The 288358-nt window shown below is 45.0% G+C and overlaps 1 protein-coding gene across 2 annotated transcripts; it reads left to right on the top strand.

The window, feature by feature from the left end:
* The first annotated feature begins 40638 nt into the window (after positions 1-40638).
* On the top strand, positions 40639-222298 carry KAT2B (lysine acetyltransferase 2B). 2 transcript variants are annotated; one of them, XM_063922198.1, is made up of 18 exons: positions 40639-41083; positions 125665-125791; positions 144618-144763; positions 146396-146485; positions 158409-158590; positions 160324-160515; positions 161504-161610; positions 163074-163193; positions 170440-170576; positions 180002-180210; positions 182384-182510; positions 183869-183979; positions 203886-204029; positions 206159-206273; positions 212885-212921; positions 214265-214328; positions 215585-215669; positions 217962-222298. In XM_063922198.1, exons 1-18 carry the CDS (start codon positions 40853-40855, stop codon positions 218153-218155), a joined length of 2418 nt encoding a protein of 805 aa, XP_063778268.1. In that variant the 5' UTR covers positions 40639-40852; the 3' UTR covers positions 218156-222298. The 2 variants fall into 2 exon arrangements, with proteins under 2 accessions (XP_063778268.1, XP_063778270.1); XM_063922200.1 differs by having other exon boundaries at positions 214270-214328; positions 217962-218050.
* The last annotated feature ends 66060 nt before the right edge of the window (positions 222299-288358 follow it).

Consider the following 288358-nt stretch of genomic DNA (forward strand, 5'->3'; position numbering starts at 1 on the left):
TTCTGACTCTGTCACTCCACCAACCACTATTCACCCCCCGCAGATCAACACCTCAACCCTGGCACACCAAATGCACCAGATATCTTCAAGAATGCTCACGTACTGCCGAGCGACAGTGGAGGAAATCATGCTCTAAGGCAGACTTCCTCCATTTCAAATTCATGCTCTCATCCTTCAGTGCTGCCCTTTCTCTCGCTAAACAATCATACTTAAAAATTCTCATCTCTACCCAGTCTTCCAACCCCTGGCACCTCTTTGCCACTGTCAACTCCCTTTTCTGCCCACTACCACCTCCTTTCCCTTCCTCCTTGTCTGCTCTTGACTTTGACACTTATTTTACATCCAAGATTGACTCCATACGTCAGGAAATCATATCCTACCAGACCAGCAACCAGCCACCACCCATCCCTTGCCACCCCTAACCTTCCCTCTCACCAACTCTGACATCTTTCTCCCATGTATCTGGTAAGGATGTCATGGCCCTCATCCATTCCTCCCCCCCAACACCATCTCCCCACTTGACCCTATCCCTTCCCACCTCCTCCAATTCCTCTCTCCTTCTGCCTTTTCCCATCTTGCACACCTTCTCAATCTGTCCTCATCAGGCACTGTCCCCTCTGCCTTCAAGCATGCCCTCATCTCCCCTATTCTTAAAAAACCTACCCTTGATCCAAACACCCTCTCCAACTATCGACTCATGTCTCTCCTCCCTTTTGCCTCCAAACTCCTTGAGCGTATTGTCTATAACTGCCTCACTGCCTTTCTTTCCTCTCACTTACTGCTTGACCCATTCCAGTCTGGTTTCCATTCTCTCCACTCCACTGAAACTGCCCTCACAAAAGTTTACAATGACCTCCATGCAGCCAAATCTAAGGGCCACTACTGTTTGCTTATTCTTCTTGACCTCTCTGCTGCTCTCATAACACTACCTTCCCCCCCACTTCCAATAACTGTTGGTGTCCCCCAAGATTCTGTTCTTGGTCCTCTCCTTTTGTCTCTCTATACATCCTCTTTAGGTGAACTCATTAGTTCTTTAAACTTCCAATATCACCTCTATGCTGGTGACACTCAAATTTACCTTTCCTCCCCTGATCTCTCCCCAGCTTTCCTCACTCGTAGCTACAACTGTCTCTCTGCTATCTCTTGCTTGATGTCACAGCGCTTTCTTAAACTCAACATGTCCAAGACTGAGTTGATCATATTCCTCCCTACCGCACAACCTCACCTCCCACATTCTCATTATCCATTGATGGCACGACTATCTCCTCTAAACCCCAAGTACGCTGTCTTGGCGTAATCCTTGACTCCTCCCTCTCCTTCAAATCACACATTCAGCACCTCATTTTCATCTCAAAAACATTTCCAGGATCAGACCCTTTCTCACCCAGGATGCCCCCAAGACAATTATCCACTCGCTGATTATTTCCAGACTGGATTACTGTAATCTCCTCCTAACTGGCCTCCCTGACAATTAACTCTCTCCACTCCAATCTATCCTCAATGCTGCGGCCCGGCTCATCTTCCTCACCAAACGTACTACGTTCACCTCCCCTCTCCTACAAGCCCTTCACTAGCTTCCCTTCCCTTTCAGAATCCAATTCAAACTTCTCACACTCACTTACAAAGCACTCACCCACTCCTCTCGCATTTACATCTCTGACCTTATCTCCCTTTACTCTCCCACCCATCCTCTTCACTCTGCTAATGCACACTGACTCTCTTGTCTTCTGATTACTTCCTCCCACTCATACCTCCAAGATTTTTCACGTGCTGCTACCTTACTCTGGAATTCTCTATCTCTCCCCATCAGGCTATCCACCTCTCTACAGAACTTCAAACGGGCTCTCAAGACACACTTCTTTACCAAACCCAGCTAAATCTCATCCTAACCCTCTGTCACATGCTCGGTCTACCCCATCTGTGTCACCCCTGTTTGTCTGCCACTCCCCTTTAGAATGTAAGCTCTCATGAGTAGGGCCCTCTTCCCTCATGTGATTATCCTTTTCTTACTTTAATAATCCTCAACTGCCCAAATCATGCAGTTCTTGGCCACCTTGATACTAATCTCAGTGTCGTCTACTGATGTGGTTATGCTTAGTAACATAGTAACATAGTATCTGAGGTTGAAAAAAGACAATTGTCCATCGAGTTCAACCTATTTGTGGTCTCCTATGCATGATGATTTGACTAAAATTTCTGACTGATGCTACTGTCAGCCGTTGCATTTTATCCCTATTTATAGTAACTATAATGCATGACTATGCACCATACCCCTGGATATCCTTATCCATTAGGAATTTATCTAACCCATTCTTAAAGGTGTTGACAGATTCCACCATTACAACTCCCTCAGGCAGGGAATTCCAAACACGTATTGTCCTTACCGTGAAAAAGCCTTTACGCCGTATTGTGCGGAATCTCCTCTCCTCTAACCTGAGCGAGTGTCCACGAGTCCTCTGTGTTGATCTAACCAAAAACAGGTCCCGTGCAAGCTCTGTGTATTGTCCCCTTATATATTTGTAGATGTTGATCATATCCCCTCTTAGTCTCCTCTTTTCCAATGTAAACATGTCTAGTCTTTCAAGCCTTTCCTTGTATTCCATCGTCTCCATGCCCTTAATTAGTTTGGTCGCCCTCCTCTGAACCTTTTCTAGCTCCAGGTTATCCTTTTTGTAGTACGGTGCCCAGAATTGTACACAGTATTCAAGGTGTGGCCTCACTAGTGATTTATATAACGGGAGTAAAATACTCTCGTCCCTAGCATCAATACCCCGTTTTATGCATGCTAATATCTTATTAGCCTTCTTTGCTGCAGTCCTACTTTGGGTACTACTGCTTAGTTTGCTATCTATGAGGACACCTAAGTCCTTTTCCAGTACAGAATCCCCTAATTTTACCCCATTTAGTAGGTAGGTGTAATTTTTGTTCTTGTTACCACAGTGCATTACCTTACACTTGTCTGTGTTGAAGCGCATTCTCCATTTGGCTGCCCATTCTTCTAATTTAACTAAGTCATTCTGAAGAGACTCGGCATCCTCCTCTGTATTTATAGCCTTACACAATTTGGTATCATCTGCAAAAATTGACACCATGCTCTCTAGACCTTCTGTTAGGTCGTTAATGAAGATATTAAACAATAGCGGTCCTAATACTGAGCCTTGCGGCACACCACTTAGCACTTCAGTCCAAGTTGAAAAAGATCCATTAACCACAACGCGCTGCTCCCTATTATCTAACCAGTTTTTGACCCAAGTGCATATTGTGCTTCCTAGCCCTATTTCTTGTAGCTTGTGGATAAGTCTCATGTGTGGTACAGTATCGAACGCTTTGGCAAAGTCTAAAAAGATTACATCCACCTCTTTACCCTGATCTAGGTTTGCGCTTACTGTTTCATAAAAGCCAAGTAAGTTGGTTTGACAGGATCTGTCCTTCATAAACCCATGTTGATTCCTTTTAATGACCTTATTGACTTCAAGGAACTTCTGAATACTATCTCTTAGAATACCTTCCAATACTTTCCCCACTATAGATGTAAGACTAACTGGTCTATAATTACCTGGTTCAGCTTTACTTCCCTTTTTGAATATAGGCACTACTTCCTATATTCAAAAAGGTTAGTTACCCTGTACTTGTCCAATATTGTCTTCAACTGTAAGTCACTGTTTTCCTGTTTTGATTACGTGCATATGTAATCTGTAATTGGGCACTACGGAACCCTTGTGGCGCCATATAAATAATGGATAATAATAATAATAATAATAATAACAATAATAATACACAGGTTACATTATAATCTTAACACAATCAATATGTACATGCAACAATGCACAGGGTGTTATTAACAACAAGACTATATACACACAACAATGCACAGGATGGTATGAATAATGAATAAATGCAAAGGCAAGAATCTGTGTGGAATTCCACACAAAACCTGAACACAAGGGTGTCATGATCCGGGTATCTGGACGCCATTACTTACCCTTCAGATGCCTCCTAAGGCTGGCTCAGCGTTCCAGGACCGGATCCCATCTGTTATACTGATGTCCACATTCCTGCCTCCTCTCCTGTCACTCTGAGACGCGGTCACCGCAATGCCTGTTACATCCGGAATGGCGTCTCCCGCGGCCTCCGCCGCTGTTCCTGAGTTTCTACATGTAGAATGTCAGAGTGGTGATTACGTCAGCCGCGGCCTCCGCTGTGCCCGCGTGGTTAAATGTGCACTTATCAGTCTGGCGTCTCCTGTCTCCTGTGGCCGGCGCCGGCATTACTGTTTTAATTCCCACATGGATTACAAACCAAACTTCCCTCCAAGTGTCTGCATGGGCGCAGCCATCTTGGATTCTGTCATCTGTTCATTTCCACCAATCTGCTGTCTGCATTGTTAATCTGCATAATTGTCTAGCCAATCCCTTCCTTGCTGCAGGTTTAAGTATTCTGTGCCTGAGCAAGGAAGGCGTCAGTGCTTTGGTTGTCAAACCTAGTTCCAGTTTGTCTCTCTCCTGTGGTTGTTTTCCAGGTTCCAGTTCCTATCTCCACACTTCCACTAAAGAGACCCGCACCAGCATTCCACCTGCGGTGTAGCCTGACTCTCCTATCCATTTGGATTCATCTGCTTCCAGCTACAGATCCACCTGCTTTCAGCATCCAGCTTCCAGCAGAGGTCAGCTCTTCTTAAAGTGCCGGTACCCTTTTCTGCAGATTATCATTTATCACCGGCATTATTATTTCACCGCTCTCAAGCTCCAAACATCACTTCATATTTCATCGCTCTCAAGCTACATTTATCATTTAACTGGTTCCAGCCAGTATCCACTCCGTGCCAACATCAGTCTGGTTCCAGCCAGTACCCACAGCAGCCGTTTTATCCACAGCAGCCCAGCTTTTCCTGGAACACCAGCTGGTACGATCCTGGGCTATCTCCATTGCTACAGTCGGGCCTGGTAAGTACTTTCCAACTAGAAGATTATAAGAACTATCTCACACTACCAGAGCCCTGTGGCCCTTGCCACCCTGTAGAACCCAGGAACTGTATTTATCCTCTGCTGATTTTTATGTTTTCTTTTACTGCTGCTGTGTTACGGAGTTTGTCATAAATAAACATCATTGACTTTTACCCTGGTTGTCGTGTTCACGCCTTCGGGCATTTCTTCTACATGTTACTTACATGTCTAGGGGTCTGATACAACCTCCCAGGTTCCGTTACATCTCAGCCCCTACAACTGAGGCTGCCTCCCGTCAGCTCAGGCCCTCAGTTGTGACAGTAAGCACTGACCATATGAATCCAGCCGGAGACCAGGATCAAGCGGCCAGGCCGATGCAAGAACTGGCAGCCCGACTTGAACATCAGGAGGCTGCACAGGGCCACATCATCCGCTGTCTCCAGGATCTCTCTACTCGGCTGGATGGGATTCAGACAACCCTCCGTGGATCAGACGCGTCCGGTGCATCAACCACAGTGACTCCAGCTATAACCCCACCCACCTTACCCATTTCTGCTCCACGTCTTCATCTTCCAGCGCCAGCAAAATTTGACGGATCTCCAAGATTCTGCAGGGGATTTCTCAACCAGTGTGAGATTCAGTTTGAGCTACAACCTGGCAATTTTCCCAGTGACCGTACAAAAATTGCCTACATTATCTCTCTTCTCAGTGGCTCAGCCCTTGATTGGGCATCACCGTTATGGGAGAGGTCCGACACCCTGCTATCCTCCTACACTGCATTCGTGTCAACATTCAGGCGTATCTTCGACAAGCCAGGCCGGGTAACTTCAGCTTCATCTGAGATTCTCCGTTTACGCCAGGGATCACGTACTGTAGGACAATATCTTATACAGTTTCAGATCCTGGCATCCGAACTGGCATGGAACGACGAGGCCCTGTATGCTGCATTCTGGCATGGCTTATCTGAGCGTATTAAAGATGAGTTAGCTACCAGAGACTTACCTTCCAAGTTAGATGAGCTAATCTCACTCTGCACGAAAGTTGATTTACGTTTCAGAGAGAGAGCAACTGAGCGTGGAAGATCATCTGCTCCAAAATCTTCTGCTCCTCCTCCTCGCCAACTGTCACCATCTAAAGACGAGCCCATGCAAATTGTCCGTTCCCGTTTAACTCCTGCTGAGCGCCGAAGACGTCTCTCTGAGTCTCTTTGTCTTTACTGTGCAGCTCCGTCTCACACCATCAATGCCTGTCCCGAACGTCCGGGAAAACTCCAAACCCTAGCTCGCCCAGGAGAGGGCCGGCTAGGAGTAATGATCTCCTCTCCATCTCCTCATGATTGTAATCTCCCAGTGTCGCTCCAAATTGCTCAACGTTACCGGAACGTCATTGCCCTCCTTGATTCCAGAGCAGCTGGGAACTTTATTACCGAAGCCTATGTTAAACGGTGGTCCCTACCCACCGAGAGACTTCCTTCGTCCATTTCCTTAACTGCCGTGGATGGCAGCAAGATTTTTGATGCAGTTATTTCTCTAAGGACTCTACCAGTTCGTCTGAGAGTGGGAGTTCTTCATTCTGAATTTATTTCTTTTTTAGTGATTCCAAGAGCCACACATCCTGTGGTCCTGGGTCTTCCATGGCTCCGTCTTCACAATCCATCTATTGATTGGACGACTACGCAGATTCTGGCATGGGGTCCCTCCTGTGCTGAGACATGTTTGTTTAAAGTATTGCCTGTCTGTTCTTCCTCCCCCAGGTCGTCTGATGTTCCACCTCCTCCATATCAAGATTTCACGGATGTGTTCAGTAAAGCCTCTGCTGATATCCTTCCTCCTCATAGAGAATGGGACTGCCCGATTGATCTCGTTCCAGGGAAGGTTCCACCTCGAGGCCGAACTTACCCGTTGTCTCTGCCTGAGACGCATTCCATGGAGGAATACATTAAAGAGAACCTAGCAAAGGGGTTCATTCGACCTTCCTCTTCTCCAGCCGGCGCAGGCTTCTTTTTCGTAAAGAAAAAAGATGGTGGTCTGCGGCCGTGCATTGACTATAGAGGTCTGAACGACATTACCATCAAGAACCGCTATCCACTACCCCTGATTACTGAGCTCTTTGATAGAGTCAGCGGAGCTACCATCTTTACAAAGCTGGACTTGAGAGGTGCATACAATCTCATCCGGATCCGTGAGGGTGACGAGTGGAAGACCGCCTTTAACACCCGTGACGGACATTATGAGTACCTCGTCATGCCCTTCGGATTGAGCATTGCTCCAGCTGTCTTCCAGCATTTTGTCAATGAGATCTTCAGAGACATTTTATACCGTCATGTCGTGGTCTATCTAGATGATATCCTCATTTTTGCCAACAATTTAGAGGAACATCGTTTTTGGGTAAAAGAGGTTCTGTCCCATCTCCGTGTCAATCATCTCTATTGCAAATTAGAGAAATGCGTCTTTGAAGTCAAGTCCATTCCGTTTCTAGGTTACATTGTGTCCGGTTCCGGACTAGAGATGGATCCTGAGAAACTACAAGCAATCCAGAATTGGCCGATACCCTTAACACTCAAAGGGGTCCAGAGGTTCTTAGGGTTCGCCAATTATTACAGAAAGTTTATACGAGACTTTTCCACCATTGTGGCGCCTATTACTGCTTTAACTAAGAAGGGTGCTAACCCGTCCAAGTGGTCTGAAGAAGCTACGCAAGCTTTTCATCTCTTAAAACAACGGTTCATCTCTGCACCAGTTCTGAAACAGCCCGACATCGACTCTCCTTTCATCTTAGAGGTGGATGCCTCCTCCGTTGGAGTAGGAGCGGTGTTATCTCAGAGGGCTAAAGATGGCCATTTACATCCTTGCAGTTTCTTCTCTCGGAAGTTCTCCCCAGCGGAGCGCAACTATGCCATTGGCGTCCAGGAGTTGCTAGCCATCAAGCTCGCTCTAGAGGAGTGGAGATATCTGTTGGAGGGAGCTTCTCATTCAATCACCATACTTACAGACCACAAGAACCTTTTATATCTGAAAGGCGCACAATGTCTCAACCCTCGTCAGGCCAGATGGGCACTTTTCTTTTCCAGGTTCGACTTTAAACTCCAGTTCTGTCCGGGCTCTCAGAATCGCAAGGCCGATGCCCTTTCCCGCTCATGGGAGCAAGAAAATGAGTCAGAGTCTTCAGACAAGCATCCTATTATCAATCCGTTGGCATTCTCCACGGTAGGGATGGACTCTACGCCCCCACTAGGGAAAAGTTTTGTGAAGCCGGTACTGAGGAAGAAGCTCATGCATTGGGCCCATGCTTCCCGTTTTGCCGGACATACAGGTATCCAAAAACCCTGGAGTTTATCTCTAGGTCCTATTGGTGGCCAACTCTGAGAAAGGACGTCATGGAGTTTATTGCATCTTGCCCAAAGTGTGCCCAACATAAAGTCTCCCGCCAGTCGCCTGCGGGGCAACTGGTTCCACTATCCGTTCCCCGTCGACCATGGACCCATTTGTCGATGGATTTCATTACAGACTTACCCATGTGCAACAAGTTCAATACCATCTGGGTGGTAGTTGACCGGTTCACCAAGATGGCACACTTCATTCCTCTCACCGGTCTTCCGTCAGCTTCCAAGTTGGCTCAAGTGTTCATACAAGAGATCTTCCGACTCCACGGTCTGCCTGAAGAAATTATCTCAGATCGAGGAGTTCAATTCACAGACAAATTCTGGCGAAGTTTATGTCAAGTCCTCCAAGTCAAACTAAAGTTTTCCACGGCTTACCATCCTCAGACCAATGGTCAAACTGAGAGGGTGAATCAGGACTTGGAGGCCTTCCTCCGCATCTATGTGTCTTCCTCTCAAGATGACTGGGTTCAGTTACTTCCCTGGGCCGAGTTCTGTCATAACAATCAGTATCATTCCTCATCTTCTTCAACACCATTCTTCACCAACTTTGGATTCCACCCTAAAGTCCCTGAATTCCAACCGCTCCCAGCAACTTCTGTTCCAGCAGTGGATATCACCTTGCATCAGTTTGCAAACAACTGGAAGAGTGTACGAGCAGCTCTGCTCAAGGCATCGTTCAGGTATAAGAAGTTTGCGGACAAGAAGCGTAGAGCGGTTCCTGCTCTCAAGGTGGGTGATCGGGTATGGTTATCCACGAAGAATTTGAGGTTAAGAGTCCCCAGTATGAAGTTTGCACCTCGCTACATTGGTCCTTTCAAAATTGAGCAAGTCATCAATTCTGTTGCTTACAGACTTCAGTTACCTCCCTTCTTAAAAATACCCAGGACATTCCATGTTTCCCTGTTGAAACCGCTGATCCTGAATCGGTTTCATTCCTCACTTCCTCCAACTCCGAAAGTCCAAACTCAACGAGGCGTTGAGTATGAAGTGGCCAAGATCCTGGACTCACGTCACCGTTACGGTCAACTACAGTATCTTATTGACTGGAAGGGTTACGGCCCTGAGGAACGCTCATGGACCAATGCTTCTGATGTCCATGCTCCTGCCTTGGTCCGGAGATTCCATTCCAAGTTTCCTCAAAAGCCAAAGAAGTGTCCTGGGGCCACTCCTAAAGGGGGGGTGCTGTCACGATCCGGGTATCTGGACGCCATTACTTACCCTTCAGATGCCTCCTAAGGCTGGCTCAGCGTTCCAGGACCGGATCCCATCTGTTATACTGATGTCCACATTCCTGCCTCCTCTCCTGTCTCTCTGAGACGCGGTCACCGCAACGCCTGTTACATCCGGAATGGCGTCTCCCGCGGCCTCCGCCGCTGTTCCTGAGTTTCTACATGTAGAATGTCAGAGTGGTGATTACGTCAGCCGCGGCCTCCGCTGTGCCCGCGTGGTTAAATGTGCACTTATCAGTCTGGCGTCTCCTGTCTCCTGTGGCCGGCGCCACCATTACTGTTTTAATTCCCACATGGATTACAAACCAAACTTCCCTCCAAGTGTCTGCATGGGCGCAGCCATCTTGGATTCTGTCATCTGTTCATTTCCACCAATCTGCTGTCTGCATTGTTAATCTGCATAATTGTCTAGCCAATCCCTTCCTTGCTGCAGGTATAAGTATTCTGTGCCTGAGCAAGGAAGGCGTCAGTGCTTTGGTTGTCAAACCTAGTTCCAGTTTGTCTCTCTCCTGTGGTTGTTTTCCAGGTTCCAGTTCCTATCTCCACACTTCCACTAAAGAGACCCGCACCAGCATTCCACCTGCGGTGTAGCCTGACTCTCCTATCCATTTGGATTCATCTGCTTCCAGCTACAGATCCACCTGCTTTCAGCATCCAGCTTCCAGCAGAGGTCAGCTCTTCTTAAAGTGCCGGTACCCTTTTCTGCAGATTATCATTTATCACCGGCATTATTATTTCACCGCTCTCAAGCTCCAAACATCACTTCATATTTCATCGCTCTCAAGCTACATTTATCATTTAACTGGTTCCAGCCAGTATCCACTCCGTGCCAACATCAGTCTGGTTCCAGCCAGTACCCACAGCAGCCGTTTTATCCACAGCAGCCCAGCTTTTCCTGGAACACCAGCTGGTACGATCCTGGGCTATCTCCATTGCTACAGTCGGGCCTGGTAAGGACTTTCCAACTAGAAGATTATAAGAACTATCTCACACTACCAGAGCCCTGTGGCCCTTGCCACCCTGTAGAACCCAGGAACTGTATTTATCCTCTGCTGATTTTTATGTTTTCTTTTACTGCTGCTGTGTTACGGAGTTTGTCATAAATAAACATCATTGACTTTTACCCTGGTTGTCGTGTTCACGCCTTCGGGCATTTCTTCTACATGTTACTTACATGTCTAGGGGTCTGATACAACCTCCCAGGTTCCGTTACATCTCAGCCCCTACAACTGAGGCTGCCTCCCGTCAGCTCAGGCCCTCAGTTGTGACAAAGGGTAACTGGATCAGATCAGGAAATCAGTCAGGAAGGGTCTCAGAATTCCAGGTGATTCACAGCCTGACAGGTTCTCACAAGAACAGGAACTATCACCAGCATTTGAGTCATGCACAGGAAGAGTATTTAACAAAAGCCCTCACCAATCCCTGCTGAGACTCTTAATTAACAATATCGTGCAGCTGCCCTATTGCATGTCCCTGAGTGCTGTGTACTTAATTACTGATTCTCGCCAGCTTCAGGAGACATCTGACGGGTAGAAAACGATGTCTCAGTACCCGGATCGTGACATGGGGCTACAATTGAAGAAAATGAATCGATAAATCTTCTGTAATAATTCACAAAACCAAGGAAACATTGAGTAGCTTTTAGAGTAGAGGGACGAACGCATTGCACAATTGCCTGAAGTTTCTTGTGATCCATAGAGAAACCTTTGGAGTTGATAATGTATCCTAGGAAGGCCACTTTCTCTACCTCATATTCACATTTCTCAAGTTTTGCATAAAGATAATTTTCCCTGAGCTTGGTGAGGACTGCTTTAACATGAGCTCGGGGTTCTTTGAGTGAGGCAGAGAAGATCAATATATCATCTAAATAGATGACCACAAATCTTCCTAGGAATTCCCGGAGAATGTAATATATGAGATCCTGGAAGACGGCAGGGGTGTTGGAGAGTCCAAAAGGCATCACTAAGTACTCATAGTGTCCTGGGTGGGTATTGAATGAGGTTTTCCACTCATCCCCATGCCAGATCCGGATTAGATTGTATTCTCCTTGTAAATCAATCTTGGAGAAGACTGTAGCATTTCTGAGTCGATCAAGCAAGACGGAGATCAGAGGCAATGGGTATGATTTCTTTATTGTTATATTATTCAATCCCCTGTAATCTATGCATGGCCGTAATGAGCCGTAATTTTTTCCAACAAAGAAAAAAACGTCTACCCCTGGTGACTTAGAAGGCCTGATAAAGCCTTTTTCTAAACTCTCCCAGATGTATTCCTCCACAGCTTTCATCTTGGGTAAAGACAGAGCATAGAGGCGGCCTTTAGGGAGTTTAGCTCCAGGAATTAGATTGATTGCACAATCATAAGGACGGTGAGGAGGCAGATATTAAGGTTGTTGTTTGGAAAAAACATCCATGAAAGACATTTACTGGGTTGGCAACCCTTCAGAGACTGGAAGTGCAGAGCGGACCGGCATGGTCAGACATTTGGCTGCACATTCCATGCCCCAGGAAACAAGATCTCCTGTACTCCAGTTGAATACTGGGTTATGAGCTTTTAGCCAGGCAGGCCAGTACAAATGGAGTGAGTGGACAATGTACTAGGTAAAAAGACAACTCTTCACAATGTAACATGCCAACAAAAAACTGAATGGCTGGAGTCCGAGCGCTCACCCGCCCATTTTGAAGAGGATTTCCAAATTGGTGGACAAAGAGTCTCCATAGGAATTCCTCGGGCAAGAACAAATTCCAAGTCCATAAAATTTCCGACAGCAGCAGAATCTACAAAAGCATTTACTTCAATTGGACCAGTAGGGATAGTTACCCTAATGGTTAACAATAAAGAATTATTCGGGGAAATGGAACAGAGACCCGAGAAAACTCTCCCTGATTTTCTTGAGTGTACTTGTTTTCCGCCTTCTGTTGACAAGTGTTCTATGTAAAATTAGGTGGTAACAGTATTGGGCGCCAACCCAAATGACAATGAACAAATGTGTAGGATCACAATCACTCAACACCCATATATCAAATAGTGGGGTACATTCCTTAATGGTACTTGAGTTCAAGCATGTAGAGAGACCTCTGCTTTCCTCTTGGATCAGCGGACACTTGTTATCAGGATTTTCAGTCGTCCAATATCATAAAAGACAAGAGGAGGAGAGTATCTCGTGTAACACCGTTTTATTCTTTTTTAAAACAATTTTTTCATAAAAAACATCTAAAACATGTCTCCTTATCCAATAAAACCAGAGCACATGCAGCCGGTGCACAGCTATACTGAATGTAAGAATGGATAATTACCAGATGGTCAGAGGAAACAAAGTCCTCAATACAGCAAAGGTCTTAAATACCAGTCGGCCTCCCGGGAAATGGCGTTCTGGGTTTTGCGGCAATCACCTCTCCCACAGACAGCAAGATGTCACCGCTAACTGCTCCAACGCGTTTCAGGCCTTTCTAGGCCCTTTTTCAAGGCAGATGTGCTCAATCCTAACAGTTTCCCCCTTTTATTTCCTGACTGACCAATCACATCTTTAATCAACAATAAAATTCTTGCATGTGTGCTAAAACATGGCTCCCTCCATTTGTTATCCACTGTTGTCATGACAACCTATCGCCGTCAAAACACTGTATATAGATAAAAATAACTCCTATCTGATGCAGATCTTCACATATTGTAAATAAACTTTTTCCCCAAAATCCTATATATCCATACTGTCATTATTGTGTCCGTATCGTTACTCTGTTCACACTTGCGATACGTCACTTCCGGTATGTTATATCCATTTCGCTGCTCAGGTCTCGTCCACAATCCGTCACTTCCGGTAACCTCCGTTACTAGGCGACGGTTGTGAGTTTCCTGTGCGTAGCGTCACTTACACTTCTCACGGATACCTGAAGGCTCAGCGGGACGTCACTTCCGCTGTTGACCTCTGTTGCTAGGTGGCGGATGTAAACAGTTTTCCACGTATCTATGTCACTTCCGCCCTTCATTGTGATGGATTACTCTTGGATAGCATATCGTTTCCATCTCGGATTTGTCCATAGTGTCAATGCATAATGTTATAATTGAGTAGTAAATTTGCATATTCATATACTTTCAATTTTCCTATTATGGATATTCATTCTTTCCATAGATGCTGGGTCAAAATTCATATGTGCCCTGATCGTAAAAGGGACATAGGTAAATTTCTAGTTACAAATTAAAAATAGGTCAAATGACCTTAATAAAAGACAGACAATTATAAATAGGTCAAATGACCTTAATAAAAGACAGGCAATTATAATAAACACCACCCTTATTCCTAAGGATCAAATGTTTGTCTCGAGATATGATTAAAAATATTAAAAAAGTTACAGAGTTGCAGACAAAGTAGTAAAATTCACAGTTTACTATAAAAACCACTTGACCTCAAAATCAGAATTAAGACCCCTAGGTAAAAGTGTATTGTACTTATATATAAGCTGCATTTCAGTTTTGGCCAGTAGTTTGGAGGTATTATTCTGGCGATGGTTTGCTGTTATCTTTTTTTATTCCCACAAACCTCAAGATATGACCTGGGTCACAATTACTTCAATTGGACCAGAAGGGATAGTTACCCTAATGGTTAACAATAAAGAATTATTCGGGGAAATGGAACAGAGACCCGAGGAAATTCTCCCTGATTTTCTTGAGTGTACTTGTTTTCCGCCTTCTGTTGACAAGTGTTCGCCAGATGTCCCTTGGTTCCACAATAAAGGCATAATACCAGACTGCGACGTCTCTCTTGAGGTGTCAAGCGGAATGCCTTGATTTCCATGGGTTCCTCAGCATCCTCCGCAACCTCTGACACAGACCAATGAGATAAAGGTGTGGGAACCTCTTTCTCCATCCTCCGTTCCCGGATCCGCCTATTTACTTTGATGGCTAATTCCATAAGTGCATCCAAAGTGGCCGGGGTAGGATATTGGACAAGAAAATCCTTCATTTGCTCTGTTAGTCCCAAACGGAACTGACTCCGAAGTGCTGGAACATTCCACCCACAGTCATTGGCCGATCTGCGAAATTCGTTAAAATATACCTTGGCAAAATTTCTCCCTTGCTTAAGGGAACGAAATGAGCCTCCGCGGATGATGTCCGATCTGGGTCATCATAAAGTATTCCCAGGGTTTTGAAGAAGGAATCCACAGAACGCAGACTGTGGTGATCTGCTGAAAGGCCAAAAGCCTAAGACTGTGGGTCGCCTAGTAACAGGAAAATTATGATTCCTACTCGCTGGGTCTCTGAACTTAAAGAGTAAGGCCTGTACTGGAAAACGAGTTTTATGGTAAGAACTTACCCTTGTTAAAACTCTTTCTGCGAGGTACACTGGGCTCCACAAGTCTGGACAATGGGGTGTAGAGTAGGATCTTGATCCGAGGCACCAACAGGCTCAAAGCTTTGACCTACTTCCCAAGATGCATAGCGCCGCCCCCTATATCACCCCGCCTCCCAGCACAGGAGCTCAGTTTAGTTAACAAGCCCAATGCAGTAGCAGGAAAAGAGATGACAACGGTTAGTAGCCACATACACCACACTCTCACGACAAGAGAAGTGTCAGCGGCTAATGCCATATCAACCCAAAGAAGCTAAGTGCGTCAGGGTGGGCGCCTTGTGGAGCCCAGTGTACCTCGCAGAAAGAGTTTTAACAAGGGTAAGTTCTTACCATAAAACTCGTTTTCTGCTGCGGGGTACACTGGGCTCCACAAGTCTGGACAATGGGGATGTCCTAAAGCAGTTCCTTATGGGAGGAGACGCACTGTAGCGGGCACAAGAATCCGGCGTCCAAAGGAAGCATCCTGGGAAGCGGCAGTATCGAAGGCATAGAACCTTATGAACGTGTTCCCGGAGGACCACGTAGCCACCTTGCACAATTGATCAAGGGTCGCACCATGTTGGGCCACCCAAGAAGGTCCAACAGACCGAGTAGAATGGGCCGTAATGTGAACAGGAGCTGACAGACAGCCTTCACATAAGCATGCGCAATCACCATTCTGATCTATCTGGCCAGGGTCTGGTTGTGGGCAGGCCAGCCACGTTTGTGAAATCCAAACAATACAAAGAGAGAATCAGACTTTTGAATAGAAGCAGTTCTCTTCACATAGATACGGAGAGCCCGTACCACATCCAAAGACCGCTCTTTGGGAGACAAATCAGGAGAGACAAAAGCTGGAACCACAATCTCCTGATTAAGGTGGAACGAAGAAACCACCTTAGGCAAATATCCTGTACGAGTCCTAAGAACCGCCCGGTCACGGTGAAAAATCAGATATGGGGAACTACAAGACAAGGCACCCAAATCCGACACTCTTCTAGCAGAGGCAATAACCAACAGAAACACCACCTTAAGGGAAAGCCACTTAAGGTCAGCTGAACCAAGAGGTTCAAATGGAGACTCTTGTAACGCCTCCAAAACCACTGACAAGTCCCAAGGAGCCACAGGCAGGACATAGGGAGGTTGGATACGCAACACACCCTGAGTGAAAGTATGAACATCAGGTAAAGTCGCAATTTTTCTCTGAAACCACACCGACAAGGCAGAAATATGAACCTTGAGGGAGGCCAGACGCAGGCCTAAATCTATGCCCTGCTGTAGAAAAGCCAAAAGTTTGGCTGTACTAAACTTGGAAGCGTCATAATGGTTAGATGCGCACCAAACAAAGTAGGAATGCCAGACCCGATGGTAAATCCGAGCAGAGGCCGGTTTCCGGGCCCGCAACATAGTTTTAATGACCTCTTCAGAAAAACCCTTAGCTCTTAAGACAGAAGCTTCAAGAGCCACGCCGTCAAAGACAGCCGGGCTAGGTCCTGGTAGACACAGGGGCCCTGAACGAGGAGGTCTGGGCGATGTGGAAGTAGAAGTGGACGCTCTGACGATAGGCCTTGCAGGTCTGAGAACCAGTGCTGTCTGGGCCACGCCGGAGCTATGAGAAGCAGATTTCCTTTTTCTTGCTTGAACTTCCGAATTACCCTGGGCAGGAGTGACACCGGAGGGAACACATACGGCAGCCGAAACCTCCACAGCACTGCCAGCGCATCCACGAATGCTGCTTGAGGATCCCTTGTCCTTGCTCTGAAGACCGGAACCTTGTGATTGTGTCGAGACGCCATCCAGATGACTGAGAAAGTCCGCTTCCCAATTCAGGACTCCAGGAATGAATATTGCCGATATTGCCGGTAGATGGCGTTCTGCCCAACGTAGAATCCGTGAGGCTTCCTTCATTGCCAAACGGCTTAGAGTGCCGTCTTGATGATTTATGTAAGCCACTGTTGTGGCGTTGTCCGACTGTACTTGAACAGGACAGTTCTGAATCAAATACTGGGCTAGGTTCAACACATTGAAGACCGCCCGCAATTCCAGAATGTTGATCGAGAGGAGAGATTCCTCCTTGGTCCACCGACCCTGCAAGGAGTGCTGCTACAGCACCATGCCCCAACCTCTTAGACTGGCATCTGTCGTCAACAGGACCCAGTTGGATATCCAGAAGGGACGGCCTCTGCACAATTGTCGGTCCTGGAACCACCAGAGCAGCGACAGACGTACCTCCGGAGTCAAAGAGATCATTTGAGACCTGATCCGGTGAGGCAGGCCATCCCACTTGGCTAGAATCAGCCTCTGGAGGGGGTGAGAATGGAATTGAGCATACTCCACCATGTCGAATGCTGATACCATGAGGCCCAGCACCTGCATCGCCGAATGTATCGACACTTGCGGACGAGAAAGGAAGCAACGAATCCTGTCCTGAAGCTTCAGGACTTTCTCCTGAGACAAGAACAACCTCTGGTTGTGAGTGTCCAACAGCGCTCCCAGATGCACCATGCTCTGAGCAGGGACCAGGGAGGATTTCTTCCAGTTGATGAGCCACCCGTGGGCTTGTAGAAACAGGACCGTCATATCCAGATGACGCAGGAGAAGATCTGGGGAATTTGCCAGGATTAACAAGTCATCCAGATACGGCAGTATACTGACCCCTTGACTGCGGAGTACCACCGTCATCACCGCCATAACTTTAGTGAAGACTTGCGGAGCCGTTGTTAAACCAAAAGGTAACGCCCGAAACTGGTAATGGAGGTTGCCAATAGCGAATCTCAGGTATTGTTGATGTGACACTGCTATAGGAATATGCAGGCAAGCATCCTGTATGTCCCCAGGTTCCAAGGCCAGAACTATAGAGCGAAGGGTTTCCATACGGAACTTCGAAATCTTCACAAACTTGTTCAGTGCCTTGAGGTTGAGAATGGTCCGGGAGGACCCATTCGGTTTCGGGACTAGAAACAGCGGAGAATAGTACCCCCGGCCCCTCTGCGCAAGAGGCACCTGTACTACGACTCCTGTATCCAGGAGGGTCTGTACCACCGAATGCAGAGCGTTTGCCTTTGTCTGGTCCGACGGGACGTCTGTCTGGCAAAATCGATGAGGGGGTCGGTTTTTGAAGGCTATGGCGTAACCTCTAGTGACGACTTCCCATACCCAGGCATCTGAAGTGGTGTTCAACCATTCCTGGGTATACCCTAGAAGCCGGCCCCCCACCCTGGGATCCCCCAGGGGAGGCCCGCCCCGTCATGCGGCAGGCTTATCAGTCTTGGCTGCTGGCTGACGGGCAGCCCAGGCTCTTTTGGGCTTCAGCTTACCAGGTTTGGAAGTGCGGGCCTACTTATGGTACGCCTGACCTTTTGCTTTACCTGAAGGACGAAAGGGGCGAAAGGATGTGCCTTTGGCCTTCAACACAGAAGGAGCTGTATTAGGCAGACAGGCAGTTTTGCCACTATCTTATTTAAGTCCTCCCCAAACAGAATATCTCCCTTGAAAGGGAGTACCTCCAGGGTTTTTCTAGAGTCCAGATCCACAGACCAGGATCTCAGCCACAATATCCTGCGAGCCAGGACTGACATAGTAGAGGCCTTGGCTGCTAAGATACCGGCATCAAAAGCCGCCTCTTTAATATAGCGAGAAGCTGTGACAATATATGACAAGCATTGTCTAGCATGGTCAGAGGAGATTTCAGCTTCTAACTCCAAGGCCCATGCTTCAATAGCCTCTGCCGCCCATGTAGCTGCAATAGTGGGCCTTTGTGCAGCACCCGTGAGGTTGTAAATCACTTTTAGACAACCCTCGACACGTTTATCCGTAGGCTCTTTTAGAGACGTGATGGTAGTGACAGGTAGAGCTGAGGAAACCACCATCCTAGCCACATGTGAGTCTACTGGAGGAGGCTTTTCCCAATTCTTAGACAGTTCTGGCGCGAGGGGATAGCGAGCCAGCATCTTCTTTTGAGGCTTTGCCAGGGTTCCTGACGTATATCCACTAGGTGTTCAGAGTGAGGTAAAACTTGTTTAATCACCTTCTGACGCTTGAACCTATCTGGTTTCTTAGGAGGAACGGATGGCTCGGGATCATCCGTAATCTGCAGAATTAACTTAATAGCCTCCAAAAGATCAGGAACATCCACGTGTGAACTACCCTCCCCATCAGCCGTATCTGAGTCAGAACCTGTGGGGTCAGTGTATGTGCTGTCTTCATCAGACAAGATGTCAGTGACAGCAGTGGATTGTGAGGAGACGAGCGCTCGCTTAGAGGACCTCTTGGACTTAGGCGAGCGTTGGTTAGACTTTTTAGTAGTCAGGGACTGGTTCAACTTCTTTAATTGAGCAGATAAATCGTCTGCCCACGGCGGGTTAGCTGCAGGGACCACATACGGTTGTACCGGCATTGGGGGTCCCATAGGGGGTGTTCGTTTATGAACTAGCGTATGCAGAAGCGTGGAAAAAGCGGCCCACGGAGGATCAGTATGTGCCTCCGTTGCCACAGTCCCACTGGGGGGCAAGGAGCCCCCAGAACCAGAGCCCACAGCTGCTATATTCTCCCCATATGTGCCTGTGGCTTCAGCAACACCAGCAGTGTGTTCCGCCCCAGAACCGTTACCCTCAGAAGCAGAGATGATATAACTTGCAGTATGAGGTAACACAGTACAATTATTAGCAGCACTATATGCCTAAACCCAAACCCCTGCGCAGTGTAGTCAGCACCAGCAGAGATAAAGAAGAGATATGGTGACTAAATCACAGAGAAAAATACGTAATACAGTATATCTTTGTGAAAATCCTATATTAATTAACACCTGACGCACCAAGCCCCCTCAGGTTATAGAATATATGGATAGCAAGTTGAGTGAAAGACACGAGATGGACACCACTCAGCTATCAATGCACACACAAATAGTCACAGTTTGTACAATGCAGGGGTTATTACAGACAATAAATGTAGATAAAAATATACTAATAAATTAGTATATTCTTTCCGGGCGCTTTAACAGGGCTGTTTTCCTAGAGCAGCTGTTTGATTAAGGTGATAGTCAGTCACCACATGAGGCAAAACAAAACAATATATAAACAGCGCTACCAGGTGCTAATTCATATAAATATGTACATTTTATTAAAAGATATTCAATATCCTAAACACATGTAATTAAAATCTAAGAAATCAGATGAATAAGACAAGCCTCATATGCCAGTAGTATGACCAAATAGACTTTCCATGGACTCTTTATACAGGCCAAGTGATGGTTGAAAATGTTCCAATGCTTTATGATAATTACCAGATCCCAGGTGGAAGAAGGCAGGGTATTCCACCTAGCGCGGTGATGATGATTCTGTCCTGCGCAAATGTGAATGGTGGTTCTCCCCTTTTGTTAAATGTCCACATTGATGGATCGGTCTCCGGATAGATGAATATTGGATGGGTCAGAGCTCTGAAGACCACTATGGGTCATCCCAAACATCTATATCCAAATTTAGGAAAAGCAGTGGGTAGTCAGTTCCATAAACTCACTGGCCTTAGCGACGTCCTGGTTATAGGCTGGCAACCTAACGCATTTCACTGTCTGTTTGGCAGCTTTATCAAAGGTAGTGTACTAGAGGCTCAATACCCCTTATATAGGGGATTTGATGACAAAATAATTAGCACCTGGACAAACATTAATAACATAAATTTATCTAAAATAATCTTAGATTCTCTAGAAAGCAGCAGGAGAACAAACTATATAATACTCATATCTTCCAGTTAAAAAACGAGATTCATAAACCGCTTAAAAAAGACTTTATCTATCTAACATATTATAAAGAACGATCATGTGATCTTAGGCACATGACCGCTCTGTCCCTTATCATTGGCTCTTATCCACAACAAAACACGTTGCTGCAGCAACCATATAATCCCCATTCAAACTCCCGGATGTCTATGTCCTTATTTGGATTTCCAACAGCGTCATGCTTCCGGTCACGTGTTTATGATCACGTGATCGGACTGTGTTCCATGACGCTGCGCCTTCCATAAGGCTAGTAATAAAAGCCCTTATTTAGGCCACGTGACCACAGCCCACCAACGTCATACCTCCGATCACGTGGGCATAATCACATGATCGGACGGGGACCCGTGACGTAGATGCAGTCACGTGATGGGACCGCAACAGATAGCAGAAAAGGTATTCTTAAGAGTATAGCCCTTTTATCCCTAATAGGGCTTACAGTGGCATCATCTACCTGATCGTGAGACTTTCCAAATTCTAGATGTAATCACATACAAAACATAAATAATATACAGATAATAGCACTGAGCATAATATGCATATGAATTTTCTAATCACATAGATGTATTCTAAGGTGAATAATAAACAGATAGGGTCACAAGGTCAAACCATATCTCATAATGGAACAGTTTCTATCATGGCATAAATCTTCCAAAGAACTTAAAAACCTATCTATATATATACCCGTTCCAGATCGCATTCATATCCTCTGAGTATATCTATAAGGAGACTCTAATTCCTAAATAATAATCATGCCCCTTCCTCTTTCTTACCAGACATCTAGAACCTATCTATATATGTGACTGGACCACATTAACAAAAATAACCCACAGATAATGGATCATAGGACCGAATTAAGTTCCATTGCTTCGTTGAGACCATGGGGATGTAAGGAATTAAGCTTAAATATCCAGTAAATCTCTTGTTTGCAAAGGATTTTAAACCTATCACCCCCTCGTTTTGTTTTTATGATCTGCTCTAAACCAGTAACTTTTAATGCACTAGGGTCCCCTTGGTGATATTCAGAAAAGTGTCGAGATACACTATGGTCCAATTTTTTATTGATGACATTGCGTCGATGTTCCATAAATCTAATTTTTAAGGGACGCGTAGTCCTACCAATATACCTCATATTGCAACTACAGTGTAACATATAAATCACCCAATCAGTATCACAATTAATGAAACTTTTTATACTATATATATCCTTATCTGTATCTATAGTAATAATTTTTGTTCAATTCATAGTATGGGTACAAGTGGTGCATCTCGTTTTCCCACACTTAAAAAATCCCATAGTCCTGGTAGTCAACCACCCTCCTTGCCTAGATTTTCTACTCAAGTCAGAATCATTTTTTAGCATACTCGGGGCCAGCATTGTTTTGAGCGATCTATTCTTCTTAAATATAACTTTCGGAATGGAAGGTAAGTCATCTTTTAGAAGAGGGTCCTGTTTTAAAATATTATAATTTCGATTAAAACTTCATTTAATTTCTCCAGATCTACTATTATATTTAGTGATAAAGGCTAAATCTCAACACTAGAAATCCGTTTTTTCCTCTCCCCAAGAATAAGTGTCTCTCTATCTAACTCAGAGACTTCCTCAAATGCTTTTCTTACTAATTTCCTGGGATAACCCCGACAGCTGAAGGAATCAATCATTGATCCTGCTTGTTCTGAGAAAACATCTCTTTCGGAACAATTACGTTTTATTCGCAGCAATTGCCCTTTTGGAATGTTATCTTTCCAGGGAGTATAATGTGCACTGGTGTAATGGAGATATGCATTACTGCCTATCTCTTTAACATAATTTTTTGTCTGAATTTTATCATCAACGATCTCCAGGGTTAAATCCAAATAATTAATTTTTTGTCTATCATAAGTGTGCGTAAACGTTAAATTAAAAGTGTTGGTGTTGAGTGATTTAACAAAATTGGAAGCCGTGTTTGAATCCCCATCCCAAATAAAAAATAAATCATCTATGTAACGGCCATAGAGGACCAGGTGCGCGCCAAGATCGCCACCCCAAATGTACAGGTCCTCCACCTGACCCATATAGAGGTTGGCATAACTCGGCGTGAACCTGCTCCCCATGGCCGTCCCCATCACCTGTAAATAAAATGTGTCCAAAAATAAAAAATAATTGTGTTGAAGAATGAAAGCAATGGACTTTAATAAAAATATCCTGTGTTCCTCTGTGAGGTCCCCATCATTATTAAGTGTCCTCTCTATTGCCTCTAATGCCAAATCATGCGGGATATTTGTGTAGAGGCTCTGAACATCCAGAGTCAGGAACGCATAGGAGGGTTTCCACACTACTGTTTGTATTAACTGCAAAAAATGAGTAGTATCCCGGATGTGGGACCTCAACAGAGGAACACGAGGTTGAAGGTGACTGTCAACATAAAAAGATATAAAGATAAATTGGATGTGAAAGAATCTATGCCTGAAATAATAGGTCGCCCAGGGGGTGCAGTGAGGGATTTGTGAATTTTAGGGAGGTGATAATATATGGGAGTGATGGGATGATGAGAAAACAGAAACATGAATTCCTCCCTGGAGATTATCCCTTTATGTTGTGCCTCTTCTAATAAGTTTTAGAGTTCCATTTTATAATCCATAGTAGGGTCTTTCAACAGTTTTATATAGAATCTGACATCCTCTAGCTGACGGAGAGCTTCTTTTACATAATCGGACCTGTCCTGTATCACTAGGCTACCGCCTTTATCGGCCTGTTTGATTATAAGTGAGGTGTCCTTTAATAATTTCTTGAGGGCCTTTTTCTCCCATTTATTTAAATTTTGGGAGCTGATGGTCTTTTTCTCATTTTTATGACATATTGTTTTAAAGTCCTCCAGTGTCGTTTTATAAAAGCTCTCAATGTGGCTGCTTTTATATCTCATGGGAAAAAACTCTGACTTTCTAGTAAAAGATGACTTACTTATATCAAAAATCTTCTTATTTGTTTGTGTAACTGACCCTTCCTCCTGTAACTCAGCCAACATCTGTATGATGGGTTCATCTGTACAATCCAGCAAAATGGGTGTCGCCGGATCATTATTTTTATTTAAATTATTACTGACAATAATACTGCACTGGACTAGCTTACACAGCTATATAGTAAATAGATATAACACTACACAGCAAAAAACTGGATGTATATCACAGGGTAATTGTACTATAAACCCCTGACTAAATGCACTCTTTCTTACTAACACTGACTAAAAAGGCAGGTAGAATACTTAAGTGTCATGTAAAGGCACAGCACTGACAACCAGGCGGCTTTACATAGGAGGATTTGCCCAAGCAGTCCCAGGAACAGTGAGCTGAGGAGTAATGGCGCCGCAGACACTGACAGGGAGTGAGGAAAAGACAGAGAAGCAGCTCCAGGGCGGGAACACTTGCTGGAAATGGCGCCCTGGGGCTGGGGGAGGGGCCTCAGGTATAAGCCTTATCCCCCTGCTGGCAAAACCACCGGGTACTGTGGGCGATATTACAATCGGTTTTAAGAGAAAACCTGACCTGCGACCATGCCCTGGTGATCTAGTGGGATCGCCTGTATCCACAGTGTCCACCGCCAGCGCGCGCTGCCCGCCTCCCACTGACCGCGCCGGATTGCCATAAAGACCGGGTCCCGCGAGCGGGACCCACTTACCACCTCCAGAAGAGCGGCCACGCGATCCTGGAGAGCCCCAGCCGTGTGTGTCTAACATGAAGAAAACCGGAGCCTCCGCTGTAGGTACCCGGCAACCAGGGCTCGGGAGTGTACAGCGCCGCTGGGGAGAGCTGGAGCTGCAGCAGTGAATGTCACAAGACATTTACCACCGCTGCTGCCCTTGAACTCTTCACTTTTTACCTCATAAAAAGCTTTTCTCAGGGCTGCTTGAAGCAGCCCCTCTGTTAAGTGTCTGCTTACTGCAGCACCAACTGACAAACTGAGCTCCTGTGCTGGGAGGCGGGGTGATATAGGAGGCGGCGCTATGCATCTTGGGAAGAAGGTCAAAGCTTTGAGCCTGTTGGTGCCTCGGATCAAGATCCTACTCTACACCCCATTGTCCAGACTTGTGGAGCTTAGTGTACCCCGCAGCAGAAATACAGTTTACAACTTTCCTGGAAGTTCACAAACTGTTTACGGTCCCCAGAAAACCTATCTGGGAGGTTTAGTTTAGGCTCCCTTGGAGCAGATGACGAGGCGGTCTGGGTCCTATGAGTTTCCTCATGCGTGTCTACGTGAAGAGTAAGGTCCCATAGCTGCTGGGAAAAAATCCAGAATCTAGCCTGTCAGAATCTGGGCCAGATTTTGCGCTTGATCCATCCGGAAACAAACGACCCAAAGAGCTACGGTTTGTGGTTGGTGATACTGTCACATGGACTACGGTGAGCTATGGGATACCTGGTGGTTCCTGGTGACACTCATGCAATTACCTTTGCCCAGTAGTCTTCTAGCCTCCTGCAATGCTAGGCTTCTTCTATAGCAGCCGCCTTTCCAGGGTGAATTAGGTCCACCCCGTACTCAGATGCCCCCAGGTTTTATATATGGACAAGGCGACTATTGGAGGCTGGGCAAGAGTAAATTGCAGTATAGTGAGACGTTCACTGGACACCACCTAGATACTGCTGCACTATTTAAAGGCAGAGAGAAATAACCGAATGCATGTGAGTGCAACAATGCACAGGTTGAATTATAATCTTAACACAATCAGTATGTACATGCAACAATGTACAGTGTGTAACAAGACGATATACATGCAACAATGCACAGGATGGTATGAATAATGAATAAACGCAAAGGCAAGAATCTGTGTGGAAATCCACACAAAACCTGAACACAAGGCTAGCTGGATCAAATTGGGAAATTAGTCAGGTAGGGTCTCAGAATTATGGGTGATTCACAGGCTGACAGGTTCTCACAAGATCAGGAACTATCACCAGCATTTGAGTCATGCACAGGAAGAGTATTTAACAAAAGCCCTCACCAATCCCTGCTGAGACTCTTAATTAACAATATCGTGCAGCTGCCCTACTGTATGACCCTGAGTGCTGAGTACTTAATTACCCAGCAACGGGGAATGCCATCTGCCTCTGGCGTCCCCGTTGCTAGGAGTCCGGTGGCTCCCAGTGCCCAGCGTCAGCCTGTTGCTAGGCGCCGGGACCAGAAGGCTTTACGCTTGGCGTCCGCTCATTGCTGGACGCCAGGCGGGGGTCAGCTGGAGGCACGGCGTCCCAGCTCCTAAGCAACGGCCGGGATGCACGCCTCCCGGTGCTAACGCACTGGCTATCTCAGATGGTGAAATAACTGGAAAGTATAGGTAAATTTGGGTATCATCTGCTTAGAGATGATTAGTTTTCCAAGTGGTATAGATGGAGGAAAATAGAGGACCTAGGACTGACCATTATGGAACTTCAACTAAAAGAGAAAATAAAAAGATGATGGGTCCAGAGAAGCAAATACTGAAAGAGCAATTTGATAAGTAGAATGAGAACCAGGATATGACAGTGCCCTGAAGTGCTAAGGATTGTAGCATTTGTATGAATGAGAGTGGTCAACAGTGATAAATGCAGTACAGAGATCCAAGAGTATTGGAAGTGAGTAATGGCTTTTAGATTTATCAGTGATCATATCATTCACCACCTCAGTCAGTGCTGTCCCTATAAAGTGCTGAGAACAAAAGTCTTACTGAAGTGAGTCCAATAGGTTGTATGAGACGAGAAAGTGTGAGTTTTAAAAACTAGACAACCTATAGCATTAAGGCAGGAGATGTACTAAGCATAGGAAAGTGATAAAGTGGAGAGAGATAAAGTACCCATCAATCAGCTCCTAACTGCCATGTTGCATGTGTTGTTTGAAAAAGGACAGGAGTTGATTGGTTGTTAGTTTATTTATCTCTACTTTATAACTCTCCAAGGCTTAGGGGGGGTGCGGCGCAGCATTTCATGGGCGTAGTCCGGACAACGCAGACGTGAAAAAAGATGGTGCTGGACCGCCTTCCAGCGCAGCCAGGTAGGGGTCGTCCTCTGATTCATAATTAAATTGCAAACCCATCGCGGGGCAGCGCAACACATATGCTGGGTGGCCTTGCACTGTGCTGGGCAGCTCCCAGCATGTGAGTAGATGGACGCAGATCTTGCCGCAGAAGCAAGATCTGCATCCATCTCTGAATCCCTAGTACATCTGCCCCATATCAGGGATCACTGTTTTTTAAATCGGAAATAAGATGGAGGAGATATGGGTCGGGATGCATCAAAGGTAATTTGCGGTCAGACCTCCAAAAATGCAGTTTTCCTGAGTTTTGGTTGCATTTTAAATATGCACCAAGCACCGGGATGCAATAGATTCTGGAGCTTGTACTCAGTAGGCAATGCCTATGGCAGGGCCGGATCCGGGGGGGGACGAACGGGGTGAACCCCCCCTAACAGCCATAGCCACGCCCACTTACATGATGGTGACGGCGGCCACATTGCCAGCCGCAGCCACCAGGTCTAGCAGCGGCATGAGGAAGATTCCAAGGTAGCGGGGCAAGCTGTCTTAGGCACACAGTGGGGAGAACGAGCTGGATGAGCAGTTCCCACCACTGCTGGTGCTGTTCAGACAGGGGCTGTGTGCTGGCTGCTCATCCATTATGGGCCCGGTCACAGCAGGAGATGGGGGTAAGCCGCTCTGGCAGCGATCCACTGCAGCAGCGATCTCTCTCTGCTGGTATTGCTCATCTTCCTCCCCTGACTACCCCGGCATCAGCACCTGCAGTAGCCAGCAAATCCCAGCATCTCTCACCTGAAGGTGGATCCTTCATAGCGGCAGCATCCACCTCCCCAGCATTTGGCTACCTGTGCCAATACATGGCACGCTGCAGCAACGCGAGCCCCACAGGCATGGATGGGGGTCGTGCTGGCTCCCTGCGCTGCTGGGGCCACCAGAGGTGGGGGCTGCTGCCAGGTGATGGTGTGTGGCTGCACTGACATCCCTCCCCATCCTCCATGTCCCGGGGCCCCTAGACCCATCTGCCATCATCACATGCCGTCACCCCCACCTTGGGCAGTGTGTGCCACCCATCGGTGTGTTAGTAGTTACATGTGCCCGGTGTGTGTGTGCTACATAAGATGTTCATGTGCAGCCCGGCATTGTCATAAATTGATCACTCACCACTGTGGGTTCTGGGTTCCGTCCGTTGCCGGTGCGGTTGCTCTCGGTGCAGTGTGGCCTTGTGGGGATGCAGCGTGGTCAGCGGCAGAGGTGATGCAGGTTCTAGGAGCCAGGAGTGTGGGGACTGAATGGCCAAAGACACCGCTGTGTGTCTGCAGTATAGGAGGCTGCCATGTTGGAGAACAAATGAGCACCTGAGAGCACTTGTGAAACACCTGTGGGTAAGTGTTAGCCAATCTCATGCTTGTGCTGCCTTTAAGTAGGCTGGGATTATGTTACTCTGAGCCAGTGCTTTGTTGTATCTACTCTATACCCTAGCTCTGTGCTCTCTCCGTGATATCCTGTGTAGTTCCAGTGGTCATAGGCGTGCGCACGGGGGGTGCCTGGTGCGCACAGGCACCCCCTAATGTCCGGCACCCCCCGCACGTCTGGCGCCTATGATCCATTGTGCTGCCGATGTGAAGATGTGGCGCCGCCAGCGGCTCTGCAGTCGCACATCTGAGCAGAGCCGCCTGCGGTAGCGCCGGAGCGGGTGCACTGCGGGCTGCGGCGCGGGCACTGTGACTGTTGGTGGGGCACTGTAGTCAGCGTATGTATGATAGCCCCTAAGAAATATGGCGGCCGCTCCGGGAGGAGGGCTGCTGCGCATGCCCGGCTGCAGCAGCTCCTCCTCCCATGGTCCTTTGCGGAGTCAGTGAGACTCCGGGCACTGCGCCACCACTGAGCCCGGACCCTGCTACCCTCGACCACAAAATGCAGGGGCGGACCAGCGCATGATGACGGCTATTTTTGATAAAAGTAAGGCAGCTTACATGTATTCAAAAGTGTCTGTGTGTGTGTGTGTATATATATATATATATATATATATATATGTTTAAGTATATATCAATGTATACATATGTTTAAGTATATATATATATATATATATATATATATATGTTTATGTATAGATGCTACGTGGATGGTGGCACTTACAGGACTTTAAAGCATGCTGCGTTCCTCTGCTGAGTTGTCAACATTTCAATTTATTCAATACATTTTCGTCAGGGCAATAATTTTCATTATGTCCTGACGAAAATATATTGAATAAATTGAAACGTTGACAACTCATACTTTAAAGTCCTGCAAGTGCCGCCATCCACTTAGCATCTATTGTTTCTACCAGAGGGCAGCAAGGCCAGTTGTGAATAGGAAGGCCAATCCCGAGATTGGGAGTGGGATCTGCGGGATCCCGGCACAAAAACACCAGGGTTTGAATCCTGGGATTGGCGCTTCCAATCACGGGATTATACTGCGTATGCGCAGTTCCCTGCTCCACTTCCCCCGGCAGCTTCTCTTCCGAGTGTGTGTAACCCTTTTTTTTAATATATATGTGTATACTAGCCCATTAGGCGGTGCTAGACACGCCCAGTAGGTGGTGCTAGGCACGCCCAGTAGGCGGTGCTAGGCACACCCAGTAGGCGGTGCTAGGCACGCCACTCCAGTCATGCACCCCCTAATAAAATGTGCTGCGCACGCCTATGCCAGTGGTCCTGATATCAAATCCGCTCCCAAGGGTCTGCCTGCAGCCTTCACCACAAGAGATCCACCAGCTTCCTGCTGTGCTGTCAGTTAATTGCTCTCCAAGTGGCAACAAGTGGAATCCCTGGAGTCCTGTGTGAGGTTTCTCTGTTCAGTGACTGCCTGCTATAATAACAGTCTGTGGAAGTTTCCACTTCATCCTGGTTCTCGTTCTCATCATCCAGTTTAACTCATTCTTCACTATTGTCATCTGCTGCAGTTTCACAGTGCTTCAAGTGTTATCTTCACAACTTGCAAGTATTCCATTCAGTATTGTATTTTCATTGCTGCTGCAATCAAGGACAATTCTTCACTGCCTTCCAGTTTAACCTTTAAGCTTCAGTACAAGTCTCTACAGTTATTAATTTATGTCTACAATATCCAGTTAACACTCCTTACAGTTTGGCACCAATCATTGCTTCATTTGGACAATTCTTCTTTCATTCACAAGCCTGTTTAAACTCAGTTGTATGAACATTTCTTCAATGCATCTCATAGTTGCCTACCCTCCCTCATTCTGCAGGAGACTCCCTGAAATAGTAGCAATCTCCCTCACTCCCTGAATAGACCAGCAATCTCCCTGATTGCACCTTATCCCTATTATGTAGCTGTTACATTCTTAGGGAAGAAAAAGAAATCAGAGATACATACAGTACATTCAAATGGGATCATCGGTGCCATTTCCCTGCATTGGTTATAAGGCACAATGATTCCTATGGCTACATTAATTTTAAATAAGGTTTCTTATGTCTACTTACAGTATATGGAACCTCTTGTAAAACACAATACACAAACAAATCCTGCAATATATCAGTGTCTTTTCTTCAACAAGTAGATTTTACTAACTTTAAGGCTCATTTACATTTGGATGTAAGTCATTTTCATGACACGCCTCTCTGGTGTAGCAGTACGCGACTGTACTTATAGGTGTTACTTTCACATCTCCCTGAAATGCTTTTTCAAAAGTAGGCAAGTATGATGCATCTTTAAGACTGTTCCTGCTTATCATTATACCATTCATTGCAATATGTCAGTATACAGATGGTGACTAATAACTTTAACTCCTTACTGGAATTGTTGCCTTTAATAAATATATGAAATGGAACTTTCTACGTCTTCCCTGTTTTCATCATACCCCAGCAGCTACACCTTTGGTTGGTCCAGGGTTAACGGATTCCCAAAAACACTCAGCCCTGACAGGCATTGCTTTATATGCTCTTTAGAGCATTAATGGACAGTTGGGATGGGAAGTGGGAGGAGTAATGAGTGTTGGGGAGGAGTCAGGAATAAATAAACCATCCCCCATAAAAGAAAAGTCTAGATACGTCCCTGGCCTATGGGCTTCTTTTTGTAATGTGCACTGAGAGTAATACAGTTGGATCCCACCCTGTATCCCCTGAGGATTTTTAAAGGGGCAATCATTTACAAGGCATGGTTATGCCTTGTAATTGACTGCCCCTTTAAAAAAATGTCCGCGTTCAGCTGTCATCCCACACCTCGGGTGAACTCGGACTCCATTACATCTCGCCCTTGCTAATTTTTTCTATGCACTCTACAATACACTACAAAATTGGTTGAGATTCCTTGTTATGTTTACATGAATTATGGATGGGTTGTTTTTTTCCTATGCCTTATGATTCATAACTATTGTTATTGTACTATTGGTCTTTAACGGACCTCTGCATAGGTCATCTGCCTATTGTCTCTCTTCCTTTCAATAAAATTTCCTTCTAAAAAGAAGAAAAGAAAATAGTGAGTGGTTTCTTGTGGGCTTATTCCTATTAATGTGCATTAAAATATGAATGCATTAACATTTTAGAACCCGACACCACTTTTTTCTCTTTTGTTAAAGAATGCTATCAATACAATAGTTTGTTTTGATAAAAGCACAAAACATCAAAAGCACTAAGATACCATATTAAAAATACATTACTCAATCACATATAATACAGGCATTCATTTCTTTTTACCTATTTTCTCACCGTATATGTGTGAACAAGCTGCTAAGCTGTCTAACACGTTTTTCTGATGCTTTGGAATTGTTCATCCCTGCCTATGAGTCCCCTGGGATTTATAAGAGTGCTTGCAGCTTGTCTGTGTGTTGTCTTTTTATGACTTATTTTATCCCTTCTCTAAAACAGTGCTTCTAAAACTTGGAAATATATTTAATAATGAGTGATGTTCCTGTTATCACTAATTACTAATCTTAAATGGTGCTCAAACCAATCACTTCCTAAAGCTTGGTACACACTGGAGCAATATTGGCTGGATATGTAATTTCCAGCTGAACCAGAACAACGTATAGGGCATATTACTCAGTCTGTATGTACAATATGCAGGTGTCTGCGGTTGCTACGGATGTTGCCCGGTCGGCCATGCTGTACGGCCAACCGGGCAAAAACACTAGCGACCTATTTCTATGTAAACGAAGTACAATGCGATATGCCGCTCCATCTTTTATTAATTGTTCTAATGTGTACCCACGATCCAATATGTCATCACGTTGGCTGGGGTACAGATCGCGCATTGCGTACCCGGGTTTACTGTCATGTGTTTGAAAAATGACAGTTAGGAACTGATTGGTTGGACCACCATTTAAGATTAGTAATGAGTGATAACAAGAATATCACTTATTATTAAGTATGCCCCTTGGTTCTCAAGGGGCATATGGATTTAACCATCTGTTTTCATGCAGGGAAGCTTCCCTCAACTATATAAATACTTTTTCTACATAGTCCCTTATATATCCAGTGGGGGCTGCAGGATCAATAATAGAGAAATGAAAAGTCAGAGCTGTTTTTTCCTTGTAAATGTTTGCCACTTTAAAAATATGGGCATTCTAGCACAAATTCCCGCACCCTATTTCATTTACCCCTATATGTTATAAAAAATATGGTCCATTTATTGTAATAAAATAATATATACAATAAAACAATTGTATACATATATAATAAAAAAAAATGTAAAACATAAAAGCAAGATAGAAAAGGAATGAGTAGATAATACCAGTATGCAACAGTTTACAGGACTTGAGCAGATAGGAAGCATACATTCTTGAAGGCTTAAGGGGGGTGCTCACGGAGCGATCGCTGCTTAAAATCTAAGCAATCTGACTAGATTGCTTAGATTTTAAGCATGATCGCTCCGTGTGTACCCCCCCACAGTGATAGCGATGCGCAGCCCCGCGCATCGCTATCGCTGGTGCTAGATTGGCCTGCATGCAGGCCAATCTAGCAGGTCGCTCATTTCACCCACTGGGTGAAACGAGCCGCCCCCCCATCTCTCCCCGCATGCTCAGCACACATCGCGCTGTGCTGAGCGGCGGGAGAGATGTGTGGTGAGCAGTTCGCTCAGCACACATCTCTCCCGCATTGGCCAGTGAGTACTGGCCTTTACTTGAAAAAGTCCCCTGGGAGGGTCGGAACGCGTGGGTGCCGGGCAGGTGAATCAGGAGGTGACTGAGAGTGAGCGGACGTACACAGGAAGCCTGGAGCTGCAGCCTGGTACATTCCATACACGTATGCTTCTAAGAACTGTCCGCCCGTACATTTTATGTGTGTTGTGATTTTAATAAACGGTATTACACTATGAACATTTTCTCCTTCTGGTTTCATGCATTCCATCGATATGAAACATTGTTAGCAGAGAAAGAAACAAAGATGCAACACTGCTGATGTGTCTATTTGAAAAGAAGTATCTTTTTTAAATTTTATGCACTGATGTAACTAGTCTTCTTGTTTTTAGTGTATTAGATGTATGTGGACACATCTTTAACCCTGGCTGAAATCAAAATACTGTATGTCCCAAAATATATGTAGAATTGTGCATTCCTGATGGCATAGGTGCCAACAAAATGTAGTGCATGTAGACCAAAATCTATGGAGTTTGGTAGGGGTTAAATATAGTCTATGTAATAATTTTACATGCATTTCAGTATGGTTAGTATAAGGGGACATTGAGAAAGAGGCAAAGTGGATAATTTCCCATTGTTTAGGTGTGAATATGCATTAAAGATCCTTTTCTGAATGTAGATAATTTAGCGATTTGTCTAAGGGGCCGGGGAGGATCAGAACCATTGCAAGGTTTCTCAACACCCTAGGCAAAGTTTAAGCCTGTCCGCCCACCCAAACCCACACACCAGACTCAGGGCACCCACCCCACAACCCAGATCCTGTCGCCCTAGGCAGCTGCTTAAAGCTGACTAACAGTAGCGCCGGCCCTGGGGATGATACAACCATACCAAAAAGATTTAGTCCCATGGGAAGAGGGAGTGGTAAGTCTGGCTAAAAATTGGGTCGGGGGATACGAAAGGTAAACTGGGTGGATGCTGTGGTATGTACCCAGTACTGTAGTTGGAGATAAAAGAGCCTTACAGAGGGCTCTAACCCACATTTAGTGTAAAGTCAGAAAAGGGAAGAATGGAGGATGGGGAAAGCAGATCAGCTATGGTGGTGGCGCCCATGGAGGACCAGTAGGTAGCATGAAGGTGAGGTACTGTAGCAAGAAGTCAAGTGCCTTTAGGGATATATTTTTAGTAGAAAGGGAAAATTCAAAATTGAAGGGAGATTGGCATTCCACACTTTCAGAACATCTATGATGTACAAAGAATTAAGGTTCAAAAAGGGTTGAGATTACCTAAAGGATAAAAAAATGGGCAGACTAGATGGGCCAAGTGGTTCTTATCTGCCGTCAATTTCTATGACATAGGGAGTAAATAGAATTTAGGTCAGAGCTGGCTGGAAGACCAGAGGAAAGCTAAGGTCAGATTGCAGATCTACCCAGGGCTCTGAGCAGGGAGGTAGAAACCTGTCACTGAGCTGAGAAAGTAAGGCTACTTAATGGTAGCATTGGAGATAAGGTAGAGCTAGGATCCCCCATGTATTTGGAGTTAGTCATATGACCAAAGGCCAGGCAGGTAGACCTAAGCTTCCAGCATAGGAGAGCATCTACCTTTTAATGGAGTCCAGTTTGCATGAGATTGTATACAGAATAGCCCAGAACAGGTACATCAGTTTGCCAAACAATGTCATTAAAAATGTTGCAAAGTGTCCAAAACCATGTGACCTCTTTCATCCAGACAGCAGCCAAAGTAGTCAACTGGTCCAATAAAGGTACATAATTAACATCAAAAACCTTTAAAATACAGGGAGGGATACAGATTCCCAGATAGGACAAAGAAAACTCCTTTCACATCAAAGGAAAGCCCTCTTCAGAGAGTTAAGGGACAGGGAAGGAATATTGATAGGCAGGGCCTCCGTTTTAGTGTTAATGAATTTGTAATATGAATCTGCACTATAGCGCTCCAATAAGGACTGTAGAGCAGTTAGCAAAGTCTCGGGGTTGGAGATGAATAATGGGACATCATCTGCAAAGAGACTTATCCTGTGGTGGCTGTATTGTATTAAAAGGCCCAGGAAGTCTGGTGATAAGCATAGTGTTTGTGCTAAGGGTTTGATAGCCAATACAAAAATCAAGGGGGCAGCTGTGTCTGGTACCATTAGTAGTTGGAAATGGGGAGGTAAAGAAAGCTGTTACTAAAGACGTGCACCAAAGGACTTGTATATAGGGCAGAGATTGAATTTAAAATGCCACTCTGGAATCCAAATTTAGAAATGACCTGTTGCATATACTGTACCACCAATGTGACCAATCAAATGCCTTCTCTGTAGAGTATTAGTTCCGACTTTGTATGTGCGGCACATTCAACCAAATCGAGAACTCTGCAATATTATGTGGGGCATCACGACCAAGAACAAAACCCATCTGGTCCGGATGGATCAGCTGGGTGAGCAATGGATTAAGATGGTTAGCAGTCAACTTGGCGTACTGTACACTGTAGTTTCACGTCTGTATTTAGAAGTGTGATGGGTCTATCATTACTGCAGTCAATGAGGTACTTACTCATTTTAGGTATAGTAATAATTTGGGCCTTGACCATTTCCACTGGGAATGCACCAAATATGCAAAAATCTTATGTAGAAGGTAATGTAGGTGAGTCTGTCTCATGGGAGAAATTAGGAAATAAGGCCCTAAAACTAGGAGAAAAAGGGAAAACCCCAACTAGCCTAGTAAATTGGGCCAAATTAGTTGCGGCATGAACAAAAAACAGCAAACTAGTTAATGTGTGAAGGTGGAATGCGACAACTCACACTCATAAAACAAACGTTGCAAACAGTAATAAGTACTATAGTAATAAAAACAGTAAATGCCTATCTATTATAAGAGTACATAGACATATTAGAGAACCCACTAGATCAGTGTTTCCCAACCTCGGTCCTCAAGGCACACTAACAGTCCTGGTTTTCGTGATATCCAGGCTTGAACACAGGTGACTTAATTAGTCGCTCAGTTATTGTGATTTAACCATCTGTGCTGAAGCCTGGATATCACTAAAACCTGCACTGTTGGTGTGCCTTGAGGACCGCGGTTGGGAATGCCTGCACTAGATAATGGGAGAAAATGGAGACTGTAGGTCAGGCATTCCCAACCACGGTCCTCAAGGCACACCAACAGTGCAGGTTCTAGTGAGATCCAGGCTGCAGCACAGATGGTTAAATCAAAATAGCTCAGCTACTAATTAAGTCACCTGTGCTGAAGCCTGGATATCACTAAAACCTGCACTGTTAGTGTGCCTTGAGGACCGTGGTTGGGAATGCCTGCTGTAGGTTATTATGAATCTAAATGCAAAAACAACCTATGGATATCGACATAATGTCCCGAGTCAGTGCAATACAAATCAACAAAGACATATAAAAAATAGCAGTTATACACAGAAAGAAGATACTTGTGGCTAGTCGACAAGGACCTCATAGACCAGGAGCAAATGGTAGTGCTCTAGGCAGAAAAGATTCCAGCACCAAAGGTCAGACTACAGGTAATGCCCATGGAGCCATAGTACAGTCAGCAATAACTGGAGAAGGGAAGCTTCCTGAAGGGGAGTAGCATACATTGGAAGACAAAAAGAAGAAATCCAACAGTAGGAAAGTTATTGGATCAGCCCACAGACGTCTAATCCGATTGAAGAGGGTGGGCAAGTGGGATAGTAGCAGTATCAACGGAAATCCATCATTTGACCCCCACCTTCAGAGAAGAAACAATATAGGAGGATCCAACTTTATGAATGAGGAGCCTGACTGGGAACCTAAAAGATAGAAGACATTATTGTCCTGAAGTGCAGCAGTGTAGGTTTGAAAGGACTGTCATTTATTAATGTTGTGAATTGATAAGTACAGGAAATGTGGGAATTCACACAAACTTCTGTACCTTCCACCAGTCTAGCCAGGGAAGTGACAGGCAGCACAGTAGTCCCAGCTAGAAGACTGTAAATATTGGAATGCGAGCTAACAGCAGTCCAGATGAACCCAGGACAGACACTGGTGCTGCATATTAGGCTCTCTTAGGGGATGTAGGGGAGGACAGATGACACCGACCTGCTGAAAGAGGGCCCAAGCAGTCAAGAGCCTATAGGGCCAGTAAACTGTGGAGTACAATGCCTCACAAACGTAACCACAGCAGCTGAAAGTGCAGCAGGGCAGGCACTGTATAGGTGAGGCTGAAGGAACAGGATCCAAAATGGCGGCTCCCCCGGAAAACTCAGTAACACGATTGGATACATCAGATCACATGACCATGCATTATTTCCCAATGACAGGACAACATCCAGCGTAACTGCACACTTGAAGTGCTTCCAACTGTCACATTACCGTCTGTACCCACATTCAACTGTAAACACCAGCATCAACTGACAGAGGCTACTGACAGAAAAGCACTACATGAGAGAAACACACATTTCTGACACAAAATATTAACTATTTTATTCACTCAGTGCGGGATGTAGTAATGGGAAAATGCGGTAAAAGGCCCTGTTTTGTGGTTTTACTGCATTACTGTATATCAGGGGTTCTCAAACTCGGTCCTCAAGGGCACACACAGTGCATGTTTTGCAGGTGTCCTCACAGAATCAAAAGTGAAATAATTAGCTCCACCTGAGGACCTTTTACAATGTGTCAGTGAGTAATTAATACACCTGTGCATCTGCTGGGTTACCTGCAAAACATGCAGTGTGTGCCCTTGAGGACCGAGTTAGAGAACCCCTGCTGTATATACTAAGCCCCGGATGCCGGGGCATCAGTACGGAGGTTAGCGTCAGAAAACGCTGGCATTACCCTATAGAAGCCTATTTGCTTCTTATCACATCAGTGCTGTCAGAGGGATCCAATCGAATCCCTCCCAGCATACCTTGCAGACTTCTGCACATGCGCAGATGGACTCCCAGGTCATAAACCCGGAAGTCCACGGACCAGCGGTCATCGCAAAGGGCAGCTCTTAGCGGGAGAACTGCCCTTTGCGATACTAATTGCATATGTTAATACATATGCGATTAGTATCAGCGCGGTCAGGGTTGGACTGGCCCACAGGGGTACCAGGGAAACCACCAGTAGGCCCCACTGCCTGAGTGCCCACTCCTTCCTCTAGGGATCAGGTTCCAGACTGTGCACTTGTATTATACATGGTAGATATGTTGCATTACACTACACTAGACTATTGTGTATTTCGAGCCTCTGTAGAGGCTGGCCACACCCCTTTTATAGGCTGGCCACACCCTTAAGTATGGGCCCCTATCACTGCATTCCCCCGGTGGGCCCTTCATGCCCCAATCCGACACTGAGCGCGGTAAGTGTCGGACTGGGGTTGGTACTTCCAGCCCTCACACTGTTATCCAGTTACATGTTTATTCATTAAAAATAATTCAAATTAAACAGCCTATTCTGAACTATTTTTCCTCCTATTCTCTATCTGTTTCCCCCTATTTTGTCACAATAGGGGCCATCTTATAAAATAGATACCATTTGGGTGTGCGTTCGTGCTCTGATATACGCATTCCTTGGGTGGTTGAACATAGCAGAGTGCCACAGCACACCCAAGAGTGGTCTATCTATCAGATAGATAGATAGATAGATAGATAGATAGATAGATAGATAGATAGATAGATAGATAGATAGATAGATAGATAGATAGATGCGTATAAATAAAACACAGCAGTCCTTTCCAAAACACCTTGGGGAGTGATGGTTACCCTCAAAAATGCCATTACCAGAAGAAATAGGCAATGACATGCTGAGCTGGTGACACTATGGGGGTCATTCAGATCTGATCTGAATGACCAGAAACTGTGTGTTTTTGCCGTGCAAGTGTGCAATCCCATGTGTACGCCGAGCTGCAAAAATCCACTGTGAGCAGTCTGTGCGCAGCCCAGGACTAACTCCTACAGTGCGATGAGAGGTGGCTGATCAGGGCCGGAGCTGACGTCAGACACCCTCTCTGAAAACGCTTGGGAACGCCTGTGTTTTTCCGGACACTCCCAATAAACGCTCAGTTACCACCCACAAATGGCCTCTTCCTGTCAATCACCTTGAGTGTGCCCGTGCGATCGGATTTTTCGCAATACCTCATCGCTGACCAGCGATGTCCTTTGTTGTTGTCTGACACACATGTGCATTGCGGTGCATATGCATGTGCAGTTATAACCTGATCACCCGCTGTGCGAAAATGGTCTGAATCACCCCCTTTATCGCTAGTGATGTACCCTCCCGTGGGTCGCTAGCGAGGTCCTCTATCGTCTGTTCATGCAGCTCATCTTCGAAAATGTTGCTATGACTATGTGCATATTGTCCAGTGTATACACTACCGAAGACGAACGAAAAGTTAAATTAGGCTTAAACCCAACAATTTGGTAGTGTAGGCTGACTCATGTATATCGTTTTGTCATTTGTAAAATTGCTCAGTGTGTACGCACAATGGGGGTAATTCCAAGTTGATCGCAGCAGGAAATTTTTTAGCAGTTGGGCAAAACCATGTGCACTGCAGGGGAGGCAGATATAACATGTGCAGAGAGAGTTAGATTTGGGTGTGGTGTATTCAAACTGAAATTTAAATTGCAGTGAAAAAATAAAGCAGCCAGTATTTACCCTGCACAGAAACAAAATAACCCACCCAAATCTAACTCTCTCTGCAAATGTTATATCTGCCCCCCCCCCCCCCCCCCTCCAGTGCACATGGTTTTGCCCAATTGCTAAAAAACTTGCTGCTGTGATCAACTCAGAATTACCCCCAATACCGTTTATCCGGAAGTTCCAGGAAGTTCAAGGGAAATTGTGAGTAACATTGTATTGTTTGCATGTCATCGAGTGTGTACCCAGCTTTATTTAACATATCGCTCGCCGTTGGTAGCACTGGACTGAAATTGAGCTGCATGTACAAACGGTAGGGGACCTCGCTAGCGACCCGCAGCAGCGAGCATTGCTAGTGACATAGGGGGTCATTCCGAGTTGTTCGCTCGCAAGCTGCTTTTAGCAGCTTTGCACACGCTAAGCCGCCGCCTACTGGGAGTGAATCTTAGCTTATCAAAATTGCGAACGAAAGATTAGCAGAATTGCGAATAGACACTTCTTAGCAGTTTCTGAGTAGCTCCAAACTTACTCGGCATCTGCGATCAGTTCAGTGCTTGTCGTTCCTGGTTTGACGTCACAAACACACCCAGCGTTCGCCCAGACACTCCTCCGTTTCTCCAGCCACTCCCGCGTTTTTCCCAGAAACTGTAGCGTTTTTTCACACACTCCCATAAAACGGCCAGTTTCCGCCCAGAAACACCCACTTCCTGTCAATCACATTACGATCACCAGAACGAAAAAAAAACCTCGTAATGCCGTGCGTAAAATTCCTAACTGCAAAGCAAATTTACTTGGCGCAGTAGCAGTGCGGACATTGCGCATGCGCAGTAGCGACTAATCGCTCCGTTGCGAGAAAAAAATAACGAGCGAACAACTCGAAATGACCCCCATAGTGCATACATGCTAGACGATAAAACAAATTTGTTGGAACGATGTGTCATTATTGGCAAATTCGTATAAAATGTTGTCTAGTGTGTACCCAGCTTTACAGTGCGAATGGAATTACACATTAGTTACATTTCTGCTGTTTGTTTTGCAGATACATGGAGCCACTCCAGTGAGGATTAATGTCACCAGTAACCTTACTCCTACTCTTAGTGACCTTGTAAATAAATATAAAAAAATGGTAACTTTATTATGTAATAAAAAGAAAGAAACCGATGAACCTGTATAAATGGTATTTAGTCTCACAAATGAATTGATGCAGTTTCCTTTTACATGGAGGGAAATATGAGAGAGCCCGGGGGAGGGGGACACAGAGAGTGGGAGAACACGGAGAGAGGGGGGACAGAGAGGGGGAGAATGATGAGGAGGAGGGGGTGATGATGAGCCGGAATGGGAGAAGAAGTGGACAGTAGAGAGGACAAGCAGTGAGGAGGAGGTAGTAGGCCCGGGAAGGAGGAGGAGAGAGGCGGTGATGTGCTGCTGCTGCTGTAGCTGCCTCCCTGCTGGGGGAGCGGCAGGAGATCTCGTCACCTAGCCCAGGGATCTGTGCACCGGAGGAGGGAAAGGGGGGATTCTCCTCCCCGGGCAGGGTCCAGGGCTTCTGCCATGTCGGAGGCGGCTGCAGAGGCAGGCTCCGGCGGCAGCTCGGCCAGTGCGGGGTCTCCGGCCGTGGTAGCCCCAGCGGCAGCTGCTGGAGCACCCCGGGGAGCTGAGAGTCCGGCTGGGGGAGGCGCAGTGGTAGCAGCGCCGCTCAGAATCGCCGCGAAGAAGGGGCAGCTCCGCTCCGCTCCCCGGGCTAAGAAGCTGGAGAAGCTGGGAGTGTACTCAGCGTGTAAGGTAACGGGGGCTGTGTGTGAGTGTGACACAGTAGTGTGTGTGTGTCACAGCAGTGTGCGAGTGTGATGACAGCAGGGCACAATCACACCCACAACGACACAGCATCACTATTTCCTCACACTGCACTCATCACCACTGACCCTGTGTTTAGTAACAGATGTGCTGACACTATTGCGGGGTAGTAAAGTAATAACAACAATAACACATCCCAACTGTGTACATAAACAAGTGTGCTGACACTACATATTATATAGCAGGGTAGTAATAACAATAACACTCACATTACAACTGTGTATATAAACAAATGTGCTGACACTACATATTATATAGCAGGGTAGTAATAACAATAACACTCACATTACAACTGTGTATATAAACAAATGTGCTGACACTACATATTATACAGCAGGGTAATGATAACATCCGTAACACTCACACCACTACTGTGTATATAAACAAATGTGCTGACACTACATATTATATAGCAGGGTAGTAATAACAATAACACTCACATTACAACTGTGTATATAAACAAATGTGCTGACACTACATATTATATAGCAGGATAGTAACAACAACAACAACACATCACAACTGTGTATATAAACAAGTGTGCTGACACTACATATTATATAGCAGGGTAGTAATAACAATAACACATCACAACTGTGTATATAAACAAATGTGCTGACACTACATATTATACAGAAGGGTAATGATAACATCCGTAACACTCACACCACTACTGTGTATATAAACAAATGTGCTGACACTACATATTATATAGCAGGGTAGTAATAACAACAACAATAACAACACTCACATCACAACTGTGTATATAAACAAATGTACTGACACTACATAATATTATATAGCAGGATAATAACACTCATAACAATAACATCATAACTGTATATAAACAAATGTGCTGACACTATAGCAGGGTAATAATAACACTAAGACATACTGTGTATAGTAACACATTTGCTGACTCTACTTATCATATAGCAGGATAATAAAAACAGCACTCAGATAACATAACTGTGTATAGTAACACGTGGTGACACTACATATCAGCAGAATAAATAATAACACGGATACATCATGCACTACTGTAAGAACAATATTGCTGACACAGCAAACACCCTCCCACTACTATCACTGTGCTATTGTCATGGTTCACAGAGTTATATAATACACAGTACAGCCACACACAGCACTGGCTGTACTATTGATGGTCACCACTGTATATTGCTGTGATGAAATGTAGTTAGCCTACTGTAAAATGGTTCTATTTACATAGCAGCAACTCCATGTGGTAGAGTAATAGAATACTTCTGTCATACCTGCATGAGGTTTTATAACAATAATATTGACAAATTGCATATGCATTCTGTGACGTTAAAGAAACACTCTGCAGGACACTTTTGTACAGGTATACTATATAGTAATTATACAAGACATGTAACAAAGCTGTTAGTGTGAAGACATTTTAGAGAGGGCACTTTCATGTTTAAGTTCATAACTATCTGACATGTCTAAACACATTGCCAACATTTTTGAATTGATCTTTATAAATGAACAAATCCACAGGCTCAGGAACGTGTCTGGCTGTAAATATCATATAATCCTCCCCATATATTATTGTGTTAGCATCTATTTTAGTTAGTCATAAAAGTTTTGTGATGCTTGTGCCTGATGTCTGCCTCAGGGCCGGTTCTAGACCTTGTGGCGCCCAGGGAAAAAGTTTCCTGTGGGGCCCCTCACCAGGTAAAATACAGTTGGTGCGCGCGCCCCAAAACAGGGGCATGGCTTCTTCATAGGGAAGGGGCATGCCCACAGTTATCCCCCTGTAGTTGTGCCCCCAGTAGCTGTTCCCCCAGTAGCAGTGCCACCTTTAGTAGAGCCCCCTGTAGTTGTGCCCCCAGTAGCTGTTCCCCCTGTAGCTGTTCCCCCTGTAGCAGTGCCACCTTTAGTTGTGCCCCCAGTAGCTGTTCCCCCTGTAGCAGTGCCACCTTTAGTAGAGCCCCCTGTAGCTGTGCCCCCTGTAGCTGTGTCCCCTTGTAGCAGTGCCCCCTGTAGCAGTGTCCCCGGTAGCTGTGCCCCCAGTATTTGACCCTAAAGCGCCGCTTTAAAACCATAAAAAAAAACTAAAAAAAACAAACCAATACTTACCAGCCTCGGTCCTGCTTCCGGACCGCTGCTGTCTCTTGGCGCCGGCTCCTCTTTATGGGAGAGCCGCAGCGCCGCACTGACACTAGGGGTCAATTTTGACCTCTAGCGTCAGTCAGCGACGCTGGCTGCAGCGGGCGCATACTGCGCTCGCTGCAGCCGGGGAGCGGAGAGGGAGGGTGGATTAGAAGCGGCTCTTGCCACGGCGGCGCCCTTGGGATAGCGGCTCCCCGGGCAAAAAGCCTGCTTGCCCGTGTCAAGAGCCGCTACTGGGCTGCCTTGCCTGTCTGTACCTGAATGCAGGAAACATTATTATTATTATTATTATTATTATTATATATTTTTCTCTAACGTCCTAGTGGATGCTGGGGACTCCGTAAGGACCATGGGGATAGACGGGCTCCGCAGGAGACATGGGCACTTTAAGAAAGAATTTAGGTTCTGGTGTGCACTGGCTCCTCCCTCTATGCCCCTCCTCCAGACCTCAGTTTGATACTGTGCCCAGACGAGCTGGGTGCTTTTCAGTGAGCTCTCCTGAGTTCGCTGAGAGAAACTATTTTGTTAGGTTTTTTATTTTCAGGGAGCTCTGCTGGCAACAGACTCCCTGCATCGTGGGACAGAGGGGAGAGAAGCAGCCCTACTCTGAAGCTAGGTCCTGCTTCTTAGGCTACTGGACACCATTAGCTCCAGAGGGATCGTACGCAGGATCTCACCCTCGCCGTCCGATCCCAGAGCCGCGCCGCCGTCCCCCTCGCAGAGCCGGAAGACAGAAGCCGGGAGTGTATGAGAAGCAAGAAGACTTCAAATCGGCGGCAGAAGACTCCGTTCTTCACTGAGGTAACGCACAGCACTGCAGCTGTGCCCCATTGCTCCCACACACCTCACATACTCCGGTCACTGTAAGGGTGCAGGGTGCAGGGCGCAGGGGGGGGCGCCCTGGGCAGCATTTGGATCCTCTTTTTGGCAAAAGTAAACATATATATATATATACAGTTGGGCACTGTATATATGTATGAGCCCCCGCTAAGAAAATGCATATTTAAGCGGGACAGAACCCCGCCGTCGAGGGGGCGGGGCTTCTTCCTCAGCACTCACCAGCGCCATTTTTTCTCCACAGCTCCGCTGAGAGGAAGCTCCCCAGGCTTTTCCCTGCAGATTCACGGTAGAAGAGGGTAAAAAGAGAGGGGGGGGGGGGGGCACATAAATTAGGCGCAAAAACACAATGTAAACAGCAGCTACTGGGTTAACATTAAGTTACTGTGTTATTCCTGGGTTATAGCGCTGGGGTGTGTGCTGGCATACTCTCTCTCTGTCTCTCCAAAGGGCCTTGTGGGGGAACTATCTTCAAAAAGGGCATTCCCTGTGTGTGTGGTGTGTCGGTACGCTTGTGTCGACATGTCTGATGAGGAAGGCTATGTGGAAGCAGAGCCGGGAGCAAGTGAATGTGGTGTCTCCGCCGACGGCGCCGACACCTGATTGGATGGATATGTGGAAGGTTTTAAATGATAATGTTAATTCCTTGCATAAGAGGTTAGATAAAGCTGAAGCCTCAGGACAGTCAGGGTCCCAACCCGTGCCTGATCCTATGTCGCAGAGGCAGCCAGGGTCTCAGAAGCGCCCACTATCCCAAATTGTTAACACAGATACCGACATGGATTCTGATTCCAGTGTCGATGACGATGATGCAAAGTTACAGCCAAAGTTGGCTAAATCACTCCGATATATGATTATGCAATTAAGGATGTTTTGCACATCACAGAGGAAACCCCTGTCCCTGACACAAGGGTTTATATGTATAAGGGAAAGGAACCTGAGGTAACTTTTCCCCCCTCACACGAACTGAATGAGTTATGTGAAAAAGCTTGGGAATCTCCAGATTAAAAAATGCAGATTTCCAAACGGATACTTATGGCGTATCCTTTCCCGCCAACGGACAGGTTACGATGGGAATCCTTCCCTAGGGTGGACAAAGCTTTAACACGCTTATCCAAAAAGGTAGCCCTGCCGTCCCAGGATACGGCTACCCTCAAGGATGCTGCTGATCGCAAACAGGAGGGTACCCTGAAGTCCATTTATACACATTCAGGTACCTTGCTCAGACCGGCAATCGCGTCGGCCTGGGTCTGTAGTGCAGTAGCGGCATGGACTGATACCTTATCAGAGGAGTTGGATACCCTAGATAGGGATACTGTATTATTGACCCTGGGGCATATTAAAGACGCTGTTCTTTATATGAGAGATGCTCAAAGAGACATTAGTCTACTGGGTTCTAGAATAAATGCTATGTCAATTTCTGCCAGAAGGGTCCTGTGGACTCGGCAATGGACAGGTGATGCCAACTCAAAAAGGCATATGGAGGTTTTACCTTATAAGGGTGAGGAATTGTTTGGGGAGGGTCTCTCGGACCTGGTCTCCACAGCTACTGCTGGAAAGTCAAATTTTTTGCCATATGTTTCCTCACAGCCTAAGAGAGCACCGTATTATCAAATGCAGTCCTTTCGATCACAGAAAAACAAGAAAGTCCGAGGTGCGTCCTTTCTTGCCACAGGCAGGGGCAGAGGAAAGAAGCTGCACAACGCAGCTAGCTCCCAGGAACAGAAGTCCTCCCCGGCCTCTACAAAATCCGCCGCATGACGCTGGGGCTCCAGAAGCGGGGCTAGGCCCGGTGGGGGCGCGTCTTCGAAATTTCAGCCACAAGTGGGTTCACTCCCAGTTGGATCCCTGGGCAATAGAGATTGTGTCTCAGGGATACAAGCTGGAATTTGAGGAAATGCCACCTCACCGATACCTCAAATCGGCCATGCCAGCTTCCCCCCACGAGAGGGAAATAGTGTTAACTGCAATTCACAAATTGTATCTTCAACAGGTGGTGGTCAAGGTTCCCCTCCTCCAACAAGGAAGGGGTTATTATTCGACCATGTTTGTAGTCCCGAAACCGGACGGTTCGGTCAGACCCATATTGAATTTAAAATCCCTGAACATATACCTGAAAAGGTTCAAGTTCAAGATGGAATCGCTGAGAGCGGTCATCGCAAGCCTGGAAGGGGGGGATTTTATGGTGTCTCTGGACATAAAGGATGCATACCTTCATGTCCCCATTTATCCACCTCATCAGGCGTACCTCAGATTTGTGGTACAGGATTGTCATTACCAATTTCAGACGTTGCCGTTTGGTCTCTCCACGGCACCGAGAATATTTACCAAGGTAATGGCGGAAATGATGGTACTCCTGCGGAAGCAAGTAGTCACAATTATCCCATAGTTGGACGATCTCCTCATAAAAGCGAGATCAAGAGAGCAGTTGCTGATCAGCGTAGCACTTTCTCTGGAAGTGTTACGGCAACACGGCTGGATTCTAAATATTCCAAAGTCGCAGTTGGTTCCTACGACTCGTCTGCCTTTCCGGGGCATGATTCTAGACAGACCAGAAAAAGGTTTATCTCCCGATGGAGAAAGCTCAGGAACTCATGACACTGGTCAGGAACCTATTAAAACCAAAACAGGTGTCAGTGCATCACTGCACTCGGGTCCTGGGAAAGATGGTGGCATCATACAAAGCCATTCCCTTCGGCAGGTTCCATGCGAGGACCTTTCAATGGGACTTACTGGACAAGTGGTCCGGATCACATCTTCAGATGCAACGGTTAATCACCCTTTCCCCCAGGGCCAGGGTGTCACTCCTGTGGTGGCTACAGAGCGCTCACCTTCTCGAGGGCCGCAGATTCGGCATTCAGGACTGGGTCCTGGTGACCACGGATGCAAGCCTCCGAGGTTGGGGTGCAGTCACACAGGAAAGAAATTTCCAAGGTCTGTGGTCAAGTCAAGAGACTTGCCTTCACATCAACATCCTGGAATTAAGGGCCATATACATCGCCCTATGTTAAGCGGAGACCCTGCTTCACGACCAACCGGTTCTGATTCAGTCAGACAACATTACCGCAGTAGCTCATGTAAACCGTCAAGGCGGCACAAGGAGCAGGGTGGCGATGGCGGAAGCCACCAAGATTCTTCGCTGGGCGGAGAATCACGTAAGTGCACTGTCAGCAGTGTTCATCCCGGGAGTGGACAACTGGGAAGCAGACTTCCTCAGCAGACACGACCTCCACCCGGGAGAGTGGGGACTTCATCAGGAAGTCTTCGCACAGATTACAAGTCGGTGGGAACTGCCACAGGTGGACATGATGGCATCCCGCCTCGACAAAAAGCTACAGAGGTATTGCGCCAGGTCAAGAGACCCTCAGGCGATAGCTGTAGACGCCCTGGTGACACCGTGGGTGTTCCAGTCGGTCTATGTATTTCCTCCTCTTCCTCTCATACCCAAGGTGCTGAGGATAATAAGAAAAGGAGGAGTGAGAACAATACTCATTGTTCCAGATTGGCCACGAAGGACTTGGTATCCAGATCTGCAAGAAATGCTCACGGAGGACCCGTGGCCTCTTCCTCTAAGACAGGACCTGTTGCAACAGGGGCCCTGTCTGTTCCAAGACATACCGCGGCTGCGTTTGACGGCATGGCGGTTGAACGCCGGATCCTAGCAGAGAAAGGCATTCCGGATGAGGTCATTCCTATGCTGATAAAGGCTAGGAAGGATGTGACAGCTCAACATTATCACCGTATATGGCGAAAATATGTTGCTTGGTGTGAGGCCAGGAATGCTCCTACGGAGGAATTCCAGCTGGGCCGTTTCCTTCACTTCCTACAGTCCGGAGTGAATTTGGGCCTAAAATTGGGTTCCATTAAGGTCCAGATTTCGGTCCTATCCATTTTCTTTCAAAAGGAGTTGGCTTCTCTACCTGAAGTTCAGACGTTTGTAAAGGGAGTGCTGCATATTCAGCCCCCTTTTGTGCCTCCAGTGGCACCTTGGGATCTTAACGTGGTGTTGAGTTTCCTGAAATCCCACTGGTTTGAACCACTCAAAACGGTGGAGTTCAAATATCTCACGTGGAAGGTGGTTATGCTATTAGCCTTGGCTTCGGCTAGGCGTGTGTCAGAATTGGCGGCTTTGTCATATAAAAGCCCCTATCTGGTTTTCCATGCGGATAGATCAGAATTGCGGACCCGTCCACAATTTCTGCCGAAAGTGGTTTCATCCTTTCATATAAACCAACCTATTGTGGTGCCTGTGGCTACTACTGACTTGGAGGATTCCGAGTTACTTGATGTGGTCAGGGCTTTGAAGGTTTATGTAGCCAGAACGGCTAGGGTCAGGAAAACAGAGTCTTTGTTTATCCTGTATGCTTCCAACAAGCTTGGTGCTCCTGCTTCAAAGCAAACTATTGCTCGCTGGATCTGTAACACGATTCAGCAGGCTCATTCTGCGTCTGGATTGCCGCTGCCAAAATCAGTTAAGGCCCATTCCACTAGGAAGGTGGGCTCTTCTTGGGCGGCTGCCCGAGGGGTCTCGGCATTACAGCTTTGCCGAGCGGCTACTTGGTCAGGTTCAAACACTTTTGCAAAGTTCTACAAGTTTGATACCCTGGCTGAGGAGGACCTTGTGTTTGCTCAATCGGTGCTGCAGAGTCATCCGCACTCTCCCGCCCGTTTGGGAGCTTTGGTATAATCCCCATGGTCCTTACGGAGTCCCCAGCATCCACTAGGACGTTAGAGAAAATAAGATTTTACTTACCGGTAAATCTATTTCTCGTAGTCCGTAGTGGATGCTGGGCGCCCGTCCCAAGTGCGGACTTCTTCTGCAATACTTGTATATAGTTATTGCTTCAATAAGGGTTAAGTTATGGTTGCATCAGGGTTTGACCTGATGCTCTGTTATTTGTCATACTGTTAACTGGTTGTTATCACATGTTATATGGTGTGATTGGTGTGGCTGGTATGAATCTTGCCCTGGATTAACAAAATCCTTTCCTTGTACTGTCAGCTCTTCTGGACACAGTTTCTCTAACTGAGGTCTGGAGGAGGGGCATAGAGGGAGGAGCCAGTGCACACCAGAACCTAAATTCTTTCTTAAAGTGCCCATGTCTCCTGCGGAGCCCGTCTATCCCCATGGTCCTTACGGAGTCCCCAGCATCCACTACGGACTACGAGAAATAGATTTACCGGTAAGTAAAATCTTATTTTTTCTTTTTATTTATATATATATATATATATATATATATATATATATATATATATATATGTGTGTATGTATGTATGTATATATATATATATATATATATATATGTGTGTGTGTGTGAAAAACTCATGTTGACCTAATGACTGTCGACCTAAGGACCGGATACCATATAAAGCGTTACTGTGTCAAACAACTGCTACCATGGAATAAGAAGCATCATAATACCCCTTTATTAAGCTGGGTACATACCTTCCTAATGTACGTTCCATTGACTCGGCGATGTGATGTAATAACACATTGTACTGCCATACACACTAAAGGATTTGCTTTATGACTGTGTGATGTATTATTAAATTTTGCATGTGACAGCTGCGGCACTTTAAAAGAGAACTGATCTCTAACTTTATTCAGTGAACAGAATATTCTGTAATTCTGGCGCAGTCACTATTTCATGTTTTATCTCAAAGTGGTATTTGACCAACTAGCAATCTGTCTCATTGACTTGCAACAAGTGTGGAATAATTCTGATTGATTGACTATTTATTAGCGCCGAGAGTTGGGGTACTTTTAGTATCCTTATATATTTTTTTCCGATAGTGTGTACCCAGCTTTACACAGAATACGATTATAAATGAATTCAACCTGCGTTGCACTTTTTCACACCACACTTTGATTGCAGGAAAATCCCTGGTCTTTGCCAAACACACTAGACCATTGCCTATCTTGTGTGGCAGTGTTATCATGATACTACATCATTAAAGGTGGACATTTCAACATCTTTTTACAGTGCATTCAACATGACCGATGATATAAGTAACTAGCACCTTGAACTGTACCTATAATTTGTCTTTTTTCTCTTCCACTTCAGTGGACACTATCTTTCACTCAAGAATCTTGACAATTCTCCATTGCTTTTGTTGAGCAGCTTGTATTTTGTATCATACTGCTACGCCTCTACGTAATAAGTGATGTTTCTTGGTCATGACCTTGGTACTACTTTTAATACCGCAGCAAACCTGGGTTAGAGTAGGGATGTTTACCTGGGTCGGATAACTTACATTGGTGCAGATGTATTAACGTGGAGAAGGGATCTGGAAGTGATAAACCAGTGATAACTGCAAGGTGATAAATGCACCAACCAATCGGCTCCTAACTGTTCATTTACATATTGGAACTGATTGGCTGGTGCGTGTATCACCTTGCACTTATCACTGGTTTATCACTTCCTTATCCCTTCTCCAGGTTAATACATCTGTTACCTGGTACAGGCTTTATCCATGTCCTTGCTTCTGTGAGAAAGGGATATTATTGTGCAGAACAAAGATTAAACTATTAAATATCTTTTTAGGAATTGTGTAGAGCGTTATATTGCTATTGACCAACCATGCATCCAGTGATAATAATTCATGTTTGCTTAGTGCGGCAACAATCGTTTTTTAAAGCAGTGTTTAGCAGTGTGTTCTACCTATACACAGCCACAGATTGTTTATTTACAGTTATTTGTATAGAGCACCCATATTTAGGCATTTTACAGAGCATACTCATTCCCTGCCCCAATGGAGCTCACAATGTATATTACCTACTTTATTATTATTATTACTATTATTATTATTATTATTATTATTATCCTTCATTTATATGGTGCCAAAAGGGGTAAGCAGCGCCTAACAAAGTACATACCATACAGGACAAGTACATGGTATATAAACAACGTCATTCACAGACATATCGGGGGGGGGGGGGGGGGTGGGCTGCACACCCACCGATGGGCTCACAATATGTTTGATTGAACGGCTGGTATATATCGCTCGGCGTGTACCCAGTTTAAGAGAAGGAAAAGCACATGAGGGGAGAGGGCCCTGCTTGTGAGAGCTTACACTCTAAAGGGATGGACATGGACACACACACACACACACACACACACACACACACACACACACACACAAGGCTTAATTTTTTTTATTTTAGGCTATATTTTTTCTGAAGGAAATTGTCCTGCCAGTATATTTTTGGAGAGTGGGAGGAGATCTCCTTGAGAGTGGCATAACAAATATAAATAAAAAAAAATAAGTGGGATTATTTATTCTATCCAAAATATGCGCCCATGTTTTTAGTATTACCCCAGTTTAATTTTTTTAAATCCGTACATAACCCATTACAGTAGGACTTATTTAATAGAATACAACTATGTGCTTGAATCCCACGCGCCAAATCAAACATCTGCTTCCATTTTCAAAACAGCACTTAAAGTGACAGATTTTGGTGGCTGCAGAACATTGGGGTAGATTACACCAGTCTATTAAATAAACCCTGATGTCGGAGTACAATTTACTGTAGTCCTTGGTAATTTCATATTACCTGTATATTATATAAGGAGTTCCCAAACCAAACTTGGCAAAATTGATTTTCACAAAAAATAAATAAATCATGGGCTGCTTATTTAAACGGAACTGAAAATAACTGTAAAATGCAGGATTATTTATAGGGATCAAAGGGAATGCTTCTTATATATTTAATCACCTGGTAAACTTTTACGTAGCAAACCCTTAGTCATATCTGAACCTACTTGGTAAACGTCTATAGTCAAACAAAACAATCATATAAATGCTCTAAAAATAACTCGGTCAGACTATTTATTACATTGTGCTTATAAAACTTTCTGATTACAAACTTATTTTTCAAACTATAAGTACACTATGGGCCTAATTCTGAGTTGATCGCAGCAGCAAATTTGTTAGCAGTTAGGCAAAACCATGGCCCTCATTCCGAGTTGTTAGCTCGCTGTTAATTTTAGCAGAATTGCTAATAGGCTAAAATCCGGCAGTTCTGCGCATGCGTATGCACAGCAGGGCGCACGCGCTAAGCAAATTTACACAAAACTATGCTATTTTACTCACAGGCGAACAAAGCTTTTCAATCGCTATGCTGATTGACAGGAAGTGGGTGTTTCTGGGCGGAAACTGGACGTTTTCAGGGAGTGTGCTAAAAAACGCAGGCGTGCCAGGTAAAAACACAGGAGTGGCTGGAGAAACGGAGGAGTGGCTGGTTGGACACTGGGCGTGTGTGTGACATCAAACCAGGAACTAAACGGACTGAGGTGATCGCAATCTAGGAGTAGGTCTGGAGCTACTCAGAAACTGCAAGGAAATTGCTTTCATTAGCAATTCTGCTAATATTAGCAGAATTGCTAATCTTTCATTAGCAATTGTTAATCTGTCGTTAGCAATTCTGTTATGCTAAAATACACTCCCAGAGGGTGGCGGCTTTGTGTTTGCATTTCTGCTAAAAGTAGCTAGCGAGCGAACAACTCGGAATGAGGGCCCATGTGCACTGCAGGAGGGGCAGATATAACATGTGCAGAGAGAGTTAGATTTGGGTGGGGTGTCTTCAAACTGAAATCTAAATTGCAGTGTAAAAATAAAGCAGCCACTATTTATCCTGCACAGAAACAAAATAACCCACCCATATGTAACTCTCTCTGCAAATGTTACATCTGCCCCCCTGCAGTGCACATGGTTTTGTCCAATTGCTAACAAACTTGCTGCTGCGATCAACTCAAAATTACCCCCTATATGTACACTTTCACCACATATGCTTTTGTTATTTATTTTGCTTTGACTGATAATTGTGCCATCCACCATAAAATACCTTCACAAGGACCAATATATTTGCCATACTTGCATAGATCAAGATTGCATCAAGAAATGCAGGTGCAAACCTTACGTGTAGCTGTATGTAAACTATATGAATTTGTGCATGCAATTGAAATCTGGGTCACATGGGTATACCTGCAGTCCATATCTGCTTAATACTTTTACAGATACATTGGGCACAGAGCTTTTCCCTCTCATTTCAATCTTTTTAGCTTTGTAGAAATGAATGACATAGACCAGCTGGGAAGCACGGTTTCCCCCTTAAGATGCAATATGCAGCAGGAGAAGGTCCCAACTAAAACAGGCAAACAAGTAAGGAGATGCCCCTACAAACATAGCAACCAGCACCAGGCTACATGCTGTATGCTGGTCTGGTCACACATAAACAGTGTTTACTTGTCATATTGGGAACATGACCCAGCCTGGTCAGCATGGTATGAGGCTGGAGGCTCTGTGGGACCATTGAGGAATGTCGGGACTCCATCTTTGCCAGCCCAGAAGTCCCAATTTACACCCATCAGCCATAACATTAAAACCACTGAGGAAGTGAACAACATTGATACTCATTACAGATGCACATGTTGAGAGGTGGGATAAATTAGGCAGTTCTTGAAGTTGATATGTTGGAAGCAGCAAAAATAGGCACGCATAGGGAACTGAGTGAGTTTGACAAGGGCCAAATTGTAATGGCTAGATGACTGGTTCAGAACATCTTCAAAACGGTCAGTTTTGTGGGTGTTCCCTGTATGTAGTGGTTAGTATCTACTAAATGTGGTCCAAGAAATGTCAGTAGGTGAACTGGCCAAGGACACAAGTCTCATTGATGTATGTGGAGAGTGAAGGCTAGCCCTTCTGGTCCTATCTCACAGAAGAACTATTATGGTACAGCTTGCTGAAAAGGTTAATGCTGGCTATGGTAGAAAGGTGTCGGAACACAGTGTGCATCTCATCTTGCTGCATAGCCGCAGACCTGTCAGAGAGTCAGAACTGGACCATTGCTTTTACATCATGTGGAATGCCAAGTGCATGTGCAGCATTTACCTGGAGGAAGAAATGGCACAAGGATGTACTATGGGAAGAAGGCATGCTAGCAGAGGCAGTTTGATGCCCTGGGCAAATTTCTACTGGGAACTATGACTCCTACCATTCATGTGGATTTTACTTTGACATGTACCACCTACCTAAACATTATTGCAAACCAAGGCCCTCATTCCGAGTTGATCGCATGTATCAACTTTTTGCTAGTGGCCTCTTTCTGCAGGATAGTGCACACTACCACACTGCAAAAATTGTCCAGGAATGGTTTGCGGAACATGACTAAGAGTTCAAGGTGTTAACTTAGCCTCCAAATTGCTCAGACATCAGTCCAAAAGGGGATCTGTGGGAAGTCCGAGCCATGCAGACCCCACCTCGCAACTTACAGTATTACAGGATCTGCTGATAACATCTTTGTGCCAGATACTACAGAACACCTTCAGAGGTCTTGTGGAGTTCATGCCTCAATGGATTAGAGCTGTGGCAGCATGAAGGGGACCTACACAACATTAAGCATGTGGTTTTAATGTTATGTCTGATGGGTGCAATGTTAAGTAATCCCTTAGACCAGTGGTTCCCAAACGACCCTCAAAGCACCCCAACAGTCCAGGTTCTAGGGATATCCCTGCTTGTGCACAAATGGTATAATCAAACTGACTGGGGTTCTCATTAAGTCACCTGTGCTTAAGCATGGAAATCCTTAAAACCTGGGCTGCTCTGGTGCCTTGAGAACTGCATTTGGGACCATTGCCTTAGACCTCTTTCCTTTATGCATGTATAGTATAAACAAAAGTTGATTGAAAACACACACTTTGCTAAATTGTGTTTTAATTAAACTATCCACGATTTCCTAATTTACCACTTTCTTACCCCACCATAATTCAATAGGCATTCTATACTTCTTTAATCCAATAGTATTTTTACATCTTTCTATCAACAGGAGCATGACTTACATTTGTAATCTAGACCGTATTTTGGGGGTCATTCCGAGTTTAGCACAGCTACGATCATCTTCCAAGACATGCGGGTGGATGCCCAGCACAGTGCTAGTCCGCCCCCCCCTCCCGCAATAGTACAAAAGCATCGCACAGCGGCGTTGCTTTTGTACCTAAAGAGTAACTCCCGGCCAGCACAGCTCCTGCGGCTGGCCGGGAGTTACTTGTCGCTGCCCCAGGTCGCAGCGGCCTGAGTTGGCTGGACCGCACCCATGAAAAACGGCAGGTAAACGCCGTCATGCCGCCCTTTCCCACCCAGCGACTGCCTCTACATGTCAATCAGGCAGAGGCCATCGCTAGGTAACGACGGCCTTCAGCCGTCTGGCATGCGCTAGCGCACTGCAGCGCCGGCGCATGCGCAGTTCCGATCCGATCGCTGCACTGCGAACAACTACAGCGTGCAATTTTGTCGGAATGACCCCCTTTATTTAAATTATTGAGATGTCTAGTGTCCATTCTAGCACCCTGCACCTGTCGCAACCTGTTCCTTTTTCCTGACTAGGATGTTGCTCTCTGCTTTGTTGCTTCTAGCACACTCTGATCTGTATCTCAGTGCTGATATACTGAGCAGAGTGTGCTAGAAGGACCCGAGCAGAGAGTGATGTCTTTTAAGTGGTTTCTTACACTAGCTGCTTTGCGATTAGCTGGTGGTAAAGGGGAAGCCCGGAGTCCTCAAGTGATCACATATCAATGTTTACCTAAAATTAATTAATTTCATTACCAATACAGTTTCTTAATACCTGATGTCTGAGAACATTTTAGTCCTTGGTAACCTAATATTCTAAAATATATTTTGGTTTGGCAATGTAAGGTTGGAAGCCTTGAAATTACAAGTTTATATGAAGTAATTGGGCCTAGAGCTGTAACTAGGGGTATGTGACTGATTTTGCCACCAGGGCGTAAGGCAAAGGTGGTGAAATATTCACTGCCCAGATGGTATTTGGTTACCCCGCTACCTAGAAAGGTACCCAAAAGCGATCTAGCCTGTCCCCGGTGGGGGATGTTGGCACAGGGTGCCCTTGCACCTTGCTATGGCTTTGATTCATCCTGTAGAATGCAATTGAAAAATACAGCACAGCCCTAGCTAAACTGATTCTGTAAACGCCCAGTGCAAATATTTACAATACATTAATATAGACATGAAGGACTTAAGAATCTGAAAAACCACAAAGCTGCCACACAGACTAAAGTGCAAATGGGAAGGGGCACATTGAATACACTCTTCTTTTTAACGTACAGGTGCATGATTTGTTCTTATGTGAGGTGGAGCCTTTAATTGGCAGTGGGTAACCGGCCAAAGGCAAGAACAAAAAGTGCATTTTGCATTGGGCATGGTAAGAATAACATTTAAAGTAACATTTTTACACCTTAGTCTTTAGCTCACATCAACTTGTTGTTTTTCCTTGATATGATATGTATAATTGATTTAGCATTTTAAATAGCTTAGAGTTCCACAGCCCTTCTACAATATATAGCAGAAGGCAAATAACCCCCCCCCCCCCCATATCTTCTGCCATAGACCTACTCCCGGTGCTAACTTGCCTCGGCTTAAAGCTTTATTTCTTTATGTGGCCAACACATAAATGTAACTCTCCCCTCCCCCTTTTCCCCAATAGTTTTATAGTTCAGGGTATATTGCCCACGATACTGTACAGCTTCAAGAAAATCTATATTGATACAGTATACAATGTACTCACTTAAAGCATTGTGTTGTGGAGAGAGAATAATATTTATGCAGCAATTCTGCAATTGCCTTACGATAATCATGGCATATACCACATCATACAGTGATGGTAATATATAGTTAGACACCTGCACAGTATGTAGAGACATAATCCTGACACGGCATCCTCTGCTCTTTGTTACGCAATGAGATGTTTGTTAATAAATGCAGCACATTTAACTTTTTTTTTTAACCTTTAACGTTTCGTAAAAGAACACCCATAATACACTGTACAATTATGAAGCTCTCATCTATTACAGGGCATTGAACATTTACAGTACCTAGCTAGCAATTCCCTGTGCAGTTGTAGTGAAGTGATGCAAAACAATGTACAGTAGTACATATTGTACACCATTATATACCTCTTAACACGATACAGTTGTTTATATAGCAAGATTATATCGTACAGGGATGTGTTTTCCAGATGTGTGGTTTAGTGACACATTTATGAAATTAATAGCAGATATATTGGTAGAATAAATTCTACAAATGTTGTGGTTAATGACGTTTCATGTTTACTATGCCTGTTTTACTAAATCCTAGATAATCCCAAGTTTTTGTTTCCCATCATTGTGGTATGTGTAATACACTGTGTCCAGGTTTATATGAAATTTTGTAATTGACTCCCCATATTCAGTAACATTTGTACTGGGTGAAATTGCTACTTTGTAAGGCACAGGGGAAAAAAGCAATTTAGCAAACTAATATTTGTATTATCCTGTCTTTTTGTTAAATAATAGAACTAAAATGTAATGTAATAGTTTACATACCGTGCACAGAATTTGAATCTTTTAATCATAATCCTGGATGTATTTTTTCATATTTAAGTCCTCTTTTTGTTCTTTTATTAATACTGCCTGTAATAATTAACCTTTGTGTTCAACTATTACAACAAACGATAGTGGTCTAGAATATTTGTTAACAAAGGGTTTGATTGGCCGTTGAGTGTTCCCAGGCTTTGGTGAATTCTAATTTCTATCATGCTTTTCTAAAATGTTGAAAAGTTTGGTTTTGGGTTTTTTTGTTAAAGTTTTTTTTTTTTTCTTCTTTCTATTAAATTGATAGGAATTTATGTGTAAGAATGATTATATCACGAAGGGGGTTGGGGGAGTGTGTGCATTGGGTTGGAAAGTGTAACTGCACACATGTGATCTTCTCCTTTGCTACCTGTCCTGTTAACAACAGTTTTATTATCCTGTGCACTAATTGGGGTTCCCCGTCACTTTACAAAGAAAATGACGGCAAAAAAAGTTTTTTAAAAACCATGTCGACCCTTTGACCTGTCGACCTAGTGCATGTCAACCTGTTGCCCCTGTTGACCTAATGCATGTCGACCTTCCATGGTCGACCTAATGACTGTCGACCTAAGTTGTGTCTACCCAACGACCCATACATTTAAGGGGTAACGTATCTAAGACTGAGCTGATCATCTTCCCACCGCACCGCATAACTTCACCTCCCACAAGTTCCATGCTTACTTTCTTCCCTGTCTGTGTCACCCGTGTCAGTCTGCCCTTCCCCTTTAGAATGCAAGCTCTCATGAATAGGGCCATCTCCCCTCGTGCTTTGCCTTCTCTTACCTAGATTATATTCTACTTCACACTCCCTGCAACGGCACCTAACCCTCGGTTCTGCCACCATGACGCTTATCTTTGTGTCATGTCCCCTGATGCAGAAATATTTATATAATATGTACTTATCCTGCATTGTTTTGTATGGTATATGTTCATGATCCCCGCAGTTGAAATACTGCCGCTGGAATCCCAACACCTGCTGGAATACCAACCAGGTCAGCATCCTGACATCGGAATACCAACATCCGGGATCCTGAAGGTAAGTATAGCTGGGATGGTTAGGGTTTGACAAATTTTAGCACCATACAATTTCCATCTTACTGAACTAAAGCTGTTCTTTGTAAATCTTACATTATAAACTAATTTCTGTAATGAATCTAATAACTTGGCAGTGTGTATTACATGAACATAGTAATAACATAAAATGTATTAGTGTTAGGTGTCAGAGCATATATTGCAATTAATTTAATGACTAGACCTCATTTAAGATGCACCCAACCTTTTCCAATACATGTGATTCTACAACCATGTCTGTGCAGTATAAATAAATAAATAAATAAAATAACAGGTGGTGTTACGCATTAAATATACTGACTATGTTGAATGCTTGGGGAAATGAAAGCTAGAAGTCAGGCATTTAGCATTACAGTGAAAGGATTTCAGTGTGACTGCTTAAGTACACATGATGGACAGATTGTAATTATGTCCGTTGTACTCTAGTATCTCTTCTGCCAGTGGGAGGGAAATAATCGTGCTTCTCTTTTTAATCTTTAGTAAGTGATTACGGGCAGTAGATAAAAACGCTACTTTATTAAAGCTCACCAGCTAGCTTCTGATTTGATAATGAATTCTAGTTTGTTGCCTCTGTTTAAATGGAATATAGAGAGGAGACTTTTTTGTGTGTGAAAAAAAAAAAAAAAAAAAAATCTTAAATGTGGAGAGTGAAAGCAAATATGAAGAAACACAAATAATGATTTTTTTTTTTTTTTTTTTTTTGTGAAATGTTCATTAAAGTCGTTTGAAATAATTTTATTGTATATTGTCAGAGGTAACAGCATACTTAACAAATTTTTCTCAGGCAACCCCAAATTTTTTTTTTTAGACATCCCAGAAGAGTAAAGGTGGGTACACACTAGTAGATATATCTGCAGATCAATTGATCTGCAGATATATCTATGGACGGATCGGGCAGTGTGCTGTGCATACACACTGCCCGATCCGTCAGGGACTGACGTCATGAACTGGGCGGGCGTGTACACACGTCTGCCCAGTTCAGCTGTCAATCACCGCCGACCACCGCAGCATGTGTACGGGCGGTCGGCCGTACACACACAGCGACGCGCCAATATATCGGTAGATATATTGGCCGTCGACTGTGCTGCGCGGCCGACGCGATACGTCTGTGAACGACTGAGTTCACAGACGTATCGGCCGTACACACTGGCCGACGGTCCCGCGATATATCGGCCGTTCAAGAGAACGGCCGATATATCGACCAGTGTGTACGGGCCTTAAGAAATTATGGGTAACCGTTACTTTAGGACTTCAGGTAGCTTCCACTGCAAAATTCTGCAGGCAGTGTCATCAGATTAAAATCTTTGGGAAATATTAAATCTAGCGAGGTCAGCTAAATGATGCTTTGAGAAGCTGCATTTCCTTGGCATGACCCTTTTTCCCTGGAAACAGGAGAATCCATACTCAACTCTGAAACGGTTACAGCTGCCTATAATGAGCTTTAACTTGCCAACAGAAAGAAAGTGAGAGAGAAAAAGGGGCGATTTTCAGGTTGCCGGCTGCTGGGATCCCGGCGCACAGTATACCGGCGCCGGAATCCCGACAGCCGGCATACCAACACTTTCTCCCTCTTGGGGGTCCACGACCCCCCAGGAGGGAGAATAGATAGCGTAGTGCGCCACCGTGCCCGCAGTGTGGCGAGCGCAACGAGCCCACAAGGGGCTCATTTGCGCTCGCCACGCTGTCGGTATGCCGGCGGTCGGGCAGTGACTGTGTTCTAAGCAAGTCTACTGCAGAGAATATCAAAGGTCCTGCTCATGTTGCAGGGTCTCTGGGGGCTATGTGTCTGCAGTGTCCCGCTTGTGTTGCAGGATTTCTGGTGGCTCTGTGATTCTCCACTGGCTTTATCCCTCTTTTGTCTCCCACAGCTGCTGAAGAGATCTCCAGGCAGAGACATCGCTCACTGTAGAGGGACTTTTTGAACTCCTGCCTTTTTATCAAGCATTTTATTCCCATAAAATTATGTAAAATAGCATTTTCTGTGCAACAGCCTAATGCAGAAGGCTAATTAGAGTTGCAGTCAGCAGTCCTCATTATTATCAATGGTGACAACGGCCTAACCCCTTTGTACTAAACTATGAAAAGCAAAGCTTTTCATAGTTTTGTCCCTTTGATTTACGCCATGGTCAAATTGCGTAAACTTCTTTATGCCTATGGAGGCATATTCGCAGTGTCAGATTCCCCTGGAGAAGTCTTTCGAAAATATGAAAGACTCCTCGGATACTCCAGAGATGTGCCTTGCAGGGACAGCAGTTATCGCTACCGCTGGAGCAGTAGTACAGTACAGGTTGAGTATCCCATATCCAAATATTCCGAAATACGGAATATTCCGAAATACGGACTTTTTTTGAGTGAGAGTGAGATAGTGAAACCTTTGTTTTTTGATGGCTCAATGTACACAAACTTTGTTTAATACACAAAGTTATTAAAAATATTGTATTAAATTACCTTCAGGCTGTGTGTATAAGGTGTATATGAAACATAAATGAATTGTGTGAATGTAGACACACTTTGTTTAATGCACAAAGTTATAAAAAATATTGGCTAAAATTACCTTCAGGCTGTGTGTATAAGGTGTATATGCAACATAAATGCATTATGTGCTTAGATTTAGGTCCCATTACCATGATATCTCATTATGGTATGCAATTATTCCAAAATACGGAAAAATCCCATATCCAAAATACCTCTGGTCCCAAGCATTTTGGATAAGGGATACTCAACCTGTACATAGCAGGGATATTTTCATTCAAATTGCCATGCTAATTAATACATAGGCCTCATGGTCACCATTGTATCATAAAAATAATGATCAGCTTTTTAAATGAGGTCCATTTCATGTATAGAACTTTTCATGCATAACTCTGGCTATGAAATTTTCTCTATCGTCCTAAGTGGATGCTGGGGTTCCTGAAAGGACCATGGGGGAATAGCGGCTCCGCAGGAGACAGGGCACAAAAAAGTAAAGCTTTTACCAGATCAGGTGGTGTGCACTGGCTCCTCCCCCTATGACCCTCCTCCAGACTCCAGTTAGATTTTGTGCCCGAACGAGAAGGGTGCAATCTAGGTGGCTCTCCTAAAGAGCTGCTTAGAGAAAGTTTAGCTTAGGTTTTTTACTTTACAGTGAGTCCTGCTGGCAACAGGATCACTGCAACGAGGGACTTAGGGGAGAAGTAGTGAACTCACCTGCGTGCAGAGTGGATTTGCTGCTTGGCTACTGGACACTAGCTCCAGAGGGACGATCACAGGTACAGCCTGGATGGTCACCGGAGCCGCGCCGCCGGCCCCCTTGCAGACGCTGAAGAGAGAAGAGGTCCAAAATCGGCGGCTGAAGACTCCTGAGTCTTCATAAAGGTAGCGCACAGCACTGCAGCTGTGCGCCATTTTCCTCTCAGCACACTTCACACAACAGTCACTGAGGGTGCAGAGCGCTGGGGGGGGCGCTCTGAGAGGCAAATAAAAACCTTATTAGAGGCAAAAAATACCTCACATATAGCCCACAGAGGCTATATGGAGATATTTAACCCCTGCCTAACTTCAAAAATAGCGGGAGACGAGCCCGCCGTAAAAGGGGCGGGGCCTATCTCCTCAGCACACAGCGCCATTTTCTCTCACAGAAAAGCTGGAGAGAAGGCTCCCAGGCTCTCCCCTGCACTGCACTACAGAAACAGGGTTAAAACAGAGAGGGGGGGCACTGATTTTGGCGATATTGTATATATATAAAAGATGCTATAAGGGAGAAACACTTATATAAGGTTGTCCCTATATAATTATAGCGTTTTTGGTGTGTGCTGGCAGACTCTCCCTCTGTCTCCCCAAAGGGCTAGTGGGTCCTGTCCTCTGTCAGAGCATTCCCGGTGTGTGTGCTGTGTGTCGGCACGTGTGTGTCGACATGTATGAGGACGATGTTGGTGAGGAGGCGGAGAAATTGCCTGTAATGGTGATGTCACTCTCTAGGGAGTCGACACCGGAATGGATGGCTTATTTAGAGAATTACGTGAGAATGTCAACACGCTGCAAGGTCGGTTGACGACATGAGACGGCCGACAATCTATTAGGACCGGTCCAGGCGTCTCAGAAACACCGTCAGGGGTTTTAAAAACGCCCATTTACCTCAGTCGGTCGACACAGACACAGACACGGACACTGAATACAGTGTCGACGGTGAATAAACAAACGTATTTCTCATTAGGGCCACACGTTAAGGGCAATGAAGGAGGTGTTACGTGTTTCTGATACTACAAGTACCACAAGAAAGGGTATTATGTGGGAGTGGAAAAAACTACCTGTAGTTTTTCCTGAATCAGATAAAATAAAATGAAGTGTGTGATGATGCGTAGGGTTACCCCGATAGCAAATATTGGCGTTATACCCTTTCCCGCCAGAAATTAGGGTACGTTGGGAAACACCCCTTAGGGTGATAAGGCGCTCACACGCTTATCAAGTGGCGTTACCGTCTCCAGATACGGCCGCCCTCAAGGAGCCAGCTGATAGGAAGCTGGAAAAATATCCTAAAAAGTATATACACACATACGGTGGTTATACTGCGACCAGCGATCGCCATCAGCCTGGAGATGCAGTGCTGGGTTGGCTTGGTCGGATTCCCTGACTGAAAATATTTTATTCATGTAGAGCATTTAATAGGATGCATTCTATATATATGTATGTGAGATGCACAGAGGGATATTTGCTCTCTGGCATCAAGATAAGTGCGTTGTCCATATCTCCCAGAAGATGTCAGGGACACGACAGTGGTCAGGTGATACAGATCCCATACGGCAGATGGAAGTATTGCTGTATAAAGGGAAGGAGTTATTTGGGGGTCGGTCCATCGGACCTGGGGACCACAGCAACAGCTGGGAAATCCAACCTTTTTTACCCCAAGTTACATCTCAGCTAAAAAAGACACCGTCTTTTCAGCCTCAATCTTTCCTTTCCCATGAGGGCATGCAGGCAAAAGGCCAGTCATATCTGCCCAGACATAGAGGTAAGGGAAGTAGACTGCAGCAGGCAGCCCTTTCCCAGGAAAAGAAGCCCTCCACCGCGTCTGCCAAGTCCTCAGCATGACGCTGGGGCCGTGCAAGCGGACTCAAGGTGGGGGGGTAGTCTCAAGAGTCTCAGGGCGCAGTGGGATCACTCGCAAGTTGACCCCTAGATCGTACGAGTATTATCCCAGGGGTAAAGATTGGAGAGTCGAGACATCTTCTCCTCGCAGGTTCCTGAAGTCTGCTTTACCAACGGCTCCCTCCGACAGGGAGGCAGCATTGGAAACAATTCACAAGCTGTATATCCAGCAGGTGATAATCAAAGTACCCCTCCTACGACAAGGAAAAGGGTATTATTTTTCCACACTATATTGTGGTACTGAAGCCAGACGGCTTGGTGACACATAGTCTAAATCTAAAATGTTTTGAACACTTACATAAAAGGTTCAAATCGAGATAAAGTCACTCAGAGCAGTGATAGCGAACCGGAAAAAAGGGGACTATATGGTGTCCCTGGACATCAAGGATTACCTCCATGTCCAAATTTTGTCCTTCTCATCAAGGGTACCTCTGGTTCGTGGTACAGAACTGTCAATATCAGTTTCAGACGATGCCGTTTGAATTATCCACGGCACCCCGGGCCTTTTTACCAAGGTAATGGCCGAAAAGATGTTTCTTCAAAGAAAAAAGGCATCTAAATTATCCCTTACTTGCACGACCTAAAAAGGGCAAGTTCCAGAGAACAGTTGGAGGTCGGAAGAGCACTATCTAAAGTAGTTCTTCGACGGCACGACTGGATTCTAAATATTCCAAGAATCGCAGCTGTTTTCCGACGATACGTCTGCTGTTCCTAGGGATGATTCTGGACACGGTTCAGAAAAAGGTTTTTCTTCCCGAGGAAAAAGCCAAGGAGTTATCCGACCTGTCAGGAACCTCCTAAAACCAGGAAAGGTGTCTGTACATCAATGCACAAGAGTCCTGGGAAAAATGGTGGCTTTTTACGAAGCAATTCCATTCGGCAGATTCCATGCAAGAATTTTCCAAAGGGATCTGTTGGACAAATGGTCAGGGTCGCATCCTCAGATGCACCTGCGAATAACCCTGTCGCCAAGGACAAGGGTATATCTTCTGTGGTGGTTGCAAAAGGCTCATCTATTGGAGGGCCGCAGATTCGGCATACAGGATTTGATCCTGGTGACCACGGACGCCAGCCTGAGAGGTTGGGGAGCAGTCACACAAGGAAGAAACTTCCAGGGGGTATGGACGAACCTGGAAAAGTCTCTTCACATAAACATTCTGGTACTAAGAGCAATCTAAAATGCTCTAAGCCAGGCGGAACCACTCCTGCAAGGAAAACCGGTGTTGATTCAGTCGGACAACATCACGGCGGTCGCCCATGTAAACAGACAGGGCGGCACAAGAAGCAGGAGTGCAATGGCAGAAGCTGCCAAGATTCTTCGCTGGGCGGAGAATCACGTAATAGCACTGTCAGCAGTGTTCTTCCCGGGCGTGGACAACTGGGAAGCAGACTTCCTCAGCAGACACGATATTCACCCGGGAGAGGGGGGTCTTCATCCAGAAGTCTTCCACATGCTAATAAACTGTTGGGAAAGACCAATGGTAGACATGATGGCGTCTCGCCTCAACAAGAAACTGGACAAGTATTGCGCCAGGTCAAGAGATCCACAGGCAATAGCTGTGGACGCACTGGTAACACCTTGGGTGTACAAATCAGTATATGTGTTTCCTCCTCTGCCTCTCATACCAAAGGTATTGAAGATTATACGGTGAGGAGGAGTAAGAACAATACTAGTGGCTCCGGATTGGCCAAGAAGGACTTGGTACCCGGAACTTCAAGAGTTGGTCACGGACGACCCGTGCCCTCTACTTCTGAGAAGGGACCTGCTACAACAGGGTCCCTGTCTCTTTCAAGACTTACCGCGGCTGCGTTTGACGGCATGGCGGTTGAACGCCAGATCCTAAAAGGGAAAGGCATTCCAGAAGAAGTCATTCCTACCTTGATTAAGGCAAGGAAGGAAGTCACCGCGAAACATTATCACCGCATTTGGCGAAAATATGTCGCGTGGTGCGAGGATCGGAGTGTTCCGACGGAGGAATTTCAACTGGGTCGTTTCCTACATTTCCTACAATCAGGATTGTCTATGGGTCTCAAATTGAGATCTATTAAGGTTCAAATTTCGGCCCTGTCAATATTCTTCCAAAAAGAATTGGCCTCAGTTCCTGAGGTACAGACTTTTGTTAAAGGAGTACTGCATATACAGCCTCCTGTGGTGCCTCCGGTGGCACCGTGGGATCTAAATGTAGTTTTAGATTTCCTCAAATCCCATTGGTTTGAACCATTGAAAAAGGTGGATTTTAAATATCTCACATGGAAAGTGACTATGTTACTGGCCCTGGCTTCCGCCAGGAGAGTATCTAAATTGGCGGCTTTATCTTATAAAAGCCCTTATCTAATCTTCCATTCGGATAGGGCAGAACTGAGGACTCGTCCGCATTTTCTCCCTAAGGTGGTATCAGCGTTTCACCTGAACCAACCTATTGTGGTGCCTGCGGCCACTGGCGACTTGGAGGACTCCAAGTTGTTGGACGTTGTCAGAGCCTTAAAAATATACATTTCAAGGACGGCTGAAGTCAGAAAATCTGACTCGCTGTTGATACTATATGCACCCAACAAGTTGGGTGCCCCTGCTTCTAAGCAGACGATTGCTCGTTGGATTTGTAACACAATTCAACTTGCTCATTCTGTGGCAGGCCTGCCACAGCCTAAATCTGTTAAGGCCCATTCCACAAGGAAGGTGGGCTCATCTTGGGCGGCTGCCCGAGGGGTCTCGGCATTACAATTCTGTCGAGCAGCTACGTGGTCGGGGGAAAACACGTTTGTAAAATTCTACAAATTTGATACCCTGGCAAAAGAGGACTTGGAATTCTCTCATTCGGTGCTGCAGAGTCATCCGCACTCTCCCGCCCGTTTGGGAGCTTTGGTATAATCCCCATGGTCCTTTCAGGAACCCCAGCATCCACTTAGGACGATAGAGAAAATAAGAATTTACTTACCGATAATTCTATTTCTCGGAGTCCGTAGTGGATGCTGGGCGCCCATCCCAAGTGCGGATTATCTGCAATACTGTACATAGTTATTGTTAACAAATTCGGGTTATATTGTTAAGGAGCCATCTTTAAGAGGCTCTTTCTGTTATCATGCTGTTAACTGGGTTTAGATCACAAGTTGTACGGTGTGATTGGTGTGGCTGGTATGAGTCTTACCCGGGATTCAAATTGCCTCCCTTATTGTGTACGCTCGTCCGGGCACAGTACCTAACTGGAGTCTGGAGGAGGGTCATAGGGGGAGGAGCCAGTGCACACCACCTGATCTGGTAAAAGCTTTACTTTTTTGTGCCCTGTCTCCTGCGGAGCCGCTATTCCCCCATGGTCCTTTCAGGAACCCCAGCATCCACTACGGACTCCGAGAAATAGAATTATCGGTAAGTAAATTCTTATTATTTGTTACATTTTCTTGCACTTTAAGGCTTACCATATGAAGTACCACTGGTTGCAATGCTAGTTTGATTATTATGTAATATTTTTTCATATGTTCATGATGACATTTATTAGTCACATTTTGTTTTCTTTCATGTGCACATTGTATGCTTGGCAACATATTCTATTATGTTTCATATTTCCCTATACTATGATTATTAATATAACAATTGAATGTCAATATATTATGAAAATTGAGGCCTCAAGTGAATGGAATTGAATGTCAATATAAATATCACTAATACATTATACATGCATTTATGCTTACTAGCCTCTGTGCACAAAGTAGAATATTGATGTCCTGTTTCAGTATTTCATTGAAGTGCCGCAATATATTTAAATTCAGGTTATAGCCTAATCCATTCTGATGAAGCAGGCAGGCGACCTGCGAAGGGTTCCAGTCAGTGGATAGACAATGTCTAGTTAGACAGTCAGTAGGTGGACCCCATATGGTGGACATGGTCAAAAGGTCGCAATGGAGTTTCTTCTATCAAGATAGAAAAAGGTTCGGGCGCTGAATGGATATTGCGTTTCTAAAGCAGCTGCTAAAGGTTGGGGTAGTCAAACCCAATGTGCATACATATAAACATAAATAGAATAGCAGCGCTAATGAAATAATTTATAGAAAAACTGGTAATAATAATAATGGTAAAGGATTGAGTGAAAATTAATAACAATTTAATATTCCATATATTTAAGAACACTTAAAACAACGTAATCTGGCCATTCATATAATTGATTACTCAATGAAACTACTGCCTATCTGGTGTAGTCCGTTCCTATTATAGAGGACTGGTGTAGATTTGGTGACACAACACTGGAAATAAACCAAAGGTGAAGTCCCACAGGGGTTGTTACCACAATGAGCCGCTGGAGGTGTAGTCCCTTGAAATTATCCTTTTGTTGGATTCAACCCAGGCAAGGGTTTTGGGGGATCCTCACTGCAATGCGGTATCCTCCTGTTGTGGAGGGCGTGGATGGTAATCACGATGGTTTTTATTCACCTCAAGTTCTTTATAGATGGTCACACTCCAGTCCTGGTTCGGACACACCAAGGTGGTTCAAGTTCCAAAGAATGAGGGCCTGGCAAGCCTCCTGACGCGTTTCACTGCAAGGCACCGCATTGCAGTGAAACGCGTCTATAAAGAACTATAAAGCGTCTATAAAGCATCTATAAAGAACTTGAGGTGAATAAAAACCATCGTGATTACCATCCACGCCCTCCACAACAGGAGGATACCGCATTGCAGTGAGGATCCCCCAAAACCCTTGCCTGGGTTGAATCCAACAAAAGGATAATTTCAAGGGACTACACCTCCAGCGGCTCATTGTGGTAACAACCCCTGTGGGACTTCACCTTTGGTTTATTTCCAGTGTTGTGTCACCAAATCTACACCAGTCCTCTATAATAGGAACGGACTACACCAGATAGGCAGTAGTTTCATTGAGTAATCAATTATATGAATGGCCAGATTACGTTGTTTTAAGTGTTCTTAAATATATGGAATATTAAATTGTTATTAATTTTCACTCAATCCTTTACCATTATTATTATTACCAGTTTTTCTATAAATTATTTCATTAGCGCTGCTATTCTATTTATGTTTATATGGTCAAAAGGTCGACAGGTAAACTGTTGACTGTGTCTATGGTCGACAGATACAAAAGGTCCACATGACATTGGTCGACACAAGTTTATAAAAAAACAAAAAAGCTTTTGCTTTATTTACCATCCACATGGACTATGATTGGCTATGGTAACCTGTGCCGAGCACAGCAGGGCCCGCGAGTGTACATGTTTACACTAATTGTGGTCACAAATGATGAAACATACAAAATGACACCCCAAAAAAGGTTAAAAAAAAACAGTATTGACCTTTTTGGTGTTGGCTATGTCGGCTTTTTGTTTCTATCAACCTTTTTTTTTTTTACGGTCTACCTTTTCCATGTTGACCTTTTGACCCTGTCGACCTTTAGTATCTGTCGACCTATTACATGTCGACCATGTGGGGTCAATCTTTTGACTGTCTATCTCAAACATGTAAATCTATTATACCACGCGCCCTGTGAAATGCATCATAGGATTATGCAAGGTAACTACCCTTTATAACAATCAAGCTATTGTATTATAAAGACATTGAGATCAACTCTATTCTTTTAATGAATCGTTAATAAAGAGACTATTGTACTATTTTTTGCTGCACTGGACAATAATATTCAGTTGCTATTTTCCACATATAATAAAATCTGAGCCTAGAGAAATTTTCCTCTCCATGTCTACTAAGTGAGGATTCTGTATTTCTCTCGTTCTCTGGAAGACAGCAAATACTATAAAACACAGTTTCTATAATGGATGGGCGTGGATCCACCAGAGAAAAGCAGCGCAATGTGCTGCGACCACACATGGAAGTATTGCTGTGTGTGTGTTCTTTTTTCCCTCTGGTATCACCTAGGCATGCGTGGACTGCATGAGAAAGAAGTTCCATTAATTGTCACAAGAAAATGTATTTATTTAAGTGCATATGCTGCCTACTAACATATTATGTGCTGAATCAGTAATAAATCGAATCCAGACTATAAAGTTATTAAGACTCTAGTATAGACTGAGATCTTGCGAGCAGGGCCCTCTTACCTCTGTCTGTTATTACACAGTCTTGTTTTATTACTGTTCTGTTACTGTTACAAATTTAAAGTGCAATGGAATGTACTTGTGCTATTAAAGTAAAGTAAGTAAATAATGATACAATAATAATAATACATTTGTGGCCTCCATAAAGATATAAGGCACCTTGTGCCTCATGTCTCACTGACATCCATTGTTCCAAGTGAGTAAATAGGTCTAGCCTATAAAACCTCCACTGTGTGTAGGCGACTGCTACTCTTAAAATAACCTTGATACCGAACGTCTAATTCTGGGAATAGTGTGGGCACACATGCATTATGCAATAGCCTTGATGTTACTGCAGGGCTCCTCATTGTTCCCGATCGGCTGTTTGCCCTGTAAAGTCATTTGTACAGACTGTGTGTAAAAGATTGGTGGCTCAGTGACCATCCCAGTTTAGCTACTGCTTGTTGTGTGGGTTTAAGCCTACATGGCAGAGCATTTACTGTACTAGGTACATGTAAATGTTATATCAGTCCACATCTATTCTCCCCCTGGCAGCGTGTGTGCTTTTGGAGTGTTGTGAGGAGGGTGCAGTGGTGGAGCACAGTTTTATTTCGGTTTGGCTCCACTAGACTTGTTTTGACAGCTCATGTAGGTGGAGTTTAACTTGTTGCCTTTGCTCCTAGTTGAAGAAGCCCCTCCCTTTTGAGGAGGTTAATTTTTTTAACCTGTTATTATCTCCTCATTAATGCTAAACTGTAAATGTTTACTGTTTACATGATGTATCTTTTAACTTTTATCCATAAGTGATACTTTATGCAATAAACCTTTTTAAGGTATAAATGAATGGGGGGATGCCATGTGTGTTAAGTAAAAAGCATGTGTGCCATTGTTACTCTGGGAAAATCATTTTTATATGCAATCTGAGTGACACCGTGAAAGAAAACTCTGACAAAGGCACAAATAAAAGGGAGTAGTTTTTCCTTACAGACCTTATGCATATGAGCTTTCACCAAGCTAAACAGTAAAACAGTTCTGTCTAACTAATCTCACAGGGATCAACTGGACTTTCACAGGCTTTGTGAATGAAGTGTCTGGGTTAGGAAGTAAATAAGAAGCAGAAAGAAACCAGCATGGTAAAGCTATTGTCAGTTTCTGGTTTTCCCCTCCTGACTGAGTTTTCCTGATTTCAAGTTGTAATTATACACAAAGAAGACTTTCTGTTTATCCTGCTTGTGACGTGCCTGCTACTGCTGCACACAATCGTTACAGGCTACAGCACCTCAATTGTGGTTTTGAGAGAACACCTTCTCCTGTGTGCACTAAAACTGTAGTACCGTTTCCACTACAGGTAGAATTACTTCCTTATTAGGGAGTAGAGAAGAGGAAAGTCCTGGCAGTATTTTCACACTTGCCTTGCATACATAAAAAAAATAAGTTGTATTCCCTTATTAATCAGAATATTTGTGTCACAAAATGAAAATGAGTAGATCATGTTTTTGAGAACAAGTGGATACAAAATATACGTATCTGTCCAGCTTCAGATTTATTTAGCTTCTAAGTTACCTGTCCCAAAAAGAAAAGCAGACTGACTACATGTTCTACCACAAAGTAAGTCACACGGGCATTTGCAATGCACCTCACCCCATGAGTGTATGTACAATATCGATGATATAATGTTGCTAAACATCTGCCATTGACCTGTAGAGTGAAGCGTGTGCTCACCTCCTGCTCACTGCTACCACTGCCACCAAAGATGGCCACCACCATCGCCCTGGGCCATCTTGGTTGTATGTGGTCAAAGAGTCACATGGCCTGATTCAGGGATGGATGCTGCTGCGTCCACTTCAGCGCTGGTTGGCGGTGTAGCGGGTGTGATAATATGCAAATGCTAGTTTCAGCCTTCCCCTTTTTGCAGTAGCGAGCGCCAGAGAGTGCAACCACTGAGATACTAATTTTTTTGTTCTCCTGTTGCAGTAGCACCGGCAGTGGGTGTAGACAGATTACCATCAGCGCACCATCATGTCCATCTGTCTCCGCCTGGACATGGCATCTGTGGAAGTTGCTATCTGCCTGAGAACGCAGCACTCGTTCACGGACACGTCCACGACACTCCCATGACTCTCATTCACTTGAGGTCACCCCCCAGACACCACCCAGGAATGCCCTTAGCTTTATCTCTCAACTTCTGTGACCAGCTCTCTCCATCACGAACACCATCGTTGTGCATACACTCTGTTGTACACATGCGCCATAGGTGCTTTCATAATAATTTCAGCATGCGCAGTAACAAATAATTCCCCAATATCGGCATTGCATTCACTCTTCAATCCGAGAGGTTGCACAGGCCCTGACAATGAAGTAGGGCGTGGCTTAATCATGAATTGTGTGGTCACGCTCCCTTTTAAAAATAACTTTACAAATTATCGCTTACTTGTATCGAAACAGTGCAGACTTGCATAAGGAGGCGCCATGTGCTTCCCAGCCAGGGTCAGAAACAAATGGGGGAGGGGCGCGACCAGTGCAATCTCTCCCCACTCCTGCAGGCAGAGGAGACTGCTACTCTCAGTGGCGGCAGCCTCCCCGGACCCATTGCAGACCAGAACAATGCAGCGTATGCTGGACTGGGTAAAAAGAGTGCTGCTGGCTAATAGCTAAGAGAGTACCCCCCCTCCCCCAGCGCCAATGTATGTAATTTGTAATGTATTTGATTTTTAAACCATCTATTATTTTTGAGGCAAAGGCGTGACTTATTAAACATCACATAGTTATTAAATAGGCATATAATCACCTATCTTTATTTTGTACAGTCAATGTTTATTAGCAATTACATATACATTGATACAGTAGTAACAATAAAAGAAGCCATAAGTAAAATCACAGTTTGAGTGCATTTTTTTTCAGTATAAGGAAAGAAATGAACAACCACAAAAAATAACGGGGGTTATGGTGAGGGCCAGGATGAAGTAGGTATATGGGCATAGAGCGTTTCAACCCCTGGAACTAATATTTCAATATATGATTAGAGTACATAGCGTAAACGCCTATTTTCTATAACTCCGCATCACAGCAACAGAAAAGTATTTATTGGGTCTCTTTATTAAATACAAAACATCAGAGAAGTCAAGTTATACTGGTCATCAGTAAGCAGTGATTTATGGTATTGCTGAACAGTCGGAGCACATCTGACCATGCGTGACCTACATTGCTAATGATATCATAATAGAAATAAAAAATATTTTAACATTTATTTTAATAAGACATGCCCCCTATGTGTAAGGTAATTGGGACTAAGATATGTTATATGTCTAAAAGCAGGTTACAGTTCTCATTAACACATATTTTATTTGAAATTATTTTTGTTTAAATTTAGATCACTATATATTTGTGATTGTTATAAACTATTCTTTTCGTATTGAATCACAGCAATTCTTATGCCAAGATTCACCTCCAACTAAATGTCCTAACATTGTATAATTGTTTGTGTTTCTAATGCTTTATTATTCATCATTGGTAGCAATACAGAGAATGTACTGCTTCTGAACACTGATCTAATGTACTTGGCAAGCAGAGAGAGGAACATGAAACAACTGTCTTGATGACTAACACTTCTTTTAAAAATAGTTATTCCCAGTGTGGGTAAAATATTTCAGTCTTGTAATTGGTGTTCTCACATGTAGTAACAAAGTCCCAGATGTAGTAGGATACTGTAGTTTTCTTTTACATTTTCCCATTTTTTATTTTTATTTTTTTCATTTACATCTCAATTATGTTTTATTTAGCTTTGAGATTTTTATGGTTTTTTATTTATTTTTGATAGGTAATATTACAACGTAAGTATACTGCAGTTACTTATTCAACATTGTAAGTACAGCTATGTTGACTCGGGAACTAATGTTATAACCATCTTGAATTTCAATCCACTCAACAAATTTTACTGTGCTAAAATTTCCATCAGCCTCCCAATATTACTATAACCGTCCCCTTTCCCCTAAATCTTCAGTTTCCTATGTTTATTCTTCAATAATTCTGTTTCCTGTTGTGCTAAAACGAACATAATAAGTGGGCGTCTGTTTTTAAATCTGCTTTTTCTTCATTTGAGAGTCAAAACGATTTACAGGCATTGTCAAATTTGTTGGTACCCTTCCACAAAAAAAGTAACTGCAAAATCACCTCATGGGTTGAATTCCACCTTTTCAGGGGACACTCAGGACTTAAACCAATTACTGTCTCCTTCTATTTGCTTCCCTTTGTTCCTCACTTGACTCTAATAGGCATCTCTGATCCAGACCCAACCGGAGGTTAGCATAAGAAGGACATCTGGGGGAGGTAGGGGGGGTGGGACATGATAAGGGGCACCATATTTGGCTAAGAAGTGATACTCTGCCAAGGTCCCTTGTTGAAAGCATCACCAGTACTGTGTTGACTTATACAGTGTTTCTCTGACGTCCTAGTGGATGCTGGGAACTCCGTAAGGACCATGGGGAATAGCGGCTCCGCAGGAGACTGGGCACAAAAGAAAAGCTTTAGGACTACCTGGTGTGCACTGGCTCCTCCCTCTATGACCCTCCTCCAAGCCTCAGTTAGATTTTTGTGCCCGACCGAGCAGGGTGCAATCTAGGGGGAGGGTCATAGGGGGAGGAGCCAGTGCACACCAGGTAGTCCTAAAGCTTTTCTTTTGTGCCCAGTCTCCTGCGGAAAAAAAGATAGTTTTAGGTTTTTTTTTTTTGTTTTTTTTTTAGTTTTTTTATTTTCAGTGAGACCTGCTGGCAACAGGCTCACTGCATCGAGGGACTAAGGGGAGAAGAAGCGAACCTGCCTGCTTGCAGCCAGCTTGGGCTTCTTAGGCTACTGGACACCATTAGCTCCAGAGGGACCGAACACAGGCCCAGCCTCGGAGTCCGGTCCCAGAGCCGCGCCGCCGGCCCCCTTACAGAGCCAGAAGCAAGAAGAGGTCCGGAAAATCGGCGGCAGAAGACATCAGTCTTCAACAAGGTAGCGCACAGCACTGCAGCTGTGCGCCATTGCTCCTCATGCACACCTCACACTGCGGTCACTGATGGGTGCAGGGCGCTGGGGGGGGGCGCCCTGAGCAGCAATAAAAACACCTTGGCTGGCAAAAATACATCACATATAACCCCCAGGGCTATATGGATGTATATTAACCCCTGCCAGATTCCAGAAAAAAGCGGGAGAAAAGTCAGCCGAGAAGGGGGCGGAGCCTATCTCCTCAGCACACGGGCGCCATTTTCCCTCACAGCTCAGCTGGAAGGACGTCTCCCTGACTCTCCCCTGCAGTCCTGCACTACAGAAAAGGGTAAAACAAGAGGGGGGGGGGCACTAATTAGGCGCAGTAATAATATAAACAGCAGCTATAAGGGGAAAAACACTCTGTATAGTGTTATCCCAGTATATATATATAGCGCTCTGGTGTGTGCTGGCATACTCTCCCTCTGTCTCCCCAAAGGGCTAGTGGGGTCCTGTCCTCTATCAGAGACGTCCTTCCAGTCTCCTGCGGAGCCGCTATTCCCCTGTGTGTGTGCTGTGTGTCGGTACGATTGTGTCGACATGTATGAGGAGGAAAATGATGTGGAGGCGGAGCAATTGCCTGTAATGGAGATGTCACCCCCTAGGGAGTCGACACCTGAGTGGATGGGCTTATGGAAGGAATTACGTGACAGTGTCAGCTCTTTACAAAAGACGGTTGATGACATGAGACAGCCGGCTACTCAGCTTGTGCCTGTCCAGGCGTCTCAAAGACCATCAGGGGCTCTAAAACGCCCGTTACCTCAGATGGCAGATACAGACGCCGACACGGATACTGACTCCAGTGTCGACGATGAAGAGACGAATGTGACTTCCAGTAGGGCCACACGTTACATGATTGAGGCAATGAAAAATGTTTTACACATTTCTGATAGTACAAGTACCACTAAAAAGGGTATTATGTTTGGTGAGAAAAAACTACCTGTAGTTTTTCCTGCATCTGAAGAATTAAAGGAAGTGTGTGATGAAGCGTGGGTTTCCCCCGATAAAAAACTGATAATTCCTAAAAGGTTATTGGCATCATACCCCTTCCCGCCAGAGGATAGGGCACGTTGGGAAACACCCCCTAGGGTGGATAAAGCGCTCGCACGCTTGTCTAAACAGGTGGCACTACCGTCTCCTGATACGGCCGCCCTAAAGGAACCTGCTGACAGAAAGCACAATATCCTAAAATGTATATACACTCACACGGGTGTTATACTGCGACCAGCAATCGCCTCAGCCTGGATGTGCAGTGCTGGGGTGGCTTGGTCGGATTCCCTGACTGAAAATATTGATACCCTAGATAGGGACAGTATATTACTGACTATAGAGCATTTAAAAGATGCATTTTTATATATGCGTGATGCACAGAGGGATATTTGCCGACTGGCATCAAGAGTAAGTGCGCTGTCCATTTCTGCCAGAAGAGGGTTATGGACGCGGCAGTGGTCAGGTGATGCGGATTCCAAAAGGCATATGGAAGTATTGCCTTATAAAGGGGAGGAGTTATTTGGGGTAGGTCTATCAGACCTAGTGGCCACGGCAACTGCTGGGAAATCCACATTTTTACCCCAGGTAGCCTCTCAACATAAGAAGACGCCGTATTATCAGGCGCAGTCCTTTCGGCCCCATAAGGGCAAGCGGGCAAAAGGCTCCTCATTTCTGCCCCGTGGCAGAGGGAGAGGAAAAAGGCTGCAGCAAACAGCCAGTTCCCAGGAACAGAAGCCCTCTCCAGCTTCTACCAAGTCCTCAGCATGACGCTGGGGCTTTACAAGCGGACTCAGGCACGGTGGGGGCCCGTCTCAAGAATCTCAGCGCGCAGTGGGCTCACTCACAAGTGGACCCCTGGATCCTTCAGGTGGTATCTCAGGGGTACAAATTGGAATTCGAGACGTCTCCCCCTCGCCGTTTCCTAAAGTCTGCTTTACCGACGTCTCCCTCCGACAGGGAGGCGGTATTGGAAGCAATTCACAAGCTGTATTCTCAGCAGGTGATAATCAAGGTACCCCTCCTGCAACAAGGAAAGGGGTATTATTCCACGCTGTTTGTGGTACCGAAGCCGGAGGGCTCGGTGAGACCTATTTTAAATCTGAAATCCTTGAACACTTACATACAGAGGTTCAAATTCAAGATGGAGTCACTCAGAGCGGTGATTGCGAACCTGGAAGAAGGGGATTATATGGTGTCTCTGGACATCAAGGATGCTTACCTCCATGTCCCAATTTACCCTTCTCACCAAGGGTACCTCAGGTTTGTGGTACAGAACTGCCACTATCAGTTTCAGACGCTGCCGTTTGGATTGTCCACGGCACCCCGGGTCTTTACCAAAGTAATGGCCGAAATGATGATACTCCTCCGAAGGAAAGGAGTTTTAATTATCCCTTACTTGGACGATCTCCTGATAAGGGCAAGATCCAGGGAACAGTTGGTAGTCGGGGTAGCACTATCTCAAGTAGTGTTGCGGCAGCACGGTTGGATTCTCAATATCCCAAAATCGCAGCTGATCCCGACGACACGTCTTCTATTCCTAGGGATGATCCTGGACACAGTCCAGAAAAAGGTGTTTCTCCCGGAGGAGAAAGCCAGGGAGTTATCCGAGCTAGTCAGAAACCTCCTAAAACCAGGCCAAGTCTCAGTGCATCAATGCACAAGGGTCCTGGGAAAAATGGTGGCTTCTTACGAAGCAATCCCATTCGGCAGATTCCACGCAAGAACATTCCAGTGGGACCTGCTGGACAAATGGTCCGGATCGCATCTTCAGATGCATCGGCGGATAACCCTGTCACCAAGGACAAGGGTGTCTCTCCTGTGGTGGTTGCAGAGTGCTCATCTTCTAGAGGGCCGCAGATTCGGCATTCAGGACTGGGTCCTGGTGACCACAGATGCCAGCCTGCGAGGCTGGGGAGCAGTCACACAGGGAAGAAATTTCCAGGGCTTGTGGTCAAGCCTGGAGACATCACTTCACATAAATATCCTGGAGTTAAGGGCCATTTACAATGCTCTAAGCCAAGCAAGACCTCTGCTTCAGGGTCAGCCGGTGCTGATCCAGTCGGACAACATCACGGCAGTCGCCCACGTAAACAGACAGGGCGGCACAAGAAGCAGGAGGGCAATGGCAGAAGCTGCAAGGATTCTTCGCTGGGCAGAAAATCATGTGATAGCACTGTCAGCAGTGTTCATTCCGGGAGTGGACAACTGGGAAGCAGACTTCCTCAGCAGGCACGACCTCCACCCGGGAGAGTGGGGACTTCACCCAGAAGTCTTCCACATGATTGTAAACCGTTGGGAAAAACCAAAGGTGGACATGATGGCGTCCCGCCTCAACAAAAAACTGGACAGGTATTGCGCCAGGTCAAGGGACCCTCAGGCAATAGCTGTGGACGCTCTGGTAACACCGTGGGTGTACCAGTCAGTGTATGTGTTCCCTCCTCTGCCTCTCATACCCAAGGTACTGAGAATTATAAGACGGAGAGGAGTAAGAACTATACTCGTGGCTCCGGATTGGCCAAGAAGGACTTGGTACCCGGAACTTCAAGAGATGCTCACAGAGGACCCGTGGCCTCTACCTCTAAGAAGGGACCTGCTCCAGCAAGGACCCTGTCTGTTCCAAAACTTACCGCGGCTGCGTTTGACGGCATGGCGGTTGAACGCCGGATCCTGAAGGAAAAAGGCATTCCGGAGGAAGTCATCCCTACCCTGATCAAAGCCAGGAAGGATGTAACCGCAAAGCATTATCACCGCATTTGGCGAAAATATGTTGCGTGGTGCGAGGCCAGGAAGGCCCCAACGGAGGAATTTCAACTTGGTCGATTCCTGCATTTCCTGCAAACAGGAGTGTCTATGGGCCTCAAATTGGGATCCATTAAGGTTCAGATTTCGGCCCTGTCGATTTTCTTCCAGAAAGAACTGGCTTCAGTTCCTGAAGTTCAGACGTTTGTCAAGGGGGTGCTGCATATACAGCCTCCTTTTGTGCCTCCAGTGGCACCTTGGGATCTCAATGTAGTTTTGGGGTTCCTCAAATCACATTGGTTTGAACCGCTTAAATCTGTGGATTTAAAATATCTCACATGGAAAGTGGTCATGCTGTTGGCCCTGGCTTCGGCCAGGCGCGTGTCAGAATTGGCGGCTTTATCCTGTAAAAGCCCTTATCTGATTTTCCATTCGGACAGGGCGGAATTGAGGACTCGTCCTCAGTTTCTCCCTAAGGTGGTGTCAGCGTTTCACCTGAACCAGCCTATTGTGGTGCCTGCGGCTACTAGGGACTTGGAGGACTCCAAGTTGCTAGACGTTGTCAGGGCCCTGAAAATATATGTTTCCAGGACGGCTGGAGTCAGAAAATCTGACTCGCTGTTTATCCTGTACGCACCCAACAAGCTGGGTGCTCCTGCTTCTAAGCAGACCATTGCTCGCTGGATCTGTAATACAATTCAGCTTGCGCATTCTGTGGCAGGCCTGCCACAGCCAAAATCTGTAAATGCCCACTCCACAAGGAAGGTGGGCTCATCCTGGGCGGCTGCCCGAGGGGTCTCGGCGTTACAACTTTGCAGAGCTGCTACTTGGTCAGGGTCAAATACCTTTGTAAAATTTTACAAATTTGACACTCTGGCTGAGGAGGACCTTGAGTTCTCTCATTCGGTGCTGCAGAGTCATCCGCACTCTCCCGCCCGTTTGGGAGCTTTGGTATAATCCCCATGGTCCTTACGGAGTTCCCAGCATCCACTTGGACGTCAGAGAAAATAAGAATTTACTTACCGATAATACTATTTCTCGTAGTCCGTAGTGGATGCTGGGCGCCCATCCCAAGTGCGGATTATCTGCAATACTTGTACATAGTTATTGTTAACAATTCGGGTTATTGTTGTTGTGAGCCATCTATCCAGAGGCTCCTCTGTTATCATGCTGTTAACTGGGTTCATATCACAAGTTGTACGGTGTGATTGGTGTGGCTGGTATGAGTCTTACCCGGGATTCAAAATCCTTCCTTATTGTGTACGCTCGTCCGGGCACAGTATCCTGAGGCTTGGAGGAGGGTCATAGGGGGAGGAGCCAGTGCACACCAGGTAGTCCTAAAGCTTTTCTTTTGTGCCCAGTCTCCTGCGGAGCCGCTATTCCCCATGGTCCTTACGGAGTTCCCAGCATCCACTACGGACTACGAGAAATAGAATTATCGGTAAGTAAATTCTTATTTACTCCTGTGTGGACAAGTTTTCCTGTGTGGGACTTCTATTGCATCCTGTGTGGACAAATTTGCTATCACTTCTGTTTGGATTTAGTGATAATTTTCTTGTGTGAGAGAGTTTGTCTTTAATTCCTGCTTGGAATTGTGATGGAACCTCTGCAGGGACTGCAATATCTGGACTGCTACCTGCAGATTGTTTCTTTGTTACATTTCCATCCTGTTACTGTGTATTATCGATTTAAGTGTGCTGTTAAAAAGAAACCATTACTTCGGTTTCCTTTGCTCCGTGTCTGGGGGATTAAGATAATCTCCGTATTCTCACAGCATCCATCAGTTTTTATTCCATGTTTAGTAGAAATGACACTTTGCATTTGATTTTTTTGATTCAGCAGAATATTTTACATAATAAAACAAATGACAATGGAATGGGCAAATCTGATGAGACCGTTAACCTGATACTTTATTGCGCAAGCTTTAGAGGTACTCACTGCAGTCATGCTATTTCTGTAGCTCTAAATGAGACTTCTGTGCCTGTCAACAGGTAGTTTGGCCCACTCTTTCTGAGCAAATTGTTCCAGCTGTCTCAGGTATGATGGGTGCCTTCTCCAGACTGCATATTTCATCTCTTTCCATACAGTATATGTTATATACGATTCAGATCAAGTCTCATAAAAGGCCTCTTCATAATAGTGCAATGTTTTTTGGGTGCTGTTATGTGTGGGTCATTATTCTGTTGGAGGACATATGAAAAAGACCCATGAGACAGAGCTTTCTGACACTGCGCAGTATATTTTGCTCCAGAATTCCAATTGGTCATTCTGACGTGCACATATTCAAAATACGCTGTGCCAGATGCAGCAAAACACAACCAAGCCCCTCCTCCATGTATCACAGTGGGTTTGGTGTTTTATTCTTTGAAAGCTTGTTTTTTTGTTTTTTTTGCATCTGAACATACAGCTAATGTGACTTGCCATTAAACTCCAGTTTTAACTCATCTGTCCTAAGGATATTTTCCCAGAAGCATTTTGTCAATTTGCATCTTATCAAATTGTGCTTTTTATCTTATTTTTTTTTTCAAAAGTGAGTCCTCCTGGGTCTTCTTCCATGTAGCCCACAGTTGATCAAAAAGCGTCATATGGTGCGATGAAACGGTAACGTACCTTGACCTTGGAGTTCAGCTTGTATCTCTTTTAAGTTTTCCTTGGCTCTTTTTCTACCATTGTCACTATCCTTCTGTAGTCGATTTTCCTCTTGTGGCCACATCCAGGGAGGTTGGCTTCAGTCCCCTGGACTTAAAACTTTTTTAATATTTGCATTTTTTAATTCTAGGAACATCAAGCTGCTTTGACATGGCCTTACAGCCTTTACCTGTTACATGCTTGTCTATCATGTCAATGTGGTGCACACCATGCCAAATAGAAACCAATATTATTCTGAATAAATAATTAAGATTAATGTGGGATGCTAATTCAAGAAAGCAATTAGTTTAAAATATCATAATTCAGTTGTTTATTTCTTTTCAAAGGAGTACTAATAAATCTGTTTAGGAACTTTAAAATATTTTTGGAGAATAAGCAAAATTTCATCTCTTTTTACAGTTCTTTGCTTTATTATATGACCTGCTAAAGGCGTGCAGGTATATACTGTATGACACAATAGCTTATAATTTCATCACTTTTCAGGTACTGTAAGGGAACCAACAAACGTTTCCATGCCTGTATCGGTTATTTATTGTGACTAAAGTAACTTTCAGGTCACATTCAGGTTTCAGTGTATCAATTTTAAGTTATGGGATACCTACAGATACATCAGTATGCATACATAACACATCGCACATGGACAGATGTCTTTATATACAGTTTTCACTACTCTGGCATTTGTGGTTTGTTTAGGATAAAGTGTCTTGAGCCCTTCAGTAAGTTTTTTTGCATATTATTTGAATTAAATAACACAGCCCCTTGTGCCTAAGATGATTTTGTTATTTCGGTTGTTTTTTTCCCCTCTGTATGCAGTAGATGCTTATGCGGTTATCAATTTACTCTAGAACTGTTCTCTCAAACATTGTGATTTTCCTTTTCTTCTTGTAATGTATGGCATGTCTGCAAGTGATACTGAGCTGGCAAGTACCAGTTTATATAATTGTAGTAATGATCAGTGTTCCACACATAACTCCATAAGAACTTGGATGCAGTACTTTAAATGTATCAATAGAACAGTCCATGTCCTTTAAACCAGGAGGCAGTCAGTTGCCTGTTAAGCCCCATACACACTAGCCAAACTCCCAACAACGCCGATATTCTCGGCAGGGTGCAGGCATCGGCTAGTCCATACACACTTGCCGATGCCAGCGGGGAAGGGAGTGATGGCGGGGGTGGCGGGGGGAACGACATCCATGCTGAATCTGCAGCATACCTGTAGTTAAAGAGGACCTCCTTCGTCTGTACATGTTCAGATGAGGGCAGGGGTCATTAAAGACGTGCGGAAGCACACATCGTTAACGATAACGATAAGCCCTTTCTGAGTGATATTGTTCACAATATTTCCTAGTGTGTATGGGGCTTAAGTCTTGCTGATATATCCTATTGGTGTAGAACAAGAGGCACCAACGTAATATAAAAAAGCATGTTGACCAGACAGTGTGTCCTTAAACAGGTTGGAGGTTTATTTAGGATATCAGCGTATGTCACCGGTAACCGTATATGGAACAAGTATGCGATAATGTTACCAGAGGTAGCGGTAATGATACTGAGTATCTGAGGAGACAGACCTGGAGGAGTATGTGCTGCAGACATGGAGTCACACACACAGAGTAAGATGGCACAGGGGAGGGGGTTTGCGCAGTGAGGTTGCCATGGCATCTTGGTAATGGGCGGCTGGCTTCACTGTACAGAGCAGCAAACATCACTGGAGTGTACTCCTGTCTAACAAGACTGTGTAATTGGCCCATAACCATTAACCTCACCATTGGCTGTTGGGAAGTTTATCAAGGTAAATATTGTAAATGTGTTTCACCACTTAAAATGATACAGTTCACGTTTGGTGCTATATTGAAAGGTGTAGGTAATAGTTTTACATATATAATCCATGTTCAGGTGGCTCTACAAGTCGTGAATCATATATCATATTTCTCTGACGTCCTAGTGGATGCTGGGAACTCCGTAAGGACCATGGGGAATAGCGGCTCCGCAGGAGACTGGGCACAAAAGAAAAGCTTTAGGACTACCTGGTGTGCACTGGCTCCTCCCCCTATGACCCTCCTCCAAGCCTCAGTTAGATTTTTGTGCCCGACCGAGCAGGGTGCAATCTAGGGGGCTCTCCTGAGCTCTTTAGAAAAAAGATAGTTTTAGGTTTTTTGTTTTCAGTGAGACCTGCTGGCAACAGGCTCACTGCATCGAGGGACTAAGGGGAGAAGAAGCGAACCTGCCTGCTTGCAGCCAGCTTGGGCTTCTTAGGCTACTGGACACCATTAGCTCCAGAGGGACCGAACACAGGCCCAGCCTCGGAGTCCGGTCCCAGAGCCGCGCCGCCGGCCCCCTTACAGAGCCAGAAGCAAGAAGAGGTCCGGAAAATCGGCGGCAGAAGACATCAGTCTTCAACAAGGTAGCGCACAGCACTGCAGCTGTGCGCCAATGCTCCTCAGGCACACTTCACACTCCGGTCACTGAGGGTGCAGGGCGCTAGGGGGGGGGCGCCCTGAGCAGCAATAAAAACACCTTGGCTGGCGAATATACATCACATATAACCCCCAGGGCTATATGGATGTATATTAACCCCTGCCAGATTACAGAAAAAAGCGGGAGAAAAGTCAGCCGAAAAGGGGGCGGAGCTATCTCCTTCAGCACACGGGCGCCATTTTCCCTCACAGCTCCGCTGGAAGGACGTCTCCCTGACTCTCCCCTGCAGTCCTGCACTACAGAAAAGGGTAAAAAAGAGAGGGGGGGCACTAATTTGGCGCAGTATAAATATAAACAGCAGCTATAAGGGGAAAAACACTCTATATAGTGTTATCCCTGTATATATATAGCGCTCTGGTGTGTGCTGGCATACTCTCCCTCTGTCTCCCCAAAGGGCTAGTGGGGTCTTGTCCTCTATCAGAGCATTCCCTGTGTGTGTGTGCTGTGTGTCGGTACGATTGTGTCGACATGTATGAGGAGGAAAATGATGTGGAGGCGGAGCAATTGCCTGTAATAGAGATGTCACCCCTTAGGGAGTCGACACCTGAGTGGATGGGCTTATGGAAGGAATTACGTGACCGTGTCAGCTCTTTACAAACGACGGTTGATGACATGAGACAGCCGGCTACTCAGCTTGTGCCTGTCCAGGCGTCTCAAAGACCATCAGGGGCTCTAAAACGCCCGTTACCTCAGATGGCAGATACAGACGCCGACACGGATACTGACTCCAGTGTCGACGATGAAGAGACGAATGTGACTTCCAGTAGGGCCACACGTTACATGATTGAGGCAATGAAAAATGTTTTACACATTTCTGATAGTACAAGTACCACTAAAAAGGGTATTATGTTTGGTGAGAAAAAACTACCTGTAGTTTTTCCTGCATCTGAAGTATTAAATGAAGTGTGTGATGAAGCGTGGGTTTCCCCCGATAAAAAACTGATAATTCCTAAAAGGTTATTGGCATCAAACCCCTTCCCGCCAGAGGATAGGGCACGTTGGGAAACACCCCCTAGGGTGGATAAAGCGCTCACACGTTTGTCTAAACAGGTGGCACTACCGTCTCCTGATACTGCCGCCCTAAAGGAACCTGACAGAAAGCAGGAGAATATCCTAAAATGTATATACACTCACACGGGTGTTATGCTGCGACCAGCAATTGCCTCAGCCTGGATGTGCAGTGCTGGGGTGGCTTGGTCGGATTCCCTGACTGAAAATATTGATACCCTAGATAGGGACAGTATATTACTGACTATAGAGCATTTAAAAGATGCATTTTTATATATGCGTGATGCACAGAGGGATATTTGCCGACTGGCATCAAGAGTAAGTGCGCTGTCCATCTCTGCCAGAAGAGGGTTATGGACGCGGCAGTGGTCAGGTGATGCGGATTTCAAAAGGCATATGGAAGTATTGCCTTATAAAGGGGAGGAGTTATTTGGGGTAGGTCTATCAGACCTAGTGGCCACGGCAACTGCTGGAAAATCCACATTTTTACCCCAGGTAGCCTCTCAACATAAGAAGACGTTATATTATCAGGCGCAGTCCTTTTCAGCCCCATAAGGGCAAGCGGGCAAAAGGCTCCTCATTTCTGCCCCGTGGCAGAGGGAGAGGAAAAAGGCTGCAGCAAACAGCCAGTTCCCAGGAACAGAAGCCCTCTCCCGCTTCTGCCAAGTCCTCAGCTTGACGCTGGGGCTTTACAAGCGGACTCAGGCACGGCGGGGGCCCGTCTCAAGAATTTCAGCGCGCAGTGGGCTCACTCACAAGTGGACCCCTGGATCCTTCAGGTGGTATCTCAGGGGTACAAATTGGAATTCGAGACGTCTCCCCCTCGCCGTTTCCGAATGTCTGCTTTACCGACGTCTCCCTCCGACAGGGAGGCGGTATTGGAAGCAATTCACAAGCTGTATTCTCAGCAGGTGATAATCAAGGTACCCCTCCTGCAACAGGGAAAGGGGTATGATTCCACGCTGTTTGTGGTACCGAAGCCGGAGGGCTCGGTGAGACCTATTTTAAATCTGAAATCCTTGAACACTTACATACAGAGGTTCAAATTCAAGATGGAGTCACTCAGAGCGGTGATTGCGAACCTGGAAGAAGGGGATTATATGGTGTCTCTGGACATCAAGGATGCTTACCTCCATGTCCCAATTTACCCTTCTCACCAAGGGTACCTCAGGTTTGTGGTACAGAACTGCCACTATCAGTTTCAGACGCTGCCGTTTGGATTGTCCACGGCACCCCGGGTCTTTACCAAAGTAATGGCCGAAATGATGATACTCCTCCGAAGGAAAGGAGTTTTAATTATCCCTTACTTGGACGATCTCCTGATAAGGGCAAGATCCAGGGAACAGTTGGTAGTCGGGGTAGCACTATCTCAAGTAGTGTTGCGGCAGCACGGTTGGATTCTCAATATCCCAAAATCGCAGCTGATCCCGACGACACGTCTTCTATTCCTAGGGATGATCCTGGACACAGTCCAGAAAAAGGTATTTCTCCCGGAGGAGAAAGCCAGGGAGTTATCCGAGCTAGTCAGAAACCTCCTAAAACCAGGCCAAGTCTCAGTGCATCAATGCACAAGGGTCCTGGGAAAAATGGTGGCTTCTTACGAAGCAATCTCATTCGGCAGATTCCACGCAAGAACATTCCAGTGGGACCTGCTGGACAAATGGTCCGGATCGCATCTTCAGATGCATCGGCGGATAACCCTGTCACCAAGGACAAGGGTGTCTCTCCTGTGGTGGTTGCAGAGTGCTCATCTTCTAGAGGGCCGCAGATTCGGCATTCAGGACTGGGTCCTGGTGACCACAGATGCCAGCCTGCGAGGCTGGGGAGCAGTCACACAGGGAAGAAGTTTCCAGGGCTTGTGGTCAAGCCTGGAGACATCACTTCACATAAATATCCTGGAGTTAAGGGCCATTTACAATGCTCTAAGCCAAGCAAGACCTCTGCTTCAGGGTCAGCCGGTGCTGATCCAGTCGGACAACATCACGGCAGTCGCCCACATAAGCAGACAGGGCGGCACAAGAAGCAGGAGGGCAATGGCAGAAGCTGCAAGGATTCTTCGCTGGGCGGAAAATCATGTGATAGCACTGTCAGCAGTGTTCATTCCGGGAGTGGACAACTGGGAAGCAGACTTCCTCAGCAGGCACGACCTCCACCCGGGAGAGTGGGGACTTCACCCAGAAGTCTTCCACATGATTGTAAACCGTTGGGAAAAACCAAAGGTGGACATGATGGCGTCCCGCCTCAACAAAAAACTGGACAGGTATTGCGCCAGGTCAAGGGACCCTCAGGCAATAGCTGTGGACGCTCTGGTATCACCGTGGGTGTACCAGTCAGTGTATGTGTTCCCTCCTCTGCCTCTCATACCCAAGGTACTGAGAACTATAAGACGGAGAGGAGTAAGAACTATACGCGTGGCTCCGGATTGGCCAAGAAGGACTTGGTACCCGGAACTTCAAGAGATGCTCACAGAGGACCCGTGGCCTCTACCTCTAAGAAGGGACCTGCTCCAGCAAGGACCCTGTCTGTTCCAAGACTTACCGCGGCTGCGTTTGACGGCATGGCGGTTGAACGCCGGATCCTGAAGGAAAAAGGCATTCCGGAGGAAGTCATCCCTACCCTGATCAAAGCCAGGAAGGATGTAACCGCAAAACATTATCACCGCATTTGGCGAAAATATGTTGCGTGGTGCGAGGCCAGGAAGGCCCCAACGGAGGAATTTCAACTGGGTCGATTCCTGCATTTCCTGCAAACAGGAGTGTCTATGGGCCTCAAATTGGGATCCATTAAGGTTCAGATTTCGGCCCTGTCGATTTTTCTTCCAAAAAGAACTGGCTTCAGTTCCTGAAGTTCAGACGTTTGTCAAAGGGGTGCTGCATATACAGCCTCCTTTTGTGCCTCCAGTCGCACCTTGGGATCTCAATGTAGTTTTGGGGTTCCTCAAATCACATTGGTTTGAACCGCTTAAATCTGTGGATTTAAAATATCTCACATGGAAAGTGGTCATGCTGTTGGCCCTGGCTTCGGCCAGGCGCGTGTCAGAATTGGCGGCTTTATCCTGTAAAAGCCCTTATCTGATTTTCCATTCGGACAGGGCGGAATTGAGGACTCGTCCTCAGTTTCTCCCTAAGGTGGTGTCAGCGTTTCACCTGAACCAGCCTATTGTGGTGCCTGCGGCTACTAGGGACTTGGAGGACTCCAAGTTGCTAGACGTTGTCAGGGCCCTGAAAATATATGTTTCCAGGACGGCTGGAGTCAGAAAATCTGACTCGCTGTTTATCCTGTACGCACCCAACAAGCTGGGTGCTCCTGCTTCTAAGCAGACCATTGCTCGCTGGATCTGTAATACAATTCAGCTTGCGCATTCTGTGGCAGGCCTGCCACAGCCAAAATCTGTAAATGCCCACTCCACAAGGAAGGTGGGCTCATCTTGGGCGGCTGCCCGAGGGGTCTCGGCGTTACAACTTTGCAGAGCTGCTACTTGGTCAGGGTCAAATACCTTTGTAAAATTTTACAAATTTGACACTCTGGCTGAGGAGGACCTTGAGTTCTCTCATTCGGTGCTGCAGAGTCATCCGCACTCTCCCGCCCGTTTGGGAGCTTTGGTATAATCCCCATGGTCCTTACGGAGTTCCCAGCATCCACTAGGACGTCAGAGAAAATAAGAATTTACTTACCGATAATTCTATTTCTCGTAGTCCGTAGTGGATGCTGGACGCCCATCCCAAGTGCGGATTATCTGCAATACTTGTACATAGTTATTGTTAACAATTCGGGTTATTGTTGTTGTGAGCCATTTATCCAGAGGCTCCTCTGTTATCATGCTGTTAACTGGGTTCATATCACAGGTTGTACGGTGTGATTGGTGCGGCTGGTATGAGTCTTACCCGGGATTCAAAATCCTTCCTTATTGTGTACGCTCGTCCGGGCACAGTATCCTAACTGAGGCTTGGAGGAGGGTCATAGGGGGAGGAGCCAGTGCACACCAGGTAGTCCTAAAGCTTTTCTTTTGTGCCCAGTCTCCTGCGGAGCCGCTATTCCCCATGGTCCTTACGGAGTTCGCAGCATCCACTACGGACTACGAGAAATAGAATTATCGGTAAGTAAATTCTTATTATTAGACAGGTGACAAAATGAAAAATATTTATACAAAAAAAATCAACATGTGGCTCAATTAATTAATAATGCGCACACTCTCTGTGGGACCCCACCGACCTTAAAGCCATTCTAATGAGTGTCATAGAAAATCTTCAGGAGCATCTATAATGAAAGAATGCTTTTACAATAGGCATTTTGGATGTACACCTTGGGTTGATTAGCACCGAGGGACTTAATTACATAATTCTCCCTAAAAGAATTTATCAGTGTATACAATTATTTTCCTTCATGTTATCTGGACCCAGTCATGCACACTGTATATACGCTCTTGAAGATTATTTCTCACTCTGTTCTTGCTGATTACTTACTATTGTAGCATTTTTCTACAGAAGCATTGGGAGGATTAAAACTCAAACTTTGAATTGTATAAAAAAAAAAAAGATGTCATTGGTTTTTCAAATTGGAGATCTACCCATTATTGAACACAACACAAGGTGGCCTATGGTGCTTAATTGTTGTTTCATCTTAGATTACTTGACACAAAGGAAGTGTGCAGAGCATTAGCAGTAATTTGAAGCCTTTAAAGATGGATCAGGCTATGAATTGGATATAGTGTCTTTAATCCGATGTATCAAAACACGGAAGGGCACAAAATGGTTATAAAAAGTCAACACTTTAGAAGTGAATCAAGAAAAAGATTTCCAAATGTACAAATAAGTCTTTGTATCCTTTCTAAATACATTGTTCCTCAGAAGTATTATTTAAGACAATGAGGTACATTGGCACCTATGTATCACCTATTGTAAAGGGAGGTACTCACGGAGAGACCCATGCTTAAAATCTAAGCAATCTGACTATATTGCTTAAATTTTAAGCACAGATCACTCGTGTGTACCCCCCACAGCGATAGCGCATCGCTATCGCCGGTGCTAGATTGGCCTGCATGCAGGCTGAATCTAGCACGTCGCTCATTTCATCCACTGGGTGAAATGAGCTGCCCCCCGTCCCCTCCCCAGCACACATTGCGCTGTTCTGAGCAGCGGGACAGATATGTGCTGAGCTGTTCGCTCAGCACACGTCTCTCCCGTGTATAGGACCCTCAACAGTGAATAACTAAATATTGATAGTGTTATGAGCTGCTGCGGTTCCCTGTTGTTGCTAGGTGACTGGGACACTGTGTCACGCTAGCCACTCTGTTTCCTGGTTCCAACTTTTGCATAGTAGCCTGTGTGGTGTTGTAGCTTTACAGCTGCAATCTGTTAATCAATAAGGGGGCTGGTCTGCCTGGCACTTTGCTATTGGTCCCTGCTCCTGAAAATAGGCAGGCAGCACTGCACATCCTTGTCGGCGATGTTTCCTGAGTGCATGATTCCTATGCAAAGTATCCTGTTTGGTAGCCCTTGTCAGCGGGTCCATGAAAACTACCTTGCCTTGACAAGTACAGTACCTAAAGTAATCCCTCAGCTAAGTGACAATGCTAAAATGCTAAAATACATTGTCTTCTCTGCTTAAGTATTTGCTGTGTGCTTTGTGCAGTAATCATTGCTGTGGATCTCACTTGTGCCTTCTTGGATCATTGTCATTACAACCTCATACTAGACTGCTGTATTAACTTTGCATATCTTATACCTTGACTGCCTGGATAAAGTGTTGAGTATAGCTTAATTTCTTTGGACAGTCATTGCCTAGAGCAAGTGTCATAATGCTAAATTCTTGTCCTGTGTTCAAGTCCTGGTTCTGCTCTGTGTATTCACCCATCAGCTGCTTGTCACCTGTGCTAAAGTATTGTGCTGCACTCCAGACCTCACATTACTCTTATTGGTTAAGCCCACATCAACAGTCTGCTTATAAATACGCTGAGAGATCCCTGCTACCTGCTACTTCTAGCTCCATTATCCTGAACATTTCTAGTATTCCACAGTCCAGGCTCCTGTTAACTATTTCTGTACAGTTCTGCGTTTGCCTCCAGATAATAATCCTGCGGTCTCCAACCAATTGAGTAATCCCCTACTGCTAGAGATTTAAGTCCTGGTTGCCCCCTAATTACTGGTGTGTATATCAAACACTAAGGATGGCTGACCATCTCTCTTACGCAATTGAGCTGGAGTTCTCTAACATTATCACCAGCGAAGCTGGGCAGGGCTGGCTGCCTATTATGAGGCGCATGGACCAATAGCAGAGCACCAGCAGACCAGCCCCCTTAAACGATTAACAGATTGCAGCTGTAGAGCTACACAAATACACAGGAAACAGAGCGGCCATTGTGACATGGCATCCCAGTCACCTAGCAGTGACCAGAACCTGTTGCAATGATGAGTCGTAGCGGTGGCTCATAATGATGGGAATTATTCCAACAGCCAAAGCCTTTATTCTGTCAGACACATCAGGCCAAAGAATAAGCTGTCCCAATCACAAGGGCCACTGTTGCAGGGAGCATACAGTGCCATGCAGAAGACTCCCAGAAAAGGACAGCATATTAGCTAATGTCATCATGTACATGATTCCACAATAAACTGGATTTCTTTTTTTTTTGCAGAAAAGTCTGTTATGTACCACAGACACTTCTCCGTTTTAATACTCATGTTTATTTAAATTCAACCTCACGGTGTGATTGTATAGTTCAATAGGAAAAGTTTACATTCTGGTGATAATGACCCGTCACCATGCTCATTGGCTGGTCTTTTCATTAGAAAAGGTAGGTTGAATGCATGAATGAGGTTCTAGTATACCAATGAGGATCTAAACTCTCTAATCGGCAATGGGCAGCTTTTAAAAGGTTAAAGCTAATTACAACATGATAAGTGTAGTGGAGTAGTAGTGATGGATTTCACTACAACTTTTTCACATTTGGCTGATTTTCTAAACCAGTATGTTTTGTTCCCACGGATGCTTACAAGAAACGGATGGATTCTGTTTTATGTATGGCATAGCACAATGTTTTGATTGACAAAATCAGCTTTGATTTCTTAACCCAAGACTTTCTGGTAAGACCAATGTTTTAAACCCTTCCAGAAATTCATAAAATCTTTTTGACTCCCCTGTAATTGTTTTGGATATATAAATTATGCAGTTTAGTACAACTAGGTTTGATTGACCAGACATCTATTTTTGAGGATAGCTTACAATTTTTGGAAGTTATTATATGTATTATACAGTTTTATTTCTGTCATTGTTTAATTTGTAAGCTTTCATTGGTCATTTGTCATTTGTAAGGGTCTACCAATGGATTACTTTATAATTCTGGTGTACTTTATATTATCTATAATTGCTGTAAATGTAAGATAACTGTCTTCCATATCACGGAATGACAGTGTTATTAGTTATAGCTTTGGGGTACGCAAATACAGTACTTATATGGGCCAGTATGAGATTGAACATCTTTTTTAATAAACTTTTTTCCCCCAAAAAAATATGCATAGACATTTAAGTACTATATTTATTGGATCATCGTCTTATAGTCTGGTTCAGGAAGTGAAAAGAAAATATATCCAGAGCCTGATGAACAGAACGGTTACTAGTAAACACCAGCAACAATCCGAAGAAATTGGTAATTGATGACCTCGCTAATCCAAAATGTTGCTGTGCTGGGGTAGGAATTAATATTCAGCCAGATAATCGGTTAAAAAAATCATTTATTAGGTTAAATAAAATGGTGGTTAATACATAAATGAAAAAAGTGCTTCCAAAATTGTCTATAGGCATATAAATTATAATGTAGTCTAAATAGTGGCAGACGGAAATTGATAAAAACAACAATGTAACAATTAACAGCCAAAGATGGTATCAGTCTCTTGATAAAGTAGCTTATGCTCAAGTGGGATAGATGAAAGTCAACAATATAGGTAACATATTATCTTTGTTGTATAGTGAGCTCATCATCCACTGATGATTGTAATAGTGGGGCTGCTTAAGTGCTGCCAGTGGCAGTTACAGAAACAATTAGCCAGGTGCTTCTTAGAACTGAGGAACCATCTGCCGGCTCACATCAAAGCCATGGCAATTTCAATGGCGGTAACCCAAAATGCTCATAGCGGTGTACTCATTGAATAACTCCCATATGCTGGTAGAGTAGACTTGTTGCCAGGTGCTAATAGAGCTGATCGAGCTTACAGGCCTGGGTCTCGTGAGAAGATGGCCAATAGTTTTATTCCCTTGTGACCCGATTTTGTGGCCTTATTTTACGTGGCCTTTACCTCGCAACTCCATGAGCTAAAAGAGTTATCCAGTATACCACTAAGCTAAAACCCCAAAGGCCTCCATGCGACTGCGGGGACTCTAGCATGGGGTACTTGCCACTAATTGAATACATCCAGTGTGGCAATTAGTGTGGATAATGTGATAAAGCTAAATATTTATCGTATATAAAACACTTTAAGATGTCTAAGAACACTGTACGCTATCTACGTGAGAAGTACCGTAAGGGTACGCAAGTTGTGTAGCGATCGCTCAACCGTAGTCGAGACGCTCAAGCGTCACGTTCGCTTACGGCCCAGTGATCACAGGCAGGCACGCTATTGGCTGCCGACTAACGTAATGATTCGCTATAGCGTAGCGTACGCTCGGGACCACGAGGAGATCACCAGCGGTGCAGACGCTTACAACGTTAAAACCTTTATATCTATACCTTTAACAATTAGATACACAGTATACCTTAGTGTAGAGACAGAGTGTAAGTGCAACCTGGTGTAACCTGATTAACTACAAAGCTGCTTGAGCGTCACCGACGCTCAGAGAATACTTAACCCTATAAAGAATACACAGATACCTGGGCTTAGGGTCCAAAACCTATTATATGTATTATAACTATTATACTTGCAAAAGGAATCACAGTACAAATGATACACTACAATATAACATAAACCAACTAACCAGATAACTACACAGGAAATACAATACAATACAATACAATACAATAAAGGGAAAATAAGAGAGAGATAGAGGAGGGAGAGAGAGAGATGGCTCACAGTAAGACAATATGATTACGGAGAAAACTTACGCCCAAGGGGAACGATCGCATGCGCCTCGATATCCAGCTCCCGATTATCAGCAATGAGAACCGTTGAAGAGAGTGCACTGGATACGGTCGGCCTGCCTATTTATGCCCCACACATAATACAATTCAATGGTCCCTACAATCTTATTGTTCATTGGACACAGGAATTCGGCTTCGCATTATAACAAAAGGTCATAGGTTGATTCATACAGGTGGGCTGTGACTATTTCCAACAGCTCAGGTGGGAGGGAAACTGGGTTTCCCGCCGCATGGGTAATAAAGTGCAAATAAAGTAAATGTTCATAAACTTCTTATGTCCATAACTATTCGCACGAGCGATTGATCTGCTTCAAACCAACACCGGAATATTTCTAATTAAATATTCTTCCGATGGATACTAAACACCACTGTATTACTCCTGTCTGACCCTTCATATCAAACAAAGAGGGATTTCTCTGTTCAGGAACATGCTATGTTAACCAAACTTTCAGAATCTATCAAAGGGACCATGATCTACAAAATACATTATTAGTGAAAATATGTAATGATTGAGTCGCACGCTACGATCGCATAAACTCTACCGTAAATACGCATACCATGCGCCTGCGGGTGCCCGCGACTGTGAGTATGCGCACGTACGGGAGAGCGTACGCATGCGCAGCACGGACCTGTGTGAGGTGCAAATATGGTAGTGTGCATAGAGATATTTTTCTGACTTTGACAGTCCACCCTTTGGCAGTCAATAATAACTGCCACCTTCTAAAACATTTCAAAAGGAGAAAAATATATGTCAGGGGTTAATTCATTTCCATGGTTGGGTAAGGGAGGAGAGAGGAGTAGGTGGGAAGAGGGTATGACCTAGTGAGATAGCAGAAGCATGTGTGTATGAGTCCATGTTTGGGGGGTCATGTATCATCGTGCCGTACGTGTTGTAAATCAAGCTTCGAGGTATTGCGAAGTATACATTTGAATTCCTTCTTATCCCGTGGTACGGGTCTGTGGATGGGCTGTCAAACTTTACCGAGCTCTTTTCGGATTTGAACAAAATGGGGAGCACATTTTAGTTGATGATACATGAATGGGGGAATATGTGATTGCTGATATCTGTGCCTGTATTCCCTATACTATGTGTGTCATTACCTGAGGGTTGTAGAAATGAAGAAAAGACATAATTACGGTAAATGCGGTGGTATTCTATGTCAGGTTAATGTACATCTGTCGGTTGAAGTTTTGTTCGGTGTCAGTTGAAAGTCGTCTTCTTTGCGCTATGTTGCCCATTAGGTGTGAGCAAAAAGCTTTGTCAATGCCATTAGATTTACAAAAAATGTTGGGCTAGCGTAAGTTTAAGAATTCTAGGGAAACTGGGGATCCATGGCAAAGTTCATCAAATGTCCGTATCTCAAGTGGTCAAAACTTCTTCTTTGGTCTATCCGTTGTCTGTATAGCGTCTCGTCAACTTCCTCGTCCAAGTGGGTCTTTTTATCTTGGAGAAAAACCAGAAAAACAGGTGAAAGAAACGGACCGTAGAAATCGCATTTTCATCACATCATTGTTTCTACATTTGGGTCATAAATCAAATCCAGGTTAATTACAGTTTCCTCACTCCTCAAACTCATTACCCTGGTACGACGTTTGCACTTCATTAAAGCCTGACCGCATCTAAATATCAAGCCAATTGATATGACAACACCTAAGATACATAGGAGAAACTTCCCAACATCCATTATGACTCCTTGAGCCCAGTCTCCCAAACCGGAGAACCAATTTCGCGGGTTCAACCATGACACCCAACCAGTCAGCTCATTACCTACAGCAGCAAGAGTGAGATTGTGTTTTCGGCGAAATTCCCACTTCAATTGGAGAATATCGTCCATCTTTTGGTCTATGACCTCGACCGGATCCTCGGTGCTATTCGTGATATACGTGCAACACTTCACGCCGTACTGTGTTGCTAATGTAACACAATATCCGCCTGTCACTGCTGTGAGGTAATTAAGAACCATTCTATGCTGCACCAGTTCTGTTTTATAAGCTTGAAGTTCCCTTCCAGTATATCTAAACGTGTCATCATACATTTCAGTGATATTATCTAACAAATTTGCGAGCGCCGATATGTATTTATAATTTAGCACTCCTCTAGCGGTGCGGGTGAAATCTAACGCGATTAAGAATTGAATCCCGGTGGATTCACTTATCAGATCAGAGGCCGGATGCTCTGTCTTCTCTATCAGGTGCCTTTTAACAACGTGCTCGTAATGGGTGTGAGTATAAGGAGCTTGGGCACCACGATGTATGTCTTTCATTTTATCATGTGTTACAGTCATTACTTCATGCAATACTTTTCCAATATAACACAATCCTTCAGAGTTTGGGGCAAGCCACTTGTACGCCTTTCTCCCGCATATGAAATATGCATCATCGGGGAGAACATATGGGACGGAGAAGGACATAACCATATTACACACCTTCCAGGTGAAATCTCCTAACCCTAATTCTTCCATCTGCTTAATACACGTATCAGGTTGTACGATATGTGCACAGTATCCTGGTGATACTTCTCCAACTCTCGTAATCCTATTTCCTAAGGTGTACCTATACCGGAAAGATTTTCCTCTACTGGCTATGTGGCGTACAAGCTCTGTATCTGTGGGCATTCTATCTGCTCTATGCGAAAAGGTCATGGTGTGGTTACTCCATGACACTTCCCAATTTCCTGGCTTTCTGGGATTGGAGATGTTGAAACATAATAGGGACCTATCCACATGGTATTGGTGGAGCTTCAAACTAGGAGGGCTGGAGATATTAAACCTCCTGTCCACCGGTCTCCCACCATTTAACTCAAGTACCTCCCCTATCGTTAAAGGAAATGGTACTAGCCCTGATTTGCTATGACCTTGAGGTACTTGAGAGCATACCCAACAATCTGTTTTGTTTAACACATTACCCACTAAGGAGTGATAGTCACTCAATGGATGCCGGTCCATATGGATATTAAAACTGGATTGGCATTTCTTAATGCACCCATCTTCAATGACATTGTTACAGAGCCTACAGATACAGTTTTCCTCAGCTATCAATCCGTCACAATTCCTTCTATGGTCAATGCTATCGGATCGTTTTCTGATACTCGCCTTTGCTTGTTGGTTAGGTTGATCTTGGAAAACTACGCCTCCATCTTTGTCATCAGAACCCATTCCAGAACCTCTATCGACCTCCATGGTACTCTCGCCGGAACAGACTGCTCTGGTCAACATCATGGTCAACAGGAAAATCCGGATCACAGTCTCTTGGGGCAAGTCCATCTTATAGGAGGAAATGGAGAAGAATGAGAAGGAGGAAAAAGAAATTTGAGGGAGAGGGGATGGGAAGTGGAGGAAAATAATAAAAGGGAGTGGGGAGTCGACAACAGCTCTCGGTCTTCAAGGCTCAGGTGCCGCCTCAGTCCTCCTGGAACAGACACTCCAGTGATACAACCTCTACCGTCTGTTCCTTATCACGGGACTTCTCTGGATCAGCAACCTTCTTGCAGTGGGATGAATGGACCCAAGTCTCTCTCTCAGCAACCTTTAATGCTGTAGTGCTAGTCAATAAGACCTGGTATGGTCCTTCCCATCTGTCAATAAGGCAACCTGAGCGTAGAAAATTCCGTATCATTACATAATCCCCAGGTTCAATGTCATGACAATTACTATCAGGTAGATCAGGAATCACCAACTTCAGATTATCATTTTGATTCCTTAACTGTTTACTCATGTTAATCAAGTACTTTACAGTTACTTCATTGTTACATTTCAAATCATCCTGAGGGTTAATCATGGCATGCGGTTGTCGACCAAACAAGATTTCAAAGGGAGACAGATTAAGAGGGGACCTGGGAGTGGTTCTGATACTGTACAATACAATGGGTAAAGCTTCTGGCCATGTCAATCCTGTCTCTGCCATCACTTTACTCAATTTATTTTTAATAGTGCTGTTCACTCTTTCGACCTTCGCACTCGCCTGTGGACGGTACGGAGTGTGCAGCTTGCTATCAATTCCCATCAACTTACACATTCCTTGAAAGACATCACCTGTAAAATGGGTACCCCTATCACTTTCGATTATTCTAGGGATACCATATCTACATACAAATTCCTGCACAATTTTCTTAGCAGTAAACATAGCGGTATTTGTAGCCGCAGGAAATGCTTCGACCCAATTTGAGAAAACATCTATACAAACAAGTACATATTTCAAATTCCGACAAGGGGGTAATTGTATAAAGTCAATTTGTATTACCTGGAAAGGGCCGCCGGCAGGTGGGATATGGGATGGTTCTGTAGGTATTGCCTTTCCAATATTCTTTCTCAAACAGGTAAGGCATGACATTGCTCTTTTACTCGCATGAGAGGAGAATCCTGGGGCGCACCAATATGCCCTTACCAATTTGCACATTCCCTCCTTGCCTAGATGAGTCAGCCCGTGAGCTGCCTCAGCCAGACATGGAAGATATGCTCTGGGGGCCACTGGTTTACCATGTCCATCCGTCCAGAGTCCTGAGGACTCCTGGCCACATCCCTTTGCCTTCCAGACTGCCTTTTCCTGTGTGGAACACAAATTTTGCATTTCACACAACTTCTGTGTGTTAATGGTATTAAATACCATCAATTGTGTGGTGTCTGTCTGTATGGGGGTAGCAGCTGCTAACTTAGCAGCTTCGTCTGCTCGGCTGTTACCAAGTGATACCGGGTCTTGGCTATATGTGTGTGCTTTACATTTGATAACAGCCACTCTGTCGGGTTCCTGTATCGCTGTTAGAAGCCTTTTTATGTGAGTTGCATGCGCTACCGGTGTACCAGCGGCCGTCATGAAATTTCTGAGACGCCATAGGGCTCCGAAATCATGAACTACCCCGAATGCGTATCTAGAATCGGTGTAGATATTGGCTGACTTACCCTTAGCCAATTCACATGCTCTGGTTAGGGCGACCAGTTCAGCAACCTGGGCTGAGTGAGGTGGGCCTAGCGGTTCCGCTTCTATGGTGTCTTGGTCATCTACGACTGCGTATCCAGTACACAAGTCTCCCGAGTCTGACTGTCTATGACAACTACCGTCCGTGTAGAACGTGAGTTCTGCATCTTCCAGTGGGTTGTCACTGATGTCAGGCCTTGCGGTAAAATTTTGGGTCAAATATTCCATACAATCATGTGTATCTTCCTTTGTATTAAATCCTCCTTCCCCATCACTCTCACCTTCCACCCTTTGTGCCTGACCAGGCACACCTGGGAGATACGTTGCAGGATTTAATGCACTGCATCTCCTTATGGTGATGTTTACGGGGGCCATTAGTGCCAATTCCCATCTTGTAAACCTCGCTGATGAGACGTGTCTGGTTTGGGCAGAATTCAATAAGGCTGATACTGCATGTGGCGTATGGATTGTGAGGTTGTGGCCTAGCACGACGTCTTCGCTTTTTGTCACTAGCAATGCTATCGCAGCAACGCTTCGCAAGCATGTGGGGAGGGATCGCGCTACCGTGTCTAGCTGAGCGCTGTAGTATGCAACTGGCCTACTGGCATCACCGTGTTTTTGGGTTAGTACACCTGCCGCGCAACCAGCACTTTCTGTTCCGTATAGTTCAAAGGGTTTCCCATAGTCTGGCATACCTAGTGCTGGTGCCTGCGTTAGGCACTGTTTGAGTCTCTCAAATGCTGTTTCGGACTCGTCTGTATGCGAAATCCTATCAGGTTTGTTTGAGGAGACCATTTCCTGCAAAGGTAACGCCAAAATGGAAAACCCTGGGATCCAATTACGGCAATACCCACACATTCCTAAAAACGTTCTGATCTGTTGCTGGGTTTGTGGCAGAGTCATGTCTCTAATTGCTTGGATTCTATCAGTGGTCAGGTGTCTCAGTCCTTGTGTTAGACAGTGTCCCAAATATTTTACCTTAGTTTGGCATAATTGTAACTTGTCTTTGGACACCTTGTGTCCTGTGTCTGAAAGATGAAACAGGAGCTGTTTCGTATCCTTCAGAGATGCTTCCAGTGAATCTGAACACAGTAGTAAATCGTCCACATACTGTATCAATACTGATCCACTGTCTGGTTGGAAAGACTGTAAACAATCATGCAAAGCCTGAGAAAATATACTTGGACTATCTATGAAACCTTGGGGTAATCGAGTCCACGTGTATTGGACTCCTCTGTATGTAAATGCAAACAAATATTGGCTGTCAGGGTGCAGAGGTACCGAAAAGAAAGCGGAGCAGAGGTCAATAACAGTGAAAAATTTGGCAGTGGGAGGGATTTGCATTAGGATGACAGCTGGATTTGGCACTACGGGGAACTGACTCTCAACTATTTTGTTAATCCCCCTTAGATCCTGCACTAGTCTGTAACCCCTCCCCCCACTCTTTTTAACAGGGAAGATGGGACTATTGGCAGTGCTGGACGTTCTTACCAGAATGCCCTGTTGTAGCAAGCGCTCTATTACTGGGTAAACTCCTAACTCCACCTCTGACTTCAGAGGGTACTGTGGGATTTTTGGAGCTATCCTACCATCTTTTACTTGTACAACTACTGGAGCTACGTTTGCCATTAATCCAGTGTCTTGTCCGTCTTTTGTCCAAAGTGACTCTGGTATCTGAGATGTCATCTCTTCTATTTGGGATGGATTCCTATTTGTCATAATGGTATGTGACATTAATTTTGATGGGGAGTCTAACATGTCTCGCACTTCCTGAGCGTGATTCTCAGGTATGTCCAAGAATACACCTTCAGGAGTACAATAAATGACGCACCCCATTTTACACAGTAAGTCTCTTCCCAGGAGATTAGTTGGTGCCGATGCAGCCAGCAAAAAGGAATGCTTGGTATGCAAAGGCCCTATTGTAATCTCGGCTGGTTTGCTAACAGGGTAGTGCTGGACTACTCCTGTTACTCCCATGGCTGGAATTGTCCTACCAGTGGTTCTCATGCCCACTGTCGAATTTATCACTGACTTGGCCGCCCCTGTGTCTACAAGAAAGTTTAAAGTTTTACCAGCTACATTAATTGCGATCTCGGGTTCACTTCCAAGGTTGGCAATTAATTTTACTGGCTGCAGATTACAGGTATGGCCACACCCCTATTGGGTATGGTGACCTTCCTGAATCCCGCTGGCAGCAACTACTTGTGAGGGAGTTAGCTGGGAACTACCAGAGGCATGCCAGTCTCTGTTCGGGGGATATCTTTTTGTTTCCCCTGTATGTGGCTCATAACTCCGTTTCTGTGGACCCCGATCCCAATGTCGTGTGTCGTGTCGTTGTCTAGGGGGTTGGTATGAGTTTCGTGGATTCTTTACTCTACAATCTCGTGCCATGTGTCCCTGTTTGTGACAAGAATAACAAGTAACCATACTTGACTTACCCACAGGATTTGGTGATACAAACAAAGGCTGCCTTGTGGTCAGAGCCTGTATACTTACTGACATTAATTTATCACCTTGTTGTTCCCTGTGTCTGGTGATGTTTCTATCGTGATCAATAGCAGCCTCTCTCAAAGTAGCCACAGACAGACCTCGCCAACATGGTTGTGTGGTCTGTACCCTAGTCTTCAATGACTCTTTTAAACCATCCATCAGTACCGATACTGCTACTTCCCGATGGTTTGTGTCTGTTTTAATGTCCTCTATGCCTGTGTATTTTGCCATTTCTAATAATGCTCTGTGAAAATACTCTGCAGCTGTCTCTGACTCCTTCTGTTTAATGGAGAATATCTTATTCCATTTAGCTACCGCTGGGAAATACTCTTTTAACTGCAAGTTTATTCTTTTCACATTATCTTGGTTGTACACATCTGTAAGAGGTACATCATGATCTAGTCCGCAATCAGCTAAAAATTGAGTTGCGTCGACATTTGAGGGTAAACATGCTCTCAGCAATATCTGCCAGTCTTTATTGTTGGGCTCTACAGTGTTACCTAAGTCTCTGATGTATTTTTGACTGGCAACTAAGTCTTTTCTAGGGTCAGGAAATTCAGACACTATGGTCCTTAATTCCATTCGGGAAAATGGGGTGTACATGGCAATGTTCCTAATGGGAGTGGCTCCTGATGCGTCTGTTTTCCCATTTGGCACTGCTATTACTCTAACAGGTGTAATTCTAACAACCTCATTCTGTGTAGATTCTACAGGCTGTGGTGAAATAGTCTCAGCATAATGCATGGTGCCGTACTTACCAGTTGATACGACCTCACCTATCCCTCCGCTAGGGGCCTTTACTAATCTCGTGGGTGGAGCTGTGCTTACTGTGGTCTCTGCTATGGTGGCTGCTAGAGAGAGCGCTGAAATCGTTGCCGATTCGTCCTCTTGATCACACTCCTGAGGAAAGTTCAAAACAGGGTACAACTTGCACGGGTTAATACTTGCATGGGTTAATGGGTTAACATTATCATTAACATTTACACAGTTACTAAGTGATTTTGTGTTACACCTTAGTGCGTCTTTCTCCGCAATCAACTTCTCTCCTGATATATATGGTGGCGGTGGGGCCGTGGCAATCAGTTTTCTGTTAGAGCCAGATCCCGCCGCCTGAGCCAAACCTCTCTGTATCTCACCTTCCTGTTGCCACAACTGTAAATAATCATAATGCTGGATTCGTCTCTTTGTTGATTTTATGAGACATATCCTCCTCCTTAAATTTTGTAACACTTCTGAGCTGAAGCTCCCTACTCTTGGGAATTTCTCCCCGTCATGTACAGTCATTCTCTCCCATTCATCACATAAAGTTTCTGTGTGACTTCCATATTTCTCACACATTATATACCTGGCCGACCCAATTGGTCGGACCACTGAATCAACCCGAACCGAGGTTGATCGCCCCCTACCTGAACAAGTGGCCCCCATAGTTCGAAAGTGTTGCTTTATTTAGCCAACCCTTACGCAAAACCAAATGTCCACAATAGGCTGACGGTGGCGGTTTACCGAGTACCCCACTCACTCGCCCACGCCGACCAATACGACCTGATCACACCGATATGGTGCTGGCGTACTCGACCTAGGGCCCCTGCGACCTGAACCTCTATTTACTGGAACCTGCGAGGGTTATCCGAAGAACACTTACTCTTTCCAGTAACTATTGGTTGCTGGATAGTTCCTGAGTGAGCAGCAAACTTCCCTTAAAATAAAAAAATTACACAAATCACGTTAGAGTGTACAAATAGCGTTTGTGACCCCTTTACTCTAATGGTATTAGGTCAGATTACTAACTACTGTACACAATTACGTGCGGTCCAGTCGTTCAGTACACAAACAACTAAGCTTATGTACGGAAAGACCAATGGAATCGAAACTTACGACTGCGAATTCCTTCAGCCAGAGCTTATATGGCCTATATGGGTGTTGCACCAACCCTTTTCGGTGTTGTGCCTGTGAACTGTATAGCGGACTTCCTTGTCGGCTGTACCTGGACCTCCTGGTCTGTTATGACCTCCTGGTCTTGTTACAGTACGACCTCCTGGTCTTGTTACCGTATGACCTCCTGGTCTGCTATACTCTAATGCTCAAAATTGTATATTTAACCAGAGATGCCTCCCTAGCCACCGTGCACGTCACTTACACGCATGTACCTCACGAGTACTCGACTTTTCTTGTGGTTCAACCTTTAAAAATTGTAAAAACACTCACTCATCACATGTACACTTTTGTTTCTATTTCTATTTCTGCGCAGAAATTTTTCTTTAGATCAGGTGTGTTACCAATTAGGAGCAGGATCTGTTAATTAAATTTCGGACACCCAAAAATAGACTTGCGTTATTTCTCGCCTCGCGTTATTTATCGCTTTGCGTTATTTATCGCTTTGCGTTAAAAATCAACTTATCGTGACTTGAGCTACGTGGGCGTAACCGGACGCTCCGTTGCGTAATATACGCTGCGTGCGTCGGCCTTTGGATTGCGTACGCAAGTCTTTGTTAGAGACACGTATACGCAAAGCAAAGATCCACCGTAACACAATTTATACTTTTATCAATGTAGATGATCCTTGATCATCTACCACACAACACACTGACTTCGCCTTATCTCCCAGGCAAAACTGTGTGTTTGTCTATCTTTTAACTATGTTATCTATTCTTAAACTATGAAATAACGGCAAATCTCTTTTAGCACTTCTATCAACTATAAAACTGGCAGACAGGAGAGTGATATACGAAAATGAAAAAGAAAAAGAAATGCAGATATATATATGTGTGCGTGCGTGTGTACGCAAGACAGAAAAATAAACAGTTTTAAAAGGCACTAGCGTTTTGTTCTTACCTCCGGTTCCCGGATTCCTTCAGCACTCTTTACCTAAGCGAAGCAGACGCTTATCCCGTCAGCACTATGAGGGATACAACCTCCCGCCCTTTGCTGAGGGATAATGTCTGCTGATCTACCTAGTGCAGATATGTGAAGGACGGGCGAGCCGCCAATTGATAAAGCTAAATATTTATCGTATATAAAACACTTTAAGAGGTCTAAGAACACTGTACGCTATCTACGTGAGAAGTACCGTAAGGGTACGCAAGTTGTGTAGCGATCGCTCAACCGTAGTCGAGACGCTCAAGCGTCACGTTCGCTTACGGCCCAGTGATCACAGGCAGGCACGCTATTGGCTGCCGACTAACGTAATGATTCGCTATAGCGTAGCGTACGCTCGGGACCACGAGGAGATCACCAGCGGTGCAGACGCTTACAACGTTAAAACCTTTATATCTATACCTTTAACAATTAGATACACAGTATACCTTAGTGTAGAGACAGAGTGTAAGTGCAACCTGGTGTAACCTGATTAACTACAAAGCTGCTTGAGCGTCACCGACGCTCAGAGAATACTTAACCCTATAAAGAATACACAGATACCTGGGCTTAGGGTCCAAAACCTATTATATGTATTATAACTATTATACTTGCAAAAGGAATCACAGTACAAATGATACACTACAATATAACATAAACCAACTAACCAGATAACTACACAGGAAATACAATACAATACAATACAATAAAGGGAAAATAAGAGAGAGATAGAGGAGGGAGAGAGAGAGATGGCTCACAGTAAGACAATATGATTACGGAGAAAACTTACGCCCAAGGGGAACGATCTCATGCGCCTCGATATCCAGCTCCCGATTATCAGCAATGAGAACCGTTGAAGAGAGTGCACTGGATACGGTCGGCCTGCCTATTTATGCCCCACACACAATACAATTCAATGGTCCCTACAATCTTATTGTTCATTGGACACAGGAATTCGGCTTCGCATTATAACAAAAGGTCATAGGTTGATTCATACAGGTGGGCAGTGACTATTTCCAACAGCTCAGGTGGGAGGGAAAACTGGGTTTCCCGCCGCATGGGTAATAAAGTGCAAATAAAGTAAATGTTCATAAACTTCTTATGTCCATAACTATTCGCACGAGCGATTGATCTGCTTCAAACCAACACCGGAATATTTCTAATTAAATATTCTTCCGATGGATACTAAACACCACTGTATTACTCCTGTCTGACCCTTCGTATCAAACAAAGAGGGATTTCTCTGTTCAGGAACATGCTATGTTAACCAAACTTTCAGAATCTATCAAAGGGACCATGATCTACAAAATACATTATTAGTGAAAATATGTAATGATTGAGTCGCACGCTACGATCGCATAAACTCTACCGTAAATACGCATACCATGCGCCTGCGGGTGCCCGCGACTGTGAGTATGCGCACGTACGGGAGAGCGTACGCATGCGCAGCACGGACCTGTGTGAGGTGCAAATATGGTAGTGTGCATAGAGATATTTTTCTGACTTTGACAAATGGAATTCCCCCCATAGATGCCAACATCTCTCTCACTATGATTTAAACATGCTAGGAATGTAATAGTACACAAAGAATTGGTCTCATTTGTCAGTTTTAGAGTCTAAAAAATAGATGTTATGGGTTAGAAACTTTTGAGTTTGAGTTCTTGGGAAAACTTAAGCACAGTGATTAGAACAGGTTGAGTCTATGTTTGCACCTATTAAAATGTTTTGCATAAATTAAGGTTGGGGAATGCAATGTGTTTTAAGTTTGAATGCGATAAGTTGAATAAGGTTTGGATTAAGGTGGCTAATATGTAAGTTGCTTAAATATAAAATGCACTAACTCATACTGGGACACAGTGTCCAACATTTGTGTAAATAGTGCTGTCAGTATACTATGTTTTGAACTTTTCCTAACTCGAATTTCAGTAATTGCTATTGTAAACTCACCTTCCACAAGTTTGGAAACCAGCCATGTACATGCATGTATATGTAGTTTTGTTTTTTTGTTTTTTGTTTTGTTTTCTGAGATTCAGGGATTCAACTGATGCCTGTGATAGTTCATGTGTGGAGACCAATTAACTCAAAACAGCAAGTTACTGGTAATATAGGGTGTGTGTGCGTTTGAGGTAGACAGTAAAGAGTAAAGGGGCAAAATTCATTTAGTGCCGTTTTCTTCGGCTAGCCGAAAAAAAACGGCACTAATTCAACGTCTGTGTATTCAATTGCAGGTGTATTTGCCCATTTTTGAGTCACTGTTCGCCCATGCCTTTTCTTCTTTTTTTGTGGATGAATTGGCATGGGCAAAAATGTACCCAAAAATGGGTGAAAACGCCCGCAAATTCAAAAAAACACGTGGATCGGCGGCGAATTCGCCAATCCACGTGGTTATCGCCCGTGCCAGTTTTTTCAACCAGTCAAAAAAACGGCACGCCCATTGAATAGGTCGAATGTAAATTCAACCTATAAACAGCCGAAAAGTGCAGTTTTTTGCCTGGACGAAAGAACAGCCACTAAATGAATACACCCCTAAGGGTGTTGAGGGTTTAATTTGCTCTTAGGTTTAGACAGAGGGAGAGGAACAGACATTAGATGGAATTTACAAGGGCAGTGGCTTCTAAGTGGGGTGCACAGTGCAGGCTGTATGGTGGGTTATCGTGGGGGGTGCGGGTATTGAGGAGAGTGATGCGATGCTGTGGGTTGGTGATTGCGGGGGTGGCGGGTGAGCACGGGGATGTAGGCAGTGGAGAATGAGACGTGTTTCTGTGAGTTGGTAATCGCAGGAGGTGCGGGCAGTGGAGAGTGAAATGCTGCTGTGGGTTGGTGATCACGGAGCGGAGGAAAATCGCAGGGAGTGTGTGCAGTGCAGAGTGATGTGCTGCTGTGGGTTGTTCATTACAGGGGGGTGATTGCTGAGGGTTGGGGGCAGGGGAGACTGATGGTGCTTCTGTGGAGAGTTGGGTTGATCGTTGGAGGGGGTAGAAGTGTCTACTCAGCTGCTGCCATGGACGGTTTGACAGTGACAGGGATTCCGAGCTGCCAGGGCAGCACAGCCGGTCCATCTTCTTTCAGTTGGGAAAAATCAAACATATTAGTTGGACCAACTGTTTGTTGCAGTTGGCTGGTTGGAATGTTCTCATTATGATGTATGGCCAGCTTAAGCGCACTATACAGTAAAGTTAATATGGTGCCATATATTATTGACTTTCATCTGTCCTGCTTCATATACTATTTTATCAAGAGACTGTTACCATCTTTGGCTGCTAATTGCTGTTTAATCCTTTAACTTTCTAACAACTGACGGACTATTAACAATGGACCCTAGGGGTCACAAAGATTCATTTGCTGCTACATTGTTGTTGTCGTGGATTTCCATCTGCCAGTAGTTAGAATATATTGTAACTCATATGCTGATAGCCAACTGTGGAAGCACTTTTTATTTATATATTTAATAACCTCCGTTTTATTTAACCTAATAAATGTGTTTTTATAACTAATTCCCTGGCTGAATATTAATTCCTAATAGTATACACCAGTGCAGCAACCTGTGTTGTTACTTTTGGTTCAGGAGGTGAGTTAGTGCATAACTTTAACAACATTGACTAGGAGGTTTGCTGTTTACTGAACCATTGATTTTTTTGGATACACAGATGTATAAAGCATATCTATGTTAGCAGACAAAAACGTACATTTACCCAACCGATAGCGGCTCACTATTGCGTTTCACCAGTAATAATTTGTTACGTTTCCAAATCTGAATGTTATGTGATCTACTTATTAATAGTAATCTGAATGTTAAAGAAGAAGTAGGTTCATCATCAACGTGTACTCCTAAGACGCCACAACACTTTGCACTGATTGACATCCAGAATGTCAAATTATGCATGAAAACGGGGTTGATAAAGGAGGTATACACATGAGAATGAGATCACTGCTCTTACAGTCTTGGTTAATCCTACATTTTTGATTGACATTAATATTTAAATGTGATTTTGTCTGCTAAAATTGTGCTTTCTTTGTTTTCTTTACTGGTGCCATTGTGTTTCTTCACTGCCTCGCCTACAGTGTTGGATGCCAGTAGATGGTGCTGATGGATCTGTTACCACGGACAGGTTGGAGTTGGCTATTGGGACTGAAACCAAAATTTAGCTAGATCTTGAGAACACATGAAAACGTTGGTTCACAAATTGCTATTCATGCACCAGTGTTAGAGACCAATATTTTTTTCCACTCTGACATAAATTTGTGTTTTGTTTTTTTTTCTTTTTCAAATTTCAGTATGTAATATATGGGACAATAATGGAAGGCTCTTATTTATTCCTATATGGACAAATGTTTCTAACTATTTCTACTGGCAAAAGGCAAAAAAGGTTGGAAATTGAAGGATGAAATTTCTGTATGTAAACCCCACAAGACAAGTTTGGGAAATTTATATTTTTTAGTACCCCATATCTAAGCATTTCCTTGAGACTGGCTATATTGTGGAGTCTTTAACAAATATACTTATTGACCAAAGTTATTAGATATGGCAGTTTGTTTGTTTTTTGCAAAGATTTGAACAAGAAGTATTTTGGTGTGAATCTTGAATTGCCATGACCCAGTGCCTTGTGTGTTTTCTAAGTGTATATTAAATCTTACTTGTATTTCCTTTTAGGTCACCTGGACTGATCATGCACATTGTATGCCTAAAAAGTGATTGGACAATTATTCTTTGTACTCCTTTAATTTAAACATCATTTTGCCTTTATATGACACTAATGTCTTTGGTTTAGGCATTGGGGAGAAATGATTGACCTGCATGTTTTTCTGTTTATTCATTGGTCCACAGATTGATTCATTTGTATTTACTTCTAAGTTTGTTATTTTATATTTTTTCTTTAGTCATATTTTGTGTTTGTTTCCTTTTAGACATGTCTATGTTTGTATAGCAACCACTTAACATTTACTAGAACAGTGTTAGTATGTTCATGTATGTAAAGCATAATAATTACTTTTTATGTGACATCAGAATGACATAAAATGTTAATTGGTAACTTCTTATATAAGTGGTGTCATATGCATATAATATCCGTTGGATAAAACTAACTTAATATTGGTGGTTATGGCACAATAAAATAGTCTTATTTGTTAAATATTCTGGTGTGGACTTTTACTACAAAGCGCGAGAAACAAAATATTTATATATACAGAGTGTGTGTGTGTGTGTGTGTGTGTGTATGTATGTATGTATATATATTAACTTAGCTACTATGGAAAAATCAGCGCAAATATTTAATATTTATCTTAAAATAATTTGCTTCATAAATAAACATGGATAGCTCTTTCATTATTATATGACTTTATAAGCATATCATTTTGTACATGTATTCACCAAATTAATCATATCAAGAAGAGCTTTCTATCATTTATTATCTATTGTGACACGCCCTGGCTTTGTACAGGAGCATTTTTGAATTTACGGCGATAGGCTTTTTTAACTGAGGTCTTATAAAATTTCCTTGTAGATGACTTTAGTCGTTTTTTCTCCTGACATCAACACAACAGGATTTTATTTTGACGTGATATGCGAAAGGGACACGTAAAGTTGTGCATGAGAAAAACATTGTTCACTTAGGTGAAACCAGATAATACGGATCAGTCTCTAAATACTGTATATGAAATAAAATCCATCATTGTGATATATCTTTAATGGTTTAGGCAGCGAAAGCCAAGAATGCGCTTGGACAGCCATTTTTTCTTTGCCTTGCTTTACTAAAATCCTCACTGCTTTGCTCCCTTTAGTCACTGATTGAGGTGTCATAGGCCTAAACCTTCCAAGACAAATGCTCTATAGAATTGTAAAACCCACATCAAATTCCGTCCAATGGTTCTTGAGATTGGCCCAAACAAACAGACACCTTTTGGGGACTTTATTTTCTACTATGTAGAAATGTGTGTAGCAGTGCGCTTAACAATCAGTAAAATGAACCCAAAATAAATAAGTCCAAATAAACTATAATTGTTATAATAAAGTTCAGGTGATATTCCTATTTTAACGTCATCAAATGGACCACTGTGTTTAACTGAAAAAAAAAACTGTACAAATTTCAACTTATTTACACAACAATCACAGGAAAAATATATGTAATATATGGGTCTGCCAACACGCCATGACATGTATCTTTCTCTTATCTGAATAAATGCCAATGAGAACCAACTTTAAGGACTGGCGTCAAGTCACAAATTAACATATTTTATAGCATAGGGACTTTGTCAGGAGGTTTGTAACCTCCTTTTATGGGGTAAATTAGGAGGCCAAGGAAAGATAAAGCATTAAAATATAATGGGCATGATGCTGAGCTGAATTTATGCCAGATTGTATAGTATAAATTGCACAAATTTGCATTGTGTATGCACACAACTTGCTAGTGCAGATTTGCATATATCTGGCATTGGGTCCACCTTATGCCAGGAGAGGCTGAATAAACGAGAGAAGGGGAATGCATTATTAAATGCTTCTGATGCAGACCCGCAGAAACGTGCGTATACACCTGTTTGGATGTGTAGAGTGGTACCTGCTATAGGGCAGGTGCAAATGCACAATGTTGATTATGATGACTTGGTGTAAACCAGGTGTGTATGCTGCCTATGTGTAACAGAACACATCTAGACGAGTATACGGCTCTACATATGGGTGTGTGCCCTTTCTGTTTTACTAATTTATGCCCATTTAGTCTCAGTGAGTATAACCCCATAAACTCAACTCCCAAGTATTGAAGAAAACGTACAAATATACAGCCAACACGAAGACATGCAGGGCAGAGTAAGTGGGCTGTGGATCGGAATTCAAGGTACAAGAAATGGCCCTGCTATTGAACTCTTACATTATAGCGGATCATTTTTAGTAGATAAAACCTATGTACTTTTTGTTCCTGATTCTGAATCAGTCCATCTTTATGCTAATATCAGTAAAAGCCCTTCCCTAGTCTACATCCGTGTGACTGATGGCTGACAGTTGGAGAAAAGGCAGCATCGCCGGATAACTGTAAATTAAATCAACCAAGGGACCCATTTCTCGCACTGGGAAACAGTGTAAAGCTGTCTGAGGTTCTCATGGCGTTGACTAAGCATCAAATGTATTTGTATGTAGATGGATAAAGGTATTTGTATGTAGATAGATAAAGCTTAGCTGCGCCCGCAGGAGACCCGCCGCCATCTTCCCGATCGCAACGGCTGCGTGGGGCATCATGCAGCTGCTGTGATCATGCCCCATTCGCGCCGCACGCCCTCTGTTCGTCCGGCTCGCCCCCGCAACGCTCTGGCTACTTCCTGGAAATGGAGCATTCCCCGCCCTGGGACCGCCTCTGCCTGATTGACAGGCAGAGGCGATCACATTTTCTGCAGCCCCCACCTGCAGAAAATGCCGGTGCATGTGCAGGACAGGCACTGCACATGCGCCCGCATCTTTTTCTAAAAAATTCCGGTTGGATCGCACACTGCGATCCAACCTGGATTAGGTCCTAAGAGTGATCATTGACTAGCCAATCAGATTTTTAGCTGCCATGAATCAGGCTGTGGTCCGTGTTCTGCTCATCTTATTTGTGCGTACTCTTTTCAACACTTCTGTGATAACCCTTTTACACTACTTTCCCATATCCAGGCTGGTTTCAAGCTATGTCACAGTGGCTTGCACCACAGGCTGGACCTGGGTTATTGCCAGGGCTTCCCTCTGCTGGCACTTGGAGATGACATCTTCATATGCCAGTGTGCTGGCTCTCCATAGACTTGTTACAGGACCCGGGTCACCCGTTTATACTGCCGTGTTACCTGGGCCCAACCCTTTTCACTACCCAGGTTGGATTACCGGTTGACCCAGGTTTTTTTTTCAGGGGCCCTTTTTCATCAATGCATGACCTGTGTCTACCCGGTAACAACCCGGGTTATTTAGACACTGTAAAAGGGGTACAAGGAGATTTGTCATCTCTTGTTAATGTTATTGCTTATACCAAATTTCTCAAAAGAGAGGGATTTTTAATCTTAGAAGCATCTGGAAATCATTGGTTACCTTCTTTGAGTACAGTAGTGTCAGGAAGATGTCAGTGTTTTACTAACTGAAATTTTTGCGTTCTGCAAATTTACAACTGATATGTAATTGTGCTTCTCCATCCGTGTCAGGGCAACACAATGGCTACTTCATGAATGTTTTGGAATAAGCTGTTTTACAAGAGCCATGTAATTTTATATTAACTAAAATATGTAGAAAAAGTACTGTCAACATGTGATAATCCTTTAATGGTTTTACTCTAATGCACTCTTAATTTCTCTGACGTCCTAGTGGATGCTGGGAACTCCGTAAGGACCATGGGGAATAGACGGGCTCCGCAGGAGACTGGGCACTCTAAAAGAAAGATTAGGTACTATCTGGTGTGCACTGGCTCCTCCCTCTATGCCCCTCCTCCAGACCTCAGTTAGAATCTGTGCCCGGCCAGAGCTGGGTGCTCCTAGTGGGCTCTCCTGAGCTTGCTAGAAAGAAAGTATTTGTTAGGTTTTTTATTTTCAGTGAGATCTGCTGGCAACAGACTCACTGCTACGTGGGACTGAGGGGAGAGAAGCAAACCTACCTGCTTGCAGCTAGCTTGTGCTTCTTAGGCTACTGGACACCATTAGCTCCAGAGGGTTCGAACACAGGGCCTGAACTCGATCGTCCGTTCCCGGAGCCGCGCCGCCGTCCCCCTTGCAGAGCCAGAAGACAGAAGAGAAGCGACGAAATCGGCGGCAGAAGACTTCTGTCTTCATTAAGGTAGCGCACAGCACCGCAGCTGTGCGCCATTGCTCCCACAGCACACCACACACTCCGGTCACTGTAGGGTGCAGGGCGCTGGGGGGGGGGGGGGGGCGGCGCCCTGGGCAGCAATAAAAATACCTTTTGGCATAAAAATACACATAATACAGTCTGTGACTGTATATGTGTAAAACCCCCTCCATTTTTAGTCAGAAACAGGACAGAAGCCCGCCGCTGAGGGGGCGGGGCCTTCTTCCTCAGCACACCAGCGCCATTTTCTCTTCACAGCTCCGCTGGAAGGAAGCTCCCCAGGCTCTCCCCTGCAGTATCCTGGTACACAAAGGGTGATAAGAGGTATATACAGCAGCTACTGGGTAAACACTGAGTTGTAGTGTAATCCCTGGGTTATATAGCGCTGGGGTGTGTGCTGGCATACTCTCTCTCTGTCTCTCCAAAGGGCCAAGTGGGGGAACTGTCTTCAAATAGAGCATCCCCTGTGTGTGTGTGGTGTGTCGGTACGCATGTGTCGACATGTCTGAGGTAAAAGGCTCCTCTAAGGAGTTGATAGAGCGGATATGTATGTGAGAGGGTGTCTCCGTCGACAACACTGACACCTGTTTGGATATGGTAAGTGCTAAGGTGAATTTATTGCACAAATGGTTAGGGAACAGACAGGAAATCTACTCATGTCTGTCCCTATGTCACAGAGACCTTCAGAGTCTCACAATGCTCACTATCCAATATAACAAACACTGGTATCGACACGGAGTTTAACTCCACTGTCGACTACGATAATGCAAAGTTACAGCCAAGATGGCTAGAAGGTATTCAATATATGATATTGAAATAAAAGATGATTTGCATATCACTGATGACTCATCTGTCCCTGACACGAGAGTACACATGTTTAAGGGGAAGAATGCTGAGGTAAATTTCCCTCCTCTCATGAGGAAAAAGAGCGGGAATCTCCAGACAAGAGACGGCAGCTTCCCACAAGAGAATTCTCAGGCTGTATCCTTTCCCCACTAGGGCCAGGATGTGTTGAGAATCTTCCCCTAGGGTATCCTGTTTGCACAGACGGTAGCACTTGCTATTCTCAGGGATCCTGCGGATAGCGTGCACATTCTAGTATACTACCCAGACCGGCGATTGTGTCGGCATGGGTTTATAGTGCTGTGGCAGCATGGACAGGTACCTTATCAGCAGAGATTGAGACCCTAGTAAATATATTAAAGATGCTGTCTTAAGTGATAGATATATAGTTATAAAGCATGCCCAAAGAGACATGAGTATACTGGGTCCTAGAGTCAAAGCTATGACGATCTCTGCTTGACGTGTCCTGTAGAATATGCATTGGACAGATGATGCCGACTTAAGAGGCATATGGAAGGCTGAGGATTGTGTGGAGAAGGGTTTTCGGGCCTGGTCTCCACAGCTATAGCTGGTAATTCTGCTAGTTTGCCTTATATTCCTGCACAGCCTAAGAAAGCACGACATTATTAAATGCAGCCTTTCGAATAAAGAAACAAGAAAGTCTGAGGTGCGTCCTTTCTTGTCAGAGCCGGGATCAACACAGCTAGTTCCCAGGAACAGAAGTCCTCCCCGGCCCCTACAAAAATCCACCTATGCCGCTGGGGCTCCACAGGCGGAGCTAGGCCCGGTGGGGGACACGCCTTCGTAAGTTCAGCCACAAGTGGGTTCACTCCCTGTTAGGTCCCTGGGCAATAGATATTGTGTCTCAGGGATACAAGCTGGACTGTGAGAAGATGCCCCCTCACCGACGGCCCTGCGGGCTTCCCCCCAAGAGGGGGAGCCAGTGTTAACTGCAATTCACAAATTGTATCTTTAACAGGTGGTGGTCAAGGGTCCCCTCCTTCAACAAGAGGGTGTTATTATTCGACCATGTTGTAATCCCGAAACCAGACGGTTTGGTCAGACCCATATTGAATTAAAAATCCCTGAACATATACCTGAGAAGGTTCAAGTTCAAGATGGAATCGCTAAGAGCGGTCAGGGCAAGCCTAAAAAGAGGGAGACTTTATCGTGAATCGGGTCATAAGGGATGCATACCTTCATGTCCCCATTTATCCACCTCATTAGGCGTACCTCAGAATTGCGGTACGGGATTGTCATAACCAAGGTAATGGCGGATATGATTGTGCTCCTGCGGAAGCAAGGTGTCACTATTATCACGTACTTGGACGATCTCCTCATACAAGCGAGATCAAGAGAGCAGTTGCTGAACAGCGTATCACTTTCTCTGGAAGTGTAACGGCAACATGGCTGGATTCTATATATTCCAAAGTCGCAGTTGGTTCCTACAGCTCATCTGCCTCTCCTAGGCACGATCCTAGACACAGACCAGAAAAGAGTTTATCTCCCGATAGAGAGAGCTCAGGAGCTCATGACACTGGTCAGGAATCTATTAAAACCAAAACAGGTGTCAGTGCATCACTGCACTTGAGTCCTGGGAAGGATGGCGGCATCATACGAGGCCATCCCCTTAGGCAGGTTCCATGCGAGGACCTTCCAATGGGACTTACTGGACAAGTGGTCCGGATCACCTCTTCAGATGCATCGGTTAATCACCCTATCCCCCAGGGCCAGGGTGTCTCTCCTGTGGTGGCTGCAGAGTGCTCACCTTCTCGAGGGCCGCAGATTCGCATTCAGGACTGGATCCTGGTGACCACGGATGCAAGCCTTCGAGGGTGGGGGGCAGTTACACAGGGAAGAAATTTCCAAGGTCTGTGGTCAAGTCAACAGACTTGCCTTCACATCAATATCCTGGAACTAAGGGCCATATACAACGCCCTAAGTCAAGCGGAGTTCCTGCTTCGCGACCAACCGGTTCTGATCCAGTCAGACCGCAGGGGTTCATGTAAACCGCCAAGTCGGCACAAGGAGCAGGGTGGCGAGGGTAGAAGCCACCAGAATTCTTCGCTGGGTGGAGAATCAAGTAAGCGCACTGTCAGCAGTGTTCATTCCGGGAGTGGACAACTGGGAAGAAGACTTCCTCAGCAGGCACGACCTCCACCCGGGAAAGTGGGGACTTCATCAGGAAGTCTTCACGCAGTTTGCAAATTGATGGGAACTGCCTCAGGTGGACTAGATGGCGTCCCACCTCAATAAAAAGCTAAAAAAAGGTTTTAAGCCGGGTCAAGGGACCCTCAGGTGATAGCTGTGGTCGCACTAGTAACACCGTGGGTGTTCCAGTCGGTCTATGTATTCCCTCCTCTTCCTCTCATACCCAAGGGCTGATAATTGTAATAAAAGGAGGAGTGAGAACAATATTCTTTGCTCCGAATGGGCCAAGAAGGACTCGGTACCCGGAGCTGCAAGAAATGCTCTCAGAGGACTCAGGGCTTCTGCCTCTCAGACAGGACATGTTGCAACAGGGGCCCTGTCTGTTCCAAGACTTACCGCGGCTGCATTTGACGGCATGGCGGTTGAACGCCGGATCATAGCGGAAAAGGGCATTCCGGATGCAGTTATTCCTACGCTGATAAAGGCTAGGAAAGACGTGACAGCAAGACTTTTTCACTGTATATAGCGAAAATAGGTTGCTTGGTGTGAGGCCGGGAAGGCCCTACAGAGGAATTCCAGCGGGGTCGATTCCTGCACTTCCTACAGTCAGGAGTGACTATGGGCCTAAAATTAGGATCCATAAAGGTCAAGATTTCGGCCCTATCCATTTTCTCTCAAAAAGAACTGGCTTCACTGCCTGAAGTTCAGACGTTGTTCCGGGGGTGCTGCATATTCAGCCTCCTTTTGTGCCACCGGTGGCACCTTGGGATCTTAACGTTGTGTTGGATTTCCTGAAATCCCACTGGTTTGAGCCACTTAAGACCGTGGAGCTAAAATATCTCACGTGGAAAGTGGTCATGCTATTGGCCTTAGCTTCGGCTAGGCGTGTGTCAGATTTGGCGGTTTTGTCATGTAAAAGCCCTTATCTGATCTGCCATATGGACAGGGCAGAATTGAGGACTCGTCCCAATTTCTCCCTAGGGTGGTATCATCGTTTAATTTGAACCAGCCTATTGTGGTGCCTGCGGCTACTAGGGACTTGGAGGATTCCAAGTTGCTGGACGTAGTCCGGGCTTTGAAAATTTATGTTTCCAGAACGGCGGGAGTCAGAAAGTCTGACTCGCTGTTTATTCTGTATGCAGCCAACAAGGTTGGCGCTCCTGCTTCGAAGCAGACTATTGCTCGCTGGATCTATAGCACGATTCAGCGGGTTCACTCTGCGTCTGGATTGCCGCATCCAAAATCGGTGAAAGCCCATTCCACAAGGAAGGTGGGCTCTTCTTGGGCGGCTGCCCGAGGGGTCTCGGCTTTACAGCTTTGCTGAGCTGCTGCTTGGTCGGGGTCAAACAAGTTTGCTAAGTTCTACAAGTTTGATACCCTGGCTGAGGAGGACCTTGAGTTTGCTCATGCGGTGCTGCAGAGTCATCCGCACTCTCCCGCCCGTTTGGGAGCTTTGGTATAATCCCCATGGTCCTTACGGTGTTCCCAGCATCCACTAGGACGTCAGAGAAAATAAGAATTTACTCACCGCTAATTCTATTTCTCGTAGTCCGTAGTGGATGTTGGGCGCCCGTCCCAAGTGCGGACTCTCTGCAATACATGTATATAGTTATTGCTTAACTAAAGGGTTATTGTTTTGAGCCATCCGTAAAATGAGGCTCAGTTGTTGTTCATACTGTTAACTGGGTATGGTTATCACAAGTTGTACAGTGTGATTGGTGTGGCTGGTATGAGTCTTACCCTGGATTCCAAATCCTTTCCTTGTTGTGTCAGCTCTTCCGGGCACAGTTTCCCTAACTGAGGTCTGGAGGAGGGGCATAGAGGGAGGAGCCAGTGCACACCAGATAGTACCTAATCTTTCTTTTAGAGTGCCCAGTCTCCTGCGGAGCCCGTCTATTCCCCATGGTCCTTACGAAGTTCCCAGCATCCACTGCGGACTACGAGAAATAGAATTACCGGTGAGTAAATTCTTATTTTCCCTGGTTGTGTGGACTAATTGCGGTAGATAACCTGGCATCTACAGGTGGTAACTCATGTACATTATCATATTAGAGTCTCTTTGCTCCTCAGTGTATTGTGGTGGGGTTCAGTGCTTTCCATGAAAGTGCTAATCGTGTTCTCAATTTGCATGACAAGTGTGTGAATGTGCAAGTAAGTGGAAGCAATTAATTTGTTTTGCTGCGGAGAAGCAGTCTCTAAATAGGTTCTTATTGTGTAATATTTTACAAGTTCAATATAATACTTTACATACTGGCAAATAAAATGGTTTTCCACACTTAAATGATAGGTATAAGGATTACAGAATTAGTTTTTACGCCTATTGGCAAAGTGTGGTAACAGTGCACGATTACAGGAATGCTTATCTATGATTGTAAAATGCTTGATTTTTACCACATCGAGTCACTGAGATTCATGATGCTCTTTGTATGTGCTTGTGGCAGGGTGGCACTTACCCATATTTGAGGAAAGGGTTAACCTGTGGCTTATTAGATAACCACACCCTTTCTTCTTTTAGTTCAAGAATATAAACCTGCTTGTGTGGAGCAGTCCAGGTGGTGGTGGTGGTGGTGGGGGGGGGGTGATTGGGAGGGTGTGAACCTTTGGCTGCCCTCCGAGTGCTGGTCACTAGGGACTCTGACCTACTTGTTTGCTGTGCTCTCATGATTGCTGTTTCATGTAAAGCTGTACCTATCTTCCTAAATTGCTGTGCCTTTTTGCTGGAATAAAATCTTACTTGATGTCTTGATGTGAAGCACTTCAGTCTCCAGTGGTCACCTGAAATCTAACCGTACAGTATGGTGTCACAATTTTTTTTTTTGTCTCATATTATTCTAAAATAGAATTTCAAATGTGTAGTACTGGCGTTGACCCCAGGTGACAAAACACTTCAGCTGGATACACACTTGTATGATGTGTACCCAGCTTATATGTTGGTCCAACGGACCGACATATGGGAATCTGGGTACACATTGAGCGACAGAATGATTATGTTCCGTCTTTCATTAGCATATTACAGGACGCTAGCGATATAGTCAGGTTTGATGCGCAGCACCTCAAACCTGACGACGTCGTTAGCAACCGTGGGCACCGGAATAGCGGGCATACACTCTACACACTGCCCGATATGTGCCTGATATGTCGGTCTGATCCACCGGATCGGACAACATATTGCTCACTGTATACCCAGCTTTACATTTAAAATTATGCAGTATGTTTCAGTGGTTGCATTCTCTGTTCACGGTGCCCCAGCCATAGTCTTGACCAAGCCCCTTGGCCAAAATAAATATGTAACAGTTTTAATTATTAAGTAGGGGTCAAATAGCTTAGTAACTATTTGTCTTGGCAACTTTAAGAACTATTTATGTCTTAACAAGTTAATGAAAGAGCAATACACACAATTTTTATTTTTTAATAGCCAAAATTACTGGATATGTGCACCTTTTGTATGAACTTGGTCTGTTTTCAAAGCCCTTTTAATTAAGCCCAATATTTTTAAGTAGTACAATTATGTAAAAATCTCCTCAAATCATTTACACCCATGTAAAAAAAATAGTTGTAGCACTGGAGGGGTTAATGCTCACTACAGAGTTAATTATCAGTGCAATCACTTCTTACCTGTGTGACCTCTCCAGAGTCCCATGCAGACTGCCTACCCCTAATGCAATCACTTCTTACCTCTATGACCTCTCCAGAGTCCCATGCAGACTTGTCTACCCCTAATGCAATCACTTCTTAACTCTATGACCTCTCCAGAGTCCCATGCAGACTGTCTACCCCTAATGCGATCACTGCTTACCTCTGTGACCTCTCCAGAGTCTATGCAGATTCTCTACCCCTAAGTGTAGGGTCACACATAGCAGCCAAACGGGTCCCGTTCAGCGCGACCTGCTTGGCTGCAAGGAGACTGCACATGGGCACCTATGCAGGCGCCGACACATGTGCGGCAGCCCCGCCGCAGCCGGATCCAACCACAAGATGCCGCGGTCAGGCCGGATGACAGGACGGCGGGATTTCAATGAGAATGCATACATTTCAATGTACAGTGGGGATCGAAAGTTTGGGCACCCCAGGCAAAAATTCATTTTAATGTGGAAAAATAAGCCAAGGAAAGATGGAAAAATCTCCAAAAGGCATCAAATTACAGATTAGACATTCTTAAAACATGTCAAAAAAAGTTTGATTTTATTTCCATCATTTACACTATCAAAAGAACAGAAAACAAAAAATGGCATCTGCAAAAGTTTGGGCACCCTGCAGAGTTAATACCTTGTACTGCCCCCTTTGGACAGCTGAGACCTGACATTGTCATGGATTGTTCTCAATCATCGTCTGGAAAGACCAGGTGATGTCAATCTCAAAGGTTTTAAAAGCCCAGACTCATCTGACCTTGCTCCAACAATCAGCACCATAGGTTCCTCTAAGCAGTTGTGTAGAACACTGAAACTGAGAATAGTTGACGCTCACAAAGCAGGAGAAGGCTATAAGAAGATAGCAAAGCGTTATCAGATGCCCATATCCTCTGTTCGGAATGTAATTAAGAAATGGCAGTCATCAGGAACAGTGGAAGTTAAAGCAAGATCTGGAAGACCAAGAAAAATATAAGACAGAACAGCTCACAGGATTGTGAGAAAAAGCAAGTCAAAATCCACGTTTGACTGCACGATCCCTCCAGGAAGATCTGGCGGACACTGGAGTTGTGGTACACTATTCCACTATAAAGAGATACTTGTACAAATATGGTCTTCATGGAAGAGTCATCAGAAGAAAACCTCTTCTACGTCCTCACCACAAAAATCAGCGTTTGAAGTTTGCAAATGAACATATAGACAAGCCTGATGCATTTTGGAATAAAGTTCTGTGGACCGATGAGGTTAAAATAGAACTTTTTGGCCGGAATAAGCAAAGGTACGTTTGGAGAAGGAAGGTCAAAGAATTTAATGAAAAGAACCTCTGTCCAACTGTTAAGCATGGGGGTGGATCAATCATGCTTTGGGGTTGTATTGCAGCCAGTGGCACAAGGAACATTTCACGAGTAGAAGGAAAAATGGATTCAATAAGATTCCAGCAAATTTTGGACGCTAACTTGATGCCATCTGTGAAAAAGCTGAAGTTAAAGAGAGGCTGGCTTCTACACATGGATAATGATCCTAAACACACCTCAAAATCCACGGTGGATTACATCAAGAGGCGTAAACTGAAGGTTTTGCCATGGCCTTCACAATCTCCTGACCTCAACATAATTGAAAATCTATGGATAAACCTTAAAAGAGCAGTGCGTCACAGACAGCCCAGGAATCTCAAAGAACTGGAAGACTTTTGTAAGGAAGAATGGGCGAAGATACCTCAAACAAGAATTGAAAGACTCTTGGCTGGCTACAAAAAGCATTTACAAGCTGTGATACTTGCCAAAGGGGGCAGTACAAGGTGTTAACTCTGCAGGGTGCCCAAACTTTTGCAGACGCCATTTTTTGTTTTCTGTTCTTTTGAAAGTGTAAATGATGGAAATAAAATCAAACTTTTTTTGACATGTTATAAGAATGTGTAATCTGTAATCTGATGCCTTTTGGAGATTTTTCCATCTTTACTTGGCTTCTTTTTGCACATTAAAATTAATTTTTGCCTGGGGTGCCCAAACTTTCGAACCCCACTGTATGTGTTCACACAGTGCGGCACGGCCGCACTGTGTTCCATTGAAATCCCGTGTGTCACTGGCCAGATCCTGTTCTGCGGCATCCCGCAGGGGTGTAGTATAATATGCCGCCGGCTTACCGACAGCGTGGCGAGCACAAATTAGCCCCTTGCGGGCTCGCTGCGCTCGCCACGCTGTGGTCAAGGTGGCGTGCTACACGCGCCACGCTATTTATTCTCCCTCCAGGGGGGTCGTGGACCCACTAGAGGGAGAAAAAGTGTCGGTGTGCCGGCTGTCGGGATTCCAGCGCTGGTATACTGTGCGCCGGGATCCCGACAGCCGGCAAACCGAAGACCACCCTTCCACAGAACAGAATCCGTGTGCACAAAGATCCCCCTCCCGGCCGAACGGGACCCGCTTGGTCACTATTTGTGGCCCCAGTCTTATGCGATCACTGCTTACCTCTGTGACCTCTCTCCAGAGTCCATGCAGATTCTCTACCCCTAATGTGATCACTGCTTGCATCTATGACCTCCAGAGTTCTATGCAGACTGTCTACCTGTAATGCGATCACTTCTTACCTGTGTGACCTCTACACAGTCCCACGCAGACTGTCTACCCCTAATGCGATCACTTCATACCTCTGTGACCTCACCAGAGTCTCACGCAGACTATCTACCTGTAATGCGATCACTTCTTACCTGTGTGATCTCTCCAGAGTCCCATGCAGACTGTCTACCCCTTATGCGATCACTTCATACCTCTGTGACCTCTCCGGTTCCATGGCGGCTGTCTACCCCTAATGCGATCACTTCTTACCTGCGTGACCTCTCCAGTGTCCCATGCAGACTGTCTACCCCTAATGCGATCACTTCTTACCTGTGTGGCCTCTCCAGATTCCCGTGCAGACTTTCTACCCCTAATGCGATCACTTCATACCTGTGTGACCTCTCCAGTTCCATGGTGACTGTCTACCCCTAATGCGATCACGTCATACCTGTGTGACCTCTCCGGTTCCATGGCCTACACTTAATGCAATCACTTCTTACCTGTGTGACCTCTCTAGAGTCCCATGCAGACTGTCTACCCCTAATGCGATCACTTCTTACCTGTGTGACCTCTCCACAGTCCCACCCCACGCAGACTGTCTACCCCTAATGCGATCACTTCATACCTCTGTGACCTCACCAGAGTCTCACGCAGACTATCTACCTGTAATGCGATCACTTCTTACCTGTGTGATCTCTCCAGAGTCCCATGCAGACTGTCTACCCCTTATGCGATCACTTCATACCTCTGTGACCTCTCCGGTTCCATGGTGGCTGTCTACCCGTAATGCGATCACTTCTTACCTGCGTGACCTCTCCAGTGTCCCATGCAGACTGTCTACCCCTAATGCGATCACTTCTTACCTGTGTGGCCTCTCCAGATTCCCGTGCAGACTGTCTACCCCTAATGCGATCACTTCATACCTGTGTGACCTCTCCAGTTCCATGGTGACTGTCTACCCCTAATGCGATCACGTCATACCTGTGTGACCTCTCCGGTTCCATGGCCTACACTTAATGCAATCACTTCTTACCTGTGTGACCTCTCCAGAGTCCCATGCAGACTGTCTACCCCTAATGCGATCACTTCTTACCTGTGACCTCTCCACCCCTAGGCCAAAACTTTCTTATTGATAAATTTCTAAAGAAATCTTAAATTAAGTGAATTGTGTTTATAAGTCATCCTAAGGTTCAATTGTGTGGTGAGGGACAAGACTTGCTTCTGTTTGTCCACATATTTTATGATTGTTAGGGGGGCAAGCTGAAATGCCGGTGTCTGCAGCCATCACGTCCGAATGGACAACAATTGAATTGCTCTGTTGGGCGCCATCTAGATAACAATTGAATATTGCCCATAGTGCCAGATATACCAAGCCTTGGTGAGTGATAAAGTGGAGATAGAGAAAGTTCCAGCCAGTAAGCTCCTAACTGCCATGTTGCAGGCTGTGTTTGAAAAAAAAACCCAGTAACTGATTGGCTGGTAAATCAGATCATTGCGCCTTTGTTAGTTTAAATGCTGCTAAACCTTTTACAAGTGGGATTCACATAGTAAGTGAAGCATTTGATTGTTGTCTACCTATAAATGAGGGTGAAAAAACGTCTGCATCTTATTTCAACAAGTCAGACTACATTTGGCTTGGGTTATTCAAAAAGTACACTAATGGGCAAAACCATGTGTGGAAAGATTTAGATTTGGATGGGTTATATTGTTTCTGTGCATGGTAAATACTGGCTGCTTAACTGCAATTTAGATTTCAGTTTGAACACAACCCCACCTGAAACTAACTCTTTCTGCACATGTTATATCTGCCCCTCCTGCAGTGCAACATGGTTTTGCCCATTGATGTGCTTTTTTGGTTTGTTAACAACTCTGAATAACCCCCTTAATCTGATGTCTGCACAGCTCTCCAGGTACTGTAGGTTCTAGTCCCTCTGACATGCTGTCACTCTATAAGATTTCCTCTCAATTTTTTGTTGCCTATAATCTTGCCTATAATGGAAGGATCTGGACCTCATTTACAAGGCACATTAAAGTGACGTGTCAAAATGCATTTCTTTTGAACAATTCACCTCGTACATGGTCCATACAGAACACTTTACCGTACATGCCTAGTCTCTGCTGTAAGGAGATGCCTCTGCATGGCAGCATGCATCTAAATTTGGAAGGAATTTGAAAAGTCTGAGCAAAAGCGATCAAAGTCAGACACTTCGTAGCCACCCATTTGATTTAATCAAACTCTGCTGGTTTTTTTTTTTTTGCCCAATATATTGCTTGGTTTAGCATATTTTATATTAATTATCTGGACTTTCTGATGAAAAACCTAACTTGTCGACTATCTCATTGGAAAGCAATCTTCTGATTGCTGCAATGTGATTTTCATATTTTACATTTTTCAAGTCTGTGAATTAGTTGGTGTCCATCTCACTATATCAATTTGGAATCTGGCAGCTGTAGGCTTTCCCTATGTGGGACTGCTAGACAGCGGAAGTGTTGGAAAAAACGTTATTCAGCAGGAGTTCAACCTTGAGGACTTTTAAACTTTATGGGTATTTTAAGAAAAAAATAAGAAACAAGATATTTAGAAGTAAAACTATTAAGGGTACATCATTTAAGCTATTTGGGGCATGTTAAAGATCTATTTGTTTCTCTGACATAGGAAACAATAGATTACATTTATGTGATGAATCAGATGTGACAATTTACGTTGAATGTTAAGATACACTACGTCTTGCATGTATATTACTATCTTTTTAGTCTGACATTCACTACTTAATAGGTTGCGGTTTTATTTAGCAGTGTAATAGTAACTGCCCTAATTTTGCTGTTGTGGTAGAGTCATTATGTTTTTTGCGCAATGCAAGTCCTGCGTGTAGGAAATAAATTGCATTTATGTGGTGATGTTCTTACCTAGCTTTTCCTTTCACTGACATCATGCAATACTTTTAAAATGAGTCTTGACAGAAGTGTGTAAGGCCTGTTACTTGACTAGAAATTGACAAAATTGATCAAGCACAAAATATTAATTTTGTAAAATATAAGGTTTTGCGCCGTTTTAAACCAAAATATTTCTTTCCACTGTAATGAACAACACTCTATTTGCCAGCTAACGTGTCAAGGGGAATTTGAATGGAGTGGGGTTTTTTTTCGTTTTTTTTTAGTCCAATCTTCAGCAACCCTGTGACCAAAAATGTAAAAATCACAGTGCAGGAAATTATTTCTTCTGTATCTGTCATATTTTGGGATATTAATGGGTCCAAAATGGGGAATGTGTGGTTGTAAATGTGGCCTTTTCATTCCCGTTGGCATATGTTTTGTGTAGATTAATTGAAACACACATACAGTATGCTATGATTTATTAGAATTACAACAAACAAACCTTTATTGTAGGATTTTGTAGATTATACATAAGGGAAAAAGGGTAACAGAATAAGAGAGGGTAGTCGAGGAGGAGACGAAACAATACGTATCCTTCCAACAACATTTAGTAGCAGTCGGTAAAGGAACAGAAAAAATAGAGAGAAAACCTCACCAACAAGATATCGGGAGATAGCCTGTATAGAGACTAACCCTGCAATTGTATTTTTATTAACATTTCATGGAATTGTCTTGTAAAATAAAAAAATAACAAGTGATGCATTGGGTTATTGATTTATGTTTATTAAAACAAATATTTTGCAATTATTTCAGGCTGATGAAACCTGTAAGTGCAACGGCTGGAAGAACCCAAATCCACCCCCCACCCCACCCCGAATGGATCTTCAGCAGACCGTTGTCAGCCTGACTGAGCCATGCCGTAGTTGTTCTCACACACTTGGTAAGGAAACACTTTTTGAGGTGCACATGAGTAGGGTCAGAAAACCCTTTGGTGTTGTCCTTCATCTACTTACTTGCACTCCCACGTCCCTATGTTGAGCCATAGAACAGCCTGTAGCCAGTCAGATCAAATGAAAGCACACAGCCATGCAGATATTGCAGTAGAAGAGAGAATATACAAAAAAGAAAAATGAAGGTACAACCACGATCTAGCCATCTTAACAATAATCACCATAAGCAAGTAAATATGTTGCTTAGAAGCCAGAAGAAACCTATATGGATACTAGATGTCCAGACATTGATCAAACCTCCTAGTCCCCAAATTTCTTTCCGAAAATCTTAGAGGTCGTTACATTTTCCCCTCTAGGTATGGTTTCCCGGATTCTTTATATAGCTTTCATTAACATTCCTAAAATGGGTACACCTCAAAGATAAATGGAAAAAATGCACGAATGGTGCATTTACCTTTAAAAAAACATTAAATATTTGATAAGTAAACAAATGTTATAATGGATATATGAATATATGTAAAAGTATAAAACAATTCAGAAGTACGTATGTCCAATGATGTAATCTAAAATGATTACCTGAAGGTTTGCTGAATAGAGTTACAAAACCAAAATCTCTTTCTCACAGCCCGGGATGTGGACACTTTGACAAAGGACTGGATATGAAACGCGTTGGTGTGATGTGGTTACTTGCTTTGCTTTCCTAGTCATGGTTTCCACCTAGGTTGTCCTACTGTCTTTTTCCACATGGCTTGTTAGCAACATACTTATTTGCTTATGGTCATTATAGTCTGAATTTTGGTACAGTGCTTTTGGGTCTTCTTTCTTCTTTTTTTGTGTATATTATCATTTGGTGGCGTGGGTGACCCTAAGGTTGAACTGCAGCAGCTGTGCAATTCAGCACAGGTTCCATGTTTATAATTTGTTTTTTTAAGAGGAGAAGATAGATTGTGTGAGAACAGGGCTGCCCATGTCAGATACGTTTGTGGTGAGGAAAATGGAGGAAAACTGGAAACCACAGGCCAGTTGTTAATAGACTACTGTGTATGTTCTGTGTTGGTTTTCTGCATATTGGTAACTTCTAATAAAACATGACAGAGGAAGAGCAGTGTCCTTTTCCATCAGAACAGGTGAGTTGTGTTTTGACACCCTTTAAAATTGCACCAGAATCAGGTAGATTGTGTCAAACACACTTGTAGATAACAAAGTACGAGGGTGCTTCAGTAAGGAAGGTAACAAGACGTGTGTAATGTTCTATGAGTTCATTGTAATTTCCCACCAGGGCAGAGCAGGTAGACCACTGCTTCTCCTCATGGCCATTAGACTGTGCCTCATATTCTACTATCCCAACATCAATTGTAAGATGGCGGGGCTGGCATAAACATGGTCAAACATTGAGGTGCGTAGAATGATCAGATTTCTGTGTCTAAAGGGCACATCAGCAGTTTAAAATGATCGCCAACTTGTTGAGGTGTACGGTGATAACGTCATATCACGGAAACAGGTTTGCGTTTGGTGCACTACCTTTGATGACAGCAGGATGGAGATGAGCAGCGATCTGGCCAGCCAAGCATGTCCACCACAGTAAGTGCACCAAACCTGTTTCTGTGACATGATGTTATCGCTGTACACCTCAACAAGTTGATGATGAATTTCAGCTGCTGATGTGCCCTTTAGATGCATAAATCTGATCACACTATGCACCCCAATGTTTGACATTGTCTCCGCCTGCCACGCCAACTTGCATCTGATCTTGGGACAGTATGACTGATAGGAGACACACCCTAATGGCCATGAGGGGAAATTACAATGAAATGGAGAACATTACACATGTGAGAGCTCTTGTTACCATACTAAGTGATCCATCCTCGTACTTCTTTTCTGCTTGCTACTTTTTATACTGTACAACTGCAATATCTTCTAATTTATGAGGTTACAGGAGCAACTCTGTGGCTGATTTATGTAATAGTGAAAATAGTCCTTTTTAAAGTCTGAAATATCGGTGTGAAATCCAATAATAATTCACTATATAAAGTTAGATGGTAGACCATCATAAACAAGCAGTTGTGGAAAGGTTGAATACTTCACTGAAACCCATTATACAGCTTATCAATAAACCTATTCACTACAAATTTTGGGATGTTGGTTGGAAATTGTGTGTTCCCGCAGGAAATCCCTATTTGATCAGCTCCACAGGCTATGATAGCAATCACTGGGTATCGCCTTCACAGCTTCTTCCAGTAATACAAGTATTGTGGCAGTACTTGTACCTCTGCAATCCTCTTTTTCTCTAACGTCCTAGTGGATGCTGGGACTCCGTCAGGACCATGGGGAATAGCGGGCTCCGCAGGAGACAGGGCACATCTAAAAAAGCTTTTAGGTCACATGGTGCGTACTGGCTCCTCCCCCTATGACCCTCCTCCAAGCCTCAGTTAGGTTTTTGTGCCCGTCCGAGAGGGTGCAATCTAGGTGGCTCTCCTAAAGAGCTGTTTAGAAAAGTTTTTTTTTTAGGTTTCAATCTCAGTGATTCCTGCTGGCAACAGGATCACTGCATCGAGGGACTTAGGGGAGAGATTTCCAACTCACCTGCGTGCAGGATGGATTGGAGTCTTAGGCTACTGGACACTTAGCTCCAGAGGGAGTCGGAACACAGGTCAGCCTGGGGTTCGTCCTGGAGCCGCGCCGCCGATCCCCCTTACAGACGCTGAAGAGACGGCAGAACGGAGGTCCGGAAAGCAGGCGGCAGAAGACTCCTCAGTCTTCTTGAAGGTAGCGCACAGCACGGCAGCTGTGCGCCATTGTTGTCACACGGCTCACTGACTCAGTCACGGAGGGTGCAGGGCGCTGCTTGGGGCGCCCTGGGCAGCAATATAATTACCTTTAGTGGCAAAATAAATACATCACATATAGCCATTAAGGCTATATGTATGTATTTTAACCCAGGCCAGTTTCTTAAAAACCGGGGAAAAGCCCGCCGAAAAAGGGGCGGAGCTTATTCTCCTCAGCACTCAGCGCCATTTTCCTGCTCAGCTCCGCTGGTGAGGAAGGCTCCCAGGTCTCTCCCCTGCACTGCACTACAGAAACAGGGTAACAAAGAGAAGGGGGGCATAAATTGGTGATATTTATATATTAAGAGCGCATATATAGTAAACAACACCTTCTAGGGTTGTTTATATACATTTATAGCGCTTTTGGTGTGTGCTGGCAAACTCTCCCTCTGTCTCCCCAAAGGGCTAGGGGGTCCTGTCTTCGATTAGAGCATTCCCTGTGTGGCTGCTGTGTGTCGGTACGTGTGTGTCGACATGTATGAGGACGATGTTGGTGTGGAGGCAGAGCAATTGCCGATGATGGTAATGTCACCCCCTAGGGAGTCGACACCGGAATGGATGGCTTTAGTTATGGAATTACGTGATAATGTCAGCACATTACAAAAGTCAGTTGACGAAATAAGACGCCCGGCAAACCAGTTAGTACCGGTTCAGGCGTCTCAGACACCGTCAGGGGCTGTAAAACGTCCTTTACCTCAGTCAGTCGACACGGGTACCGACACAGATGAATCTAGTGTCGACGGTGAAGAAACAAACGTATTTTCCAATAGGGCCACACGTTATATGATCACGGCAATGAAGGAGGCTTTGCAGATCTCTGATACTGCTGGTACCTCAAAAAGGGGTATTATGTGGGGGGTGAAAAAACTACCTGTATTTTTTCCAGAATCAGAGGAATTGAATGATGTGTGTGATGAAGCGTGGGTTAACCCCGATAGAAAACTGCTAATTTCCAAGAAGTTATTGGCATTATACCCTTTCCCACCAGAGGTTAGGGCGCGCTGGGAAACACCCCCTAGGGTGGATAAGGCGCTCACACGTTTATCAAAGCAAGTGGCGTTGCCGTCTCCTGATACGGCCGCCCTCAAGGATCCAGCAGATAGGAGGCTGGAAACTACACTGAAGAGTATATACACACATACTGGTGTTATACTGCGACCGGCAATAGCCTCAGCCTGGATGTGCAGTGCTGGGGTAGTGTGGTTGGATTCTCTGACTGAAAATATTGATACCCTGGATAGGGACAGTATTTTATTGACTCTAGAGCAATTAAAGGATGCTTTCCTTTATATGCGAGATGCTCAGAGGGATGTTTGTACTCTAGCATCAAGAGTAAGCGCGATGTCCATATCTGCCAGAAGAAGTTTATGGACGCGACAGTGGTCAGGTGATGCGGATTCCAAGAGGCATATGGAAGTATTGCCATATAAAGGAGAGGAATTGTTTGGGGTCGGTCTTTCGGACCTGGTGGCCACGGCAACTGCCGGCAAATCCACTTTTTTACCTCAGACCCCCTCCCAACAGAAAAAGACACCGTCTTTTCAGCCGCAGTCCTTTCGCTCCTATAAAAAGCGACCAAAAGGACAGTCTTATCTGCCGCGAGGCAGAGGAAAGGGTAAGAAAGGGCAGCAAGCAGCCCCTGCCCAGGAACAGAAGCCCGCCCCGGCTTCTACAAAGCCATCAGCATGACGCTGGGGCTTTACAAGCGGACTCAGGAACGGTGGGGGGTCGACTCAAGATTTTCAGCAATCAATGGGTTCACTCACAAGTGGACCCGTGGGTCCTGCAGATAGTATCTCAGGGTTACATGCTGGAGTTCGAAAGGTCTCCCCCTCGCCGGTTCCTAAAGTCTGCTTTACCAACGTCTCCCTCAGAAAGGACGTCGGTTTTGGAAGCCATTCACAAGCTGTATTCTCAGCAGGTGATAGTCAAGGTACCCCTCCTACAACAGGGAAAGGGGTATTATTCCACACTATTTGTGGTACCGAAACCGGACGGTTCGGTAAGGCCTATTCTAAATCTGAAATCCTTGAACCTGTACATAAAGAAATTCAAGTTCAAGATGGAGTCACTCAGAGCAGTGATAGCGAATCTGGAAGAAGGAGACTTCATGGTGTCCTTGGACATAAAAGATGCTTATCTACATGTCCCGATTTACCCCTCACACCAAGGGTATCTCAGGTTCGTGATACAAGACTGTCATTATCAGTTTCAAACGCTGCCGTTTGGGTTGTCCACGGCCCCTCGGGTCTTTACCAAGGTAATGACCGAAATGATGGTTCTTCTACGAAGAAAAGGCGTATTAATTATCCCTTACTTGGACGATCTCCTGATAAGGGCAAAGTCCAGAGAACAGCTGGAAGTCGGTGTAGCGCTAACACAAGTAGTGCTTCAGCAACACGGGTGGATTCTAAATCTTCCAAAATCTCAATTGACCCCGACAACACATCTGCTGTTCCTGGGCATGATTCTGGACACGGTTCAGAAAAAGGTATTTCTCCCGGAAGAGAAAGCAAGGGAGTTATCCGAACTTGTCAAGAACCTCCTAAAACCAGGAACTGTGTCAGTACATCAATGCACAAGAGTCCTGGGAAAGATGGTGGCTTCGTACGAAGCGATTCCATTCGGCAGATTCCATGCACGAACATTTCAGTGGGATCTGCTGGACAAATGGTCCGGATCGCATCTGCACATGCATCAGCGGATAACACTGTCACCGAGAACAAGGTTGTCTCTCCTGTGGTGGTTGCAGACTGCCCATCTGTTAGTGGGCCGCAGATTCGGCATACAGGACTGGGTCCTGGTGACTACGGATGCCAGCCTACGAGGTTGGGGAGCAGTCACAAAGGGAAGAAACTTCCAGGGCGTGTGGTCAAACCTGGAGACGTCTCTTCACATAAATATACTGGAGCTAAGAGCGATCTACAATGCTCTAAGCCTGGCAAAATCGCTGCTTCAGGGTCAGCCGGTGTTGATCCAGTCCGACAACATCACGGCAGTCGCCCACGTAAACCGACAAGGCGGCACGAGAAGCAGGAGTGCAATGGCAGAAGCTGCAAGGATTCTGCGCTGGGCGGAGAATCATGTCGTAGCACTGTCAGCAGTGTTCATCCCGGGAGTGGACAACTGGGAAGCAGATTTCCTCAGCAGACACGACCTTCACCCGGGAGAGTGGGGACTTCATCCAGAAGTTTTCCACATGATTGTGAACCGTTGGGAAAAACCAAAGGTGGACATGATGGCGTCTCGCCTCAACAAAAAATTGGACAGGTATTGCGCCAGGTCAAGAGACCCTCAGGCAATAGCTGTGGACGCTCTGGTAACACCGTGGGTGTACCAGTCAGTGTATGTGTTCCCTCCTCTGCCTCTCATACCAAAGGTACTGAGAATTATACGGAAAAGAGGAGTAAGAACAATACTGGTAGCTCCGGACTGGCCAAGAAGAACTTGGTATCCGGAACTTCAAGAGATGCTCACGGAGGATCCGTGGCCTCTACCTCTAAGAAGGGATCTGCTTCAGCAGGGACCTTGTATGTTCCAAGACTTACCGCGGCTGCGTTTGACGGCATGGCGGTTGAACGCCGGATTCTAAAAGAGAAGGGCATTCCTGAGGAAGTTATTCCTACTTTAATTAAAGCCAGGAAAGAAGTGACCGCACAACATTATCACCGCATTTGGAGAAAATATGTTGCGTGGTGTGAGGCCAAGAAGGCTCCAACGGAAGAATTTCAATTGGGTCGATTCTTACATTTCCTGCAAGCAGGATTGTCTATGGGCCTCAAATTGGGGTCCATTAAAGTTCAAATTTCGGCCTTATCAATTTTCTTCCAGAAGGAATTGGCGTCAGTGCCTGAAGTACAAACTTTTGTCAAAGGTGTACTACATATACAACCCCCAATAGTGCCTCCAGTGGCACCGTGGGATTTGAACGTGGTTCTAAATTTTCTCAAATCTCATTGGTTTGAGCCTTTAAAATCGGTAGATTTAAAATACCTTACATGGAAGGTAACCATGCTGTTGGCCCTGGCTTCAGCCAGGAGAGTTTCGGAGTTGGCAGCTTTGTCATACAAAAGCCCATATCTGATATTCCATTCGGACAGGGCAGAATTGAGGACACGTCCTCAATTTCTCCCTAAGGTGGTTTCGGCATTTCACTTGAACCAGCCTATTGTGGTGCCTGCGGCTACTAGCGACTTGGAGGACTCCAAGTTACTGGACGTTGTCAGAGCATTAAAAATATATATTTCAAGGACAGCTGGAGTCAGAAAATCTGACTCGTTGTTTACATTGTATGCACCCAACAAGTTGGGTGCTCCTGCGTCTAAACAGACGATTGCACGTTGGATATGTAGTACAATCCAACTTGCACATTCTGTGGCAGGCCTGCCACAGCCTAAATCTGTAAAGGCCCATTCCACAAGGAAAGTGGGCTCATCCTGGGCGGCTGCCCGAGGAGTCTCGGCATTACAACTTTGCCGAGCAGCTACGTGGTCGGGGGAGAACACGTTTGTAAAATTTTACAAATTTGATACTCTGGCTAAAGAGGACCTGGAGTTCTCTCATTCGGTGCTGCAGAGTCATCCGCACTCTCCCGCCCGTTTGGGAGCTTTGGTATAATCCCCATGGTCCTGACGGAGTCCCAGCATCCACTAGGACGTCAGAGAAAATAAGAATTTACTTACCGATAATTCTATTTCTCATAGTCCGTAGTGGATGCTGGGCGCCCATCCCAAGTGCGGATTGTCTGCAATGCTTGTACATAGTTATTGTTACAAAAATCGGGTTATTACTGTTGTTGTGAGCCATCTGTTCAGAGGCTACTTCGTTTGTGTTATCATACTGTTAACTGGGTTCAGATCACAAGTTGTACGGTGTGATTGGTGTGGCTGGTATGAGTCTTACTCGGGATTCAAGATCCTTCCTTATTGTGTACGCTCGTCCGGGCACAGTACCTAACTGAGGCTTGGAGGAGGGTCATAGGGGGAGGAGCCAGTACGCACCATGTGACCTAAAAGCTTTTTTAGATGTGCCCTGTCTCCTGCGGAGCCCGCTATTCCCCATGGTCCTGACGGAGTCCCAGCATCCACTACGGACTATGAGAAATAGAATTATCGGTAAGTAAATTCTTATTATCAACAGCAGGGCAGGATAATGAAAAAAATATTTTAATGCAATTATCTATTTTATGTTTTATATTCTGACTAGCTGTTCTACCCGTTCTTCGCACAGGAGTTTGATTTTCACGGTTGTAAATATAAATGAGTGTTAAAAATTTAGTAAATCTGTAGAGCTATAAATTTGAGACGTCTTAATGTAAGTAAATATTAATCCATGGTTTTTGGCATGACCGAGGAGCACCCGTAGCAGAACGGTAAACAGTGACAGGACCATTTTTGTAGTTTATTAAATTCTACACACTGGAGGTGCAATCCAAATTTTGATCCGATTGTCCGTTTGGGCGTTATCGTTCCCGCAACGCAAGCCACCCATCGGTAATGACATCATTATGTCAACTCCCTTTTTATCCCCTTAAGGGAGGTTTATTAAAATTCTAATTACGTAGTTTTCCTATGTATGTTAAATTTCATCTTCCTAACATATTGAGAAGTAACAGAATCAGTGATCAGTCAGTGAGTGAGTGAGGACTTTCGCCTTGTTTGTTGAAATAGCTGTTGGGCCACACTATAACACTCTTTTCACGTTTACCTAACCATGAGTGCTAGTAATTTATTTTTCTAAATTGCTGAAAAAGTGAGTGTATGTGTGTGTGTGTGTGTATATATATATATATATATATATATATATATGTGTATGTAATATATAATTTCTAAATACAGAGTTTCAGGTGTATGGCTAAAATGTGACAGTTTTTGGAATACAGTCCTAATTGTTGACATAGTGGCTATTGTTCTCTCATTCTGTGTCATGATGCTTTTGCATTAACTTGATTACAAACTACAATCCTATAATTTTACTTAAAAAAACAAATTTCGCACTTATCACAATTTGCACACCAAAACAGCAGCAATGGAGTGGTGTTCCAATGGTGGTGTATCCCTCACCCCCGAATTGGCTTGAAGAAAACGTTTTGATATGGGACACCTTTCCCTTTGCGCCTCTTTATCCAAATTTAGTTATATAATAAAGATTTGAAAAAGAGGAAAGAATCAACTTAACTTGGAAGTATAACGCCTCTATTTCTGTGTGTGTATTTTCATACAGGAGAAACCTTGCATGTAGTGTACATGTGGTACATCCAAAGTAAGTATAATAAAGAAGAGAAAGAGACAAACTAGTGCAATATGTTCATCACATATGTCTCATATACGTAAAAATCTCTCATCATTCAATTCAAATTAGAATGAAATCCAATATATATTTAAAAAGATTTACATTTAATAACAAAAATAAACAAGATAAAAAAACTCCATTATTTGCATAAATGGATTTTTGACACTCAATGATGTTACACTCCAAATTTTATGAGGAGACCACCCTCATAAAATTTGGATTGTAACATCATTGAGGTGTCCCATATCAAAACGTTTTCCTATAATTTTACTGTTTGTTGAAGTCAAAGGTTGGAAATTACAGGCTCATCACATAGTTATCAAGGTTTTCTATTTAAGAAATAATCATATTGTAGTATAAAATACAGTATATTTCTCTAACGTCCTAAGTGGATGCTGGGGACTCCGTAAGGACCATGGGGAATAGCGGCTCCGCAGGAGACTGGGCACAAAAGTAAAGCTTTAGAACTACCTGGTGTGCACTGGCTCCTCCCCCTATGACCCTCCTCCAAGCCTCAGCTAGATTTCTGTGCCCGAACGAGAAGGGTGCACACTAGGTGGCTCTCCTGAGCTGCTTAGTTAAAAGTTTAGTTTTAGGTTTTTTATTTTCAGTGAGACCTGCTGGCAACAGGCTCACTGCATCGAGGGACTAAGGGGAGAAGAAGCGAACTCACCTGCGTGCAGAGTGGATTGGGCTTCTTAGGCTACTGGACATTAGCTCCAGAGGGACGATCACAGGCCCAGCCATGGATGGGTCCCAGAGCCGCGCCGCCGGCCTCCTTACAGAGCCAGAAGACAGAAGAGGTCCGGAAAATCGGCGGCAGAAGACGTCCTGTCTTCAACAAGGTAGCGCACAGCACTGCAGCTGTGCGCCATTGCTCTCAGCACACTTCACACTCCGGTCACTGAGGGTGCAGGGCGCTGGGGGGGGGGGGGGCGCCCTGAGACGCAATAAAAACACCTTGGATGGCAAAAAATGCATCACATATAGCTCCTGGGCTATATGGATGCATTTAACCCCTGCCAGAATACATAGAAAAACGGGAGATAAGGCCGCCGATAAGGGGGCGGAGCCTATCTCCTCAGCACACTGGCGCCATTTTCCCTCACAGCTCCGTTGGAGGGAAGCTCCCTGGCTCTCCCCTGCAGTCACTACACTACAGAAAGGGTTAAAAAAGAGAGGGGGGGGCACTAATTACGCGCAGTATTAAAGATACAGCAGCTATAAGGGGAAAAACACTTATATAAGGTTATCCCTGTATATATATAGCGCTCTGGTGTGTGCTGGCAAACTCTCCCTCTGTCTCCCCAAAGGGCTAGTGGGGTCCTGTCCTCTATCAGAGCATTCCCTGTGTGTGTGCTGTATGTCGGTACGTTTGTGTCGACATGTATGAGGAGAAAAATGATGTGGAGACGGAGCAGATTGCCTGTAATAGTGATGTCACCCCCTAGGGGGTCGACACCTGAGTGGATGAACTGTTGGAAGGAATTACGTGACAGTGTCAGCTCTGTATAAAAGACAGTGGTTGACATGAGACAGCCGGCTACTCAGCTTGTGCCTGTCCAGACGTCTCATAGGCCGTCAGGGGCTCTAAAGCGCCCGTTACCTCAGATGGCAGATATAGACGCCGACACGGATACTGACTCCAGTGTCGACGGTGAAGAGACAAATGTGACTTCCAGTAGGGCCACACGTTACATGATGGAGGCAATGAAAAATGTTTTACACATTTCTGATAATACGAGTACCACCAAAAAGGGGTATTATGTTCGGTGAGGAAAAACTACCTGTAGTTTTCCTGAATCTGAGAAATTAAATGAGGTGTGTGATGATGCGTGGGTTTCCCCCGATAACAACTGATAATTTCTAAAATGTTATTGGCATTATATCCTTTCCCGCCAGAGGTTAGGGTGCGTTGGGAAACACCCCCTAGGGTGGATAAAGCGCTCACACGCTTGTAAGGGCTCTACCCTCTCCTGAGATGGCCGCCCTTAAGGATCCTGCTGATAGAAAGCAGGAGGGTATCCTAAAATGTATTTACACACATACTGGTGTTATACTGCGACCAGCAATCGCCTCAGCCTGGATGTGCAGTGCTGGGTTGGCGTGGTCGGATTCCCTGACTGAAAATATTGATACCCTAGATAGGGACAGTATATTTTTGCCTATAGAGCATTTAAAAGATGCATTTCTATATATGCGTGATGCACAGCGGAATATTTGCCGACTGGCATCAAGTCTAAGTGCGTTGTCCATTTCTACCAGTAGAGGGTTATGGACACGACAGTGGTCAGGTGATGCGGATTTCAAACGGCATTTGGAAGTATTGCCTTATTAAGGGGAGGAGTTATTTGGGGTCGGTCTTTCAGACCTGGTGGACACGGCAACAGCTGGGAAATCCACGTTTGTACCCCAGGTCGCCTCTCAACATGAGAAGACGCCGTATTATCAGGCGCAGTCTTTTCGTGGACAAGCGGGCAAAAGGTTCCTCATTTCTGCCCCGTGACAGAGGGAGAGGAAAAAGGCTGCAGAAATCAGCCAGTTCCTAGGAACAGAAACCCTCTCCCGCCTCTGCCAAGCCCTCAGTATGACGCTGGGGCTTTACAAGCAGAATCAGGCACGGTGGGGGGCCCGTCTCAATGAATTTCAGCGCGCAGTGGGCTCACTCGCAAGTAGACCCCTGGATCCTTCAGGTGATATCTCAGGGGTACAAATTGGAATTCGAGACGTCTCCCCCTCGCCGTTTCCTAAAGTCGGCTTTACCGATGTCTCCTTCTGACAGGGAGACAGTTTTGGAAGCCATTCACAAGCTGTATTCCCAGCAGGTGATAATCAAGGTACCCCTCCTGCAACAGGGAACGGGGTATTATTCCACACTGTTGTGGTACCGAAGCCGGACGGCTCGGTGAGACCGATTCTAAATCTAAAATCTTTGAACACTTACATACAGAGGTTCAAATTCAAGATTGAGTCACTCAGAGCAGTGATTGCGAACCTGGAAGAAGGGGACTACATGATGTCTCGGGACATCAAGGATGCTTACCTTCATGTCCAAATTTACCCTTCTCCCCAAGGGTGCCTCAGGTTTATGGTACAGAACTGTCACTATCAGTTCAGACGCTGCCGTATGGATGGTCCACGGCACCCCGGGTCTTTACCAAGGTAATGGCCGAAATGATGATATTCCTTCGAAGGAAGGGAATTTTAGTTATCCCTTACTTGGACGATTCCCTGATAAGGGTAAGATCCAGAGAACAGTTGGAGGTCGGTGTAGCACTATCTCAGGTAGTGTTGCGGCAGCACGATTGGATTCTCAATATTCCAAAATCGCAGCTGGTTCCGACGACTCGTCTTCGTTTCCTAGGGATGATCCTGGACACAGTCCAGAAAAAGGTGTTTCTCCCGGAGGAGAAAGCCAGGGAGTTATCCGAGCTAGTCAGGAACCTCCTAAAACCGAGCCAAGTCTCAGTGCTTCAATGCACAAGGGTTCTGGGTAAAATGGTGGCTTCCTACGAAGCAATCCCATTCGGCAGATTCCACGCAAGAACTTTCCAGTGGGACCTGCTGGACAAATGTTCCGGGTCGCATCTTCAGATGCATCAGCGGATAACCCTGTCGCCAAGAACAAGGGTGTCCCTCCTGTGTTGGTTGCAGAGTGCTCATCTTCTAGAGGGCCGCAGATTAGGCATTCAGGACTGGGTCCTGGTGACCACGGATGCCAGCCTGCGAGGCTGGGGAGCAGTCACACAGGGAAGGAATTTCCAGGGCTTATGGTCAAGCCTGGAGACATCACTTCACATAAATATCCTGAAGCTAAGGGCCATTTACAATGCTCTAAGCTTAGCAAGACCTCTGCTTCAAGGTCAGCCGGTGTTGATCCAGTCGGACAACATCACGGCAGTCACCCACGTAAACAGACAGGGTGGCACAAGAAGCAGGAGGGCAATGGCAGAAGCTGCAAGGATTCTTCGCTGGGAGGAAAATCATGTGATAGCACTGTCAGCAATTCCGGGAGTGGACAACTGGGAAGCAGACTTCCTCAGCAGACACCACCTCCACCTGGGAGAGTGGGGACTTCACCCAGAAGTCTTCCACATGATTATAAACCGTTGGGAAAAACTCGACAGGTATTGCGCCAGGTCAAGGGACCCTCAGGCAATAGCTGTAGACGCTCTGGTAACACCGTGGGTGTACCAGTCAGTGTATGTGTTCCCTCATCTGCCTCTCATACCCAAGGTACTGAGATTGATAAGATGGAGAGGAGTAAGCACTATATTCGTGGCTCCGGATTGGCCAAGAAGGACTTGGTAACCGGAACTTCAAGAGATGCTCACGGAGGATCCGTGGCCTCTACCTCTAAGAAGGGACCTGCTCCAGCAAGGACCCTGTCTGTTCCAAGACTTACCGCGGCTGCGTTTGACGGCATGGCGGTTGAACGCCGGATCCTGAAGGAAAAAAGGCATTCCGGATGAAGTCATCCCTATCCTGATCAAAGCCAGGAAGGATGTAACCGCAAAACATTATCACCGCATTTGGCGAAAATATGTTGCGTGGTGCGAGGCCAGTAAGGCCTGACGGAGGAAATTCAACTGGGTCGATTCCTACATTTCCTGCAAACAGGAGTGTCTATGGGCCTGAAATTGGGGTCCATTAAGGTTCAAATTTCGGCCCTGTCAATTTTCTTCCAAAAAGAACTAGCTTCAGTCCCTGAAGTTCAGACGTTGTAAAAGGGGTACTGCATATACAGCCTCCTTTTGTGCCTCCAGGGGCACCTTGGGATCTCAATGTAGTTTTTGGGTTCCAAAAGTCACATTGCTTTGAACCACTTAAATCTGTGGAGTTAAAATATCTCACATGGAAAGTGGTCATGCTGTTGGCCCTGGCCTGGGCCAGGCGCGTGTCAGAATTGGCGGCTTTATCCTGTAAAAGCCCTTATCTGATTTTCCATTCGGACAGGGCGGAATTGAGGACTCGTCCTCAGTTTCTCCCTAAGGTGGTTTCAGCGTTTCACCTGAACCAACCTATTGTGGTGCCTGCGGCTACTAGGGACTTGGAGGACTCCAAGTTGCTAGACGTTGTCAGGGCCCTGAAAATATATGTTTCCAGGACGGCTGGAGTCAGAAAATCTGACTCGCTGTTTATCCTGTATGCACCCAACAAGCTGGGTGCTCCTGCTTCTAAGCAGACTATTGCTCGTTGGATTTGTAGTACAATTCAGCTAGCACATTCTGTGGCAGGCCTGCCACAGCCAAAAATCTGTAAATGCCCACTCCACAAGGAAGATGGGCTCATCTTGGGCGGCTGCCCGAGGGGTCTCGGCTTTACAACTTTGCCGAGCAGCTACTTGGTCAGGAGCAAATACGTTTGTAAAATTCTACAAAATTGATACCCTGGCTGAGGAGGACCTGGAGTTCTCTCATTTGGTGCTGCAGAGTCATCCGCACTCTCCCGCCCATTTGGGAGCTTTGGTATAATCCCCATGGTCCTTACGGAGTCCCCAGCATCCACTTAGGACGTTAGAGAAAATAAGAATTTACTTACCGATAATTCTATTTCCCGTAGTCCGTAGTGGATGCTGGGCGCCCATCCCAAGTGCGGATTGTCTGCAATACTGGTACATAGTTATTGTTACCAAAAAATCGGGTTATTGCTGTAGTGAGCCATCTTTTCTAGAGGCTCCTCTGTTATCATGCTGTTAACTGGGTTTAGATCACGAGTTGTACGGTGTGATTGGTGTGGCTGGTATGAGTCTTACCCGGGATTCAAAATCCTTCCTTATTGTGTACGCTCGTCCGGGCACAGTATCCTAACTGAGGCTTGGAGGAGGGTCATAGGGGGAGGAGCCAGTGCACACCAGGTAGTTCTAAAGCTTTACTTTTGTGCCCAGTCTCCTGCGGAGCCGCTATTCCCCATGGTCCTTACGGAGTCCCCAGCATCCACTACGGACTACGAGAAATAGAATTATCGGTAAGTAAATTCTTATTTTTTGCCTCAAAACATGTGCCCTGAATCGTACATATTTCTGGGGATATAGTTGGACTGTTGGTACAAAAACATTTGGCTGCTGACTATAATGTGTGTCATTGGTAGGTCATTTGCTGACTGGATTGATTGAGCCCTTTTCATGTGGTCACTTGGCCAAACTGCTGAAAGGCATAAAAACATGTTCAACAATATTCAAACTTGTGTGGCCTTTTTAGGCTTTTTTAAGTAGAGGGAGTGATGTTAAAGATTGAGCCATAACTAGACATTGTAGTGCATGGGGCAAGAAGGAAAGTTAATGTCCCTGAAGCCTCAATTGCGACCAGAATAAACTAAAATATTAATTCCCTGCACCCTCTTTTCAGGTTTGCATTCTGGGTTTCTGCCACTCTTGTACAGCCCTAGTTATGGCCCTGGTTAAAGTGATGGAGTAGATAGAGATTGATCATATGACCCATTGGATCTTACTCAGGGCCAGATTAACAACGGGGCGGTTAGAGCTCCAGCTCCAAGCCTCCACATAAAAATAGGCCCATCATGCTGGGAACAAGAGGATGTCCAGATTCATAGCTGGCCAAACAATCATAAATGATAAGTATAAAAATTGTTTTTGTAGTTTTTTCACAAAATTATCCAATTTTTCAATGCTTCAGAATTTTTTTCACGGCATCCCTAGGCCAAACGTTTCTTATTGAGAAATTTAGAAAAATCTTAAATTAAGTAAACTGTGTTTTTATGTAATCCTTAGGTTCAGTTATGTGGTGAGGGACAAGATTTGCTTCTGTTTGTCCACGTATTCTATGATTGACTGCCACCAGCACTGGTTTTGCCTATCACATTGACCATAAATAATTTGAATTGGTTCTGGACCACAAATCCAAGGCACCCCTGCAAGTGTCCCAAGGCACCACAGGATGCCACGGCACACAGTTTGAGAACTACGGGTACTATGTATTTAGGGAGACATTGGGGCATATAGTGTATAGGGTGTATACGCTCACATGGCTTTAGCCACACCAACAAAGCACTGGTCACAGCTTGTCACCTTCTCAGGATAGGTCCTTGAACATTTTCAGCTCCATGCTCATGTGGCCCTTAATCCAGCCCTGATCTTACTTGTAATGGACAATGTACTGGTTTGAAGAGGGTTTGTTACCAGGTCCAGTGGTTGTACACTATGCAGAGAACAAAACACCGGGTTACATAGAAACATAGAAACATAGAATTTGTCGGCAGATAAGAACCACTTGGCCCATCTAGTCTGCCCCTTTTTTTTTTTTATATATTATTTTTTTTTTATCACTAACCTTATTTGTTCCTTATTTCTTTGTAAGGATATCCTTATGTCTATCCCATGCATGTTTAAATTGCTCTACTGTCTTAGCCTCTACCACCTCTGATGGGAGGCTATTCCACTTGTCCACTACCCTTTCTGTGAAATAATTTTTCCGCAAATTTCCCCTGAACCTCCCCCCCTCCAGTCTCAGTGCATGTCCTCGTGTCCTATTGCTTCTCTTCATTTGGAGAATGTTTCCCTCCTGGACTTTGTTAAAACCCTTCATATATTTGAAAGTTTCTATCATGTCCCCCCTTTCTCTTCTCTGCTCCAAACTATACATATTGAGATTTCTTAGTCTTTCTGGGTATGTTTTGTGATGTAGGCCATGCACCATTTTAGTTGCCCTCCTTTGTACAGTTTCTAATGTATTAATATCCTTTTGAAGATATGGCCTCCAGAACTGAATACAGTATTCTAGATGAGGCCGTACCAATGACCTATACAGTGGCATTATTACTTCTTTCTTTCTGCTGCTGATTCCTCTCCCAATGCAGCCAAGCATCTGACTAGCCTTCCTCATTGCCTTGTTACATTGCTTACCTGCCTTTAAGTCATCTGAAATAGTGACTCCTAGATCCCTTTCCTCCTCAGTAGTTTCCAGTATAGTGCCATTAATACTGTATTTAGCTTTAGGATTTTTGAGACCCAAGTGCATGATTTTGCATTTTTTGGCATTAAACTGTAATTGCCAGACTCTTGACCATTCCTCTAGTCTACCTAGATCCTCAATCATTTGTTTTACCCCACCTGGTGTGTCTACCCTGTTGCATACCTTTGTGTCATCTGCAAAAAGGCATACTTTCCCTTTAATCCCATTTGCAATGTCACCAATAAAGATATTGAAAAGCACTGGTCCAAGTACAGATCCCTGGGGTACTCCACTGGTAACATTTCCCTCCTGTGAATGCACTCCATTTACCACAACTCTCTGTTTTCTATCCTTCAACCAAGATCTTATCCATTCAATAATCCTAATATCCAATCCCAAACTTTCAAGTTTATTTAGCAGTCTGCGATGTGGAACTGTGTCAAAAGCCTTACTAAAGTCAAGATAAGCTATATCCATGGCTCCACCTTTATCCATCACTTTAGTCACACAATCAAAAAAGTCAATAAGATTTGTTTGACATGATCTTCCCCCAGTGAATCCATGCTGTTTGGGATCCAGTAAATTGCCGGATTTGAGATGATCTACAACTCTTTCTTTTAAGAGTGTTTCCATCAATTTCCCTACTACTGATGTAAGACTCACTGGTCTGTAGTTGTTTGCCTCTTCCTTGCTTCCACTTTTGTGCAGTGGGACTACGTTTGCTCTTTTCCAGTCCCCTGGAATTTCTCCTGTAGCTAATGACTGGTTGAATAATTCTGTCAATGGTGCTACCAGCACCTCTTTAAGTTCTTTTAGTATCCTTGGATGTATCCCATCTGGCCCCATAGATTTGTCCACTTTCAGCTTTGAGAGTTCTGTTAGGACCTTCTCCTCTGTAAATGTACTTGTTTCATTTTCCTGAATATCCCTGCAACTTAACTGTGGCCCCTTCCCCTCTCTTTCAGTAGTAAATACTGAGCAAAAATAATCATTAAGATGATCTGCTATTAAATTGTCTCCCTCAACAAGATTCCCAGTGTCCGTCTTTAGTTTTATAATTCCGCCTTTTGTTTTTCTTTTTTCGCTTATATACCTAAAAAAAGTTTTGCCTCCTTTACCCACTGACTGGGCCATTTTCTCCTCAGCTTGTGCCTTTGCACATCTGATTACCTGGGTTCCTCAGTGACCTCTTTTCCCCAGGATAGCGCACTAAATCTAACATTTTATTTGCAGCCTCTTCCTGGCAGCAAGCATGTGTTGCTTATTTCTGAGATTGTGCCGGGAGAAATCAGTCTCCTGGGCCATTTCAGCAATTCCTATATTTGGTAAGGGGGGAGACTCGATTCTCTGCACCACAGCATTTGGTTGCATGCTTCATGGAAGAATACAGCACACCAACATCTTCATTTTTCTGTTCACCTTTATGGGGTGTTAGGGAAAATTAGTGATGTTAGTGGCAGCAACTGTTACGGCAGTGCACTTTCCCATCACTTAGAATTGAATCTCCCCATAATAGTTAAACTGGCAATTATTTTAAATCTTATGCTTATATACTGTTTATTTTAACTGTGCTGAATACATTTGTTAAAAACAGTATTTTCCAACCATTATTGTTATTGTGGATGTTTTGCTTTTACGGTTTAAAACATACCATACTTCAAAGTACTTTACTGCAACAAAATAATTTGCAAGGTGTAATGGATAGTTTCTTTTTGTGTAAAAAAACATAAAAGGCACATTTTCAGCATAATATTAAAAGTCTGTTCTGTTCCAATCTTGCTTTCTTTCAGCTTCACATGTTTCCCATTTAGAAAATGTGTCAGAAGAGGAAATTAATAGACTCCTGGGGATTGTACTAGATGTGGAATATCTTTTTACTTGTGTACACAAAGAAGAAGATGCTGATACTAAACAAGTGTATTTCTATCTATTTAAGGTACTATATGCAGTTCAGGGAAGGTTAAATGGTGACCTAAATATACATGCATGGCACAGTTTAGCACTAGACTGTGATTGACGTGTGCCTAAAGGTGGCAGAGACTGAGAGGCAGCCCTTACCCTGCCTGCACAGCGTGTAGTGTCCACGCTAGGCAGTTTTAGCAGGGCGCCGCGCCCTGCCAGATTTTTTAAGGACAAAACCCGCCCTGCCCTTTCTGCGGCGCCCTGCTAAAACTGCCGCCCGCTTCCTGCCCTTACAGCGTCATCCATTCACGCTGAGAGAACGCTTGGGGGAAGCCCAGTGACGCCGCCGGCCGCCCACGCCCACTTTTATTACCCACAATGACCCCGCCCCCTATTGTGCATGGCCGCGCCCCCTTTTTGGTGCACGCGCACGCTAATGCCCCTCTAGATCCAGCGCCCTGCCCTGCCCGGATTCTAGAGTGAACACTAAGCGTGTATGTCTGTTTTCTTTTATCAGCTAAGGACCAGTGATGCTACAGAATGGTCCCAGTAACAGGTGTGGCTAGTATATGGGGTAGGATTTATGGCTCAATAGGTTGTGTGCCTTAGCCTCCCAATATGTAAAACTTTAGATTAAACTTTAGTTTATGTCAAAACCTAGCTATAAGAAGGGGATAGGATAATATTTTGAACGGGTATGGTATTCGGGGTCGACAGTGTCTAGGTCGACACCTGTTGGTCGACAGTGGCTAGGTCGACACTAGAAATAGGTCAACATGAGTTTTTCATGTCTTTTTGGTGTAGTTTTCTTTGTAAAGTGAATAGGAACCCCAATTAGTGCACCATGCTTCAGGCAAGGTGCCTCGCTCCACTACCGCTGCGCTCGGCACAGGTAACCATTTCTAATCGTAGTCCACGTGGATCGTTAAGTATGAAAAAGTGGGGAAAAAAATTTGAAAAACTAATGTCGACCTAATGGGTGTCGCCTAAGTGGTGTCGACCCAGGGTCCGGATACCATTTTAAACAATGTGTTTTACAGCTTTACAGATTTATTGTTGAAACTGCAGCTACTGTACTGTATGAACAAGGTCGATTTTTTTCTCCCTTTAGTCTCAATGACCTATTGTTTTCACTACGTTGAGGCAGTAAGCAAGAATATCACCAGGTGAGACTAACTTTTGTGGAAGGCTGTTCTAGAGGCATAGATCCTGATGTAGTTGACGTACGCCTGTTTGCAGAGCGTATTTTGTTTGATTTGTCACTGCAAATGCTCCACAACCAGTCGGACACAAATACAGGTGTTGCAGGGTTGTACGCATTTCAGTCGCATTTCAATTTACCACTGAAGAGGTGTAACTGCGCTGTAATGGGGCAAACTTACGTAGACAAAGATCAGTGTGAATACATCTGTTTCAGGCGTATCATTCACACCAAGAATAAGCTGTTGCAAGTGCTCCCAGATTGAGATAATGAGTATGAAACCAGGTATTTGGATAGGGGACAGTCGCACAATTAACATGTATGTAATGCATAGGCATCTATGGCCAATATGTACTCAATCATGTCCATGGTGAATTAACAGACAGCATTAGCCCAAGTCAATAGTCATCACAGAGAAAATACTGACAGATTTTTGTTTTTATCTGTCTCCTTTCTTACATGAAGCTTTTAAGAAAGTGTATTCTACAGATGGGGAAACCTGTGGTGGAAGGATCATTGGAGAGCCCACCATTTGAGAAGCCAAGTATTGAACAGGTAATGGAATCTAATATTTAATTGCATTATAAGTAAAACTATGGTTGCCCATATATACTTGCTTCAGTTCCTTATTTGAGTATTCTTGTTTCTACCACTGTTGTGCCATTTATGTTAAAAATCCCAACAACATTGAGTGTTTTGGCCAAAGTTGAATGTAACCCCAGATAAAGTATGTCCTGTACATATTGTAAATTAATCTGCATTGGCTTCTGTTCAGTTATGTTTGGCTGAATGGAGGAGTTATGGAATGTGACATGGAGATTAGTGATCTCTATGGAGAGATGTTGCTACTGCAGGGTATACCATCATTTTTCTGGATTCCTGAGAATTCTTGACCTTATTTTTCATCTTGCATTGGAGTTCAGGTCCACTGCCTCAGTGTCCCCAATAGAGAGCCATGAAACAGAATTAGCGGCCCGTGGATAGTACCTTAGTCTAAAATATATACATATACACGATTGAGTCACAACATTATAACCACCTCCATTTGATGTCAGCAGCACGTATCCCATGAAGTATGGCATGTGTCATGCACTGACTTGATGTGCGATAGGCCGTCTGCACACATATGACTCGTTGCTGTCATGGGTAAAAGGGGAGATTTATCCGAGATGCAAAAAGGGATGAATATTAGCTTTCTGGCCAAGGGTGGCAGTATTTCTGAAACAGCGCAGTTTGTGAACTGTTCACATGCTGCTGTGGTGCAGGTGTATCGTGACTGGACAAATGGCATCATTGTAAATAACCGACGTGGAAACTGCAATAGCAGTAGAATAGACCATAGACAGACATCATGATCAGCCTTTGTCTTCTACATCTATTAGCATATGATAAAGCATAGCATATGATAAAGATAGGTTTCAGTTAAATTAATATACAGTACATAAGGCTAATGCCCCACACAAGAGTCACCACTTTGTGCAGTGTACAACTACCACTTGCAGGAATGGCACTACACTGTGTATAAAAGGAAGAGATGTGACCAACAAAGGTTCAGTTTTAAACACATTGGGGTACATTTAGCTGTTCTATAGGTAACTGAAGAAATGTTTCTGTTGTTCATAGCACCCAATCAGACGTTTGATTTTATTTTCTACCTTTTCTTCAGTTTTCAGTATTGTCACACAGGGGTATACATACTACAAGTCGATGTTGGGTCGATTTTTGATCGATTTTGTGTTTAAGGTTCTAAATCACACATTTACTAACAGATGATTTTTTAAATCCTTTAAAAAAATTTTATGTCTTAGTAAATTTATTTTATTTATTAACAGTTTCTTTTATAGCGTAGCAAATTCTGTTGCGCTTTACAATTGGACACAATGATAAAACAAACTGGGTAATAACAGTAATAGAGGTAGGAAGGCTCTGCTCCACTGGATTGCAAAGGTTCTAGGTGGGTTGCATGATATCACATCACAGTAATGATGAACCATGATCAGAAAGAAGGGAAAGTGAAGAAAGAGAAAATATGTGGAGGATATGTGCAAACTGCACAGTGGGGATATAATCGGTTAGGAAAGTTTATGAAGGTTGAGTGAGCAGTTCTGGAATGTGATAAGCTAGCCTGACGAGGTGAGTTTTCAGGAAACGTTTGAAGGTTTGGAGACTAGGGGAGAGTCTTATTCTGCATGGTAGGGCATTCCAGAGAGTAGGTGCAGCCCGAAAAAAGTCCTGCAATCGTGCATGAGAGCAAGTAATGAGTGTGGATGAGAGACGTAGATCTTGTGAAGAGCAGAGAGGTCGGGTTGGGAGATATTTTGAGATGAGTAAAGATATGTACATTGGTGTAGTATGGTTAATGGCCTTATGTGTGAGTAAAAGTATTTTAAATTGAATATGGTAGAATACCGGTAACCAATGGAGGGACTGACAGAGTGGATCTGCAGACGATGAATGTCTAGCAAGGAAGATTAGCCTTGCAGCTGCATTCAGAATGGATTGTAGTGGTGAGAGTTTCTTTTTGGTAAGACCAGTAAGAAGACTATTGCAGTAATCAATGCAGGAGATAATGAGCGCATGGATTAGAGTTTTTGCAATGTCTTGTGTACGGCATGGTCGTGTTTTAGATGTGTTTTATAGATGCATGTAACATGATTTTGAGACAGATTGAATGTGGGAAGCAAAGGACACTTCTGAGTCAAGTATGATACCTAGGCAGCGAGCTTGTGGGGTAGGGTTGATTGTTGGTTTCTCAACAGTGATAGAGATATCAGGTTGGTAACTACTATTGGCCGGTGGAAATATAATTACTCTGTTTTGGAAATATTAAGTTTGAGGTGGCGAGATGACATCCAAGATGAAACAGCAAAAAGGCAATCAGTGACCCTGACCAATACAGATGGTGACAAATCTGGGTAGGATAGGTAGATTTTAGTATAATCTGTGTACAGATGATACTGAAATCCAAAAGAGCTGATTAGTTTCACAAGAGATGAGGTATAGATTGCGGAAAGCAGAGGACCTAAGACTGAGCCTTGTGGTACTCCAACTGAAAGAGATAGCGAAGAGGAGAGTTGAATTCAGAGAAGCGAACACTGAAGTAACGATTAGATAGGTGGGATAGGAACCAAGAGAGGACTGTGGGCCTAATTCAGAGTTAATCACAGCAGCAAATTTGTTAGCAGATGGGCAAAACCATGTGCACTGCAGGGGGGGGGCAGATATAACGTGCAGAGAGAGTTAGATTTGGGTGGGGTGTGTTCAAACTGAAATCTAAATTGCAGTCTAAAAATAAATCAGCCAGTATTTACCCTGCACAGAAACAAAATAACCCACCCAAATCTAACTCTCTCTGCAAATGTTATATCTGCCACACCTGCAGTGCACATGGTTTTGCCCAACTGCTAACAAATTTTCTGCTGCGATCAACTCTGAATTACACCCCGTGTCTTGAAGACCTAGGGATTGTAGTGTTTGTATGAGAAGAGAATGGTCAACAGTGTCAAAAGCAGCAGAGAGATCTAGAAGAATAAGAAGTGAGTCTTTGGACTTCGCAGTGACTAGATCATTCACTACTTTAGTCAGTGCTGTCTCTGTGGAGTGTTGGGAACGAAAGCCTGACTGAAGTGGGTCAAATAAATTGTGTGACTTAAGTAAGTGTGTGAGGCGAGTGTAGGTAAGTCTCTCAAGTAGCTTGGAGAGGCATGGGAGCTGAGAAATGGGATGGTAGTTTGAGAGAGAGATAGGGTCAGAATTTTTTTTTTTCAGAATGGGAGTAATCCGTGCATGCTTGAACAGTGAAGGAAAGGTACCAGTAGAGAGAGAGGGAAAGATAACAGATGTTAGTTAAGGTTGGGATGAGCACAGTAGACATATTTACTTACTTGTGAGGGTATAGGCTCAAGAGGAGAGGTAGTAGAGTAGCAGGATGAGTAGAGTGTTGACACTTCATCTTCATTTGTGGGATCAAATGAGGAGAGAGTGCCAGAGGGTTCAGGTAGAGAATTGAGCAGGTTACTTACTGGCTGAGGAAGAGCATACCATTTCATCTTGGATCTTATTAATCTTGTCCTTGAAGTAGGAAGCAAGATCTTGCGCCTTGATAGTGGCTGGTAGGTTCGGTGAGGGAGGGTTCAGAAGTTTTTTAAATGTATTTAAAAGTCGTTTGGGGTTAGAGGCTTGAGCAGAGATGGGATTTTGGAAATATGTTTGTTTGGCAGAGTCCAGGGCATTTCGATAAGAGTGGTAGACAGTCTTATATGTGAGAAAGTTGCTTGGAATACGATATTTACGCCACTGACATTCAGCTTTCCGTGAGAGTTTTTGTAGGTGTCTTGTTAATTTAGAGTGCCACGGTTGACATCTAGACCTACATTGAGTGTGATGGGTAGCTGGAGCCACTTGGTCAAGGGCTATTTCTAGAGTCTGGTTCAGGTGTGATACAGCAGTCTAAGGAGAAGTAAATGCAGAAATAGGTGAGAGCAGTTGGACAGTTCTTGAAAATGAATGGTGTTAATATTTCTGCGGGTTTGAGGAGGATTAGAGGACTTAAATTACTCTGAGTTTGAAGTAATAGTGGAGAGCGTGCAGGTGATAAGTAAATGTGGTATTTAGGGGTATCTTTACTGAAAAATTGATCTGGGTCAATTTAGTTTTTCAGGGTCTAAATTACACATTTACTAACATGATTTTTTTAAATTTTTTTAAACAATGTCAAAAATCATCTGTTAGTTAATGTGTGATTTAGGGGCCTATTTATCACCATCCGCATCCAGGATGCAGATGACAGGTGATAAAATCGCCCCAACTCGCACTGTGATAATTGATTACATCGCAGGGATGTATCAATTATCGCATGCAGTGCGCCCGTGCCCCCCCCCCCCCCCCCCAAAAGATCCGCGCTGTTCCTGTTGGGCTGCCGGGCACCGGATCCTGTGCGCTGCAGTGACCCCCAGTGCTGTACAGTGCTCTGCCCCGTCCAACAGGCAGTGAAAAAGGGTGTTTTCACATTATTTTAGTAAAAATAATTTTAATAAATAGACCCCCTTAGACACAAAATCGATCAAAAATCAACCAAACCTTGACCAAAATCGACTTTTATTAAACATACCCCACAGTGTTTCGAGCAAATTTGTAGTAAGAAATGGAGCTATGGATACATCTTATTGTGCAGGACAAACTGTATAAGTATAGCTTATGTAGGTTCTGCTATTTTTAAATATTCTTAACATTTCTTTATCCATCATACTCTTTTCAGTGTTCAGGTTCCAAATAATTTTTATTCCAGCTGTGTTTTAGTGCATGATTATTTGCTCATTTAACACTTGTATTGATGGAACTGCACATTTTCAGACATGGAGTGCTGAGTCAGGAGGGTCTGTCTTTGCCGAGTCATTACTGCTTCGCTATTGCAATATACAGCAGACATTATATATAGTTTTAAACCAGTATTTAGTCATTTTAGCCAACACACACTTCTGGTTTGGGTTCCTATCATGTTTAAGAGGCAATCAGTCTTCATCAGTGATTGTGATTTGTCTCCTGGGTATCCCTGGCAGCCAATTAGCATTGTTTGTGCCCCCTACATTAACAAAGCAATACATTTTTATTGAATATAATTGCTATTAATAAGTAAAATGTTTGGCACTATATAAAAAAAAGCAATACATGTGCTATAAATAAGATTTAAAATAAATAAATAAATCTATATACTAGTTACCAGCCCATCAACATGACGATACAACATAACAGTAATGTTAGCGGCTGTGCACACCCGAACAGAGAAACAATTGACTTTATCTGTGCAAAGTAACACTGTATTGATAGTGTTTTTTTTTCAATTAACAAAATGCAAAGTGAATGAACAGAAGAGAAATCTACAGTAAATCAAATCAATATTTTGTATGACCACCCTTTGCCTTCAAAACAGCAACAATTCTTCTAGGTACACTTGCCCACAGTTTTTGAAGAAACTGCAAAGAGGTTGTTCCAAACATATTGGAGAACTAACCATAGATCTTCTGGGGATGTAGGCTTGCTAAAATCCTTCTGTCTCTTCATGTAATCCCAGACAGATTCGATGATGTTGAGGTCAGGGCTCTGTGGGGGCTTATATCATCACTTCCAGGACTAATTGCAGTATAAATTTGGAGCCAATCAGATGCCTCCCTAATGGTATTGCAAGATGGATAAGTACCTGCCTGTATTTCTCAGCATTGAAGCACAAAGAAACGGGCAACGTTGAGGACCATAGACGCAGTGGTCGGCCAAGAAAACGTAGTGCATCAGATACATATATTTATTTATATGAATTCCCCTATAAATTGTATGCTTGTGTGCAGAGCCCTCTTACCTTTTTGTATTTCTGTTATCACTCCGTTTTCCATTATTACTGTTTGCTCCAAATTGTAAGTGCAACAGAATATGCTTGTGCTATATATGTAATTGACAAATAAATAAATATGTAAATTCATATTACAATTTATGAAAAACTTTTTTCATTTAGTTATCAGGCACCTACTGTCATGCATGGGGCTAGAGATCCCCAGGACACTGCTTTCCCCTGAAAATAACAGCCATTATCCCTGGGGCTACTAACACTTCAGGTTGAAAACCACTGATCTGTATAGCAGCAATGTGCTATAGAAGAAACCACAGAGAATAAAACAATTCACAACATACAAAATCATTTCTATGCCTGGTAATATTTTTTCGGAAACTTGCAGTTTGTGGGACTCGTGGAAAATTACCTCTCATGTTTCTCTAGCATACATAAGGGATATTTGGGAAAACTAGTACAATGGGGTATAGATGGGGTCCAAAGGAGCCAGTGCACTTTAAATTTCTTCAATATGGTGTGCTGGCTCCTCCCCTCTATGCCCCGTCCCACAGGCAGTTTAGAAAAAAGTGCCCTCAGGAGAGGATGCACATCTCTGCAGCTCCAGAGAGTTTTCTTCATTTTCTTTTAAACTTTTATTATTTTCGGTATGCTGTCTGGGCAACAGCATACCTGCACCATGGGAGTTAGGAGGGTAATGATCACCGGCCTTACGAGGTGCAGAGCCGCTTTCCCACTGCAGGACCACCGTTCTGAGGGGTTGTTGTTCAGCGGGGCACTGCTCCTTGGCTGTCACAGCCGCAGCACGCCGCACACCCCTAACGCTGCCTGAAGGTGACATCAGTGGTGAGTACAAACCGGGGGCCCAGCTAGGGGGGGTCCCCAAGTTCAAAGTCCTGCTGACCATGGGAGCGGCGCGTACGGGACCCTCCTGAGATCCCCTGTGTAGAACTAGCACAAAAGGGCTTGACTAGCACTTGTGTGATGTTTTAAGCTAAGTAAGAGACTTTGCCAATATAAATAACCATTATAGCTCCGACGCCTTTAGAGGGGGCGGAGCTACCTCTGAGCGGGACCTGAGGCGTTTTGGTGCCAACCTCTGCTTACTGCATCCATATACAGCACACACAGCACTCCCTGCCTCACAAGACACGCTGAAAAACTGGTACAGGGTGTAGCAAAGGGGGGAGAGCCACTTGTGGACACAATCCTCATCCTATTTAGGACTAAAATTATTAGTGTTTACTGTGTTTTAGGGAGCTGACAGTCTCACTGGGACCGTGCAGCTCAGGGTGTGCTGGTATCATCCCTCTCTCTGTGTCTCCTCTCACATACAGTAGGGCAGGCTTGCATTATAGCCGTCTGAGTGTATGTGTAGGTTATTGTGTTTACTGTGAAATATGGGTAAACACCAGATTCTCTCCTTTATCTAATGATTCTGTTTCCTGTGAACAATGCAGTGAATCTTCACAAATTAGTGAAGGGGCTGTCGGAGAGGGTCCAGAACCCCACTGGTTAGGGTCTTTTAAGACTATAATGTCTGATATGTCATCCCAGCTCACGCTACTGTGCAGAAAACTCAGCTACTACAACAGGCTGTTGCAGATTTAGCTGCTAGGGCAGATGCACAGCCCCCACCCCCCCCATTCTCTCATGCAGGTCCTCAGAAGCGTGGTTTACCTGCTCTACTATCTGATACAGATGATGATATACAAGATGACGGGGATGACCTGGATCCCGTTAGTGGGGAACCCAATTCTGCTCAGGGTATTGGAACCCCTCATTTTGGCTATAAGGGATGTGTTAAAGCTCCCTCTAGGGGACGCTGCGTCACAGCATTAGTTTTTCTTTGTACAAAACATTCCCAATGTCACTTTCCCTGATTCTACAGAGTTAGATGACTCATTCAAACAGGCCTGGAAAAATCCAGACAAAAAATTCCAAGTGTCCAAAAAGTTTTTGTGCACTTTCTCATTTGCTCCTGAAGGTAGAAAAGTTTGGGAGGAAAACCCTGGAGTAGATGTCTCAGTCTTTCGCCTGTCTAAAAAGGCGGTGCTGCCTGCCCCGGGCTCCTTTACCATGAAGGATCTTGGGGATCAGAAAATTGAGACTAACCTAATGTCCATGTACACTGCAGCCGGTCTCTCACAAAGACCGGTCATTGCGGGTTGCTGGATGACCCATGCTATTCATTCTTGGGCCACTCAAATTCAGGGGGGCCTCTCGGGGGGATACGCCCTTAGTTTCTATGGTAACCCTCCTGAAGTACCGTGTCCTCTGATTCCCTCAAGGAGATGGGGAACATTACTGCTCGGACGTCTGCCATGGCAGTGTCGGCGCGCAGGGTCTTGTGGCTGCGTCAGTGGATTGCGGACGCAGAATCCAAACGTAGTGTGGAATCCCTCCCCTTTTCTGGGGAATTTATGGAGTTGAATTGGATACCTGGATTCCCAAAGTTACGGCTGGAAAATCCACGTTTCTCCCCTATGGGACCCCGCCGGCGAGACGCTCCTATCCGGGGCCGTCTGTACAGTCATTTCGGTCTCACAGATTTCGATCGAAGGCCAGAGGTGCCTCCAATGTGGCTAGAGGCACCAGAGGTAAGACCAGATAACCTGCAAGTACCAGTTCTCAGGAACAGTCCACCGGTTCTGCTTCCACTAAGGCCTCAGCATGACGATGCCCACCCACCCCGAGGGGATTTCGAGCTGGGAGCTCGACTGCGTCACTTCAGCCGTGTCTGGGAGACCTCCTGCCAGGATGCCTGGGTCAGAGAGCTCATTTCTCAGAGCTACAAGCTGGAGTTCAACAGCTTTGGAGGATATGCAAGTTACATTGCAACAGGCTATCCGAAAGTTGGTCCAGTCCCTTGTCATTGTTCCAGTAACACTACCGCAATGAGGCAAGGGGTTTTACTCAAACCTGTTTGTGTTACTGAAGCAGAACGGTTCGGTCAGACCCATTTTGAATCTGAAATCCTTGAATCCTTATTTGAGGGTGTTCAAGTTCAAAATGGAATCCCTGCGAGCAGTGATTGCAGGCCTTGAGGAACGGGAAATTCTGGTTTCCTTGGATATCAAGGAGGCCTATCTCCATATTCCGATTTGGCCGCCTCTTCAGGCGTACCTGCGGTTTGCTCTGCTGGATGATCACTTCCAATTCCAGGCTCTGCCCTTCGGCCTGTCTACAGCCCCGAGGGTATTCACAAAGGTGATGGCGGAGATGATGTTTCAACTCCGGGTCCAAGGGGTCAATGTGGTCCCTTATCTGGACGATCTTCTGATAAAGGCAAGATCCAGGGAGCTTTTGTTGCTCCATATCAACCGCACCATCCATCTTCTGTCAGACCATGGGTGAATCCTCAACTTACAGAAGTCTCACCTGGAGCCAAGTCAGAGGTTCCTGTTCCTGGGGATATTGCTGGATACTGTGGCCCCGTAGGTGTTTCTACCAGAGGACAAGGCGAAAACACTTCAGGAAATGGTCCGCATGGTGCTCTGACCTATTCAAGTGTCCGTACATCTTTGCATAAGATTGTTAGGAAAGATGGTTGCCTCATACGAGGCGATCCATTATGGGAGGTTCCATGCCAGAACATATCAATTGGATCTCCTGAGCAAGTGGTCCGGATCACATCTACAGATACACCAGATGATTCGGCTTTCACCTCAGGCCAGGATTTCCCTCCTGTGGTGGCTACAGTCCTCCAATATCCTGGAAGGCCGGAGTTTTGGGATTCAGGATTGGACCCTCCTAATGACAGATGCCAGTCTAAGGGGATTGGGAGCTGTCACCCAGAGGGCGCAGTTCCAGGGTAGGTGGTCATCCCACGAGGCTCTCCCTTTGATCAACATTCTGGAACTTCGAGTGATCTACAATGCTCTGCTTCAGGCCTCTCCTCTGTTCAAGGATCACCCGATCCAGGTACAGTTGGACAACGCCACGGCAGTGGCGTATATCAATCGGCAAGGAGGGACAAAAAGCAGAGCCTGCATGTGAGAGGTGTCAAAGATACTCCTCTGGGCGGAAAAAATGCAAGAGCAATGTCAGCAATCTTCATTCCGGGTGTGGACAACTGGGAGGCTGACTTCCTCAGTCGTCACAATCTCCACCCGGGTGAGTGGGGGCTCCACCATCTGGTGTTCCAGCAGATCGACCGGTGGGGTTGCCCACAAATCGACATGATGGCTTCTTGTCTCAACAAGAAACTTCCCTGGTATTGCTCACGGACCAGGGACCCTCAGACGAGGGCAGTGGACGCACTGGCGTCGCCTTGGCCATACCGGCTGGTCTACCTGATTCCTCTGATTCCAAGGGTGCTAAAGCGAATCAGTGTGTCCAGGCAATTCTGATTGCCCTGGATTGGCCTGGGAGGGCGTGGTACGCGGATCTTCTGGACATGTCTGTCGAAGACCCTTGGCCTCTACCACTAAGAGGAGATCTTCAACAAGGACCATTTGTCTACCTGGACTTACGGCGACTTCGTTTGACGGCATGGAGGTTGAGCGGAACATCCTAGCTCACAAGGGCCTTTCCAAGAAGGTTATTGCTACCATGGTTCAGGCCAGAAAACCTGTGACGTCAAAACACTATCATCATATCTGGTGGAGATATGTATCTTGGTGTGAGGAACGCAAGTATCCGCCTGCAGAGTTTCACTTGGGACGTTTCCTGCAGGCTGATGTGGATAAGGGCTTATGTCTGGGTTCCATTAAGATCCAGATTTCAGCCCTCTCCATTTTCTTCCAGAAGAAATGGTCAGTGTTGCCAGAAGTTCAGACTTTCTTGCAAGGGTACTCCACATACAACCACCTTTTGTGCCGCCTACAGCACCCTGGGATTTGGATGTAGTGTTTGCATTTCTACAGTCCTCCTGGTTTGAGCCTCTGCTGATGGTAGAAGTCAAGTACCTCACGTGGAAGATGGTGATGTTACTGGCCCTAGTCTCTGCTGGGTCTTATCATGTAAAAGTATGTACTTGGGGGGTCATTCCGACCTGATCGCACGCTAGGTATTTTTTGCAGCGCTGCGATCAGGTCAAAACTCGGCAAAACTGCGCATGCGTATGCACCGCAGTGCGCAGGCGCGTCGTACAGGTACAAAGCGGATTGGTGCTGAGCATCTTCTTTAGTAATTTACCTTTGTTGTGTATAAATTCAAAGACGTAGAATTGGTTTTGGTTTCCATGGCAAAAACCTTTGTTTAATTGTATATTAAAAATGTGTGTTTTCTTTTAACACAGCTAATGCTCATGTTATAAGTAACATCCGATGCATAGATGATGATAACCATACGTAGATAATTATCCGTTAGCTAGACATTATTGGATTATGGGGGTAATTCCAAGTTGATCGCAGCAGGAATTTTTTTAGCTGTTGGGCAAAACCATGTGCACTGCAGGGGAGGCAGATATAACATGTGCAGAGAGAGTTAGATTTGGGTGGGTTATTTTGTTTCTGTGCAGGGTAAATACTGACTGCTTTATTTTTACACTGCAAATTAGATTGCAGATTGAACACACCACACCCAAATCTAACTCTCTCTGCACATGTTAAATCTGCCTCCCCTGCAGTGCACATGGTTTTGCCCAACTGCTAACAAAATTCCTGCTGCGATCAACTTGGAATTACCCCCTATGTGTAAAAAAGTTAAAGTTCTGTTGTGTTTTTGTGATACCTTTGACATTCAGAAAATCTGCTTAAAGGAATGATGTACTTGTGTGTGTACAAGTTTACACAATGATTCTTTATTTAATAAATTGTAATATGATGTAGTCATGTTATTGGCGGTCGGGATCCCGACGGTCAGCATTACGATGCCGGGATCCCAACCACCAGAATGCCGGCAGGGGGCTCAGGGCTATTCCCACTCATTAATTTTTAGAACCTATGGCGAGCGCAGCAAGCCCGCAAGGGGCTTCATTGCGCTCGATCCCTTGCCGGCATTCTGGCGACCAGGATCCCATTGTCTGTATGCTGACTGCCGGGATCCCGACTGCTGGTCACCCAACCACAACCCATTGGAATAAATGGTTTGAACATTATATTTGTGTGTTGCTTTAATTGTCTGTTAATAAAAGTCTTATTAAGTGTATTCCTATAGCATATTTATTTTTGAATATGTTGATTTCTTTCACTACAGGGTGTAAATAATTTTGTACAGTATAAATTTAGTCACCTTCCAGCCAAAGAAAGACAAACTATAATAGAGCTGGCTAAGATGTTTCTGAATCGCATCAACTACTGGCATCTGGAAACTCCTTTACAGCGAAGACAGAGATCCCCGACTGATGACATTGCTGCATACAAAGTAAATTATACAAGGTAATATTCTTTAATAAATAGCATGTTAGTATGCCCCTTTAACCATAATTCACACATTCCATCTTGGTATTCCTCTTTCGTCAGAAGAAACACCTAAAAACTACATAGGATCACTCCAGCACTTAGGGGGACATTTACTAAGCAGTGATAAGAGTGGAGAAGTGAGCCATGGCAACCAATCAGCACTGAAGTAACATCTATAATTTGCATACTATAAAATTATACAGAGCTGCTGATTGGTTGATGGGGCAGATTCTCCACTGGCTCACTTCTCCGCTCTTATCACTGCTTAGTAAATGTCCCCCTTAATCTTATAATTCAGCTCACTTCTCTATGGCTATAGCCGGACCTATGTATAAATGGTCAGATACTGAATCTCAAATAGCACTTCTCTGGTCAGAATGGATTATCTAGAATTCTAGATCATATTAATCCATGTATAGACCAGTAGACAGGTAGGGGGATTAGTCAATAAATACTCCTTTAAGTATGGTAGGTGATCCAACAAGCAAATGTAACCTGTTTCAGTATGGGGTTCTCCTAATAAAATCCAACGGTAGAAAATCCAATGATCAAAAAGTCTGTTAACTAACTCATTAAAAGTATCTTCACATGAACACATATATATTCCTCGTTTAGGCAGGTAAGTAGTTTTAGCAAGATTTATGGGGTGTTTCACAGCCAACAGATGGATTAAGTCCCGAGATCACGGCTTTACTGAACTGTTAGCCTTCCTCTGTTGTCCGTTTAGCTCATTTTACATCTCTGGTTCACACTACTTACTAGATTCCAAAAGTACAGATGTGTACTCATACAACTTGCCTCATTACGGCACACAGCGGGAGATGCCTGGCGTGAGTGAGCTGACAGGTCCCGTGCAACTCCGTTTGCGACGGGCATATTTAATTGCAGCAAATACATCTTATTTGGATCGCTATGTTAATAAGACGCACAAGCAGGCTATGCTGATAAAAATTATATGAAGTATGCCTATATTCTGTGTGCGGCCGTGACTGTATCTGTATTCAAAATTCTACATTGAAGTGTTTTCTAAGAAAACACTGTAACATAGCATTTTGTATGCAGATACAACTGTGGTTGCACACAAAATATAGGCATGCTGTATATCATTTTAATCAGCAAAAACGTGTGTCTCCTATTTGCATTGTTTTGCGAATAAGACAAATTTTAATGGAAGAAGTTGAATGAAAAGACATTCATCGCTACCAAGTCACGCCACAGCATGGCATGACTAGAAGGTTTTTTAATGTGTAGGGAGGCTAGATGTAAGATGACACATCTGTGTCTTTAAAAATGTAACATAATCCTTTCTTTTGTCTTATCAGTTCATTTGGCTCTAGTTATGTCGCTGAAGCAGGCCACAGCTGAGGTACAAAATGGCTGCCATTAGTGTAGGCAGTCATTTTGTGAATAGAAAATATAATTATGAGAGTGCATCCTATCAGTTTCCTAGGAACAAATGACCTCAGTGATAACGCTGGTTCCTAACTAATTAATATGTATTCTTTTTAGAGAGTTCTACCTAGGTCATTTTGAATGTTACAAGAAGATGCCTTTTCTCTTTTTAAGTGTTTAGTGACCCTTTAAAGAATGAATTATATCAGTTTTGCAATGACCTAAAAAAATACAGTGAGGTGTTATTTGTGAGATGTGTTTTTTTATAAACCATGTAGCTTAAATAACAGGAAGCATTATGTTTTTTGATACCGTAGGTGGCTCTGTTACTGCAACGTCCCCCAGTTCTGTGACAGCTTGCACCGATATGAAACGACACAGGTGTTTGGCCGCACATTGCTGCGTTCAGTCTTCACAGTAATGAGACGCCAGCTGCTGGAACAGGCCAGGCAGGAGAAAGATAAACTTCCACAAGAGAAGAGAACATTAATATTGACCCATTTTCCAAAGTATGACACACATCCAGTGACACTTGTTCTGTGTAAACTGACTTGCTGAAAGTATACTTGAAATATCTGGACACGTTTTACTACATTTTATAATTGCTCTGTCTTTCAAAAATAAATCACATTGTTGTTTTTAAAACTTCAGAAAATGTAATTATAGCGAATTACAGTTACTAAGTGATCCATTGTGTTTTTTTTATTTTATAGTCATCTTTCCATTCTTCTCCCTGAAGCTATCATAACGGGGACAGTATTCCTTTTATTTCCGCATTAATATATATGTTAAATTTAATTGCTCTGGTTATTTTTTCATAGTGTGCCCCTGGCATTAGAGCAGAATTGCAGAAAATTAAGGACAGAGTGTTATTTAAAAAAAATCACTTGTCTAGAATTTTTTTCTACAATATTTTAGTGAATTATAAAATGTTAATTCATAGCAACCAGTTTTGATACAAAATAGCTGATACTTAGTACTGTCCTTGTATGTTTCTCAATATAACATCCCTGTTCCTTAGACTTCACTTAACTTTGATCCCTAGAGCAAATTAACGGCCAAATTTAAACCCGATCGCAGCAGCAAAATTTTTCCTTAATTGGTAAGACCATGTGCACTGCAGGTGGGGCAGATATAACATATGCAGAGAGAGTTAGATTTGGGTGGGGTGTGTTCAAACTGAAATCTAAATTGCAGTGTAAAAATAAAGTAGTATTTAACCTGCACAGAAACAATATAACCCACCCAAATCTAACTCTCTCTGCACATGTTTTATTTTCCCCACCTGCAGTGCACATGGTTTTGCCCATTAGAGAAAGAATTTGCTGCGATCAGGGCTGAATTAGGCCCTAAGTTATGTACCAATAGCACAAAATGTTGACAAATGGGTCAAACCAATGTTGTCGTGTTAAACAGGTTCCTCTGCTGAAGCAGTTCGTCAAATAATATTTATTTACCACCTTTGTATAACTGAGGGTTCTCTTTTCCCTTATTTAGATTTTTGTCTATGTTGGAGGAAGAGGTTTACAGTTCAAATTCTCCAATATGGGATGAAGAGTTTATGTCCTCATCTTCACGGACAAATGAGCTTGGAATCCAAGCAGGTAATTTTGGAAAATGAAAATGAAAAAAAAAATAACTATTATGAGACAATGGCGGGTCCAAGAAGGGGTGGGGGTGGGGGGGGGGGGTGTCCACCCCCTGTAACACCCCCTGTAACACCCCCTGTATTTTCTATCTATCTATCTATCTATCTATCTATCTATCTATCTATCTATCTATCTATCTATCTATCTATCGGTCTACTATAGAGAGAGATACATTTTTATTTTATTTATTGTATTTAATTTTTTTAGGCTGTATTTTATTACGTAGGTTTTGTTTAGCTAAAGCAACATTGCAGTTTACGGCCTATAGTAAGGTACTACCAAACACTATAAGGAGCTGATTCAGCATTGTACGCAAGTACGTTTTACAGATGGATCTTGCTGATTGCACATAGCAGTCTGTAGCCGAGCATGCACAACCTTGAGCGACTATCTTGCATCAGCTACTTGCACAAGTGAATGGATAGCGGCGGTGCAGCCACAGAGATGCGTACAGCTCTGAATACAAATGAAGATACTTGTTTATTTCCATGCACGCAACGTGGCCACATATGACGTGCAATTCTGAATCAGGCCCTAAGTGAGGAAGATCACCATTCTAAATAAGTATAAGTAAAATACAGGGCGGGTTGTAATGGAGGCCGAGATCGCCGGAGGTGTGGAATGCTGGATGATCTTGGATGTCTTTTTAAAGAGGTAATCACTTACAAGGCAATACCATGCCTTGTAAGTGATTGCCCCTTATAAAAACTAGTGATGAGCGGATTCGGTTTTACTCGGTTTTACTCGGTTCTCAAAACCGAATCTTATTGGCTATCCAAAACACGTGACATCAGTGAGCCAATAAGATTCGGTTTTGAGAACCGAGTAAAACCGAGTAAAACCGAATCCGCTCATCACTAATAAAAACGTCCATAATCTGCTGGCAACCGCACCTAGAAAAATAATAAATGGCTTATGCTTATTTTTAACATTTTATAATTGAAATATTGTTCAAAACATTTAATTGTATAGGTAAGTCTTGATTTGTGGTTACTATCAGTCGGGCAGAGAGTGCAGCCTCCTTCTAAGAACTTTACAAAATGAGCAATGAGATTATTAATAAGGGGGGGAATTCATTCAGCTGCAGTAAATTACAGCAGCTAATTGATCCTCCAGGAACTATTCAATTAGCTCCGAAAGCTGGCACTATCAGGGATTTTTATCACCTGCCCGGAGGCAGGAGAGAAAAAAATCCAGATAACTGACCCATTTTTGTAGCCGCCACCGCATGGATCCAGGAACTTATCCCGGATCCTGTGTGTTTTTGTGCAAAAATGTTGTGTTTTGTTTTTTGTGATAAATTGTGGTGAAGCCCTGTTTTTACTATACAAAAAACGTTCAAAGCTAATTGAAGTCAAACGGACAAAAAAAACAAACAAACACATTGCTAAATTTCACCTGCTGTTATGTCATTTTAGTTATCACAAATCCTCCCGTTGCAAGAACAGTCGCTTATGTGGCCAGCCCATCAGCATTAGAGCAGCCCAACAGTGGAAATTTAAGCCCATCTAGTAAACAAGCACTGGAATCAAACATAGGTAAGTGTTAAAGAAACAAAAATCTATGCTATTACACAGCATATGCAACATCATAAAAAATTGATTTCCATATTAATATACACTGCTCAAAAAAATAAAAGGAACACTAAAATAACACATCCTAGATCTAAATGAATGAAATATTCTTATTAAATACTGTTCTTTACATAGTTGAATGTGCCGACAACAACAAAATCACACAAAAATTATCAATGGAAATCAAATTTATTAACCCATGGAGGTCTAGATTTGGAGTCACACTCAAAATTAAAGTGGAAAAACACACTACAGGCTGATCCAACTTTGATGTAATGTCCTTAAAACAAGTCAAAATGAGGCTCAGTAGTGTGTGTGGCCTCCACGTGCCTGTATGACCTCCCTACAATTTTCCCTTTATTTTTTTGAGCAGTGTATAATTATGATCTTATGCCTGTTTCAGTCCTTGAGAGAGCTCACATGAAAAGACTTAAAGTAAATACGCTGATCTAGTAATTCAGGCCAGGACCTAGTGTGAATTTTCCAAGAATGCTAGACTAAGATGTACCCATGTCTCTCTCTGTACAAACAGAACTGTATCTGTTTGTATAATTATTGCTAGTTTAACTTTTAAAAAGGCAAAGATCTTTGTATAACTGCATATCAAAAACAGATTTCATTAGCTGCATGACAAATATTCCTCTGTCCTGAGGCTGGCCCAGTGAAGCAGTCACCTAGGTCTTGTCGGCAGTATCAGCAAGGGGCAAGATTTTTTTATTTTTTTTATACATTTTATTTAATTTTGTGACAAGCAGCAATAAAATCATTGTTAATAAATGGGCTCCTTAATTCTTAATACCCGCAGATTGTAAGACAATACAGGTTGAGTATCCCTTATGCAAAATGCTTGGGACCAGACGTATTTTGGATATCGGATTTTTCCGTATTTTGGAATAATTGCATACCATAATGAGATATCATGGTGATGGGACCTAAATCTAAGCACAGAATGCATTTATGTTTCATATACACCTTATACACACAGCCTGAAGGCAATTTTAGCCAATATTTTTTATAACTTTGTGCATTAAACAAAGTGTGTCTACATTCACACAATTCATTTATGTTTCATATACACCTTATACACACAGCCTAAAAGTAATTTAATACAATATTTTTAATAACTTTGTGTATTAAACAAAGTTTGTGTACATTGAGTCATCAAAAAACAAAGGTTTCACTATCTCACTCTCATTAAAAAAAGTCTGTATTTCGGAATATTCCGTATTTCGGAATATTTGGATATGGGATACTCAACCTGTATTTACATAAATCAGAAACATTTTGGTACAGTATTCTTAGTGTGAAACATGCCACTTGAGCAGGAGTGTCCAAACTTTTGCATACATCTGAATTATTTTTCCTCTTACGTCCTAGAGGATGCTGGGGTCCAATTTAGTACCATGGGGTATAGACGGGTCCTTTGGGAGCCATTGGCACTTTAAGAGTTTAATAGTGTGGGTTGGCCCTTCCCTCTATGCCCCTCCTAACAGACTCAGTTTAGAAAATTTGTCCGGAGGAGCCGGTCACAGCTAGGGTAGATCCTAGGAGTTTTTCTAGTTTTATTCTTTTCTAAGAGTTGTTAGGTGCAGGAAGGCTGCTGGCAACAACCTCCCTGCTTCGTGGGACTTAGGGGGGGAGTAGGAACCAACTTCCTGAAGAGTTAATGGTTCTCTATCTCCGCTGACAGGACACTGAGCTCCTGAGGGTGCTGATCGCAAGCCCACGAGGCGACCGCTCAGTCCCGCAGCACGGCCGCCACCCCCTAACAGAGCCAGAAGAAAGAAGTGTGGTGAGTACAGCGCCGGGTCACCGGTCGGTATGGCGGCACAAGGGTGGGAGCGCAGCTCTGGAAGGCTGCGCTCTGGACAGCTCAGCAATACTTTGTGTAAGCGCTTTTAGGGACGTCCTGACAATTCACCCTAAACTGTCCACTCAGCTAGCAGAGGCTAATCCCGCTGTTCGCAACAAACACCTCAGTATAAACAATTAGTGCGGGAAGCCGCGCACCATTGCCAGGGGCGGGGCTTCCTCTCAGAACAGATCCAGCACTCACCAGCGCTATTTTCTCCCTGCAGATGCCTAGGAAAGAATGCTGACAGAGTGCTACCCTCCACATAACTCCAGCATGCCTCTGCGGTACCAGGGTGTTATAGATGGGAGGGGGAGTGGGGGTGATACTAGTACTAATTACCCTGTTAAGGGTAGTTAGTCTGCGCCAGGCTTTTATCATAATAATTGCCTACAGGGGCGCTGTGCGGCTGGCTCCTTATACTCTGACTTTCTGAAGGTACTCTGGGGGAAACTGTGTCTGACATTTTCCTGTGTGTATGTGTAAGTGTGTATATTCCACATTACTATGTCTAAGGACTCTGTGTCCTGTGCTGCAGAGTGTTTATCTTCTCCTGAGGAGTCTATTCCATGTACTCAGGACTGCAATATGCTGTTTCAGCCTTCTGAATCCAAACCCCCATGGCTTGATTCTGCAAGGGGAATGATATCCCAGATTTCAAAAGGATGTCACATACTGAGAAGGAGACGTAGTTTTTGAGAGTCTGTAGAGAGTTTGAAATTTTCAGCTCCCACTACTTCGTCTAAGAGCCCACCTACATACCTGCAACAGCGTACGCTGGCCCAGATAATGCAAGCTGACACTGATACTGACTCTGATACAGGGGACGGTGATGGGGATATGCAGGGGGGAGATGCATCCCTTGCTAATGGGGTGCAGCTCATGATTGAAGCCATTAGGGATGTTTTGCATATTACGGAGAAGGTACCTGAGCCGGATTGGGAATCTTCTATTACAGTAAATAAATCCTCGCTCACCTTCCCTGCTTCAAGGGAGTTAAACTCCTTAGTTGAGAAATCCTGGGAAAACCCAGAGAAAAAATTCCAAATCCCTAAAAGAATTCTCATTGCTTTCCCTTTCCCTGAAAAGAATAGGAAGAAGTGGGAAAACCCGCCTATAGTAGACGCTTCTGTATCTAGGTTGTCTATAAAGGTGGTTTTACCTGTCCCTGGTTCAACCGCCTTAAAGGAGGCGGCTGAACGCAAAATTGAGACTATGCTCAAATCACTATACACGGCTACAGGCATGGCCTTAAGGCCCACTATTTCATGTGCGTGGATTTCTAAAGCCATAGTAAAATGGTCAGGCACTTTTCTAGAGGACTTAGATACTATGGATAGGAGTGACGTTGATTTGTTTTTACGTCACATACAGGATTCTGCAGGTTTCATGGTGGAGGCCATGAAGGACCTTGGCCTGCTTAATGCGAGGGCTACTTCCATGGCAGTATCGGCACGCAGAGGACTCTGGCTACGCCAATGGACTGCGGATGCAGAATCCAAGAAAAGTGTTGAGAACCTACCCTTCACAGGTCAGGCACCATTTGGGGACGCATTCGATGCGTGGATTTCCTGGCGACTTCGGGTAAGTCGACATTTCTTCCCTCTGCATCAGCACCGGCTAGGAAATCTTATCCTATGCCTTCACTGCAGTCCTTTCAGACCGCAAAATTTAAAAAATCCAAGCCTCCCCCCACCTTCTTTAGAGGCAGTTGGGGAAAATCCAGAAAACCTGCACCACCAGGTTCCCAGGAACAGAAACCAGGTTCTGCTTCCTCAAAATTTTCCGCATGACGGTGACCCTCCCAGCCTGGATATCGGACAGGTGGGAGCGAGACTAAAAGATTTCAGTCACGTCTGGGCGTCGTCATGCCTGGATACCTTGATGACAGATATTGTTGCCCAGGGGTACAGACTGGAGTTTCAGGAACTCCGTCCTCACAGATTCTTCAAATCAGGCTTACCAGTTTCGCTGACAGAAAGTGCTATCCTACAGGAAGCCATTCAAAAATTGGTAAGAACAAATGTCATTGTTCCAGTTCCACTTCACCTAATAACCAAGGGTTATTACTCAAACCTGTTTGTGGTACCGAAACCGGACGGTTCGGTAAGGCCTATTTTGAACCTGAAGTCATTGAACCCTTACTTGAGGGTTTTCCAATTCAAGATGGAGTCTCAGAGCGGTGATCTCAGGTCTGGAGGAGGGGGAATTCCTAGTATCCCTGGATATCAAGGATGCGTACCTTCACATTCCGATCTGGCCGCCTCACCAGGCCTATCTACGGTTTGCACTACAGGACTGTCACTGTCAGACATTACCATTCAGCCTCTCCACAGCACCGAGGGTGTTCACCAAGGTCATGGCGGAAATGATGCTCCTCCTCCGCAAACAGGGAGAGAACATAATTCCATATCTGGACGATCAGCTGATAAAAGCATATTCTAAGGAGAAGCTGTTGCAGAGTATTGCTCTCTCAACTCAACTACTCCGGGATCATGGGTGGATCCTGAACCTTCCAAAGTCAGATTTGGAACCGACAAGGAGACTGCCCTTCCTGGGGATGATACTCGACACGGAAGTGCAGAGGGTGTTTCTGCCGGAAGAGAAGGCGTTGGTGATCCAATCAATGGTCCAGGATGTCTTGCGTTCAGCCCGGGTATCGGTTCATCAGTGCATTCGCCTTCTGGGGAAGATGGTAGCCTACTACGAGGCTCTACAGTACGGACGATTCCATGCAAGGTTCTTCCAGCTGGATCTCCTGGACAAGTGGTCGGGATCACATCTTCACGTGCACCAGCGGATATGCCTGTTGCCGAAAGCCAGAATTTCACTCCTCTGGTAGCTGCAAACTTCTCTCCTGCTTGAGGGCCGCAGGTTCAGAATTTAGAATTGTATTCTTCTAACCACGGATGCAAGCCTCAGAGGTTGGGGAGCAGTCACCCAGGGGGAAAACTTCCAAGGAAGGTGGTCAAGTCAGGACTCTGTCCTTCCAATAAACATTATGGAACTAAGGGCCATATACAACGGCCTTCTCCAAGCGGCACATCTTCTGCAAGATCGAGCCATTCAAGTTCAGTCGGACAATGTCACAGCAGTGTCCTATATAAACAGGCAGGGCGGAACGAAGAGCAGAGCTGCAATGTCAGAGCTAACAAAAATTCTCCTCTGGGCAGAAAGACACGCACTGGCGCTGTCGGCAATCTTCATTCTGGGAGTGGACAACTGGGAAGCGGACTTCCTCAGCAGACACGATCTCCATCCAGGAGAATGGGGCCTCCACCCGGAGGTGTTCACAGAGGTGACAAGCCGATGGGGTGTACCTCAAATAGACATGATGGCCTCTCGCCTCAACAAGAAGCCTCGGAGATACTGTTCCAGGTCACGAGACCCACAAGCAGTGGCGGTGGACGTCCTTGTGACTCCGTGGGTGTTCCAGTCAGTGTATTGTTCCCTCCACTTCCACTCATCCCAAGGGTTCTCAAACTAATAAAAAGATCAGGAATTCCGGCGATCCTCATTGCTCCGGACTGGCCAAGAAGGGCTTGGTATGCGGATCTTCTGTCATTACTGCTAGAGGATCCGAGGCCTCTTCCTCTTTGCGAGGACCTTCTACAACAGGGGGCGTTCGCCTATCAAGACTTACCGCGGCCACGTTTGACAGCATGGAGGTTGTAAGCCAGATCTTAGCTTGGAAGGGCATTCCTACCAAGGTTATTCCTACTCTGATCCAAGCTAGGAAGGGGGTAACGTCTAAACATTACCATCGGATTTGGCAAAAGTATGGCTCTTGGTGTGAATCCAAGAAGTTTCCTACGGTGGAGTTTCAACTGGGACGTTTTCTCCTCTTTCTGCAAGCTGGTGTGGATGTGGGCCTATGCTTGGGTTCAATCGATCAAAGTCCAGATTTCGGCTTTGTCCATTTTCTTCCAGAAACAATTGGCTGCTGTCCCTGAGGTTCAGACTTTCTTGAAAGGAGTTCTGCACATCCAACCACCCTTTGTGCATCCTACAGCGCCTTGGGATCTTAATGTGGTGCTTTAGTTCCTGCAATCGGATTGGTTTGAGCCTTTACAGGAGGTGGAAAGTTTCTTACTTGGAAGACGGTCACGCTGTTGGCGTTGGCATCTGCAAGACGTGTGTTGGAATTGGGGCCTTTGTCGCACAAGAGTCCCTACTTGATTTTCCATGAGGATAGAGCTGAGCTCAGAACGCATCAGCAATTTCTTCGAAAGGTTGTGTCGGCTTTTCATATCAACCAACCTATTGTGGTGCCAGTGGCTACTGACACCTCAATTAGCTCAAAGTCCACTGATGTTGTGCGGGCTTTGAAGATATATATGAAGAGAACTTCTCGTCACTGGAAATCGGATGCTATATTTGTCCTTTATGATCCCAACAAGATTGGGTGTCCTGCTTCTAAGCAGACAATTTCTTGCTGGATCAGGTTTACTGTCCAGCATGCTTATTCGACAGCAGGATTGCCGATTCCAAATTCTGTTCAGGCCCACTCTACTCGCAAGGTGGGTTCTTCCTGGGTGGCTGCCCGGGGTGTCTCGGCTTTACAGCTTTGCCGAGCAGCTACTTGGTCAGGGTCGAACACGTTTGCTAAGTTCTACAAGTTTGATACTTTGACAAAACTTTAGGTCCTCAGAGGCCAATCAGCTCTGCAGGAACCTCAGCACTGTCCCTCCCGTACTGGGAGCTTTGGTACATCCCCATGGTACTAATTGGACCTCAGCATCCTCGAGGACGTAAGAGAAAATAGGTTTTTAATTACCCACCGGTAAATCCTTTTCTCGTAGTCCGTAGAGGTTGCTGGGCGCCCGCCCAGTGCTTCGTATTCCTGCATAGTTACTTGGTTCAGTATTATTGGTTCAGCCATTGCTGAATTGTTCCAAGTTGGTTAGCTTGGCTTTCCTTTTTTGTTCTGTGTGAGCTGGTATGAATCTCACCACTATCTGTGTTTTTCCTTCTCCCAAAGTATGTCTGTCTCCTCGGGCACAGTTTCTAGACTGAGTCTGGTAGGAGGGGCATAGAGGGAGGGGCCAGCCCACACTATTAAAATCTTAAAGTGCCAGTGGCTCCCAAAGGACCCGTCTATACCCCATGGTACTAAATTGGACCCCAGCATCCTCTATGGACTACGAGAAAAGGATTTACCGATAGGTAATTAAAATCCTAATTTTTTTTTTTGTAATATCACTTTTAAATTGTATCTGTTGTGTGTTTGGCTTATACCATTCTAACAGGCTAGAGGTTTGTGTGACCAGTGTGTCCACAGAAACTGTGTATTAACTCTCAGAACAGTGTGCTGTAACAAAATCTCAGAGTAATAAACAATACCTCCAAATCTCATAGGTGAAAAAAGAAAAAGCAGTGAGCCATATTCTGGAGAAGATTCCAAAAGACCAAGAGTTGTAGGAGACATTCCTATAGAATTGATCAATGAAGTGATGTCCACAATTACAGATCCAGCTGCCATGCTGGGTCCAGAGGTAAGCCTAGAATACTAAAGGATGAAATTGCTGAAAAAGAAGTGGTGCGTATAATGTACAATTATAACCACAATACACTTATTTGGAGAGATGAAGCAGAATAAACCTTTGACGGCAGATAAGAACCACTTGGGCTGTCTGTGGCAAACTTCATTCTTTGTGAGTGTTCATTGAAACACCTTAAGTCTGGACTTGAGCATCCTAATGCATGAATTTGACACTGCATCTCGTCTAGGTACTGTCAAACCCAAATCCTTCATCTGCAGTAGTTACAAAATCTTGACTATGACCTTTCTTACTATGTACATCTAAGATTTTCTCTAATTCATTCACCATGTGTACATTAAAGGTCCAGATCTCGGAGCTATATTTCCAGGTGGCCATTTTAACTCTATATGCCTATTGGTCGACTCTAAAACTTCCTATGGCTTTCTGATGTATATTTGCGAACTGTTGGCATGATCTGCACATCAGGTTTCAGTAAGTTCCATGAAGATACTTTCCCTCCAGTATATGTTTAAACACTTTAGACACCTGTTGTAGCAGACTTTTGGTTAAGAAGTCTTTAGTATTACTTTGCAGCAGTAACGGAAAGAGAGCTGAGCCGTGTGCATCTCCATCTTTTATTTGACTCCCAGCACTTCAGGAATTGCCCACATTATTTAGCAGTCTGTGACCGGACTGCTCTGCAGTTTAAGAAAGGAAAGGTCCTTCTTCACCTCCTAACTGTCTGTGAAGTCCAACTTGTTCTCAGTCATCTTGGCACATCAATCTTTTGTTGAGCATTCAAAAGCTCCTATTGTGCCAATAAATCCAAACATTATAGTTGCTGGAAGCGCTCTCCAAACCTTTTTGTAGGGTACAGTATATGTATTGTATAACTCACCTCCTGTCTGAGACACTTTGTCACTGCCTTCATGCACTGTTAACCTCTGCAGCTATCTGGTGCTGTTTCGGGAATCACTGGTGCTATGCAGAGGAAGATTTAAGCCTTTGTCACTGGTAGTCTTGTATGCTGCACTGTAATGACCACACATTTGGACAGCAGCAGGAGATGCCAAGTCCACCATTTACTGAATGATGGATTAACCATTTACTACACACATCACATGGTATTCATATGACTTAAAGAAACATAGGGGTATATTCAATTAGGGTCGGATCCATTCCGACATGCATTTGTCGGAATGGATCCGACAACCCCTATTCAATCTTATCTCAGTTCGACTTTTAAAAAGTCGAATTGAGATGAGGGACCCAGAGGAGGAGAGGTGGGGGGGGGAGCCGCGGGTAGACCAGCGGGGACAGCCGCGGGCAGACGGAGGAGAGCAGCACTACAGAAGGATGTCTCTCAGCCGCCACACCTCACGGCAGTGTCCACCCGGCTCCAGCAAGCGTGACCTCACTTGCTGGAGCCGGGTGGATGCTGCTGTGAGCGGCGCGGCTGTGAGACATCCTGCTGCAGTGCTGTGCTATAGTTCTTCTCTCCCCTGTATGCCCTGCGGCTGTCCCCCCGTCTCTCCACGGCTCTCCCCCCTCTCCTCCTCTGGGTCCCACATCTCAGTCCGACATTTTTTCATGTCGGACTGAGATGGTCGGAAACAGGGCCAAATTCTGTCGAATTTGGCCCCGTTTCACTCAAAAGTATGTGAATCGGCAGCTATACCGCCGATTCACGTACTATTCGACAAGTCGAATCCCACGACTTGTCGAATAAAAACTGATGGGACTGAATAGGTTGAATCCCTATTCGACCTTAAAAAGTCGAAAACTGCCAGGTTGAATCACTATTCGACCTTAAAAAGTCGAAAACTGCCGTATTTTCGACAGACTGCAGTTTACAACCCTAATTGAATATACCCCATACACTGTTGTATTAGTCTGCTGGGGACTGAAAGTTGTACCAACACATACACTACAATAAAAATTATATAACTTCATAAAATGGGTAGCAGTTATTACACAAATACTAAATGCTTCAGTCCATGGCCGGGATGTAATGCCAGAGCTGGATTAAGGCTTCGGGGGGCCCGGGGGTACTTAAGACAGTGGGGCCCTATAATCTAAAATTAAAATCATAACATCTTTAATTACTACAAAAAAAATTACAATTCGGTGGTAAATTTGAAAGAATCTTTCATTTACATGTATGTATATATAATATATACGTGTGTGTATATATATATATAATATATACGTGTGTGTGTATGTGTATATATATATATATATAGAACCATATACTGCCGGCACTCCACTGAAAATGCAACCTGCTCCGGTGCCACATCAGGCTAAGCACAAATCCATGTAAGAAAGGCACTCTGGAGTCATCAATATTGACAAAATAGCAAAACGTGTATTAAAAAGTCAGGTCGAGTACTTTCGGGGCCAGCACCCCGTCCTCAGGACCACACGAATACAGCACAAACACAGAACATAGACAAAACTATGTTCTGTGTTTGTGCTGTATTCGTGTGGTCCTGAGGACGGGGTGCTGGCCCCGAAAGTACTCGACCTGACTTTTTAATACACGTTTTTTATATATATATATATATATATATATATTTACCTATGTACAGTGGTCGAAGCGTAAATTTTGAAGTTGGGGTATGGAAAAGTGAAGCTTGCAATTATGCAAGTGCCTCCAGGGAAGGGGGCATGGCCACTCAAAAGGAAGCGTGTCCTTCAGTGTAGTTTACAACACCATATACCCCTTATACACATTATGCACCACAATAGTAGGACCCCTTATACTACCTAGCACTGATGCCCCTTTCACATTATACCACACAGTATGAGCGGAAATTCACATTATACCACACAGTATGAGCTGAAATTCACATTATAGCACACAGAATGAGACAAAATTCACATTATAGCACACGGTATGAGTCAAAATTCACAATATAGCACAAAGAATTAGCCGAAATTCAAATTATAGCACACAGAATGAGCCGAAATTCACATTATAGCACACAGAATGAGCCGAAATTCACATTATACCACACAGAATGAGCCGAAATTCTCATTATAGCACACAGAATGAGCTGAAATTCACATTATAGCACACAGAATGAGACAAAATTTACATTATAGCACGCGGTATGAGCCGAAATTCACATTATAGCACACGGTATGAGCCGAAATTCACATTATAGCACACGGTATGAGCCGAAATTCACATTATAGCACACGATATGAGCCGAAATTCACATTATAGCACACAGAATGAGACAAATTTAACAATATAGCACACGGTCTGAGTCGAAATTCACATTATAGCACACAGAATGAGCCGAAATTCACATTATAGCACACGGTATGAGCCAAAATTCACATTATGCCACATTGAATGAGGAAAAATTCAGGGAGAGTGACAGAGGGACAGGGAAAGTGACAGCAGGGACATAGGGACATGGAGAGTGACAGAGGGACAGAGAGCGTGACAGCAGGGACAGAGAGCGTGACAGCAGGGACATAGGGACAGGGAGAGTGACGGAGAGAGGGACAGCAAGGGCGTACAGTAGGGACTAGGGAGATGGAAAGGCAGCAGGGTAAGATTACCTACAGTATTTAGCAGCGGCGGTGCTGAGGATGCTGTGGTCTGTGGTGCGGTGGATGAGGAGGCTGTGGCCGGCATGGTGCGGAGGAGGCGGAGATGCAGAGTAGGACTGAGGGTGGCGGTGGGGCAGCACGGGAAGCCCGGAAACGGTGTATAAGATGAGTGTTTTCAAAGACTCTGAGTGCCGCCTTGTCCCTTTGCAAATGTTGCTACCAATTTGGAGGCCACACACACACACACACACACACACACACACACACACACACACACACACACACACATCTATATCTATCTATCTATCTATCTATCTATCTATCTATATATATATAGCTATCTATCTATCTCTATATATGTCCATATTGCCCGGCTCTCCCAATAAACAGTCAAATGCACAATATATTACATACAGTATCCGGAGGTGCGGCACTCCTGGTGGCTTGGAGAAAAAAAGTCCATATAGCAGCATGTGAAGACAATGTTTCAAAGACTTTTATTCCGTCATTTTGATACCTGATGAAAATGACGGAATAATTAAGGCACCGGGGCGCATTTACCATTTGAGGAGTGCCGGGCTATATATATATACCCAGAACCTGATACAGCTATATGTGTATATATATGTGTGTGTGTGTGTGTGTGTGTGTGTTTGTGTGTGTGTGTGTGTGTGTGTACCATATATATAAAAACCAAGAACCTGATACAGCTCTAACTATTGCTCTGATGAAGGTGGGTCGTCATCTAACGTATAAGGGTGCTGGCTGGGTGCAGGCAGGCTCCACACGCTGTCCTCCCTGCTCCCTGCAGCCTGCGCGCCCAGCCACAGGCTGCTGCTCCACAGATGATTGGACAGCTGAGCCGTCGATCAGCTGTCCTTCCTGTACAAACTCCCTGCGTGCGGCGCCGCTGCCGCCGCCAGCATGTTCATGTAGTACTATTGAGCCGCGCAGTATTGAGCCGCCGGAGCAGTGGGGACAGGTGCCCTGTATGTGGAGCCGCCGCGCCGGCTCCCGGGAGCGCAGCACCGCAGATCGGACTAGAGATCCGATCTGTGGCGGTAGCGGGGGGCCCTTTTAAAGAGGGGGGCCCGGGGTACTTATCCCCGGGGCCCCCCTCTTAATCCGGCTCTGTGTAATGCAGTTACAGTTCAGCGGCCGTGCGGGATGCCGGCCGCACTCAGACTTTTTTTTTTAAAGTTGCAATTATTTAGAAGGCATGGTTTAGCCTTGCAATGATTGCCTCTTTAAAAAAACTTTCAAGTTCGGCTGGCATCCCGCACAAACACTGAACTCAGAGTTCATTACATCCCGCCCCATATCAGATATCTTGTAAACTGTGAAACAAAATTAGACAGGGAAATATTGGACATAATTCATGTACTAAATAGAAATCACATAACAAGCCTAAATTTTAAGTGACAGGTCATACGATATAAGTCCATTGCCCTTATAGAGGGCCTAATTCAGACCTGATCGCAGCAGCAAATTTGTTAGCTAATCGGCAAAACCATGTGCACTGCAGGTGGGGCAGATATAACACGTGCAGAGAGAGTTAGATTTGGGTGGGGTGTGTTCAAACTGAAATCTAAATTGCAGTGTAAAAAGGAGAGTTATGGTAGACTTACCATTGTTAACTCTCTTTCTGCGAGGTACATTGGTTCCACAGGAAAACATAGGAGTGTAGAGTGGATCTTGATCCCGAGGCACCAACAGGCTAAAGCTTTAGGCTGTCCCAAGATGCATTGGGGCCTCCACTATTAACCCCGCCTCCAGGCACTGGAGCTCAGTTTCGTTAACCAGTCAAATGCAGGAGCAGGCAAGAAAGAAGGGAGATGTTAGTCCCATGGAACCACATTCTCACGACGGGAGAAGGTACCAGTGGCTAATGCCATACAAACCCATAGAAGCTAGGTGCGTCAGGGTGGGCGCCCTGTGGAACCAATGTACCTTGCAGAAAGTGTGTTAACCATGGTAAGTCTACCATACCACTCCTTTTCTGCAGCAGGATACATTGGTTTACACAGTAAAACATAAGGGATATCCTAAAGCAGTTCCTCAAGGGAGGGGACGCGCCTTAGCGGGCATGAGAACCCGGCGTCCAAAGGAAGCATCCTGGGAGGCGAAAGTATCAAAGGCATAAAACCTAATAAACGTGTTCACTGAGGACCACGTAGCCGCCTCTCACAATTGTTCTGCGGACGCGCCACGATGGGCCGCCCAAGAGGGTACAACAGACCGAGCAGAATGGGCTTTAATAGCAGCAGGAGCTGGAAGTCCAGCCTGCGCATAAGCTTGTGTAATCACCATTCTAATCCATCTGGACAAAGTTTGCTTATTCGCAGGCCAGCCACATTTGTGGAAACCAAACAGGACAAAAAGGGAATCTGACCTGCTGATAGAGGCAGTACTCTCCACATAAATACGGAGATCCCTTACCACATCCAAAGAACGCTCTTTGGAAGACAAGTCTGGAGAGATAAAGACCAGAACCACAATCTATTGGTTAAGGTGAAAAGATGACACCACCTTAGGCAAATAACCTGGTCGAGTTCGTAGTACTGCCTGGTCACGGTGAAAAATCAAATAGGGTGGACGGCAGGACAAAGCGCCCAAGTCCGATACCCGTCTTGCAGAGGCAATAGCCAGCAAAAACAGGACCTTGACCGTGAGCCATTTAAGGTCAGCCAACTCAAGAGGTTCAAATGGAGATTCTTGCAGAGCCTTTAATACAACAGTCAAATCCCATGGAGCCACAGGAGGGACATAGGGAGGCTGACTCCTAAGTACGCCTTGAGTAAAAGTATGAACGTCCGGTATAGACGCAATTTTTCTCTGAAATCATACCGATAAGGCAGATATGTGAACCTTGAGGGTGGCCAGACAAGACCTAAGTCAAGGCCTCGTTGCAGAAAAGCCAGGATTCTGGATGTTCTGAATTTATATGCATCATAATTCTTATGAGCACACCAGTTGAAGTAAGAATTCCAGAATCTGTAATAAATCCGGGCAAAAGCCGGTTTGTAGGCTTTCAACATAGTCTGAATAACCGCCTCGGAAAATCCTTTTGCTCTCAGGAGTGATGCTTCAAGAGCCACGGCGTCAAAGCCAGGTACCTTTTGCCTTCTGTGCAGAAGGATTAGTATTTGGGAGAAAAGCAGTCTTAGCAGCTGTGCTAACTCAGACACGGTTTTATTCAGGTTTTCAACAAACAAAATGTCCTCAGTAAAGGAGAGTACCTCAAAGGTCTTTTTGGAGTCTAAGTCCACTTTCCATGACCTCATCCACAGAATCTGGCATGCCAGGATAGATGTAGTTGACGCCTTGGCTGCCAACACATCCTCCTCAGAGGACGCCTCCTGAATGTAATAGGCGGTGGTGGTAATGTATGACAGGTATTGTCTGGCCTTGTCAGAAATATCCTCGGGCAGCTCATCCTGTAATGGGAGTAAACTTCAGGCATCCCTCCACACACTTATCTGTCGGTTCTTTCAGTGAAGTGACAGTGGTGACAGGCAGAGTGGTTGACACCACAAGGCGGGTGACGTGAGAATATACCGGTGGTGGATTTTCCCACTTGCTACATAACTCTGCAGGGAGAGGATGGCAAGCTAAGGCCAGTTTAAGCAGAGGGAATTTTTTCCCTGGAGTAGACCAGGGTTCCCGTCTGATGTCCACTAAATGGTCGGAATGGGGTAACACAGTTTTATCCACTTTCTGCCGTTTAAACATATCAGTTTTCTTTGCCGCATTGGTGGAATCCTTATCATCAGATATTTGTAGGATTTGTTTAATAGCAACTACTAAGGCAGGGACATCAACCTGCAAGGGAGAATCCTCATCAGTAACACCAGATTCAGTGTCTGACAGGACCGTATGCTCCCCCTCTCCTTCAGATGAAACATCAGAGAGGTATGTGGACTGTGAGGAGGAAGTAGCATGCTTAGATGACCCAGAAGCACGGGAGTGACCTGGGGTGGATATCTGTTTAACCAAGGACTGATTTAATTGTTGCAGCTGGTTAGATACATTTTCTGCCCAAGGCGGAATAAACATAGGGACAATATGTGGCTGTAGTGGTACAGGTGGTCCCATAGGGTGGGGGGGGGGGGGGCGTAAGGCCTTCTACTAGAGTGCCCAGTAGGTTAGTAAACGCAGACTGCGGACTGACTAGGAGGTGTATGACACATAGTACATAAACCATCATACAAAACCTCCCCTTCTGGTAAATCCCTGGAGCATGCTCTGCATTATGCAGGAGCTTCCACTGATTTACTGCCCTTTCTGTTAGACTTTATGTAAATATGCAACAACAGAGCGACTAAGTACGGTAAGGCAAAGTACAATATCTGCAAATAAATCCGGTATTATGTGACTGAGTACACAGTGGAATATGCGTATTGGATAAATACTGTGACGCACTATATTAGCAGACCCAGAGGCACCTAGCCTCTTAGGGTACAGAATATAGAGACAGTTATATCTGGGAAACACTGAAAGTGAAACCACACAGCAGATACAGGCACACAGTCATGGGCAATGCAGAAATTATTAAACAATAAAGCTGCACTGGATTAGAATATATATATATCTCACAGCGCGGTCCTAGACCAGAGGTATATATTAGAATACTCGTACAATATATTCTATAACAGATGCACTTTTTCTTAACTAACGCTGTTTGTATAAAGACATGTAGAATACTCAAGTGTTTGTAAAGTCACAGTGCTGTATACAGGCAGCTTTACAAAGGAGACCTTGCCCTGCAGTCCCGGAGACCAGCTGCAGCTATGCTCAGAAGATGGCGCCCAGCATCGCAGGGAATGAGGGATAATGTGAGGCAGCACCAGGGCGGATGCTCAGAGATGGCGCCCTGGGCCAAGGGGAGGGGCTACAGGTCAAGCGCCACCTCCCCTATGCTGGACTTCCACCCCGGGTACTGTGAGTCTTATTAAATGGGGTGTTAGTACACCCGACCTGTACTCAGACGCCCCGGTGTTCTAGTGGGATCCCTGCTCGGAGACGGTGTCCACACCAGCACCGCGACCCGTCTCCCTAGGTCGCGGATGGGATGCGATTTAATGGCGGGTCCCGCCTGGGGAACCCTCTTACCTCCTCCCCATAATAGATATACGAACCAGGAGAGCGTCTGCGACCGTGTGCCTAAGCCAGAGCATCTCCGGCGCAAGTACCCGGGAACTGAGCTGCTGGAGTATGCGACGCAGCTTGGAAGGTGATGGAGCTGCAGCGCTGAAGTGTCACTCTGACATACAGCGCTACAGCGCGGTGAATAAATCTTCTTAGCAATCTTTTTCAGGGCTGCCCATTGCAGCCCTCCTGTTAGGTGACCTGTTGCAGCAAGCACCAACCCGAAACTGAGCTTCAGTGCCTGAAGGCGAGGTTTAAAGAGGAGTCCCCAATGCTTCCTGGGACAGCCTAAAGCTTTAGCCTGTTGTGCCTCTGGATCAAGATCTACTCTACACCCCTATGTTTTCCTGTGGAAACCAATGTATCCTGCTGCAGAAAATAAAGCAGCCAGTATTTACCCTGCACAGAAACAATATAAACCACCCAAATCCAACTCTCTCTGCACATGTTACATCTGCCTCTCCCTGCAGTGCACATGGTTTTGCCCATTAGCTAACAAATTTGCTGCTGCGATCAGGTCTGAATTAGGCCCAAAGTTAGTAGACAAAATATAGACATTCTCCATCTCCACCAAATTAGAACGTTGTGGGTTTTTTCAGAAAAACAAAAGTATTCAATCACTTACATTGATAATGTGTTAAGGAATTAACCATTTCTAAATTGTTTAAAAAGGTGTGTCTACCATTCAGCTCTATCAGTGTTTCTCTCTCCTTTTTTTCCATAAGACTAGTTTCCTATCTGCTATTTCTGCCAGAGACGAAGCAGCTAGGCTGGAGGAACGCAGGGGAGTGATCGAGTTTCACGTGGTTGGGAATTCTTTACACCAGAAACCTAACAAGAAGATCATGATTTGGCTCGTTGGCTTACAGAATGTCTTCTCCCATCAGCTACCTAGGATGCCTAAAGAGTATATCACTCGCCTTGTCTTTGATCCGTGAGTTGTTTATATATGTTTTCAAACACTTATTTTTAATCTAATTTTTCAATGTTTACATATCATAATGTTTTTAGACTTGTCATGTTAGTAACTGAGATTAATAGCTTCAACAGTAATTGTTAGATGTTCATTTATTACTTTCAGAAGCCTATGTTTATAATTATTTTTTTTTTCCTGTCTGATGTTTAATTGATAACATAAGTAACCTCCAGTTGCTTTATTTCTTTTATATTTCATACTGAAATCTACTGAATACTGAAAAAGTGTTTATTTGAAAAGTTGTATGCAAGATTTGACCTCAATTAGAGTTGGACGTAAACTCAAGTTACATCTTTTTAGGTGTGACGTTCTTTTTTTTTTTTTATAGTGCACATGCATATCTTTCTCACGGTGCACATTGTTTTTCCTGGCAAACTGCATTTACAACTCCCATTGACAAAGCAACTGGGACAGGGGTTAGGGGAATGTGCATAGTATAGTGTAAGGGCATGTTGGCACAAAATGTGCTTAACGGGATCACCTAAAGACAAAATTGTGCCTGTTTGGATGGACATGGTGTAAACCCTGAGCAAGTTGCTAGCTGATTATGACTGCTACATCTGAGTCACTGAACATGTCTAAGATGCACCCAGTTATACAAATATATTCAAAATATTGCAGTTGTGATCTTATAGCAAGATTACAGTGTACTGAACACTTTTTTTTTTTTTTTTTAAATGATGCAGTTTTCCTACTCTACTTGAGAAGGGGAAGGCTTCTGATATATTTATTAGTGTGGACTTTGTATTTATGTCTTATTAAATTGGTATTCGAAAAGCTCCAAATGACTTGGCAACTTATCTACACTTTCCTTTTATTTACTATAATGTGTATGAGTTGTGTACTGTATTTTTGGTGACTTCTTAAAAAAGCCTATTATACGGGAATCCCCCTGGTAGTATTTCACATTCTTGTTGCTTGTGGTCTTCATTTGAGTGAGCTGAACCAACGCAGTAAATTCACACACACAACAGAGATATAGGGAGGGTGAGCCAGATCAGAGAGGTACTAAATCTGCCAAGCATCAGTTGACTCCATAAACTCGCCCCCTAACAATCCTATAGGACAAAGGAAAACCACAGCTAACATTCTCAATCTTAAAGGGTAAACAACTCCAACACATTAAAGAGGCAATACACAGAGAAATGCCCCATAGTTTAATCTCCTTGATGTTTATTTTAATTCAAAACCTTCAGTCCTATTGAGATGTCTATTCATGTAGTTTGAATGTTTTCATATGTTTATCTACATATACTCATATGTAATAGGAATAATAAACAGTAAAATTGGTTTTATTGAAATATGTAAAATAAATCATATCAAAGCCTGATAACTTTGGATTGTTAATGTTAGAAAGCATTAAACCATGGTTGATCAAGGTTTCTAATACATAGCAATGTTTCACAGTATTTATATACAGTAATAAGCAGGATTCTATTTTTTGCCGTTAAAATATTAATGCAAAAAACTTTTTTGAAAAACTTTTTTGTAGGTTCTCTGTCTTTTTACTGAGTAATATATTGTTATTCCCATCTTTGAGACATTCAGCTCAGACATTACTATTGTAACTATATAACAATTCTACCATTATTATGTGGGTCATTGTGGTTCAATGGATGTTTTATCTTGGAAGTACAATTAGTGTTACATCTGCTATATGTGATAAATGTGCATATACAGAGAAGTCAATAAGAAAATACACATTATTTAAAAGTATTTAGAGTTCTTTTATTTGATCCATGGTACATAAACATTACTTAGAATAGCACACTATGGGAAGAATTTAATTAGCCGCAAGACTTAACGTGCGACTGAAGCTTGCGGGTTTAATGACCAGAGCTTTAGCAGCCTGTTTTCTCGCTCGGAAAGCCCCGCAGCCGAGTTAAGTACCCTGAGCTATAGGCTACCTGGTCCTGGGCAGCTGCAATAAGCCCTGAAAGTCCTACTTACCATGGATTTCTGTTTGCAACTCAGAAGAAATCCACATTAAGTGCTGCCTGTGGGCTGTAATTAAATAGCCTTGGGACTACAAGCCCACAGTAAGTGCTGCGGTTAATTTATTTTGGCCCTAAGTAACCTATCTAATATGTCAAAAAAGGAAAGTGTTAATAGTGTATATTTTATTTTGAAGGAAACACAAAACACTTGCTTTAATCAAAGATGGGCGTGTAATTGGCGGCATCTGCTTTCGAATGTTTCCAAGCCAAGGATTCACAGAAATAGTCTTCTGTGCGGTGACTTCAAATGAACAAGTAAAGGTGAGACGTCAATTCATTATGTTAATTGGGAGATCATATAGAAATGGATGTCATCCAAAGTATGAGAATTTTAGAGCATACTTACCAACATTTGAACTGTCCTTTTCCGGGAGAAGCCCGTAGAGTAAGTAGGTGCCTAGTGGTAAAATGCTGTCATTCACACACATTTGAATAGGGGGTATGGCTAAAATGACATGATTATTGTAAAAATTGCATTAATGGGCCCCTTACCCTCCTCACATGTCATGGAGTCATGGCATTAACCTTCTCATTCTGACATTTCACTAGGAAGTGGGTGGTATGGGGGAGAGGTGCCCACTCTTCTGAGGTGCAGGGGACTACCCAGATAATCAGTGGTCTCTCGCTGGTTCCAGGAGAGTAGGCATGTATATTTCTGTATCTAGATTAATCTCTTATCTCTGTGTATGTAACTAAATATTGTATCTGAGAACATAGTCCAGATAAAAATAGTTACTAAAATAACACTTTAGTGTCCATCTCTAAACAAAAAAATTCTGGATACATTTAGCATATCAACAGTTATGTTTAAAATAAATTAATACTAGTCATAGGTTTATTTAAATGTGTTTTAAAAAAATCCTCAGGCTATTGATTTAGTACCAAGAGCAGTGACACAGTTAAAGGGACCTAGGTCTTCTCATCGTCATTTCCTATTGCCATCTATAGTAACAATCACAAGTATGTTTTAATCTCCAAATGGTCAGCATATAATGAAGCCATATGCTTACCAAACTACAGTACAAAATCTGAACGCTAAATTTGAATATAGAAGTATACAGTAAAATATATTGAAATGAAACCGGTATTCTTAGACAAGACCTGATTATTGTTCGATTACAAATTAAAACTGTTAATTCTTAATAAGTATCTTAAATTATTAGGAATATACCGGTATGGATGACCCAATCATATTCTTTTATACCTTAAGCCCAAATCAAATTCCAACTCTTTCCTAAAACCAACCATTATACATCTTATTTATTTCTCTTTATACCTCTATTTCTATAATATATCTGTACAAAGATAGAAAGTGACATATAAGTATGGGAATAGAATTTTTAACACCAAGATTGTTTTCTGTTAACCACACTACGTTTCCTAGTGTTGTTACCTGCCTTTACTTTATCAGTGTATTCACTAATCCCACTAACTGGCAGCATGATGAATGAATGAAATAAAAATGCCTAAAATATGTAGACCAGGTTATTTTAACTAGAAAATGAGCGGGAAAAGCAGATGCAGACGTCTCACACTTCTCACACAATCCGGCATGGTGATATTGTTGAGGGTGCATGCTTTTCATATAACAATTAGTTTACTATGTGTTTCCCTTGCAGGGCTATGGCACGCATCTAATGAATCACTTGAAAGAGTATCACATCAAACATAATATACTGAATTTCCTCACCTATGCTGATGAGTATGCAATAGGTTATTTCAAAAAACAGGTAACTTAATGAACCTCTGCATCCATTCTACAGTATGTGAACATCTTGGTTTTTTGTTCATTCTTTACAATGAAATAACAGATTGTGTCAGTCACTGAATGTGCTAGACTAGTTGTTTATGTGACCAGAATCATTTCAAATGTACCTTAAACTTGCAATATATACATAAATTTAGCCAAATATCTGACATTTGGGGAGGCAATGGGAAAACCAGTAATATGTGAATGCCTTCAGATGGTTTTTCATGCTGGGTCAATGTGTCTTTATGTTAACAACAAAATAATGAGTGTATTGTTAATTCCTATTGCATAGCATGCTTCATGATGATGAAATAATAAATGATAAATACTTTATTGTCATTGTAAAACAATGAAATTACAAACCAGGTATACACATATTAGGAACTACATAGTTAAAAATCACCATTCAGGTTCATTCTAACAATAATAGATGGAAAAAAGCTATTCCTGTACCATGAAGCTCTACATTTAATACATTGGAAACACCTTTTCGAGGGTAAAAGGAAACCACACTATGATTTGGATGCTGACAATCTTTTATAATGCTATTTCTCTAGCATCCATAAGGGATATTGGGGAATTAGTACAATGGGGTATGACGGGGTCCAAAGGAGCTGGTGCACTTTAAATTAATTCAGCTGAATGTGATGGCTTCTCCCCTCTATGCCCCCTCCCACAGACAGTTTACAAAAAGTGCCCTCAGGAGAGGATACACACTCTGGAGCTCCAGAGAGTTTTCTTCAGTTTCTTTTAAAACTTTATTATTTTCTTTTAAAAATTTATTTTCAGTATGTTTGGGCAACAGCATACCAGCACCGTGGGAGTTAGGGGGGGACGGTTACCGATCTCTTCAGGCGTCAGAGCCGTTTCCCCTGAGAGGTTGTTGTACAGCAGGGCACTGCGCCTTAGCGGGCACAATCACAGCATGCCTCACACCCCTAACATTTCCTGAAGGTGACGAGTGGTGAATACAAACCGGGGGCCCCACTATGGGGATCCCCTGGTTCTTGGTGCGGCTATAACCCCCCTGTGTACACTGGCAGCAGTAGTGAAAACTAACAGTTCTGTGATGTTTTTACACTTATATGGAGACTTTGCCAGTATAAATACCTATGAAGCTCCGGCGCCATTACTGGGGGTGGAGCTTCCTCTGCTTACATCTGCAGCAGCAGGCAAACACAGCTCCTCCAGACACTCAGGATACGCAGGAAAACTGGTACAGGGTTATTGGACACAATCTTTGTCCTGAGAAGGACAAAAACTCCGGTGTTACACTGTGATATAACAGCTTGCAGTCTCACTGGGGCTGTTTAGCTTGGGTGTGCTGTTCCCTTCTCTCTGTTTCCCTCTCACATACAGTAAGGGCAGGCTTGCTATTATATTACATTATTATATTATATTAGTATGTGTGTGTATAAGTGTTGTTTACTGTAAACATGGTAAAACACCAATTATGCAGTGTACAGTATGTCTCACTAGAGTCTATCCCTCTACATCTGGTTCCATATCATGTGAACAATGCAGCCAGTCCTCACAACTCAGTGAGGGGGCTGGTGGGGAGGGTCAAGAGCCTTCCTGGCTAGGTGCCATAAAATCCATGATGTCAGATATGTCATCTCAGCTCACTGCTAATCCTCGAAAAACTCCACAACTGCAGTAGGCTGTTGCAGACCTAGCTGCAAGGACAGATGTTCAGCAGCCCCCCCTATCTAGATCAGGACCACAAAAACGTGGGTTACCTGCTTTACTCTCAGACTGTGATGAAGAGATACAGGAGGAGGGGGAGGACTTGGATCTTGTTACTGGGGATACCCATTCTGCACAGGGTATTGATCCCCTCATTCCTGCTATATGGGACATGTTAAAATTCCCTCTAGAGGACACTGCAGCACAGCAGTCATTTTTCTTAACACAGAACAAACTCAGTCTCACTTTCCCTGATTCTACAGAGCTGGATGACCTGTTTAAGTTAGCCTGGAAAAATCCAGATAAGAAATTCCAAGTGACAAAAGGGTTTTTGCACACTTTCCCGTTTGCTCCTGAACGCAGGAAACTCTGGGAAGAGCCCTCGGCTGTAGACGTATCCGTCTCTCGCCTATCTAAAAAGGTGGTACTGCCAGCTCGGGGCTCCTTTTACCATAAAGGACCCTGGGGATAGAAAAATAGAGACTACACTGAAGTCTATCTATACAGCGGCTAGTATATCACAAAGACTGGTTGTGGCCGGAGAGACCCCCAGCCCACGTGGACAATGGCCGCTGCAGCACTGAAGGGGTTAACCCCTAGTGCCCGGCGCCATGTTGCGGACAATAGGCACTTGGCGTCACTGTTAAATGTACTTACGGCGCTGGGCGCAGACTGTTTAAAAATATGTTTAATGATGTGTCTTAACATGTCATATGTAGTGCTCTGTGCACAATTGCAGGAATGCATGTTTAAATGTATTTATATTTAAGATGTGGTCACCCGTATATTTAAAGGAAAAATGCACTTACTATAGCTGTCTGAATAAGCATCTCTCATCCTCTGGAAATAGGAAGTGGCATGCTAATGGCCCTGTCCTAGCAGAGAGGTGTGAATGACAATACCTTTTGATGTGTAAGTTCCTTAGAGAAATATGCTAATCACGGGGGATCTCCTTATCCCATAGATAAAGTCTATGGGCTTGGAACCTGTTTGTTTCATGTAGCTGATTTAATTGATATACGAACCCTGAATGGCAGATGCAGGAAGGAAGACTGTTTGTTGTGTTTCCTGTTGTAATCCCAAACACTGGGATTGCCTGGAGATGTGACTGAGACAGAAACATTTGTATTTTGAAGCTATGTGATAAATTTATCAATAGTGAATGTTAATCTGATACCAAACGTTGTCTGTGTCACAGGAAGGAGGATATTGTTTTATTGCACTTATCTCCTTTTGAAATGTAATGTATTTACTTGTATTTTCTAAGTTATGCTGATTGGATAGAAAGGGCTCAGGGAGGACATGACCCCCTGTTGTACTGTGTGGAAATTTGACATAAAAAGGAGGCCTGCGTGCCTCCCGAGTGTATTGTATTGTACCATCTTCATTCTGCTGGAACATCTTGCTGTATGCTGTTGCCCCTAGCAATAGGGATGAGTCTTTTTTAAGGCTATTATTGAGCAAATAAACATCTGCCTCAAGAAGATTGCTTCATCTTGTGACCTACAGGGTTATGCCAAACGTAGCCCCGTCCTCCAGCTGTTCAGGGAAGCACCTAACGTCTCCAAGTTCCGCCTTCCGCCAGCTACTGGTAGCGGCCTAGTCAGGTGACTAGTGGGGATTCGTCAACACCACACAGGTGTGGTAACGCAGTGTGTCGGCACATACAGAGCAGAACCATGGTTCCAAATGCCACGGCAGGTTAGGAGTTTGGTGGTGGCAGCATAAACCCGCCCACAGCGCAGTGGGTGGAGTCAGTAACAGGCGGTTACTGATGGTAAGCGGGAATCCCCTATGTGGCCAGGTCCCGTGTGACCTAACCTTCCATTCTGTGCACAGGAGACGGGATGCGAAAGCGGTGAGTGCTTTCGTACGGGACCATCCTGTCACAGAAATTGGTGGCATAGCAGTGGGATAATCCCAGGCGGCTTTTCGGTCACCCGATTGGAGAAGCCGAGTTACTCAGGAGAGGAGTAACTGCAGCGCAGGAGAACGCATAAGATGACGGACTTCAGCGGAACGTCTAAGGGCGATATGGAGATCGTGTGCCAGGAGAAGGGTGTGGATATCCCTTTCAACGCGCCCAGAAGCGTCATGAAGACGGCGCTCATGAGCTTGGAGGAGTCCTGCCGGGCGGTGGTGGAATTCACTGACGGCGTCAGCATCGGAGAGGACGGCCCAACAGTGGACCTTCGTAAGGAACCGGTGAGACCCACAAGCCCCGCCCCCTCTCACAGCAGCAATGTTTCCCAGCAATCCGTAGCAGGGCCAGGATCCCAACATCCCAGGGGGGGCGGCACAGATAGCCTAGCAGATCGGCTAGCGGAATTGGGGGAAACGGCAACGGAGCAAGAGCGCTTGATCATCATCCAGATGTGGCGTGATGAGCGGGCACCACAGGCCGTGGTACCCCGGGAGCCATTGTCAGCTGTTGTATACAGATTAGGACGTATTCAGTTTGCCAAGTTTGCAGACAGTGATGGGGACATTGATGGACATTTGCAAGTTTTTGAAAGGACTTTGTAAACTACACGATCTACCCAAGTCAGAGTGGGTGAAACACCTTGTGCCCACTCTGCATGGAGAGGCATTGGAGGCCTATCAAGGAGTGGCCACAGAGGACTGTCGGGATTACGACGAAGTCGCGAAGGCCCTCCTCCAGCGATTCTTCATCACTCCAGAGTCTTACAGGAAGAAGTTCAGAGACTTGCCCAAGAATCCTAGCAGCACCCATGAGCAGTTCGCCAACCAGCTGCGGCAGTACGTGGTGAAGTGGGTGAAGGATTCTGAAGCCACTACATGGGATGCACTGATCGACCTGATCTGCAGGGAGCAGTTCTACCGCAGGTGCGCCCCAGAAGTGAAGGAGTGGGTGCTAGATCGGGAGCCACCCAGCTTAAAAATGGCTGCCCAATTAGCCGACAAATATGTGGCAATTCGGCCACGGGGGCAGAAACGCCCAGCCAGCAGCCAGCTCCAAAAGACTGTACCACCAGGGGGACACCCCTCTTCAGCTCATCACCCCCAAAGACAAGCATCTACCAACCCGGGTGCTCTTGGCCAGCAACCGCACCACAGCGTCCCTGCAACTGATCAGAGATCATCGGTGCCACGACTGGAGAAGAAGTGCTACGGCTGTGGGAAAATCGGACATCTGAGGATGAACTGTCCTGCATCCCAAGCACCCCAGACTCGTGCCCCAAATCCGAGTGCTGGAGCCCGGCTCGCTTGTTTGACGAGAGGAGATGAGCCTTCAGAGACTGTTCCCCCTCCAGTCAGTCCGATGGAGTGTGGCGAGAGACAGGTGCACTCTGCGGAGAGAGTCACCTGTATGGCCAAACAGCCCCTACACAATATGTGGAGGCACCTGCAGCCGGTCCACGTGGGACCCCTGCAGGGGGAAGGCCTAAGAGACTCTGGGGCCTCAATCACTGTGGTGAGGCCCCACCTTATAGATCCTGCTGCAGTATGGCAGGGTCGCACTGCCAAGGTCACCCTGACAGATAGAACGGAGAAAGAGGTTCCCATGGCAAGAGTCTACCTGGACTGGGGAGCTGGACCAGAGTTGCGAGAAGTTGCCGTCATGGATGGTCTCCCAACTGATGTGGTCCTAGGAAATGATCTGGGTGGTTGGATCGTCACCACGTTTGCTGGCGCCATTTCTCGGAGTCAAGTTCCACAACCACCGTTGACATCAGCTACTCCAGCACAGCGGAAAAGACTACAGCTGCTAGACAACTGCCTGCACAGCCAACCACAGCATCAACCAGCCCAGAGGAAAAGATTACAGCGGCTAGATCGGCACATCGACCCCGCATGCCTTTTGCCTCTGGTATGCCTACGTCCCCTAGCAACGCAGAGGATGTTGGTTCCAGCTCGTTTGATCCTGTGGGGGTGCCCAATGATGCTCCTGACCCAAGTGGTTTGCCAACTCCGGCGGTGAGTATGAGAAACCACACTGACTTTTCCATGACTGACCCCTACCAGACTGACCCTAGCAGTCCCAACCTAGATCCCCCTGTAGAGTGTCCCAATTCAGGAGAGATTGAGGGCCGCAGGCAGGAGTTTAGGGAGGCTCAACTCTCTGACCCATCCCCGAAAGGCATGAGGTGCCACTCTGGCAGCAGCCTTGACAGGTTTGGGGCAGGAAGTTTGACATGGCAGGTAGGGTTAAGGTACAGGGTAACCAGGAAAGTGGGAGGGGATAGACCAGATAGGGAATGTGTCCAACTGGTCCCCCCCAGGGAACTTTCCTGCGCAACCAGTATTGGTTGCCAGCGAAACCCCTTTGGACAGTAACCCTGAGACAGACCGTACCCTGAAGTGCCTGTCACAGAGCTTACCCTGGTCTGGAATGTCGGATGACGCCCAGACCAACTGTAAGGCTGGTGCCATGCATTGGCAGCTGGGGCACTCCAGCGGTTGTGTTGTCTCTGGGCCTCTGCCCATAGGAGAATCTTTACAGCAAGTTGCTGTGGACATAGCAGGTCCTCTGCCTGTGCGCAGTAGATCGGGGAAGACACGCAGCCTCCCTGTAGTGGATGCCACACAGGATCCAGAGGCTGGTGGTCTGGCCGCCATCACTGTGGCACAGGTAGCGGACGAGGAGGAAAGAGTAGGCCTAGGTGACAGGGTAGGTTTCCAGAGTCATAGGTCGACAGAGGAGGATTGGAGGGCAGGTCTGACAGTTCGGGCAGACAATTGCCAGATAGGAATGATGGAGGTGCAGTGCCTGGGGCACCATGTGGGAGAAGACAGTGGTAGGCCCAAAGCAGAGGCGACCAGAGACTATCCCCGGCCCACATCACCCAGACCGTTACTGACCTTAGAACCTGTAAGGCCCTACAGACACGTTGTCATTGACTTTAGTCCTGTAGTGAACCCCTTGACAGAGATGGCTAGGCAGGGCATTCCCAAGTCAGTGGACTTTGCACCTGCTTGCGAGTTGGCATTCCAGTCATTGAAGGAGGCTCTGGTACCCGCTCCAGAGCTGATGGCGCACATTCTTGACCAGGACTGTGTGTTACGAACTACTGCGCCACTGCACGGACTGGGAGCAGTACCGAGCCAGAAAGAGCCATATGGGCAGGAGCACCCTGTGGCCTGTTTGAGCAGTATACTGCTATTGTGGGAGGTTGGGTATGCCACAATTGGGACACCTTGGGTGGCACTTGTGTGTAACTGGCACCCCACCGTGGTGACCTACCACCCACCTGTTAGGTGGCTGCAACCTACCTTGGGGAAATTGGACAGACTTTTGTGTTGGAGCCTTGAACTTGGACTTCAGGTGGACTATTTGAACATTGTGCACCCACGAAGAGAGGCCCACTACACTATGGATGAACTGTCTAGGCCGGAGCCTACACCCCCTAGGTAGCGTCCCCTTCAACACAAGAGACTGCGGGACCAGGAGCCATATCGCTGGGACATGACTCGCTGGTTTCCCGCTTGAATGGGGGGGGGGGGGGGAGTGTGGCCGGAGAGACCCCCAGCCCACGTGGACAATGGCCGCTGCAGCACTGACGGGGTTAACCCCTAGTGCCCGGCGCCGTGTTGCGGACAATAGGCGCTTGGCGTCACTGTTAAATGTACTTACGGCGCTGGGCGCAGACTGTTTAAAAATATGTTTAATGATGTGTCTTAACATGTCATATGTAGTGCTCTGTGCACAATTGCAGGAATGCATGTTTAAATGTATTTATATTTAAGATGTGGTCACCTGTATATTTAAAGGATAAACGCACTTACTATAGCTGTCTGAATAAGCATCTCTCATCCTCTGGAAATAGGAAGTGGCATGCTAATGGCCCTGTCCTAGCAGAGAGGTGTGAATGACAATACCTTTTGATGTGTAAGTTCCTTAGAGAAATATGCTAATCACGGGGGATCTCCTTATCCCATAGATAAAGTCTATGGGCTTGGAACCTGTTTGTTTCATGTAGCTGATTTAATTGATATACGAACCCTGAATGGCAGATGCAGGAAGGAAGACTGTTTGTTGTGTTTCCTGTTGTAATCCCAAACACTGGGATTGCCTGGAGATGTGACTGAGACAGAAACATTTGTATTTTGAAGCTATGTGATAAATTTATCAATAGTGAATGTCAATCTGATACCAAACGTTGTCTGTGTCACAGGAAGGAGGATATTGTTTTATTGCACTTATCTCCTTTTGAAATGTAATTTATTTACTTGTATTTTCTAAGTTATCCTGATTGGATAGAAAGGGCTCAGGGAGGACATGACCCCCTGTTGTACTGTGTGGAAATTTGACATAAAAAGGAGGCCTGCGTGCCTCCAGAGTGTATTGTATTGTACCATCTTCATTCTGCTGGAACATCTTGCTGTATGCTGTTGCCCCTAGCAATAGGGATGAGTCTTTTTTAAGGCTATTATTGAGCAAATAAACATCTGCCTCAAGAAGATTGCTTCATCTTGTGACCTACAGGGTTATGCCAAACATAGCCCCATCCTCCGGCTTTCCAGGGAAGCACCTAACGTCTCCAAGTTCCGCCTTCCGCCAGCTACTGGTAGCGGCCTAGTCAGGTGACTAGTGGGGATTCGTCAACACCACACAGGTGTGGTAACGCAGTGTGTCGGCACATACAGAGCAGAACCGTGATTCCAAACGCCACGGCAGGTTAGGAGTTTGGTGGTGGCAGCATAAACCTGCCCACAGCGCAGTGGGTGGAGTCAGTAACAGGCAGTTACTGATGGTAAGCGGGAATCCCCTATGTGGCCAGGTCCCGTGTGACCTAACCTTCCATTCTGTGCACAGGAGACGGGACGCGAAAGCGGTGAGTGCTTTCGTACGGGACCGTCCTGTCACACCGGTCATAGCGGGTTTCTGGATAACTCATGCCATTCATATGTGGGCTACTCAAATTCAAGAGGGCCTCTTGGGGGATATGTCCCTGGTCACTACGGTGACTCTCCTAAAACACATTCAAGACACTGCCCGCGTCTTGTGTGACTCAGGGAGATAGACAATATTAATGCTAGGACCACTGCTGTGGCATTGTCAGCGCGTCGAGCCTTGTGGTTGCGTTAGTGGAAAGAGTCCAAGCGCTGTGTAGAGTCTCTTCCTTTTTCAGGGGATTGGCTCTTCGGAGCATGACTTGGATAAGTGGATTTCTAGAGTTACTGTGGGGAAATCCATGTTTCTCCCCTCTGGGGCCCCGCCGGCTAGACGTTCCTAGCCGGGGCCGACTGCCCAGACTTTTCGGTCTAACAGATTTAGATCTAGGGCCAGAGGTGCCTCCAATGCGGCTAGCGGCACCAGAGGTAAGACAAGAAAACCAGGAACCGCATATTCTCAGGAACAGAGCACCAGTTCAGCTTCCACTAAGGCCTCAGCATGACGGTGCCCACCCACCCCAAGGGGATCTTGAGGTGGGAGCTCGGCTGTGTCACTTCAGCCACATCTGGGAAAACTCCTGCCAGGATACCTGGGTAAAGGACCTCATTTCTCAGGGCTACAAGCTGGAGTTCGAGCTTACCAGCTTTGGAGGATACACGGGGTTACGCTGCAAGAGGCCATCCTAAAATTGGTCCAGTCCCAAGTCATTGTTCCAGTGCCACTGCAACAACAGGGAAAGGGTTACTACTCCAACCTGTTCGTGGTACCAAAACCGGAAAGTTCGGTAAGGCCCATTTTGAATCTAAAATCCTTGAACCCTTACTTAAAGGTTTTCAAGTTCAAGGTGGAATCCTTGCGAGCAGTGACTGCGGGCCTGGAAGAGTGGGAGTTCATGGTTTCACTGAATATAAAGGTCGCCTATCTCCATATTCCGATTTGGCCACCTCACCAGATTTACCTGCGGTTTGCCATGCTGAACGATCACTACCAGTTTCAGGCACTACCCTTTGGCCTGCCCACAGCTCTGTGGGTGTTCACGAAGGTGATGGCGAAGATGATGTTCCAACTCCGGGTCCAGGGGGTCAATTTTGTCCCTTATCTGGACAATCTCTTGATAAAGGCGAGATCCATATAGGCCACATTATCCAACTTCTGTCACACCATGGGTGGATCCTCAATTTACAGAGGTCCCAACTGGAGCCAACTCAGTAGCTCCTGTTCCTGGGAATGTTGCTGGATACTGTGGCCCAGAAAGTGTTCCTCCCACAGGACAAAGCGAGAACACTCCAGGAGATGGTCCGAATGGTTCTACGGCCTACTCGAATATCCATCCATCTTTGCATAAGATTGTTGGGGAAAATGGTAGCCTCATATGAGGCGATCCAGTATGGAAGTTTCGATGCCAGAACATTTCAATTGGATTTCCTGAGCAAGTGGTCCGGCTTACATCTTCAGATGCACCGGATAATACGGTTGTCACCTCAGGCCAGGTTTTCCCTCCTGTGGTGGCTGCAGTCCTCAAACCTACTGGAAGGTCGAAGTTTTTGGAATTCAGGATTGGATCCTCCTCACGACAGATGCGAGTCTGACAGGATGGGGAGCTGTCACCCAGGGGGCTCAGTTCCAGGACAGGGGGTCAGTCCACGAAGTCCTACTTCCGATCAACATTCTGGAACTTCGGGCGATCTACAATGCTCTGCTTCAGGCCTCTCCTCTACTCGGGGATCACGCAATCCAAGTTCAGTCGGACAACGCCACGGCAGTGGCGTACATAAATCGGCAACGAGGGACAAAAAGTAGGGCCTGCATGTGAGAAGTGTCAAAGATACTCCTCTGGGTGGAAAGAAATGCAAGAGCAAGGTCTGCAATCTTCATTCCGGGAGTAGACAACTGGGAAGTGGACTTCCTGAGTCATCACGATCTCCACCTGGGAGAATGAGGTCTCCACCATCAGGTGTTTCAGCAGATCATCGACCGGTCGGGCTACCCACAAATAGACATGATGGCTTCTCGACTCAACAAGAAGCTTCGCTGGTTTTGCTCACGTACCAGAGACCCTCAGACGAGGGCAGTTGATGCGCTGACGTCGCCTTGGCCTTACCGGCTGGTCTACCTGTTTCCTCCGATTCCATTGCTCCCAAGGGTGCTAAAGCAAATTAGGAATTGGGGAGTCCAGGCAATTCTGAGTGCCTTGGATTGGCCTCGGAAGGCGTGGTATGCGGATCTTCTGGACATGTCCGTCGAAGACCCTTGGCCTCTGCCAATGAGAAGAGATCTTCTTCAACAAGACCCGTTCATCTACCCGGACTTACGCCGACTTCGTTTGACGGCATGGACGTTGAGCGGAACATCCTAGCTCACAAAGGCCTTTCCAAAAAGGTTATTACTACCATGGTTCAGGCCAGGAAACCTGTGACGTCAAAACACTATAATCCTATCTGGAGAAGATATGTCTCTTGCTGCGAGGAACGCACGTATCCGTCTGCGGAGTTCCACCTGGGACGTTTCCTATGATTCCTGCAGGCTGGGTTTCATTAAGGTACAGATTTCAGCTCTCTCAATTTTCTTTCACAAGAAATTGGCAGTGTTTCCAGATGTTCAGACCTCCTTGCAAGGGGTACTTCACATACAACCTCCTTTTGTGCCGCCCATGACACCGTGGGATTTTAATGTAGTGTTGGAATTTCTACAGTCCTCCTGGTTTGAACCTCTGCTGACGGTAGAAGACAAGTACCTCACGTGGAAGACAGTAATGTTATTGACCCTGGCTTCTGCTAGGTGTGTCTCAGAATTGGGGGCCCTAGCGTGTAAAAGTCCCTACTTGGTCTTTTAGGAGGACAGAGCAGAGCTCAGGACTAGGCAGCAGTTCCTGCCGAAGGTCGTCTCTGATTTCCACTTGAATCAACCTATTGTGGTTCCATCAAGTTCTATCACTTATGCTCCTCCGGAGGCAATGGATGCTGTGCGAGCCTTGAAGATCTTTATCAAGAGGACGGCTCGGATCAAAAAGACGAATTCCTTGTTTGTGCTATATGATGCACAGAAAAAGGGTTGCCCTGCTTCTAAGCAGTCCATTGATCGTTAGCTTAGGCTTACTATCCAACAGGCCTATGTGTCGGCAGCCTTACCTGTTCCACAGTCTCTGAAGGCCCACTCTACAAGATTGGTGGGGTCTTCCTGGGCGGCTGCCGTTGGAGTCTCGGTCTTGCAACTATGCCGAGCTGCTACCTGGTTGGGGAAGAACACCTTTGTGAAGTTCTACAGGTTTGATACCCTGGCCAAAGCAGATACCCAGTTTGGGCAGGCGGTGCTGCAGACGTCTCCCCACATTCCCGCTCGTTCTGGAAGCTTTGGGACATCCCCATAATACTAATTTCCCAATATCCCCTTATGGATGCTAGATAAAATTGGATTTTAATTACCTACCAGCAAATCCTTTTCTTGTAGCCCATAAGGGATATTGGGCGCCCGCCTCAGTGCATTGACTTTTCTGCAGGTTTTCTCTTATATGGTTACCTGTTCAGCTGTTTCTGTTTTGTTCCCAGCCGTTGCTGGTCGTTTTATGTTACTGGTGTGCTGGTGTGTGAATCTCACCACTCATTTTTGTTTTGTTTCTTCTCTCAAGTATGTCTATTTTCCTTTGGGCACTATTTTACCTATAACTGCCTGTGGGAGGAGGCATAGAGGTGAGGAGCCAGCACACCCAGTTGAAGAAATTTAAAGTGCACTGGCTCCTTTGGACCCCATCTATATCTCATTGTACTAATACCCCAATATCCCTTATGGACTACGAGAAAAGGATTTACCGGTAGGTAATTAAAATCCTATTTTCTTTTGCGTATGTTACTTTTAGTATACAATTCTTTAATAGAGGAGAACTCACTACCAGTAATATTTTCTGCTGTTTTAACAGCCCGCTCTAAAAGTCTGTGTTCAGCTTTGGTGCTATTTCCGTAACAAACTGGAATACAGTATGTTAAGACGCTTTCAAAGACACAATGGTAAAAATTCACCAAATTATTCTAAAGGTGCATACACACGGTGAGATATTGACTATCTCCGATTCTGACTGCGATTTTCCCTGAACTCCCCGGAGCCCTGAACCACCGATATTGACAATCTTTACTTAAGATTTAGACTAAGTGCCAATTTTGGCTATACTACAGTATGTACTAGAACTAGATTGTACACAATTTAGTCAAGATTGACTTGCTTGCACAGTCTATCTTTTCTTGAGATACCGACCCCACAGGAGGGTGCATTGATATCGCAAGCTGTGTACACACAGTGCGATTTGCAACAACTTTCCTTACGATTTTGACTATATAGTCAAAATCGTAAGGTTACAGCACACCGTGTGTATGTACCCTTAGATAAATTCATTGCCCATAATCTTCTCAAAAAGTATAGGTGGTGCTGTGCTTTTTTTTTTTTTTTACCAAGAGTCACATTATTAGAATTCCATGACAAATCATCAGATATAATGGTACCCAGCAATTTAAACGTTTTTACCCTTTCAACTTCCAAATTGTCAATAGTTAATGGAAGCAGCATTGACCTATTCATTCTTCTAAAATCAATAGTAGTGCTCACTATACTCAACTATTATGAATAGCACTGTTTACAGTTCATTATAGCAAACCTCAAAGCCATGGGCAACTCACCAGGACCCCAGAATGCAACATAACTAAGTTATCAGGTGACTACACAGACATCTTTCTTCGAGATGAAAACCAAGATTGTTACCTCTGTTCCAGCATAAAGACATCACTAGATATTTATTTTAGTATTAGAAATAGAGAAAATCTTTCTATAGGTCCTCCTCTTTCTTATTTTTCATTATATTAAAGGGTCAGTTGAAGTATGGGTGGTGTAATTCTGGTGGAGGCCCAAGTTTGATTTCTGTCCAATCTTTTTTAAAACCAATCTTGCTTACTTATGTCATTCCTTTGCTGTTTTTTTTTTGTTGTTATCTAAATATCCAATTTCTCTATCGTCCTAGTGGATGCTGGGGTTCCTGAAAGGACCATGGGGAATAGCGGCTCCGCAGGAGACAGGGCACAAAAAGTAAAGCTTTAGGATCAGGTGGTGTGCACTGGCTCCTCCCCCTATGACCCTCCTCCAAGCCAGTTAGATTTTTGTGCCCGGCCGAGAAGGGTGCAATCTAGGTGGCTCTCCTAAAGAGCTGCTTAGGAAAGTTTAGCTTAGGTTTTTTATTTTACAGTGAGTCCTGCTGGCAACAGGATCACTGCAACGAGGGACTTAGGGGAGAAGAAGTGAACTCACCTGCGTGCAGGATGGATTGGCTTCTTGGCTACTGGACATCAGCTCCAGAGGGACGATCACAGGTACAGCCTGGATGGTCACCGGAGCCTTGCCGCCGGCCCCCTTGCAGATGCTGAAGTAAGAAGAGGTCCAGAATCGGCGGCAGAAGACTCCTCAGTCTTCTAAAGGTAGCGCACAGCACTGCAGCTGTGCGCCATTTTCCTCTCAGCACACTTCACACGGCAGTCACTGAGGGTGCAGGGCGCTGGGAGGGGGGCGCCCTGGGAGGCAAATGAATACCTATTTTGGCTAAAAATACCTCACATATAGCCTCCGGAGGCTATATGGAGATATTTAACCCCTGCCAGAATCCGTTAAGAGCGGGAGACGAGGCCGCCGAAAAAGGGGCGGGGCCTATCTCCTCAGCACACAGCGCCATTTTCCCTCACAGAAAGGCTGGAGGGAAGGCTCCCAGGCTCTCCCCTGCACTGCACTACAGAAACAGGGTTAAAACAGAGAGGGGGGGCACTAATTTGGCGATATGCTTATATATATATTAAGATGCTATAAGGGAAAACACTTATATAAGGTTGTCCCTATATAATTATAGCGTTTTTGGTGTGTGCTGGCAAACTCTCCCTCTGTCTCTCCAAAGGGCTAGTGGGTCCTGTCCTCTATCAGAGCATTCCCTGTGTGTGTGCTGTGTGTCGGTACGTGTGTGTCGACAGGTAGGAGGACGATGTTGGTGAGGAGGCGGAGCAATTGCCTGTAATGGTGATGTCACTCTCTAGGGAGTCGACACCGGAATGGATGGCTTATTTAGGAAATTACGTGATAATGTCAACACGCTGCAAAGTCGGTTGACGACATGAGACGGCCGACAAACAATTAGTACGGTCCAGACGTCTCAAAAACACCGTCAAGGGTTTTAAAACGCCCGTTTACTTTAGTCGGTCGACACAGACACAGACAGGGACACTGAATCCAGTGTCGACGGTGAATAAACAAACGTATTCCTTATTAGGGCCACACGTTAAAGGCAATGAAGGAGGTGTTACGTATTTCTGATACTACAAGTACCACAAAAGAGGGTATTATGTGGGATGTGAAAAAACTACCATAGTTTTTCCTGAATCAGATAAATTAAATAAAGTGTGTGATGATGCGTGGGTTCCCCCCGATAGAAAATTATGGGCGGTATACCCTTTCCCGCCAGAAGTTAGGGCGCGTTGGGAAACACCCCTTAAGGTGGATAAGGCGCTCACACGCTTATCAAAACAAGTGGCGGTACCGTCTATAGATAGGGCCGTCCTCAAGGACCAGCTGACAAGGCTGGAAAATATAATAAAAAGTATATACACACATACTGGTGTTATACTGCGGCCAGCGATCGCCTCAGCCTGGATGTGCAGAGCTAGGGTGGCTTGGTCGGATTCCCTGACTGAAAATATTGATACCCTTGACAGGGACAGTATTTTATTGACTATAGAGCATTTCTATATATGCGAGATGCACAGAGGGATATTTGCACTCTGGCATCATGAATAAACGCGATGTCCATAACTGCCAGAAGATGTTATGGACACGACAGTGGTCAGGTGATGCAGATTCCAAACGGCACAGTATGGCCGTATAAAGGAAGAGGACTTGTTTGGGGTCGGTCCATCGGACCTGGTGGTCACGGCAACTGCTGGAAAATCCACCGTTTTTTACCCTAAGTCACATCTCTGCAGAAAAAGACACCGTCTTTTCAGCCTCAGTCCTCTCGTCCCTATAAGATCATATCTGCCCAGGGATAGAGGAAAGGGAAGAAGACTGCAGCAGGCAGCCCATTCCCAGGAACAGAAGCGTTCCACCGCGTCTGACAAGTTCTCAGCATGGCGCTGAGACCGTACAGGACCCCTGGATCCTACAAGTAGTATCCCGGGGGTACAGATGGGAATGTCGAGACGTTTCCCCTTCGCAGGCTCCTGAAGTCTGCTTTACCAAGTCTCCCTCCGACAAGGAGGTAGTATGGGAAAAAATTCACAAGCTGTATTCCCAGCAGGTGATAATTAAATTACCCCTCCTACTACAGAAAAGGGGTATTATTCCACACTATATTGTGGTACTGAAGCCAGAAGGCTAGGTGAGACTTATTCTAAAAAATTTTTTTGAACACTTACAAAGGTTCAAATTAAGATGAAGTCACTCAGAGCAGTGATAACGAACCAGGAAGAAGGGGACTATATAGTGTCCCGGGACATCAGGGATGCTTACCTCTATGTCCCAAATTTGCCCTTCTCACTAAGGGTACCTCAGGTTCGTGGTGCAGAACTGTCACTATCAGTTTCAGACGCTGCCGTTTGGATTGTCCACGGCACCCCGGGGTCTTTACCAAGGTAATGGCCGAATTGATGATTCTTCTTCGAAGAAAAGGCGTCTTAATTATCCCTTACTTGGACGATCTCCTGATAGGGGCATAGTCCAGGGAACAGTTGGAGGTCGGAGTAGCACTATCTCGGATACTGCTACAATCAGCACGGGTGGATTCTAAATATTCCAAAATCGCAGCTGATCCCGACGACACGTCTGCTGTGCCTAGGGATGATTCTGGACACAGTCCAGAAAAAGGTGTTTCTCCCGGAAGAGAAAGCCAGGGAGTTATCCGAGCAAGTCAGGAACCTCCTAAAAACAGTGCATCATTGCACAAGGGTCCTGGTAAAAATGGTGGCTTCCTACGAAGCAATTCCATTCGGCAGATTTCACGTAAGAACTTTTCAGTGGGATCTGCTGGACAAATGGTCCGGATCGCATCTTCAGATGCATCAGCGGATAACCCAATATCCAAGGACAAGGGTGTCTCTCCTGTGGTGGTTATAGAGTGCTCATCTTCTAGAGGGCCGCAGATTCGGCATTCAGGATTGGATGCTGGTAACCACGGAGCCCAGCCTGAGAGGCTGGGGAGCAGTCACACAAGGGAAAAATTTCCAGGGAGTGTGATCAAGTATGGAGACTTTTCTCCACATAAATATACTGGAGCTAAGGGTAAATTTATAATGCTCTAAGCTTAGCAAGACCTCTGCTTCAAGGTCAGCCGGTATTGATCCAGTGGAAAAAAAAAAAAAAAACATCACGGCAGTCGCCCACGTAAACAGACAGGGCGACACAAGAAGCAGGAGGGCAATGGCAGAAACTGCAAGGACTTTTCGCTGGGCGGAAAATCATGTGATAACACTGTCAGCAGTTTTTCATCCCGGGAATGGAAACTGGGAAGCAGACTTCCTCAGCACGACCTCCACCCGGGAGAGTGGAAACTTCATTGAGAAGTTTTTTCCACATGATTGTAAACCGTTGGGAAATACCAAAGGTGGACATGATGGCGTCCCGTCCAAAAAAAAAAAAAAAAAAAAAAAAAAAAACGGGACAGGTATTGCGCCAGGTCAAGAGACCCTCAGGCAATAGATGTGGACGTTCTGGTAACACCGTGGGTGTACCAGTCGGTGTATGTGTTCCCTCCTCTGCTTCTCATACCTAAGGTGCTGAGAATTATAAGACGTAGAGGAGTAAGAACTATACTCATGGCTCCGGATTGGCCAAGAAGGACTTGGTACCCGGAACTTCAAGAGATGCTTACAGAGGTCTTATGGCCTCTGCCGCTAAGAAGGGACTTGCTTCAGCAAGTACCATGTCTGTTCCAAGACTTACCGCAGCTGCGTTTGTCGGCATGGCGATGGAAAGCCGTATCCTAAGGGAAAAAAAAGGCATTCCGGAAGAGGTCATTCCTACCCTGGTCAAAGCCAGAAAGGAGGTGACCGCACAACATTATCACCACGTGTGGCGAAAATATGTTGCGTGGTGTGAGGCCAGGAAGGCCCCACAAAGAAATTTCAACTCGGTCGTTTCCTGCATTTCCTGCAAACAGGAGTGTCTATGGGCCTCAAATTGGGGTCCATTAAGGTTCAAATTCGGCCCTGTAAATTTTCTTCCAGAAAGAATTGGCTTCAGTTCCTGAAGTCCAGAAGTTTGTCAAGGGAGTATTGCATATACAAACCCCTTTTTTGTGCCTCCAGTGGCACTGTGGGATCTCAACGTAGTTCTGGGATTCCTCAAATCACATTGGTTTAAAACCAGTCAAATATGTGGATTTGAAGCATCTCACATAAAAAGTGACCATGCTCTTGGCCCTGGCCTGGACCAGGCGAGTGTCAAATTGGTGGTTTTTTCTCAAAAAAGCCCATATCTGTTTGTCCATTCGGACAGGGCAGAGCTGCGGACTCGTCCCCAGTTCTCTCCCTAAGGTGGTGTCAGTGTTTCACCTGAACCAGCTTATTGTGGTGCCTTGCACCTACTAGGGACTTGGAGGACTCCAAGTTGCTAGAAGTTGTCAGGGCCCTGAAAATATGTTCAAGGACAGCTGGAGTCAGAAAATCTGACTCGCTGTTTATACTGTATGCACCCAACAAGTTGGGTGCGCCTGCTTCTAAGCAGTCGATTGCTCGTTGGATTTGTAACACAATTCAACTTGCACATTCTGAGGCAGGCCTGCCACAGTCTAAATCGGTTAAGGCCCATTCCACAAGGAAGGTGGGCTCATCTTGGGCGGCTGCCCGAGAGGTCTCGGCATTACAACTCTGCCGAGCAGCTACGTGGTCAGGGGAGAACACGTTTGTAAAATTCTACAAATTTGATATCCTGGCAAAAGAGGACCTGGAGTTCTCTCATTCGGTGCTGCAGAGTCATCCGCACTCTCCCGCCCGTTTGGGAGCTTTGGTATAATCCCCATGGTCCTTTCAGGAACCCCAGCATCCACTAGGACGATAGAGAAAATAAGAATTTACTTACCGATAATTCTATTTCTCGGAGTCCGTAGTGGATGCTGGGCGCCCATCCCAAGTGCGGATTATCTGCAATACTTGTACATAGTTACAAAAATCGGGTTATTATTGTTGTGAGCCATCTTTTCAGAGGCTCCGCTGTTATCATACTGTTAACTGGGTTTAGATCACAAGTTGTACGGTGTGATTGGTGTGGCTGGTATGAGTCTTACCCGGGATTCAAAATTCCTCCCTTATTGTGTACGCTCGTCCGGGCACAGTACCTAACTGGCTTGGAGGAGGGTCATAGGGGGAGGAGCCAGTGCACACCACCTGATCCTAAAGCTTTACTTTTTGTGCCCTGTCTCCTGCGGAGCCGCTATTCCCCATGGTCCTTTCAGGAACCCCAGCATCCACTACGGACTCCGAGAAATAGAATTATCGGTAAGTAAATTCTTATTTTAAATACCACTGGCTTTCCATGAAGATGGTCCGGTAGGTCTTTTAAACAGTTAAATAGCAATTCTGGCATTGGTAAGTGGAATGAAAATAAAGTAAAAAATATGATGCTTTATTCTTTTTTTTTTTTAACTAAAGTATTTTTATTGAAGTAAAGGGAGTTTTACATTACAGATCTTTCAAGACAATGTAAACAGACATATGTTAGAAAAGCACCATAATATCCGATCTGTAATAACAGTAAAGTAAACAGTAGAGGGAGGAAAAATAAAAGTAGAGGGACAAAGGAAATAACAATTGTAAGTTGTAAATGTAACAATCAAGCAATTCATATAATGCTTTATTCTTATGCAATACTTTATAGATAAAGATATGATATGCTTTAATACTGTACTCCCAGTTTTGGTGAAGAAATGTGCCCCACCCACAGCAACCCTCATTGGAGCCCTGGGAGTTGCATCATGCAGGCTCCAAAAGCCAATGGGCTTTTGAAATTGAGGATGGGTGCGTGACCATGAAGACCAATAAGAAGCCATAGTCACAGAGATTAGATTTTCTTTTTGGTCCTGGTGTCATTTCGCACTTTCGGGTTGTGGGTGCTCTTTCACCAAATGGAGAAGACTCGAGAAAAAGATTTTTTTTTTAAGACATCCTCGGGGCATCCATAAGAGAGAATCATGTCAGCGACAACTGACCAAGTAAGTGGGAATGCAAACAAAAATGATTTGTACTATTTATAGCCTTGACTGTGGCAATTGTAATCTAAAGAAATAGAACTCAGATGATGTGTATAGTTACTTGTGTTTGTTTCTATATTTTAGGGTTTTTCTAAAGATATTAAAGTACCTAAAGCAAGGTATGTTGGATACATCAAGGATTATGAAGGAGCCACTTTAATGGGATGTGAGTTAAATCCCAGGATACCATACACAGAATTTTCAGTCATCATAAAGAAACAGAAAGAGGTATAATGTTTGTATCGGTTTCAGAATGATCATATATGTGATTAACTTAAAATGTTTTAAAATCAGAACAGAACAGCTGGCTCATCTCACTACATATACCTTTGTCCATTTAACTGAGCCTTTTCGATTGGACCATTATCAGATATCAAGGTCATTTTGGATCTACATATAGTTTACTATGGGGATGATTTGAGATTTATCAATAGATCTGTGCAGATAACCGACCTGCCCATGGCAATCAAAATAAATAAATATGCTTGAGAGATGAAATTCTCTGAGGCAAAGTTTCCCTTTATGTACTGTACAACTTTGGTTATAGTTTAGGCTTAGAGAATCTACATATATCTTTTTGAATTATTAGAGCAAGATATATCAGACTATGTACCCGCTGTACTAAATATGGCAGCGATCCAATGACATTAAAAAAATGACATTTATGGTGACTAAATCTAATATTATAATACAAAGTGGGAGTCGTTTTGAATATAGATACGGCTGCTCTTTGTTAATAAGCATAATTTAAGTAAAAACATAAACATCTATCAGCAGAATAAGTAGTCTTGTGTTACTTATACCCCTTTTCTACTAGCTCTAAAAACACGGGTAAATACCCGTGTTTTTTTCTAGTGGAAATGGCTCCCCCTGCAAATTCCCGGATCAAGTGATCCGGGAATCCTACCCGGGTAGCTTGCCGGGTTGAGCACGTGTTCAACCCGGTAAGCTGTGTAGTGTAAACGGAAGCGGCTCCCGTTCACACTGTATGGAAGGGCGGCGCTGGGAGATCATGTGATCTCCCAGCGCCGCCCCTGCCGCGTCACTAGCAGTGTTACCAACCCGGCAATATGCCGGGTTGGTGAGCGCAGTGGGAAAGGGGCCTGAGCACGGGCCGCAGCCGTGTAGCACCCGTGTCAGGCTCCCGGCTGCGACCCGTGCTCAGTAGGTGGAAAAGGGGTATAAGACGTCTGCGTTCTTGTGAAAAAAGGAAAGTATACTAAAAGGCAATTTTTTAACCTAGGAAATCTATACATTGTACATATACTATTGTATTCAATACCTTTTGGATCCTTTCCGACGGAAAGGATCCGACAGGTCAGTATTCAGTGCCGCGCCAAACCCGACAGGTTTGTCCCTTTCCCGACAATGCCAATCCGACTTTTTTTAAAGTCGGATTGACATTATCGGAAATGGGACTAGAACCTATTGGGTTTGGCCGCGCTTCTGACAGGACACGTGGATTCCGACAATCCATGTGTTTTCCGACAAGAAAAAAACAGCCGGCATTGAATAGGTTGGAACCCCTTCCGACCTAAACCTGTCAGAAACTGCCGTCTTTCAGACAAGACGGCAGTTTCTGACAGGTATTAAATACACCCCATAATATGCAAATCCATAGTTTTATATCTTTATTGAACAGTTAAAAGTTATATAGAGGTATTTGGGAAGTAGTGTAAATTGTTCATCATGTGCATGTCCATCTCCCCCTTATCAATGATTTTCTTAACGTTTTAAAGTATATATATATATATATATATATATATATATATATATATATATATAAAAAAAATTTTTTTTTTTAAATGATAGATGTCGCAATGTTCTGTCATATTCAGGATGCAACCTATCATTATTTGTTGAATAAAAAAATATTTATTACGCAAATGTTCATCCAATGTCACTAAAATCAAATAGCCTTTATGTGTAGACCTACAGTAATTGCTTCTCTCAATATGAGGAGCTGGTTCGCACACACAAAATCCAACAGTAAGCGCTAAGCAGTGGTGTTTCTATAATTGGTGTGCGGTGCATATGGGCCCCTGGGTCCAGTATGACCCAAATTGGACACACTGCATCTATTTGGTATACTTAACTCCCCAGAGTCCCACATTGGTGCTATGCAAATGACCAGGAAAATGGCACGGCGTCCAGAAGATTTACGCATGCACAGTACAGAAATTAACTGGGAACATGGTGTGGGCGCAATGTTCCTGGAGACCCACGCATGCCTATTTACTTAGCTGAGCCTCAGTATTTACATGCAGAATGTTTTGTAACAAAATGTAACATCTATTATAATACACTAAAAGAAAATGTGCATACTACTAAACAAACATCAACATTTATTATTTCAGATAATAAAAAAGATGATTGAAAGGAAACAAGCACAGATAAGAAAGGTGTACCCCGGATTGTCTTGCTTTAAGGAAGGAGTACGACAGATACCAATAGAAAGCATACCGGGAATTAGTATGTATTATTTTCTCTTTTAATTACCTGCTAGACATTCGTCTTTTCACAAAAGTTTGATTGCATTTGTAATTATGTTCATTCGCCTAATAATATAATGTTATTGTGAAATGATATGATGGTTTTGTATACTGGTAGTTTTCTACTGTTATGCTACAGTATCCGGCCAATAGATTTATTACAGGTATGAATAATCGCAGTCATCCAATAAAGGTAAACAGTCCACATTTAAAAAACAGAGCAAAGTTTCACCTGACAGAGCTTATATCATAATAAAGAGGCCAGTTCAGTCGAACTTGGATGCTACAGGGACGGTTTTCAATGGCGTTACCTCATGGAAGGCTGATTCTTCTTGCAGCCTGTGGAGGTGCGAGAGGAATGATCCAGCTGAAAACTGTCTGGTAACCGCAGCTCACATGTAATTCATTCCAACTCCACATGGGGATGTATCACTGTGTCGTGTAAGGCATATACAGTATGGAAATGATTGCTTGCTACACAGTGGTGCATGTGCCAACAACCCACAGTTGGCAGGTATAGCATGAGAAATGTACCTATGAAGCTTTGCTATAAGAAAAAGGAGATTTATGGTAGACTTATTATGATTATATCTCTTTCTGCGAGGTACACTGGGTTCCACAGGGAATACATCGGGGTGTAGAGATGGATCTTGAACCAGAGGCATCAACAGGCTAAAGCTTTAGACTGTCCCAGGATGCATTGCGGGGCCTCCTCTATAACCCCGCCTCCAGGCACTGTGAGTTCAGTTTTGTTAACCAGTCCAATGCAGAAGCAGGTAAAAGAGAAGGCAGATGTTAGTCACATAGAACCACGTTCTCATGACAGAAGAAGGGACTAGCAGCTAATGCCATACAATCCCAAAGAAGCTAAATGCGTCAGCGTGGGCGCCCTGTGGAACCCAGTGTACCGCACAGAAAGAGATTTAACCATGGTAAGTCTACCATGAATCTCCTTTTCTGCAGCGGGGTACACTGTGTTCCACAGGGAATACATTGGGGATGTCCTAAAGCAGTTCCTCATGGGAGGGGACGCACCTTAGCGGGTATGAGAACCTGGCTTTTAAAGGAAGCATCCTGGGAGGCGGAAGTATCAAAGGCATAGAACCTAATGAACGTGTTCGCTGAGGACCACGTAGCCGCCTTGTACAATTGTTCTGCGGAAACGCCACGACGGGCCGCCCAAGAGAGTCCAACAGACCGAGTAGAATGGGCTTTAATAGCAACAGGAGCTGGGAGTCCAGCCTGTGCATAAGCTTGTGCAATCACCATTCTAATCCATCTGGCCAAGGTCTGCTTATTCGCAGGCCAGCCACGTTTGTGGAAACCAAACAGTATGAAGAGGGTATCTGACCTCCTGATAGAGGCAGTCCTCTCCTTATATACATATATATGGAGAGCCCGTACCACATCCAAATACCGTTCTTTTGCGGACAATTCGGAAGAGATGAAGGCTGGAACCACAATCTTTTGATTAAGGTGAAAAGATGACACCACCTTAGGTAGATAACCAGGGCAAGTTCGAAGAACTGCTTGGTCATGATGAAATATCTAAAAGGGTGGATGGATGACACCCTTCTAGCAGAGGCAACAGTCAGCAGAAACAGGACCTTAGCTGTGAGCCATTTAAGGTTCACTGACTCAAGAGGTTCAAATGGAGACTCTTGCAGGGCATTCAGGACAACAGACAAATCCCATGGAGTCACAGGAGGGACATTGGGAGGCTGAATCTGCAGTACACCTGAGTGAATGTATGAATGTCCGGAATAGATGCAATTTTTCTCCGAAACCACACTGACAAGGCAGATATGTGAACCTTGAGGGAGGCCAGACAAGGTCCTAAATCCAGGCCTTTTTGCAAAAAAGCCAGAAGTTTGGAAGTACTAAACTTGGAAGCATCGTAATTCTTAGCAGCACACCAGGTGAAGTAAGAATTCCAGACCCTATAATAAATCCGTGCAGAAGCCGGTTTGCGGGCCTTGAACATAGTTTGGGTAACCGCCTCGGAGAATCCTTTGGCCCTCAGGAGTGAAGCTTCAAGAGCCACGCTGTCAAAGCTAGTCTGGCCAGGTCTCGGTAGACACAAGGGATCTGAACGAGGAGGTCTGGGCGTTGAGGAAGTAGAAGAGGACGCTTTATCGATAGACCCTGCAGGTCTGAGAACCAATGCCGTCCGGGCCACGCTGGAGCGACTAGAAGTAGTATTCCTCCTTCTTGCTTAAACTTCTTAGTACCCTGGGCAGAAGTGACACTGGAGGGAACACGTAGGGCAGCCGAAAGTTCCATGGAATTGCCAGTGCATCGACGAACGCTGCTTGAGGACCCCTTGTTCTTGATCCGAAGACCGGAACTTTGTGATTGTGTCGTGATGCCATCAGGTCTACATCTAGTAGACCCCACCTATCCACTAGGAGTTGAAAGACTTCCTGATGAAGATTCCACTCTCCGGCGTGTACGTCCTGAAGACTGAGGAAATCAGCTTCCCAGTTGAGGACTCCCGGAATGAACACTGCCGATATTGCTGGCAGATGGCGTTCCTCCCAACGAAGGATATTTGACACTTCCATCATTGCCATGTGGCTTCGAGTGCTGCTCTAATGGTATATGTAGGCCACCATGGTGGCGTTGCCTTATTGTACTTGAACAGGCCTGTTCTGTATCAGAGGTACGGCAAGAGTCAAAGCATTGAACACATCCCGCAATTCCAGAATGTTTATTGGGCGGAGAGATTCCTCCTTGGTCCACCGACCCTGGAGAGAGTATTGCTCCAGCACTGTGCCCCAATCCATAGTCAGTAGGACCCAGTTGGGGATCCAAAAGGGACGGCCTCTGCTCAACTGTTGGTCCTGTAGCCACCAGTTCAGTGACAGACGAACCTCCGGAGTCAAAGAGATCATTTGAGACCTGATCCGATGAGGCAGGCCATCCCACTTGGAAAGGATTAACCTCTAGAGGGCGGGAATGAAATTGAGCGTACTCTACCATGTCAAAAGCCGACACCATGAGGCCTAGTACTTGCATCGCCAAGTGTATCTTGGGCAAGAGAGGAAGTATATGATCCTGTCCTGGAGTTTCAGGACTTTCTCGGGAGACAGAAACAGTCTTTGGCTGTGTGTGTGTCCAGCAATGCCCCCAGGTGCACCATGCTCCGAGCAGGGACCAGCGAGGACTTCCAGTTGACGAGCCACCCTGGGCTTGTAGGAAGTTTACCGTCAGTTGTAGATGACTGAGGAGGACATCTTGGGAGTTCGCCAGGATCAGCAAGTCGTCCAGAGAAGGCAGGATCCTGATTCCCTGATGACGCAGATGAGCCGTCATCACCTTGGCGAAGATCCGAGAGGGCGTGGCCAGTCCAAACGGCAGAGCCTGGAACTGATAATGAAGGTTGCCAATAGCAAACCGCAGATATTGCTGATGCGATATGGCAATAGGTATATGCAGATAGGCATCTTGTATATCCAGGGATACCATATAATTTCCGGGTTCCATGGCCAGTACAATTGAGCGCAGGGTTTCCTATACGGAACTTGGACACTCTCACAAATTTGTTAACTGATTTGAGGTTGAGTATAGGCCGGAAAGACCCATTGGGTTTGGGGACTAGAAAACAGGGTCTAGTAGTATCCTCCGCCTCTCTGGGACAGGGGTACCGGCACTACCACTCCTGTATCCAAGAGAGAACGCACAACCAAGTGTAGAGCTTGCGCCTTCGAATGGAATGAAAAGTGGTACTCTTTGCCTTCTGTGCAGAAGGATTGGTATTTGGGAGAAATGCAGTCTTAGCAGCCGCTAAGTCAGTCATGATCTTATTCAGATCTTCCCCAAATAGGATGTCTCCCTTAAAGGAAGTACCTCCAAGGTATTTTTGGAGTCCAGGTCCACCTTCCATGACCTCAACCACAGAATTCGGCGAGCCAGAATGGACGTAGTCGATGGCTTGGCCACCATTACACCTGCCTCAGAAGATGCCTCCTGAATATATTGGGAGGCGTGGTAATATGAGACAGATATTGTCTGGCAGTGTCAGATATATTCTGAGGCAGCTCCTCATCTATTGCCTGAACCCATGCTTCAATTCCTTTTGCAGCCCAAGACGCTGCTATAGTTGGTCTATGTACAGCACCTGTAAGGGAGTAAATAGACTTCAGGCATCCCTCCACACGCTTATCTGTCGGTTCCTTCAGTGGTGACAGGTAGAGTAGATGACACCACAAGACGGGTGACATCCACCGGCGGTGAATTTTCCCACTTGTTACACAACTCAGCAGGGAGAGGATAACGAGCTTGCATCTTTTTAGACAGGGAGAATTTCTTTCCTGGAGAACCTAGGGTTCCTGACGTATGTCTACTAAATGGTCTTAATAGCCTCCACTAGGTCAGGGACATCAACCTGAGTTGTAGGTTCCTCATCAGAAGCAACTGTATCAGTGTCCGATGGATCAGTATACTCCCCATCCTCATCAGACGTATCATCTGAGATATTAGTGGATTGTGAGGAGGAAGCAGCCCTCTTAGATGACCCCTTGACCCCAGAGGGACGTGGGGTAAATTTATGTCTAACCAACGATTGATTCAATTGTTGTATCTGGGTAGACAGAGTATCCCGCACAGGGCGGATTTACCACAGGGTCAATATGTGGCTGCAGTGGCACAGGGGGTTCCATAGGGGTCGTAAGGCGTGTCACAAACGTATTAAGCATAGTAGAGAACGCCGTCCAAGGTGGCTCCTGATTGGTTACAGGAGCTGCAGACTGACTGGGAGATGTATGACACATATTACACAAACCATCAGTCAAAGCTTTTCCCTCAGGCAAATCCCTGGCGCATGCGCTGCATGATACAGGAACATCCATGGATTTCCCACCCTTTGCGTTAGGTATTTTAGTGAATGTAACTCCAGAGCATATGAGTACGATACAGCCAGACAGAGTACAATACCTGCGAATAAATCCTCTAGTATGTGACAGCGTACACAGTACACAACACCAGCATCTAAATCCGGTACTATGTGACTGCATACACAGTAGAATACACTTAACGGTAAATACTGCGCAACACTATATATGAGACCCTGACGTACCTAGTCCTAGGGTACAAAATACAGTGATAGATATAGCTTGGATACACTGAAAGTGAAATCCACACGGCAGATACAGGCACACACAGTCACAGTGACAATGCAGATAATTATTTTAGTCAGACAATAAAACTGCACTGGACTAGTAAATATATGTATATATCAGAATACTCGTACAATATATTCTGGTAGAGGTACACTTGTTCTTAACTAACACTGTCTTAAAATGACATGTAGAATACTTAAGTGTCTGTAAAATCACAGCGCTGATTAATCAGCCGGATTTACAGAGGAGACCTTGCCCTGCAGTCCCGGAGACCTGTCGCAGCTACTGTGAGAAGATGGCACCCAGTGTCTCAGGGAGTGAGGGAAAGTGTAAGGCAGCTCCAGGGCGGGAACACCAGCAGTAGATGGCGCCCAGAGCTGGGGGAGGGGCTACAGGTCAAGCGCCTTTTCCCCTATGCTAGTCCTCACCACCGGGTACTATGGAGCCTTATTAAAGTGGATATTTTACTATCCAACCTGTGCTCCAATGCCCTGGTGGATCTAGTGGGGTCCCTTCTCTGTCACAGTGTCCACGCCAGGGTGTCGCGGTTCGTCTCCTTAAACCGCGTCCGGAACGCGATTTAATGGTGGGTCCCGCCTGGGGGACCCTTTTACCTCCTCCCAGCAGCCACGTGATTCAGGAGAGCGTCTGCGGTGGTGTGCCTAGGAACCGGAGCATTTCCGCCGCAAGTACTCGGGAACAGAGCAAGCGGGAGTATGCAACGTCGCTGGGGAGGTGATGGAGCCGCAGCACAGTATGTCACACTGACCTATGAAGTGCTGCAGTCCTTGAAGTCTTCTAAAAAACTTTTTCAGGGCTGCCTAGCGCAGCCCCCCTGTTAAGTGACCTGCTTCATGCAGGCACCAACTCTAAAACTGAGCTCACAGTGCGCAGAGGCGGGGTTATAGAGGAGGCCCCGCAATGCATCCTGGGACTGTCTAAAGCTTTAGCCTGTTGGTGCCTCTGGATCAAGATCCATCTCTACACCCCAGCGTAGTCCCTGTGGAACCCAGTGTACCCCGCTGCAGAAAGGCTGTTTTGCTGAATGTAGTGGTGCAGACAGGAAGTGACGTTCAGCTGCAAATCCAAAGTTAGTAATGCCAGATTTGATATGCGCTAATTTGCCCTAAAGTAGGTGTAATAAGCGCTGATGATAATCCAAATGGTTATTGATTTGATCACTATTAGGCATGTCTGTAAGTTGGCTGGTGTGTGTAGTCATAGTCCATCCACACTAACAATGAACATGTGTGATCCAGAAGCTTAACACGAGAACAAACAGCCAGATCTCATCCAATGGTTATGGCCAAGTTAGAAAGTGATTGTTGTCGCTCTGGTTGGGCTGGATAACTATAAAATGCTAGCACTGAAGCAACTATTATTTGCCTGTCTAATCATATATGACCGTTGTTATGTTTGGGAGTGGCAACGTGATTATGTGTTGTGTCACCTTCTAATTATTGTCTTTCAGGAGAGACGGGTTGGAAACCAAGCATAAAAGATAGAAGGTAATTTAAAATTAACTCCCCTTACCATGTGCAGCAAGTAAACTGGTATTCTCATTATAAATCCTATTCATAGGATCCAAAGTGATAAATAGTAGTGCTGGAATGGAAAAAAATAAAACAGTAAAGAAATGAATATGTAATTCTGACATGTTTCTTCGCATATCATGTGATTTCATTTGTGGAGTATCTGTGAGCAGATGGAGTAATATTTGATTTATTGCGGTTATAGGTGACTTTCTGTAATTGCGATAAACAGCAATAGATTCTCCGCTTTATAGCCCGGTTTTAGTATATAGCATCATGGACCCCTGGAAGTACACCGTGCTACATCCATTGCTTTCCTTACCTCCTGTCTGACGCATGTGCTGATCTCTGGCATCAGCTTTGGAAATATCTTTGTAATGTAATCAACATAAACTATCTGTTTATAAGTTTCAACTGGGCAAAGGTTTGCTGGGCGGAAGGTTTTACCACATTTGATCCCCTTAGCAGTCAAATTCCGAAAAATTCCTGCTTAGTGGGAGGCTGCAAATAACTGTCACAGTTTCCAGTCCACCCATCAAGTGCACAGGCAGAGCTTACCAACTGTCACATTTTCCAGAGCAGAACGGTGATGCATTGTAAATGACAGGCAGACGCTTTGCCATAACTTTGTAACAAAGCAACCAATTAAAATGCCAATATTTTCCTGCAAATCTATGGACAAAGACGATTAATTTAGAATTTGGTGTGCTCTGCTCAGACAACGGCATCGTAGAAATATGTAATTCATAAAAGTAGTCCTTCTGCTATTAATATATAGATATGGCGCTGGTGCTATGTTTCAGAAGAGTATGCCAAAAATATGTGCAAAAGACTCTGACACAGTACCAGAGTGTGTCCTAATTTTTTTCCCTAGGCAAGAGGTGGCCCAGGGACATCATGCCGTTTTAATATGCCCTGCTTCACAATACAGAAATACACATAATGAAGGGACATCATGCCGTTTTAATATGCCCTGCTTCACAATACACAAATACACATAATGAAGCTGTATTGTCCACTTAATCCAAAACCCAGTACTATATGAAATATATAATTCTTCAAATAGAATAAAGCTATCATGTTTTGTATATGATGTTGTTGCACAATGCCATTTTAAGTTAATTTTATCACTAGTAATTCTGTTACTTAGCTTGGTGGTGTTTCTTATTTTTTTCTTATAATACAACTCCAAACGGCCAACAGTGTCCTGATTAAGCAGTGAGTGTAGTATATTTAATCTAATCTGATTTCTTTTTTTTTATTTTTCTGTTGCTGTTTGTATTTTATTTTTTTTGGTTTCGTCACCTTTTTATTTCAAGTAAAGAGCCAAAAGATCCAGAGCAGCTGTACAATACGCTAAAGAATATTCTACAGCAGGTAAAGGTAAGATGGAGAATATATATTTCTATGGTAAATGTAATGTCATTAAAGTGTTTTAGTGAACCTGCATCTTTGTACTGGCAGTGAGTCATAAATGATCATAGTCATAACTCAAATATTTTACTAGAGAATTAAAACAAAACAATATTAATCTGTTACCAGTTTATATTATTATAATTAAATGAGACCGTTTATCCTGAAGTTTTAGCCGCGATCGCAGCAAAATTTATCGCACCCATCTCCTGAAAAATCAGCTTATCGCAGCCTGCGCACTTCCCTTTTTTGCACCTATCCTATTCCAAAATGGCGAAAACGGGATTTGCGCGATAATTCTAGCTGGCAAAAGCTTAGATAAGTATAGGAGAAAGTAGGGATATCTGCCCATACCCACAAAAAAAAAAAACGAATCTAGGAAAACATTATAGAGGACTATTAATGGCCATAATAAAAATATTTGGTGTAATTAAATTAGGTCAAATAGCTGTTATATGCATTTTTAAAAATAAAAAAAAATAGAAAAAATTATAGAAAGCTATTTTTGTTCAGCAAAATATGTGCTCTCATTAAATTTGAGGTATATAAAAATACAGGTATTTGGGTCATTTTAGTGGACTTTAAAAAAAAAAAAAGTGGAAACGGACTGATTACTCTCACGTGCAAGGCTAAAAACACTTGTCCCACTCATAAAGCACTCCAATATAACTGTTCCATACCTTGTACCCCAATTTTCATCACTTTGCATTTTTTGACACCAAAAATAACATGTCGTTATTGGGCAATTAAAAACTTCTAAGTGCCTCATTAGTCATTCAGGGAGGTGTCCCGGGGGTTGTAAACTAAATCATGAAATTTTTACCTTAAAATAGGGAGTTTGCACTACTTATTACTTGCTCAGAGATGGTGAAGAGCAATCCGCGATAAAGCCTATGGAGACTTATTTGCCGCTAATACGATACCAAATTATCGCAAATGTGATCATTTATTGCAAAACCATGAAACGCGGTTAATTGGATACCCCACTTTATTATTTTAATAAAGATGTGTATAATTATTATCTCTGAAGTGGATAGCAATAGTCTAGGCAGATATAGGAGATGTTTAACTGGTTGTGGCTGGTTTGTGTGATCCGACTAGTCTCTTGGCTTACTGTGAATATATTGAGGCAATTCCGCCGGCTACTCTCAGAACTGAGAGTCAAAATATCTGCTTGTGTGCAAGAGTTTTGTTGTTCTTTTAAATGGTTTCTTTTTTCATTTAAGAGTCATCAAAGTGCATGGCCTTTCATGGAGCCTGTGAAAAGAACAGAAGCGCCAGGATATTATGAAGTTATACGATTTCCCATGGGTAATGACATTGAATTTTTTTACATTTTGTTAGCCCTTGAGTATGTAAATGCTAGCAGATACTCTGCCCCTGGCACACATGTAAGTGAGAGGGGTCCCTTGTGCTGCCTCCGTGCAGGCTCCTCTTCTCTCCCCAGCAAATGCAAGTGCAGGATGCATGTCAGGATAAAGTTTCATTACCCTAAGATATGGCGGTCTAAAAGGATCATTGAAGACTTAGAGCGTGGAGTTGGACCCGGCATAAAAATCCACTGAACCAAAGCCAAAGGTCTGCTCTTTTGAGTTTGCCTCATGCATGATGAGAAGTGACCCTACTCTGCTCTTCATGGCCAGTCCTGTTTGTGGGATCACCATGCAAGCATTAGATATTGACATTGCTTGTAAAAGTACTGATTTCTGCAGCCTTTGAAACAATGAAAATGTCATGATGTCTGAGGAAAACCTGGCTGTGAGCCTAAAATCATGGACACCTTCTATACAAATATCCAATTTCCACTCCTCTACTAGATGCTTTTAAATATCCTATTCCACAAAATGATATTTTGGTCTTAGTGGATCAGGTGCCGGTGATGTGGTTAAAATCCACCCTCCCTCAAGGTTTTCTCAAGGCATAATGGACTCAATTTTGTCACGAGAACAAACACAGGCCTCACGGAACAAGTAAGAAAATAAACTCTAGACCAGAGTTCCCCAAACTCCGCCATTACAGTCCAGGTTTTAAGGATATACATGCTTGTCTAGATGGTAAAATCAAATTGACTGAGATAGTAATTAAATCACCTGTGCTCCAGCATGGATATCCATAAATCCTGGACTGGATCAGAGCATCTCTAAAATGGGTAAGGTCTTGTGCGATATTCCCATTATGCAGTTGTTAATACCTACCAAAAGTTGTCCAAGGAAGAAGAACTGGTGAACGCTAGCTCTGTTGGAGGTAGTGATCTACTCACTTCTGTGATTAGATTAGCGATAACAGATAGTGGCATAATGTGAGGAGTGGGGCATGAAGTCACAGACTGAGATGTATAAAACTTTACATTTATTATGCAATGTGTATAAAATCATTAGCGTCTCAAAGAGCCACACCCATTCATAAACAAATAGTGCTTAAATCAATATAATTGCAGATACAGTAATCCAAGATAACCTGGGATCACCCTAATTAAGGAACAATTGCTAACAATATGCATATGCAGATTAATGGTACATATCAATGATGCAAGTCAGGCCATTACTTTGCCAGTGATATTCTGATCATAGTATTTGCAAATTACTGGTGAGCAGAGGTCAGAACACAATAGGCACCACAAATAATGTAATAGTATTTTACAAAATAATCCGATCACAATAATACACAATGGACGGAATTCAGTTTTCTCGTCTACATTTCAGCTCAAACCCCCGGAAGTGGAGAGCTGAAATGTGCGAAAAGTGACCCAAACTGCACTTTTCATGATCGCGCCCAGCACTTTGGTTGGGTTTAGCTAAACCTGACCTCTGTGGTGCGATCAGTGCAAAAACTACCTACAATTAAATATTACCCCCGCGATCTCCCATCACTTCAGACGGGAGATCGGCGCTATAGTCACTGGACTATTGCCCATTGTCCAATAATAATAGTCCAAAGGTAAAATATGAATGATAGTAATACAATTAACAGGGTATAATAAACAGATAAGTATGCAGTACACTACCTTGGCCTTAAAAATGGACTCCGTATGAAGGTACAAGTTGTCCTATGTCCATAGAAAAGGTTTTCTTTAATCAGTAATTGGATATTTCCTCAGTGTACGGACATAGAATAATGTCGTAGTAGTTCATGTGCCGTAATCTGCCCCTGCTCTCTACCTACACTGCCGCCACTCTCCTCTGTTTCAACACCTGGACATGCATATCTTTCTGGACTACCCTGCGCTGTTATATTAATATTTGGTAGTCAGAGACATTCTGGTGCCCAGAGTCTGCCTCTTCACTTACCTGCCAAGTCCCTGCAAATAGTGGGGAGTAGCACCCTTGTTTGTGTATTGTCCTACCTGTTCCCCTTCTCTCCCTTTCCCCTTGCTACATGTCTGTGCTACACTGTATCAGACCCTACACAGGAGAAGGGTTCAACAGCAGATGTCGCTCACTTTCCCTGTACATAACTATGTAGTGAAAGGAACATGTTTCTCCATAGTAGAGATTTGCGGCTGCCCTGAAACACTGATATATGAAGATTTTGTGGAGTTGAATACACTGTTATATAAAACAAAGGTCATACATCCAATTTGTGTTCTTTTTTTTTTTAATACAGATCTCAAAACCATGAGTGAACGAGTGAAGAACAGATATTATGTGACAAAGAAGCTGTTTATGGCAGATCTCCAGAGGATTTTTACAAACTGCAGAGAGTACAATCCTCCAGAGAGTGAATACTTCAAATGTGCAAACATCCTGGAGAAATTCTTCTACACGAAAATTAAAGAAGCTGGACTAATAGACAAATAAGCAATGATTACAGTGTTACTGTATGTCAACATGCAGATATGAGTGACTTACCTACTGTTTTTCATACCATGCTTTCAATTTGCACTCATATGAAATCTTATTAACCTTCATAATATTGGTTACCTTTTAAGCTATTTTTGGGGGGTTTGATTTTGTATAGATTTTATTAGAAAAGGGTGCTTTAAAACATTTAGGGCCTAGAGTATATAATGTTGAGATGAGCTGTTTTGTATATTTAGAAGTGTTTTGTATTATAATGTAAAAAGTTCAGCGTTAAAATAGCTTCTTAACCACTAACTATAACACTGTTTAAAATAGACCGATAACAGATTATAGATTTGCTTATGCCGGCCATAAGATAAAACATAATCTGATAGAACTACAACGCAGACACTAATGTTTGATTTTAGGCAGTGTCATTGTATTCATTTTTCAAGTTTTTAGATACAGATTACTTTTATGGGGATACGTTTGTAATGTTTTTTTTTTTTGTTTTTTTTTTAGGACTAGAAAAGTTCTTTTTAACTATATGTAGATGACAATTTTAATAATAGTATTAGTACTGTTACAGTACCTGTCATACATTTTCCCATATCCTAATGAAATCATGAGTTTGGTATACTGTATATTATTAGGTCTGTGCAGGTAACATAAAAGACTCTAAAGGTTCTATACCAAGATCTTTTGTGTTTCAAAATCGAAGGCATTTGTTTTAAAGTGTTATTATTTTGTCTTATTGACAGGGGTAGCTTATTTTTACATACAATTTAGTGTATATTGAATACAACAGACTATGAAAGACTTAAAGTATTTTGTATTTTAGAAGTTAAAGACATCATATTGTTTCCCAACTGTAAAACTGAATTGAAAACATATAATGTTGCCAGATCCTGTTGTGGTTGGCACATTCCTGCCCGTAATAATTGTGACACACTAAGGTTTTTTTGTTTTCATTTTAAATACACTTCATTTCTATTTTTCTAACTACTTCATTATTTTTTCAAAGTTTAAAAATGCAATATTTATGTGACTGATATATTTGTTTTTAAAATGTTAATGTTTAAATGGACATTAGAATTGTGCAACTCAAATGCTACACTGGAGGAGAATGATTTAAGAAATTCAAGGATAAATATCTGTGTAATAAGGATTGTATACCAGTACACAAACTGAAAATTCATCATGTTGTAATGAGTTGGCTAATTCATAGATTGTTTATCTCTTAGTTGCTGTAACTGAGATGTATGACACAGAACTTGTAACAGTAATTTCTAGTGTTTAGCATTCTTGCCGCAAGTTTAATAGCTGGCAAGTGTAGTGGAAATATGGTAGCAAATTGGGCAATTGATACTGCTGTGGACAAAATAATGTAGACTACAAAAACAACTGCCAATCAAAGGTAAGAGGTTGAAAAACTTTTAGACAATCGGATGACGTGCATTTGTTAACTTCACTAGAACGGACTCCCAAATTTTGTGCATCACCAGAAATCGTTTAGGTTACCTGGCTCCTGAATTAATGACTAAATTGTAAAAAGTGTATTTCAGAAATACATTCACACACACAGTATATGCATGCACAAGTATTTTTGACCTGCCAATGGCCACTTCACAAGTATGCAAAAATAAAAAAAGCATGAATAATGTGAATGTGTGGCAACGCACATTGCACATCATTGTGTACATGCAGGTGCATTCACTGACTGGGGAAAAAGTGTCCAAATGCAGTTTGCAGGCAAATGATTGGTTAACGAGGCAGTGGGTGAGAGGCCTATACATACGTATATGGGGGAGGGGGGTCAGGGAGATTACATTTGAGTAAGTTTTCTTAATACTGTCTTTGTACACACACAAGGAGTATTCACAGCATTCAAACCCAATGTTGATCTTCGTATAGCAGTCTAGATGACAGCGAAACTCTGCAGCAACATTGCAGAAATGCCATACTTAAACCCATGTTATCATGCCAGGTGACTTGATAAGGGAGGTTTACCTCTGACATCTCTGAAAAGCAGATAATAGTAGCCAGAGGAGAGAAGATAAATGTTGCTTCAGACAATAGGGCTGATACAAAGTTAGGTATTTTCATACTGAGCATGCTCTGACTTTGAGCTTACACAAGAACTGGTGGTGAGAGTCTTATGCGTCTCCGTTACATCTCCACTTGCTACAGAATGCTGAGATCAGAGGCGGCTTGTCAAGAGAATTGTGTGTTGTACAAACATGTAATTATGCCGGTTTTCAGATAGATGTTTTGCAAGAGGGATAGAGATGGTACAAGTGCACATTTATATTGATGATGTGTAGCAAGCTAACAGTATACATAGGGGTGGTCTGACCACAAAGATGTACACACAGGTGAATATATATGTGTTTTGTTCATGCACACAATGTGGGAGCAAATATAGTTGAATCTGTATAACTCAGATACATTGGGATGGATGCAATGTACTGTATGTGTATTAGACGATGTACGTATATTAGTAATATCACATTCAAACCAAAGCGGAATACAGGCCCACAATTGGACCTGTCTGCTGTGCATGGTATGAAGTATTCAAAGATCTGTTTTACACAAGAATGTAAACTTGAGCTAGATACCTCCATGTTGTAAGGGAATTGCTCCTAATAAAGAATGCATTAACTTGGCTCGGAAATGGAGCACAAGTTAAATTACCAAGAGCAAAGCTGTGCAGAATAATGCCATTTGCTCACAGATGTGCTTTGACAACATGTTAGCATGGATACACCACAGATTGTGACTACACCACACATCCCGCCACAGTTTTGTGCCAAATATGCATCTTAGTCGCATCACTAATGCAGCAAAAGTACAATGCATGAGTACCGTGGACACTGCTGCTGCTAGCATTGCATGCAGCAGTAGTGTGCAACTTGGACACTAACCTGGGAAAACCAGGCAAAATACAGAGAACTGATACAAGTCATGCATTCTGCCACGCAACATTGTGTTTAATCTGCGACTTTATACTAACTCCATTGTGACGGAAATACTTAATAGGCACCCAGTACACTATAGGCGACTTTGGATGCATCCACAATGTGGCATTGGTGATAAATTAAATTATAAGTACAAAAAGTCCAAGGAATACTACCAGTGGCAGAAAATCTGTGCTATGCCTTGTCTCACACCATATGGTGCAAAATAACTAAACTAAATCCCAGTTATTACTGCTGTCCAAGGTTATTACATATTGTAGGTTGCTGACTCTTACATCTTAATAACCTAGGACACAGGTTCTCAAACAGAGGGGCAAATGTATTAAGCCTGGAGAAGTGATAAAGCAGTGATAAGTGCAAGGTGATAACGCACCAGCCAATCAGCTCCAATATGTAAATCGACAGGAGCTGATTGGCTTGTGCGTTATCACCTTGCACTTATCACTGCTTTATCACTTCTCCAGGCTTAATACATCTGCCCCAGTGTTGTTTATGAAAGAAACATGAACTGTTCTCTGCTATGAGACATATCTAAAATATCTAAAGTTCTGTTCAGAAACTCGTGCACAAATTATAAATGTATAGCTGTTTTTATATATTACAGTAGCTTGTATATTAGTTTTTGTGGGGCTTTTTAGTAATGAAGTTAATATACAGGTGAATTCATAACAATTCAATTGCATGAATTTAGAGTTTAAACAAATCAAATCTATAATTGTCATAAACTGGAATTTCTTAGCGTCAATATTGTAGAGAAAAGTAACCATTTAAATGAAATGAATAGTTATGACTGTTCTATCCCCTTTACGTGTTAATGTGGAGTAGCGACACTGTTGTTTTGTCAAGACTTTCCTATTTCAATACTGAATGCATTTTTATGTTTTATAATTTAAAAGAATGATATTTTCATATAGATATTGTGCAATAATGCTGGAGTAGAATGCGTGGTTTTGCAAATGCTTTATATAGCAAAATAATATACCTTTGTAAAAGTTAATATATTGTATCAGATTAGTTTTAAATTATATAAAGGTATTTTGGAATTGTCTTTGTGTAAAACTATTCAGATATACTGTGTATAATGAAGAAGGCAAAATAACTTTCATTTAGATTTCTATGTATATACAAGTTTGTTAAATGTTTTGAATAATCAATGGTAAGACATTAAAAGTCTGAAAACATGTTGAAGTCTACAGCATATGTTTGTTGCAATTGTCATGATTGGAACATTTTTATTTGCAAGAAAGTGTTCTAATAGAGAGGTGAAAATGCCCCTCATAAAGTATATTCACTTTCATTCCCAGGAAAAAGCTATCAGGCTTTATTTTTTCCAGTTCTACATTTACTTCAGTAGTTTAGCATATGTTATAGAAAGTGTCATTAATACGAAAAAATGAACTTTAAGTTGTTTCTTTCCTCCTCCCCTCGTGAAGGAAAGAAGCATCTTGAATTTCATTGAAGAGGGGAGCTGAGATGCATCTATTTATGTTACAATGCAAATATACAAGCCTACTATCAGAGTACAAATGATAAGGAGCATTTGAAGAATCCCATTTACAGTTTATTATATGACGACAACTTATGGACTCGCTATTCTCATATTTGTAATAGTGACATGTTGCTTATATAAACTACAAAAAGGTTGAGAACATTAGTGGCGCTTCAAAGCAGATCTTTATATTCTAGCGTATATGTTTGGCTCTGTGACTTTTTAATGGACCTTATTGGTAGTACATAAAGTAGATTTCACCAGCTGCCAAATGGCTCCTTTTCCACTAAGGACTAGATGACCAATGTGACTGTAACCTTTTGTGCTGACTGTAGGTACTCTACCCATGGACTGGAAATCTGAATTTTTGTACCTACTGTAAGTTCCTTTTCTCAAGTTCCATGTGTAACACTGGAAATGCAGAGAGTTAAATGAGAAGTTTGGGCATATTCAAAAATAGGCACAGAAACTGGCTCCTCCCCCTCAAAATCCAGTCTGGATTACATGCAAAGCCCCAAAACAGAAGACGGGTCATATCAGGAAGAGAAGGACAAAACCCACAACAAAAAATATGTAACAACCAAAAAAGGAGCACAAGGATCCAGTGTCCCCCATGGAATCACGGAAAAGTATTTTCCAGTAGGTGCAAATATCTTAATCTGTCTTCATACAATGAGGGGTGTTGAGGACATGACAAAACAGTCCCTAAGGGCGGGAATGCTCCTGAAGAGTGTGAAGCACCTGTCCCCAAAGCAAGCATCACTTGATGTGAAGTATTAAACTGCTAAAACTTTGAGGTGTGCATGGTGCGAGATTATATATACCATTAATTGTGTCACCAGGCTACAGTTATTATACATGCTCATGCACAACATGATGCCTTCTCACACAGGAATACCAGCTCCTTGTAACATTAAGGCAGGGGTGGGAAACCTTTTGCCCGCCAGCTGTTGTTGAACTACACACACCAGAATACCCTGCTACAGTTTTGCTATTTGGCCATGCTAAAACTGTTGCAGGGCATGGTGGGATGTGTAGTTCAACAACAGCTGGAGGGCCGCAGGTTCCCCATCCCTGCATTAAGGAGTCAATCCAATTGCAGGAGATGTTTCGCCGCTATGAGGTAGTGCAGCAACAGCCACACTTTATGGCAGCTTAGACTTGCATAGTTTGTTCGCAGTACTATAGGGCTGCACCCAAAATTGTGCAGATTTGGTGTAAAAGTGCTGTTTCTGGCATGTCCACTCCTTTGCAACGGCAACTCACACCTTTAGCCCGCAATTGAAGTGACCCCCTAAGAGTTACTGGCTGTCAGTTTGGTGGGAGCGGCTGGTGATTTGGGCTGTGATATTAGTGGTCAGGAGCTGGATTCCATAGGCTTTCCTGATCTTGCCTGGGTAGGAGGGTCTGCAGTACATTTATGACTAATACCCCTTTCAGACATAAGTCTCAGGAAATACATGGGTGCAACCCAGATCTATCAACCCGGGAATCAGTCTGAGAGCCCCATTCACACTACACCAAAAACTCAGGGAATTCCTGGATCAGATGTGTTCACACTGAACCCGGGATTCCCCTGGAATTTGGTGTATATTTGAAGGGGTTGCTTCTGTGTATATTGTTCAGCCTTTGATATTTGTTAATGGCACATTTGTGGTTATTTCCTATTTAAATATATTTTGCTTGAAATGCTGTGCTACTTACTAGGTAATTTTTTTTTTCTTACTAAGAGCTCCCACTTACACTCGGCTATCAGCCAGTATTATAATTCCTCAGTTTCAGATCTGCACTTCTGATGTGTAAACTTCCTGTAAGTATACAGCATTTGCATAGTCTACTGTGTAATAGTCTAAACTTAGCTTGGTTATGTTACAGCCATTAGCTGAACAGCCAATCAGACACTTTTCTTCCAATCCGGCTTTAAAAACACCTGCTTATGGTTAATATTTGTTACACGTGTTTAATGAATTGGAATGACTACACTAATTTTATTTATAAGATAATGAGAAAATAGGATTTCTCATACGTCCTAGAGGATGCTGGGGATGCTTCAAGAACCATGGGGTATAGACGGGATCCGCAGGAGACATGGGCACTTTAAGACTTTAAATGGGTGTGAACTGGCTCTTCCCTCTATGCCCCTTCTCCAGACTCCAGTTACATTCTGTGCCCAGGGAGACTGGTCACACACAGGGGAGCTTTACTGAGTGTTTCTAAAAAATACTTTGTTAGGTTTATTATTTTCAGGGAGACCTCCCTGCATCGTGGGACTGAGGGGAGAGAAGCAGACCTACTTCTGTGAGTTTCAAGGCTCTGCTTCGCTAGGTACGCCTAGATGCTCGTTCCCGGAGCCACGGCGTCACCCCCCTTGCAGAGCCAGAAGTCAGAAGATGGGTGAGTAAAAGAAGATCAGAAGACTTCAGTGACGGCAGAAGACTGCAGTGTCTTTGAAGTACCGCGCAGCGCGCCATGCTCCCCCACACACAGCGGCACTACAGGGTCTAGTGGGACTGAAGCGCGCCATTAAGGGGGCGTGGCTTAGCCTCACAGCTCTAATCAGCGCCATTTTCTCTTCACAGAGCTGCAGAAATGCCGGTCCTGGCCTCCTACACTACTGTCCAAGTAGCAGGGTGCAAAACAGGGGGGGGGGGGGGGGGGGGTTTGGGCACAGTAAATTTGGTGCTGTTTTAATAATTATAAAAGCGCTAACAGGTCTGAGGCATTGTGTTTAAGTTTCAGTACCGGGATAGGCGCTGGGTTGTGAGCTGGCAAACTCCCTCTGTGTTTCTATGACAGGCTTTACTGTAGGTCTGTCCCCTATAGGCCAGTGTGGTCACGGGTGTCGGTACGTGTGTGTCGACATGTCTGAGGCTGAGTGCTCTTCCCAGGAGGAGGCTGGAGTGGGGACAGAAAAGTCTGTGGGAGTGACAGTGTCAGCACCGCCGACGGCTGATTGGGTAAATGTTTTGAGTGTTTTGAATGCAACTGTGGCTCGATTAAATAAGAGATTAGATAAATCTGAGTCTCAGAACCAGACATGGAGAAAATCCATGGAGGATGCATTATCACAAGTTCAGACCCCCTCGGGGTCACAGAAGCGTTCATTTACCCAGATAGCGGATACAGATACCGACACGGACTCTGATTCCAGTGTCGATTGTATGCCAGATTGAATCCTAAACTGGCTAAGAGCATTCAGTACATGATTGTGGTGATAAAAGATGTATTACATATCACGGAAGACCCTGCTGTTCCTGATACTAGGGTCTGTATGTTTAAGGGAAAGAAACCTGAGGTGACGTTTCCTCCCTCTCATGAACTGAACGCTCTTTTTGAAAAGGCTTGGGAAAATCCTGACAAGAAGTTACAGGGTGCACTGATTGTGAGCTGCTCAATCAGATTGTAATTTCACTCAGGTGCTAAAAGGGAGGGGTAATTCTATGGAGGAAAAAAAAAAAAAAAAAGAAGTTACAGGTTCCCAGGAGAATTCCGGTGGCATATCCGTTCCCCTCTGGGGACAGATAAAAGTGGGAGTCAACCCCCACGGTGGGCAAAGCTCTATCGCGTCTGTCCAAAAAGGTGGCGCTTCCGTCTCCTGACACGGCAGCCCTAAAGGCTCCTGCGGATCGTAAGAAGGAAAATACACTAAAATCCATTTATGTCGCTACAGGTGCGCGGCTCAGGCCTGCCGTTGCATCGGCATGGGTGAGTAGCGCTATTGAAAAGTGGGCAGATAACTTGTCATCTGATATGAATTCCCTGGACAGGGATAGCGTTCTTTTGACACTGGGTCATATCAGGGACGCTGCAGCCTCTCTAAAGGAAGCTGTGAGGGATATTGGCCTTTTGGGATTAAGGGCCAATGCCATGGCAGTCTCGGCTAGGAGGGCATTGTGGATTCATCAATGGAATGCTGATGCTGCCTCTAAGAAGGCTATGGAGTCTCTGCTGTATAAAGGTGGTGTCTTGTTTGGTGACGGCCTCGCTGACCTGGTATCTACGGTCATCGTTTCTAGCTTATGTCCCTGCACATCAAAAGAAAACACCCCACTATCAGATGCAGTCCTTTCGGCCCAATAAATACAAAAAAGGACGAGGGTCTTTCTTCCTTGCTCCGAGAGGAAGGGGAAAAAGGTCACAGGCTGTGGCAAGTTCCCAAGAGCAGAAGTCCTCCCCGGCTTCTACCAAATCCACCGCATGACGTTGGGGCTCCTCTGCGGGAGTCCGCACCGGTGGGGGCACGTTTCTGACTCTTCAGTCAGGTCTGGGTTCGCTCGGCCCTGGATCCTTAGGTATTGGAAATAGTAGCCCAAGGGTACAAATTAGAGTTTCAAGACGTGCCCCCTCACCGATTTTTCAAATCGGCCTTGCCAGCTTCTCTTCCAAAAAGGGAGGCAGTATGCGCTGCAATACTAAAGCTGTGTCAAAATCAAGTCATTGTCACGGTACCTCCGTCACAACAGGGGGAAGACTTTTATTCGAGCCTGTTCGTGGTCCCGAAGCCGGATGGCTCAGTCAGACCGATTCTGAACCTAAAATCCCTCAATTTCTATCTAAAAAAAAATTCAAATTCAAGATGGAATCTCTCCAAGCAGTGATCTCCAGTCTGGAGTAGGGGAATTTTATGGTGTCGGTCGGCATAAAGGATGCCTACTTACACGTCCCCATATATCCTCCACATCAGGCTTATCTGTGGTTTGCTGTTCAGGATTGTCATTACCAATTTCAGACGTTGCTGTTTGGTCTGTCCACGGCTCCGAGGATTTTCACCAAGGTTATGGCGAAAATGATGGTTCTCCTGCGCAAGCAGGGAATCGCAATTATCCCGTACTTGGACGATCTCCTGATAAAGGCGAGATCCAAGGAGCAATTACTGAAAAATGTTACGCTCTCCCTGACAATCCTGCAACATGGTTGGCTCCTAAACTTGCCAAAATCACAGTTGGTTCCGACAACACGGCTGTCATTCTTGGGTATGATTCTGGATACAGAATTACAGAGAGTTATTCTTCTGGTGGAAAAGGCACTGGAAATGCAGAACATGGTCAAACAGATTCTGAAACCGGCAAGAGTGTCGATTCTTCAATGCACTCGGTTGCTGGGGAAGATGGTGGCGGCCTACGAGGCCATTCAGTTTGGCAGGTTCCATGCCAGGGTATTTCAGTGGGACCTGTTGGACAAGTGGTCCGGGTCTCACCTGCACATGCACCGGAAAATACTCCTATCTTCCAGGACCAGAATCTCTCTCCTGTGGTGGCTGCACAGTTCTCACCTCCTAGAGGGACGCAGGCTTGGGATTCAGGATTGAATCCTGGTGACCACAGATGCCAGTCTCCGAAGCTGGGGAGCAGTCACAAAGGGGGAAAATTTCCAGGGAAAATGGTCAAGCCAGGAAGCTTGTCTGCACATAAACATTCTGGAATTAAGGGCCATTTACAATGGCCTTCTGCAAGCGGAACATCTTCTTCACGGTCTGCCTGTCTTGATTGTCAGACAACATAACAGCAGTGGCGTACATAAACCGCCAGGGCGGAACAAAGAGCAGAGCGGCGATGGCGGAAGCCACAAAAGTTCTTCGCTGGGCGGAGAAACATGCAAGCACTCTGTCAGCAGTTTTCATTCCAGGAGTGGACAACTGGGAAGCAGACTTCCTCAGCAGACACGATCTTCATCCAGGAGAGTGGGGTCTTCATCAAGAGGTCTTTGAGGAGTTCCCCAACGACTTGTCACTTCTGCAAATAGACATGATGGCGTCTCGCCTCAACAAGAAACTTCAGAGATATTGTTCCAGGTCGAGGGACCCTCAAGCAATAGCTGTGGATGCCCTGGTGACACCATGGGTGTTTCAGTCGGTCTATGTGTTCCCTCCGCTTCCACTCATTCCAAAGGTGATAAAGATCATAAGAAGAACAAGGGTTCAGGCGATACTCATTGTTCCGGACTGGCCAAGGAGGGCCTGGTATCCGGATCTTCAAGAATTACTCATAGAAGATCCCTGGCCTCTTCCTCTACGAGAGGACCTGTTACAGCAAGGACCATGCGTATATCAAGACTTACTGCGGCTGCGTTTGACGGCATGACGGTTGAACGCCAAATCCTAGCCCGACAGGGTATTCCCAGTGAAGTCATTCCCACACTACTTCAGGCTAGAAAAGCAGTAACGGCGAAGCATTACCACCGTATTTGGAGGAAATATGGCCCTCATTCCGAGTTGTTCGCTCGCTAGCTGCTTTTAGCAGCATTGCACCCGCTAAGCCGCCACCCTCTGGGAGTGTATCTTAGCATAGCAGAATTGCGAACGAAAGATTTGCAGAATTGCGAATAGAAATTTCTTAGCAGTTTCTGAGTAGCTCGAGACTTACTCAGCCATTGCGATCAGTTCAGTCAGTTTCGTTCCTGGTTTGACATCACAAACACACCCAGCGTTCGCCCAGACACTCCCCCGTTTCTTCAGACACTCCCGCGTTTTTCCCAGAAACGCCAGCGTTTTTTCTCACACGCCCAGAAATGTCTGGTTTCCGCCCAGAAACACCCACTTCCTGTCAATCACAGTACGATTACCAGAACGATGAAAAAACCTTGTTATGCCATGAGTAAAATACCTAACTTTTGTGTAAAATAACTAAGCGCATGCGCTCTGCGAACCTTGCGCATGCGCAGTAAGCGACTAATCGCAATATAGCGAAAATCGGCAACGAGCGAACAACTCTGAATGACCCCCTATGTGTCTTGGTGTGAATCCAAGAAGGCTCCTACGGAGGAATTTCAGCTGAGGCATTTGCTCCATTTTTTGCAAGCAGGTGTGGATGCGGGCCTAAAGTTAGGCTCCATTAAAGTACAGATTTCGGCCTTATCAATTTACTTTCAGAAAGAATTGGCCTCCCTTCCAGAAGTTCAGACCTTCGTGAAAGGCGTGCTGCACATCCAACCTCCCTTTGTGCCCCCCAGTGGCACCATGGGATCTTAATGTGGTGTTGCAGTTCCTGCAATCTCATTGGTTTGAACCATTACGTAAGGTTGAGTTGAAATTCCTTACTTGGGAAGTAGTCATGCTGTTGGCCTCGGCATCCGCAAGGCGGGTGTCTGAATTGGCGGCTTTGTCTCACAAAAGCCCCTATTTAATCTTCCATGCAGATAGAGCGGAGTTGAGAACTTGTCAACAATTTCTACTAAAGGTGGTTTCATCGTTTCACGTGAACCAACCTATTGTGGTGCCAGTGGCTACTGACGCCTTGGCGGAATCGAAGTCTCTTGATGTGGTCAGAGCTTTGAAAATCTATGTCGCCAGAACGGCTCAGATTAGGAAAACAGAGGCTCTGTTTGTCCTGTGGGCTTCCAACAAGATTGGGGCTCCTGCTTCCAAGCAGACTATTGCACGCTGGATCTGTAATACGATTCAGCAGGCTCATTCTACAGCGGGATTGCCGTTACCGAAATCGGTGAAGGCCCATTCTACCAGAAAGGTGGGCTCATCCTGGCCGGCTGCCCGAGGGGTCTCTGCATTACAGCTTTGCCGAGCTGCTACTTGGTCGGGATCAAACACCTTTGCAAAGTTTTACAAGTTTGATACCCTGGCTGAGGAGGACCTCTTGTTTGGTCAATCGGTGCTGCAGAGTCATCCTCACTCTCCCGCCCATTCTGGAGCTTTGGTATAAACCCCATGGTTCTTGAAGCATCCCCAGCATCCTCTAGGACGTATGAGAAAATAGGATTTTAATACCTACCGGTAAATCCTTTTCTCTTAGTCCGTAGAGGATGCTGGGCGCCCGTCCCTGTGCAGACACTATCTGCAGTACTTGTTTAATAGTTATTGCTTGTGTTACACAAAGGTTGTGTTTTGGGTATGGTCAGCCTGTTGCTGATTTTGTTCATGCTGTTGACTGGACTTTTTGCTAATGCCATGTTGTACGGCGTGTTTGTGGTGTGAGCTGGTGTGTATCTCACCCTTAGTTTAACAATAAATCCTTTTCCTCGAAATGTCCATCTCCCTGGGCACAGTTCCTAAAACTGGAGTCTGGAGGAGGGGCATAGAGGGAGAAGCCAGTTCACACCCATTTAAAGTCTTAAAGTGCCCATTTCTCCTGCGGATCCCATCTATACCCCATGGTTCTTGAAGCATCCCCAGCATCCACTACGAACTAAGAGAAAAGTATTTACCGGTAGGTATTAAAATCCTATTTTTAATTACCTACCGTTAAATCCTTTTCTCACAGTCCATAAGGGATATTGGGGTATTAGTACGATGGGGTATAGATGGGGTCCAAAGGAGCCGGTGCACTTTAAATTTCTTCAGCTGTGTGTGCTGGCTCCTCCCCTCTATACTCCCACAGGCAGTTTAGAAAAAATTGCCCTCAGGAGTGGATGCACACTCTGGAGCTCCAGAGAGTTTTCTTCATTTTCTTTTAAAACTTTTATTATTTTTGGTATGCTGTTTGGGCAACAGCATACCTGCACCGTGGGAGTTGGGAGGAGTGAGGCAGCGGTTAACGGTCTCTAAAGGCATCAGAGCCGCTTCTCCGCTGCAGGACCACCATCCTGAGAGGTAGTACAGCAGGGCATTGCGCCTTAGCTGTCACAATCGCAGCACGCCGCACACCCCTAACATTGCCTGAAAGTGACAAGAGTGGCGAGTACAAACCGGAGGCCCCGCCATGGAAGGTCGGTCGGTCAAGAGCCTTCCTGGCTAGGTGCCTTAAAATCCATGATGTGAGACAGGTCACCTCAGCTCACTGCTAATGCTCAAAAAACTCATCAACTGCAGCAGGCTGTTGCAGACCTAGCTGCAAGGGCAGATGTTCTACAGCTCCTCTCTAGATCAGGACCACTAAAACGTGGGTTACCTGCTTTACTCTCAGAATCTGATGAGATATAGGAGGGGGAGGAATTGGATCCTTTTACTGGGGATTCCTTCTGCACAGGGTATTGAGACCCTCATTCTTGCTATACAGGACATATTAAAACTCCCTCTAGAGGACGCTGCATCACAGCAGTCGTTTTTCTTAACTCAGAACAAATTCAGTGAAACTTTCCCTGATTCTGCAGAGCTGGATGACCTGTTCAAGTTGGCCTGGAAAAATCCAGATAAGAAATACCAAGTGACAAAACTTTTTTTGCACACTTTGCCATTTGCTCCTGAAGGCAGGAAACGCTGGGAAGAGCCCCCGTATCAGTCTCTCGCCTATCTAAAAAGGCAGTACTGCCAGCTCCGGACTCCTTTACCATAAAGGACCATGGGGATAGAAAAATAGAGACTACACTGAAGTCTATTTACACAGTGGCTGGTATATCAAAGGCCAGTCAGAGCAGGTTGCTGGATAACTCATGCCATTCATACATGGGCTACTCAAATTCAGGAGGGTCTCTCAGGGGATATGTCCCTGGTCACTACGGTGACACTCCTAAACATTCAAGACACTGCACGTGGCCTGTGTGACTCTCAAGGAGATAGGCAATATTAATGCTAGGACCACTGCAGGATCGGTGCGCAGAGCTTGTTAAGAACCATCCGATTACTAAAGGCCTCTTATATGCAGTGATAAAAGATACTTCGCTGCGAGTAGGAGGTTGTACCTGCATTGCAGGTGCAAGTGCAGACAACCGGGTGCCTCTAAACATTATCCGAGCATAAATGGTCCGGAAGCGAATTCCCAGGGAACCAGCCTGATGAAAAAATAGGATTTTAATTACCTACCGGTAAATTATTTTCTCATAGTCCATAAGGGATATTGGGGGAATGTAGTACAATGGGGTATAGACTGGGTCCAAAGGAGCCGGTGCACTTTAAATTTCTTTAACTGGATGTGATGGCTCCTCCACCCCTATTCCCCCCTTTCCCACAGGCAGTTATAGGTAAAACAGTGCCGAAGGAGAAAGGACATACTTGAGAGAAGCAACATAACAATGAGTGGTGAGATTTACACACCAGCACACCACAAACTTAAATATGACCAGCAACGGCTGGTAACAAAACAGCAACAGCTGAACAGGTAACCATATAAAAAGATAACCTGCAGAAAAGTCAACGCACTGAGATGGGTGCCCAATATCCCTTATGGACTACGAGAAAAGGATTTACCGGTAGGTAATTAAAATCTCATTTTCTCTAGCATCCATAAGGGATATTGGGGGAATCTAGTACAATAGGGATGTCCCAATGCTTCCAGAACAGGCGGGAATGTGCGGAGATGTCTGCAGCACAGCCTGCCCAAACTCGGAATCCTCTTTGGCCAGGGTATCAAACCTGTAGAACTTCACAAAGGTGTTCTTCCCCGACCAGGTAGCAGCTCGGCATAGCTGCAAGGCTGAGACTCCACGGGCAGCTGCCCAGGAAGACCCCACCGATCTTGTAGAGTGAGCCTTCACAGACTGTGGAACAGGTAAGGCTGCTGACACATAAGACTGTTGGATAGTAAGCCCAAGCCAACAAGCAAGGTATTGCGTAGAAGCAGGGCAACCCTTTTTCAGCGCATCATAAAGCACAAACAAGGAATCCGTCTTTCTGATCCAAGCCGTTCTCTTGACATAGTTCTTCAAGGCTCACACAGCATCCAATGCCTCCAGAGGAGCAAAAGTGAAAGCACTTGACGGAACCATAATAGGTTGGGTCAAGTGGAGCGCAGAGATGACCTTTGGCAGGACCAAGTAAGGGCTTTTACACGACAAGGCCCCCAATTCTGAGACATGCCTAGCAGAAGCCAGGACCAATAACATCACCGTCTTCCACGTGAGGTACTTATCTTCTACCGTCATCAGAGGTTCAAACCAGGAGGACTGTAGAAATTCTAACACTACAGATGGGTCCTCCGTTATCTTGGCTGGCTGAGGCGTTAGTCGCGATCAGGCATATGCAGCATGCCTGGGCGCAGGTAGGCACACCTAGTCGTAGGGAGGCGCACAGAGCGTTTGTCGTTACCTTTAAGTGTAATACCTGCGATCATCCACCAGATGTCGCTTTTTACAATCACCACTGCGCATGCGTGTGGTCTCCCGTAAAATACAATACTGAAATACATAGCAAGAACCACTTTACTAGTGCGTCTCATTACGCTACAGTATTTCATACAGTATATAACAGTACAGATGCAAATAGTACAGCATATACAGATGCAAACAAACGTGATAAAGCCACAGTATGGTCCATTTACAGTACTTTAGGATATGTGAGCGTCCAAGTCCCGCAGAAAAATCAACATAAAACCAGTATTGTACACAGATGCAAACGGACGTGTTACAAGTACATTGTTGCCTATTGATGTTAGGGATATTGTATGTTAGCGTCCTAATCCCATAGACATTACGGCATAATCAAAACCAATAGGCTTATTCATCTGTCAGCGGCAAAGTGTCTGACTGGTGTAGTGTTCCGCTTCCCATGCTTAGAGTCCCGGGTTCAATTACTAAAGTACGAATGCATGTTAGTTTCTTCCAGACACTTTTTTTTTGTATCTATTGTACTGTAGTATACTTTGACATTCAATAGAAGTGTGCACACAAGTTTTACATAAAGCAGGGCAAAGCTGCAGGAGCATTTCTACTGTTAAGGTTCTATGCACCGTATGGTACAGGTTTTGCAAGCTATGGGCCAATGCTGAAGGAGCCTCACAATCCCCTAGCTAAAATACACAGGGGTGATAGGGATAAGCGAGCTCTATGCACATAGCGATACACCAGACTCGATCGCACAGCAAACTGACAAAATGGCCACCGCCTGTGAACCCCCGCCTTGTGGCAGCGCTCTGGTATGGAGCGAGCGACGGCATAGGTTTTGCAAGCTATGGGGCAATGCTGAAGGAGCATCACAATCCCCTAGCTAAAATAGACAGGGGCAATGAGGTCCCGTAGAATAATCAATTAATAAATACGGTACTGTGTAGCATACAGTATACAGACGCAAAAAAAGGAGTTTAAGCAACAGTACGATCTATTGAAGTCAGGGATACAGTACAGTATGTGAGTGGCCACGTCCCCTAGCCATTAGGGAATATTCTAAAACCAATGGCAAGGGATCACTGCTTACTGTACATTTAGACATGAGCTCATGTATCTGTCATGAGGTGTTTTTTTCCCTTACACTTTTTTTTCCTATTGTTATATACAGAGCCGGCCCTAGGCATAGGCAAATGGGGCACAAGCAGCTTCTGCTCATTAAGATGATATGCAGCACGCCTATATTGTGTGTGGCTCTATGAAATTAAATATGAAAATTGAAATATGAAATGCATTACTAATGTGCGTTATGTGTATAAGGTGTACTACAATACTTTGTGGTGTAATGTAAAGGGCACTAATGCGTGGTCTAATGTGAATGAAGAGCATTATGGTGTGGTGTAATGTGAATAAGGGGCACTACTGTGAGGAGTAATGTGGTACTAGCATGTGATGTAACGAGAATAAGAGACACTATTGCATGATGTAATGTGAATAAAGTTGCAGTGCTGTGTGGCATAATTTCAACTGGGGGTATTATTGTGTGGCCATGCCCCTTCCCAGCAAGAACATGCACCATTTTGGGCTGGCACTGAATGTGCACACTGTTCCTATTTAAAATATAGATGGTAAGAGCACCAAAATTAGGACTGCTATGGGTGAGGGGTGATGGGAAAGGGGTACAGGGTCAGAGGCAGAACTAGCATCTGTGCAAGGGGACACCAGCCAAAATCTTGCCTAGGGCATCATATTGGTTAGGGCCGGCTCTGGTAATATACTGTACTGTACTTTGCATTCAATAGAGATACTGTTTGTACACAGGTTTTACATGGATCAGGGCAATGCTGCAGGAGTGTCTCATTACGCTATCTAAAATACACCATGACTATGGGTGGGGATACAGTAAGTGAGTCCTGTCACCATAAGCTGTCTGCTGTGTACAGCAGATTTCCGTCTGGGATGCATTTGTGTGTTTGTAATAAAGAAAAAAATATATTTTACTTTACATTTAGTGTATACAGTACCTCTAATACACATTGCCTGTGGATAAGTCTGTACAGTCCTGTACAAAGAGCATTTTCTTTACTGATCTGTTTATTTAATTTTTATTATTCACTCTGTACACTGAACCTTCGGTCCTCTAGCTGTTGCTAAATTAACTACACATACAGTACAGTGGCAGCATGCCTTGGTAGTTTTGCTATTTTGCCATGCTAAAACTGTTGCAGGGCATGCTGGGATGTTTAGTTCAACAGCTGGAGTACTAAGGGTTTCCCATCCCTGATGTGCAGTATTACAGAGTGTTTCTTTGGAAACTGACTTACTGTACAGTATATTTATAGACCAGCCTACTGAACACCCAACAATTTTGTTTGCGCTGATACAGTAGAATGCTGTATGTATAAAGTACCATATTAAAGAAGCAACTTGAGAAAAATCACAAAGCATGGCTACTGTACTTTAAGTCCTCTTATAGTCTGAGATTTCAAGCTGTGCCATATTGTACATGGCAGGATAAAGTAGATACTGTACAGTACTGTATGGACAGATCTCTACTATAGGCATTAAATTCCAAATGCAATTTAGAGTAACCTTGTCCAAAGTATTTTGTCTGTTTAACCAAACACTAGATGGTCCAAGTGGTTCTTACAGTATCTTCCATCAAAATCTATGTTTCTTTGTGAAGTACCTACTGTGTTACTAATAAAACATTTGCACCTCACACTTCCGAGTGTTAGCAGACATTGAGATACTGTACATTAGAGTAAGAAGCTATCACATAGATCTTCAAAGCCCTCACAACATCCAAAGCCTTTGAAGCAATTGAGGAGTCAGTAGCCGCTGGCACCACAATAGGTTGGTTGATATGGAAAGCCGATACAACCTTAGGTAGGAACTGTGGAGGAGTCCTAAGTTCCGCCCTGTCTTCATGGAAGATCAGATAAGGACTTTTACAAGATAAAGCCCCCAATTCCGACACGCATCGGGCAGAAGCCAAGGCCAACAAAGTGACCGTCTTCCACGTGAGAAACTTTATGTCAGCCTCCAGTAGAGGCTCAAACCAAGCTGATTGTAGGAACTGCAACACCACATCTAGATCCCAGGGTGCCGTTGGTGCCACAAAGGGAGGCTGGATGTGCAGAACCCCTTTCAAAAAGGTCTGAACCTCAGGGAGGACAGCCAATTGTTTTTGAAAAAAGATGGACAAAGCAGAGATCTGGACCTTGATGGATCCCAATCTCAGGCCCACATCCACTCCCGCCTGCAGGAAAAGGAGAAAACGTCCAAGTTGAAACTCCACCGCAAGAAATTTCCTTGATTCACACCAAGAAACATATTTCTTCCAAATACGGTGGTAATGTTTAGACGTTACCCCCTTCCTAGCCTGAATCAGGGTAGGAATGACTTCACTCGGGATACCTTTCCGAGCTAAGATCTGGCGCTCAACCGCCATGCCGTCAAACGTAGCTGTGGTAAGTCTTGATAGGCAAACGGCCCCTGCAGTAGCAGATCCTCCCGAAGAGGTAAGGGCTTTGGATCTTCTAGCAGAAGATCCAGTAGATCTGCATACCAAGCCCTCCTTAGCCAGTCCGGAGCAATGAGGATTGCCAGAACCTTTGTTCTTCTTACCAGCTGAAGAACCTTTGGAATCTGAGGAAGTGGAGGGAACACATACACTGACGGGAACACCCACTGGGTAACCAGTGCATCCACCGCCACTGCCTGAGGGTCTCTTGACCAGGAACAGTACCTACCCAGCTTCTTGTTGAGGCGGGAGGCCATCCTGTCTACGTGAGGAACCCCCCACAAAACCGGTTACCTCCTCAAACACCTCCGGATGGAGGCCCCACTCCCCTGGATGGAGATCGTGTTTGATGAGGAAGTATGCTTCCCATTTGTCTACTTCTGAAATGAAAATTGCTGACATCGCTACAGCGTGCCTTTCCGCCAAGAGGAGGATTCTTGACACCTCTGACATTGCAGCCCTGCTCTTCGCTCCGCCTTGTTGGTTTATGTAGGCCACAGTGGTCACGTTGTCCGACTGCACCTGAACAGCCCGATCCTGTAGAAGGCGTGTTGCTCGCAGAAGGGCGTTGTACACGGCCCTTAGCTCCAGTATGTTTATTGGGAGAAGGGATTCTTGATTCGACCACCTTCCTTGAAAGGTTTCCCCCAGAGCGACTGCTCCCCAACCTCTTAGACGTGAATCTGTGGTTAAAAGGATCCAGTCCTGAATTCCGAACCTTCGGCCTTCCAGAAGGTGCGGAAGTTGTAGCCACCAGAGGAGTGAAATCCTGGCTTTCGGAGACAGGCGTATCCTCTTGTGCATGTGTAGGTGAGAGCCCGAACACTGGTCCAATAGGTCCAGCTGAAAGGGTCGAGCATGAAACCTGCCATACTGCAGAGCCTCGTAGGCGGCAACCATCTTCCCCAGAAGGCGGATGCATTGATGAACCGATACCCGGGTAGGCTTTAAGACATCTCGGACCATTGTTTGAATCACCAATGCTTTCTCCACCGGGAGAAAAACCCTCTGCACTACCGTGTCGATGATCATTCCACAGAAATATAGCCTCCTTGTCAGCTCCAGATGAAACTTTGGAAGGATCAGGATCCAACCGTGCTTCCTGAGCAGCTGTGTTGTGTGCGCGATGGATCGTAACAACCTCTCCCTGGATGATGCCTTGATCAGGAGATCGTCCAGATATGGAATTACGTTCACCCCCTGCTTACAGAGGAGAACCATCATCTCCATCACCTTGGTGAAGATCCTTGGTGCTGTGGAGAGGCCAAACGGCAGCGCCTGGAACTGATAATGATCGCCCAACAGTGCAAACCTGAGATATGCCTGATGCGGCGACCAAATGAGAATGTGGAGGTAAGCATCCTGGATGTACAGCAACACTAGGAACTCCCCCTCCGTCAGTCCTGAGATGACAGCTCTCAGAGATTCCATCTTGAATTTGAACTCCCTGAGATAAGGGTTCAAAGACTTTAAGTTTAGAATAGGCCGTACCGAACCATCCGGTTTTGGTACCACAAAAAGGTTAGAATAATAACCCTTGTTCCACTGCTGAGTTGAATGACCTCTGACACCACCAATTTTCTGATGGCCTCCAGAAGAATTGTTCCGTCTGCCAGCAGAGCTGGCAAGCCTGACTTGAAGAAATGGTGAGGTGGGGGATCTTGAAACTCCAGTCTCTACCCCCTGGACACTATATCCAGGACCCAGGGGTCCAGGCCAGACGACACCCAGACGTGGCTGAATAGCCGGAGTCTTGCCCCCACCTGACCTTCCACCAGGCCTAGCTGTCCACAGTCATGCGGAGGACTTAGGGGTATCAGAAACAGGATTCTGGGTTTGGGAACCTGTGGGAGCAGGTTTCTTTCCTTTTTTCACAACCACCTCTGAAGAAGGTGTTCGAAGGCTTGTTCTTTCTAGACCTCGCGGGCCGAAAGTACTGTGACGTGGCTGGTGTAAAAGGCTTCTTCGTAGCCGGTGCAGCTGAGGGGAGAAAAGGAGACTTACCCACGGTAGCCGTGGCAATCCACGCATCCAGCGCCTCCCCAAAGAGAACCCTGACCTGTATAGGGTAGGCCCTCCATGCTCTCCCTGTATTCCGCATCCGCAGACCATGGGCGCAGCCAGAGACCCCTGCGAGCCGATGCGGACATGGAGATCCCCGCAACCATGGAACCCAGGTCCTTCATGGAATCTACCAGGAACCCCGCAGAATCCTGAATATGGCATAAAAATAAATCAATGTACCGCAGGGGACCCCGAGGAAGCAGTATCAGACCATACAACATTAGAGGATTGTAGGACCTGAGTGGCATGCTCAGTCCTAGCAACCCTATCAGAAATCTGAGAAACAGTCCCCCTCAGAGAGACTAACTGACTCTCTATCCGTGATCTGCGCTACAACAGTGCAATCCTGATTACATGGTATGGAATCTTCCTGGGAAGACAAATCCTCTGCAGCATATGAAACATTGTCCCTAGACATGTTGACACACACACCAAACACCCCACAAGCACACAGGGTATTTACTAGACAGAGTTTCCCCCCAAGAATGGCAGAGACAGAGATTGGAGCCAACCCACACACAGCGCTATTAGAGGTATAGGGAGACCCTAACCAGCGCTGACTGTGTCCCTTAATAGATGATACAGCCTAAATACAGCCTCCTCTCCCTTCTACACCCCCTGGTACTGTACAGATAGCTGGAGTTGCCCTGGAGGGACCTGACCATCCACTGGCAGTGATTGCAGACAGGAAAAATGGTGCTGTCTTCCCGCTCTTGAAGATTATGCTGGCCTGAGGAAATTTGTGCTGGCTGAGATCCGCGGACCCCAACAGGCTGGAAATGGTCAGTGCAGGGTTCTGTGCTGGCTCAGGGCGTCCCTCAGAGTGCCGCACCGCAGTACCGCTGAGCCGTCCGGAACCGCGGTTAATACCGCGCTCCCACCCTTAAGCCCCCCGTTTCACACTGATCCCCCCCTTGCAAGGGGGGACAGTGACTAACTCCCAACACTTCAGCACAGTACGGGGGTGGCGGGTGGCTGCCGGGGTGAGCGTTCCCCTGTGGCAGGGCACAATCTGTCCCCTCTGGAGCTCAATGTCCAGTCAGCGGAGGCAGTGGCTCAAGACACCGCAGGGCGGACACTGCTCCCCCCCTCAGTCCCTCGATGCAGGGAGGCTGTTGCCAGCAGCCTCCCTGCAGTGGCGTAACTACTGCCCCCGCAGCCCTCGCGGTGGCTTGGGGGCGAGGGGCTGCGGGGGCGCCGCCACTGATTTAGAGCAGATTGACATGTGGACGAACGTCCGCATGTCAATCTGTTGTCACTAGCCCCCCGCTGTGAAGTAGGGACACGGAGGGCACAGCGTGCGCCTCTCCTGTGTCCCTCTGAATCTCCGGCGTGTCGGGGGGCGTGTCCTATGAAAAGGGGGCGTGGCTTCGCGGAGGACCCGCGATCGCGGGCCACGCCCCCGTTTCGTCACTGAGGGGGCATGCCCAGCGCTCTGTGAGCTGCTGGCATGCCCTCTCTCCCACTGTCTGCGCTGAATAGACGCTGTGCGCATGCGCACAGCGTCTATTCACTACTGCTCTGCTATGCAGAGCAGTGACTGTAGGAGCCTCCCAACTGCCCCCCCCATCGCGGGACACTGCGGGAGGTATGCATATATGGCACTGGGGGGGCACTGAGGGGGCATATATGGAACAGGGGGGGGGGCACTGAGGGGGCATATATGGCCTGAGGGGGCATATATGCCACTGGGGTGGCACTGAGGGGCATATATGGCACTGAGGGGGCATATATGGCACTGGGGGCACTGAGGGGGCATATATGGCACTGGGGGGCACAGAGGGGTCATATATGGCACTGAGGGGGCATATATGGCACTGCGGGGGGCACTGAGGGGGCATATATGGCACTGAGGGGGCATATATGGCACTGGTGGGGCACTGAGGGGGCATATATGGCACTGGGGGGGCACTGAGGGGGCATATATGGCACTGGGGGGTACTGAGGGGGCATATATGGCACTGGGGGGCACTGAGGGGGCATATATGGCACTGGGGGGTACTGAGGGGGCATATATGGCACTGGGGGGGCACTGAGGGGGCATATATGGCACTGAGGGGGCACTGAGGGGGCATATATGGCACTGAGGGGGCACATATGGCACTGGGGGCACTGAGGGGGCATATATGGCACTGGGGGGGCACAGAGGGGTCATATATGGCACTGAGGGGGCATATATGGCACTGCGGGGGGCACTGAGGGGGCATATATGGCACTGAGGGGGCATATATGGCACTGGTGGGGCACTGAGGGGGCATATATGGCACTGGGGGGGGGCACTGAGGGGGCATATATGGCACTGGGGGGTACTGAGGGGGCATATATGGCACTGGGGGGCACTGAGGGGGCATATATGGCACTGGGGGGTACTGAGGGGGCATATATGGCACTGGGGGGGCACTGAGGGGGCATATATGGCACTGAGGGGGCATATATGGCACTGGGGGGCACTGAGGGCATATATGGCACTGGGGGGCATTGAGGGGGCATAGATGGCACTGGGGGGCACTGGGGGGCATATATGGCACTGGGGAGGCACTGAGGGGGCATATATGGCACTGAGGGGGCATATATGGCACTGGTGGGGCACTGAGGGGGCATATATGGCACTGGGGGGGCACTGAGGGGGCATATATGGCACTGGGAGGTACTGAGGGGGCATATATGGCACTGGGGGGCACTGAGGGGGCATATATGGCACTGGGGGGTACTGAGGGGGCATATATGGCACTGGGGGGGCACAGAGGGGTCATATATGGCACTGAGGGGGCATATATGGCACTGCGGGGGGCACTGAGGGGGCATATATGGCACTGAGGGGGCATATATGGCACTGGGGGGCACTGAGGGCATATATGGCACTGGGGGGCACTGAGGGGGCATAGATGGCACTGGGGGCACTGAGGGGGCATATATGGCACTGGGGAGGCACTGAGGGGGCATATATGGCACTGAGGGGGCATATATGGCACTGGTGGGGCACTGAGGGGGCATATATGGCACTGGGGGGGCACTGAGGGGGCATATATGGCACTGGGGGGTACTGAGGGGGCATATATGGCACTGGGGGGCACTGAGGGGGCATATATGGCACTGGGGGGTACTGAGGGGGCATATATGGCACTGGGGGGGCACAGAGGGGTCATATATGGCACTGAGGGGGGCACTGAGGGGGCATATATGGCACTGAGGGGGCATATATGGCACTGGGGGGCACTGAGGGCATATATGGCACTGGGGGGCACTGAGGGGGCATAGATGGCACTGGGGGGCACTGAGGGGGCATATATGGCACTGGGGAGGCACTGAGGGGGCATATATGGCACTGAGGGGGCATATATGGCACTGGGGGGGCACTGAGGGGGCATATATGGCACTGGGGGGTACTGAGGGGGCATATATGGCACTGGGGGGCACTGAGGGGGCATATATGGCACTGGGGAGGCACTGAGGGGGCATATATGGCACTGGGGAGGCACTGAGGGGGCATATATGGCACTGGGGGGGCACTGAGGGGGCATATATGGCACTGTATGTGTACCTGGCACATGGGGGGCTATATTTGGCACTGGGGGCACGTGAGCACCTGGCATTGTGGGGGAATATCTGGCACTGGGGGCATATGTGGCACTGGGGGGAGAGGCTATATTTGGCACTGGGGGCATGTGAGTACCTGGCACCGTGGGGGAATATCTGGCACTGAGGACATATGTGGCACTGGGAGCACAGCCCTAGCAACAAGCACTACCCCCTAGCAATGAGCATGACACCCAGTGCATGAAACCCCTGGCAACGAGCATGACACCGAGTGCATGAAACACCTGGCAACGAGCATGACACCCTGAGCATGAAAACCCCTGGCACCGTGCATGGAACCAAGAGCATGAAACCCCTGGCAACGAGCAGGTAATTTAAAAGTAATTAGAAGCCTTAATGTAGGACTCAATGTGTAATGGGCATTACGGTGTGTGGCATAATGTATCACGGACATTGCGGTGTGTGTCAGAATGTGTCACAGGCATTACGGTGTGTGGCAAACTATATCACGGGCATTGTGGTATGTGGTATAATGTCTCAGGGGCATTGCAGTGTGGCATAGGGCATAACGGGCATAGCGGTATGTGTCACAGGCATTACGGTGTATGGTATACTAGATCACGGGCATTGTGGTATGTGGTATAATGTCTCAGGGTCATTGCAGTGTGTGGCATAATGTATAATGGGCATTGCGGTGTGTGGCATAATGTGTCAGGCATTACGGTGTCTGTATACTATATCACGGGCATTGTGGTATGTGGTATAATGTCTTAGGGTCATTGCAGTGTGGCATAATGTATAACGGGCATTGCGGTGTGTGTCATAATGTATCACGGACATTGCGGTGTGTGGTATACTATATCATGGGCATTGTGGTATGTGGTATAATGTCTCAGGTTCATTGCAGTGTGTGTCATAATGTATCACGGACATTGCGGTGTGTGTCATAATGTATCACGGACATTGCGGTGTGTGGTATACTATATCATGGGCATTGTGGTATGTGCTATAAAGTATCAGGGGCATTGCAGTGTGTAGCATAATGTATAACGGGCATTGCGATTCCTGTCATAATGTGTCACAGACATTACGGTGTGTGGCATAATGTGTCGGGGGCATTACGGTGTGTGCATATTGTGTCATGTGCATTATTGTGTGTGGCATAATGTCTGAGGGCCTTTGCAGTATGTGGCATAATGTATACTGGGCATTACTATAAGGAGGAAAAATGACAAATAATGGAAGGGGCATGAATCAGGATTATTTTTCTTTCCTGTGGTGGCTAACGTCTGGGCGTGCAGGTTGCAAAACTGGGGTATAAGGTAGTCTATTCCTGCAATGCCACGCCTCTTTATGTGAAGCCGCGCCCATTTAAACAAAACCACGCCCCTTTTTGGCTCCGCGCGCCTTCGGCGCGCACATGTTTGTCCCTTTCCTAGTGCCAATTATGGGGGGGGGGGGCGCCAAAGAATTTTTTGGCTTGGGGGAGAAAAATTTCTAGTTACGCCACTGCCTCCCTGTAAAATAACAAACTCTAAAAAAAACTTTTTACTAGAGAAGCCCTGTAGAGCTCCCCTAGCTGTGACCGGCTCCTCCGGGCACATTTTCTAAACTGAGTCTGGTAGGAGGGGCATAGAGGGAGGAGCCAGCCCACACTATTAAACTCTTAAAGTGCCAATGGCTCCTGGTGGACCCGTCTATACCCCATGGACGTAAGAGAAAACCGTTTTGACACTTGGTATTTTTTATCTGGATTTTCCCAGGCTAACTTAAATAGGTCATCTAACTCTGCAGAACCAGGGAAAGTGACACTGAGCTTGTTCTGTGTGAAGAAAACGACTGCTGTGCCGCAGAACCCTCTAGAGGGAGTTTTAACACGTCCTGTATAGCTAAAACGAGGGGTTCAATACCCTGTGCAGAAAAGGAATCCCCAGTAAGGGGATCCAATTCCTCCCCCTCCTCCGAGTCTGAGTGTAAGGCAGGTATCCCACATTTAAGTGGTCCTGAGCTAGAGAGAGGGGGCTGTAGACCATCTGCCCTTGCAGCCAGGTCTGCAACAGCCTGCTGCAGTTGAGTTTTTTTTAAGCATTAGCAGTGAGCTGAGATGACATCTCACATCATGGATTTTATGGCACCTAGCCAGGAAGGCTCTTGGCCCTCCCCCCTCACTGTGCTGTGAGGACCGACTACATTGTTCGCATGACATGCAACCAGATGCAGAGGGAGAGAATCTTTTTATAGTAAACACTTACATACACATAGACAATACAAGAGCAAGCCTGCCTTTACTGTATGTGAGAGGGGGACAGAGAGAATGGGACAGCACACCCACGCTAAACAGCCCCAGTGAGGCTGCAAGCAGTTATAGCACAGTAAAACACTGGAGTTTTTTTCCTTTTCAGGACACAGATCGTGTACAATAGTGGCTCTCCCCCTTTACTACACCCCTGTACCAGTTTTCTGTGTGTGTGCCTGCTGCTGCAGCTGTAAGCAGAGGAAAGCTCCAAAACGCAGCTGTTCCAGCACTGAGAAAGCTCCACCCCTGTAATGGCATCAGAATTTCCATTACATTTATATTGGTAAAGTCTTCCAAGGAGTGTAAAAACATCACACAAGTGCTAGTTTTAACTACCGCTGCTAGTGTACACAAGGGGCTATAGCGGGTACCTGCAGGAGGGTCCCGTATGCCTCCCCTGCGTGTTTGACGCACTATGAAATGGAGGACCCCCCTAGCAGGGCCCCCGGTTTGTACTCACCACTGTCGTCGCCTCAAGCTGTTAGGGGTGTGCGGCGTGCTGCGATTGTGACCGCTAAGGCGCAGTGCCCCGCTGTACAACCACCTCTCAGGATAGTGGTCCTGCAGCACGGGAGCGGCTCTGAAACTTTGCAAGGCCGTCCCCTCCCCTAACTCCCACTGTGCAGGTATGCTGTTGCCCAAACAGCATACCGAAAAGTAGGATTTTAATTACCTACCGGTAAATGCTTTTCTCGTAGTCCGTAGAGGATGCTGGGGTCCACATTAGTACCATGGGATATAGACAGGTCCACTAGGAGCCATTGGCACTTTAAGAGTTTGAGTGTGTGGGCTGGCTCCTCCCTCTATGCCCCTCCTACCAGAATCAGTCTAGAAACTGTGCCTGAGTAGACTGACATCTTCGAGAGAAGGATTACACAGATTGTGACGAGATTCACACCAGCTCAAACACAAGGCAAGCCAAGCTAACTAGCTTGAAACATCAGCAACGGCTGAACAGGATTACTTTCCAAGTAACAAAACAGTACTTACCAAGAACTAAGCAGTACTGAGCTAAATAACCACTGCAGGATAACAAAGCGCTGGGCGGGCGGGCGGGCGTGCGCCCAGCATCCTCTACGAACTACGAGAAAAGGATACCAAAGCTCCCAGAACGGGAGGGAGAGCGCGGAGGCTTCTGCAGAACCAATTGACCACACATAAGGTCCTCAGAGGCCAAAGTATCGAACTTGTAGAACTTTGCGAACGTGTTCGACCCCGAACCAAGTAGCTGCTCGGCAGATTTGTAAAGATGAGACACCCCGGGCAGTCGCCCAGGAAGAACCCACCTTACGAGTAGAGTGGGCCTTAACAGACGTAGGACACGGCAAGCCTGCCATAGAATACGGATGCTGGATAGTGAACCTGATCCAGCGAGACATCGTCTGCTTAGAAGCAGGACACCCAATTTTCTTGGGATCATACAGGACAGAGGGTCCGATTTTCTGTGACAAGCAGTCCTCCTCACATAGATTTTTAGAGCCCTTACAACATCTAAGGACTTTGATGAAATTGAGGAGTCAGTCGCAACTGGCACAATAGCTTGGTTGATATGAAATGCAGACACAACCTTCGGAAGAAACTGCTGACGTGTCCGAAGCTCAGCTCTGTCTTCATGGAAGATCAAGTATGGGCTTTAACATGACAAAGCCCTCAACTCCGACACACGCCTAGCAGAAGCTAAGGCCACCAAAGTGACAGCCTTCCACGTGAGAAACTTGACCTCAACCTCCTGAAGAGGCTCAAACCAGTCAGACTGGAGGTATTGCAACACCACGTTAAGATCCCAAGGAGCCATAGGCGGTACAAAGGGAGGTTGGCTGTGCAGAACTCCCTTCAAAAAAGTCTGAACCTCAGGGAGGGCAGCCAAATGTTCTGGAAGAAAATGGATAGGGCCGAAATTTGGACCTTTATGGATCCTAACCTCAGGCCCATATCCACACCTGCTTGCAGGTAGAGGAGAAAACGTCCCAATTGAAACTCCATCGCAGGAAACTTCTTGGACTCACACCAAGATACATATTTTTTCCAAATACGATGGTAATGTTTTGACATTACTCCTTTCCTAGCCTGTATCAGGGTAGGAAAAACGTTGTTCAGAATGCCCTTCCGAGCTAATATCTGGCGTTCAACTTCCATGACGCCAAACATAGCTGCGGTAAGTCTAGATAGGCGAACGGCCCCTGCTGCAGCAGGTCCTCCCGAAGAGGAAGAGGCCTCGGCTCTTCTAGCAGTAGATCCAGAAGATCCACCTACCAAGCCATTCTCGGCCAGTCCGGAGCGATGAGGATTGCCTGAACTCTTGTTCTCCTTCTGAGTTTGAGAACTCTTGGAATGAGTGGAAGTGGAGGAAACACGTACATTGACTGGAACACCCACGGAGTCACTAGGGCGTCCACTGCCACTACTTGTGGGTCCCTTGACCTGGAACAATACCGCCAAAGCTTCTTGTTGAGACGAGAGGCCATCATATCAATCTGGGGTACGCGCCAAACATCTGTTACCTCCTTGAACACCTCTGGATGGAGACCCCACTCCCCTGCATGGAGATCGTGTCTGCTGAGGAAGTCCACTTCCCAGTTGTCTACTCCCGGAATGAATATTGCTGACAGCGCCAACGCGTGCTTTTCTGCCCAGAGGATGATTCTTGTTACCTCTGACATTGCAGCTCTGCTCTTCGTTCCGCCCATTTGGTTTATGTAAGCCACTGTCGTTACATTGTCCGACTGCACTTGAACGGCCCGTTTTCTCAGAAGAGGGCGCTTGGAGAAGACCGCTGTAGATGGCTCTTAGTTCTAGAATGTTTATTGGCAGGCTGGCTTCCAGACTTGACCACCTTCCTTGGAAGGATTCCCCTTGACTGACTGCGCCCCAGCCCTGGAGACTTACATCCGTGGTTAGAAAGATCCAGTCCTGAAACCCGAACCTGTGACCCTCCAGAAGGTGAGGTAATTGTAGCCACCAGAGCAGTGAAATCCTGGCCTTTGACGACAGACGTATTCTCTGGTGCATGTGTAGATGGGATCTCGACCACATGTCCAGAAGATCCAGTTGGAAGGACCGAGCATGAAACTTCCCGTACTGCAGAGCCTTGTAAGAGGCCACCATCTTTCCCAGAAGGCGAATGCACTGATGAACCGACATCCGGGTTGGCTTTAGGACATCCCGGACCATTGTTTGTATCCCAACGCTTATTCCTCCGGAAGAAACAACCTCTGCACTTCCGTGTCGAGGATCATTCCCAGAAAGGACAACCTCCTGGTTGGTTCCAAATGTGATTTTGGGATATTCAGGATCCAACCATGTTCCCTGTGAAATTATATATTTTTTTATATATATATATATATATATATACACACACACATTCACACACACACACACACACACACACACACACACACACACACACACACACACACACTGCATCCGGAAAGTATTCAAAGCAATTCACTTTTTCCACATTTTGTTATGTTACAGCCTTATTCCAAAATGGAATAAACTCTTTTTTTCTCAAAAATTCTACACACAATACGCCATACTGACATGAAAAAAGTTTGTGATTTTTGCAAATTTATTAAAAATATAAATAGGATTTGAATTACCTACCCGTAAATCCTTTTCTAGTAGTCCATAAGTAATATTGGGGGAATCTAATACGATGGGGTATAGACGGGGTTCAAAGGAGCCAGTGCACTTTAAATATCTTCAGCTGTGTGTGCTGGCTCCTCCCCTCTATGCCCCCTCCCACAGGCAGTTCTAGGTAAAAACGTGCCCGAAGGAGAAAGTACATATGAGAGGAGGAAATATGATAACAGAGTGATGAGATTTACATACCAGCACACCACTAACATATAAACAACCATCAACGGCTGGGAACAACAGCAACAGCTTAATAGATAACCAAATAACAAGAACCTGCAGAAAAAAAATCAACACACTGAGGCAGGCACCCAATATCCCTTATGGACTACGAGAAAAAGGATTTAACCGTTGGTAATTAAAATCCTATTTTCTCTAGCATCCATAAGGGATATTGGGGGAATCTAGTACGATGGGGACGTCCCAAAACTTCCAGAACGTGCGGGAACGTACGGAGACTGCTGCAGCACTCACTGCCCAAACCGGGTATTCTCTTTGGCCAAGGTATCAAACTTGTAGAACTTCACAAAAGTGTTCTTCCCCGACCAGGTAACAGCACGGCAAAGTTGGCCGAGACTCCACAGGCAGCCGCCCAGGAAGAACCCACTGATCTCGTAGAATGGGCCTTCAGAAAATTAGAAACAGATAAGGCTGCCAACACATAGGCTTGCAGAATAGTAAGACTAATCCAAGGAGCAATGGACTGCTTTGAAGTAGGACAACCCTTCTTTTGTGCATCATAGAGCACGAACAAAGAATCTGTATTTTCTGAGCCGAGCCGTTCTCTTGACAGATCTTCAAGGCTCGCACAGCATCCAATGCCTACGGAGGAGCAGAAACGCTAGAATCAGACAGAATCACAATAGGCTGATTCAAGTGAAGCGCAGAGACAACCTTCGACAGGAACTGCTGCCTAGTCCGGAGCTCTGCTCTGTCCCCAATTCTGAGACACGTCGAGCAGTAACCAGGGCCAGTAACATCACTGTTTTCCATGTGATGTACTTGACTTCTACGGCCATCAGAGGTTCAAACCAGGAGGACTGTAAAAAATCCAACAATACATTCAGATCCCAAGGCGCCATAGGTGGCACAAAAGGAGGTTGGATGTGGAGTACCCCTTGCAAGGGGTGGTATTCATGTGACCGCCGGTCAGCTGACCGACAGTCACATGACCTCCTCCACCAGCATGCCGACCAACAGGGACTATTTCCACTCGTGGGTGTCCACGACACCCGTAGAGTGGGAATAGAACCCGTGGCGACCTCAGGTCGCCACCGAGCCCGCAAGGGGCTTGCTGCACTCTCCCCTCCCCGCCGGGATCCCGGCGTCGGTAAGCTGACCGGCGGTCAGGAGACCGCCGGTCAGCCGTACTACACCCCTTGCAAGAATGTCTGAACTTCTGGCAACACTGCCAATTTCGTCTGGGAGAAAATGGAGAGAGCTGAAATCTGAACCTTAATGGAACCCAGACGTAAGCCTTCATCTACACCAACTTGCAGGAAATGTAAGAAACGCCCCAAGTGAAACTCAGCAAGCGTATACTTGCGCTCCTCGCACCAAGAGACATATCTCCTCCAGATATCATGATAGTGTTTTGATGTCACCGGTTCTCTTGCCTGAACCATGGTAGCAATAACCTTTTTGGAAAGGTCCTTCCACTCAACCTCCATGCCGTCAAACGAAGTTGCCGTAAGTCCGGGTAGACGAACGGTCCTTGTTGAAGATTGCTACTCAGTGGCAGAGGCCAAGGGTCTTTGATGGACATGTCCAGAAGATCCGTGTACCATGCCCTCCGAGGCCAATCAGAATTGCCTGGACTCTGATTCCTGATTCGCTTTAGCACCCTTGAGAGCAATGGAATCGGAGGAAACAAGTAGACCAGCTGGTAAGGCCAAGGCGACGCCAGTGCATCGACTGCCCTCGCCCGAGGGTCCCTGAGCAATACCAGTGAAGTTTCTTGTTGAGACGAGAAGCCATCATGTCTATCTGCAGGCAGCCCCACTGGATGATGACCTGCTGGAACACCTGCTGGTGGAGGCCCCACTCCTCTGGGTGGAGATAGTGACGACTCAGGAAGTCCGCTTCCCAGTTGTACACACCCGGAATGAAGACTGCTGACATGGCTCTTGCATTTCTTTCCGCCCAGAGTATCATCTTTGACACCTCTCGCATGCAGGCTCTGCTTTCTGTCCCTCCTTGTCGACTGATATACTCCACCACCGTGGCGTTGTCCAACTGTACCTGGATTGCGTGATCCCTGAGCAGAGGAGAGTCCTGAGGCAGAGCATGTAGATCGCCCGAAGTTCCAGAATGTTGATGGGAAGGAGGGCTTCGAGGGTTGACCACCTGCCCTGGAACTGAGCTCCTTGGGTGAAAGCTCCCCATCCCCGTAGAATCGCATCTGTCATGAGGAAGGTCCAATCCTAAATCCCCGAGACGACAGCCGAACTATCCGGTGCATCTGTAGATGCAATCCGAACCACTTGCAAATCGGAATATGGAGGTAGGCGTCCTTGATATCCAAAGAGAACATGAATTCCTGTTTTTCCAGGCCCGCAATCTCTGCTCGCAGGGATTCCATTCTAAACTAACACCTTCAAATAAGTATTCAAGGATTTTAGATTAAAAATGGGTCTTACCGAACCGTCCAGTTTCGGCACCACAAATAAGTTGGAGTAAAACCCCTTGCCGCATTGTGGTATTGGTACTGGAACAAAGACGTGGGACTGGACCAACTTTTGGATGGCCTGTTGCAAAGTAACTTGCATATGCTCCAAAGCTGGTAAGCTTAATTTTAAAAATCGTTGGGGAGGAGTACTGTCGAACTCCAGCTTGTAGCCTTGAGAAACAAGATTTGTCACCAAGGCATCCTGGCAGGAGATCTCCCAGATGCAACAGAAGTGACGCAGTCGAGCTCCACCTCGGTATCCCCTCGGGGTGAATGGGCACAGTCACGCTGAGGTCTTAGCGGAAGCAGAACTGGTGGTCTGTTCCTGAGAGCTGGTGCTTGCAGGCTTTCTGGACTTACCTCTGGTGCATTGGAGGCACCTCTGGCCTTAGATCGAAATCTGAGAGATCGAAAGGACTGGCCCGATGGCCCAGGTTAGGAGCGTCTCACCAGCAGGGCCCCAGAGGGGAGAAATGTGGATTTCCCAGCCATAACTTTGGAAATCCAGGTATCCAATTCAACCCAAAGAGCCATTCCCCAGAAAAGGGGAGGGATTCCACACTACGTTTGGATTCTGCATCCGTAATCCACTGACGCAACCACAAGGCCATGCGCGCCGGCACTGCCATGGTAGAAGTCCTACCATTAATTTTCCACATCTCCGTGAGAGAATCACAAAGAACACGTGCAGTGTCCTGAATGTGTTTTAGGAGGGTCACCATTGTGAATTTGAGTAGCCCAGGAATAAATGGCATGGGTCATCCAGCAACCCGCAATGACCAGCCTTTGTGATACACCTGCTGCCATGAGTCAGGGAAAATGACATTAGACTTGTTTTGTACAAAGAAAAAAATGAATGCTGTGACGCAGCATCCTATAGAGGGAGCTTTAACATGTCCCGAATAGCTAGGATTAGGGGTTCAATACCCTGAGCAGAATGGGGATCCCCACTAACGGGATCCAAGTCATCCCCATGCTCCAGTATATCCTCATCTGTATCAGAGTAGAACAGGTAAACCATGCTTTTGTGGTCCTTCATGAGAGTAAGGGGGGGCTGTGCATCTGCTCTAGCAGCTAAATCTGCAACAGCTTGTTGTAGAAGCCAAGTCTTCTGTACATTAGCAGTGAACTGGGATTACATCTGACATCATAGTTTTTAGAGACCCTAGCCAGTGGGGCTCCGGACCCTCTCCCCAAGCCCCTTCACCAATTTGTGAAGATTGGCTGCATTGCTCACATGAAACAGAATCAGATGATACTGGAGAGAATCTAGTGTGACATACACTGCAAAGCTTGTGTTTACCCATGTTTCACAGTAAGCACAATAACATACACATAGACAGTTATATTGCAAGACTGCCCTACTGTATGTTAGAGGAGCCGCAGTGAGGTTGTCAGCTCACTATATTACAGTAAACACTAAATTCCTGACCTAAAGAGGACCCAAATAGTTTACACAAGCAGCTCTCCCCCACCACCGATGGCAGCGTTAGTGGTATGCGGCGTGCTGCGGCTGTGACCGATAAGGCGCAGTGCCCCGCTGAACAACAAACCCTCAGGACAGTGGTCCTGCAGCGGGGAAGCGGCTCTGCATCTCAGAAGGCCAGTGACCGCTCCTCTCCCTAACTCCCACTGTGAAAATATGCTGTTCCCCAAACAGCATACCGAAAATAACAATCAGAAAAAGAAATTGAAGAAAACTCTGGAGCTCAGAGATGTGCCTCCTTTTGCTGAGGGCACTTTTTTCTAAACTGCCTGTGGGAGTGGGCATAGAGGGGAGGAGCCAGCACACCCAGTTGAAGAAATTTTAAGTGCACTGGCTCCTTTGGACCCCGTCTATACCTCATCGTACTAGATTCCCCCAATATCCTTATGGATGCTAGAGAAACTAAGAGATCACATGTACATAAGTAGTCACAGCCTGTAGCATGAAGCTCAAAATTGAGCTCAGATGCATTCTGTTTCCACTGATCATCCTTGGGATGTTCCTACAGCTTAATTGGAGTCCATCTGTGGTAAATTCAGTTGATTGGACATGATTTGGAAAGGCACACACCTGTCTATATGAGGTCCCACACTTGACAGTGCATGTCTGAGCACAAACCAAGCATGAAGTCAAAGGAATTGTCTGTACACCAAGACACGATTGTCTCGAGGCACAAATCTGGGGAAGGGTACAGAAAAATATCTGCTACTTTGAAGGTCCCAATGAGCACAGTGGCCTTCATCATCCGTAAATGGAAGAAGTTCGGAACCACCAGGACTCTTCCTAGAGCTAGCCGGCCGTCTAAATACCTGAGCGATCGGGGAGAAGGGCCCTAGTCAGGGAGGTGACCAAGAACCCGATAGTCACTCTGTCAGAGCTACAGCATTCTTCTGTGGAGATAGGAGAACCTTCCAGAAGGACAACCATCTCTGCAGCAATCCACCAGTCAGGCCTGTATGGTAGAGTGGCCAGACGGAAGCCACACCTTAGTAAAAAAGTACATGGCAGACCGCCTGGAGTTTGCCAAAATGCACCTGAAGGACTCTCAGACCATGAGAAACAAATCTCTGGTCTGATGAGACAAAGATTGAACTCTTTGGCGGGAATGCAAGGCATCATGTTTGCAGGAAACCAGGCACCGCTCATCACCAGGCCAATACCATGCCTACAGTGAAGCATGGCAGTGGCAGCATCATGCTGTGGGGAGGTTTCTCAGCAGCAGGAACTGGGAGACTAGTCAGGATACAGGAAAAGATGAATGCAGCAATGTACAGAGACATCCTGGATGAAAATCTGCTCCAGAGCGCTCTTGACCTCAGACTGGGGCAATGGTTCATCTTTCTGCAGGACAACAATCTAAGCACACAGCCAAAATATCAAAGGAGTGGCTTCAGGACAACTCTGTGAATGTCTTGGATTGGCCCAGCCAGAGCCCAGACTTGAATCCGATTGAACATCTCTGGAGAGATCTGAAAATGGCTGTGAACCGATGGAGCTTGAGAGGTGCTGCAAAGCGGAATGGGTGAAACTGCCCAAAGATAGGTATGTCTAGCTTGTGGCATCATTCAAAAAGACTTGAGGCTGTAATTGCTGCCAAAGGTGCATCAACAAAGTATTGAGCAAAGGCTGTGTATACTTATGTACATGTGATTTCTTAGTTTTTTATTTTTAATAAATTTTCAAAAATGTCAAAAACTTTCACATTGTCATTATGGGGTATTGCATATAGAATTTTGAGGGGAAAAATTAATTTATTCCATTTTGGAATAAGGCTGTAACATAAAATGTGGAAAAAAGTGAAGCGCAGTGAATACTTTCCGGATGCACGGTGTATACATACACACGGGTGTGGATTAGATCTACACTAAAAAGGTCTACAGTCAATAGGTCTACCACGAATGGTAGACATGCATTAGGTAGACAGGGTCAAAAAGTTGACATGGAAATAGTAGACACTTTTTTCACGTGTGTTTTGTCACTTTTCTGGCAAACAAGCCCCATTAGTGTACTGCTTCGCTCGCCATGCTTCAGGCAAGGTTACTATTCCCACGTGGATGGTAAAGTATGAAAAAAATTGGATTTCAATTACCTGCCGGTAAATCCTTTTCTCGTACTCCGTAGGGGATACTGGGAATCCATTTAGTACCATGGGGTATATACGGGTCCACTAGAAGCCTTGGGCACTTTAAGAATTTGATAGTGTGCGCTGGCTTCTCCCTCTATGCGCCTCCTACCAGACTCAGTCTAGAAAACTGTGCCCAAGGAGATGGACATACTTTGAGAGAAGGATAGATAAGCAAAGTGGTGAGATTACAAAACAGCACACACATAACAATAGGAAAGCCATGCTAACCAAACTTGAAACATCAACAGCTGAACCAACCAGAATACTTAACCAAGTAACAGTGCAGGAAGAATGAAGCACTGGGCAGGCACCCAGTAACCCCTACGGACTATGAGAAAAGGATTTACTGGTAGTTAATTAAAATCCTATTTTCTCTTACGTCCTTGGGGATACTGGGAATCCATTTAGTACCATTGAGAAGTACCAAAGCTCCCAAACCAGGTGGGAGAATGCTGAGGTTCCTGCAGAACTGATTGACCAAACTGAAGGTCCTCAGTATCGAACTTGCAAAACTTTGCAAACGTGTTCGGACCTGAGCAAGTAGCTGCTCGACAGAGCTGTAAAGCCGAGACACCCTGGGCAGCCGCCCAAGAAGAACCCACTGATCTAGTAGAGTGGGCATGTACAGATTTTGGAACCGGCGATCATGCCGTGGAATAAGCATGCTGGATAGTGAGCCTGAACCAGCATGCAATAGACTGCTTTGAAGCAGGACACCCAATTTTATTGGTATCATAGAGAACAAACAGCGAGTCCGATTTCCTGTGATGAGCTGTCCTCTTTACGTACACCTTCAAAGCCCTCACAACATCCGAAGACTTTGAAGTAGCAGAGGTGTCCGTAACAGCCAGAACTACAATAGGTTGGTTGGTTGATGTGAAACGCGGACACCACCTTAGGAAGATATTGCTGATGAGTTCCGAGTTCAGCTCTTTCCTCATGGAAAATTAAGTAGGGGCTCTTGTGAGACAACGCCCCTAGCTCCGACACATGTCTTGCTGAAGCCAAGGCCAACAGTGTGACGGTCTTCCACGTTAGGTACTTTACGTCAACCTCCCTGTTCAAACCAGTCCGATTGGAGGAACTGCAGCACCAAAATTGAGATCCTAAGGGAGGCTGGATGTGTAGAACACCTTTCAAGAACGTCTGGACCTCAGGGAGAGAAGCCAATTGTTTCTGAAAGTAAATAGACAAGGCCAAAATCTGGACTTTAATGGAGCCTAGGCATAGGCCCACACGTCCCAGATGAAATTTCACCCCAGAATATTGTCTGCTCTCACACCAAGAGAGACATACTTCTTCCATATACGGTGGTAATGTTTAGACGTTACCCCCTTCCTGGCTTGGATCATAGTGTGGATGACCTTGTCAGGAATCTCTCTCTTGGCTAGAATCAGCCATTCAACTTCCATGCCGTTAAACGAAGCCACGGTAAGTCTTGTTAGACGAATGGGCCCTATTGCAGAAGATCCTCTCGAAGAGGTAGAAGCCACAGGTCTTCGATCAGCATCTCGAGAAGATCCGCGTGCCAGGATCTTTGAGGCCAGTCCAGAGCAATGAGGATTGCTTGAACCTTTTCCCTTTTTATTCTCTTTATAATTCACGAGATCAGAGGAAGTGGAGGAAACACGTACACCAGCTGGCAGACCAACGGAGTTGTCAGAGCATCTACCACCACTGCTTGTGGGACTCTCGACCTGGAACAATACCGCTTGAGCTTCTTGTTAAGTAGAGAGGTCATCATGTCAATATGTGGATATCACCACCGCCGTGTCAACCACCAGAACACCTCCGGGTGGAGGCCCCACTCCCCCGGGTGCAGGTCGTGTCTGCTGAGGAAGTCTGCTTCCCAGTTGTCTACTCCTGGAATGAAGATCGTCGACAACGCCACGGTTTGTTTTTCCACACAGAGGAGAATTCTTGACTCCTCTGACAGTGCTGCTCTGCTTTTCATCCCGCCCTGTCGGTTTATGTACGTTACCGTCGTTACATTGTCCGACTGGACTTGAATGGCCTGATTCCGAAGTAGATATGAGGACTGCAGAAGGACATTGCAGACTGCCCTGACTTTCAAGATGTTTATTGGAAGGACGACATCCCAACTGGGTGACTGCTCCCCAACCTCTGAAGCTTGCGTCTGTGGTTAGCAGAATCCAATTCTGAATTCCGAAACTTGACGAGGTGAGTAGTCTTTAACCACCACAGAGGGGAGATTCTGGCTCTTGGCGACAGACAGATCCTCTGGTGCATGGGAAGATGCGATCCGGACCATTTGTCCAACAGATCCAGCTGGAAGGGCCTCGCATGAAACCTTCCGTACTGAAGCGCCTCGTAAGAGGCCACCATTTTCCCCAGAAGGCAAATGCACAGAGAGCCGGGTTGGCTTCAGGACAGCCCGAACCATCGACTGGATTACCATATCCCTCTCCAAGGGAAGGAACACTCTCTGAGATCCTGTGTCCAGTATCATTCCCAGGAAAGGAAGCCACTGTGTCAGTTCCAGGTGAGATTTTGATAAATTCATAATCCACCCGTGATCCAGGAGTCGTCTGCTTGAGAGGCCAATGCTGTTCAACAACCGCTCCCTGGACGGTGCCTTTATCAGAAGATCGTCCAGGTACGGAAGTATGTTGACTCCCTGTTTGCGGAGTGGAAACATCATCTCTGCCATCACTTTGGTGAATACTCTCGGTGCCATGGAGAGACCAAATGGCAGGGCCTGGAACTGGTAGTGACAGTCCTGCAGTGCAAACCGTAGATAAGCCTGATGAGGCAGCCAGATCGGAATGTGAAGGTACGCATCATTGATATCCATATACACTAGGAATTCCCCTTCCTCCAGACCCGAGATCAACACTCTCAGAGACTCCATCTTGAATTTGAACACTCGTAAGAATGAGTTCAACGACTTGAGGTTCAAAATCTGTCTTACCAAACAGTCCGGTTTCGGTACTACAAACAAGTTGGAATAATATCCCTTGTTTTCCAGATGAGGTGGAACTGGAACAATGACTTGAATCTGTTAAATGGCGTCCTGTAAGGTTATACTTGCCTCTTGCGACACTGGTAAGCCTGATTTGAAGAATCAGTGAGGTGGGAGATCCTAAAACTCCAGTCTGTAGCCCTGGGAAATGAAATCTATGAAGCAGGGATCCTGGCACGAACCTGTCCAGATGTGACTGAAAAATTTTAATCGGGCTCCCACCCGCTAGTCTTCCAGGCATCGCGGTCCACCATCATGCTGAAGGCTTTGAGGAAGCAGAGCCTTAGCCCTGTTCCCGAGAACTGACAGTTGCTGGTTTGCGTGGTTTACCTCTAGCGCCTCTGCTGGCTGTAGAAAAACCTCTGGTTTTGCCCTTAAACTTGGCAGTCTGAAAGTAGGCCTTCCTGGCTGGGGGAGCTGCAGAAGGAAGATAGCAGTAGCTTTGGAGATCCATTTGTCTAGTTCATCTCCAAATAAGGCTTCTCCTGTGAAGGGTAGGCCTTCCATGCTTTTCCTGGATTGTGCGTCAGCAGTCCACTGGCGTAGCCATAAGCCTCTGCGTTCTAACACTGCCATAGCAGTGGTGCGTGCATTAAGTAAGCCTATTTCTTTTATGGCTTCCACCGTAAAGTTCGCAGAGTCCTGTATGGGTTCACTACGGCTGGCCGGCGGTCGGGCTCCCGGCGACCAGCATCCCGGCGCCGGGAGCCCGACCGCCGGCTTACCGACAGCGTGGCGAGCGCAAATGAGCCCCTTGCGGGCTCGCTGCGCTCGCCACGCTACGGGCACGGTGGCGCGCTACACTATTTTATTCTCCCTCTGTGGGGGTCGTGGACCCCCACGAGGGAAAATAAGTGTCGGTATGCCGGATGTCGGGCTCCCGGCGCCAGTATACTGAGCGCCGGGAGCCCGACCGCCGGCATACAGAAGACCACCCTCCTGTATATGTTGCAGGAGTAAAATAATCTCCCCCTGAGGCAATGTACCCAACCCCTCAAGTAGGTTTGCCGACCATTTGGCGATGGCCTTAGTAATCCACCCACATGCTTTAGTGGGTCTCTGGGCCACCCCAGCAGCTGTATACAAGGATTTGAATGTAGTCTCAATTCTACAATCAGCCGTGTCTTCTAGGGAGGTTGCATCCGGGACAGGCAATAAAGTTTTTCGTGACAGCCCGGATACCGATGCATCCACTTTCGGTGGATTTTCCCATTTGTTCCTATCCTCAGGAGGAAATGGAAAAGATGACAGGAAATTTCAAAACCCTAAAAGGTTGCTATCAGGATTAACCCACGGTTCTTCAAACAAGGTATTTAGGCCCTCATTCCAAGTTGTTCGCAGCAGTTCATCGCATCACAAACGGCAAAAAACGCTAACTGCGCATGCGCGAATGCTGAAGTGCGCGTGCGCAAACGGAGCGATACGACGCTTGTGCAAACTTACTAACTGAAATTCTGCTCGTAATACACCAACGAAAACAGGGTGTGACGGAGGCTTGGCTTCGCTATCTAACGAAATGGGCGTGAAAGTGGGCGTATAATGTGGGAGTATGCAACCAGCAGTAGGCGTGTTTTATGCAGAAATGCGTATCCGATGTTAAAATGTACACAACAAATGTTCGCTATCTTGTGGCAGCCGAAGTGTAAGTCTGCATCTACTCTGCAGTTGCGAAGTACTGTTACAAGTGTGTCTGGTCTAATTATCAATTAATTGGTCAATAAATTCACCTGTTCAGCAATTACTTCCCAAACACTGCAGTTACAAACGACTCCAAACAGCAATTGTCTGGCCACATAACATTTTTAGTGTTAGCACCTATAAATCTGACACGCTAACAAATCATTCAATTTTGTTTTAAATTGTAAAAGAAACTTTGATGTTAAATGCATGTTGTAATTATGTATTTTATACTATCAAATGTAATCAAGTGGGAATAAACCAACTTATAAACTACATCAGCAAAATCTTCTACACATACACATATTCCTTTGTACATACCAAATAACATGAAATACATAATGCAGCCTACACTTATTGTTACTTAAGACAATTTTGTATATTTTTTTTGTATATTTTTTTTATTATGTGTCCATATATAGTGTTGTGCAAGCCATACATGTTTGAAAATATATTAGGCAATGTTTGTCTGAATATTTTGATTGTTCCCTTGTCCCACAAATGTCTATATGCCATGTTACATTTTACAGTGCACAGTTTTCCATAGTGCATAACCTTTAATAAAACTCAAAAACCATTTTTCTTTCTTTCTTTTTTTTACTTCAAAAAAGTTATGAAAGCAGAAACACAACATGGCTACAGATGAGCATCACATACAAAGATGGACATAGCAACAAGCAGATGCCACTGGTAACATTCACAGAGCTGAACCCAGTACTTTGGTAACACCATCTTCGGACAAAATATGATGTTAAATATGTTCAAAGTATATGTAGTGAACTCCAAGCCAGATGAAATTTTTAGGGAAACCGAGGTTGATTCTGGAACCAACACACAAACACAACCATACACAGCACGCTAGGAAGAGGAAGATGGCTCAGGTGTACACGAAAATAACTCACAGGCTACAATTTTAAATTTAGAACAAAAGACCCTTTCACTTTGAGGGAGTTGTACATTCTGGCCACACAAGCCACAATACAAAAAAACATCGAGGCAACATGTAAAACATGGGTGCTGCCCATCTGGAGAGACATCACTTTCTCTTCTTTTTTCCCGCCAGATGTAGTTCTTCACGGCTGGGTCTGCGAAGCGACCTTCGAGGGCCCTGCCCAGTGGGATGTTCTTCCTGGGCAGAGGGAGGGGAGGGAGCAGATGTGGCTGGGCTCTCTGCCACTGTGGGCAAGGGAGACAGCGATGTCCTGGAGCCCTTGCAGAATGGAATTTGCAAGGTCTTTGAAGGAGGAGGCGAGTTGCTCTTGGCCCTGCCTGATCTCTGCCAGACCTTGGCAGAGTTGAGCTACACCCCTTGCTCCACACTGGTTCCGTGCTCAGTGAGCTGGACAGGTATCTGGCTTGCCTCCGGGATCATCCTGTCTTGAAACGCATTCAGGCTCTCACCATACCTTGCAATTTGAGACAGGATGTCCGGGATAGCAGAGGTTTGGGTAGGGGGGCCAGTTGGTATCTGGACTGATGGAATTTGTTGTCCCACAGTGCCAGAGACATTAGGTCCCCCACCTCAGCCACAAAACCCTCCTCTGACTCTACCTGCTCACCCACCTGTGCTGTGTTATGTTCAAAGCAAATAGAAGAATGAGTGAAAAAAAGAGTAGAAAATTAAAACATGAGACTTTTTGGCCCACTAAAATGTAGCTTTAGTAAAATGTGTGTAAACTTACCTGGCAAGTCATGTGCCATCAGTATTTCAGGCAGGTCCGGGTCCATATGAGACACCCCAACCCCCTCCTCGTAGCTCACGCAGGCCATCGCCATCTCCTCCAGATCTGTGTACTCCACAGTGGCAGCTGGACCTCCCCCTGTTGCCCTCAAGGCATTCCACTCCGCAGACCTCTTGCCCTTCAGGGATTTGAAGTCGGCCCAACTACATATGTGCAAGGTACTGAAAAGTTAAGAATAACTGCTTTAATTGATACTACACATGTTATGTATTCCATTGCTATAGGCAACATCACATATAGCTAAGTTTTTAATAATAGTTGCCACAGAAAATGGTGTGTCAATATACACTTACCGTCTTCTAACTTCCTGTGATGTGCGGACTATTGTGCCGACTTCATTAACAGAGTCAGTGATGTCCCTCCAGATTCGCTCTTTCGATGCAGCACCCATGTTTTTGGGCCCTCGATGAATTTTGGACATGGCCTGTGTGACCAAAACACGTAACTCCCTCTTAGTGAAGGCCGGCTGTCTTTTTATTTTTTTTGAAGGCAGCCTGTGAGCTATCCTCCTGTCCCTCCTCACCATCTTCCTCTTCACTAGCTGCTTGTGTAGTTTGTGTTTGAGATGGCATTCCAGAATCTCCCTCAGTTTCACCAGTATCTATGTCTGGCAGGGGATTCAGTCCTAACTCCTGGGTATCCAAAGATGGTATTTCTACAGTACTGGGTCCAGCGGTTTCTACATCCGCACTTGCAGCTTCAAACATCTGCCTCCGCAGCGCTAGGCGCCTTTGTGTTAAAGCGGACATCTGCTGCTGCACCCGGTCCATCTCTGCTGCCATCTGCTCACGAGTAGCCATGTTGCTGGTGGCATGTGTGTTTGCACAGGTGTCTAGCGATTTATAGCTGCGTGTGGTTTCCAGTGCGGTAATTTGCACAGGTGTCAATTATGCAAATACTTCCAGTAATTGTTGTTCAGCCTATTTAAAGGCCTGGATTGCAGCCTGTGTGTGTGGGTGTATGATGGCAAATTGTGTTTGTTCAAATTTCCAGCAAGGTGGTCGTGTCTATTCACACATTTCAGAGTGAGTTTTTATTGCTGTATATAGCAGAAAACTGTGCGTTTGTTTTCTTGCAAATGTTTTACTGTTGTGTTGCAGAGTGCTTATTTTCGCAGAATTTGTAATTTGTATTATAAATACATTAGGCTAGTAACAAACCAAGTATGTATGGGTGTGCAATGGTCCTTTGTAGTGGTTTAAACAGGGTATTATTAGTTTGGTGGTTAATGTTTGTGTATAGACATTTAATATCATGTACTATAAAATATTTTAGTTACCTGTAATTTACAGTTTGTCCGTTCTATTGTTGAGACTGATTTTTTTAGTTCTTATACTCTATTTCTCTCTCTTGTAGGTGTCTGTTGCTATTTCTTTTTAGCTAAAATTATTTCTGACTGCAAGTCTCAGTCAGCCCTAGTAGCTGTTTATTTTCTGGAGCAGGTAAGTTGCCTGTCGCTGGGTGTCCTGGTGTGTGTTTGCAGCAAGTGTGTATGTGATTTGTTATACTCTGTCTCTGTCTCTTGTGGGTAATGTATAGGATAAAGTTTTACAAAGCATTTACTTTTGACAAAGTAGACCAGATGTTTACTGTATTAGCTACTAAAGGCGCCTTTTTTTTTTTTGTACCAAATTTTTTTTGTTGTATTCCTGAATTTGTAACAATAAAATAATACATACTTAGTATTTGTTACATATATTTTTTCAGTAATTATATGTGTATTTTTCACTTCTCAAAAAAGTGTGATTTGTTAGGTTAGCCTATCTTGTACCTAATTTGTATGAATGTTTTTAATGAATTTTTTTTCATTTATGTGTCTTTGTTCCGTTTTTTCCCTCTAGAATAAATGGAGTACGCTCCTGCAGTAAGTGAACACCCATAAACTTGTACTTAGATTTTGTATTACAATGTGTGTTGTGACTTGTTTGGGGTTTACAATGATTCTTACCTTCATTTAAAGTTGGTGATGTCCATTCATGTTGCCGCTGAAGCCCTCTCCCCCCACAACACACGGATCCACTCCCACCTCAACCGCCGCAAGCCCTCCAACCCCAACAGGCTCCTCATCCTCCAAGGCAACGGAGGCGTGCTAGGCCACCAATTTTCCGTACCCGTGTCCTCCTTTTCGGGATGCCTGATAATGTTGTGTTGCGTAGATACAGACTGCCACCTCATCTAATCCTAGACACTCTCTCCATAATAGAGAGTGATCTAGAACAATCCATTAGGTATCCTACAGCAATACCAGCATTGACACAATTCCTTGCTGTGTTACATTTTGTGGCCACTGGTTCCTACAAGCATGTTGTGGGAGATCTGGTTGGCATGTCGCAGGGCCAGTTCAGTAAGGTCCTGCGGCATGTCAGCCATGCTTTCCTTAAGCGAGTTAAACAATTTATCTCAATGCCTTTGGATGTTGGTGCCCTGGATGTGGTGAAGCGGCAATTTCAGGAAGGTGGTAGTCGCTTCCCACACGTTATTGGGGTTGTGGATGGAACACATGTAGCTATAGTTGCACCAAGACATAATGAAGAAATTTATAGAAACAGGAAACTTTCATTCTCTGAATGTAATGGCTGTTTGTGGGCCATCCCTCCAGATCCTGTCCCTGAATGCAAAGTTCACTGGGAACTCCCATGATGCACATGTCATTAGACAATCAGGGATATGGCAGAGATTAAGATTGATGGAAGGTCAGGACATGTGGTTATTGAGTGAGTGTTGTATTTTAAATGTTTGGAGCAGACATATGTGTTGTTTTTGTATTTTGATTGTATTTTTACAATTTTCTAATTTCGTCTTATCAAACAGGAGACTGTGGATATCCTTGCACCCCCTGGCTCATGACTCCTTACAGTAAACCCAGGCCAGGACCACAGACTGCATTTAACTCCGCGCTTACTGCCACTAGACAGCTGGTGGAGCGCACGATTGGTGTCCTTAAAGGGCGTTTTCGTGTGCTCCACCGCACTGGTGGCGACATCATGTATTCGCCGGAGATGGTAAGTAAAATTGTGGTCCTGTGCGCTATCCTACATAACATCGATGTAAGGAGTCGCATAGAGCTTCCTCAAACGGAGGAATTGCCTGATGAGGAGCCAGGGTTTGGGCGGAGAATCGGTGGGGGGAGTGTTTCCCGGCGGGGGAATGAAATGAGGGCAAGAATTGTGCGTGATTATTTCAGGTAATATTATCAATTTATCTTTATTGTGGTTTATCAAAGGTCACTGTATTTTTTTACTTTATTTTGGCCTGATGTCATTTAGGTAGCTTGGTAAAGTTCTTAAGTGTGTTGGTGTTGTTTTGTGAATCTATATTGTTGTTTTTGTTTACACTTAATGTGTAATGTTGTCCTTATCATGTTATTAATGTAATATCTTTTTGTGGGCAAGTTTCCATTTGTATTTTTATGTATGAAATAATGAAATTTTATTTAATTATTTACACAAAGTGTGTGTGTGTGTGTGTGTGTGTGTGTGTGTGTGTGTGTGTGTGTGTATGTGAGTGTGATTGTGAGTGAGTTTGTGTGTGAAAGTTTGAGTTAATATAATATTTTTAGACATTTACACTAACTTTTGGCAGGTGTGAATTATTGCTGAAGCTAAATGTACACACTGTCAGAAACATTAATGTACACATATCAATAAAGCTTATTACAGATGACACCATACAATTTCAACCAATTACAAGTAACCCCACACACTATAAATACATGCCCATGTATGGAAAACGCCATTGACACCATGCGCGCAGCTGCATTCTCACGCCGGGAGCTGTGCGTGTTTGTGGCTGTGATGGACCGCCGCGTAGGGCCCGTTATCCCTAACAGGGTTAAGCGTGAGGCCTACGCGGAGGTCCACCGCATACTGCGGAGAGGCGGTGGAGCGACCTCCGCCGTCGCATGCCGGAGATGTTGGTGGAGCTACGCCAACAAATACGCATACGGCGTAGACGCAGTAAGTTTAACAGTACATACAATTTGTTTACACTGAGATTATTTGCTGAACTTTAAAAATGTAAATACAACACTTTTTGACTAAGAGGATCTATAGTTATACATTTAGCTAACTGGGTAATTACAATATTGTAGCTAAATCCTTACACAAGCTTCAATATTGTGTTTGCTTATGGTTTGCAGTATTGAGTGTGTAGCAAAGTACTTGTGAAACTGATAATGTCGGTGTACTGAGTTGGTACACATGCTAGCGGCTGGACCTAATCACTTTATATGTCTATTTAACATGCTCACTAACAATGTTTGTTAAACATTATGTTTTGAAATCAATACAACCTAATAAACTAATTATGACATATGTCATTCTAGGGCAAGCCCAACGGCGAGCAGTGGCTGGCAGAAGAGGACAACACCCTTCTCCGGCCCCCTCCCCCTCTCCGGCCCCCTCCCCCTCTCTTACCAAAACCCCCTCTCCCGCCCAAACCCCCTCTCCGGCCCAATACCCCTCCTTTTCCCAATTCCCCTCTCTGCCCCCCTCCCCCTCTGTGTCCCAAACCATCTCTCCACCACCCTCACCCTATCTTTCACAAACACCCTCTGTAACCTACTCCCCCTTCCATCCTCTTTCATAAATGGACCCTCCTTCCCCCATCCAGCCACCGTCCCCCATGCAGCCAACCACCCCCATCCAGTCGCCATCCCCCAGCCAAACCCCTTCGCCCCCATCTGAATGGGCAATAGAGGCCCCGGACCAACTTCAGGGAGGTGGTGAAGTGGCAGAGGAAAGTAAGTTCACTCACATTTTTACAAATGGTTAAATAGTATTGAACGACACATTAAAATAATTGCATTGTTGTACTGTGGCCAATCTTTTGACAAGGTTAAATGCTTATGTGGACAGGTTTGCATGCACAACACGGTTTGTATGTTAAACATTATATGGCAAACATTTAGACCTGAGTGGAAATTTGTGTGTGGTTTAAATTTTAGAATAGTGCCTGGTTAATGCAATATTTGCACATTAAAGTCGCAGGAGTCTATTTGTTAGGCAGGATAAGGACACAGTTATTTGTGTTGTGAAAGTTACACTCCTACTATTTATGCATTTGACTTTTTTAAAGCTCTTAGACCTTATGTTGTAAGGCAGCCTTTCATGGAGGGTGGCCATGCTAGGATATGTGGGCCTACTGAAGATGTGGATATGCACTGTGATGATGCTGGACCAAAAAAAATAAAAAAATAAAAATAAACTCCAGATGTGAATTAATCCCTGCATGAGACGACATTTACTAAGATGGTATTACGATTTAAGTTGTGATGTTGCCCATAGCAAACAAGCAGAGCATACTTTGAAGTAATTTGGCACCTTCTACAAGATAATGTTTAATGTGATTGGTTGCTATGGGTAACGTCCCAGCTCAAATCAAACTCCAATATTACTGTATGTACCCCATGGTGTGGTACACTTTGTATTTTTACTACAAAAAACATTTGCTGAGCAGGCTTGTGTGTTGTGGTAATGTTTACACATTAAAACATCCATTATGTAGTTACTTGGACAGTAAAGCAGGCCTGCACAAACTGCGCCCCTCCAGCTGTTGAGAAAATCCACATCCCAGCATGGCCACACACAGCTTCTGCATTCTCTGACAGCACAACTGGGTTAAGGCATGCTGGTATATGAATTTTCTAGACAGGTGGAGGGCCGCAGTTTGGACATGCCTGCGTTAAAGTGTGCTTTGTGGCTTGTTTGTATAATCGGTAACGTGACTAAGTTAGTAATGTTTATTTTGTATCTTCATTTCAGATGCTGCCGTTGGAGATCCCATCACTATGGCTCACATTCTGGCTAACATGCACCAGTAAATTGTTATGTTACTAGAAAATGTGGATTTATTACAAAAATTACTTTAATAAAAAACCAAAAAAAAACACCATTTAAAAAATTAATAAAAAACATTTATTATTCCAGTTAATCGGGTGTGGTGTTTATTTATGCAGTAAAGGAAATGCAGATTGGCTAGCATAAATGGTTTAGCTTATACATTTCAGACATGTTACTTAAGAATGTGTTTGTACAACTAAAACTGGAAACACAATACAAACAGAGTTAGGAGTTTATAGATTAAAAACACATGTTAACACATTTATGTCACACACTACACCGGTACACTAAAACAAACTATAAATACAATTACCACATCTATATTTAAAATAACTTTGTTTTAATGTGGTTGGCCAATTATGCATAAAAAGTGTTCTTCTGGTATTATTAGTAGAGTTAATTGGTCATGAACATTAACAATCATTACACTAATTGGTTTCCTAATTGAGGCAGGCTTGTGGAGCATTATTTAACTTTAAAAGTAAAAAAACCCCATTGATGTGCGTTTTTTCGCAAAAGCTAGTGCTAATTTAAGAGGAATGTGTAAATCTACGATGAGTTTGGTTTTTAACGATGAGGTTTGTGCTTATGCGATGGCTTCGCATTAATGCGTTGTGGTATGACATACGCCTACTTTGTGTACGATTAAGCAGACATACGTTGGGGGCGGATATTCGCTATTGTGCAACGTATTCGTAATATTGCGAATATGTTGTGCGAACAAAAAAAATAGCGAACAACTCGGAATGACCACCTTAGTGCCTTTGACACAGGAAATGTGGCTGAGGATTTCTTTTTTATATTGAAAGAAGATTCCTCTGTCACCTTATCAGGGATATCCAGAACTTATCTGATAGCTTCTATGAGAGCCTCTATTCCCTGTGACAGAGTAGCATCCCCCACCTCCATGTCTGACCCTTCATCAAAAGAGTCAGACTGCAGGATATGGGCCAAAGTACGTTTTTGCAGACAAATGGCAGGGGACCGAGACGCTGGTTTGGGTACAGAGTCACTTCATAAACTCAGTCTTAGAATGTCTTAAGTATTGTGTCTCTTTCTCATTGCGGGATAATACATTAGAAATATTGGAAATCATTCCCCTAATGGAGTCCAGCCAAGCTGGCTCTGCCCCGCTAGCCTGGGAAGGTACACTGCACTGAGTACACAGTAGTGAACCTCCTGGAGAAGATGAACACTGTGCCTTACATGAAACACACTTTGTCTGACATACTAGGACAGCGCACACACACACACACACACACACACACACACACACAGGAACAGGTTAAATGCACAATTAACCCACAAAGAGACCTTCCAGGAGACACAGAGACAGTATGGAGTCAGCACACGGCGCCCTTACTGCTAATGCAGTAGCCGGGTCGCAAACTAAGTACCTAGATTAGGGACTCAGTACACTAATAATCGCCCCGCCCCCCCCCCCCCTGCTACGACCCCCTGGTAACAATGAGGTAATCTGGAGCCTCTCCAGAGGAGCTTTGTGTCCCTGTCAGTCAGCGTATGTGTCCACTGCAGAGGGAAACTGGCGCTGGTGAGCTGCTGGATCCGCTCATAGTGAAGCCCCGCCCCTTCAATGGTACGCAGTCTTCCCGCTCTTTTTTATACTGGCGGAGGTTTTTGTGCCTAAAATGGAGTCGGCACCCTTTTAAGTCTAATGCCAGTCTGGGTACTGTGTACACATATAGTGTACTGAGACTGTTCGCCCCCTTAGAAGCGGTGTGTCTGCACTGTGTACAGAGTCTGGAAACTCAGCCGCCATGCATATCCGTACCCTCATGCCGCCATAATGGCTGGCAACCCGCTATTCGGGACGTCTGCTTAGTACTCACCACTCTTATTTCTTCTGGCTCTGTTAGTGGTGGCGGCATGCTGCGGGAATGTACGCTCGCCGTGGGGCTTGTGAATAGTTCCCTCAGGAGCTAGTGTCTTGTCAGCGGGGAATGGGCCATTAACCCTTCAAGAGGTTGGGTCCCCGCCCCCCCCCCAAGTCCCACGAAGCAGGCAGGCTGGTGCCATCCAGTACTGCCAGAAAATAACAAAGAAAATAAATGCAGAAAACTCTTCTGGAGCTTACAGCAACTTGACCGACTCCTCCGGGCACATTTTCTATAGAGAGTATCCAAGGACGTAAGAAAAAGTATAAAAAAATAAATAAATAAATATTTGACAAATAAATAAATCTCGTCTGTCATGTCGACCTTTTAGACCTAATGCATGTCTACCATTAGTGGTAGACCTATTGACTGTGGACCTCAAATTAATAAAAAATAAATAATAAGAAGAATTTACTCACCGGTAATTCTATTTCTCGTAGTCCGTAGTGGATGCTGGGTACTCCGTAAGGACCATGGGGAATAGACGGGCTCCGCAGGAGACTGGGCACTCTTTAAAGAAAGATTAGGTACTACATCTGGTGTGCACTGGCTCTTCCCTCTATGCCTCTCCTCCAGACCTTAGTTAGGGAAACTGTGCCCGGAAGAGCTGACATTACTAGTGATAGAGTCTGATATCTACCTTTTAACATTAGCTATATACTAATACCGTGTAGCCGTAATGGCTGCTAAACCACGTGCACATACTACGCACTCCGTACGCTATTTGCGTATGAAGACCTCGCACGTGGTACGCAAATTAAGTACACACGCTGTGCTGGGTGTACGGAATACCCACAGCGAGCATACACACAGACAGTAACCTTTATAAACTTTAAACACAGATATGCTTACACTGTAAACCTTAATACCGTGGTACTATAATGCATTTAACACTGAACCTTTGTGAGTATGCAAGCTGGTTGAGCAATTGAGATACTCAGAAACCCTTTGTACTAGCTAGAGAGACACAGACACCCTGCTGAGGTTCCAACACCTTTACTAACGAGCTTTTAGATATATCAAAAGGGGTACACAGTTTACAAGTCACACACTACAAGCTAACATATCATTCTAACAGAATATCTAGACAGAAATATACAATAGCGTCACAATCTTATACTATAACAGAGTGAGAGAGAGAGAGAGTATGGCCAATACAGAGAACAAGTTGATTACAGAGAATTACTTACACACACTAGGAATGAATCGCTGCGCTAGTCCTGATACCAGCTCCAAGTTAGTCAAGATGAAAACCATTTGTGGAGATTGAGACTGAGCTGCTTCAGGCTGGCTTGTTCTTATATACACTACATACAGTACACTACAAAGGGACCTATAATCTCATTATTCATTGGACACAGGAATGTCTCCCTGCATCATAACAAAAGGTCATAGGTTAGTTTGAACAGGTGGGCTGCGACTATATCAAACTGCTCAGGTGGGAGGGAATCTGAAGATTCCCGCCGCATGGATAATGAATCGCAAATATAGTAAATGTCCAGAAAATACTAATGGCCATAACTATACGCAGGAGCGATTAATCTTTACCTAACCAGCACCGGATTGTTTCTAATAAAATGTTCTTTAGTTAGGTACCAGACACAGCTGTTCAAACCCTGTCTGACCCTTCGTACCATACAAAGAGGAATTCCTCTGTCCAGCGACCATTTACATTAAACAAACTTACAGTCATTAAGGGGAACATTATCTATAAAACATACTATTTGGTTTTATTATTTAACGATTGAGTCGCCCGCTAGACGCACACAAACTCTACCGTAAATGCACATACCACGCGCTCGAGCGCATGGCCGAGGCACCATCACGCGGCTGTGAGTATACGCACGCACGGGAAAGAATGTGCACGTGCAGCAGGCACGCGCATAGAGTGGATATATGGCAACGTGTAGCATATTTTTCCGACTTTGACAGTCCACCCTTTGGCATTCACCAATAACTGCCACTTCCTTAAACAGTTCAAAAAAGAAAAAATATATGTCATAATGTAAATACCATTTTATGATTGGGTAAAGGGAGTAGAGGATCAGGTGGGAAAAAGGTATGACCTAGTGAGATAGTAGAAGCATGTGTGTATGAATCCATGTTTGAGGGGTCATGTATCATCGTGCCGTATGTGTTTTAGATCAAGCTTCGAGGTATTGCGAAGTATACATTTGAATTCCTTCTTATCCCGTATTACGGGTCTGTGGATGGGCTGTCAAACTTTACCGAGCTCTTTTCGGCTTTTAGTTGTAACAAAATGGGGGGAGCACATTTTAGTTGATGATACATGAATGGGGGGGTATGTGAGTGCTGATATCTGTGTCTATATTCCCTATCGACTATGTGTGCTATTACCTGAAGGTTGTAGTGGTGAAGATAATTAGTAATTATGGTAAATGCAGTCATAAACTATGTGAGTTTAATATACATTTGCCGATTGAGGTCTTGTCTTGTCTCGATGTACATGTTGACTGTAGTCTCCTGATGCTTTTGCTATAAATGACGGCAAAAGTTTTTCCATTGTCCAGAAAGTTAGTCACTAAAATATTTGGGCTATCGTAAAATTTTAAAGTCACTAGGGAAAATGGGGCTTGTAGCATAGTTCATCAATGGTCTGTATAAGAGAGGTTGTCAAATTCTTCTTCCAAGCGGATGTCTTTGTTCCTTGGAGGAAAACAAAGGAGAAACGGGTGAAAGAAACGGACCGTGGAACCACATTTTCATCACAACATTGTCTCTATCGTTGGGTCATACATCAAATTAGTCGTTGTTAGTACAGTGTCCTCGCTCCTTAGACTCATCACCCTGGTATTACTTTTACGCTTCGCTAAAACCCTAACGCATCTAAATATCAGGCCAACCAATATGACGACTCCCAGAATACACAAAAGAAATTTCCCTACATCCATAATAATACCTTGGGCCCATTCTCCTAAGCCCGAGAACCAATTGCGTGGGTTCAACCATGACACCCAACTGGTCAGCTCATTACCCACAGCAGCGAGTGTGAGATTGTGTTTCCTTCGAAACTCCCACTTTAATTCTAAAATGTCATCCATCTTTTGGTCTATGACCTCGGCTGGGTCCTCCGTGCTGTTTGTAATGTACGTGCAGCACTTTATTCCATATTGAGTTGCTAGGGTAACACAATACCCGCCTGTCACAGCTGTGAGGTAATTGAGAATCATCCTATGCTGAACCAGTTCTGTTTTGTAGGCTTGTAACTCTTTCCCAGTGTACCTGAATGTGTCGTCATACATTTCAGTGATATTGTCTAATAAATTTGCAAGCGCAGATATATATTTATAATTTATCACTCCTCTGGCGGTACGAGTGATATCTAACGCGATTAGGAATTGAATCCCGGTGGATTCATGGATCAGGTCAGAGGCCGGATGCTCTGTTCTCTCTATCAGGTGCCGTTTAACGATGTGCTCGTAATGAGTGTGAGTATAAGGAGCTTGGGCACTGCGGTGAATATCTTTCATTTTGTTATGGGTTACAGTCATTACTTCAGGCAGTACTTTTCCAATATAACACAATCCCTCTGAGTTTGGGGCAAGCCACTTATACGCCTTCCTCCCGCATATGAAATATGCATCATCGGGGAAGACATATGGGACGGAGTATGACATTACCATATTACAAATTTTCCATGTAAAATCTCCTAACCCTAATTCTCCCATCTGTTTAGTACACGTATCAGTTTGTACGATCTGTGCACAGTATCCTGGTGATACTTCTCCAACTCGCATGATCCTACTTCCTAAGGTGTACCTATACCGAAAGAATTTCCTATGGTCGGCTATCTGGCGTATAAGTTCTGTGTCTATGGGCAATCTGTCGGCTCTATGTGAAAATGTCATGGTTTGATTACTCCATGACACTTCCCAATTTCCCGGCTTTCGGGGATTGGAAATGTTAAAACACACTAAAGACCTATCCACATGATATTGGTGGAGCTTCAAACTAGGAGGACTAGAGATATTAAACCTCCTGTCCACCGGCCTCCCACCACTTAGCTCAAGTACCTCTCCTACAGTTAAAGGGAATGGTACTAGCCCTGATTTGCTATGGCCTTGAGGTACTTGAGAGCATACCCAACAATCTGTCTGATTTAGCACTTTACCCACTAAAGAGTGATAGTCACTCAATGGATGCCGGTCCATGTGGATATTAAAACTGGACTGACATTTCTTGATGCACCCATCCTCAACTATACTGTCACAATGCCTACAGATGCAGTTCTCTTTAGCTAACAATCCTTCACAATGTCTACAAATAACATGGCTGCTAGATCGTTTTCTGGTACTCGCCTTTGCTTTGTGATTGTGTTGCTATTGGAAATTTACACCTCCGTCTCAGTCATCAGAAACCCATTCTGGATCCTTTCTCGACCTCACTGGTACTCTCACCGAAACAGACTGCTCTGGTCAACATCATGGTCAACAGGAAAACACGGACTGCAGTCTCTTGGGGCGAGTCCATCTTACAGGAGGAGAAAGAGAAATTTGTAATGGGGGTACAAAAAATACTTTGAGGGGAAAGAAAATTGTTACGATGTCTTATGTCCTCTAGTCTTGTTGTTTTTCTTGCTCTGCTGTCATCTCAAAGGTGCTGTCTCTCAGTCTTCCAAACGAACACTCCGGTGATACAATATTCCTTCCAAATCTGCGATCTTTCTGTAAGGAGCAAAAATCTTGCATTACCATTTGTTCAACTGATGTGTGACATACCATCTTTAAAGCATGAGAACACGAGAGAGAGAAGGGAAAAAAAAACAAACGAGAGAGAGAACAATTCATCACATTTTACATTAAACAACAAACAAAAAAAAAAACATTGTCAGATCTTCTGTTCACCATCAGGCTGTCACACCAACACATCCATTGGTATCTTTGCGCAGTCTCTTCCACCAGTATTTCCATACTCCACCCTTTTTGTGCCTGGCCAGGACACACTGATGTCGGTAGGTCACGCTGGGGTTAGGTAGACTTCTGCAAAGACCAAGTAGCTATGTGATGTTTGAGTCCTGCCGATGAACGTCAGAGATGGAGAAAAAGAACATTTACAGATAAATTTACAACGTTTACCCGGCCGTTCTTGTGCCTGCAAGGAACTGACCTCCCAATTTCATTAACTGTAACCTCAGGCTTACTATCAGTCCTAATGATCACCTTTCCTGACTGCATGTTACAGGTGCGGCCCAAACTCCTTCCTATATGATCCCTGATTACAATTTGGTGTGTCATAACTTTGCCCATGTCTTTGTCTAGGGGGTCTGACTTTATGTGGGCTGTTACAGTTGCTGGCATAATGCCCTTCTCTTTTACAAAGATAACAAACCCTGGGCTTCCTCCAAGTGTCAGTGACCTGAGGTCTTGGTTGATTTGATGCCTCCTCAAACGCTTGGATGCTCATCACCATCAACCGCTTTCCCTGTACTTCCCTGATTTCTTGGATATCATGGTCATGTCGTTGTCTAGGGGGTTGATATGACTCTTGTATACTTCTTGATCTACAATCTCTTGCAAAGTGTCCCTCTTTATGACAATTGTAACAGACTACCACATTTGAATTTCTCACAGGGATTTGGGGCTTCTTACCTCCCTGTGCTTCCCTGTGCTTGATGATGTTTTGCTCATGCCCAACAGCGGACTTTCTTAATGCAGTCACCGAGATATTCCTTCAGTTTGGGTTGGTGGTCTGTACCCTTGTTTTCAGTACTTCCTTTAAACCATTCATTAATACCTTAACCGCTACTTCTCTATGCTGTGCATTTTTTTGATGTCTGTGATCCCAGTGTCTCTAGCCATTACTTGCAGTGCTCGATTGAAGTAGTCAGAAGTACTTTCCCTTTCTCCTTGTCTTATGGAGAGGATTTTGTTCCACTTGCAATGGCTGGGAAATATACTCCTAACTGCCGGTTGATCTGCTCAATACATTCCTGATTGTGTTCCTCCGTACGAGGTACCTCTGTGTCTAATTTACAATCAGCAATAAATTTCGCAGGGTCAACGCTGGAGGGCAAACATGACCTCAGCACTGTCCACCAATCTTTGTTGGTGGGTTCTGTGGAGTTTCCTAGTTCTTTAATAAATCTCTGACATGCAACTAGATCTTTCCTAGGATCAGGGAATTCAGACATAATTGCTCTCAATTCCATCCGGGACCAGGGACGGCGCATTGCACTGTCCCTGGCGGGAATGATTCTATGAGCGTCAGTCTTCCCATTGGGGACTGTGATCACCCTGACAGGACTAAATTCAATTACATCATCTTGTGTTGGTCTTACAATATGAGGTACATTTGTTTGTGCGTGATATATAACACCGTACGTACCTGTGGACACGACCTCACCTGACCCTCCGTTAGGGGGTTTGATTACTGTCTTTACCGATTTGGTCGCGTCCACCTGGATGTCTTGTAGGATGGCTGCTGGAAAAGGTGCCGACATCGTGCTGGGCTCACTTTCTTGCTGGTGATCCTGAGGGAAGTTTAACATGGAGTGCAACTTGCACAGGTTAACAGTTGTACATTTAATAGTTTTACTTTTATCATTGTTACATTTGTTACAATTACTCTTATCATCTATAATACAGTTGCTAAGTGCATTTTTATCATACACCAGTGTGCCATTCTCTGTAACCACCTTCTCTCTCGCTGCCATATTTTTCTTACCAAAGTGAGAGTCAGCTGTATAAGCTAATCCTCCTTGTATTTCACCTTCCTGTTGCCATAACTGTAAACAATCATAATATTTGATCCGTCTCTTTGCAGATTTAATGAGACATATCCTTCTCCTTAGATTTTGTAACACATCTGGGCTAAAACTGCCTACCCGTGGGAACTTTTCCCCTTCATGCACAGTCATTCTTTCCCATTCATTGAATAACACCTCTGTGTGTGATCCATCTTGGACCTCCTGGTCTGTATCACATGTTATAGACCTTGCCGACCCTGTTGGCCGCTTTACTACATCAACCGGAACCATGGTTGATCGCCCCCATCCTTGCAGGTGTTGCTTTCACTACCTCTGACCTTCAAATCAGGGTCTTTAGCGAACCCTTACAAAAACCAAGATGTCCGGTAGGCCGACGGTGAAACTTTACTGAGTACCTTCACAAACTCTCGCCCACGTTGGCCAATACTGCAATCACTGACTCAGAGCTGCTGTACCCAACCTAGGGCCCCTATGAACCTTTATTTACTGGGGCGTGAGGGAGTAGGTTACCCGTCCCCAGCAAGTATCGGTTGTTAGAGAATTCCCGAGTGACCAGCGAACCTCCCTTAAAATAAAAAAAAATTCACAAATCACGTTAGAATGTACAAATAGCGTTTATGACCCCTCTAGCGTACGCAAACGGTACTGGGTGAAGTTACTAACTAATGCACACAATTACGTGCGGTACAATCGTACTGCACATAAGCAACTAATCTTATGTGCGGAACGACCAGTGGAATCGAAAATTGCTGCTGCGAATTCCTTCAGCCGGAGCTTAATGGCCTATATGGGTACTGCACCAACCCCCTGGGTTGTGCCTCTTTTCTCTATCTATAGCGGACTTCCTAGTCTGCTGTACCTAGACCTCCTGGTCTGTCTCTCTGGACCTCCTGGTCCGTGACCTCCTGGTCTGTGTCTACAGTAGACTTTTACTCTGCTATACTCTAATGCTCCTGTATATGTTTAACAAGGGATGCCTCCCAAGCCACCACGCCGTCACTTACGTGAATGTCCTCACGAGAACTCGACTTCTAAGTTCCAATCAAAAAAAGAATACTTATATATGTATACACACACTTTCACCTCATGTACACTTTACTTTTGTTTCTGCGCAGAAATCCCTTTCATTCAGTAACACAGTCTAGTCCAGATGAGTCGCAAATTAGAGAAGGATCTATTAGCTTAAAATTTTGGACACTGAAATTGACTTGTGCTATTATCGCGTTGCCTCCTTTTCGCCTATGTAAAATAATACTATCGTGTGATTTGTATTATGTGAGCGTACCCAGACGCTCCGTTGCGTAATATACGCTCCGTGCGTCGGCCCTTGCGTCGCGTACGCTAGTCTCACCCTTTTGTTAGAGACACGTGTACGCCAGCCAGATATGTCCACAGAAATACAATTAACACGTTTATATCAATGTAGATGATCTTAAACTGTAATCATCCACTGAACACCACACAGAACTTCCTTGTATCTTAGGCAATCCGTGTGCGTGTTTTACAAATTACTTCCTTACGTATTATTTTTACTTTTTAACTATAAATAGCAACAAATCTTTCTTAGCACGTTATCAATTATGAAATGGCAAACAGGAAAGTGAGATGTGAAAATTACACAAATGAACATGCAATTCTAAATTAATCTAATAATATACATTGATGTAAGCACACGCATATAGATATTACATATATGTACTAATCACTATTACTTATGTGAGACCTTATTCAGTGCTTCTAATTTGCATATGAATGTGCTTTTTAACTAACTCTGTAAAGGAGACAGTGACAAAAAAAAAAAAAAAAACTACTTTGTTTTATTTGTGTATTTCTTAAATCAAATATTTAATTTATTATTAACTTTTATTAAACTCTATCTGAACCACTTATGATTGACTATGATATGGATTAGATAAATGCATTAAAAACTCATTAAATGAAGATTTCTTTGACAATGGATGGCTGATTATTTCCTGAGTCAACTGAAAATCAGCCGCTTAGGAAAAATTTTTTTTTGACCTTCCCAAAATGGCCGCTGCTCCTCCCCCTTCCACCTCCATGAGGGTTACACAAAATGGGGGACAGACCATGCGGCTCTTTTTGTCACAAAGAAAATCATCATGCCAGCCCCTTTTAGTTATTTTTAAGCCTGGGTAAAAACTATCACGCTATGCAGAGCGATTAAAAATACTTTTAAACCTATTTAAACAGACAAGCCATCCAATCTGCGTGTGCAGTTGGCACCAAATAGAAATAAAAACCAGATTTACAAAGACAATAGCTTAATGTTCCTACCTTCTTCGGATTCCACCAGCATCCCTACAGACCAAAAGAATCAGACGGAGACTCTTATCTGATCAGCACTACAAGATACTACATTTCCTCCCTTTGCTGATCGATATAGTCTGCGCATTTTCACCTGACTGAGGATATGAGATGGACCGGACTTTGAGCCCCCAATTGATAGAGTCTGATACCTACATTTTAACATTAGCTATATACTAATACCGTGTAGCCGTAATGGCTGCTAAACCACGTGCACATGCTACGCACTCCGTACGCTATTTGCGTATGAAGACCTCGCACGTGGTACGCAAATTAAGTACACACGCTGTGCTGGGTGTACGGAATACCCACAGCGAGCATACACACAGACAGTAACCTTTATAAACTTTAAACACAGATATGCTTACACTGTAAACCTTAATACCGTGGTACTATAATGCATTTAACACTGAACCTTTGTGAGTATGCAAGCTGGTTGAGCAATTGAGATACTCAGAAACCCTTTGTACTAGCTAGAGAGACACAGACACCCTGCTGAGGTTCCAACACCTTTACTAACGAGCTTTTAGATATATCAAAAGGGGTACACAGTTTACAAGTCACACACTACAAGCTAACATATAATTCTAACAGAATATCTAGACAGAAATATACAATAGCGTCACAATCTTATACTATAACAGAGTGAGAGAGAGAGAGAGAGTATGGCCAATACAAACAGAGAACAAGTTGATTACAGAGAATTACTTACACACACTAGGAATGAATCGCTGCGCTAGTCCTGGTACCAGCTCCAAGTTAGTCAAGATAAAAACCGTTTGTGGAGATTGAGACTGAGCTGCTTCAGGCTGGCTTGTTCTTATATACACTACATACAGTACACTACAAAGGGAGGAATAATCTCATTGTTCATTGGACATAGGAATGTCTCCCTGCATCATAACAAAAGGTCATAGGTTAGTTTGAACAGGTGGGCTGCGACTATATCAAACTGCTCAGGTGGGAGGGAATCTGAAGATTCCCGCCGCATGGGTAATGAATCGCAAATATAGTAAATGTCCAGAAAATACTAATGGCCATAACTATACGCAGGAGCGATTAATCTTTACCTAACCAGCACCGGATTGTTTCTAATAAAATGTTCTTTAGTTAGGTACCAGACACAGCTGTTCAAACCCTGTCTGACCCTTCGTACCATACAAAGAGGAATTCCTCTGTCCAGCGACCATTTACATTAAACAAACTTACAGTCATTATTAAAGGGGAACATTATCTATAAAACATACTATTTGGTTTTATTATTTAACGATTGAGTCACCCTCTAGACGCACACAAACTCTACCGTAAATGCACATACCATGCGCTCGAGCGCATGGCCGAGGCGCCATCACGCGGCTGCGAGAATACGCACGCACGGGAGAGAATGTGCACGTGCAGCAGGCACGCGCATAGAGTGGATATATGGCAACGTGTAGCATGATATTTTTCCGACTTTGACACTAGGAAAGGATTTGGAATCCAGGGTAAGACTCATACTAGCCACACCAATCACACCGTACAACTTGTGATAACTATACCCAGTTAACAGTATGAACAATAGCTGAGCCTCATTCAACAGATGGCTCAGAACAATAACCCTATAGTTAAGCAATAACTATATACAAGTATTGCAGAAGTCCGCACTTGGGACGGGCTCCCAGCATCCACTACGGACTACGAGAAATAGAATTACCGGTGAGTAAATTCTTATTTTCTCTGACGTCCTAGTGGATGCTGGGTACTCCGTAAGGACCATGGGGATTATACCAAAGCTCTCAAACGGGCGGGAGAGTGCGGATGACTCTGCAGCACCAAATGAGCAAACTCAAGGTCCTCCTCAGCCAGGGTATCAAACTTGTAGAATTTTGCAAACGTGTTTGATCCCGACCAGGTAGCAGCTCGGCAAAGTTGTAAAGCCGAGACCCCTCGGGCAGCCGCCCAAGAAGAGCTCACCTTCCTCGTGGAATGGGATTTTACTGATTTAGGATGCGGCAGTCCAGCCGCAGAATGTGCAAGTTGAATCGTGCTACAGATCCAGCGAGCAATAGTCTGCTTAGAAGCAGGAGCACCCAGCTTGTTGGGTGCATGCAGGATAAACAGCGAGTCAGTTTTTCTGACTCTAGCCGTCCTGGAAACATAGATTTTCAGGGCCCGGACTACGTCCAGCAACTTGGAATCCTCCAAGTCCCGAGTAGCCGCAGGCACCACACTAGGTTGGTTCAAATGAAACGCTGATACCACCTTAGGGAGAAATTGGGGACGAGTCCTCAATTCTGCCCTGTCCATATGGAAGATCAGATAAGGGCTTTTACATGACAAAGCCGCCAATTCTGACACCCGCCTAGCCGAAGCCAAGGCCAAAAGCATGACCACTTTCCACGTGAGATACTTCAACTCCACGGTCTGAAGTGGCTCAAACCAACGTGATTTTAGGAAATCCAACACTACGTTGAGATCCCAAGGTGCCACTGGAGGCACAAAAGGGGGCTGAATATGTAGCACTCCCTTAACAAACGTCTGAACTTCAGGCAGTGAAGCCAGTTCTTTTTGAAAGAAAATAGACAGGGCCGAAATCTGGACTTTTATGGATCCCAATTTTAGGCCCATAGTCACTCCTGACTGTAGGAAGTGCAGAAATCGACCCAGCTGAAATTCCTCTGTTGGGGCCTTCATAGCCTCACACCACGCAACATATTTTCGCCATATGCGGTGATAATGTTTTGCTGTAACATCCTTCCTAGCTTTTATCAGAGTAGGAATGACTTCCACCGGAATGCCCTTTTCCATCAGGATCCGGCGTTCAACCGCCATGCCGTCAAACGCAGCCGCGGTAAGTCTTGGAATAGACAGGGCCCCTGCTGTAGCAGGTCCTGTCGGAGCGGCAGAGGCCAAGGGTCCTCTGAGATCATTTCTTGTAGTTCCGGGTACCAAGTTCTCCTTGGCCAATCCGGAACGATGAGTATAGTTCTTACTCCTCTCTTTCTTATTATCCTCAGTACCTTTGGTATGAGAGGAAGAGGAGGGAACACATAAACCGACTGGTACACCCACGGTGTCACTAGAGCGTCCACAGCTATCGCCTGAGGGTCCCTTGACCTGGCGCAATATTTTTTTAGCTTTTTGTTGAGGCGGGACGCCATCATGTCCACCTGTGGCCTTTCCCAACGATTTACAATCACCTGGAAGACTTCTGGATGAAGTCCCCACTCTCCCGGGTGGAGTTCGTGCCTGCTGAGGAAGTCTGCTTCCCAGTTGTCCACTCCCGGAATGAACACTGCTGACAGTGCTAACACTTGATTCTCCCCCATCGGAGAATCTTTGTGGCTTCTGCCATTGCCATCCTGCTTCTTGTGCCGCCCTGTCTGTTTACATGGGCGACCGCCGTGATGTTGTCTGACTGAATCAGCACCGGCTGGTTTTGAAGCAGGGGTTTTGCTTGACTTAGGGCATTGTAAATGGCCCTTAGTTCCAGAATATTTATGTGTAGGGAAGTCTCCTGACTCGACCATTGTCCTTGGAAGTTTCTTCCCTGAGTGACTGCCCCCCCAACCTCGGAGGCTTGCATCCGTGGTCACCAGGACCCAGTCCTGAATGCCGAATCTGCGGCCCTCGAGAAGATGAGCACTCTGCAGCCACCACAGCAGAGACACCCTGGCCTTCGGGGACAGGGTGATCAACCGATGCATCTGAAGATGCGATCCGGACCACTTGTCTAACAGATCCCACTGAAAGATCCTTGCATGGAACCTGCCGAAGGGAATCGCTTCGTAAGAAGCTACCATCTTTCCCAGGACTCGCGTGCAGTGATGCACCGACACCTGTTTTGGTTTCAGGAGGTCTCTGACCAGAGATGACAACTCCTTGGCCTTCTCCTCCGGGAGAAACACCTTCTACTGTTCTGTGTCCAGAATCATACCCAAGAACAGCAGACGCGTCGTAGGAACCAGCTGCGACTTTGGGATATTCAGAATCCAGCCGTGCTGTTGTAGCACTTCCTGAGATAGTGCTACTCCGACCAACAACTGCTCCCTGGACCTCGCCTTTATAAGGAGATCGTCCAAGTACGGGATAATTATAACTCCCTTCTTTCGAAGGAGTATCATTTCGGCCATTACCTTGGTAAATACCCTCGGTGCCGTGGACAGACCAAACGGCAACGTCTGTAATTGGTAATGGCAGTCCTGTACCACAAATCGGAGGTACTCCTGGTGAGGTGGGTAAATGGGGACATGTAGGTAAGCATCCTTGATGTCCAGTGATACCATAAAATCCCCCTCTTCCAGGCTTGCAATAACCGCCCTTAGCGATTCCATTTTGAACTTGAACTTCCTTATACAGATGTAGCCACCTTTATCTTGACTGGCTGAGGCATTTGTCCCGATCGAGCATACGCAGCGTCCCGGGGTGTAGGGAGGCGCGCCTAGTCACAGAGAGGCGTACCTAATCGCACGGAGAGCGTTTGGCATTACCTTTACATGTAATACCTGTGATCATCCACCAGATGTCGCTTTTTACAATCACCACTGCGCATGCGTGTGGTCTCCCATAAAATACAATACTGAAATATATAATAAGGACTACTTTACTAAGGCGTCTCATTACACTGCATTCAGTAAATACTTATTACGCTGCATTATTTAATACAGTAAATACTCATTACGCTGCGTTATTTAATACAGTATATATGGTACAGATGCAAATAGTACAGCATACAGTATATGATCCATCTACAGTACTTTATGAATATGTGAGCATCCAAGTCCCGCAGACAAAACAACATAAAAATAGTAGTGTATACTGTCGCAAATTCACGTGTTAGAAGTTCACTATTGCCTCTTGAGATTAGGAATTTTGTACAGTATGTTAGCGTCCTAATCCCGTAGCCATTACAGCATAATCAAAACCAATGGATTTATTCATCTGTCTGCGGCGAAGTGGTGAAGTGTTCCGCTTCCTATACTCATAGTCCCGGGTTCGATTCCTAAAGTACGAATGCATGTTAGTTTTTTCCAGACACCTTATTATTATTTTTATTCACATAAACCAGGGCAAAGCTGCAGGAGCGGTTCTACTGTTGAGGTTCTATTGTCACGATCCGGGTATCTGGACGCCATTTCTTACCTATCAGATGCCTCCTAAGGCTGGCTCAGCGCTCCAGGACCGGATCCCATCTGTTATCCTGATGTGCACATTCCCGCATCCTCTCCTGTCTCTCTGGACGCAGTCACAGTAGCGCCTTATACATCTGGCATGGCGTCTCCCGCGGCCTCCGCCGCCGTCCCTGAGCTTCTGCATTCAGAGTGGCGATTACGTCAGCCGCGGCCTCCGCTGTGTCCGCGTGGTCAGATGGGCATCTGTCAGCCTGGCGTCTCCTGTCTCCGGTGGCCGGCGCCGCCATTACTGTGTTCCAGACCACATGGATTACAATCCAAACTTCCCTCCAAGTGTCTGCATGGGCGCAGCCATCTTGGATTCTGTCAGCTGATCATTCCTACCAATCCGTTGTCAGTTTTATTAATTTGCATAATTGTCTAGCCAATGCCTTCCTTGCTGCAGGTATAAATAGGTTGTGCCTGAGCAAGGAAGGTGTCAGTGCTTTGGTTGTCAAACCTAGTTCCAGTTTGTCTCTCTTCTGTGAATGTCTTCCAGGTTCCAGCTCCTGTCTCCAGACTTCTGCTATAGAGACCCGCACCAGCATTCCATCTGCGGTGTAGCCTGACTCTCCGATCCATTCTGGACTCACCTGTTTCCAGCTACAACATCACCTGCTTCCAGCTCAGCTTCCAGCAGTGTACAGCTTCTCTTAAAGGGCCGGTGTCCTTTCTGCAGTTTACCACTCTCCACCGGTATTATTATTTCTCCGCTCTCAAATTCTACATTTCATCTACATTGCATCGCTCTCAAGCTTTATTTATTATTTAACTGGTTCCAGCCAGTATCCACTCCGTGCCAACATCTGTCTGGTTCTAACCAGTACCCACAGCAGCATTTTACCTACAGCAGTCCAGCTTTCCCTGGAACACCAGCTGGTACGACCCTGGGCTTTCCTCATTGCTACAGTTGAGCCTGGTAAGGACTTTCCAACTTGCAGATAATAAGAACTGTCTCATACCACCAGAGCTCTGTGGCCCCTGCCACCCTGTAGCACCCAGGAACTGTATTATTATTTCTCTGCTGATTTTTATGTTACTTTTTACTGCTACTGTGATGCATGGAGTTTGTCATAAATAAATATCATTGACTTTTACTCAAGTTGTCGTGGTCACGCCTTCGGGCGGTTTCTCTTCATGTTACTTACATGTCCAGGGGTCTGATACAACCTCCCAGGTTCCGGTACATCTCAGCCCCTACAACTGAGGCTGCCTTCCGTCAGCTCAGGCCCTCAGTTGTGACAGTAAGCACTGACCAAATGAATCCAGCCGGAGACCAGGATCAAGCGGCCAGGCCGATGCAAGAACTGGCAGCCCGACTTGAACATCAGGAGGCTGCACAGGGCCACATCATCCGCTGTCTCCAGGATCTCTCTACTCGGCTGGATGGGATTCAGACAACTCTCCGTGGATCAGGCGCATCTGGGGCGTCAACCACAGTGACTCCAACTATAACCCCACCCACCTTACCCGTTTCTGCTCCACGTCTTCATCTTCCAACGCCAGCAAAATTTGACGGATCTCCAAGATTCTGCAGGGGATTTCTCAACCAGTGTGAGATTCAGTTTGAGCTACAACCTGGCAATTTTCCCAGTGACCGTACAAAAATTGCCTACATCATCTCACTTCTCAGTGGCTCAGCCCTTGACTGGGCATCACCATTATGGGAGAGGTCCCACACCCTGCTATCTTCTTACACTGCATTCGTGTCAACATTCAGGCGCATCTTCGACGAGCCAGGCCGGGTAACTTCAGCTTCGTCTGAGATTCTCCGTTTACGCCAGGGATCACATACTGTAGGACAATATCTTATACAGTTCCAGATCCTGGCATCTGAACTGGCATGGAACGACGAGGCCCTGTATGCTGCATTCTGGCATGGTTTATCCGAGCGTATTAAAGATGAGTTAGCTACCAGAGACTTACCCTCCAAGTTAGATGAGCTAATCTCACTTTGTACAAAAGTTGACTTACGTTTCAGAGAGAGAGCAACTGAGCGTGGAAGATCATCTGCTCCAAAATCTTCTGCTCCTCCTCCTCGCCAACTGTCACCAACTAAAGATGAACCCATGCAAATTGGCCGTTCCCATTTAACTCCTGCTGAGCGCCGAAGACGTCTCTCTGAGTCTCTCTGTCTGTATTGTGCAGCTCCGTCTCACACTATTAATGCCTGTCCCAAACGTCCAGGAAAACTCCAAATCCTAGCTCGCCAAGGAGAGGGCCGGCTAGGAGTAATGATCTCCTCTCCATCTCCTCAAGATTGTAATCTCCCAGTCTCGCTTCAAGTTGCTCAACGTTATCAGAACGTTATTGCCCTCATGGATTCCGGAGCAGCTGGGAACTTTATTACCGAAGCCTATGTTAAACGGTGGTCCCTACCAACCGAGAGACTTCCTTCCTCCTTTTCCTTAACTGCCGTGGATGGCAGTAAAATTTTTGATACAGTTATTGCTCTAAGGACTCTACCAGTTCGTCTGAGAGTGGGAGTTCTTCATTCCGAACTTATTTCACTTTTAGTGATTCCAAGAGCAACACATCCTGTGGTCCTGGGCCTTCCATGGCTCCGTCTTCACAATCCTACAATTGATTGGACGACTACGCAAATCCTGGCATGGGGTCCCTCCTGTGCTGAGACATGTTTGTTTAAAGTGTTGCCTGTCTGTTCTTCCTCCCCCAGGTCGTCTGATGTTCCACCTCCTCCATATCAAGATTTCACGGATGTGTTCAGTAAAGCTTCTGCTGATATCCTTCCTCCTCATAGAGAATGGGACTGCCCGATTGATCTCGTTCCAGGGAAGGTTCCACCTCGAGGCCGAACTTATCCGTTGTCTCTGCCCGAGACGCATTCTATGGAGGAATACATTAAAGAGAACCTAGCAAAGGGGTTCATTCGACCTTCCTCTTCTCCAGCCGGCGCAGGCTTCTTTTTTGTAAAAAAGAAAGATGGTGGTCTGCGGCCGTGCATCGACTACAGAGGTTTGAACAACATTACCATCAAGAACCGCTATCCTTTACCCCTGATTACTGAGCTCTTTGACAGAGTTAGCGGAGCTACCATCTTTACAAAGCTGGACTTGAGAGGTGCATACAATCTCATCCGGATCCGTGAGGGTGACGAGTGGAAGACCGCATTTAACACCCGTGACGGACATTATGAGTACCTCGTCATGCCCTTCGGATTGAGCAATGCTCCAGCTGTCTTCCAGTATTTCGTCAATGAGATCTTCAGAGACATTCTATATCGTCATGTCGTGGTCTATCTAGATGATATCCTCATTTTTGCCAACAATTTAGAGGAACATCGTTTTTGGGTAAAGGAGGTTCTGTCCCGTCTCTGTGTCAATCATCTCTATTGCAAATTAGAGAAATGCGTCTTTGAAGTCAAGTCCATTCCGTTTCTAGGGTACATTGTGTCCGGTTCCGGACTAGAGATGGATCCTGAGAAACTACAAGCAATCCAGAATTGGCCGGTACCCTTAACCCTCAAAGGGGTCCAGAGGTTCTTAGGGTTCGCCAATTATTACCGAAAATTTATACGAGACTTTTCCACCATTGTGGCGCCTATTACTGCTTTCACCAAGAAGGGTGCTAACCCGTCCAAGTGGTCTGAAGAAGCCATGCAAGCTTTTCATCTTTTAAAACAGAGGTTCATCTCTGCGCCTGTCCTGAAACAGCCTGACATCGACTCTCCTTTCATCCTAGAGGTGGATGCCTCCTCCGTTGGAGTAGGAGCGGTGTTATCTCAGAGGGCTAAAGATGGCCATTTACATCCTTGCAGTTTCTTCTCACGGAAGTTCTCCCCAGCGGAGCGCAACTATGCCATTGGCGACCAGGAGTTGCTAGCCATCAAGCTCGCTCTAGAGGAGTGGAGATATCTGGATAGAAAAAAAAGAGAAAATAGGGAGGGTCTACAAGTTTGGCGCACAGCAGCCCGTCCACTGACAAAATACCTATGTAAAAATCACCGATTTTACCAAAACAATATATAGAAGAAGCAAGTGTTGGTATTTATCTGTGTCCAGGGCGCGTAAAAAAAGAAAAAGGTAATGAAACTTAACACATCCCTTGTCAAATGGGTATACGATGTCTTCTCCAGGTTATGCAGGCCTATGAGTCCTTTCGTTCAGGTGAATCTTCTCGTTATAAATGGCTCCCAGTTCATGTCAAAATGGAGAGAAATAAGAGAGAAAAAAAAATGTGTAGCACCGTTTACAACAGCTAGAATCGAGAATTCCACACAATGAAAGTTTTTAAGGGCGTAGCCCACTCACACAGAAACAAGTAAGTGGGTTCCCGTAAAGGTATCTTTATTGCTAGTTTTTTTCACCAATCCCCTCAGGTTAGGTTCACGTAATTAAGCGTGCCTGAATCTCACACCACATGGGGTACTGTAAACACGTAGGGGTAGCGTCTGAGGCAATTTCAATGCGTACCCTCACTTACACAGAGCAAAGCCAGAACATTCATATAACGGTTTCTTTATATCAACAAAAATCCTCAGGTGCGTACCCCAACTCACTCAGTAAACGATGAATGACTCCTATAAAGGTTTCTTTAAATAGATTCACTGGTATCCCTTTGGTGGATCCACAAGAGGAAAAGGAACTCTTTCTCCCAAATGCCAGACCAGAGTCATAAAAAAAATCATTCTTTCTAAAACAGGTTTTTTATTCCAGACATAGTCCAAATTCATACAAAGAAATCACCACACATGGTGACAGAAAAAATAAAAAAGTAAAAATTTAAAAGTACAATAAAAATTCCAAAAATTCGAATGGACCTTAATCATGATTAAGGTCCATTCGAGACCGAAACGCGTCGGACGACTGTACTGTGAGTAGTTTTTCTGGAAAAAGGGAATAATCACGCCGATTATTATCTCAAATTTTGCCTTTGGAATTTTTATTGTACTTTTAAATTTTTACTTTTTTATTTTTTCTGTCACCATGTGTGGTGATTTCTTTGTATGAATTTGGACTATGTCTGGAATAAAAAACCTGTTTTAGAAAGAATGATTTTTTTTATGACTCTGGTCTGGCATTTGGGAGAAAGAGTTCCTTTTCCTCTTGTGGATCCACCAAAGGGATACCAGTGAATCTATTTAAAGAAACCTTTATAGGAGTCATTCATCGTTTACTGAGTGAGTTGGGG

The sequence above is a fragment of the Pseudophryne corroboree genome, chromosome 5 (assembly GCF_028390025.1).
Source record: "Pseudophryne corroboree isolate aPseCor3 chromosome 5, aPseCor3.hap2, whole genome shotgun sequence".
NCBI classification, from domain to species: domain Eukaryota; kingdom Metazoa; phylum Chordata; class Amphibia; order Anura; family Myobatrachidae; genus Pseudophryne; species Pseudophryne corroboree.

Excerpts from the sequence above, each read along its gene's own strand:
- KAT2B (XM_063922198.1), top strand. The coding sequence starts at position 40,853 with ATGTCGGAGGCGGCTGCAGAGGCAGGCTCCGGCGGCAGCTCGGCCAGT. Across the intron at positions 163,194-170,439 it reads AGCACTGGAATCAAACATAG|GTGAAAAAAGAAAAAGCAGT; the intron begins GTAAGTGTTAAA and ends CAAATCTCATAG. Across the intron at positions 212,922-214,264 it reads CCAAGCATAAAAGATAGAAG|TAAAGAGCCAAAAGATCCAG; the intron begins GTAATTTAAAAT and ends TTTTATTTCAAG.